The 286514-nt window shown below is 37.3% G+C and overlaps 2 protein-coding genes across 17 annotated transcripts in view; both read left to right on the forward strand.

Annotated features, from left to right (window-relative positions):
- The window catches only part of NLN (neurolysin), a 122908-nt gene extending 68053 nt beyond the window's left edge, over positions 1 to 54855 (forward strand). For 2 of the 6 annotated variants that reach the window (XM_007079888.3, XM_042987657.1), the window contains exons 7-13: positions 2937 to 3072; positions 4011 to 4377; positions 8381 to 8582; positions 19181 to 19367; positions 19688 to 19816; positions 21297 to 21433; positions 31759 to 33635. In XM_007079888.3, coding sequence (XP_007079950.1) covers positions 2937 to 3072; positions 4011 to 4377; positions 8381 to 8582; positions 19181 to 19367; positions 19688 to 19816; positions 21297 to 21433; positions 31759 to 31893 — 1293 coding nt within the window. In that variant the 3' untranslated portion in view covers positions 31894 to 33635. Of the gene's footprint in view, positions 1 to 2936; positions 3073 to 4010; positions 4378 to 8380; positions 8583 to 19180; positions 19368 to 19687; positions 19817 to 21296; positions 21434 to 31758; positions 33636 to 35048; positions 35210 to 38210; positions 38301 to 43667; positions 43706 to 47787; positions 47827 to 54822 lie in introns of those variants that run through there. The other 4 variants (XR_006218125.1, XR_006218123.1, XR_006218122.1 and 1 more) reach the window with 4 other exon arrangements.
- Positions 54856 to 113144: 58289 nt separating this feature from the next.
- ERBIN (erbb2 interacting protein) lies at positions 113145 to 240771 on the forward strand. 11 transcript variants are annotated; one of them, XM_042987664.1, is made up of 27 exons: positions 113145 to 113640; positions 155337 to 155384; positions 160102 to 160299; positions 163696 to 163813; positions 178405 to 178483; positions 180051 to 180140; positions 182185 to 182241; positions 186326 to 186389; positions 189905 to 189979; positions 190806 to 190950; positions 192448 to 192520; positions 192853 to 192982; positions 193289 to 193404; positions 195285 to 195354; positions 202875 to 202974; positions 210870 to 210991; positions 211614 to 211787; positions 213179 to 213364; positions 220566 to 220680; positions 222689 to 222875; positions 224871 to 226416; positions 230322 to 230465; positions 233147 to 233266; positions 235883 to 236092; positions 237172 to 237264; positions 238413 to 238487; positions 239274 to 240771. In XM_042987664.1, exons 3-27 carry the CDS (start codon positions 160111 to 160113, stop codon positions 239379 to 239381), a joined length of 4386 nt encoding a protein of 1461 aa, XP_042843598.1. In that variant the 5' UTR covers positions 113145 to 113640; positions 155337 to 155384; positions 160102 to 160110; the 3' UTR covers positions 239382 to 240771. The 11 variants fall into 11 exon arrangements, with proteins under 11 accessions (XP_042843598.1, XP_042843602.1, XP_042843611.1 ...); XM_042987668.1 differs by having other exon boundaries at positions 235964 to 236092; XM_042987688.1 differs by lacking the exon at positions 113145 to 113640 and adding an exon at positions 151803 to 151875.
- Positions 240772 to 286514: the final 45743 nt, after the last annotated feature.

The raw sequence follows: 286514 nt of genomic DNA on the forward strand, positions 1-286514 counted from the left end.
TGAGCCAGGAATTTCACTCATCACCTCATTGACAGTCCCTTGTCCCATTGTGTATCACGTGGCCACAACTAGTTTTAAGGAAGGGTAGGGAAGGCAGTCAGGGTACCATGTGTCCGGCAAAACCTCAGGAAATTCTATTACTGTAAGAAAGAATGGGGGAGGGTGAGTATTTGGAGAAAATTGGCAGTCCAGAGAGGTCTGGGATAACTGAAAAAGATGGAAGAAAAACTCAAACTAGTTAATTATATTATATTTTTCCCTCCTGCCCCCTTCCTCAAACTAGTTAATTTTAGAACTTGAAGAATTATATTACGTGTTTCTCTTATCCATGTTTCCATACTTGAAGGTTTTTTTTGTTTTGTTTTGTTATTTTAGAGCGTGTATGAACAGGGGAGAGGGGGAGAGAGAGAGAGAATCTTAAGCATGGCTCCATGCTCATCAGAGCCCAATGCAGGGCTTGATTTCATAACCCTGGGATCATGATCTGAGCCAAAATCAAGAGTCAGATGCTGAACTGACTATATGTAGTATTTGCTCTTGTACCAGGTACTTTTCTGTACACTTGACCTATATTCTTACTTGAATCTTCATTATCACACTGTGCCTTAGCTACTTTTATTAGCCACATCTTACAAACGAAAAAATTAGGCTTGGAAAGGTTAAAGGACTTCTCAAAGGCTCAAATGGTGGAGCCTAATTATGAACCCAGGTAGACTAACCCCAGTGTGTGATCTTCTTTAGAAACATGTCTGTAAATAAATTTGCTGATTTAATCATTGGGGGTAATTTTTCTTTAGCCCCAACATTTATTTGCTTTCTCCATGGGATTACTCTTCCTTTTGTTGCTAAAATAAATAAAGCAATATCATTAATTGTATTCTTAATACATACAGAAAGCAAAAAAAAAAAAAAAAATGTTTGTTATAATTTGAGACAAATCCCTGAAGCATTTGTAAGTGTAGAGAGTTCTACGGCATTAAGTCCCTTCACATTGTTCTGCAACAATCACCACCATGTGTCTTCAGACTTGCTCATCTTTCTCATCTAAGACTCTGTACCCATTAAACACTAACTCTGAATCCCCCTGCCCCCTCCCCGTGGCATCCACTGTTCTACTTTCTGGCTCTATGAATTTGACTCCTCTAGGAACCTCATGTAAGTAGAATCAGAATATTTATCCTTTTGTGACCTCCTTATTTTACTTAGCATATCCATATTTTATCCATATTTTATCCAGGTTTATCCATATTTTAGCATGTGTCAAAATTTCTTTTCCTTTTTAAGATGGAATAATATTCCATTATACGTATATACCACATTTTCTTTTTTTTTTAATTTCTTTTTTTTATGTTTATTTATCTTTGAGAGAAACAGAGCGCAAGCTGGGGATGGGTAGAGAGAGAGGGAGACACAGAATCCAAAGTGGGCTCCAGGCTCGAGCTATCAGCACAGAGCCCAACGTGGGGCTTGAACTCACAAATGGCAAGGTCATGACCTGAGCTGAAGTCAGATGCTTAGCCGACTGAGCCACCCAGATGCCCCTTTCTTCTTTATCTTTTTTTTTATGTTTATTTTTGAGACAGACAGAGAGAAACAGAGTGCAAGTGGGGGAGGGGCAGAGAGAGACACACAGAATCTGAAGAGGCTCCAGGCTCCAAGCTGTCAACATAGAGCCTGACGTGGGCTTGAATTCACAAACTGCGAGATCATGACCTGAGCCGAAGTCAGATACTCAACTGACTAAGCCACCCAGGTGCCCCACATTTTCTTTTTCCATTCATCCACTGATGGACATTTGGGATGCTTTCACCACTTGGCTAATATTCATATAATGCTGTAGTGAACACAGGTGTACAAATATCTGTTTGAGTGCCTGCTTCCGCTCTTTGGGATGTATACCCCCAAGTGAAATTGCTGTATCATATGGTAATTATGTGTTTAATTTTTTGAGGAATTGCAATACTGTTTTCCATAGCAGCTATACTTTTTATATTCACATCAGTAACACACAGAGTTTCCAAATTCTTCACATCCTCATTAATACTATTTTTTTAAATAGCCATACTATATGTGAAGTTAAAGTGACAAATATACATATATGAATATATATATATATATATATATTTAACCACCAAAAAAACAACTTAATGTACATATACATTTGTTATAGTCTTGTCAATGAAATTAAATGTGGAATCACTGTGGTCCTTAAGAATACATTTTTATACATTTTAACTCTTTTTTTTTTTTTTAATGTTTATTTATTTTTGAGAGAGAGACAGAGTGCGAGCAGCTGAGGGGCAGAGAGAGAGGGAGACACAGAATCCAAAGCAGGCTCTAGGCTCTGAGCTGTCAGCACAGAGCCTGATTCAGGGCTCAAACTGACAAATCATAAGATCATGACCTGAGCCGAAGTCAGACACTTAACCTACTCAGCCACCCAGGCACCCTAATACATTTTAACTCTTAAGTTTACAGTACCTAAAATTTTATTAAGACCTCATAGGAGTCCCCTGAGGCTTAAAAAGTCAATTATTTCAGAAATAAAATTGGATCATGAATTTTTTTTTAAATATTTTTGAGAGAGAGCGAGCACAAGCAGGGGAGGGGCAGAAAAAGAGAGGGAGATACAGAATCCAAAGCAGGCTCCAGGCTCTGAGCTGTCAGCACAAAGTCCGATGCAGGGCTCAAACCCATGAATTGTGAGATAATGACCTGAGCTGAAGTTGGACCTTTAACTGACTGAGCCATCGAGGTACCCCTGGATCATGAATTTTAAAAATGTCTGTAACACTGAAATGGAGTAATTTATTACAAGGTTGAGATGGTCTAAAAATATTTGACAGTTTACCAACCCCAAAACACATGTAATAACTTCCTTTTAGTTCTTTGGATACAGTGAATTATTAATCTTTGTTTTTGTTGTTTATTACCAGGAAAACACCTTAATTCTGCAGCAGCTACTCCCACTGCGGGCCAAGGTAGCCAAACTCCTCGGCTACAGCACACATGCTGACTTTGTCCTTGAAATGAACACTGCAAAGAGTACAAGCCATGTAACAGCCTTTCTAGGTTGGGTCTCTTTTAAATCTGTTTTGTATTTCCATTTTTCTTTGTCTTTGAGTGTTGAACTGTATTTGGCTAACTGTGTATGTTCTTATTATGTATTTATCCTTTACTCTTTGTCACATATGTAAGATAAATGTGTGTTTGGTCCTGTAGGGGACATGGCAATTTGAAAGGGAGCCCCAGAGTGTAAGGTGAAGCCAACAGCATGAGGAATGCTGTAAGGAGAAAGAAGGAAACTTAGGGAGTATACAAAGCGATACAGTTCTGACTAAAACTGTGAGAGAGTGTGTGAATACAGGCGGCAAGAGGGTAACTCAGATGGGAATATGCCAATTTTAAATTAAAATAAATTAGGGAGAAATTAAAATAGAATTAACCACAGTATATAAATTGTGGCATCCATCTAAAAAGTGGAATTGCTAAAAGTGTCCAATTAGACGTTCTTCATAGGAAGGGATTAGTGATAAACCCATGGTGTTTAGGCGTTGAGTAGTTTTTACTAATAGTGATCCCAGGTCACATCTGATTTATTTTCCCTGGCTTTTTCAGGAGTCTAATCTCATTGAAGAATAATCATGTATATGAGCTGGTTGCACTATTGTTTTGTTTCCTGAATTATAACACTCTGGAGTCAGAGTTCTCTGAGATAAACTTGAGCTTTGTTGATGGTGTGAGGAAGTTATGGCCTGGTTTGGCTGGTGCTAAAAAAAATGGGAGGGCAAGGAGCCATGAAATAAATTACCCTGAAAAGAACAGCCGTACTGTCATAACAGAGCCTGCTATCCATCCCTCCCTCCCTCTTTCCTTCCGCCCTTCCTTGCTCCCAATTATCTGTATCAAGTATTCAAAGCAGGAAGCACCATGCTAAAACAGCAGTATATGTATGAATGTGCTTGCTCCCAGAAGCAGTAAATCACTGACTTTTCTCACTTCCCTCACAGATGATTTAAGCCAGAAATTAAAACCCTTGGGTGAGGCAGAGCGAGAGTTTATTTTGAATTTGAAGAAAAAGGAATGTGAAGAGAGAGGTTTTGAATATGATGGGAAAATCAACGCCTGGGATCTCCATTACTACATGACTCAGACGGAAGAACTCAAGTATTCCATAGATCAAGAGATACTCAAGGAATACTTCCCAATTGAAGTGGTCACTGAAGGCTTACTCAACATCTACCAGGAGTTGTTGGGGCTTTCATTTGAGCAAGTGGCAGATGCTCATGTGTGGAATACAAGTGTTACACTTTACACTGTGAAGGATAAAGCCACAGGAGAAGTACTGGGACAGTTCTACTTGGACCTCTATCCAAGGTACTGAGGATCACGTTGTTGGAAGAAAGGGACCTTAGGGATTCAGTTCCTACCCAGATTAAGACTCTTGTCTTCCAGAGTTCTCTTGTGTGGTTCTCCATAATGCAAGTAGAGATACAAGCTCTGAAGCCAGAGAGACTGGCTCTGATACTTACTAGGCAACTTACTTAATGTTCCTGCGCCTCAGTTTCTTTACCTATATTATAGGTCCGATAAAACAGGAATGTTACTTCTACCTGCTTTGTAGAAGGATAAAATGATTAATCACATGCAAAACATTAATTGGAAGACTACCCAGCATATAGCAATTGCAGCAATTTGCAGCTGTTATCATCGTTATCATCATTATCTAGTTTGTGTACTACACTTACTTAATTTTAAATTGGCCCCCAAAATATTTGTTATTCAGGTAATCTGTCTGCCAGTACTCTTCAGTCTATGGCCACTTCCCTGAGTCTGGCTGAGAGGCAGCGTAATACAGTAAGAATACCACAGTCTTTGTAGTCATTCAAATTGAGTTGGGATGCTTAAGTGACTTAATCTCTTTGAGACTCCATCTCTTCCTCTGTAGTATGGGGCTGGTGATCCCTTTATAGGATTGTTCTGTGCATCAGGCTGTATATGCATATCACCCAGGCTAGGTATTCAGCCAATGATAAGAATTCAAAATACTATCTCTGAAACATGTGGTAACTATGGACTCTGTTTCATCAGACATGAAAGGATTTGAATCACATTCTCTCTAGGTTGCTTTCTTTTTTTTTTTTTAAACATTTTTTTTAATGTTTATTTATTTTTGAGAGGTGGGGGAGGGGCAGAGAGTGGGAGACACAGAACCTGTAGCAGGCTCCAGGCTCTGAGCCCAACGCGGGGCTCCAACCCACAAACCACGAGATCATGACCTGAGCCAAAGTCGGATGTTTAACTGACTGAGCCACCCAGGCGCCCCTCTAAGCTCCTTTCTAAACCAAAGCCAGCCTGTTAACCAATTACCAATTCATCTTACTAAATAGGCCAAAGGAAATTACAGTATCCCCCTACTTGAGCAGCATAAACAAGTTTTTAATCCACAGACTTTAGGTGACTTTGGGTAGCTGCTGGGAAGGAGGCTGAATAACTATGCCATTCAGACAAGTGGACGGACAGTGATGTCTTATCCCAATGTTTTATGGACTTAATTTCACTTTTGATATGGTCTAAAAATAAGCCCTTGTCAAATGTAGATGGATCTATTTTTAATTGAAGAGTGTCAGCATACAATTTTAAGCAAGAATTCTTTCAGGAGAGATCCTTCAACCTTGGAGTCTTCTGTAACTGTCCCCAAATTCTACTTCCAGTGTCAAAGTTAGCAGTTCTTGCCACCCCATCCTGCTGTCTCCCTGCCAACATATCATTGATTTCTTTCATACTCTAATATCTAGCCGTTCCTACCAGCACTGGTATGGGGATCAGAAGCTGATCTCTTGTGAAAGTAGTGACCTACTTAATATTCACTTCCTGTCACCTTCCTGTCACTCCATAAAAGTAAGGTAGGGTAATTTGTGTTGTGACTCAAAAAAGGATTTTTGGAATAGGTCTAAGAAAGACCAGTTACTTTTTTTTAATCACATTTCAATTTTTTTCATTGAATACTGAGATCTTCAAAAGAAAAACAAAAGTATTCTGATGGTTCCGATAGAAGATGCTTGATAAGGAAAGGACATTTTTTTTTAAATCCACATCATTTTATAAACAATATGTGAAAAGGCAAAACCTTAGAATAAAGAATCCCTTAAAATTAAATGTGTCAAGTTTATTTTTTGAAAGGAAAGATTAAAAACCCCTCAATGGCACTGATTTTTAAGTTGATAGAAAATCTTTGATTTTAAGCTATTCTTACACTTTAAAAATTCTCCAAATATCTCAACCCTTGTCTCTCTAACATAGTAGCACTGACATTACTCTCAAATTAGGAATACTTTGGAGGGGGTGTGGGGAGGATACGTTTTTAGCCTTTCATAATGTACCAAGAGGTATAAAATATAACAGGATATACATGTTCCAGATTACTTTAGTTATTTTTCCCCCGTTAAAAATAAGATTTATGGATCTCTTTATGCATTTCCAGCTAACTACACAAAATTCTTCCAGAAACACTGATTAGCCCATTGAACAACCAGAAGGTTGGCTGGATGAAAATTTTATGACATTCGTTGTACAGTTTCTGGTGTACATGTTCATGGGTTCTCTCCCCTTCTCTCTCCGCCTTCCCTTCCCATGTCCCTGCTCAGGGATGATTCAGCCTGTTCAGTGGTCCCGCCCCACCCTCAGTGGTATGTCTGGGTCCACACTATGTCCCTGTCCTTCCTTCAGAAGTAGAGGTTTTTTTCTCTTCTCTTTCCCAGTGGCAGTGGGTTTTCACCAGTGCTGATAGGACAACAGGGTTTGTTGCCTTTCCTCCCAGAAGGCAGTGCTTCATTCCTTTATCAAGGTAGAGGCTCCCTATCCCCAGGCCTACATCAAGACTGATGCTGTCTCAGGGCTGTCATCCTGCTACCGTCCTTTTGTGTGTGTCCAGGGAGAAGACCCTGCAAATGGCTATATTATTTATATATATATATATATATATATATATATATATATATATATATATCTCCCAGTGTCTCCCTGTTTTGCTGGCCCACGATGGCCTTTAACAGTTTTGTTTTTTTTATAAATTTGTGTTTGTTTGTTTATTTTGAGAGAGAGCGAGCAAGCAGGGGAGGGGCAGAAAGAGCGGGAGAGAGAAAGAATCCTAAGCAGGCTCTGAGGTGTCAGCACGGCGCCCAGTGTGGGGCTCGAACGAACAAACAAACTGTGAGATGTAACCTGAGCCGAAACCAAGAGTCAGCCACTTAACCTACTGAGCCACCCAGGTGCCCCTAACAATTTGTTAAAAGACTTTTCTCACTGGTGTTTGTAGTATTTGCCCCAGGTGAAAAAATGCTTGCTTCCTCACTTCCTCTCTCCTTAAAGTCATCTGTCTTAGATTGTGAGTTAGTTGATTGCCTTCCGATTTCTGATAAATTCAAGAAAAGTTGTGATTTGGAGATTGTGCAGCATATTGTTATACAGATATAGGAACAACACACTTTTCAGCTTTATGCCTCATAATAGAAAGCTGGAAAAGGCTAGTTTTTTTTTTTTTATTTTTTTAATTGAATGGTATCAGTGGGGGGCGAAAAAGACGAGTAGTCAGCAAGTAAAGATAAAACAAAAAAATGTATGTATAAATCAAAACAAATCAAATTAAAAGTTCTACCCCAAACCTGAAAGTACCATTAGTTTTCTGAGGAAAAAAAAAAAAAAGAAGAAGAAGAAAGCCTACTTCTAGAATAAAGTCCAGTTGCACATAGCTTTTGGAGAGACCATCACTGATACCCCATTGTCCAAGAATAGACCACTTTATAGTATAATTTATGCTTTTTCCTAAGCTAACTAAAAGTATTCTGTTTCAAAAAGTCCTGACTAGTTTATAAAAGGAGCTCATTTACTTGTGAATACTTATTCTTCCTTCCTTGAATAAAAGGAAAAACTTATTGTCTGGTATTTGGTTTTTATCAATTCTCACTTTAAGAAAAAACTACCTAGTGTATCAAACTATATCTTTTACCTCAAGCTTGCTTCAACACAGTTTAGTGTTTAGTGACACCATCTTTGAAGGAGAAAAGCAAGATCCCATTAAAATAAATTAAACACTGAGCTCTACAGTAGGTGTGGTGTATATTCTTAATTCTTACATTAAGATTTTTCAACAGAAGAAACCTTGGCAATATAACTCATGTGAAGTGATAGTGGGGTTTTTATTTGCTTAGTTTTAGTTTGTCCATTTTAATAAAATGCTGACCTACTTTCTAAAGGGTGGATTACATGTTCCAAAGTGTCCTCTGGTATCAAATAAGACTTAATGACTGAGAGAGGTCACAGCAATGTTGTTGCTAGAGAAGAGCGTTCCTATCTCACCAACAATGCTTCTGGTTCCCAGGGAAGGAAAGTACAACCACGCAGCCTGCTTTGGTCTCCAGCCCGGCTGCCTCCTCCCTGATGGGAGCCGCATGATGTCGGTGGCTGCCCTTGTGGTGAACTTCTCTCAGCCAATAGCTGGTCGTCCCTCTCTCCTGAGGCATGATGAGGTGCGGACTTACTTCCATGAATTTGGTCATGTCATGCATCAGATTTGTGCACAGGTGAGTGAGTGTTTTATAGTAAACCTATCAGTTGCTTTTCTGGCTTTTTATTTTTTCTACTGCTGTTAGGTTCCTCCCCTTACATGTGTTTTCAAAAGCTGAATGTGCTCAAGAATTTCATAGGCCTTCTGTAAAAACATGAAATTTTTCTTACTGTGTCCTCTTTAACACCAGATTTTTACTAGGAATTTAATTCACTGATCAAAGAGCTCACTGAAGACCACCCTGCAGAAGAAAAAGAAGGAAGACTTATCATTAAGGGTTACAAATACTCTGTTTTTTTCCTTTCATTCTTTTCTTCTGCATAGGAATTTAGTGTAAGCTTCACAGATAAACTATGCTGTAATCTGTCTCTTCCACTTACTAATGCTTTGTTTAGTTCAGTGGTTTAGTGGTTTTCAATGGTCTCAGACTCAACTCTTTTTTTTAATAATAAATTATGTTGAAACACCTTCCATTACTAGCTTCAAATCAAAATCATAGGTAATATACTATAACCATGGGGAGACTTTGCGAAGAAGTGCATGTGGGTATGTGCAGTAGATTGCAACTCATTTCTCTTTACTTCTGAAAATGAAAAGTACATTTTTTCTCAGCTTTGTAATACAGTTTGGTAAACTCGCCCCACACTATTCTAGGATAAACCATACGAACTTGTTCATATTTAGCTGTTATTTGACATATGAAAACATCAAGTTAGTAGTTCAGCCTGACAGTTTAGAAAACTAATGTTAACAGAAATGGAGGAACAGTTTTCCAAATTCGAAATCTCTATGCATCTCTAAAGGTAAACTTGTTAATAAGAAATTTTTGGTTAGAATAATTTCATATTTACAGAAAACTTTCAAAGATAGTATAAAAATTGCCCAGGTATCCCTCACCTTATTTCCTCTACTGTTAACATCTAATGTTATTGTAATACCTTTGTCACAACCAAGAAGCCAATATTGCTACAGTACTCCTAACTATACTCAGCACTTTATTTTGATTTTACTCTTTTTTTCCCTAACAGCCTTTCTCCATACAAAGAAATTTTTAAATTGATAGAATGCCCTCACTGAACATAAAAGAAATATATTTTTATGTTTTCCAAATAGTAATGCCTGGATATGGCTATGTAGTAAGACATAATGAAGTATTCATTATGAATAAAATCCAGTAGCAGAAACTACAGAGTGATAAATGTGGTTTGTGTTGTCAACTCAAGTCCTAGAACGGTATTGCCAAATGTCTTGGTTCAGGTTACTATAGTAGAATACCATAGACTAGGTGGCTTATAAGCAACAGAAATTTATTTCTTAGTCAGTTCCAGAGGCTAAAAGACCAAGATCATGGTGCTGGCAGATTTGGTGTCTGGTGAGAACCTGCTTTCTGGTTCAGAGATGGTGCCTTCTCACTATGTCTTCACATGGTGGACAGGGCAGGGGAACTCCCTGGGATCTCTCTTGTAAGGACACTAAATCCCACTAATGGAGGCTCTACCTTCATGACCTAAGTACCTCGCAAAGGCCTTATTACCTACCATCACATTGGAGGTTACGTTTTAACATATGAATGGGGGATCAGAGAGACATTCCATATTGGTCAATAGCACCAGTGGTGACATGATTTTCCAATATGGTGAGCATCTCTTGGGAAACTTCTAAACAAAAAAGCAGTCTTACTTTGATTTACACAGTAGATCCCAGTAAGGAGTCCTGGAAATTAAAAGTGGGTAAAAAATAATTTACAGAAATATGTGCAATAGAGTTGGTGTCTGGACTCACTTAATTATAGATTTTTCACTTGTGTGAATATCCAGTAGGATATATGAATGGCCTGCAGCATATGGGACCTTTTTTCTTTTTAATTTTCCTGGTATGTACAATTCAGTCCTGGACATCTAGCATCCCCAGCCCTCACAACTGCTCCTAATCATTATAATGACTAAAAATGTACCTACTTAATTCCAAAATACCACTGTCACTATTGTTAAAAAAAACTGTTTAGTTGTTTCAACATTTTATCTTTACATTCTGGTATTTCCGTGTTTAAAAAAAAAAAAACATAGGGAAATAAGGTATGAATCTGTTCAGGTAAAAAAGTCCTTATATACTGATATAGCCATTTCTATCCTGTGTTCAAGCCAAGGAAAGGAAATCTTTCAGAATAAACTAAATTTTCTTTCTTATAGTCTTAAAGTACTTTCACAGCTATAGGGATCCTGAAATATTTATTTTCAGTCATTGTCCATTCTCTGGCTGACATTTCCTTTAATTATGATAAGTCTAGTTTTCGTTTTTCTAAAATGTTGTAATGAATAATGTAGTATATTTTAATTATATTGATATAATTATTGATATACATCTATGAATATATAATATATACATGAGTCAGTATATGTACTCATATACTGATGATAGTATATATGATGATGACAGTGTTCGTATATGGTGTCTCTTGAAACAGTGGACTATATTCAATTCTTGGAGTTTGCCGAACCTCCTCCATGAACACAAAATGTGTCATATAGTTAAATAGTATGTAGTACAATCCCTTGATCAGTCATCTCCTCACAAGATTATCTTTGAAAAAATCTCTATTTGTCTTTTAATTCTTTCAAGTGTCCTGTAATGTTTTAAGAACTTTTAAAGATAAAAATGTTGAATTACCATGTTGTACACCTGAAATTAATATTATATGTCCACTACACATCAATTAAAATAAAAAGAACTTTTAGGTAATTGTATACAGAACCAATAATCACTACTTTTTCTCAAAAGTAATGGGCACAGGACCATTTTTTTGCAGCTCTAAACTAATTTCAAAACCTTTTGTATTGACCTAAACTGGGTGGTAGTGAATAAGGAGCTTAATAGCTTCTGTGTTTAGTAATACATCTGACTTCCCTGAGAAATACATAGTGAATTAAATTTGCCATACATATTCACTGGATTGATTTTAAGATATAGCAGCTCACTGTTTAGGTTCCTCACCTTGGCAGTGTGCAAGTTTGATGATCAGAAGAGCTCGTTGGAGCTTGTCATAGTAATATTTAAATGTGTCTGCAGGAACATCCAGTTTTCAAACATGTAAGTGCACTAGTTCAATATGTCTACTGTCTCATCATTCAGGAGATAAAGTTTCACTCATATTTTCTTGTGTTTATACTACTGGATATATAATTTTGAAGATACAATCACAAGGTGGTATCTTTAGAATCTGTTCCTGTTTCTTGGCTTTATTGTGGTTTGGGCTCTCAGTAATCACTGGCCTTTTGAACTTAGGTAGAAAAGAAAAGTCATACTTCTTAATAGCTTCCATTGGGATGTCTGTGTTCGTTTGCACATTAAAAGCAATGAGTTTTGGACTGTTAGAGATCATTTTAAAGCAACACATAATCATAATAAAGCCTTATTAATTCAAAGTGAAAGGAATGGAAGAGCAGAAAAACTTCAAATTATGTAATTCCAAATAATTTGTTAATTTGGTCAAAAGTCTAATAGAGAGCTTCTCATCTTGTAAGTAAACCCTGTACCAGTCAGGGAGGCATGCTAGTGTTAGGATAAGAACACTGCATTAAAAACCATCCATGTACTTGTGGGCCTGACTGTGTGACTTTTGGCAAGTTATTTCACCTCCTTGAGCCATCTCATTTTTCTTACTCATAGATGAAGACAACACTTCTCATACCTACTTGCCTGGGGTGCTGGTGAGATTTAATAATGTGTGAAAGTTATTTGGTAAAGCATAAAGTGCCATATATATTTGAAGTATTTTTCTAACTATAATTTATACATAATGCAACCCTTTGGGGATCAATATGTAACACACAAGTCACAATTTAATAGGGGGGAAAAAGAGTCCATGAGGCAAAGTACTGTTGCTTACAGTTTAAGAGATTCACAAATGCTTATCCTCAGTGGATTTTGGGTGAAGATCTGTTGAAGGTGATTAGAAACCAAGTTTGGATTTTTCTGTTTTTTTAATGATTATTGCCTATTTGGAAATTTGATTCCAGAAGCCAGAACAGAATGAGCAGTTTATAGAGGATTACAAATGGCGGGATTAGTTGAAGAGAATATATTCAGTATTAATATGGAAAAATAGATACTTGGAGGAAACCGAGGACAGTCACAATGACATCAGTCAAGACCATACCTGGTTAGGCAAACTGGGCAGGCTAAGAAGGATAATAACAGTCAAGGCTTGGTGAGCACTGTCCATGTTCCAGACACCATAATCACTGCCTTCCATTCATTAATTAATTTTATCCTCACAGTATTCCCTGAAGTGGATTTACCAACCTACTTCTCTTATTGTACTATTATTCCCCACATTTTCAAGCAGAGAAAACTGATACTCAAGAGGGTTAAATGGTTCACCCACGATCTGTCATGCTCTTTGCTACTCTACTGACTATAACCATTTTTGTGCTCCTCTTCTGTGCCTTGGAGACAGCACTGTGTCATGTGGTCGGAATTTGGTCTCCCAAGTATGTATTCCTGTTGGATCGACTTTTACTTCCTTAGCTTCTTAAATGACATTCCCTCTAAATCAATCATACGTAATCACGTGTGGAATGAATGAGTTTATCTAGTTCCACATTTCCCTCTGTCTAAAGTGACCTTTTAGGTTTTAGTCCTGAAGTACAGTGAACACTTATCAACAACCTTGTAGCCTCTGCTCCCGACTCCCAGCCCTTACACTGTTAGTGTTTCCATCATCAGTGTTATAAGTGATTTCTTTCAGGATCTCAATTTTGTTAGTTTATGTGTGTTTTTATTTCTTTATATATATGGTTGTATACACAGAACAAATGCTAAAGCCATAAACCAAATATGATGACCCATACGTGGTTTATTTCTATGTGGGGACACACTTATTTTTTTTCATTTGCTTACTGTCTTTTCTACACGTGTTTTTTTTTTAATAATTAGAAGAAGTTATTTTAAATGGAGGTAAATGTTTAGTTGATTCCTTAGAAGCAAAGGTATTGATTATCTGTTGTGTCTAACATGTGGTAGGATGGGGTTCAAAAGAAAAATAAAAAGGAGGTAATATTTTGAATGTTTTGAGTTTAGTTTGAGGACACAAAATACTAAATTAAAAGAAGAAGAATAGTAAGTAAAATGATATCAATTAAGTATTAAGTATTGAAAGAAGACAGTAGAGTGGTGATGTTAGGTTGAGGCTAAGACGTCAGGTCAAGTATGAGAGTAAGAGAAAATATCTTAGAGTTGTTTAGGATTGGGTCTTCATACAGAAACATTGTCCTCATAGGGGTGCCTGAGTGGCTCAGTCATTTGAGCCTCCGACTTTTGCTCAGGTCACAATCTCCAGTTGTGAGTTTGAGCCCCATATCCCCCATATTGGGCTCTCTGCTGTCAGTGCAGAGCCTCCTTGGGATCCTCTGTCCTCCTCTCTGCCCCTCCCTCAGCCATGTGCATGTGCGTGCACTTGCTCTCTCTCAAGAATAAATATACATTAAAAAAAAATTCTCCTCATTCCTTCATTTATTTCACAAATATTTATTGACCATGTACTTTCTGGGCTTGTGCTGCATTTTGGAGATACACTGGTGAATATGGCACACATACTCCCTAACCTTCTTAGTTAGCATTTGAGTTTGAACTGAACTTTTATTTGTTTTTGTCTAAAAAAAAAAAAAAAAAAAAGAAATTTATATACAGGAAGGAGTAGTCAGGAAGGTATAGCCATTTTGGGGATGAACCTGTGAGTTCAAGATGGTAGTATTTAAGACCTCTGTGGATTATGTGTCATTTCTCATGTCTTTTAAATCATGGTGGTGATACTGATCTGCTGAACTGTAGTACTGCTCTGAAGCTTAATAAGCAAGTTAACAAAGTGTTATTCAAGGTCTCTTTATTACTATTATTACTTCCAATGATGGCTAGGTGTATGTGAAGTTAAAAGTATGAACTTTAACCCTCTATTTGCAGCAAAGTCTAAGAGACGCTGGCACTTTTCTTTTTTTAATGCTTTGTTACATAAATTTCTGCATCATCTGTACATTTCGGGGCAATGTAAGAATGCTAAGAAATCATTAGGGGATCACCTTACATAGCCAAAGGCTAGTCTCTTGAGGCCTTTTCCTTTTCTAAACACAGTACATTTACTGATTTCAGCGATTGCTTTTTTTTGAGTTGGGATTTGGTATCATGAATATAACACTTTAGTTACAACCACTAAAATCAATCAGCCTCTTAATTAGAACAGTAACCCATAAGACTTTGGTCTTTAAATAGAGCAAAAACCCTTGTGACTTTTGAGCTTTAGTTGATGTAACTTGGTTCCAGCTCTTACTGTGTTGTATGAATTGAGAAGTTAATCTCTATAACATCGAGTCATCTGTTGTAAAAATCTATGGTGGTATATATTTTAGGCATCCTGTTGTCTGTTGAAAAGGTAATAAAGGTAAATCTCATAGTTTTAGACAACTTGCTTCCTCTCAAGAACTTCAGACCAAACAGAAATCTAAGTTTACATTGTTTTCTAGACTTTTATTCTCAAAATATTTCTTGCACCAATAATGCTCTAAAACTTTTTTGAAGTGTCACCTGCAAAATGATTTAATTGAATTATTTTGTGTGTATTTTACAATGCTCTGCTTTATCAGGGAGGCATATTAACATCAATAGTTATTATAGCCCATAAGCTACTATATTTGACACGTTTGAATTGGTCTTACTGAAAACTGTATATTGGGGTGCCTGGGTGGATCAGTCGGTTGAATGCACAACTCTTGATTTCGGCCCAGGTTGTGATTCCAGGGTCATTGGATTGAGTCCCGCTTCAAGCTCCAGGCTCAGGATGTACCCTGCTTAAGATTCTCTCTCCCCACCCCCCCTCCCTTGCTTGCACACACTCTCTCTTTCTCTCTCTCAAATAAAATTTTAAGGGTGCCTGGGTGGCTCAGTCACTTAAGCATCCAGTCAGTTAAGCGGCTCAGATCATGATCTCAGAGTTCATGAGATCGAGCCCTGTGTTGGGCTGTGTGGTAACAGCATGAAGCCCGCTTCAGTTTCTCTGTCTCCCTCTCTCCCTGCCCCTCTCCCACTTGCACTCTCTCTCTCAAAATGAATAAAATTAAAAACTTTAAAATAAAATTTTTAAAAATTTTAAAAAGGAGAAAACTGTATAAAGGACTTTTTAGGGTTCTTTGGAACCTAAATACTTTAATACTAGGGAGTAGTGTTTGCTGGCTGGTCAGCAGTGAGTAATAATTCAGCAGTCATGCTGTTTTGCTTGTCAGACCCCCAGCAGGCTCCTACATCCTAAGACTTGCTCAGAATTTCTTTGTAGACTTATACAGTGGCTGACTGTGGATTCCTTTCTTTTTAGAATTTAGTTGTTTGCTGGAAATTGAGCTTTTGAATTTTGTAGGTTCTTTGTCCTCCTCATTTGAAAAATATTTAAATGATCTTGCTCAAAGGGCACACAGAGAAACAGCATGACTGACTTACGGGAAATTAGTAAGCAGTAGGGTTATTTTTAGCTTTTACTCCTTGCAAACATTTCCTTTTGTTCTTTAGAAGACATTGTTGATCTGTTCATTCATTTGCTGCACTCTCTCCCCCCACCCCCACCATGATTTGAGGCAGAATAAGTCCTCTCTTCTCTACTCTGCATGACATAACTGTGTTAATTCTTATTTTATTCAATTGCAACTCATGAGTTATTCATTTGTTCATGTTTTTCTAGGTTCTGAAATACCACCACCACCACCTCCAACCACACACACAATTTGTTGTTACTTGGAGTTGAGGTGTACCCTAATCTGCAGTGGCTACCTGAAAAATATTCACACAAGCAAAATATACAAAATGTATATTTTTCTCAAAATATTTTATAGTGGTAGCTGATGGTGTATTTGCCTTTATTTGCTCTGTTAATACTTACTTAAAAACTATAATCTTTAGAAAGTCATGCAATTAGTATTACAGAATCAGTCCCAAGTCCAGGGTAGATGGTTATAAAGGCTGACCTTTACATCCAGCCTCATGTTTGACCTTTGAAACAGACAGCTTCCAGTATATAGGGGAAGTAGGATTTCTAAGGAAATAGAACTGAAACCTCACTTTTGCTCTGTTTTTAAAGTCGCTTTTAATAAAAGACTTTGCTACTTTAGATAACTTCCAGGAGGATTTAGTTATTTTGTAACCTCGTAATTTAAACTTCCTTTTTTGTGTTTTTTTTTTTCATTTTTCTGTAAGGTAGAGAGGCATTATAGCAATTGTGGTTCCAACTGTGGATTCAGGGGCCAGGAGGGCGTCTGGGTGGCTTAGTCAGTTGAGCATCTGACTCTTGGTTTCGGCTCATGTCCCACAGTTCATGGGTTTGAGTCCTGCATCAGGTTCCATGCCAACTAACAGTTGCAGAGCCTGCTTGGGATTCTCTCTCCCCTCTTTCTGCCCCTCCCCTGCTCTCTCTCTCTTTCAAAATAAATAAATAAAAACTTTTTTAAAAAAACCTGAATTCTGGAATCAGACTACCTGGTTGCAAATCCTAGTTCTACTGTTAATTTCAGTATGTTTCAATTTCCTTATCTCAAAATGGAGATTACGGTATATACTTCATACAATTATTTTGGAATTTGAATCAGATAATCCAGGTAAAGGGCCTAGCATAATGCCTAACGTGGTAAAGTCTCGATAGATATCCACTATTATCTGATTATTTTATCAGATTTTTTAAATCTAAATGTAGGATAGTTGTTATTTTAGATTATGTACCAGAAAGAGGCAAAATATTCAGTTTTCTGGAACCCTTGCCTCTTTTCTATAAGAATTTTTTATTAGGATGTCCTCAAACACAGGTGGCCTAATTCCAGCATCTAGTGAGTTTCATTCCCTTTGGCCCTTCAGTATTTGCAGCTCTTCATATCTAGAATCAGCGCAATTATGATAGGAAGTCAAGCAAAACATTTTTTTGCATAAAGAGAGGAAGGCAGAATGTGAAATGGCATTGACATCTGTGCTTCTGCCCTGGGCCAAAAGCAGAATCGTTATTTGCTGCTGATTTGGCATCCCATCTGCTGCCTTCTCCAGTGCTTAAGCCCTTCTTCCTTTCTCTTCCCCTCAGAGCCCCAGGGATGATGAAGTCAGGGAGGGACTGGGATTGTAACACATCTGAAGAAGGAAACAGGACAGAGGTTCAGGGAAAAACAACAGAAAGATAACCCCATTCTGCAGATGAGCCGGTTGGTTTAATGCAAAGTCTTCTCTGTCAATGTCAATTTTACACAAGTTCTGTGTACAGTGTGAAAGGTAGAAAATATCAGCTTGTTCTAGTGAATTCCCCTTTTTTGATCAAGAGCTTTTCTGACATCAGATTCAACAACTTACTATACTTCAAAAAAAATTTTTTTTAACTTTTAGACCACACCCTGAAAGTAAGTCCTTTATTTTTCCAAGGGATGCTTTAACTTCTGAGTATATGCTTTGTTTGTCCAGAAAGCTCTCCCTGCATTTAAGTTACCCTCTTGCCAACTGATCCACACTTATACCTCCCCCTGAAGTGGCTTCTTGTTTTAACCTCTTCTACCCTGAGAGGTACAACCAGGCTTTCTGCAACATAGTTATCTTAGAATCACGTATTTAAAGTTCAGAACACAAAATATAACATGCAAAGGGTATCTGCGGTGTTGTAATTTAACTCTTTGATTTTGATTAAAACTTGAATAGTTAAGGAGCACCTGGGTGGCTCAGTTGGTTGAGCATCTGACTTTGGCTCAGGTCATGATCTCAAGGCCCTGCATCGGGCTCTATGCTGACAGCTTGGAGCCTGGAGCCTACTTCAGATTCTGTGTCTCCCTCTCTCTCTGCCCCTCCCCTGCTCACACTCTGTCTATCTCTCTCTCAAAAATAAATAAACATTAAAAAAAACTTTTTTAACTTTAATAGTTAAACAATAGAGTGACGAGTGCTCCAGAAAGGCATGTTTTGAATAAACAAAATGAAGCACATGAAATAGATAAGTAGGGAGAGACTGTCTTAAATCTATTCTTTTTTTTTTTTCTTTTTTTTTTTAACGTTTATTTATTTTGGAGACACAGAGAGACAGAGGATGAACGGGGGAGGGTCAGAGAGAGAGGGAGACACAGAATCTGAAACAGGCTCCAGGCTCTGAGCTGTCAGCACAGAGCCCGACGCGGGGCTCGAACTCACGGACCACGAGATCATGACCTGAGCCGAAGTCAGCTGCTTAACCGACTGAGCCACCCAGGCGCCCCATTAAATCTATTCATTTTTAATGGAAAAAAATTTTTTTAATATTTTTACTTCCAAAGCTTATGGCTTGTTTTAACTCAGTCTGATTTTTTTTTTCATTTATGATTTCCTGATGATTGTTCCAAGTTTGTCTATGATTTAAAAGAATGAAATATTACTTTAACATAGAGTACTTGGGGGTTATTTTTCAGGCTGCTTGGTACTGTGTTTTGTTTTTATTTAAATTTGAAGTTATCCTAACCCTTTATTCAAACAGGTAGTTGACTCTGATTCTGACTCAAGTTTTACAGAGTCTTAATTATGATTCATCACATAGGTAGTTTTCATTCAGTGCTTTTAAAAAAGACCTTTATGTTTATTTTCTAGACTGATTTTGCTCGATTTAGTGGAACAAATGTGGAAACTGACTTTGTAGAGGTGCCATCACAAATGCTTGAGAATTGGGTATGGGACATCGATTCCCTCCGAAGATTGTCAAAACATTATAAAGATGGAAGTCCTATTATGGATGATCTGCTTGAAAAACTTGTTGCTTCCAGACTGGTCAACACAGGTATGACTTGTAATTTTAGAAAAGGAAAATACATTAGAATTGCTTTAATAGACAATGGCTGGCTTCTTGTTCTATAGAACTTATTTCCCTTGTAATCATGGTATTACCCTAAGAGTGCTAATATGGGGAGGGGAGACTGCTAAATATCCTGGGAATGTGTCCAAGAAAAAAAAAATACATCTTCTTTTAAATCTTAAATGAGGTATCCCATTTTGTAATATGTACTATAGGCGTCAGGTTTTTAAATCTTTGATCTTGTGATATTAGAACACGTAGTTCTCTCTTCTCCAAAACATGCCCAAACATTCTTATGCTATTAGGTCTTCTGACCTTACGCCAGATTGTTTTGAGCAAAGTTGATCAGTCTCTCCATACCAACACGTCGCTGGATGCTGCAAGTGAATATGCCAAATATTGCACAGAGATTTTAGGTGTCGCGGCAACTCCAGGTATGTAAGCACTATGACCTGAATTCATTTTCTTCAGTGAAGTACAGGGTATCCTCCTAACACTGCCAGGAAACATAGGGTTTGTCAGGCAGCTTACCTAATGTATATTTGTTTCTGATTTCTATAATCAGGCCATGGCTTTCTGATAAGCTTACTATGTCCGTATGACTTATCCTGTCCAAGTGTGTTTAAAGGAAAGGTGGCTCCAGCTTTGCAGCATTTTAGTGTAATCAAGAATGAGCAATTGGCCTCCACCCCAGAGGAGAGAAAGCCATTCGAATTTGGCAACAGCCACCTGGCTCCTCCCTCCGTACGTGTGCCCTGACTTCCTAGTGATTTCACTGAGAAATTGGCAAACGGGGAAGTTTTAGAGAGAAGTACAAACTTGTACCTTGTTTCTGATTTTGGTTCTGAGATCAGTTAAGGAATTCCAGCTAGCCTTTTCTAGCCCAGTATTTATGAGATTCATGTGGGTAGGTGGGCAGGTACACACGTGACTGTGTTTACATTTGTATTTATATATTTTAAGCCAACATGTAGTTGTTCATGTATACATAGTTGGCAAGGTGACTTTTTTCCACCAAGGAAGTTGTTATTTAAATGAATCTGTCACATTGATAGTGATATTAAAGGTCAGAAGAGTCCAGTGGAGTCAATCCAGGCTCCTCACTTACTTTTGTGATCTGTTTATAGTAGACTATACAACAGTTTTGTCCCTGAGACCAATTTGACAAAATCCTTTTTATTTTTGTTAAGTTTATTTATTTATTTTGACAGAGAGAGAGAGAGAGAGAGAGAGAGAAAGAAAGTGGGGGTGGGGAGGGGCAGAGACTGAGGGAAAGAGAATCCCAAGCAGTCTCCACGCTATCAGAATCTAAGACACGGGGCTCCATCTCACAAATGGTGAGATCATGACCTGAGCCTAAATCAAGAGTCGGACGCTTAAACTGACTGAGCCACCAGGCACCCTGAAAAAATCCTTTTTAAAAATAGCCCTAGAGGTAGATTGAGTTGGCACAACCTTTTTAGTTTTTTAAATAAAGAGTTCTTCAGTAATTATGAACCTAAAGTAAGTGCCGTTCTGACACATTTTAGATGCAAAGCTGTGTGACAAAGAGTGGGCTTACTATTAGAGTATCTATAAGACACATATGTGTCTAAAGGATTAGAAAGGACTGAGTAGTCCTGAAATACTGAGCTATCTGATGGGTGTGGACAAAGCCTTTGAAACTATTGTTAGACATTCCAGAACTTAGGGCCGAAACCAGCTCTGAAGTTGAGTCATCATAGCAGAGAAGTTTGTAAACATCTTGGCCAAGGGCACATGTAAACCCAGGGAGTACTGCAGGTAAGATCCTGCTTGTTGCTGGAGACTGTCACTCTCCAGTCTCCGGACTCCCCAAAGGGAAACCTTAGCCAGCTGATAACCTGATAATTAACATTGGCCATCACATTGATTGAAATGTATCTTTCTTTAAAGGCACAAATATGCCAGCTACTTTCGGACATTTGGCAGGGGGATATGATGGCCAATATTATGGATATCTTTGGAGTGAAGTATTTTCCATGGATATGTTTTACAGCTGTTTTAAAAAAGAAGGGATAATGAATCCAGAGGTATTGTATTTTCTTTTCTCCTTTTGTTAATTTTGTCGTTCCCAGTGTAAAATATTTATTACACCCAAATTTTAGCGTAAGAGATTTGGTAACAGCTTTTAACTCGAAAATCTTGAATCTTCTCAAATCATCCATCATTAAGTTGCAGTGCACAAGTGATTAACTCTAATTCTGTAAGTTAAAAAAAAAAAAAAAAACCTACCACATTTTCTTGCTTATTAACATTCCAATATATTGCATAATTAAAATTCAAAGCTTTGTTTATGCATTTGAGCATTTATAGCTGCTAGTTTTGACATGTGCCATACAATGCTTTAGTTTTATAGGAGGTTGGGAAAGAAAGGTAAACTCTTTCTTGATGTTAATGGTCTAAGTATGTTTTCACATTCTCTACACAGTTTCTTTATACATTTTCTATGGGAGGTACCCTTTCTCTGTGACTGGCATACCCCACCTCCTACATAGTTTGTAACCGAAATGCCTTTAAGTAATTTAGGCTGCTTCATTAACCTGAGCCATTCCTTTCTGTGTACAGTGAATTGACTGCCAGGTGGCTACCAGCCAAACCTTCCTGAGTTATAGTTCCCTAGTCTCCACTCTTGTTGAAGACTCAGCTGTCAGATTATTTCCAGGCCTGATGCATTTTTCAGTGTGCTTCTCATTCTATTTGATTCAGAAATTAGAAGAGCAAGTTACCAAATTCAGGTTCTCTGTGCTTATTTCAGCCAACCAATTTCTTCCCCCCAACTTTATGTTTCTGGATTGCATAGTGCCTCACACACATATACTGAAAGTCATTGCTATAATTTTTTTTTTAAATGTTTATTTTATTTTTTTGAGAGAGAGAGACAGAACATGAGCAGGGGAGGGCAGAGAGAGAAGGAGACACAGAATCCGAAGCAGGCTCCAGGCTCTGAGCTGTCAGCACAGAGCCTGACGTGGGGCTCGAACTCACGAGCCTTCGAGCTGTGAGATCATGACCTGAGCCGAAGTCAGCCGCTCAACCGACTGAGCCACCCAGGCGCCCCTATAATTTTTTTTTTTAATGTTTATTTGTTTCTGAGAGAGACAGAGTGAGAACACAAGCAGGGGAGGGGCAGAGAGAGAGGGAGACACAGAATCTGAAGCAGGCTCCAGGCTCTGAGCTGTCAGCACAGAGCCCAATGCAGGGCTCAAACTCACGTTCCCTGAGACCATGACCTGAGCCGAAGTCGGATGCCCAACTGCCCAACCAACTGAGCCACCCAGGCGCCCCACATAGCTGTAATTTAGCCCACCATCCCCTTCTTCCCACCCCCCCTGCAAAACAAAACAAAACAAAACAAAACAAAAAACAAAACACCCCCAGGGTACCTACATTATCTACACTAACCTTCCCAATCATTCCTTCTTCCATCCTACCCTACCCAGGCTATTAGGTCACTGTAAGTCTCCTTCCATTCCCTGGCCAACCTATTACAATGGTCAGCCACTGACTGTTCTCATATATGTCTTGACTTCTGTATGACCCTTAGCCAAGTACCCAGCCCTGGATTCCTCTACCTTCTCACTTAGAGATGGTGCCCTTGGGATTCAGAGCTTTCCGGGGAAGATTGTGTGACTCCATTAACATGTCCCACTACAAAATCATGCTGTCCAACCTGTAGTGGACACCCATTGTTACTCTGCTGTCCTGTCCCACTTCCCTTATTGAGATCCCCCGAGTCTCAAAACCTCTCTCCTCTCCACTAAGAAAATTACGGTCATCAAGACTAAATATGTCATTTTTGTTCTCTTTCTATACTTCAGTATTCACCTTCTTTCCCTCTGTCTAAAAGATGTGTCTAACACCAAGCCTTAATATATCTTGGCAAAAACTGGGATTATTGCTACTGCCTCTGGTAACCCTGTTGCTATTACTCAGTTCTCCTTCCTTTCACAGCCTAATTTCTTGGTGTAAGGAGTGGTCCATGCAAACCTCTATTTTGCCTCCACCAACAGAACTAGAAAATTACTCTCTCTTGAGTGACCACTGATGACCCAGTCGCCAACTTCCAAAGGCCCTCACCTACCCTTTTGTTTTTACTTCCTGTTTCTTGCTTTCCTCTCCTTGTTCACAGTCCTTAGCTTAGCCATCACATGTCTTCCTTACTTCCCAGAATTCAACGTGTCAGCCAGATTTATGTGTTCCCATAGGTCTTTGCACCTTCACAAATATGATCATTCTATTTCTTCCACCTAAAAGGTGTGACTTTCTTGTCTCTACCTCTTAAAAATTTTAACATTCTTTTAAGTTTATTTATTTGTTTTGAGAGAGGCAGCATGCACAAGCAGGGGTGGGGCAGAGAGAAGGAGATGGAGAATCCCAAGCAGGCTCCACACTGTCAGCACAGAGCCCCACATGGGGCTTGATCTCACAAACCGTGAGATCATGACCTGAGCTGATATCAAAAGTCAGATGCTTAACTGACTGAGCCACCCAGATACACCTTCAATCTTACCATTCTTAAAGGCCCTAGTCACAAGGCTGGCTACTCGCTTATGAAATCTTCTAGATCATCTGAACCAAAAGTGGTATTTCCATTTTTTGAAGAAAAGAATGGACTTGAGGGAAGTGTGAGGGAAGGATGTCACCAAGCTTTTTCTTATGTCTGGAATGTTTAATATAGCTATAACACAAAGTGAAAAAAATCAGGCTATAAAATATTTTGTACCATAGAATGCAAATTTTTATTTTAAAATGCATGTTTAGAAAAAGAGTACATCAAAATGTCCATTCTTAGCTTCGAGTGATAATTTCATGAGTGGTTATTAAATATTTTTCTGTGATTTTTATGGAGCTTTTCCTTATGTTTTACACAGAGCATGCATTATTGCAGAAATCAGAAAACAATGATTATAGAGACTCCAGGTCTACTTAATATAAAGGTGCAATTATGACCTGTTACTGACTCTTATAAGTTGGTGACGCTTCCTAGCATAAGTGCCACAGTACCTTTTTCAATTAAGCTTCCTCACTTATCTCCTCTGCGTTTCCACTTACACAGCCACATCTCCAGTACCTTCCACTGTTACCTCTTCTTTTCCATCTACTGATCCCAGTCGGCCCCAAGGAACTTGCAAGTCCAGCAGACGCAGTCCCTGCCATTATGCTTCTGTGTACTTCCTCTTACTCTCAAGCTTCACAGCTTGGCAGGCAGCCAGACTACTTTTATTTTAGATCAGGGGCCTGGGGTGAACTTGGAAAACACAAGATTCCCAACAACTTGGAATTGTTGCCTTGTAATGTAAAACACGTTTTCAGTTTCACTAAAATTCTGGGTTCAACATTGCTATATATTATTCATCTTACGCCATGAAGCTAACTTTAATCCCTTCCTTTTTCTTCCCTATCAAGTATTCTGGGATATTATAGCATTTCTTGCTCCCCTTTTGTCACAACAGTAGTGAATTGGGCTCAAGTGACCAAGGAGAATCCCTTTGCACCCCACTCTCACACTCTTCACTGCAGTGGCAGAGACTAGAACAGCTTTTTAAATAGCCATTTTGTTCCCTCTACAGTATACTGTTTGTTTGGTTTCGCTTATTTTTTTTTTTAAGTTTTACAAATGTTTGCTCTAAAGTAATACCTGATTTACAAAATTCAAATACCCACTTATTAAAATGTAATACTTTGAAACAGCTGTCCTGTTCTAAGAAAAATATTTGGTCATTACAGCTACGTTGTGATGAAGAGAAAGAATTTTTTTAAGTTTATTTATTTATTTATTTATTTATGTTTAGTAATCTCTGTACCCAAATGGGGCTCAAACTCATAACCCCGAGATCAAGAGTCACATGCTTCTCCAACTGAGCCAGCCAGGTGTCCCGAAAGAATTTTTATAGAAATACTGAATTTGATTTGAAGTCAAGGGTATCAGAGCATTCACAATATATCACACAGACCCTGTTGTCTCAAGGCTCCCTGTCTCCCTCGTATGTTTTTTCCCTCATCACTAAAATTCTGCTGTATTTTCCAGAATTACAAAGTTTCCGGTAGATAGGGACCAGTTATTATTGCCCAGCACAGGGAGGTAAAAAGACTCTTTCCTAAAACCATTGTGAAAATTCTGTATTAGCAAGGATAAATAATAGGCTCTAGAAATGTTCAGTAATAAACCACAACAAAAGCAAGCAAATAAAAGGACACCTTGAAAGGAAGGAGGATTAGAGTGTCTTAGATTTCTTAATAAGCATCACAATTGAGTACATATTGGTGCCATTATATCGATGTAAAGTTGACACCTTTTTTTTTTAATTGAATTGTAGTTGACACATCATGTTACATTAGTTTCACCTAGTATGTATTTGAATCATTTTGAGAAGATAACTGGATGGCCCTTCAAGGAATCAGTGTCTGCTATTCTTCGTCCCCAAAATCTGTAGAGAGGCTGGAGACTGAAAGATCACGTACTGTTGACATTATTGTTCTGGTCATTGGTATCAGCAAAAGAACATCTCCAGGCCTTCTCTCTATAACCTCGTGCCATCCTGCAAAGCTCAGGGTCTGCTTTGAGAAACATTCCAGATGTTAGCAAGCAGAACTATAGAAAGTGCACTACTCACTGGGAAAACAATAATAGGAAGGGTCAAATATAAACCTAGTCTTTTTTTTTTTTTTTTTTTTTTAAGTAATCTACACCCATTGTGGGGCTTGAACTCACAACTGCAAGATCAAGAGTCAGATGCTCTACCAACTGAGCCAGCCAGGCACCCCAAACCTGTAGTCTTCTGAATACCAAAGGTAGCAATAGCATATTTTTATGGTACAGTGGTTTTCATTCTATTTTGAGGGCCTCTATCCAAGTGTTAGAATTGGCCAATTACCTATAATAGCCACAGTTTGCTACTTCTGGTTTTATTTGTGATTTTCTCTTTTCTTCATTATAAATAGTTAGACTATCTTCATTATTTAATTTGTTCATTAAACATATCCTAAAAATCTTTGTTTCTAGTAGAATATAGAGAAGTCTCATTATCAGACATACGTTTTCCTTCTCCAGCTGATTTCTTAAGTAACTATGGAAGGGAGCTGCTTGGGAATAATACTTTTCCTGCAAGCTCTAGGAGCTCTTTAAAGAAGATATCCAGCGTCACCAAATGTAGTTTCAAAATCCAGCAGCTAATCATAGGGTTGAAGAAAATGGCGGCATTTTAACTAGGGCCATTTCTTTTTATAAGGCAAGTTCATTGTGGGAAAATTTCCTAAGAGGTAATAGACTTGGTGGATTCAAAGACAATTATATTATTAAGCTAGAATTATCTCCCTCCTCTTTTGCATTTAGAGAAATTGCTAACCTTTGTTTTTCCTTCAATGAAGAAAAAATAAAACTGAGTATCACTGCAGAATGGAATACCAAGAAAATCAAGACAGTCAAATGCAACTATTATATTTTAATCTGTAATGCCATAAGGAAGTAGCTAGATCTTTACATGCAGTAGCAGACACAGAAACATGACAAACTTTGGGTTAACATGAAAAAGAATTACTTCACAGAGAATTTGTACCCTAAAGCTAGCTCTCCAATCAGAATTCTAAGCCCAATTCCTGCTACAATGTGTTGATAAGGGAGAATATGAAATTCCTTCTGAAGGTCCTTACAAATGGATTAACTTCTGCTTCGGATCTCTTGACCTACCACCACAAAGCTGATTTTTCTTACACTTCAGCCTTTCTTGACAGACTTAGATTTTGCCTGATTTAAGGGACAAATGAAAGAAATGGGATTGATTTCCAACTTAACTTCTTGCATATTTACAAGACCAGACTTTCCAAGTCTTGAATCCCAACCAACTGGAAGCACTTTTTCTTCCTTTGTGTTCTTACAGCCTTTCTCTGTATTTCTCTTAGAACCCTAATAATCTGCTTTGCACATTGTCTTTTTCTTTATTTTACCTCCTAGATGATGAAGTCCTTGTAATTGGAGCTGTTTTATTCATTTTTGTGTGTCCTCTACTTCAAAACTGTTACATTTAATTACAGTAGTTGTCCCCATCTATTTCCCCTTCCCCCAATACATATTAATACCCAGACTACTCTTCTTTTTTTTTTCTTTTTTTCTTTTTTTGTGATCTCCTTCCCCATAAATATAGATCTATCCTTCTATCCTCACAAATTGAAACTTTGCTCACAGTTTCCAGAAGGCCTCTTCTAATCAAGCAGATTCCGACCCACTGTTCTCATTTCCATCTCCCTGACTACCAGCACCACTCTTTCACTCTCTCCCTTTTTCTTTGTTGTTGTCCAAGGTATTCTTTTTCCACCCACGATATCCCCACCCTCATAGGAAACAAAGAGTGTGCTGTTGGGAAGGAGTTTACAGATGGGCTGTGGAAGGTTTCAGCATCCACTTTTAAAGCTGGCTAGGGAGCCTATTGGGTGCCTGATCATCATCACCTATCGTTGGATGGATGCTCTTTTCCCTGATGCCTGTTACACAGTGTAGGAAGGAAACAACTGGCTCTCCTCCTCAGAGTCAGTCACAGTAGGAAGGAGGGAGGATTGGAAGACAGTGGGAGCTTGCATGTGCTGCCTCAGAAATGCCAGACCCAGCAGGAGACATATTCTCATTACTTACAGATGGTGGCATCCTTCGTTCAGGCCATTATGATTGCTCTTAAAATATTACCTCAAATAAAGAGTATGTATTCTTAGATGAGTGCCTTGTCTCACCTCCCTAATATTCCTACTGAACGAGATAATCTATTTCTTATTAATAATGGAGATGAAGTCTCTTGTATTTTTTTTTAGTTTTATTAGGAAACAGAACTAATTTTAAGGAGACTCCAAACCAGGAATACATCTGTGTCCCTGCTGTGTACATGAGACACTGAATGGAGGGCCAGTGTGAGAGGGACAGAAATGAGAGGAGGAATGGATGACCACAGAGGGTTACTGAGTGGCCCTGGGTGCCATGTGTTACACTAGGGACAGGGCAGTGTACTGAAATCATCCCCAATTCCCCATAAACTAGGTGAGGGAGGCATGTTCCTATTTTACAGGAAAAGAAACCAAGGCCTGTGGTCACAGAGCTGAGGGTTAAGCCAAGATTCAAACTTGGGCCTCACTCCAAGACTCCTGACCTTGCTTTAGGAAACATCACTGTTAGAGAGGACTTGCACAGTTGCCAAAAGATATACTCTAATCTTCCAGGATTAAAAACCACACAGGTGGGGTGCCTGGGTGGTTCAGTTGGTTAAGCGTCCAACTCTTGATTTTGGCTCAGGTCATGTTCCCACAGTTCATGGATTCAAGTCCTGCCAGCAGGCTCTATGCTGACAGTGGGGAGCCTGCTTAGGATTCTCTCTCTCCCGCTCTCTCTGCTCCTCCCCTGCTCATTCTCTCTCTCTCTCTCTGCCTCTCTCTCTCTCTGTCCGTCCCTGGCTCTCTAAACAAATAAGTAAAAAAAAAAAAACCAAAATACTTTAAAAACCACACAGGTGACTGATGCTGATTTGCCTTCATAGACTAGTTAATAGAAGCTCTTACTATGTGCAGATCCTCCTGAAGGATTCTTCTAGCATAAAAAAATTTCACTGGTTGTCTTAGAACTTGTCTTTCTGCCTTCCTTACAGTTCAAGTTTCTTTATTATGTAAACAGACTAGAACAACTTATGGCAAAGACTCCTTCCACCTGTGACATATGTCTCCCAGACAGTGTTCTCTCACCCAGAGAGCTGGTACCTTCCTAAAACACAAAAATTCACTTAACTTTTTTTTTTTTTGTAAGAAAAGCAAGATCCTATTACCAAAATGACTCTTAAACTCTTCTCCAAACTTCATTGTGAAGGAAATGAAACTATTAAAAGACCATTGCTCTGTAATTCAGGAAATTGAATCAACTTGTTTGGAGCTGTAAGCGGGACAGGACTGGAGCTATGTTGAGCTGCACACCCCCCCCCCCCCCACCAAGCTCCACGATGACCTTACTGGTCAGAGGAGCCCTGAGCTGCCTCTTCACAGCGCCATGCAACTCCTCAAGTACCTGCATCTCTTTGCTGGCTAGAACTGCAGTTCTCTGTACAAAATGAGACTATTTTGTCAGGTAGCCACATTGTGGGAGGTTCTTTTAAATGTCTGTTTATTTTTTTAGAGAGAGAGAGCACAGGCAGGGGAGGGTCAGAAGGAGGGAGGTATGGAGGGAGAAGAGAGAGAGAGAGAGAGAGAGAGAGAGAGAGAGAGAGAGGGAAATCGATAGAAAGAATGAGAATGAGAATGAATTCCAAGCAGGCCCCATGCTGGGTATGGAGCTGCCCGATGGAGGATGATTGCACAGCCATGAGATCATGACCTGAGCCAAAATCAAGAGTCAGTCACTTAACCGACTGAGCCACCCAGGAGCCCCAGTTCTCCCTATTTTTATGGTGGCTTCTTAGGGAAAGGGGTGAAGATCCAGGAGAGCACTGTCTTTCTTCCCCATCCTACCCTTTCCCCCTACTGATTTAACACTGGTCAAATGTAGACATTTGGGGCAATGAAAGAAAGAAAAGGGAGGTAGACTGTGTTTGGGCTCCAGAGCTCTAAGCTGCTACTTCTTAGAATAATAATGTCTATGGCAGGATCAGCCATCACTCACATTTTAGGTTCCCAATTGCTAGCATAACAGTAATGGATTGCTACAGACCAAGCAAAAAACTACACATCATTTTCCCCCCCTAAAGAACAATAAATCTAGCTCTAAGTCTTCATTACCAGAGTTTTCAGGAATTCGAATATCAGTGATTACAGGCCTACCCTCTTTAGGAAAATTTATCTAAAACTTGTAGATAAAGCAACAAGATTACTACATGCCTTTTCATTGTCATACTAGAATATTGTCCAATAAGCTCTTCTAAAGATCACATTGTGTTCTAGGCCCTACCCCTGTCCACTGTGGTAGCTCCCTGTGGCTGTCAAGCACCTGAAATGTGGCTAGCATAACTAAAAAATTGTGCTGGAAAAGTGAAAAACACACACGAGATTTTGATGACTTACCACAGAAAGTAAATCTCAGTAATTTTTATATTGACATATGCTGAAGTAACATAGATATATGGTTAAAATATCTTATTAAAATTAGTTTCACCATTTTGACTTTTTTTACCTTCTAAAATTTGATTACTAGAAAATGTTAAGTTATTTATGTGTCTTATATTCCTGTTGGACTGTGCTGCCCTAGACTTTACAAGAAGGTAACTGACTAATTATTTACTCCTAATCAGGGCCCAGACTAGGAAGTTTGATGTTAACCTGTCAAGATTAATAAACTGCAGATGATTTCTGTTAATAACAAAAAGATAAACCCCAAAATTTTTATTTTATGATGCTATAGGGAATAAAATAGTTTTGTATCTAACTTGGTAAATTTCATTCATTCATGTTTTCGTTTATTAACAATTTGACTAGACTTATCTCTGATGGTTGTACCAAACAGAATTATTGTTGTAAGTCAAAAGTTACTTTTGTCTCTGAAAATTCTCTAGCTATTCTTGTCAAAAAGACTATTAGTCATATTGATCAAACGATTTAATGGATATAAATTTAAAAGTGTTACTCTGTGAACTATTTATATGTATATTTGGAATTATTTTTCACTGAATTGTCTTGCTTTGTATCCCTAAAAGGATGATGAAAAAGAAGTGAAAAAAATGAATGACACTGATACTGAATTTCAGTCGTTTTCCTTCACTTTACTTGCTGCTACGTTTATGTAAATAAAGACAGAGTAACTACATTGTGTTTTAAGGTTGCAGACCTTATCCCCAAGGAAAACTTTACAAAGGTCCTTATTCCTAGCTCTGAGCCCACAGAAATAACTTAACCTACACCTGGGACATGTGCTGTTGTCCTACCGCCATCCATAAGGATGAGGCATTTTTTATAAACCCCTTGTAAAAACACAGCAGAAGCCATTTTGGCAGTGGTGATGCCACTGGTTCTAGGTACACAAATCCCCTATTTGTGGCCTTCTTGAACACTTGGTTTGCTAACTCTTTTGAAATAGCATTTGAGATGGGCTACCAAATAGGAATCTGTTATACATTCCATTGGCTATTTTTTGTTTGTTCGCTCACCATTGAAACTCTAAGGAGATAAGACAGTAATAAAGGGGAACGTAGAAGACTGGAGGTTTAAGCTTCAGCTCTCATAGCTACCAAAATAAATAAGTACAGCTCTATAGAGCTGTAGTTAAGGCAAAAGAGAACATCCAGACAAAGTAAAGTCAAAGTCCCTTTTTCTTCACCCTTCCTCCTTTTTCTTTTGCATCTAGAGATTTGGGAAATTGCTTTAACAATGAATTATTAGGTGTGATGTTTTATTTTATTAGGTTGGAATGAAATACAGAAACCTAATCCTAAAACCTGGGGGATCTCTGGACGGCATGGACATGCTGCAGAATTTCTTGAAACGTGAGCCAAACCAAAAAGCATTCCTAATGAGTAGAGGCCTGCATGCTCCATAAACTGGGGATCTTTGGTAGCAGTCCATGTCTGGAGGACAAGTCGACATCACCATGTGTTACTAGCCCGGAAACTGAATGGAGTTTTGCAAATGAAAGTTTAGATTTCTATTGACTGTCTTTTGTTTTTCACTTTGAAAAATTACACAGATGTAAATGGAATTATAAATACCATGACCTAAGAAAAGACCCATCAGAAAATAATTGTACTATAAAATTTCATAACAATGGATTTGATTTCTTTTTATACAAGTTTCATATGAATGTAATTTGATTTTTTACTATTGTAATCTAGATAACATAATGTAAGAGGGCTAAGAATTTTTAAATTGAATCATATACATTATATAATTTGATCCTTCTTTATATCTTGAAGTTTTGTACTTGGTATTTCTGGACTGATAAATGAATCATCACATTTCTCTGGTAAATATTTTCTTGGAGCCCTGTGTCACCTTTGACCCTCTGTCTCACAGTAACGCGTGACCTCTTTGTCCACATATCTAAGGGCCAGGGGAATATGCCTCAATAATGCGTTTATCTTTGGATTTCAGGCCTCTTTATTTCTACTTTTCTGCCGCACTTAAATTATGTTCCACCATTGGGATTTATCTTTTCTAAAGTCCTGTCACAGAGTACCAAAAAAAGTAAGAGTTTTAACTGAACTGGCCTATGTATATTGCTTTTGTATGTTGCGTTAGAGGATTGTAGATCTTGCATGAGAGGTTCGTTTCCACCACAGCATACAAGGTTGTCAGTCCTTTGGCATATTTGCCAATTAGAACACTAAAACAAGTCCAAGGATATGTTTCTCGTCTCGTGTTTCTGATAAATGGTACGGACTTTGCCTCCTTTATTACCATCTCACCCAAAGTTTCAGATATACATATCACCAATGGCATTTTAGGGAAGAGAGCTGAAGGTGGTGTGGAGCAGAAAGAGTTTAGAAACTCCAGAAGAGGAGTGGGTTCTGGACAGAAGTGTTTGAGGACAGCTGCTCCAAAGTGTTACGTGTCCTCAACCACAGGGAGGAGGATTTCATAGCCTATCTTGTCTGGTGATTTTTATTTTAAGCGAAACTTTGGATCTCTCTTTAACTTTCATTTCTGTGAGTCTAAATTGTACTTCTAAAGCAGACCAGTAAACTCACAGGACTTATTTTTCCCTAGGAGTCTACTCAGTAAGGAAACCAAAATAGGATAATAAAAAATTTTTAATTAAAAAATCCAAACTTCACATATACTCTGATAGGTCTTCCAGTTGGTTCCCGCTGTGTATCTGAGGTATGACTTTGCTGGTGAGGGACAAAATTAGACAGATGGACTTTGCGCTAAATAAAAACATATATATTATGCTGCATAATAAAATTATAGACAGTGGGAAAGGTTAAGAGCTCTAACAACGCAGAAGAAAATTCCGGGATTATTATTGCCAAGCAAATACATTAAAAATGCACATGAAATCCAACCCTCCCTTCTGAGATAATCGCCTGGCCCTTCTCTCCCACAAAGTAGTTTTTTTGGTGTTGGTAACCTGTGGTACTCTTCTCATATCTTTTTTTTTTCTTCCAGACTGTTCTGTTTTCCAGTTTCAGACAAAAACTTTTTTCAGCATTTTCTATTGCCTTTCTATGTGTCTCCTTAACAATAACTTTATCATTTTCAATCTCAACTTACTTCACATGGAAAAACTAATACTTGGTGTGAAACAGGTTGCACACAATAAAGTTGCATTATTATCCATAAGAATGAACTCACATTTCTTTCATACTTTAATGTTTAAGCTGAAATGCCTAAGAAAACAAAAGTGCTATGATGTTCTTTTTATTTAGAGTCCATATATGATATTTAAAATCTACCAAAGCACGGCAACAAATTTAAATACTTACTCTTTACAATAATTAAAAACTAAGAACTAATTTTTTTCTTTTTTTTTTTTATTTTTTTAAATGTTTTTATTTATTTTTGAGACAGAGAGAGACAGAGCATGAGCAGGGGAGGAGCAGAGAGAGAGGGAGACACAGACTCCGAAGCAGGCTCCAGGCTCTGAGCTGTCAGCACAGAGCCCCACGTGGGGCTCAAACTCACGGACTGTGAGATCATGACCTGAGCCGAAGTCGGACGCCCAACAGACTGAGCCACCCAGGCGCCCCAGAACTAATTTTTAAAAGACTTTTTGAATGTGGCCATTTATCTACCTTTTCTTTTTTCTTCCCTTTTTTTTTTTTTTTTTTTTTTTTTTTTCATATCAGAGTATAGAGTGTTGGTAAGGTTCTCAATGGTGGATAACTATAAAAATTGTAATTAGCCAAGCTACACTTCAGGTTTGTGAGCTGAGCAACATATGATAAGGTCTGTCTTGATTATTGACCCAAGATATTTAGGTCTGTTTTGGGTTACTACAGACAAGAGAAAGAAAAGCCATGATGTTTTGCCACCTAATAAGATTTTTTTTTCCCTTTAGTGCAAATGCTACATGTTACCTAAATGAATAACTAAAAGTGATCTTGAAGAGTTACTACCTGAGCTATTTATGTGAAAATCTTGCTTTTCTAAAATTAATATGATGAAAGGTGGATATCTGTAGCTCTATAGACTTGACAAACTGCATTGTATACGAGGCCAAAATAGAGAAAATATTTTTTTTAATTTTTAAATGATATGATTTTATGCTTGTACTTTCCTTAAGTAATAGGAAATGATTTATTTCCCATTTTGCCTTTAGCCTTTGTATATGAATTAATGTGTATAACAATCCTGTCTGTTTGGTGGATCAGCTGGTTTGTTTATGACCATTATTCATTTTTTCCTTTGCGTTCATGCACAGGAAGAATTTTCCATGCTCTGAGGGAATTGGATTAAAACACTGATCCCCCAAATTCGGTTTAGAGGTGGTTAACTGAGCCCCTAAAAGTGTAAAAAGAGAAACCATATATCATCTAAATAGATGCAGTGACCAAGGCTTCCTTCTTCTCTCAATGCAACATTATTATAGTTACAGATCTCCCATCTGAAATTGGATAGCCCTTCAAAATTGAATATGCCTTCTCTTACAAGAGTTTGGTGGGAATAAAAGGGGAAAAAAAAAAAAGACATGCTTTCATTTTCTTTGAAAACCAGTCAATGTGCAACATTTACTTTTTCAATTGTCTTTTTCAGAAACTTGCACCGGAAACAGAGCCACCTAAGTGATTCATCTAGTCCCAACTGTATCAGGGCAAAAGGTAAAGGTTATAAAATCTGAATACTAGATCAGTGTAGCCTTTTCTAACACACCCACAATAATGCCATGGAGACTTTGTCTGAAAAAAATCTTGAAAAACTGGGCCAGTGAACAGAACCCCTCATACATCCCTCTCCAGTGAGTGATTCTTGAGCTTTTATTTGGTTGAATTTACCTTGTAGTCTTTCCTAATAAAATATAGATCCCGTGCATCTGGACCACTGTGTATGTACAAGAAAAGGTAAATGGTGAATATGACACAGGCTCTCTTGTTTCTGCTCACATGACCTGGCATCCATTCTGGCTGCTTACTTCATAGAGCTTGGAGGCTCACCTAAAATTTTACTGTGATGACAGAATGTCCCTAGCATCTGTTGTTGGAGACACTGTATGGCTTAGACTGGTTTTAAGGTACCATGTTCGCTGAATCTGGCAAGAAACCTGGCATCTCTATTGAAATCTTTGTGGCTCAGATAGATAATTGTTAGTGAGGTGGATTCCTAGCTATTGAAACAACCTAAGAGAGCTGAATAATGATTCACACTAAACCAAAGAAAATTTCCAATCCTTTGGATGAAGACACAAGAAATTCCATAGAAGGTATTATCAAATTTACAGATAACAGAACTGCAGTCGTTGAAAATATTATCATTAAGATTTAAAATTATTTCCATGTTGGGGCGCCTGGGTGGCTCAGTCGGTTAAGCGTCCACCTTCAGCTCAGGTCATGATCTCACACTCTGTGAGTTCGAGCCCCGCGTCAGGCTCTGAGCTGAGTCTGGAGCCTGCTTTGGATTCTGTGTCGCCCTCTCTCTCTATCCCTCCCCTGCTCATGCTGTCTCTCTCTATCTCAAAAGTAAATAAAAACATTAAAAAACAAAAAAAATAAAATAAAATAAATAAAATTATTTCCATGCCGAGGCAAATTTAAGACAAAATTAGACACATTCCATTGCCAAGGTAAACAGAGGGGAAACCTGACTTGATGGTACTCAGAAAAAAAAAAGACATGACAATTTGGGGCACCTAGGTGGCTCAGTTGGTTGAGCGTGCAACTTCAGCTCAGGTCATGATCTCACAGCTCGTGGGTTCGAGCCCTGCATCGGGCTCTGTGCTGACAGCTCAGAGCCTGGAACCTGTTTCGGATTCTATGTCTCCCTCTCTCTGCCCCTAACCCACTCACATTCTGTCTCTGTCTCTCTCAAAAATAAACATTAAAAAAAATTTTTTTTAATAATAAAAAAAAAAAGACATGACAGTTTTATTTGACCAAATTCCAATATAAGCCCACACAGTACAGCACACCTGGGAGGGGTACAGAAAGTAAGAATGAAAGCCTATAAGAGTGTGTTGATGGATGGTTGTGTCCAGATCAAAAGAATTCCTCTGGACCCAGATGTGCTAAGATCATTCACAGCTAGAATATCGTGTTCTGTTCTAGGTGTCACATTTTAAGCAGATTTTGACCAAGTATTACAGTGTTTGAAAGAGTAGGGACAGGCAGGTGATGACTTCTCAAGAGGAATACATTGAAGAAAGGGAATTTCAGCCTTCCTGAAGATGAATTCAGCAATACAAATGAAAGCTGTATTCAAATACTTAAGGTATGGCAGAGAGGATAGGTTATTCTACATCTCCAGAAACCAAAGCTTAGAAAAATGGTTGGAAAATACAAAGAGGTTTTAATTCAACATGAGGAAGTTGTTTATAATAATTATTGTTGACTGAAATATATTCTGCTGCTGTTAATGAAGATCAAAGCAAAGCTTGTGGCTACCAGGAGTGTTACAGCAGGCATTCCTCCTTTGAGTAGACATTCATACCAGATCAGCTTTGACGTCTCCCCAAAGTTTAAGATGCAACAAATGTATAATGTTCATCAGAAAAACATCACTCGGGTGAAAGAAACGTTTACACACTGGATCTTACAAATGGTATGTAGATGATTGCAACTGCCCATACGGCAGATATCTGATTTAAGCATTTATAGTTTATATTGCCTTATTCCTCTTCCGTAATTAGTCAGTGCTTATCCAGAGGTCATTATCAGACTCCTTATGGGTAATCTGGTAACAGGATGAGAGGTTAGTTGTGTATGACCATAATAAAGCTAGGGATTCTTGCAGTTGCATTTTCTTCCTTTACAGAATTTATAGTTGTTCTCTGCCCGTTCCACCCATCACTATCTTCATCAAACATACCCAGACGCCAAAATCAAACTCAAGTACCCAGTTTATTATACATGTGCTCCACCATATTATGATTTCTGAGTCATTGTTTATAGCCCCATAGCCCCTGTCCTCTACAGTCCTTTGACTCATGGTGAATAGTCCCTAAGTGTATGTTAAATAAACATATCTTCTTTGAAATTACCTTCTGCTATAAGGATGGATTTATCTATGTAGATGATATGAATCTACATAGGTAAAATTTTTTTTACACTTTCTACATGAAGAGGCCCTTATCTTTAGAGACTGAAAGAGTTTCTCTATGAATTAGATGAAAGAAACATGCATTTTGTAAAAGAAAAATTGGAGAATGGAAAATATTTCTGAAGATTCCTCCACTTTTCTCTGTGATTATGTACTCTAAACCTAGGAATTTCTTAATCTACAATCTCTGGTTCCCTAGAAAATCTATGAAAAGAAGAGTGAAAGTAGACGTCCATGGTTGTCCAGAAAATATATTTAAGTTTTTACGTACATGGATATGTGTATTTTTTCTGGGAAAAGTATCCTTAGCATTAATCAGAAAAATTTAAGAACAATCTTAAACAATTTGCTTTCAAACTGTTGTTTTTTAATTCATTTTGAAGACTGTAAAATGCCCATTATGTATCAGGCACTGTGTTAGGCACTGCGGATACAAAAAATGACAAAAACTCCTGAGCTCATATTGCTTAAATATAGTGAGAAAAGGAAATAAGTGGAGATAAATTATAGAAGAAAGGTATGTTTAAAAAGCCTTCTTGTTGTGTTTCCTGACAATGGTTGACTCCATTGTACAATTTGACTTTTGTGTCACCAAATTTTATGATTACCATGCCACCTGCCACCACAGACATTTCTAACAAAATGGTTGATTTTCTCTTTTTTCAGCCTGTCAGCAGTGGGACTAAATGGTGCCCTTCCATCTGTCTTATATCCAGGTTCTCAGGCCCTGTGATTAAAGGACTTAACAAGAAAGAGGTGAAAATATTCCCTTTAACCCTATCTATGCATTGTGATCAAATGGTTATAAACCCCTAGCCCTTAGAGGACTCACACGGGACTCCTTTTAACCTGATAAGTATGATACACCCAAGAGGCACTGGTACATCCTATAAATCTGAAAATAGGCTGTTAAGATGACCCATCAAGCTATTTAGAGATGGTCCAGAATTCATTAAGATTCCTTACTTCCTTCTCCCATCAGTGTTAGTTTTCCATTGCTACTAATAAGAGCTGAGGAAAAAGCACCCAACTCTTCATTCCTTTACTGCCCATTATTTACAACTTCCCTTACTAAGGATAGCAATTAATTAAGCGGATCAATGAAAGACTAAAAAACTTCCAAGTTCCAAGTTTCATGAGGACTGGAACTGGACTTTAAGCTTCTATCCCATTTCCCTGTGTAAATGTACTATAATTTATTTAATCAATTTGTTGTCAGTGAGCTTTTAGGTCATTTTCACTCTTTGGACATTACAAACAATGCTGCCAAGATTATCTTTCCAAATATATAGTTTTACACATCTGTCAGTTTATCTAGTAAACAAATTCCTAGAAGTGTAGTTCCTGGTTCAACGGGAAGAGGCATTTTAAGTATTGCCAGGTATTATCAAATTAGAGCTATGTGTCTTAATACTGTTTAGTACAGTTGTTTAACATTGAGGCAGTCACTAAAAATGAATAAGGAAAAGTGATGATTGGTAAAAAAACAAAAAAAAAATCTGGTTCATACTGCTTTCCCCCACTGGGTGATGAGACTAAAAGTTGGCTTCTTTCAGAAAGTGGTAGGAGTAATTCCAGACAGGAATTTTCTTTCTCTATTAATGATTGGATAGGTCCTATAAGGAATGTAAGACTTTATTCCAGAACAAAGCAGTCATCAGTCTTTTGTGTTCAGGGCTAAGTGGGGAAAACCAAAAGATCCATTTTGTCATCCCCGTCCCAAATCAGATGCCTTTCTACAGTCTTAAACATTTGTGTGACTGACAAGTGGGACTTGTGTTGTCATCCACAATGCAATCACTGTTCTGAACACGCACATGGCCCACTCTGCCTCAGCTTCAATTATAAAATCTTCAACCAGAGGCTATTATCCTCTGTTTTGTTCAGTCAGCAGCACAGTTAGCCAGTGAATTTCCAACTGGGATCAGGTGGCAAGAGAGAAATTTCTCAGACTTCATCTATCAATCCCTTTTATACCCCAGTAGGTTTCTTTGTTTGGGGGGCCCCTGATGAGGGAAATTTTTCTGAAGCCCCAACTTTGCATTTCCTTTTTAAATTCCACCGTAGTTAAGGATAGGGAAATAGGAGTAGTTGAATGGTGACTTCTGTAAATGAAGACAGAACCTCCAAATTCACAGAGCTCAATCCTTCTGTGTAATGAGTTTCATGTCACTCATTCTTTGGTAGATAAGCTACATCCTGTGGTCTAACCAGGCCTATGAAGCATTGCTTTCTCTCCTGCCTTCCCTGTCTTTCATCTGTCTTTCTCCCAAAAGACTAATTAGATGAATGGAAGATTCTAAGCAAATATCTCCAAATCCCATTAGGAGCACAACAGAGGTCTGAGGCAGAAAACAGCTAGTGAGGCCGTGAAGGCTTGGAGGGCTTTTCTCACAATATCCCATTTTAAGAACAGTCAATATTGTCATGGCTACATGCTAAAGAAGAGATTTGGAAGGACTAGAAGAGGGGCAAATTATATTCAACCACCCTTAGAAGTAAATGCCTTTTAAAAATGTCTGCAGAATGCCTAAGAGCCCTCGAAGATTTGGCTTCTTTCCTAACTTATCATCCAAATTTCAAGTAAGATTAAATACTTGTTCCACAAAGCCAGACTGCTACCTGGTTGACCTCTATCTACTGAAGTTCAAGGTTAAGGTGGAACATCCACTAAGCACTATTTAATGTTTTGAATCCTAATTTAACTTTCTGCTAGTTAAAGCCAACTTCTTTTATAAAGGTAGTGTAGAGTTGTGTTAACATCTACAGAGACCCGATTAGTTCCTCCGTTTACCTAATAAAATTCTCAGGACCGTATCCAAATTTAGCTGGGCATGTTAGTACAGCAACACACTTTTGTCTGTGGTGCCAGTAGACAAAATGTCAGTACGCCTGTTGCATTCCTTTGGGATAATAGAAATGAAATCATCACATCAGAAAATGGATCATGTGCTCAGGATACACTTCTCTCCCCCTGAACACACTGGCGCTCTCAGGTTAAGGTCACTGATCCAGTAGCTGGAAGGGTTCTCATAGCCAGGAGAGGGTGAGGCAGAAGTGCCACTTAGGAACACAGAGGTTTCTGGTACTGGAGACAATAATGACAGAGGTTGGTAGGAGGCTGGTTGAGGGTGCCTGTCAGAAGGTAACTGCTGGAACATCAGTGTCAGAATGCAGAGACAAGAACCTGACAGCAGGAAGTGCTGGCTGTGAACAATTTCAGGACTCAAAAGAGAGGGGGACACTAATATTTCAGAGAAGAAAGTGGCTTCAAGATATACTTGATTAACAAATTATTATTTTAATTCAAGATAAGTAGGGGAAGCTTTGCTTTTCAAAAGTAATATAAGAAAATATCTAATTACTTCCAACAAATTTCAGGTCTTACCAACCTTTAATAATAAAAAGGTATGGGGGCACCTGGATGGCTCAGTGATTTAGGTGTTTGACTTCGGCTCATGTCATGATCTCAGGTCTGTGAGTTTGAGCCCTGTGTTGGGCTCTGTGCTGACAGCTCAGAGTCTGGAGCCTGCTTCGGATTCTCTGTCTTCCTCTCTTTCTCTGCCCCTCCTCCCCTCTAAAAAATAAATAAACATGTTTTAAAAATTTAAAATAAAAAGGTATGAAGTTAGAAGAAAATTCCTAGGGGTGCCTGGCTAGCTCAGTTGCCTGCTTGATCTCTTGATCTCAGTGTTGTGAGTTCGAGCCCTATGCTGGGTACAGACATTACTTAAAAATAAATTACAAAAAAAACCTCCTAAAACCTTCCATATTACCTCTTATTTATGGCAATTTTTGTAGTCTTGTTTTAATGGAACATTACCTGAGTTGACCTTTACTGTGCATGCCAGAAGAATCTAGATGTCATCTTGAGACTCTAGAGGAAGCAATAAAAGGAGCTGTTTGGCAAACTTGACAACCATCTCTAACATTTCTAAACAGCCTAATCAATAAGGATAAATGGTGTGGGTTAACTCTCTAGGAACCTATAGCCAATGTAACCAACTCTCCCCCCATCAGAAGCATGTTTCTCAAGTCTTGGAAATTATCCTTTTTATCTTGATTTTTATCTTGAATCCTTCTCTGTGCCCACACAGCTCACCCTGCCCCTCCACCCTCTCATACAACATTCTCACTTACACCAGATTCTTTGGGTAAAGAAAATACAGTTTCAGGGCAGGTGTTTCTTTGATGCTGAGACACTTAAAAGGTAAGCATGGAAACTGAGAGAAGTAAATGCTTATTCCTTTCCCATCTGAGTTTTGCAAACTGCAAGAGAAGACAGCACAATCTCAATCAGTGTGTGTTTCATTTCCTCTTGTCTCTCTCTCATGCTGCTCAGGATTAAGTGTTCCCCCTACCCTCAACCAAAATAGAAATATGATCTCATGTTTGTTTATTAGGTTGGCTTTGCATTTCCTAGGACAATAGGGTGTAAATTTTGACTTACTGACGTTACTTCTTCCCCCAAACCCAGGGAAAGTCTTCTGGGAGCTTGCTGTAAGCATATCCAAGTGCAGCTGAATCTCTTAGGTAGACACTGTGTAAAAATAGAGCAATGCTTTCGGATGCTAAAGTGGCATCATTCAGTAGCACCATCTCTATAAGCCAGGTGCACGTCCAAAGATTCTGCTAAACAGAGCTGCCAAATACTAATTAAACTAATTGGTTATCAGTGCTATTCTTAAATCTTGTGATTTGAGGATTTCTCCAGTGAGAAGAAAGAGGGATATATTTATTCCATTCTCCATAGAAAATACACAAATTCTGATCACATTGTATAGTCAAGTGAGCCAGAAATTATCAAGAAAAATGATTTGATCTCAACAGTTTGGAGAGAAAATGTCAAGTATCTGGATGTGTGTGTTTATTTCTTTCATTGTCATTTCATGGTGTCCAATAAATAATAAAATATATTTCCAAAGGAAAAAAAGGCTAACTGAAATAAGACATATCAAAATGAAAAGACTCATAATAGGCGCTACAATTTTCCATGATGGAGGAAAGAAAACAAATTTTCAATGAAGAAAATAGGATAAAATTAAGAAACTAGAGAGTTTCAAATGCATAGGAAACAAGGGAAAAAAGAAGTTACTATACTTCTGAAGCCAGCAGTGTAATTCCACCTCACAGCCATCGGATTGGGGGCCATATGACAAGATGTATTAAGGCTGAAGATAAACATGTCCAAAAATTCCAGGATACGTACCAGACAAGCTCTTCTGAATAGCATGAGATATCTACTAGAATGCTCACAAGAGCTTTGTTTGGAATCATGAAACAGTTGAAACCATGAAAATATCCACCAACAGAAGAGTAGATGATACTTTGGGGCAGATTTGAATAACAGGCTATATTTCAGTCAGAATGAGTGAACTAAAGCTACATCTATTATTATAGGTATCACTTAAAAAAAATATCAAATGCAAAATCCCACTGCAGAAAGATATGTTGAGGTTAGTATTTTTATAAAGTGTGTGTGTGTGTGTGTGTGTGTGTGTGTGTGTGTGTGTGTGTATTTTTAAAACAATACTATTTATCTTGGATCTATACACAGTAGTAAAAGCACAAAAATATCTACATGAAAATGGACACCAAATCCAGAATAGGATTTCCTCTGGTGAGGGAAAAAGAATGGGATCTGGGAGAGATACTTTCAACTATAAGTGCAATCGTTTTTTCTTCAAAAATCCAGTACAAACCTTTTTAAAGCTTTCTTTTTTATTCCTTGAAAAACTTTTAGTTAAAAAAACAAGTATAATGCTTCTGAGGCGTTTATCAAAAGGTGGCTTTCAAAACCAAGTTTTTACCAGTCCATCCAACTTCAATCTTGCAAAATCCAGGCGTTGATAATTCCCCCATTCAAATATTTTAAAGATGCCCCTTGGGTGTCGCCACCAAAGCCAAAAATGAGCATTCTAATCCAATGAAGATCAAGTTGAGGTTGTTATATGAAAAATATGAAAGTTAGAGGGCCTGAGTCTTGTTCTCATGACCTCATTGGTACTCCTGGCCCCAGCACTTAACCTAAGAGAGGTGGCTTTGATTCCTGACTGCTCCTTCCCCGACTGTAGTACTCAACCAGTGCTCATTACCATTGCCACTTTTCTTCCTTCCCAACAGAGCCCACATTTTCATCAAGTATCTTGATTCATCTAAGGGTAAGTCCATGGCCTTTGCCAATAATTGACTCAGGGGTGGGCATATGAATTCCTTTGGGCCCATGATAAGTGAGGGAAAATTTGCTAAGGACTTTGGAGGATGGTTTCCTAGTTTTCAAGACAAAGTTACAGAAAAAAACATTGTTCTCCTCTGGCATCATCATGTGTAGCATTGGGACCTAGACCTGCACGAGGCTCCAGATGAAGCCAGCCCTTATGGGACAGAATCAAGAGAATTATAAAGAAATAGTCAGTGCAGCTAGATTGTGTCAAGTCTGAAGTCCATCTGGGCATCCAAGAAAGTGAGCTAGTATAGATCTGTGTTGTTTAAACCATTTGGAATTGGGTTTTTGTTCCTTGTGGCCAAAGGCATTCTAAGTGAAGCATACATATATGATTCAGCTTCCTCAGCTGTAAGTGATGGTATTAACATCTGGCCTGCCCTACCACTCCAATGAGTGGTTTTGGAGCTCAAGATGAGCCAATGTATGTGATTGTGCTTTGCAAACTATAAATTGCTATTCAAGGGCAAACTGGTACTATTATTAGTAATTTTACTATGAAGTTTGAGATACATATTTTAGTTCACTATGTAAATTATGTATGTCTTAGAATGTAGTTATTTGACTCATTTGATACTTCAGAAACATGAAAATTTCTATGTCATTCTTTTGAATCACATAAAGCAGTTATATATTTATACTGTCAGTTGAGAATATCCTCAGCAATGAGTTTTACTTGAGTACAAGTTCGAGGCATTTTAAATAGCCATTTATGGGGCACCTGGGTGGCTCAGTCGGGTAAGCGTCCGACTTCAGCTCAGGTCATGATCTCATGGTTTGTGGGTTTGAGCCCCACATTGGCTCTGTGCCGACAGCTCAGAGCCTGGAGCTTGCTTTGATTCTCTGTCTCCCTTTCTCTCTGCCCCCGCCTCCCCCCACCCACTCATGCTCTCTCTCTGTCTCAAAAATAAACATTAAAATAATAATAATAAATAAATAGCCATTTATGTTAAAGGAGTTAAAAGATCTTTGTCTGTAAAATACGGGCTCATTACTTAAAAATTGTGTCATCTTTGTCATAACCTGTCTGTATCTCAACATTTATAGTATCTATAAGGGTTAAGGTAGAAAATACATGTAAAATACTTAGAGCAGGGCCTAACAGGTGACACAGTAACAAGCAGAATAATAACAGCCAATACTTACTAACACTTACTATGTTCTAGACATGTTCCAAGCACTTCACATTTACCAACTTGTATACCAGAACTGTCCTGTAGAGTTGTTGTGGCTTTCATTTTTAAAATAGCTTTATTGTTTTAGGGAAAATGTGACATGCTATTACTTTAAAAATTAAAACAATACAGAAAAGAATACAAATGAAATGAAAGTCATCTTGTTACCTGGATGGTAAATAAGCTGGATAAGCAACCAGACACTTCTCTGTTTAATGTGGCATGCACATATGCATACACATGCATGCACACAAGCATATATGATGTGTGTATGTGCATATATCCATACCTAAGTTATACACACATATGTACACAGCACACATCTATTTTTAGTAGGACAAAAAGAAATGGCTCTTTTTTTCACTGTATAGTTGATTCCACATCCTAGGGGATAAAGATGTAAGACTTCATACTGTTTAGAATATTGTTTGTCTAGTCAGGCAACAGACACCTAAATACATCTTTACATAAATACGGTCATGCTTTCTTTTGTTTACTGGTCTTAATTTTTTTCATTTAAAGTAGCCCTTCAGACACAGTACATCACCATTATTGTTTTCATCATAACTACTTATTCCTTCCTAACATTTCTTTATATATATTTTTTAATGTTTATTTTTGAGAGGGAGAGAGAGAGAGCCCAGGGGAGGGGTGGAGGGGGGCAGACAGAGTTTCTGAAGCAGGCTCTGTGCTGACAGCAGACAGGCGGGTGCGGGGCTCAAACTCACGAACCACAAGATCAGGACCTGAGCTGAAGTTGGACTGTCAACCGACTAAGTCTCTCAGGTGCCCCTAAATCTTTTGGTTTTTTTTTAATTTTTAGGGGCTCCTGAGTGAGTCATTTCGTTGAGCATCTGACTGTTGATTTCAGCTTAGGTCATGATCTCATGGTTCATGCTATAGAGTCCCATGTCAGGCTCTGCCCTGACAGCATGAAGACTGTTTGGGATTTTCTCTCCCCTCTCTCTCTGCCCCTCCTCTGCTTATCCTCTCCCTCCCTCTCTCAAATAAATAAACTTTGAAAAAAAAAATTAATTTTAATTGTGGTAAAAAACACATAACATAAAATTTACCATCTTGACCAGTTTCAAGGGTACAGCTCAGTAAAGTATATTCACGTTGTGCAAACGATTTCCAGACCTTTTTCATTTTGTGAAAGTGAAACTCTGTGCACATTAAGCACAACTTTCTATTTTCCCCTCCCCCATCCCAGTATCATTCTACTTTCTCTTTCTATGAATTTGCAATCTTATCTTTTTTTAACTCAACATTTATTCCCCAGCACTCCAGATAGTCATGCTTCACAAGTATTTGTTGAGTAAATGAATGGATTTGTATTTGCACTCTACAGAAACAAGAAACACACAAAAAGAGGTCACAGCCTCATTTGCGCTAAGAAATCAATAACCTCCAAATAGCTAAAACTTATTGAACATCTACTATGTACCAGGCACATGACACTAATTCTGCCCTTGGCCTCTACAGTCCGTTTCCAACACAACAGCCAGAGTGATCCTTTAAATATGTCAAATCCTCTGCTCAAAACCCTGCAATGGCTCCCAATTACACTAAGATAAAAAGTCAAAGTTTTCACAGTGGGCTATGGGCCCGATCCTACCTGGACCTCTTTACTTCTCTTACCTTTTGCTGCTTTCTGTCTCTGTCCCTTCCCCTCCAACCACACTGGATTCTTTGCAGTTTCTCAAACATTCCAGCAACACTCACCAGTGGGCCATTGCGCTTGTTGTTCTTTCTACCTAGACCATTCTTGTCCTGATATCCACATTGCTCATGCCCTTACTTCGATCAGCTCTTTGCTCATGACTCAACTTCCTAGGGATGTGATCCCGGGCTACCTTCCTGAAAAGAGCAGCATGTGCCCCAATTACTTTCTGTATTTTCATCTGTGGAAATTACCACATGATCTACACATATTTCCCTAATATATTTTTGTTTGCTTTCTTTTTCTGTCTACATCATCGTTGCTATTTTTGTCTGTTTTATTTACTACCATATCCCAGTGCCCCGGACTATGCTTGACACATAGTAAGTTCTCAATAAATATTAGTTTAAAATGAATGAATTCATACATAGTGACAGAAAAGCAGGTCATTGGTTGCCTTGGACTAGTGAGGAGGGGCAAATGACTGAGCAGGGGTACAGGGAACTTCTTCTATATCTTGATCATGTGTATGATTACACATGTGTATAAATTTATTAAAAGTCTTTGACATATACACTTAAATTATATCATATGCAAATGATACCTCAAGAAATGGATTTTTTTTTAAGTAGCACTTTGCTTCAAGTCAGCATTTGCAAAGTAGTAAAGCTATAATTCAAACCCAGGCGTGTCTGATTCCAAAGTCCTTCCTTTTTTTATGAGGTTATACAACCTCCCCTAACCTCTGCCCTACATAGTTTCCACGACTGACCCCACTGAGTCCTTCACCAGAAGGCTCAGTCTCACCTGTTTTCAGATTTGCAAATCTTCAAGACAGGCAATATGTTTTTGGTTTTATCTCTCCCACATTTTTAGATCTTAGGAATGTTAATCAGATAGGTGAGTGGAATACATTTGTATCCCTCTGGGAAGGATGATATAATGCAAAAAAACCCATAGCCTATTTTCTAGGATAAAGTTATTACCTCTCAAGGGCTCAGATTCCCCATCTACAGATACGTGAGATACTCACTGATACCACACTGGTGTAATGGTCACTTTTATTTGTCAGCTTGACTGGGCTATATACAATATGTAGTTGTCCAATCAGACACTAATCTGGGTGTTGCTGTAAAGATATTTTGTAGATGTGATGAACATCTACAACTATTTGACTTTAAGGAAAGGAGATTATCTTCCATAATCTTGGAGAGACTGAACCAATCAGTGGAAAGCCTAAGAACAGAATTGAGGTTTTTCCCAAGGAAGAAGAAATGCTGTCTGTGAAGTCAAATGTCAACTCCTTCCTGAGAGTTTCCAGCCTGCCTTTCCTGATGGCCTCTCCTGCAGATTCTGGACTTGCTCACCTAGCCCCCACAATCACATAAGCCACTTCCTTGCAATAAATCTCTGTCTCTGTCTGTGTGTGTGTGTGTGTGTGTGTGTGTGTGTGTGTGTGTGTGTGTGATATATATGAAAAGCATACAGGAGTCCTGAAAATGTGAGTTCTTCCAACTGAATGATAGTGCCTGTGGCTAATTAGCCCCCAGGTATTCATGTTCTTAACTGGAGTTAGGGTGTTTACAGGGATGAGCTCTGAATGAATATGGTTATGTTACCGTCTCCTCCCTCTCCCTGCCTATGGTAAGGTCAGCTTTGTATTGATCTCTATACTCAAATTATTCCAGACTTAAGCCCTTCCCTATCCTTCTAACCCTTGCCCCTACTTCCCCTTTAGACTGAGTCATGAGTGGTAAGTACCTCCTGAATTTCCTGTAACTGTGCCCAGCCTGCTTTATTGAAAGTCCATTGGTCACTACTTCTGGAATTTGAATGATTGTGTCCTTTGGAAACTGCATCAGTAGTTCTGTCTGTCCCAACTACCTAGGTTTCTGGAGTCAACCTTAGTAGCCAGGTCCATCTTGCTGTCCAACCTTGATAGGCAGATCTTAAGCCTTCTCCATCTCACCAACTTCATGTGGCCACCAGCAGAACCTCAAGCTTGTTACGTCTTGATACAAGCTGTAAAAGATGGTTAGAAAGACCATTCCAATGAATTAGGAGTGGCTCAGTCACAAAGAATAGGGCCTTTTCCAAAAGCAAATTGGACCCAATTTTCCAAAGCTCAGATTAAAAACATACTCTGTGGGTATGTGTGTGTGTGTATACATGCCTAATTTTGTGACTGTATTTTCAGAAATTATTTTTCAACTAGCTCTTTTGTTGTATCATTTATAGTTCTTAACCACTCTGTCCACGCAGCTGATTCGGTATATGCCGAATTCTGCAAACTCTTAAATGTCCACGAGGATGGGAGAATATTAAGCAAATATTGACTTTTTAAAAATTACTCATTTTAGTCATGAATTTCAACTTCCTTTACCGCAAAAACCTTACATCCAAGTTGTGAACAACTACCAAGAATGACCAATTTAAGATTGTTTTTCTCTTCTCACTTCTCCCCTCATAATACTTAAAGCAGTGATTGAAAAAAAACAACAAAAGTGAGATATCTTAATTATCCCTAGACTTAATGGTAGAGATTTCTATACCTAATAGCTGTCCCCTTGGCCAGATCACTTAACGTCCTTGAAATTCATCAAAAACTAAAGCACCTAGACTGGCTGTTTTTCAGTCTTTTTTTTTAATGTTTATTATTTATGTTTGAGAGAAGGAGAGAGAGTGCAAGTGAGGGGCAGAGAGAGAGAGAGAGAGAGAGAGAGAATGGGAAACAAGGAATCTGAAGCAGGCTCCAGGCTCTGAGCTGTCAGCACAGAGCCTGACACGGGGCTCGAACTCACAAGCCATGAGATCATGACCTGAGTGGACTGAGCTACCTAGGCACCCCTTTCCAAAGTCTTTTTCAGCTCTAAAGTCCCGTGAGCCTGTATGCTTTGGCCTTGAGAATCAAAGTAGCATTTGATATGCCCATTTGCCTAAGGAAGGATGGGGTACAGGGCACACAGTCAGAAGACCTGTTTGCATAGGTTTTCCTGGGTTCCACAGACAGTGGGCAGTGAGTTGATCAGTAAAGATATGGCTGGTGCAGTGTGGGCCCCCTGCCTATAACAGTAGAAAGAACACTCTTCTTTTTCTAGAGGAGAAGGTGATGTTTACTAAGTAAGAATAGGGTTTTGGATAGTAAAACGGAGGAGGATGTCCAGCATTTGTTTCTGTTTTATTTTTCTCTTGGTGGTGGAAGGGAAGTTGCCACAGAATGGGAAATGCTATAGGGTAGATTGCTCATCTGATACTGTCACAGGTGCTTGTAAGGAGGACCAGAAAGATGCTGACCTGCCCAGGTCTGACTGAGCAGGGGCTCCAGCTCCCCCTGCCCTGCCTGCACCAACCCTGGTGGGTAGTGATCCGGCACTCCACCCTCACCCAGTCTTAACCCAAGCACTGTCTGCCCACCGTAGTGGCACCATTGAGAGGCACAGCACAGGGGACTTGGGAACAGAGAGCCCCCCACCAGAGTTAAGTTCTTCCATCAGCAGGGTTGAAAGCTGCTCCCACCTCTGGAGAGATGGTCTCTGAAAAGGACAGAAACTTACCATCAGATTGAAGAGAGGGGTACATGCTCCTTTTGAGGCCAGGAGCTGAGGGTGTTGAAAATGCCTAAGAAAAGTGGCACAGACTGGGGTCACAGCAGTAGTGGCTCCTACTAGCCCAGTCCCATCTTTAATGATGAAGATTAAACACTGGTAAGAGCCAGACTGTTTCTGAGAACCTGAAGAGCTGTAATCACTTATAAGCCAGACTATTTCAGGTGGGCTGAAAGAGCTAGGTAAAAAAAGATGTCTGGAATAAACATCTGCCTGTTACAACCCACGAGCTCTCTTTTTCTTTCAGGTATCTGGTATAAGCTGGAGAAATAAGGGTCACATATAAATAAACCTAATTGGATTTAAGGAAATGAAGAGGTTTAACTCAATCCCTCTTAATTTGGATTAATGTCACTTATACCTTCCAATGTAGGCCAAGCCTGGCTAAGGGAAATGAATTGAGATGAAGAAGGGTTATCTGCTTTCTAGAGTCTGTAGATATTTTTCTGACAAGTTAGTTCTTTCTCAGTCATGGTAGAAGTAGATAGTGTTAGGTGGGAAAAGAAATGTTCTTATTGTGGTGAAATGATATGGAATATAAACTTTACCATTTTAACCATTTTTTAAGTGTACAGTTCAGTGACATTAAGTACATTCACAGTTCAACCATCACCACTATACCCATTAAACAACAACTCCCATTTCCACCCTCCCCAGCCCCTGGCAACCAACACTTTACTTTCTATGACTTTAACCACTCTATATAGCTCGCATAAGGGGAAGCATATGGTATTTGCCCTTTTTTGTCTGGCTTATATTATTTAGTACAGTGTCTTCAAGGTTCGTCCACATTGTAGCATGCATCAGAATTTCCTTCCTTTACAAGGTTGAATTACATCCCATGGTGTGTGTGTGTGTGTGTGTGTGTGCGCGCGCACATGTATGTATCACATTTTGATTATCCCATCATTTTGTCTACAAACATTTGGGTTATTTCTACCTTTTGGCTATTGTGACTAATACTACCATGAACATTGGTGTGCAAATATCTGTTGAAGTCCTGGCTTTCAGTTCTTTTGGTATCTATCTGGAAACAGAATTGCTAAGTTATATGGAAATTCTATATTTAATTTTTTAAGAAACCACTGTATTGTTTTCCACAGCAACATTCCCACCAGCAAAGCAGAAGTGTTCCAGTTTTCCATGTGCTTGCCAACACACTTGCTATTTTCTGTTTTTATTTTCGTATTAGTTATTCTAATCGGTGTGAAGTGATATCTCATTGTGGGTTTGATTTGCATGTCCCCAATAATTAGTGATTTTGAGCATTTTTTATGTGCTTATTGTCCATTTACATATCATCTTTGGAGAAATGTCTACTCAAGTCCTTTGCCTATTTTTTAAAATATTTATTATTGAGAAACAGAGAGACAGAGCATGAGCATGGGAGGGGCAGAGAGAGGAGGAAACAGAATCTGAAGCAGGCTCCAGGCTCTGAGCTGTCCGCACAGAGCCCGACGCAGGGCTTGAACTCACAAACACAAGATCATGACCTGAGCTGAAATGAAATCAGACGCTTAACCGACTGAGACACCCAGGTGCCCCATTTGCCCATTTTTTAATTGAGTGGTTTGTGTTTTTGTTGTTGAGTTGTAGGGGTTCTTTGTATATTCTGGGTATTAATCCCTGAGCAGATACATGATTTGCAAGTACTTTCTCCTGAAACAATTGCTTAAGTTGGCACGTTTTAACTTTTTTTCAAGCCAGAACACATGTATTTTAGGACTAAAGAAATGATACAGGCTCATGATATAATTTCAAAAAACATAAAAGGAATAAAAAATAAAATCATTTGAACTACAGAACCCAGAGATAACAACATTGTTTGGCTGAATATCCTTCTAGGCTTTTTCCTATGCCTGTAAAAAATTTTTCATCCAGACTACACATAATATCCTATAACCTTTCCTTAGCAGTAAACACAAGTATATATGATTGTTCTTATGTACCATAAAGTACTTCACTGAACAGATATACCATAATGTATTCAATCAATCCACTAACAATAAAAGATGGAGGTAGTTTCTAACATCCTTATTGTAAACAGTGCTTCATGAAGGCGCTTTGTGTATATTTTTACATATTTGTTCAATTCATTCACTGGGATAAATTCCCAGAAGTTGAATTTCTGGGCCAAAAGATATGAGTATTTAAAATTTTGATATCTTTTATATTGCCAAATTACTTTCCAGAAAGGCAGAACCAATTTATACTCTTACTGCGTATGAGAGTGCCCATTGTCCCACACCCTTGCCAAATTGGCATGCTTTCAACAATGGTAAAAATAGGTTCTTGTCTGCTTTCCTCCCATGAATCCTGCCAAAGTGCCTGATGTGAAACTAAATGAGAGGAATATAAAGTTGACAGATGGGAAGTATTTTGGTCACTATAATGTTTTATCTAAAGTGTACCATTTTCCCCTCAAAGCAAGTGTGATAGATAAGCCTTCTTCATTTTTTAGTACAAGTTCTAGGAAGTAATTTCCTAAATGGATTGATTCCTTAGAGAGAGAATGTCTCTGAGGACGTAGAAATTATTCAAACCAAATGTGCTTTCGGTTGATAGAGGATATACGTTTTTTTGACATAACAGTATCTATCTTTTTTTAAAAGATGCAAAGTGTTTTAGTCTGTACTACTTATTCAGAGTGTCATATCACAGTTTATTCTCAATGTACTTATTTATTTGTCCAAAGTTTCTGCAGAGAAATGTTTCCCCAGCTTTGTTTTATGTTTTATAAACTTTTTTAAAAGATTGTATTTTTTAAGAAATTTCTACACCTGGGGCACCTGGGTAGTTCAGTCTGTTAAGAACGACTCTTGATTTGGGCTCAGGTCATGATCTCACAGTTTGTGAGATTGAGCCCCATGTCAGACTGTGCACTGACAGCGTGGAGCCTGCTTGGGATTCTCTCTCTCCCCCTCTCTCTGTGCCTCCCCCACTCATGCTTTCTTATTCTCTCTCTCTCTTTCTAAAAAATAAATAAATAAACTTAAAAAAATCTCTACACCCAACATGGTGCTTAGACTTAACAACCCCCAGATCAAGAGTCACATGCTCTACCAACTGAACCAAGCTGGGGCTACTGTTTTATAAATTTTTTAATTGAGGTATAATTTACATTTACTATAAGTAAGGGTTTTTTTCTTTAAAATCTGATTGCACATAACTTGTAAAGGTAATCCTTTCACCATAAAATTAAAGAGAGAGATATACATTTAAACATACTCTCTTTGGAAAACACAGAAAGAAAAGAATGGAGTTTTATTTATTTAAAACAATTTTTTTAGGGGAGCCTGGGTGGCTCAGTCAATTGAGCATCTGACTTCGGTTCAGGTCATGATCTCACAGTCTGAGTTCGAGCCCTGCATCGGGCTCTGTGCTGACAGCTCAGAGCTTGGAACCTGCCTCAGATTCTGTGTCTCCCTCTCTCTCTGCCCCTCCCCTGCTCATGCTCTGTCTCCCTCCGTGTCAAAATAAATAAAAACATTAAAAAAAATTTTTTTTAATTTTTTTTAATGTTTACTTATTTTTTCAGAGAGAGAGAGAGAGAAAGAAACAGAGAGAGACTTGGGGCGCCTGGGTGGCTCGGTCGGTTAAGCGTCCGACTTCGGCTCAGGTCATGATCTCGCGGTCTGTGAGTTCAGCCCCGCGTCGGGCTCTGTGCTGACCACTCAGAGCCTAGAGCCTGTTTCAGATTCTGTGTCTCCCTCTCTCTCTGCCCCTCCCTGTTCATGCTCTGTCTCTCTCTGTCTCAAAAATAAATAAATGTTAAAAAAAAAAATTAAAAAAAAAAAAAAAAACAGAGAGAGACAGAGCATGGGCAAGGGAGGGGCAGAGAGAGAGGGAGACACAGAATCCAAAGCAGGATCCAGGCTCTGAAGTGTCAGCAGAGAGCCCGATGCAGGACTTAAATTCACGCACTGTGAGATCATGACCTGAGCAGAAGTCAGATGCTCAACCGACTGAGCCACCTAGGTGCCCCAAGAAAGGAGTTTTAAATTTAGCTATTTCAATCCCTGGATATATAATACTAAGCATATAATTTAACATAATATTCTTGTTTTCTTCTCTGATAACCTAGAAAAATTAAATCTGCCCTACCTTCTCCATAGAGATGTTGACAAGACAGAGATGTCCCAACCCTACAGTAAATTGAATTGCACATTTTTTTTACATGTGGAGCCAAATATATCTAATTGACTTTTATATCTAAACTTTAAGTTTTTGTGCCCAAAGGGATGTCTTTCTTTTTCAAATGAAAGCATATAAGTTAGATGGATTCTTTATAATACAAAATTATACTCTCGTTTTTGCATTAATATCATTGAAAAGCATTTTGAAAGTGTTCAGCTTCACGGATAGTATTAATGACACTTACATGACAAAAAGTCAAAAAAAGGTAATTATAAAAAGTGAACTGTACATAATAATCCTTGTTATTTTCTCCCCTTTCTGCCACTTAATAAATTAAGTGTATCAAATTATTATAAATGTAATACTTCCAAAGTTAGCAAAATTATATTTTTAAAAGGGCATACCAATACTAAAATTGTTTTGAGAAAAAAGAATCCTTCCCAGTCTATATTCTAATGTGTTTTTCTTTTAACAGACTGGTTAGGAGTAAATGCTTATCCTCTGAAATCTGTCTATTCCCCAGGAGGGACAACTTGGAGGACTTGGGCCTCTCCTACTTACTCTCGCTTTGGGAAAAAGCACCTTTGGTAAGATGGAGAGAAAGAACTACTAATGCGCCGCACAGCCCTTCTTTCTTTCAGAGTTGCCTGTCCTTAAAGACTTACCTTGAAATAACCATATCATAGTAGGTCCTGTCCTGCAAGAAGGACTGAAGTTTGAAGGAATTTATTTTAATTCAGCAAAGTATTAGGAAGCTCATTTGACCACAGATCTACATCCCATTCTCCAGTCAGCTGTATTAGTCATGAGGCTGACTTTGGTAAAAATTATATTTTCTTATGGCGAAAAGCACGGAACAAAATTTGCCATCTTGACCCTTTCTCAGTATACAATTCAGTACTGTTAATTATATTCCCATTGTTATGCAAGGAATCTCCAGAACTCTTTTTTGTCTTTCAGACTGACACTCTCTATCCATTAATCAACAAGTTCATTTCCCCCTTGTCCCAGCTCCTGACAATCACTGTTCTACTTCTTTTTCTATGAATTTTACTACTAGGTAACTTAGGTAACTGAGATTAAGTGGAATTGTACAGTATTTATCTTTTTGTGACTACCTTATTTCACTTAGCGTATCTCCAAGGTTCATTTGTGTGGTAGCATATGTCAGATTTTCTTCCTTTTTCAGGCCACACAGTATTCCAATGTACCACATTTTCTTTATCCATTTATCCATTGATGAGGCTGACATTTTGAACTCTTACCTACCTGATCCTGGCTTCTCTTTGTACTTCTCCATTGGTCCAAAACTAAGGATGGGAAGGGATAGTAATTAGTGTTCACTCCCTTAAGACCCAGCAGATTGGATAACGAAGTGTTTGTGGTACACATGTATTGTTTTGTCTGTCCAAAGTCAAGAAAAAACAAATCTAGAATGAGGTAAGGAGAGACTTTATTCAGAAGGATTACTGCAGTGAAGGGATCAGGGCTGTCACAGTAGGGGTGCTCTAATCATATGCCATAAGACTTTTAAGCATCTCAGAGGTCAGGTAGGTCAAAGATAGGCTAAGTTCAGGAGCCAAATTCAGGAGGAGGGAGAGAAACTCGACTAAAGTCTACTCAAGGCAAGTTAGCAGGCATTTTTCTACCTTGATCAGTGAGATAAACAGTTCAGCTAATGATTTATGAGACAAAGAATGGAAATTTGTAGAGTCTGTGTCTGGTCTTGTCATAGGTAGACAGGTGGTCATGAGTCTTATCTAAGTCACATGGAGAAGGGTGGTTCTTTGCAGGAAGCTGTTTCTTGGAACACAGAGGGTGAGTTGGTGTGTGTTTGGGGGCTTGTGTTCCAGGAGCACAGCGCTCAGATAAATTTCAACGTGGTTGCCAGCATTCTTTGCCACTCCATGGGGTGAAGAATGCACCTGTGGAGAATCTCCTTCCCTTGGTTTGAATGAGGTTGATCCCACTTCCCTCTTTACATGAATGAGTATATGGCCCCAGCCCTGACCATGCCCTGCCACTTCAAATATCTTTCTCCTCTGATCACTATTAATGATCCAGGAAAGGGTACACGATCCAAACAGGACCAACTGATCTACTGAGATCTGATCACCTGAGTGCTCAGAGAGAGAGAACCCTGACATTATCTAAGCCCCTGGATGCAGCCATGCTCACCTTAGTTCTACTTCTAGACTTCCCAGTTTTATTAACTAACAAAACACCCTTTTGCGTAATTATGTGGGTTTCCCCCCCCCCCAAAAAATAACTGTGTTATAGTCCTCAAGGCCTTTGTTGGTTTGGATGGTTGAAGGGCCCTGGCTATCTCTGATTATGAAAGATTCCAAGGGTCTTGTTTTAATTCCAAGAGTAGGAATATTGACTACAGAATTTTGGCCATATTTCAAGCTTAAGTAATTCCATCTGCCCTCCCTGAAATTTTTTACTGCAAAAGTATTCAATATTCTTTACTTCCCTCACTGGACTTCTAAGCATCATGGGATCTCCTGATCATTTTTCAACTTATCAAAGGCAAGTCCTGAATTTGGGGTAAAATAATCAGTATCCTAACTTAAACTTTAATAAGAGATCATGGTTTATAAGGAGAAATGAGCTGAAATGTCCTACATGTTTGATTTTCAAGTTCTATTTGATAAGTTATGTGAGCAATAGATTGACATAGGGAATGAAAGTAATCATTTCCTCAAATATGCAGGGAGAATGCACAAGACGACATCACAGAAGAAATACAATGTGGTGTTAATACAAATCATGAAGATTTTGTTTACATTTGGCATTTACCTAACTTCAACAGCCATTTTTATTTAATGATTACATGTTCTGATAAATAATAGTCATGAAATGGAACATGAAAAGGAATTAAAATGTTGTAATTATGAGGGACAAAAAAAAGTAGCAGCTAATCTTTGTAAGTTAATGTGCAGGGGGGAAAAGCTAATTCAACAACTATTTCTGGAGTGTCCATTATATGCCAGGCTCCAGGATACAGCAGTGAACAATACAGACAAAATCTCTGTTTTCATGGAACTTCTAGTGGGAAAATGTACCAGTAAAGTAAAAATGACAAACCTCCAAAAATAAATGCCATCTGGGTTCCTAAAGCAGGAGAGCCTCTGACCTGCTCTTGTTTTGTTATTCTTTGTCCATTAGAAATTGTCTTTTACTGAAATGTTACAGTGACCATCTTGTGAGTAATTTTTGGCTTCTCTTTAAAGTTCTTCTGTATTTCCCAAATTTTCTACAATGAGGCTCTATTACTGTTTAATTAAAAAAAAAGAGCTTATTAAGAGGAAAAAAACGTGACAGGCAAGAAGTTCAAAGTAGTAAATCTTGGGAGTGTGGAAGGCTCACTCAAACACCTCCTTTTAGCACCTTACTGCCACTCCGGAACTTAAAAAAAAAAAAGAAAAGAGTCTTTTTAAAAAGCAGCTCATGTTGCTTTCACTTTGGCTGACTCCCCCTGCCCTTCTCTTGTTCTTGAGCTCCTCTGATACAGTCTAAAGCAGCTTATTTTTCAGTCTCATGTAACTTAAAATCCACTTGTAAACATTCCGGATGCCAGGAGACTTGTCTCTTCCTTGCCTCTTCCTCTTTCTCTGGACTATCTGGTTCTCCTGTCCTTTTACCTACAAAGTTCACCACTGCTCTGCCTCTCTCTCTGTGTACCAGGTAAACCTTAGTTACTCATTATTGCCCTTGTCACTTCCATTTCTAGCTGCCACTTTTCCACAAACTGAGCTCTGTTCCCAGGTTACCATCATGTCCCCTGAGAAAATGTCAATCTAAGTTCCGTTTTATTCACTTACATTTCTAAAAGTTGTCTAATAAATTTGTGAAAGAACCCTTCTTCCCCTGATGGGTTGAAGAATTACCTTACACTCTTTGGGGCTGTCAGGTTATGATAGAAAATTCTGATTTTGTTTCTGTTTTGTAATTGATTTAATCAGAATTTATTTATTTATTTTTTTTTACAGTCAATAGTTACTTCAAACTTTTCTTTCTTTAATTTAAAGAAATTCTTGGTATTTTCCCTATTACCTTTTTTTCCTTACTGACTCTTAGTATGGAGACTATATTGACTTTTATCATTGTGCTTGGAGAAATCATTTTACATTCTGGGTAAAATTTATATACATTCTGGGTACATTTTACATTCTGGGTAAATGTTACCTGCTTTTCTCAAATTGGTAATATATACTTGTTATGCTTTTTAAAAACTTAAAAAAAATTTACTTCCATACAGTAAAATACACTATTCTTTGTTTTTAAGTTTATTTATTTATTTTGAGAGACAGAGACAGCATGAGTTGGGGAAAGGCAGAGAGAGAGGGGAAGAGAGATAATCCCAAGCAGCCTCCACACTGCCAGTGCAGAGTCTGACATAGGGCTTGAACCCACAAAACTGTGAAATATGACCTAAGCTGAAATCAAGAATCAGACGCTTAACCGACAGAGCCACCCAGGCTCCCCCACATACACTAATCTTTAATATAATGCTCAATTATTTTCTATATATGTATATATCTACTGTATATGCATATTTTACATATGTATATACGTAAAACTGTCACCCACCTCAAGATACAGAACACTCCCAACAACCCCCAAATTTATCCCCTTCCCAATATCCTCCTGCCCCCCCGCCAAACCTCCATGCGCCACTCTTGCGAAAGGCAATCACTATTCTGACTTCTATCACATTAATTACTTTTGCCTGTATTTGATCTTGAAATAAATAGAAATATCCAGTATTTACCCTCTGTTTTGACCCCTTTGGTTCAAAAATCTATCCCTGACAGAATGCATCATGGTTTATTCTTTTTTATTGCTGTATGCATTCCATTAAATATAGTTCAATTTATATATCCATTTTCCTATCAACGGACAGTTGGATTGTTTTCAGGTTTTGCCTATTATGAAAACAGCTGCTACAAATATTCTTGTCCATGTCTTTTGGGGGACATCTGCATTCATTTCTCTTGTGTTTATACCAAAGAGTGGAACTGCTGGTTTGTGGAGTAGACGTATCTTTAGCTTTCATCAAATTGCTGATGTATCGGGGCGCCTGGGTGGCTCAGTCGGTTAAGTGTCCGACTTTGGCTCAGGTCATGATCTCGCGGTACGTGAGTTTGAGCCCCGCGTCGGGCTCTGTGCTGACAGCTCAGAGCCTGGAGCCTGTTTCAGATTCTTTGTCTCCCTCTCTCTCTGACCCTTCCCCGTTTATGCTCTGTCTCTCCCTGTCTCAAAAATAAATAAACGTTAAAAAAAAAATTGCATGTATTTACACGGCACAACATTCTAAAGGCACAAAGGAGTATAGAGTGAGAAGTCTTTCTCCTACTCCTACATCTCCAGTTCCATACTTCTCTTTTCCAGAGACAGCCAACGTTTGCCAGTTTCTTGTGTATTCCTCCAGAAACACTCTGCATTTGGAAACGTATATATGAATCGTGTCCTGTTTTATATCAAAGCTACAATACAACACAAACTCTTTTGCCAGCAGATGTGAACTAATCACCCCCACCTAGAAGGATGAAGGTTTTCCAGACAGTGGTAATAATTTGTGCACTTTTATACACAATCTACCTGATAGATTGTGTTTATCTACCAGGTAGATTGATGGGACTGAAGTGAGGCTATGAATGTCCAGGGGCCGGTGAGAGATGATGCTAGAATGACAGCCAGAGAGGCCGGATCCTGAAAGTCTTTGAATGCCATCCCAGAGGAGTGTGGATGGTATCTTGAAGGAAATAAGGAACCACCGAATGGTTTTGAGTTGGGGGGTGGAGATGAGGTGGGGGCGGGGCAGGATTGGATTTGTGATTTTCAAGACCCCGGGTGGAGGATTAAAGGGAGGAGGAAGAGACTGGCCACAGAGAAACTCTTAGTCCACAGGGCAGTTGATAATATGAGAATGGTGAAGAACACACGCTGGTACTTGGTGACAATCCGATGTTGGCAGTGAGACAGAGCTGGGAGATGGTGTGCAGAGTACACAGCTGTTTTGGAAAAGAAAAGATAAGAAATTCAGACATTTTGTGCTTGAGGCTGAGTGTGACACCCAAACATCATTTTCAGTAATTTCCAAATTTCCTGAAGTCATGAAAGACCACACTGATATGGTTACTTAAAATGAGGGGCGCCTGGGTGGCTCAGTTGGTTAAGTGTGTGACTTCGGCTCAGGTCATGATCTCATGGTTGATGAGTTCAAGCCCTTCATTGGGCTCTCTGCTGTCAGCGCAGGGCCTGCTTCATATCCTCTGTGTCCCTCTGTCTCTGCCCCTCCCCTGCTCCCTTTCTCTCTCTCTCTCTCTCTCTCTCTCTCTCTCTCTCTCTCTCTCTCTCTCTCTCTCAAAAATAAATAAACATTTTTAAAAATAAAAAAAATAAAGTTGGTCTGGGTAATTCCTAAACCTTCTTCTTCGATTGTTCCCCGACTTCCTGGGAGTTGGCTGCCTTCCTGGGTGCCCTGGAGCACCTGCCCTGAGCCAGCCACGCTTTACACAGGCACTCCTAGGAAAATTACACCAGGGGATAGACCCAGCGTCCTCTTGCTTGTCTCCCAGCCTTTTCTCCTGGCAGAATTAAGGAGATTAGTGACCAAAATAGGAAAGAGAATAAAAAAGGATTGAATAGTTTAAAGCACAGACAACTGATCTTTGAATAATTAGATTTTTTGGAAAGTATCAGCTTCTTGATTTTTGGAATATGATATTACCCCCCAAATGGGAAAATAATGGAATGAGGGGAAATTATTTCTGATCTAGTCACTCTGACGCGACCACAGGAAGCATTATGGAATACTGTACTTTCTTGCCTTTCTTCCCCAGCCCCTTTTCACATAGGTGTAAATCACACTGCAATCATCAGTAGGATAAAATAGATTGTGGTGTCCTAGTGCCATAGGATGATTTTTTTAAGGCCTTAGAGGAATATTGAAAATAAGGTAGCAAATTACATTGTCTTCTCCTTACCCTGGTATAAGTTGTTAGTCCCTTTCAGGAAATAGAAGGAAATGTGGGCATATGTTGTGAAGGTATTCTAATATATAAACAGGAAGTAGCACTGACTCTGAGACGGTCTGGCTTATTAGCACTGAAGTGGAACCTACAACTATTTTTTAAATTAGTCAGAACTTTTTTTTTTTCAATTTACATAGGTTATGTGACATGATGGTATTCAAAGAGCATCGGGCTTGGAATATAGTCTTAGTTTTGGTATTAACCGTGTGGTGTTGGATTCACTTTAGCCTCTGTGAAATCATTCCAGATTCTGCTTCATGCAAGTCAGTGAATGCTTCATGTGACCTCTTTTGTCTATGCCTGGTTAATGCCCACTACTGGAACTAAGGCTGAGGTCAGCCCTCTAACAACCAGAAGATCATGAATCAGGGAGGAGTACCAAAGAAAATTCCATGAGATGGGTTGTTACCAGAAGGGGAAATGAATTCTGGGCAGGCAAAAACACTAGATGTCTATCTTATCCACTGTATTCTGTTTCTTTATCTGTAAAATGAGGGCTCTGGTGTAAAAAGTTTTGTTCCTTAGTCCATCCAGTTCAGTTTTCACAGGATTGAAAATACAGTACTTGTCTGAGGTAGAGTATGAGAAAAACTATGTTCTTTTTGACTTCTAATTTGTGATACCTATTCCTTGTGACTTTAGGGCAATTTCATGAGTTCAGACCAGCAGTTTTAAAGTAGGTTCCTGAGTGACTTTCCTGTTTTTGTGCGCAGTCTGTGTATACTTCCTGCAGAGAGACTGTTGTAATAATAGCAACATACTTCTGAAACAACATACTTCTTTGACCCCATCACCGTTTTTATCTTTGGAAAGGCTCTGAAGTGTTACTGGGTGTTAAGAATAGTTTACTCTTCAGTGTGCAGTTGCCAAACTGAATTTATTTTTTACTCAAACTACATAGAGCCCGACTAATATAATGACTACCCAAAATTCAAGTTTTTCATAGAACATCTTGCTATCCTACAACTCTGGGGGAGAGGTAGTCTCAGGGAATGCACAAACATGTTTTGAGTAGAATTTTCCCCCCAAGAAGTGTTTTCTCTCTAATCTGTACCTCAATGCTTATTTTTAAGGGGACTGGCTCTAGAAAGATAATCCTGGCAGGACCTTTAAATTACATAATTACACAGAGATGATATCTAATAAAAAGTTGCCTGCTCTGTAATTCCAGCATATCTGTCTATATATTAAGTTCATTAGCAAACTGGAATAATAATAATAATAGTAATAATAATAATAATGGTAGTAGTAGTAGCTTCCTATCTTAGGAGGTTGTTGGGCTGATCACAATGACAATTCATGTAAAACACTTGGCACAACATCTGGCACAGACTCAATGGCGATAAATGTATGATTATCACATTACGACGATCTGTAAAAAGAATACTTGTCAGAGAGAGTTGTTCTGAGGATCAAAAGGGATAAAGCATTTAAAGCCTTTAACATAGTGTTCAGCACATAGGAAACATTTAGGAATAGTTTCTGCTGTTGCTACTAATAGAATAAACTTATGGTTCTTTTTGAGAAATAAGAATATTTCCAAAATCAGTCGCTAGCAATATTTATATTATTTGCGAGTGAAAAAAATATCTTCTGATTAGAACTCCATTTTTACTGATATTTATCAATTTAACCCTATTTTGAGTCAGCAAAGTAGTATTATGGTTAATTATATAAAACATATTATAGTGAAAAATACATCCCAGGTTGCCATTTACCAGCTATTCCATCTGAGGAATTCCAATGAAATGGGGAACTCAAATTCTGGATTTTTCTAAGCCTTCTTCTTATCTTTAAAAGGGCTATAGTAATAATTACCTTACATACTTCACATGACTATAATAAAAGAATATATGAGATTGGGTTAATTAAAGAACTTTGCAAAGGGTAAAAAGAATGATGTCACAAAAAGAAGATTTCTTGATTTCCTGTGCATCTACTAAATGCCAAGCTTATGCTACGTAGTTTCTTTATATTATCTCAGTGATCCTCACAATGACCCCATGAAGTAGGTCCTATTTTTATGTCTGTTTTTACAAGTGAGGATACAAACTAACGTTTATTCAGACTCCCGATCACTCTTAACCTCTTTACAAGTGCAAGGTGTTGTTATCTTTGTATGGTGGTCTAATGAGCAGTTTTTATGACATGGTGATGATATAAAAAACAGATATAGATAATTATTTCAAATATTAATTTCCTCACGTGTTTTATTCATATATATCGTATATTTTTAAGGGAACAGTGCTAAATAAAAATAATGACTCCCCCCTACAAACGGGTGTATAAAAAATGAGTATTTCCTGAGATGACACGGACAGGTTCCTTTTCCAAACAGAAGCCAGGCCAACCAGTGCCTCTTTCTATTGTAGAAGGCACCCACTGAGGGACATGGGACTTCACAAGGGAAATAGAGAAGTCCTCTCTCCCAAAAATATTACGACTCATAGATGGGTCACTCAAAATGGAATCTGGAACGGTTGCACACTTCTCAAAGAGTATTTGATTTTTATGAGGAAAGGGGGGCATGGTCAAGCCTGCAACCATTACTGCCAATAAGTTGGTTTAGTTGTCAAATTGAATATAGTTTAAATTTCGATGCATTCCATGGTTCTAGCCCCAAATAATTATTTTACTGTAGACTATAAGTTTTATAAAAATTCCTATAAATGAACCTTTTAAAACTGCTAATAGCTGAGCTTTGACGTTGTTAGACCCTTAGAGTCTTTGAAAGTCCATGCCAAGAAACTTGTGATCTAGGTGTGATCTGGGCTTTGCTGCTTACTTAGACCAAATTTTAAATTTAAAAAACGGCCTCAAGCATAATAACTGCAGTGTATTTTAGCTGTCAATCTATAATTACCCACCAGAACACCAAGATTTTGATTCTTGGTGAGGTGGAATCAGTAGCATGCTAGAGCCGGAAGGTGAGAGATGATTGTTAAATATTCAGGATTTTGAGTGCTGGTTATTAAACCCTGGTAGCCTAAACTCAGTCACAATGGGAGTATTTACACCACAGAAATTAGCAAATACTGGAAATCAGCCTAGTCCCACATGGTTCCTGCCCCAGAGAGCTGGTTCACCATCACACCCCTGGGCCAGAGACATCCTGTTTGCAGTGAGATGTCAGGAAGTGAATTGCAGACCTAAGGCTCTGTTGCCAAAAATCAGCAACCTGCTTCTCCTAATACCTAGAAAGTTACCAACCCAGGCAAATATGAAACTCAGAATAGCAATGTTTAGAGATCAATTTGCATCCCTGAAGGGCAGAAGTTCTCTTTCAAGTGTCAGCTGCTGCTTGGCAATGATAGGTTGCCATGAAGTACCAAAATATCCTGACGTCTGTGGCAAGCAAGTTACTCATTCTCCTGGTCAGCAGAGTGAGGGGACATTCATGCCTCAAAACATGATGGGATTATCCTTCCAATACCATTATTCACAATGAATGTGTTTGAAGATTATAGAGTAACGGGATGGGAAAAACTAGAACTCACACAGTTGAAACTTGAAGAATAATTCTCCACTGGAATAGTTATTCATTATTCTGCTAATATTCCCGTGTATAAACCCTGCTTTCTCTGTATGCCAGCCAGTCTAGAGCTTCTAACTTTACATTTCATCTTCCAGGGAATGTTCCAAGAAGCATGTTTGTCATTTTTTTCATTTTCTGCAGATTTACTAGACCTCTATTTAATTCACCCAAGGCCTAACAGAATGTCTCACTCAAGCCCATGAATGCTTGTATTTCTTAGTCTTTGTGGCCCAAAGTATAGAAATGAAATGTAGCCTTGGAATACAATCCAGGCTCTTTGCCAAGAAAGGAAATATAAATTTCTTCAGACAGTTACTCTGGAGTGCCCAGTTTGAATCTAGTGAGATCTCCCCCAAAAGTGGAATGCATATCTTACTTTCAAGACAGCCTCAGAAAAAAGAGCTACATGAGGCATCTTTATGAGCTGGGTGGGCATGGAGTTTAGAAACTTTAAAAATTAACATTTAAAGCAGGAATTCTCAACCGTGTCTCATGTTAGAATCACATAAGGGGCTTTAAAAAAAAAAACAAAACTCAATGCTCAGGCTCAGACCAATTAAATGAGAATTTTGGACATGGGACCCAGACCCTGCTAGTCTCTCCAGCTCCCCAGATGGTTTCAGCATACACCAAGGTTTGAGAACCATTGACTTAAAGCAGTAAGATTAGCTTTCTGCCAGGTGACATTTATTATGTTTAGTCTCCTTCCTAATATATTAGAAATCTTCATTTCCTTGGTATCTGATTATCCCGTTCTTGACTTTGAGACTTAAAATAGACAATGAATCATGCATTAAAAACAATGATCTGGGATAAGCCAGCTACCTGACATACCACAGTTATGATCATGTCACATCCTTGCTCAAAAGCTTCTTTGTTGATAAGATCTGATATTGGTGAAGGTATGGAGGAAAAAGCATTCCAAAACACCTTCTTTAACAGCATAAATTGATATAATTTTTCCAGAGGACAATTTGAAAACATATATCAAATTTTAACATGTATATATCTAGCAATTCCACTTTTAGGAACTTAGTCTAAAGAAATACCTGGGTGTGGAAGATAATCATACAAAGATATTTATTGCAACATATTGGTTATGTTAATATCTATTTTTCTAATTTTTTTTCATTTCAGGACATCCAAACTTTGAAATGCCTGAGGCTTTCTAAGAGTCTTCATAGCATGTATTGACATGCAAAGGTATTCATGATACATTACTCTCCGAAAAAAACAAGGCAGGTGGCTGAAAAACATGACAGTATAATTCTACTTATGTTAAAAATTAGATCTATATTTTTATGAATTAAATTTTTTTAATGTTTATTTATTTTTGACAGAAGGAGACAGCACAAGCAGGGGAGGGAGAGAAAGAGAGAGGGAGACACAGAATCAGAAGCAGGATCCAGGCTCTGAGCTATCAGCACAGAGCCCAACACTGGGCCTGAATGAACAAACTACAAGTTTATGACCTAAACCTTAACCGAATTCGGAAGCTTAACTGACTGAGCCACCCTGGCGCTCCATATGTTTTTATGAATTTAAATGTTGGGGTTGCCTGGATGGCTCAGTTGGTTGAGCATGTGACTCTTGATTTCAGCTCAGGTTGTGATCCCAGGGTCATGGGATCCAGCACTGTGTGGAGCTTGGAGCCTGCTTGGGATTCTCTTTCTCCTCCTGTGCCCCTCCCCCACTCACGCACCCTCTCTCTCTCTCTAAAAAAAAACCTAAAATTTAAAAAGCAAACAGAGGCGCCCGGGTGACTGCATCAGTTAAGCCTCGGACTTTGGCTCAGGTCATGATCTCATGTTTGTGGGTTCAAGCCCCACATCAGGCTCCATCAGGCTCTGTGCTGACAGCTCAGAGCCTGGAGCTGCTTCAGATTCTGTGTCTCCCTCCCTCTCTGTTCCTCCCCTGCTCACACTCTGTCTGTCTGTCTGTCTCTCTCTCTCTCTCTCTCTCTCTGTGTTCCTTCCCTGCTTGCACTCTATCTCTGTCTCTCAAAAGTAAATAAAGATTTAAAAAAAAATTTTTAAAAACCAAACAACAAAAGGTTGGAAAGGCACCCAAACTATTAACAGTGATTATTTCGGGAAACTAAAATTATATGTGGTAGGAGGGAGGGAAACTTTAGCCTTATTCTTTCTATACTTCTGTATCATTTGAATTTTTAAAAGTGCACATATGTTACTATTATAATTTAAATAATTTATGCATTAAATCATCTTGACTCACCACTTCCTGTGGAATAAAGTATAACCTCCTTCGCTTTATCATTAAAGCACTCACCAGCTTGTCCCTCCACTCTTTTCACCAGTCTTTTAGAAATGTTTGTTGATAGAATTGAGGGTACTCTTCACTCTCCTATTTACACTCACGTGAGCCCAACCATTCTTACCGAATGTGCTTTCATGTTTTCCACCTCTGGGAGCCCCTTTCCCCTTGCCTGCAGTGCTTTCCCTCTTCTCCATTAGCTAAAATCCAACTAAGCTACAAAGCTCAGATCTGGTACTACTGACAGGGTCCTCCCTCCCTGGATTCATCTATAATATGATGTCTGATACTCAGGAAGTGATCATTATTGAAGGAAGTTATGAATAAATCTTCCCAGTAAAGTTCAAATTTCTGTTAAGTTTGGTTTTCTCATTTGTAAAATGGGACACACTATGGCCAAAATGAACAAATCAGACTATAGATGCTGGAGAGGATGTGGAGAAACGGGAACCCTCTTGCACTGTTGGTGGAAATGCAAAGTGGTGCAGCCGCTCTGGAAAACAGTGTGGAGGTTCCTCAGAAAATTAAAAATAGACCTACCCTATGACCCAGCAATAGCACTGCTAGGAATTTATCCAAGGGATACAGGAGTACTGATGCATAGGGGCACTTGTACCCCAATGTTTATAGCAGCACTCTCAACAATAGCCAAATTATGGAAAGAGCCTAAATGTCCATCAACTGATGAATGGATAAAGAAATTGTGGTCTATATACACAATGGAATACTACATGGCAATGAGAAAGAATGAAATATGGCCTTTTGTAGCAACGTGGATGGAACTGGAGAATGTGATGCTAAGTGAAATAAGCCATACAGAGAAAGACAGATACCATATGGTTTCACTCTTATGTGGATCCTGAGAAACTTAACAGAAATCCATGGGGGAGGGGAAGGAAAAAAAAAAAAAAAGAGGTTAGAGTGGGAGAGAGCCAAAGCGTAAGAGACTGTTAAAAACTGAGAACAAACTGAGGGTTGATGGGGGGTGGGAGGGAGGGGAGGGTGGGTGATGGGTATTGAGGAGGGCACCTTTTGGGATGAGCACTGGGTGTTGTATGGAAACCAATTTGACAATAAATTTCATATATTTAAAAAAAATAGAATATATGTTTCAAATAAAATAGGACACACTATGACCTATCATGTTGGGTCATTGTGAGAGTTATGATAATTATGAAAAGCACTTACTGCAGTAGCAAACCATAGTTATCCATTAAAAAGCTGATATTATGATGATCTTTTTAATCATCTGTTGACATCTTATCTCTCTGTCTACATTGTCAACTCCTGGATAGCAGAAACTGTGTGCCATGTATTCTAGTATCCACTGAACTCTGTGCAGTAGGGGTTCCTATATGATACATACTTAGTTTTTGTTGTTCGTGACAATAATGAGGATTGTGAAATATACATACTATTAACTTCAAAGAAATAACGAATCACTTTGTTTGGCTATTAACTTAATGAATCACTTAGTTTGGAAAATATTATGACTTCATGGTTCCAAGAATAAAATATTAACAGGAAATTATAACATTAAAGCATTGCTGACATGAAGTGTACAAATAAAACAATATGCTCTTTCTTCAATGAAATCCCAGAAAATAGGATAAGTCATTCCTAGAATTCTATTTTCACAAACACAGTCAATACTTATAAGATGCTAAATAACAATAGCGAATTATTTACAGAAAACACCAGATGAATTTGGTTTGTTTAATATCTTGTTGGCAGATAACACATCATGCTTCTGCAGAAGCCTCCATGTGTTCAAGATTTTTGACATAATGGGACTTTACATGCTGTGATACAAGTGGAATGTTCTACCACAAAGACATAACAAGAACCACCAACCTTGTTATATTCACGTCCTCGGGTTCTAGCTTAAAATCACCACTAGATTACAGCTTCAGAATCTCAGTCAAGTTATTGGCAGCTTGACTGAAACAGTGTCTGTTCTCACTTAATCCCACCGGACAGACGTGATCCCTGTGGCACGGCACGGTGCCACGGGGACAACTGGGGTCACCTGATACAGTACATTGCCCTAGGACAACGAAAGTCAGATTGTTATTTTATCTTTAGAGGCCCAACAAGTATTTTGCTGAGCGTGGCTTCTTAGTTGGTGTGTGTGTCTGCTCATGACTTTACAGTTTAACAGACTTTGTCCCTGAGCAGTGTGTGTTTAACTCTGTGTCCAGTAATCAAAACAGTCAATTGAAGTGTGAGCCATTAAAAAAAGATACATAAATACTTTAAATATTTTATTTAAACTCAGTACCTATATGTGCAACTAGTTCAGCAATCTTGTTGTTGTTGTTGTTATTTATTTTTTATTTTTTGAAAGAGCAAGAGAGTGTGAGCAGGAGAGAGAGGTACAGAGAGAGGGACAGAGGATCTGAAGAGGGCTCTGTGCTGACAGCAGAGAGCCTGATACAGGGCTCGAACTCACAAGCGAGACCATGACCTGAGCTGAAGTCGATGCTCAACTTACTGAGTCACCCAGGTGCCCCTGTTTTAATTTTTTAATTTTTTGAGAGTTCAGCAATCTTTTGATGAAGGTTCAAACGAGGCCTTCACAGTGGACCTGCTGATTATCAACAACTGGTTTTTGTTTTTTAAAGAGTAAGGCACTCAAACCAACCAAGCAAAACAACAACAACAACAAAACAAAAACAAAAAACCCCAGCATATATGACATGAGCTAATTTATGCAAAATGTATAAAGATGCTGGAAAAACTGATGCAAAAATAGAACTTCATGGTAACAGGCAAAGGGGGAGAGCAGGTTGCAGAATAATGAGTTTGTTACCATCTTATCCCAGCAAAAGCAAATAAAACTCCTCTGCATACCCATACACAGAGTTACAGAACAAGGGGGAATGCATGGGAGGTTGTTAACACTGGTAAACTCAAGAGGATGAACACCCAGAATGTGGAATGTAGCAAGGGAGGAAGGAAATAATTAGCTTTGATTTTAGACACCTTTGTATTGTAATGAATTATTAGAGAAACATATTATTGTCAGTTTGATACTATGAAATAGATGTAATTACTGGAACACTGAAAAGAATCTACAGAGGAATTATTAGAATTAATGTGAGAAAAAAAAAGAATTAATGTGAGAATTCAGTAAAATTGCTAGATAAAAATCAACATTTATTGTATTTCTGAACACCAGCAACAAGCTGTCGGGAAACACCATTTTACGATAGCAACAAGAACTATAAAGAACCCTGGCATAAATCTAACAAAACATATGCAACACTTGTGTGGAGATAATTATAAACTTTACTGACAGCCATCAAAGAAGATTTCGGGGGCGCCTGGGTGGCTCAGTCAGTTAAGCATCCAACTTTGACTCAGGTCATGATCTCATAGTTGGGCTTCAAGCCCCTCATCAGGCTCCACATTGACGGAACTTGAGATTCTTTCTCCCTCTCTCTGCCCCTTCCACATGTGTTTTTCTCTCTCTTTCTCTCTAAAAATAAATAATAAACTTGAAAAAACAGAGTTCAATATCTGGAAAGAAATCACTTTTTTAGACAGGGGGATTCAGTATTTTTTTAAAGTTATTTATTTTTGTATTTATTTTGAGAGAGACAGAGACAGCGCAAGTAGGGAAAGGGCAGAGAGAGAGGGAGACAGAGAATTCCAAGCAGGCTCTGCACTGCCAGCTCAGAGCCCAACGTGGGGCTTGAAACCATGAACCCAAAGCCCCGGAAACATAACCTGAGCCAAATCCAAGAGTCAGACGCTTAACCGACTAAGCACTCAGACGTCCCAGGAAGACTCAGTATTTTAAGAAAACTCACAAAACAAGTCTGTAGCTACAGGAGAGGAACGGTGATTATGACAGTGTGGTATTGGTGGAAGAATAGACAAAGAGACTGGTGGAACACAATAGAGAGCCCCCACACAATCAACACATTATGGAAAGTTGATTTCTGGCCGTGTCATGAAACCACTGAAGACGATTGTCTTGCCCAGAGTGATGCACTCTCCCTGCGGCCAATAAGTGGTCACGTGGGGCTGTACAGCCCTAGGCCCTGGCCCCGTATGGACAACGAAGTGCCTCAGATTCAAAGCTCCCAGTGAGTGAGCTGAAGCTTTCCTTGCGATTTCATCACAGCCCACCTTCCTCCCCTGTTTAGCCCTGCTTCATCCCCTTCCTTTTCCCATGCACACTGTCTCAGAGTCTGCTTCCCCAGTGGAATATGAACCGGCATGAGCACTTTCCAAAACAGTTTGGAATTACTCGGTAAGGTGGAAGATGCGTAAACCTTACAACTTAAATTCCAGTCCTAGGTATATACTCTAGAGACACTCTCACCCAAAAAATTTACAGCAGAGTTCTTCTTGGTGGAGAGAGATGACGATGTCATCGGGAAGGTTGCCATGTGGGCTTCTAAGGCAGAGCAAAGATTAAATTCACACAAACAAGGATAACATACAGAGGAGTGCTCCTATAAAATGAAGAGATGGAGAGCTGACTTGTCTCAGGGACCATTACTTTGTTTTCAAGTGCTGAGGGATGTGAGGGTGAGCTCCCTGGCAGTTAACGGAATCCAGAACAGTTGCACCGTCTCCTGAAGGGGAGTCTGGAAGTGGGTTTTGAAGCCTGCTTAAAGTTTGAACTAGTGGGAGGGAGGCTGAGGGGACAGGCTGAGGTAAGGGGGACAGTACCAGCACAGGCTCTCTAAGCTGGCCGAAGCACAAAGAGCCGAGGGTATAGTTAGAATTTTTGCTACATAGGGGCACCTGGGTGGTTCAGTCGGTTAAGCGTCCGACTTCGGGTCAGGTCATGATCTTACAGTTTTTGACAGTGCGGGGCCTGCTTGGGATTCTCTCTCCCTCTCTCTCTGCCCCTCTCCCGCTTGCTCTCTCTCTCTCTCTCTCTCTCTCTCTCTCTCTCTCTCTCTCCCCCCTCTCAATATAAATAAATAAGCTTAAGTAAAAAGAATTTTTGCCATGTAGAATGGGGCCAGATAATGGAATAGCTGGAAAGCCAATTAAAATGATGCATATTTGGTTCATTGGGAAGAAGAGCAGAGGAGGGGAATCCTGGAAGAGGTATTTCAGGAAGGGATTCCCACACAGTTCCTGTTCCTGGGGGCAGGATTTTCACCTGTATGAACATGTGCTCTTGTCCCAACTGGGAAAAAAATGCTTGTAATAAATGGCAATGGTGAATAAGACCAGCAGCTAACTTGGAACAATGTCTTAACTTAATTAATTACCGGCATCTATTTGATTGTCCAGTTTGGTGCTGGTCTCTGACGAGCAGTGTGTTCTCAGAGGCAGCTGTTGTTTCTGACGGCGTTGTTGTCTTTGCATGCTAAAATGGTTAACGTTGTCCTTAAATGACTGCATGGAGAGCTGCTCTGTCTTTCTGATTACAATAGCATCTATGTCTGATCTTAGACAAGCCGCGCTTATATTCATGGATCTACTGATTGCAGTGGGAGAGTCCATCCTGCCATTCTGTTATGTGCACTGTGCCACTGACACATTATATTTTTCTCAAAGCTGAAAGCCATGAAGGTACTAGACAAGGTCTCACATCCTGAAAAGGTTCAATGTTGCTTTTGTTTCCAGCGCCTATTACCTCTTTGGAAGACGCTTGATTAAAATACAGTGTTACTGGGCCTAAGGTTTCAGGTTAATCCCTTGGTGAGAGTTAGTTTTCTTTAGTTTCTCTGGCTTCAGATGGTATTTCTAGTGATTGCTTTGGCTCCTTTCACAAAAATGGGGCCACACAACAATCCATCCCTGTAGTTTAATTCCACTGTAGTTTCTGGAGCTAATCCTCTTCTTAAACCAGGGAAATCACAGAACCTGGGCTGTTAGTTCCATGGTGTCCAGCAAAATAGTTGCTGTATCTGGTCCCCTTCAGTTACTGCAACTTCCAGACAGGATAGGACACTGGTCTTGCTTTTTGTGACCAAGTCTCTTTAGTCCTTGTAAGTAGCTAGTCTTATCTCTGTATATATCCCTTTCCTTTAGGGTTCCAGACTTTCCCACCTCACTCCCAAATCTCAGGAAATGCCCTCTACCCACCCTGAATGCCCCTGTATGGGACTGTGTTATGTACCACCATGTCCTCATGTCCTCCAACCACTAGAGAAAATGCAAAGCGACCCCTCCATACACCGTTTCCCAAGGAAGAGGAGCTCACAGGTAAACTGGCCAACATACTTGGGCTATATAACTTGCGTGGTGTGTGTGTGTGTGTGTGTGTGTGCGCACGCACCATGTGTGTGGTGGAAGGAAGGAAAGGAAAATGGGGTTAAAAACAAGTAAGTAAAATAAGTTTTTTTCTACTTCATTTTGAAGTGTAACATACATAAAGTATAGAAATTTTTAAAAAGTTTTTAATGTTTGTTTATTTTTGAGAGAGAGACAGAGTGCAAACAGGGGAGGGACAGAGAGAGGGACCCACAGAATCTGAAGCAGGCTCCAGGCTCTGAGCTGTCAGCAAAGAACCCAATGCCGGGATCAAACCCACGAACTATGAGCTGATGACCTGAGCCAAAGTCGGACACAACCAACTGAGCCACACGGGTGCCCCCATAAAGTATAGAAATTTTAAATGTATACTTTCATGAATTTTTACATATTAGATACACTCAGGTCACTCCTATACAGATCAAGATACAGAACCTTCCTCACTGCCCAGAAAGAGGTCCTGAATCCCTTTCCAGGCAGTATCTACCACCCCCACCAGCCTGTACCCAGAAATAATTAGTATTCTGACATCTGTCACCATATGTTAGTTTTGCTGTTCTTGACCCTCATATAAATGGAGTAATACAGTATGTTCTTTTTGTATCTGGCTTCTTTTGCTCATTGTTATGTCTGTAGTATTCATCCATGTTGTTAGTCTGTGTTCTTTTAATGGGTTCATTTCTGGGGGGTTTCTTGCCCCTTGGCTCATTTCACTATTGGAGTGTGAAACCAGTATTTAGTACTGGGGCTAGAGGAGAGAGCAGCTCAGAGGAGAAGCACTCTCTGTGGCTGCCACACAATCTACACAGCTGTAAGACATAAGGATCCGTGTAGGCTTTAAGACCAAAGCTTAATAGTGACCTTCCCAGAGCACTGCAGTGGACACCTGGATAGTGACCAAATTTTCCATCTTGCCTTGATTAGTGCTGTGTCCCATATATCTTTGGCATCTTCCTTATTATATTCCTCTGAAAACGATGCTTGCCTTGGGTTCTCCCCAATCATGTGATCTTCTGGGAAGGTCTGACTACAGATCCTGCTGATTCCTAACCCGTTCACTGTTCTCATTCCTGACCAAAGAGTAAAAGAGTAGAGCTGGTTTAGGACAAATCCACTCTTATTCTTTAGCAGAGCAAGCCCTACTGAAGGGGGTGCTGTAGCATTCTTACTGTTGACAAAGGGCAACTCATTAATTTAGTGTAAAATTTATTATCTCATTGATGTCAGCTCTTATCCTAGTCTTCCAAAAGATGCATTAACTTTCTGACACTTTGTTCTTTTTCCATGAGTAAGTAATTAATTGATATCCTGGTACAAAACTTTGTACCCCTTCTAGTCTATGCATTCAAACACTTAGTTTAATTTTTTTTTACATTTATTTATTTTGAGAGAGACCGAGATAGCGTGAGTGGGGGAGGGGCAGAGAGAGAGGGAGACAAAGAATCCCAAGCAGGCTCTGCACTGTCAGCGCAGACCCCCCATGCGGGGCTCAAACCTACAGACCTGTGAGATTGTGACCTGAGCCGAAATAAAGAGTCAGAGGCTTAACTGACTGAGACACCCAAGAGCCCTTTAAATACTTAGTTTAAATGTTAGGCTCTCATTTTATAAGAAAGGGCTGTGGATCCACTCTTTGTCTGCTCTCTGAACCCACATACCCCTCAAAGTAGAGAGAAGAAAAAGAGAACATGAGTCTTGTGGTGTCTCCCATTAATCCCTGAGTTCATCTTTGATACAATCTTCCTGGAGCTTTTACTGCAGAAACACTTCATTGTCACCTAATCACCTATTTTCTTTTCCCAGTAAATAACCTGCACTTTCTACTACTATCTTCTTCTGAAAAGGTTTGTGATTCCTTAGCTGCTTACCTATGGAGAAAAGTCGGGGTGTGGGGGTGGTTGGGGAGGGTTTGGTGGTGGGTATGTGTGTGCGTCTCCAATGAAACTCTAGTTATTGTTGGCTTTTATTACCACATTTCGAAGAATCCTTCACATTTCATTCTTGTCCAGGTACGGATGCTGTCACAGGTTTTAGAAAGAACTTGGCTGATCTACATCCAAGTTTTATTTGCGCCTCTGTCTTCCTCATAAGGTTAGCCTTCCTAGGATAGAGCTATGGCAGCTTCTCAGTAAGCGACAACTACGCGTGTCAGCAGAGAGACACCGACACAGAGGATATTGACGAGTGTAGTTGACAGGACTCGTTCCCTCTTTACCCCTGCTTGGGGAACTAATTGCTGTTCTGCTGCTGGGACCCATTTACCACTTGATTCATAATCCTCCCAAAGGGAAAATAAATTGTGTGATCGGTAAGACTTTTCTTGACACAGAGTCAAATATAGAAGCTGGCCTGGTGAAGATCGTACTTTTTGTTTGTTTTATAAAGGGCTTAGAACTTCAAGAAGGAGTGAAACAAAAGCTCAAACCACATAGTTTGAGCACCCATGGTGCACCCGGGAATACAAAGGTTGCTGAGGAAAAGATCCCTGTTTTCACAACTGACGGACACGTTGGCATAAATGAGATGCACTAGATTTGATGTGGTAAGTGTGGTAATGAAAGGAGGAAACTTAGTGCTGTGGTGGCAGAGAGGTGAGGGTCAACTCAGCCTGGACAATCAGTAGACCCCACAGAGACATGGCTAACCAAAGAAATGGGCAGAGGGGCCTAAGTGACTCAGTCGGTTAAGCATCTGACTTCAGCTCAGGTCAAGATCTCGCCCTTACTGAGTGCAAGCCCCGCATCGGGCTCTGTGCTGACAGCTCAGAGCCTGGAGCCTGCTTCAGATTCTGTCTCCCTCTCTCTTCCCCTCCCCCATTCATGGTCGCTCGCTCTCTCTCTCAAAAATAAACATTTTTAAAAATTTAAAAGGAAAGAAATGGGCAGACAGGAAAATTGACAAAAGCAGGATTCTCTGTAACCAATACTCAGTTTGTGTACTCTGAGAAGTGGACCATCAGACCTTACTGTTTGGGACATTTTCCAGGAGGGGAGAGAAAGAAGGATTGAGCAGAGGGGATGAGTCAAGTTGCAGTGCAAGCCTCGGCCAGTTCCTTGGGGAGCTCTAGAGCTTAAATATTCTCTCAGAGTTGTCCCACATGAGACCACATGAGCCAGGCCTTTATATCCTCGCCTCAGCCATTCACTGGGTATGGGCCACTCCAGAAGGATGTGACCTGGAGTAGCGTGGATTTCTGCAGCCCAGGCCATCCCTACAAGAACTGACAGCTGAAGGCTGTCTGTCAGTTGTATTCTCAGATGACCCCTTTGTGCTTCATGTATATCCCTCAGGCCTTTCTTCCTCAGAAGGGGAAGGCTAGCAAAACAAATTATACCCGCTATTGCTGAGCCTAGTCGTGGGGCTGCAACTAATACTCAATGTATCTCTTCTTCACTAATGATTCTGGAATGCCCTCACCCTCAGCTGGCATCTGTGCTGGTTTGGGTGGTGTAGCTGGTGGCATGACCATTCCCAAGGGGAATGGGCCCCTTGTCTCCATGTCCTTCTCAGGCTACAGATCCTTACCTCATCTCTCTCATCTATTTCCACCGCTATTTGGCAAGGGCATAACAAGAGGTACCCAAGTAGATCACCCGAGTTCTACAACCTGTTCCTCCATGCCCCCATTGTGGAATAGTGGCGCTACCCCCTCTTGATGATCAGCGCCAATTATTCCTGCCTGAATAAAGACTCCTCTTCGTGTTTGCTCGTCCCTTAACACAAGAAGCTTGAAATGCTCAGGGACAGCCTGCTTATAGTTTAATGGGGGTTCTTCTTGTTTTCCTTGGGGAAAAAGGTTTCCCTTTGGGGATTGGTATCCCTAACCCTGAAGACCCTAATGTAATGGAAATGGACAGCACAAATTCCCTAGGTGGATTACTGGAATGATGGTAAGTAAGATCATTCATGCTTTAACTTTTTGGCTCTCAGTCTCATGAATTTTATCTATTGGGGCACTGCATCCTGAAGGATGGTGCCTCATCCTTATAAACTATTGGCTCTGAGCTGGCACTTAAGCATGTCTTGAGCAAGCCGTTCCAAATCTCTATCTAGAGATCTCTATCTCTATCCAGAAAGCCAGTAGCTTCTGGTTGGCATGGTATATGGTAAAGCCAGGGGAATCCCACGGTTATAGGTCCACTCTCACATTTCCTTTGCTGTGAAGTGGGTCCTCAGTGTGATGGCCGTTTTGTGGGATCCCATGTTAGTGGATCAAATGTTCTATAAGCTCTTAGAAAGTGATGCTAGGAGAGGCTCTGTAGACAAAAAAAAAAAAAAAAAGCTAACATATAACCAGAATATTTGCATATTCTGTCAGAAAAAAAAATTAATGGAAGGATTCCATTGTATTCAATTCTTACCAAGGTGCTATTTGGTATCCCCTCTTTGGGAAATAATGCTGCAATAGTGGCTCAACATTGCTTTCTTTTGCTGACATGTTTCTCATGTGGCAGTGACACTCTTGATCAGATTCAGTAAATGACAGCCCATGCAATTGGGCTCATACACAGCCTCCATCTTTCTCTATGGCTCTGTCCATGTGCCCATGATGCCAGCACTGGGGTGGCCAATGACAGAGCCAAGTCGTTTTGTCTCTTTAGTTGTTTAGCAACTCTTTCATGGTGGTTTCTCCCTAGTAGGTGTTAATGCATGAAACAAAAATCTTCATATTCTATGCCAACTCTCATAGGTCCATCCACAAATATATATGCTCCTTAATGAGAAATCCTCTCACAGCACCAAAAAGCAATCATTTCCGTTTAACCTCTGGGAACTCATTATTCAGACTTTCCCAGTCTAACCTTCGTATAACTTTCCCCGCAAGGACTACCACCCAACTGACAGCAGAACTCAGTGTCAAAATTCTTTTCAACCATTTTTAGAAAGAGACACCATTTAAGCTTGCTCTCCATAAAAGGGCAGTAATTTATTACTTCCACCTGTCTTCAAATATTCTAAGACTTCTGTCCCTGATGTTGTTTATCTTTGAGGAATGTTAGGCTGTGGTATAAAATTTGATGTTTAGAATGTGTAACTTGGCAAGGCAGGTGAAAGTTTTCTACCTTCAGGGATTAATATCCATTACAGGAAGGTGAATGCAAAACAAAGCGTTCTTATTCTGAGGGATGATTTTCATCATGAATTTTTAAGCCATTCAAAAAAATATTGTGAATTGACCCTTTAAATTTGGAAAAGATCTTTTACATTCTGTAACTATCTCTAACATTGAAAGATATTAAAATGTTGGCATTAAATTTCATTGCTGAAAGCATCTCCCCCCTTCGTTTTGTACATGAGCAAAGGATGAAATTATTTCTGACACCTACAATAAAAAGTATATTGTTGCTGAATAAAGGGTTGTTATTAGAAAGAAGTTACCCAACCAGTTAGGCCTGTGGCAGTTGCATAAACAAGGCCATGTTCCCTGTTAATGCTAGTATCGCACAAACACTGTGGGCTCACAGGTACACTAACCACAATCCAACTTGGTTTACAGGTTTATAAGGGTGTTTCTGCCTAGTGATCTTGTTCTGATGTACAACATGAAAGGTCTTGGCACTGCAAGAAGTCTTGGTCATCAACATCTCCCCATTTTAGCTACTCTCACCAATTCATCACACAATCATGAAGGCAAAAGACAGAATAGATGCAGAGGCAGTGACTATGGTTGTGGAGAAAATGTCCTGCACCAGGAATCGGAGACCACAGTTTTATTCCTGATTTTGTCTTTTAGACAAGCCAGTTAATATCTCTGAACTCAAATATACTCATCTGTAAAATGGGCTCATATTAATGATTGCAGAGTATCAGTCAGGGTCAAATGAGTTTTCACATATTCAGTGTAAAAGTTCAGTGTTACAGACCTTAAAACAAAGTTGTAAAGAACTTCCTGTGGTTGGTTCACTTCCTTCAAGGTTGGAGATATTGTAGAAGCATATTTTGGTTCCTTTGCATTTCATTTTTCCAGGATGCTTGGCTTTGGACCATGAGTCACCATTCTACCCCTCTTGTTTCTACCTGCCCTTTCCCCCTCTTTTTCCTCCTCGTTGGTTCTACATCCCATTCATAGCCATGAGAGAGTGAAGGAACGTCAGAGGAAACAAAAGAAAAGGCTCAGTTGAGTCAGGGAAGTACCTTGTCCTAGAGAAGTGTCTACGTGCTGTTCCATGGCTTTCTCCAAAAAATAATACATAGCTAGTACTCTACCTGTATTATATTCTTCCATGGTCTGCGGTTGTTAGAAGTGAAAATTCAGTGCATGAATGCACTTAACTGAAACCCACCTCACTGGACACTGATGAATGTAACTGGGGTATCAGTCCTTTGTCAAATCAAAGGAAAGAATTAAGCATCAATTCTCTGTTTAGTAGGCTTAGTTGAGGAGGAAACTGTTCTTCTTAACAGAAGATTTTCAGCCAATAAACGTGGAAGCAATGATAAGATTATAAAATAATCGTTTGAAACCACTGAAATAACTGATTCAGGCCAAAATCATCAGTGGTTGATAGCATTATTTTTTTTTAAGTTTATTTATTTTGAGAAAGAGAGAGAGCACGCATGGGAGGGGCAGGGAGACAGAGAGCAAGGGAATCCCAATCAGGGTCTGCACTGTCAGTGCAGAATCAGATGTGGGGCTTGAACCTACCAACAGTGAGATCATGACATGAGCCAAAATCAAGAGTAGGTCACTTAACCAACGGAGACACCCAGATGCTAGATGATAGTATTATCAGAAAGGCTGACGGGGAACTTTACAGCGGAGGGGTCAGGCTGCCCCAATGTGAATCCTCTGATGATCTTAGCATCACCAAGACTGGAATGAACACACATTGTGGGCCTCCTCATACAGTGTAATCAGAAGCTCACAGTGTCTCCTATGAAGTGTTCTTGCAATAATAACTTTTTAAAAAATGAACTTGAATATAATCAAGCCTCTAGAACTAACTTCCATTCATAGCAAATATGGGAGATAGAGAAATAAGTTAAATGATGCCACAAAGAAGCAAACAGATCATTTCAGAATGTGGGCATTCTGCAGGGCAGCTTACCTAGTTTCTGCAACTGGCCAAGACCAGTGGGTGGGGAAGAGGAAGCAGCTCCTCCAGGGAAGGCTGCACCACAGCCAGGTGCCACGTGTTCTGATTCTGATTGGAACAAATCAACTATGAAAACAATTTTTTAAAAAATAATCTGAGTCGGGGCACCTGGGTGGCTCAGTTGTTTAAAGCATCTGATCTTGATTTCCACTCAGGTCATGATCTCAATGTCATGGGTCTGAGCCCCATGTGAGGCTCTGTGCTAAGTGTGGAGCCTCCTTGGGATTCTCTCTCTCCCTCTCTCTTCCCCTCCCCCCACTCTCAAAATAAATAAATAAACATTTAAAAAATAATCTGACAAACTTTATTAAGGAGTGGATTTTAGATCCTATAAAGGCATTATTGTTAAAATTTTGACACAATGATGGCATTATGACTATGATTTAAAAGTTCCTATTTTTAGAGATTCATAGGTCAAGTGTGCAGGGATGAGATGACTTCATGTCTGAGACGTACTTTTTGAAAGTTCAGCAAGGGCAAAAACAGGGACAAATAAATGTTGCAAAATCTTTATAATTGTGTGATTATGATTATATGTAATTATAATCAGGATGATGGGTATATGGAGGTTTATTGTACTATTCTTGCTATGCTTATGTGTGTTTGGATTTTTTTACAGAAATTCCAAATGAGAAAGAGAAAGAAGGCAAAAAAACAAGGGCATATACTGATTTGGGAGGACATGTAAACACTGTAAAACCTAAGAACCAAAGTTTAGACAACTTTAACTTTTTATAGGAGCTCACAGGTTTCAAATATCCTATTATGGAGGAAAAACATTTCATGGGAGAACGATACAATGAAGAGTGTGTGTGTGTGTGTGTGTGTGTGTGTGCGTGTGTGTTTATATTTCTAATTCCTTAAATAGCAAACAACAAATTTTCTCTCTCTCTCTCTCTCTCTCTATATATATAAATAATGCTTATTTATTTTATATATTATATTATATTATTATTATATTATAGTTATATTAAAATATTAAATAGTAATCATTATTAATAATTAATGCTTAAATATTAAATATTAAATTATAATGTCAATATCATATGTTGTAATATTATATTATATAAAATATATATAAATATTATATAAAATATATTATATATAAATATTATATTTATATATAAAATATATTATATATGTTAATATATAATATATGTATAATGTTTATTTATTTTATTTTTGAGAGAAAGACAGAGAGAGAGTGTGAGCAGGGGAGGGGAAGAGATAGTGAGGGAGACAGAGAATCCCAGGCAGGATCAGAGCCCAATGTGGAGCTCAAACTCATGAACTGTGAGATCATGACCTGAGCCAAAACCAAGAGTCAGATGCTTAACCGACTAAGCCACCTGGGCACCCTGCGACAAATCTAGTCTTTAGCAAAACGATAAAGTTCCTATCAGGTTCCTAGACAGACAACCCACATGCAATATATGAGATAAATATCTTAATCTCACTGCATTAAAAAAAAAGTCTTCATTTAAATTTTTTAAAAATATTTATTCATTTTTGAGAGACAGAGAAACAGAGCACAAGCAGGGTAGGGGCAGAGAGAAGAGGGAGACACAGAATCGGAAGCAGGCTCCAGGCTCTGAGCTATCAGCACAGCCTGACGTGGGGCTCAAACTCATGAACTATGAAATCATGACCTGAGTCAGACACTTAACCGACTGAGCCACCCAGGTGCTCCCCAAATGTCTTCGTTTAAAAATAACACTTAATAATTATTGCTGATGTAAACACCAAAACATAGACATATACCCTAGAACAGATGTGTTATTAGTTCACTGTAACTGTATACATGGAGATTCAAATGTACCAAACCAGACAAGAACTGGTTTGGTATCTTGCCCTGCATGACAAAATGCCAGATCCCTGGGAATTAGAAGACCTGAGAGTCATCCCTCCCCTGCTGCTGACGTGTTATATGACCTTGGGCATGTTCATTCACTTCTCTTGGCCTTGTTCCCCCTTCTACCGAATGTGCATAATACTTTCCATCCACTTACCTTGGGGAAATGGTGAGGACTAATGAGAAAACATCAGTGAAGTGCTTTGAGCTCCTTAGGAAAAAAAAATACTGTCTCAGTACTACAGTGTATGACGTTTTTATTTTGACAGAGAACCACATGAGGTTTCTGATTTGTAGATAACAAACCAAGCTTTATAATCATCAACAAACACCATGTAGATCACATTTCTTAACAAGGAATGCTGTCCAAATAACTTTTTAATTGAACCCAGTTTCAATTCACATTTAAACCTCATAGTTTCACTAGAAAGGCTGTGTAAATTGCAATTAAGCAGAGGTTTGCAGGATTTCAGCTATTCACTGAAAGGTCTGGAATGAAAGGTTTAAAAACCCTGAATTCTAGTTGGATGTGACTGTTATAAATTCTGATTTTAATTGAGATAACCACATGGGAGCAGAATAGGTTAAAATTAGTAATTACTTTAATTTTAGTTCTTAAACAAAATTACTGTCTAATCCCCCATTGCATAGGAACAGTAAAAAAATTAAAATGTCCAGGGAATATTGATTCTTTCCCTAGATCACTGTCAGCAAGGTTATTTCTAAGCTCTTCCTCAATTAAGGAAATAGAATATACAAGAAATGCATTTTAATATATCAACAAATCATTCTGGGCATTGAAATGCTGAAAAGCACAAACACATGGTTTTAGTTTAAGCAGGAGAGGTTAAAACATAATTATAAAACATAGTTATTTCTTTCCCTTTTAACTCCTTCCTCCTCAGTATATAAATTCAAGAATATTTAGACAAAGTCAATCACTTGCTTAGAACCCTCCAGTGGCTTCCCAGAGCACTGTTTATTAAATCCAAACTCCCCAGCAGCTTCTGCCCACTTCCTTCTTTTCGTCACAGCCATGCCTTCCCTGTTCACATGGCTTTTTCTTCTGTTCCTTGAACTTGCAAATTTATTCTTTGCCCTTGCTGTTCCTTCCAACAGGATTACTCTTCCTTCATTTCATTACATGCCTGCCTCCTTTTCACTATTCACACCGCAGCTCAAATGTTTCTTCTTGAAAGAGGCCCCCAGTGACCCCTATTGTAAGTAGCTACCTCCCTACCCCCAACCTCTATACATCACTCTCTTTTGGCATCATAACATTGATCGTTTTCTGATTTTATCTTCTTGATTTATTCGTTTGCTTGTTGTCTGACTCTTCTATTCAGCAGGGGTACTATCTCCTCCTCACCTCTGTTTCTGGCATATTAGCGTAGAAATATTGTAACTATTCAACCCATTCGTTCAAGAACTAACTTCCCGTGCCTGTTTTTCTGGAATCTAAGGTTGAAACTATCTAATCCCTAGAAGAGTACTCCAACAAGGAACAGAATAGCAAACTCACTTTGCCTAGGTTATAACCCATTTTAAAGATGAAATTGCTTCGGTTGGAATCAGCGATTAGAGGCTTTTTACAAGCTGCATGCCTCAGACTCTTGAGGAAACAGCTGGCTATAGTCAGTTTAATCTAGGCCGGGCCCTCTACCAAAAATCAGAGTGCTGGTTTTCTTTCCTTTTTTTTTTTTTTTTTTTTAACGTGAATTTATTTTAGAGAGAGAGAGAGAGAGAGTGTGGGTGGGGAAGGGACAGAGAGAGAGAGGGAGACACAGAATCTGAAGCAGGCTCCAGGCTCTGAGCTGTCAGCACAGTGCCTGATGCAGGGCTCAAACTGCAAGATCATTACTTGAGCCGAAGTCAGACGCTTAACCGACTGAGCCAGGCGCCCCAATTTTCTTCAATCTGGCCCAGGTCTGCAGGTTTACATGCTACCCAAGCAATCAGAATAGCTCAAGCTTTATTTGCAAATGGTCTAGCCATCAGGAAACCTGTTACTTCTATAACTTGATTCATTGGTTCAACAAATCTTAATTGAGAATGTGCTGGTTCTAGAACTTTACTAGGTTCTTTACAAGACAAGGTCACTTCAAAAGAGATGTAAAAGTAAACAAGACATTGTCCTTAGGGAGCTAACAATCTAACAAATAAATTAAAAAATTAAAACACAGGGGGAAGTGAGGCGTGTAATGGGAATATAGCAAGGTCCCTTACTCAATCTAGGGCAAGAATGATGCTGGGAAGGCTTCCCAGGGAACATGCCACTTACAATGAGATCTGAGACTGAGTGTAGCTGATAACGAGTATCAGGTGATGCAGAGAAGCCAGAGTGTTCTAAGTAATGGGTGTAGTATATGCAAAGACCAGGAAATAATAGAGCACACAAAAAGAAGCTCATTGTGGCTACAAGATTTGGGGGAAGGGGAGGTGGGAGGAGCTGTAATATAGAAATGAGCAGGGACCAGATCATGAAAATCTTATAAAGCCAAGTTGAGAAATTTGGACTTAATTCCGAGGGCAGTGGACAACCAATACATTATTTGCAGCATGAGAGTGACATGATCAGATTTGTGTAGCTGATCACTCTAGCTACAAAGTGCAAATTGAATCTTCCAGGACAGAGACCAAAGGCAAGGAAATGATTTAGAATCTTTTTGCAGTAATTGAGGTGAGAAATGTTAGTGGTCTTTACTGTTAGTGGCAATGGTGATGATGAGAAGTGATTTTAGATATGTTTAGCAAGTAGAATTGACAAGACTTGGCATTTGGATATGGGGGATGATGAACAGGGATGGGTCAGAGATGACAGGTTGCTGGCTTGGGAAACTAGGCCAATAGTGGGGCCATTCACCCAGGTAGTAAATCAAATGAGAGAAGGGTATGGGAAGAAGTTAAGCTTTGAATTCCTAGCACTGAGTCGCTTCTAGTACATTTTTTCATTCATTCATTTATTTATTTTCAGAGAGAGAGAGAGAGAGAGAGACTGTGCACACACATATGTGCACAAGAGCAATGAGTCAGGGAGAGGCAGAGAGAGGGAGAGAGAAAATCCCAAGCAGTCTCCTCATTGTCGATGCAGAGCCCAATTCGGGGCTCCGTCTCACTAAGTGTGAGATCATGACCTGAGCCAAGATCAAGAGTTGGACACACAACTGACTGAGCCACCCAGGCACCTCACTTCTGGTACATTTACATGGAGATATTTAGCTGGCAGTTGGTCATCTGAGATTCAGGAGGGAAGTCAGTCTGGGCAAGAGATGTCAAACTGGAAGCCACTAGCATCGAGGTGGTAACTGAAGCCATGAGAGTGGATAAGATCTACTGTTCTTCATGGGGTAGAGTGGAAAAAACAATCAGCTGATTTTTTAAAAAGCAATTGACTTTTTCAATGAGAATGGCTAGAAAAGAATAGAAATATGCTACCAGAAAGATTGAAGCAGTGTATCTTTACTGCTGCTAGAATTTAGAGGTTTCAGGGGCTCTTGCGTGGCTCGGTTGGTTAAGCGGCTGACTTCAGCACAGGTCATGATCTCATGGCTCATGAATTCGAGCCCAGCGTCAGTCTCTGTGCTGACAGCTCAGAGCCCGGAGCCTGCTTCAGATTCTGTGTCTCCCTCTCTCTCTGCTCCTTCCCTGCTCATGCTCTCTCTTTCAAAAATAAATAAACATTAAAAAAAAAAAAAAAAAGAATTTAGAGTCTTTTAAGTTCAAGGCTAAGTGCCCAAGATGGCTCAAAATTTTGAGTGACCAAGTAGTGAACAGGTGAGAAAATTGTCTTTTGGGGAAATTCTATATTACTGATTGAGGGAGCTGAAGCTTCTTGCCATGTTTCTTTTACCTAATGAGCTTTTTAGCAAGTGCTTTGAGATGTACAAATTTTTATTGTACTGGCTATTGCTTCCAGAGTTTTACCTCTGTCCATCTGCTTCCAAGAATTCAATGCCCCTGCAAACCAGTACAGCAGCTCTCAGGCAAACTGTCAAGAAATGAAGTTAACTTTGCTTTACCGGAAGGACAATTTTCCAAGATGGTTGTTCAAACTTTTATAAAGGAAAAAAGTGCATAAAATCTGGAGACTTTTTGTTTAGGTAAGAAATGCTACAGGAGAAAAGGCGTGGAAGGTAAAAATGGTTTTTGAACTGCTTTGTTGTTTTCTCAGGCATCACGAACATGAGAAGGAAGTAAGAGCATTTACGGAGTATCTAGTTTCTCTGCCATTACCTAATTTAAATGAATAGACACAAAATGTAGTACCATCTGCAGGCTGTTGGAAACTGATTTCTATCATATCCCATTTGTATCAGATGTGCGGTTATGTTAGGGGCCCTAATTCATGTTCTGAATATAACATACAAGTGCAGAATAAGACAAAAATTGGTAGCCACACAAGTCTGGGGACTGTGTAAGAGTTTTCTATAGAGTTACATCCAGAAAGAAGAATGACCTTCGACTGAAAAGACCAGAAGCAGAGCCATTAATACAGGTTCATATGGGGACAGTATATTGATTCATTTCATAAATTGAGAACTTAGAAACTTTAAGCATCTATGGGGCGCCTGGATGGCTCAGTCGGTTAAGCGGCCGACTTTGGCTCAGGTCATGATCTCGCGGTCCATGAGTTCGAGCCCCGCGTCGGGCTGTGTGCTAATAGCTCAGAGCCTGGAGCCTGTTTCAGATTCTGCGTCTCCCTCTCTCTGACCCTCCCCCGTTCATGCTCTGTCTCTCTCTGTCTCAAAAATAAATAAACGTTAAAAAAAAAAATTTAAAAAAAAAGAAAATTTAAGCATCTAGAAGAGAAGCAAAAGATACGTTAAATACATCAGACCTATTTTTAAAGTTTATTAATTTTTGTTAATTATATGAAAAATATAGCTCTACCTCTTGTAGAAACATAGGGAAAAAAACGAAAGAAAACAAAAACTAACCATAATCCAACATCCCATCAACCTTAGTATTTTGCTGTGTTTCCTTCCATTCTTTTCTCCAAGTATGTGTATGTTTATGTGAGTATATGTGTATTTAAGACATAGTGTTTCATATTACAGCCTAGTTGACACTGTAGTGACTCTTAAGATTGTTGGTTATATCAAATTTCATATTTGCTTTTTCCCTGAAAAGGAAGAAAAATGTTTCAAATCTTAAAATTGAGGAACTATAGGGATTCCGGGCTGGCTCAGTCAGTGGAGCATGTGACTCTTGATCTTGGGTTGTAAGATCAAGCCCCATATTGGGTGTAGGGGTTACTTAAGAATAAAATCTTACAAAATGTGGTGCCTGGGTGGCTCAGTCAGTTAAGCATCCAACTCTTGATTTCAGCTCAGGTCGTGATCCCAGGTTCGTGGGATTGAGTCCCACATCAGGCTCCACACTGGGTGTGGAGCCTGCTTAAGATTCTCTCTCTCTGCCCCTCTGCCCCACTCGATCTCTCTCAAATACAAAATAAATAAAAATAAATAAATACAAGGGGCGCCTGGGTGACTCAGTCGGTTAGGCGTCTGACTTCGGCTCAGGTCATGATCTCACAGTCCGTGGGTTCGAGCCCCGCGTCGGGCTCTGGGCTGATGGCTCAGAGCCTGGAGCCTGTTTCCGATTCTGTGTCTCCCTCTCTCTCTGCCCCTCCCCCGTTCATGCTCTGTCTCTCTCTGTCCCAAAAATAAATTAAAAAAAAAAAAAAAGTTGAAAAAAAAATAAATACAAAAAAATAATATTGTCCTATTTGGTAGTAAAGACTTGCCTGGCAGGAACCATGGAAAAGAGGGGGATCTTACCAGTTTAATTTACTAAACTGTGTTAATATAGTTTTGTTCATGAATATTGTCTTTATTGAATTCCTGGAAGGAAGGCATTAGAATACTTCCTTTGAGTTGAGGGTATGTTTATATCCAGGGCACACATTAATAAGACTGGCTCTGTGGTTAGAGAATTTTATAATATGAGAATACCGGGACATCTAATTTCTTTGATTAGGACTTTATTAAATTTTCTTGAAAGTCACCTTGCTTGCGCCATTCTTTCTCTTACAGCTCCTGCCTCTGCACAAAATACTCTGAAACAACCTCTTTTCAGTTTATAGTATTTCATCCTCATAATAGCACATGCCTTTACCCCTGAATAAAATTGTATGAAATTCAATTCTTATAAAATCATTCATTATAATTTCTAATGTTTTAAGTTTTTTTGAAAAAGATGTTATGCTTTTTTTTTTTTTTTTTTTTGAGAGAGAGTGAGTGCAAGTGGGAGAGGGGCAGAGAGAGAGGGAGAGAGAATCCCAAGCAGACTCTGTGCTGTCAGTGCAGAGTCCGATGCAGGGCTCGAACTCACAAACCGTGAGATGGTGACTTGGACCAAAATCAAGCATCAGATACTTGATCTACTGAGCCACCCAGGTGCCCCAACATTTAAGAACTTTTTAGGAGCCTGTGACCTAAAGTGTTTTGTAAATACCATAAGAGGTAGATTAAGACTAACTCACCAATTGTTCTGCCACTGTCTCAAATTTCCTATCCTTTTACTCTTTGTTCAGTACACTTCTTGTTCTAGTCTAGTCAAACAGAAAACCCTTTACTATACCCATTATTCTCCTCTCTCCACCCCAGCTGCATTGTGTCAAACAGTCTTTCATTGTGTCCTGGAAAATCATTTCTATTTTATTCTTCAAAATATTTTAAAAACCAACCTCTTCTAAGAAAGGAACCCTAAAACACTCTAACCTTTGGAAATAATTTAAAGGGACTCCGAATGTTGTGGAATCCTGGTCTTTGTTTTCTTTTTGCCCTATTTCCCCTCAAATCTGAAGCCAACTCTTCCTATGCCTTTTTCAGTTTCAAAAGACAGTACATTCTTTGAGATCTTGCCTTTTGCAACAACCTGGATGAAACTCGAGTGTAATCATGCTAAGTGAAATAAGTCAGTCAGAGAAAGACAAATACCATATGACTTCACTTGAATGTGAAATTTGGGAAACAAAATAGATGAGCAAACAAAGAAAAAGAGACAAACAAAAAAACAGACTCTTGGGACGCCCGGGTGGCTCTGTCAGTTGAGCATCCGACTCCGGCTCTGGTCACGATCTCACAGTTTGTGAGTTTGAGCCCCGCGTTGGGCTCTGTGCTGACGGCTCAGAGCCTGGAGCCTGCTTCGGATTCTGTGTCTCCCTCTCTCTCTCTGTCCCATCCCCACTCATGCTCTGTCTCTCTCTGTCTTAAAAATAAATAAAACATTAAATTTTTTTTTCTAAATCAGCCTTTTAAATGTCGAGAACAAATTAGTGGTTGCTAGGGAGTGGGGGGTTGGGGGTGTGGGGAGGGTTGAGACACATGAAGGGAAGCAAGAGGACACTTATCTTCATGAGCACTGAGAAATGTATAGAATTGTTGAGTCATTGTACATGTAAAACTAATGTAACATTGTATGTTTATTATGCCTTAACTTAAAAAAGAAAAGAAAAAAATTCAGTACATTCTCTTCAGTGTGTAAACATGACTAACATAGATGCCTCTTTATGGTTAAGTTCTTCTTCCCATCAGATCTAAAGTGTCCCTTAAAGCTTCCATCCGTGTGTATTTCCTACTAATAAAATGAGATTAACTATTCCCTTATCTGCATAACAGCTGTTCAAATGCAGAACACAATTATGCCTACCGCATTTCCTTTTCTTGTCCATAATAAACTCCTCCAGTTTCTTCATTTTTTTCCGTTTGTAACATATTCTCTTTCAGTCCTTTGGCTAAGATCAAATGTGTACATGTGGTATGGTTTCCAAATATTTCATCAACTTGGTTGCCCTTAGCTTATCATTACTGTCTTAACAAGGCTCATATCACCAAATATAAAATTCCATCTTAGAGTAAACTTTCCAAATTAGTAGGACCCAGAGCTTGACCCAGGCCAGGATTTTTAGGCTGGTTGTAGGAGTGGACCTTGCTGCTTGGGTCTGGGAGGTATAAGCAAAAAAATATTTGATGGCCGCTTCCAATTTTAGTGTGGACCAGAAGTAAGGGACAATTCAAAATGTCAAGTAAGGGGAGGGCAAAATTGGACCCGAAGCAAAACATTAGTCATCCAGAATGGTTAAATTGGAATGTTTTAATGTGTTCTTGTTAGTTGTCTCTATGGGGTAAAGCTTACATATTTCCAGGACAATAAAACACAAGAACACAGAGATAAGGAGCTGAATCGAGGCATCAGTCAAGGAGAGAGAAGTGAAAGATGCTAAGCTGTTTTGAACAGAGCTTGTATGGCTTTGAATGGGATATTCTGTGTTTATTAACAGCCTCAGATGGCTTTTGCCTTTTTAACTAGAGCATCACTCTGTGGGCTCAGCTGTGATTATGCTCAGGTCTCTCATATGAACTGTGGCCATTAACAGGACACAATTCTTCCCTTGTGTGATTTATTTTTTCCTTTAAATTCAGGAATTTCTATTTATCCCCATTAGAATTCCTTTTCTGAGCATTCTACCTGGTTTAGAGCTTAAGTGCTTTGATGTTGAACTGCCCGGGCTTGGAACTCAGTTCATCCATTTTCTAGCTATGATGTTGGGCAAACTGTTTTATCTTGTAAATATTTTCTTAAATAACACTTTTTTCTTACTAACCATATTGTCTCTAACTTAGTCTTACTAACCTTTGTCTCTAACTTAGTCATGTGACATCTCTCTTGCCAGGCATTGTGTTAGATACACAATAAATACCTTTTCTGGGGTGTTCATTGAATTGACTAATAAAATTGTTGCACACATTAGTTACAGTAGCTTCAAGAATCAACCCCTGGACACATCTCTTTTTTTTTTTTATGTTTATTTATTTTTGAGAGACAGAGAGAGAAGTCAGAGCACATGCAGGGGAGGGGCAGAGAGAGAGGGAGACACAGAATCTGAAGCAAGCTCCAGGCTCTGAGCTGTCAGCACAGAGCCCTATATGGAACTCAAAATCAAAAACTGTGATATCACGACCTGAGCTGAGGTTGGACACTTAACTGACTGAGCCACCCAGGCACCCCATGGACACATCTCTCAACTCTAACTTTTTCTTTAAGTGGGTAAGTAGATAGATATCTATTAATGAATATACAAAGATTATGATTGTTGAAACTGATACAAATACAAGTTAGTAAACTTTTCTCAATCCACAAGCACATCTGTTTAACTTTTTTGTTAAATGTTTCACGGTGACTGAGAACAAACTGAGGGTTGATGGGGGGTGGGAGGGAGGGGAGGGTGGGTGATGGGTATTGAGGAGGGCACCTTTTGGGATGAGCACTGGGTGTTGTATGGAAACCAATTTGACAGTAAACTTCATATATTGAAAAAAAAATGTTTCACGGTGGACACACAGCAGAGTTCAAGACCCAGTCAGTATCATTAACAGAAGAACAAGAAGAAATACAGTTAACATATGTATTCTCCTAAAGAATGTACCCTTTTCAGTCTGTATTTTTTTTCCCCAGAGAATCACTATTTTTAATAATTCTAACTGAAAATAACCCACCAGTAGAGAAATTAATTGTGGGATATTAACTTATTGGAATAATACATGGCAATAAAAACAAGAACAAATTACAGTCACACAGAACAACCTGGATGAGTCTCACCAAGTAATGCCAAGTGAGAGAAGCCAGACACGAAATAACACACATTCTATTATTCCACTTAAATAAAGTACAAAAACAGGCAAAAGTTATCAACGCTATTAGAAATCAGCCTAGTGACTATCCTTGAGGGAGTAGGTGGGTAGAAGAGGTTCTGTAGGGGTCTAGCCTGTATTTTGTACTTATTCATGTACCGTGCCGTTGCCAACACTTAAGATTTTCCAATAGAAATAGAGTTTTGTCTATAAACTACATACAAAACACATAAAAGAGGCTAAAACGTCCTTTGCCTAAATGCATCAGAAATGCTATGAAATACGTTTCAGTTAGAGGTGATTACTCCATCTTTCTGAAAATCTTTACTCATCAGGTCTATAGCTTCTCAGGCTCTGTGTGCTTGTTGGAATTTGGTTGCCTGACCCAAGCATCCAGCAGACTTTCTGCTAGACCAGCTGTCAATGAATGAAAAACAAGAAGCTCTCAACTGTACCGCATGTGTTAGGTCATTCAGTTCTATAAAAGGAATGCTTGATTTGATCATCAGTGGCTGGGGTCTGGCAGCCGGAAGGTGACTGCAGCCATGTCCTGTATTTATATCAACCTCAATCACTCACTGTCTACCAACTGAGAAACTTGGTTCTAATAAGATGCTCTCAGCCTTATATTTGATTTCCATAAATTACTTGTTTATTATCTGCACTGCAGATAATGTGCAGTAAATTTTCTTCGTCCTGGGTCAGCTTCTTCTGGTGCTCTTTCACTCCACGTTCCCTACCGCCCAGCTGGGGTGTGCCAGCAGAAAAGTCACACTAACTTTAATATTGCTGTAAATCAGTGATTTTCAACTGGGACTGATTTTTGCCTCCCAGGGGACATTTTTGGTTGTCACAATTGACGCCTGGTGATAGAAGCCAGAGATGCTGGTGACATCCTACAATACAAAGGGTACCTACCACAAAAAGTGATCGGGTCTAAAATATCAGTAGTCTTAAAGCTGAGAAACCTTGGCCTACGTAAGGATAAAATAAGGAAGCAATTTACAATTAACATGTATATTTCAAGTTGAAATATGAGTGATTTGGGGGTCAGCTTCTGTTCTGGATTCTCTTCTGCTTCTCTTCATGGACAAGATAGTGGACATCGAATATACATTCACTATTCCTTGCGCATGTCTTTCACTGGTAAACACCCCTCATATAATAACACCCGTCATATAACTAATAAATAAAGTTTATTGTTTATTTTGAGAAAGAGAGAAAGAGAGAGAGAGAGAGAGAATGAGCAGGGCAGAAGCAGAGAGAGAGGGAGAGGGAGAGAATCTCAAGCGGGCTCTGCACTGTCCGTGTGAAGCCGGATGCAGGGCTCGAACTCACGAACCACAAGATAATGACCTGAGCCGAAACCAAGAGTCACCCAATTGCCCTGACACTCCTTCTTTTTAAGTGGGAATGTCTAATGCTGGTCATTTGTACCATGGCTAAGGGAATATTTGTGGACGGTAGAAATTTATGTGAAGAAAGTTTTCATAGTCTTAACTACGAGTATGGAAAATATCCTCAATGTCAAACCTTTTGGACTCCAAGAGGTTTAAGCCTCAGGATTTTCTGGTTTCTGCATGTTCACCCAATTTTTATATATTCTTTCTATACCTCAAAGGCCTCTTTCATTATCCTCCTTTGACCCTGATTAACTGAGTTACTTGCCTGCTCAGACTTCAGTTCTGCACGACTGGCCAAATTCTTGGCGTGAAACTTGCTTTCTCATTCTCATCGTAAAAGTATTGTTAATATTGATAAATTTTAATTGCTTTTCACACTTCTTTCGAGAGTGGCCTTGTGATGCTCTTAAATTTACATTTGTCTCAACGGCTCTGCAAATAGCATTCTTTCTTTTACATGAAGAAATTACATTTTTATTTGGGAAAATTAAGTCAGTACAATGTGAAGTTAGAAGCAGGCTCCCTGTAGACACACTTTTCATTTCGTGGCTCTTCATGTACACCTCAAACTCTCAGTAGCTTACTGAATCCTGAACTTGAGTCTTCAGTGTTTAGAGGGTCAGTTGAAAGGGCCCAAGAAATGTGCTCTTATTAATAGTCCCTCTAGGAGTGTGACCACATGTCTGGTTCAGAATTGAAATGCATAACAGCATCCAAAGGAATGGATTGATTCCAGGATTCTTGCAGGAGCTCTAAGCCATGCCAGAAGACCATAGTGGATCCAAATTCTACCAACTCTTAACCAAAACTCACTCCTGAGAACTTTGGAGTACAAGCAAGAAATAAGGAGTGGGTCCGAGGAGCAGCAGGCTATGATAGGAATATACTAACAAAGCATATGTCAAGCTTCTAAATGAGAAGAATGTGAGAGGTGACTATGTTTCTTAAAGTCAGGCCTAACTTGGGGTGCCTGGGAGGCTCAGTCGATTAAGCTTCCGACCTCGGCTCAGGTCATGATCTCACAGTGCGTGAGTTCGAGCCCCACATCGGACTCTGTGCTGATAGCCCAGAGCCTCAAGCCTGCTTTAGATTCTGTATCTCCCTCTCTCTCTCCCCCTCTCCCACTTGCACTCTGTCTCCCTCTCTCTCAAAAATAAATAAACATTAAAATTAAAAAAAAAAAAAAAGTCAGGCCTAACTCAAACCCTGATCTTCTCCCCAGACCCTGGAGACTCCAAACTTGTGGGGTTTAGAAAGATAACTGTGTGATTTCCCCCCAGCATTTCCAGAAAGCTGCTGACCTCATCTTGGAAAAATGTGCTCAAAAGTCATCCTAACTTGCACCTTCCTGTTGACTCTGTCTCTAGCCGAAATTGAACAAATGTACCATAATCATCATTATTTGACGTGACCATTAAATCCATAAGAATAATAATCACAGGAACGATTTCCATGAAAATTGAATTAACCAATTATTAAACATAGCAGAAACATGCAAGTTTTAAAGTAAACATGGTGGGCATCTTAAGTAAGCTCATATCTGAAAAGTTCTGAAAGAATTTTTTATAACCACAAAGATGTTGTGTAACTGGTCCCTATATGGCAATACAGAGGCGGCATAGTCTAACTACTCTAACATGGTGGTTAAGAGCAATGATTTGGTGTCAGACAGACCATTGGTGAAATCCTGGGTTTGCTGCTTAGTAGCTGAGTGGTCTTAGACAAGTGACTTAAACTTTCTTAGCCTCAGTTTCTTCATATGAAAAATGGAGATAATAATGGTTCCTTATCTCATGAGCTTTTGGTAATATTAAATAATATCTTGTGTGTAAAATATTTATTCAGTCCCCCAATAAATATTACTTTATATTTAATCTTTCTATGCAAGCAAGTAATAATGTTTTGGACATCTGTCTAAAGCACATAACTGAAGAGGTGCCTAGCTAGCTGAGTTGGTAGAGCATGTGATTTTTAATCTCAGGGTCCTGAGTTTGAGCCCCACAGTGGGGAGATTACTAGAAAAATAAAATAAAATAAACCAAAAAATATAACTGAAGTATGGCAAGATCATGGTACTTAGGGAATTTCATTTAATACTAGGGATAATTTGTAGGAACTTTTTCTACCTTCTTTATTTTTTAAAAAACGTTTATTTATTTATTTTGAGAGAGAGAGAGAGAGAGAGAGAAAATGTGAGCAGAGGAGGGGCAGAGAGAATCCCAAGCAGGATTCACACTGTCAGCATGGAGACCTACTCCCTACTCGGGGCTTGATCCCGTGAACTGTGAGATCATGACCTGACCCAAAACCAAGAGTTGGAGCCACCCTGGCCCCCCTACTTTTATTTTTTTATTGTGGCAAAATATACATAACAAAAAACTTACCATTTTAACTATTTTTAAGTGTACAATTCACTAGTATCAAGTATGATCACAATGTAATGCAACCATCATCACTATCTATTTCCAGAACTTTTTCATCATCGCAAACAAAAATTCTATACTTATAACAATAATTCTGTTATTCATCTAGTCAATTTGAATGACTATTTTATTATTTTTCTATACAAAGAAGGCACATTTCCCTTTAATATTCCCTTTAATATTATGCAAGTATATCATAAATACAGAAGAAAATACATATAAAAATTAAAAATTAAAATTAAATCATTTGAAATTTCATTCTTCACCAGTAAATACATTGATATTTTGGTATATCATATTGCTGCTTTTTGTCTTGAAAAAAATATATATAATGGAAATATATATAATGGAATCCTATTGTGAATCTTATTTTCTTTTCTAAAAAGAATCTTTTAGGGGCATCTGGCTGGCTCAGTCTGTGAAGCATGCAACTACTATGTGTGTAAAAATTTACTTAAAAAATAATATCTTAAAGAAAAAAATATTTAAATTAGGTAAGCACATTTCAGTAGAAGTGGTAAATAACCATACAGGAGAGAGACAGAGAGTACTTCTGCGTTAAAAACAAGGCTTTGATGGTGGAGCCCCTGGTTGGCTCAGTTGATAGAACATGATCTCCTGGTGGTGCTTTTGGCCCATGTTGGGTGTGGTGCCTACTTTAACAAAAAAAAAAAAGGCTTAAAAATTTTTTTTAATGCTTATTTATTTATTATTTTTTTAATATGAAATTTATTGTCAAATTGGTTTCCATACAACACCCACTGCTCATCCCAAAAGGTGCCCTCCTCAATGCCCATCACCCACTTTCCCCTCCCTCCCACCCCCCATCAACCCTCAGTTTATTCTCAGTTTTTAAGAGTCTCTTATGGTTTGCCTCCCTCTCTGTAACTTCCCCCCCTCCCCTCCGCCATGCTCTTCTGTTAAGTTTCTCAGGATCCACATAAGAGTGAAAATATATGGTATCTGTCTTTCTCTGTATGACTTATTTCACTTACCATAACCCTCTCCAGTTCCATCCACGTTGTTACAAAAGGACATATTTCCTTCTTTCTCATTGCCAAGTAGTATTCCATTGTGTATATAAACCACAACTTCTTTATCCATTCATCAGTTGATGGACATTTAGGCTCTTTCCATAATTTGGCTATTGTTGAGAGTGCTGCTATAAACATTGGGGTACAAGTGCCCCTATGCATCAGCACTCCTGTACCCCTTGGGTAAATTCCTACCAAAAAAAAAAAAAAGGCTTTGATGGGGAAGCAGTGAGGGGCAAAAGGCCAAAATGACTTGTTTTTATGACGACAGTTGCATCTGAACACTAATTCTTCCTTAATTCACAGCTGTCAGGATCCTAAGAATTACTGTAGCAATTCATCCTGAACCCTAATTGTCATCCCTCACACTCTCTCAAAATAACGTAAACAAATGAAAATCTTTTAAAAACATAACACTAAACCAAAACTAATAAAAAATGGCCATCTCAAAAAAGAAATAAACAGAGTGGTGGGGGAAAAAATGAAATGGCTTCTCTGAATGTATCTTGTTGTATATCATTTGACCACGTAAAGTATATCAATGTTGCACATATTCAAAAAATTAAAAAAATGTTTTTAAAGCAATCTATAAAAATTAAAAACAGACTGAAACAAATGAAACTAACCTGAACTGAACTGAATGAATGAATTGAAACAAATGAACTTAATATCAAGTCCCTAACACAAAAGACACTAAACTAAACTAAAAAGATACAAAGAAAAGAATTATTTCAGGGGCACCTGGGTGGCTCAGTCAGTTAAGCTTCTGACTCTTGATTTCCACTCAGGTCATGATCTCACAGTTTATGACGCTGTTCCCCACATCAGGCTCTGCACTGACAGCATGGAACCTGCTTGGGACTCTCTCTCTCTCTCTCTCTCTCTCTCTCTCTCTCTCTCTCTCCCCCTCCCTCCCTCCCTTGCTTGTGCTCTATTTCTCTCTCTCAAAATAAATAAACATGAAAAAAAAAGAAAATAATTATTTCAAGAGTATATCTTAACAGAACATATTCTAAGAACCAGTAGAAGTACAAAGAAATCATAAGCTGTATTCTGTATCTAATTCTTAGAGGGAATATTGATATTATTCTGGAACCATTTTAAACACACTATAGATTAATGCAAATAAGTAATTATGTTGATCTTAGGAAAAGATTTTCAGTGTAAGAGAAACATGTAGAAAATCAAAGAACTTAAGAAAAATCCTATGGGATTACATTGTTATAATGTTATAATGTTAACAATGTAACAATGTTAAATTTGAATTGGCTATACTATCAGCATTTTTTTCTTTTTCAAATTTACATGTTTCCTAGCACTATTTATTGAAAAGGTCTAGGAGCAGTGACATCCCAGTAGCGATGCTGAAATACTTGACTGTGGCAACAATCATCATTGAGTGAAACCATTAGTAGAAAGGCAGATGCGAACTTTACCATGAGGGATAATAAGGCTGTCGGCAAGATTGATCAATCTTAGCACCTTGGAAAGTGAAACAACAGATATTATGTGTCTCCTGATGTGATGCATTATGAAGCACACAGCACTTATGCATATCCCTGTGGGAGGGAAAATGCTGACCCTGAATCTAATCAATTCTTTTGATCCAACTTTCATTTACAGTAAATACAGGGGATAAAGGAGCAAGTTAAATGACACCACAAAAAAGCAAACATTCTTCAGACATTATCTGGTTTCTGCAACTAGTTAATGGGTTGGGGGTGGGGGGAAGGTCGGAGAAGTGACCTTTTTAGAAAAAAAGATGCTAACAGGCATGATAACTAAATGCCATATGTAGAGACATTGTTTAAATTCTTATTCTGAGAACTATAAAAACACACTTTTGATGCAATCAAACATTTTGATTATGGTCTGGATATTAGACGATGCCAGAGAATTATTGTTAATTTTGTTAAGGGTGATGATGACATTTCAGTTATGTAAGAAAATGTTTATTTTTGTAGATGTTCATACTGAAGTATCATATGATACTTGACATGACACAATGTCTGGGATGCAGGATAAAGTTTGATCGCAGAAAAAAAAGAGAGCAGATGAAGCAAATGTGGCAAAAGTTTTAATGTGTTGAATTTGGATAATATACATCAGAAACCATTGTATAGGCTCCCTACTCTGGAATATATTTGCAATTTTTCAATACAAAAATTTTTAAGTGAAAAACTATTTATATCTGTTCTGGTTACCACTGCTGTGTAACAGAGTACCCCAACATTTATTGGCTTAAATACAATAAAATATTGTATCTCATATTTTCTCTGGGTCAGAAGTTTGGGGAGGGCTTGCCATTGCAGTTCCAGCCCTTGTAATTTCTCGTGTGATTGTTGCTGCGGCTGTAACAGATATGGGGAGGGGTAGGGCAAGGTGGGAAGGGAGGCTGGAAGAACTTGAGACTGGCCAGTCAGCTTTCTCAATTGCCATATATAGTCACAGAGCCTTTCTGTGTGCTCTCGCCATGTAGGCTAATTTGACCTTTCTCATACACGATGGCCTCAGGGAAGACAGAATGTTTAGATGGTGGCTGATGTCTTCAAAAGCGAATATTTCAGTGGACAAAGTAGGAGCGTGTTGCCTTTTGTGTCCTCACCTGGGAAATCACATAGTGTCATCTCTGTCCTCTATTAGTTGAAGCAGAATCAAAAGTTAGCCCATTTACAAGGACTGAGGTCAAAGACTGCCCTTTTGATGAGAGGAATATTAAAGGGCTTGTAGATATTTTTTTAACTGCCACACCATCCCATATATCTGATGAACAGTCCCCAACTCAAAAGATCACAAAAGAATTGGGGTGCCGGGGTGGCTCTGTCGGTCAAGAATCCCAACTCTTGACTTCGACTCAGGTCATGATCTCAGGGTTCATGAGTTCAAGCCCCTTGTCAGGCTCTGTGCTGGCAGTGTGGAGACTGCTTGGGATTCTCTCTCTCTCCCTCTCTCTGTCCCTCACCCTCTCTTTTTCTTTCAAAATGAATAAATATACTTAAAAAAAAAAAAGAATTGATGGTCTTTTTGTAATGGTGACTACCAAGTGGGGCTTTCTGATTCCTAGAACCATGGAACAACTGATTCTTCTTGAAATTGCCATATAAATCATAGATTTATGTAAAGCTTCTTAACTTGATATCTCTTAAATTACATTATGAGATATGACATGTGAAATGCCCAGCCTAGTGCTGGGTCTGGAATAGACACTCTATAAATGTTGATATGTAATGCCTGTTTGAATTCCTAAAGAAATTGCTACTGTTGGCATGCACCATTAATAAATAGTAGTTGGTATAGCTTTGTGATTTTCTGAGAGGTCTGGCACTCTTACAATCAAAGAAGTGAACCTCTGTAGAAATTTATTCTAAAATGTTGCAGCTGGGCAATGGTTGGAGATAATAGGGAGTGAGTGTTGGGTAGGCCAGAATGCCTATTTTGTTTTTACTTTCCATCAGCTCTTGCTGTCCCCAGATTGCCTTTTTGAAAACTTTCCTGAGCAATAGAAAAACAGGAGCATCTCCCTTATATGAAGTATGAATGTGTCATGCCAAAGCTTTTTATAGAATACTAATGATGTTTAGGATCCAATCTGTTTTAAAATATTTCTGAGGATTAAGCAAAACATACACCAGATTTTCAAGTCTATAAGAAACTGCAGATTTTCTTTTTGAATCTTAAAAGTCAAAAAGAGAAGCTAAAATGATGATATTAGACACTAAAATTAAATTGTAATGTAAATTAGTGTCCAATTTCACAAGCTGATAGAAGTGTTAGTCAGATAGTTACTATAGTTATTCAAAGAAAAATACCTAATATTGTGTTTCCCTTAAAAGGAATTTATTATTTTCCTATTCTAATATTTTCTTTTCCTTTAAATTACAAGTCACATAAACAATGGGCTAATTATAAATTGTGAATATTCATTTGTTAAAACATTTTTATTGATATTACTATATTACTTGAGAACAATAAAATTACATTGTCGTGTTCAAACTCTTCACTAATATAGATTGCTTACCCTTCCAACAATTACGTAAAATTCAGTGCTTTCGCTTTTCCTGTTTAGCAGCCTCTACTTACCCAGGGATATTTGTGGAATTGATATTTAGTTCCACATAGCTTAGTCTAAGAGCTTAATAATTCCATGTTCTCAGTCAATTATGATATATCATAGGTCATAAAATTTCATTGGTTCAAAGGTTGTTGACTGAATTTATTTGTGATTTTTATATCATAGGAAAAAAACCCTCAAAAACTGTAAACAAATGAGGCTAGATTGGTTGAAAATTCTCTACATTTCCTGCAAAATGGCTTATTTACCTTCTAAATCATGTTCTATAAGCAAAATGCTTTTTTGTAGATGCCATGTCATTGAAATCAAGAGCAGGGATTTAAAAAAAAGAGAGAGGTACTACATATATATTCTTTATTACCTTCTTTGTGGAATATGTTCTGGCAAAATAGAAGGCATTACAGAAATCATTTGACTGAGGAAGAAATTCTACTCTGCACAAAACTCTCATTGATGTCAGTGGGAGTTCTGTGAATGGAACAAATGTTGAACTTGACCCCGTAATGTTTAAACTGCAATCCTCCCTGCTCTTGGCAGAGTCTGGCTTCCCACTGAAAGGCGTTGTAGTCTGTGCAGGGATTACACAGCGGGTTAATAGTCTAGTTTTTTGCTTCCTTTGGAGCAACAGATGAAACACATAATACCTTCCTTTAGGGCTATTACATACTTTTAAACACAAAGGACTTTAAATGAGGTGGTGTGAGAAAGTAAAAAGTAGAGTCTATGGATGGAAATTTATGTTGGTAATGATTTTTACATCACCTTCTCTAGTAGTGGCTCAGCAGCATCAATGAGTCATACATACATTAAAGAAAAAGAGAAGAACCTCAAGATTTAGACGCCATTTAGTATATCAGTATTGAAGCCAGGTTCACTCTGTTTTTGTTATACTGCATTAGACATCCGTGAAGAACAATTATCAGCCAGATTCCAATGCAAATGGTTTTTGGTAAAATGAGTTGGGATGGTTATAGATGAGGTTAAAAGAAAACATAGTATCAACACCTCAGAGGGAACTACTGCAGAACCGAATTGGAAGGGCTAATTTTTAATCCAGTCCCATGAATAAAGAAGATGTGACTCTAGTTGTCTATCTAGCATAGTCATAGCTACTACACAAAAATGAGCATTATGTTCTGAAGAAAAGGCCTTGAAACCACCTAGTCTCCACAGATATGCTCAGGGACTTGAATAACATCATTCCCGGGGCCCTATTTTTAGTAGTTTGTATTTGGTGGAATATTTTTTTTTTCGTTTTGTATACTTTGTAAGCCCTTTATTTTCTACGATGCATATTACATTGGTTTTATAATAGAGAAACAAGAAGAAAAGAAAGGGACTAGCTTTTGTTTTAAAGGAACAGAGCAAGAAGACTAAGAAACAGGAAGTATTTCAAGTTGAAATTAAAACTGCTTTTGTTTTTATTCGACGGCAGGTTGAGAATTACAAAAAAGAAAAAAACCCCAATGATCAAAAGTGAGAATGTTGGCTTTATATACGGGTGTGAAAAAGCTACTGGTACAGGTGTTAAAAGTGGTTACAGGACAACACAGAATTTAATGGTTGCCATTTATGCTCTGGCTTCAGGTTGCTGGGTTCATATCCTAGCTCTACAAATTCCTACCTCGGTGATCTTGTATAGGCAGGTTATCTATTAACCGGCAGCATAACTTATTATGCTGATAAGAGGAGGAGGGAAGTCAGGGCTTGGGAGAAGTTCATGCAGGCCAGGTGGTGCTGCTTGGATTAGCTGTACAAGTCAGATATTTGCTTCCACGAGTAGCTAAGAAGGACACTTGGGAGGCATGAGCCTCAGGGTTCCGGGGCAATGTCAGAGTAGCCCTCTGTTTCATTGACCTAGGAGGTCCTGGTACAGCAGGACTCTGCTTCCTAGAGGTATTAGACTTACCCAGAAACTGGCCTCGAGTGGTTTTCTTTCTTTCTTTTTACGAATTCACAGGTATTATTATTTTTTTTTTTATGGTATACATTTTGGGGGTTTCTTTGTTTTATTTGTAGTTTATCCTATGTCATTTCATCTTTTGGTTTTTTTACTTTTTCCCCTCATAGATATAGTGCATTGAAATCTATTTCATTTTCTGGCTTTTAGGAGGGTTTAAGTGTACATTTTTTCTACTTGCTCTTTTTAATGATTTTTTAAAATATGTATGTATGTATGTAAACTCTGCACCCCACATGGGGATCAAACTCATGACCCCAAGATATCAATAGTTGTATGCTCTACAAAGTGAGCCAGCTAGGCACCCCTCTTTTTAGTAATTTCTGACTCTCATTTTCTCTCTCCTTTCATCTGCTGTTTTTCTACAAACTTATTTCAATCCTTTAAAAATATTTTGCTTCACTTTCTCATTTTAGATATGATCTCTATTTAAAAATTGTTTACAGCCTACTTTTTTCTCTTCTTGTCCTACCCAATCCCATTTTTTTTCCTGTATTGTCCTTGGAAAACTTGGCAGCTAGACCAAGGAGGTGTGAAGAGTAGAGAGAGTTGACATTAGTAATAGAGGCAGACTTTTGTCTGCCTCTTCCTCACACCCATGGTTACTCCTGCACTTTTACTCCTTAGATCCTTTCACAGGATTCTCCAGCCCTAACAGAATCTCAGTCTGTTAATTTCAGGGCCTTGAACTCATTACTTTTTGATTTGCTAGAACAATTTGCTACCATCTCACACTGTTCAGCACTTATTTGAGTACCCTAGTTCCTTAAAATCTATGATTTCCAAAGTATATAACCTTAATTTGAGCACAACGTGGCAAATGCGTATCTAGAGGCCTGGTGGGCTGACCTAGAGGAATGTGCCCAAAGAGGGGCCCACCAGCATATGCCCAGCCTGACCCTTCCCTATAGACATTCATGGAGAGCAGCACCACCAGGAACTGTATCTAGTTTCTGGGACATTATATAAGTCAATTAAATTTCAATTTAGCTGTCAGATAGTGGCTCACTTCCCTTCTGTCAAAGTCAGAAGATCATGCTTTGATATAACCCTCTGGGGTTCCTTTTGATCATTGAGAGATCTAAAAAGGAGCTACCACTCCAACTACAACAACAATAGAAGGGCACCTGGATGGCTCAGTTGGTTAAGTGTCTGACTTTGGCTCAGGTCATAAACTTATGACTTGTAGGTTCAAGCCCCGCATTGGGCTGCTAACAGCTCAGATTCTGCTTCAGATTCTGTGTCTCCCTCTCTCTCTGCCCCTCCCACACTCACCTGTCTCTCTCTGTCTCTCAAAAATAAATAAATGTTTACAAAAAATTAAAAATAAACAGTAGCAAAAGCTGGCTGGACTTTCAGTTATCTTGGTTTAAAAAATTTTTTTAATGTTAATTTTACTTTTGAGAGAAGGACAGAGACAGAGTGTAAGTGGGGAGGGGCAGAGAGAGAGAGGGGGACACAGAATTCAAAGCAGGTTCCAGGCCCTGAGCTGTCAGCACAGGGCCCGATGCAAGGCTGGAACCCATGAATCATGAGATCATGACCTAAGCCAAAGTCAGATGCTTAACTGACTAAGCCATCCAGGCACCCCTATCTTGGTTTTTCAATGGGATTTTTCCTCACCTGATTTTTAAGGCCATTACATATTTCAAATGTTTATTGGCTCTTTGTATTATGTATGTGTGTGTGTGTGTGTATGAACTGCTGATTTATATCTTTTGTAAATACTTCTATTGGATTAATATTTTGTTCTGGATTTATAAGAGCCTTTTACGTATTATAAATATTAGCTATTGTTTCTGATATATTGTATCTTTTCTCAAACTGTCATTTACCTTTTAACTTTGTGTATAGTGTCTTTTGCCAACAGAAATTCTATAAACTTAAGTAGTTCTGTCAAATTTTTCTCTGGTGCTTTCTGGTTATTTCATGTTTGGGTTACTGTGCAGTAGCAATGTGGTATAAAAGAACACATATTGAGATGGGAGAGACTTAGGTTCTAATTATGGTTCTGCCTCTAACCAGTAGTATTGACTTTGGACAAGTCTTCAAATTTAAGTTCTCTCACCTATAAAATGCAGCTGGACTAGAAACCAGATGACCTCTTAAGGTCCCTTCATGCATATTCAAACACTACTGAAAACATTCAGATTCTAAAGTTCTAAAAGCTTATTATCTTTAAGTAGGCCAAAGATTCTCCCCCAAACTAACATTTCTGATTTGCCTATCAACATTTCATGCTGTAAAATCTAGCCATGTCTGACCTAACAAAGCTGAATTTTGGACGTTTGAATTAATGACTTGAATTTTTATATAAAATTTGATGAGTTTATACCTACTCTTTTAGGTTATAGACTTTATAGAAAATAGAGACTGCATTTGATATGTACTCTAAAGTATGCATACTATATAGCCACTAAGTCAACGGACATAGAATATGGCTTATGATATTTTATTATAATAATAATGAAATGTGTTACCACTGATGGAACAGGAAAAAAAGATAGTTTCTTTAAAATTTTTTTAATATTTACTTATTCTTGAAAAAGAGACAGAGTGTGAGCAGGAGAGAGGCAGAGAGGAAGACACAGAATCAGAAACAGGCTCCAGGCTCTGAGCTGTTAGCACAGAGCTCCAAGCAGGGCTCAAATTCATGAACCATGAGACCATGATCTGAGCCGAAGTTGGACGCTTAACTGACTGAGCCACTCAGGCTCCCCAATAGTTTTTATTTATGTAATATTTATAGTGTGCTTTCATATGCATCATTTCATTGCTGCCCAAGATAACCCTATGAGGTAGATAAGAAAGGGCTTATCTTTCCCTGTTATAGATCATGAATTATTGCACAGAGATTAAATCATTTATCCAAGGTCATCAGCTACTAAATGCTAATGCCAGTGCCAGAACTTTTCTGAAAGATGGTAAGATTGATGACAAAGAACTTATTAGCTAAAGTTTCATTATGACAGAAGACAAAATAGAAATATGTATGAGATATGGTGGCTGGAAATTACATAAATGAAATAAAATATCAAGAATGAAAAAGAGGGGCACCTGGGTGGCTCAGTCAGTTAAGCGTCCAACTCTTGATTTCAGCTCAAGTCATGATCTCATGGTTCATGGCTTCAAGCCCTACGTCAGGCTCTGTGCTGACAGTGTAGAGCCTGCTTGGGATTCTCTGACTCCCTCTCTCCCTGCCCTTGAGGGGCACACACTCTCCCCCACCCTCCTCCCCCAAATAAATAAAAACATTTTAAAAAAGAATGAAAAAGAAAAAATATGTTGAAAATTATCACAAAATATTTGAAAACAATTTCTTCTCTACATATGTATTTCTTTTTTCTTAATGTTTATTTATTTTTGAGAGAGAGACAGAATGTGAGTGGGGGAGGGGCAGAGAGAGATGGAGACACAGAATTGGAAGCAGGCTCCAGGCTCCGAGCTGTCAGCACAGAGCCTGATGCAGGGCTCGAACTCACAAACCGTGAGACCAGGACCTGAGCCCAAGTCAAATGCTCACCCAATTGAGCCATCCAGCACACCCTACATATTTATTTCTATGCAAAGAATTACAAATCCTTTGGAAGGAAAGTGACATTTCTATTAATAGTTTGGCATGCTGTATAAGAAGGAAATATGAAAAATATACAATATAAAGTTTTGTATAAGAAAACAGAAGCCTTCAGAGCAAGTTTCCAGAGGTAGAAGGAAGACAAACTTAGCATCTATTTTCAAGGAAAACTGGAAGATTTAAAAACTAAGAAAACTAAAATACTATATGATTTATCTCATGGTTGGCATTAATTTAATGGCAGAAAAACAAAGGTAATGGGCTAGGGAGAACAAAAGTGAGAGGAAACATTTTAAAATGTTATTATTTAGATCAACATTTTTCAAGGCAAATTTGCAATCAATTCCCAGAAAGTACATTTCTTTCCAAAGGAAGAACAAATGACTGTTAAAGTGTATCCAGAATTATTTTAGAAAATCCAATTGAGAAGTATCATTTTCCAAATACTGATTGAACCAGAGTTAAGTGAGATTTCTCCAGTATTCTGATTATGATATTATTGTCATGGACAATATAGAGATGATTTACTCTTACTTCGAAATAGGAATGATATGTCGCTTGGCTAACCTAGTTTTTATGTGACATAGTTGTCATTTAGAGCAGGGCATTTAGCATCTTACTGCATCTCCACTTGTGCTACATACTCATGTATTGGCCAATTTCATGTCATATATGATGCTAAACAGTTCTTCAAAAAAACAAAATACTACAGGGGTGCTGGTTGACTTAGTCAATTAGGCATCCAACTTTTGATTTTGACTCAGGTCATGATCTCACTGTGCGAGAGATCAAGCCCCACGTTGGGCTCCATGATGATAGTGTGGACAGTGTGCTTGGGATCCTCTCTCTCTCTCTGTGCCCCCCCCCCCCCCCCCCCCCGCCATCTCACTCTCTATCTCTCTCTAAATAAACTTTACTACAATTTTTTTTAATGTTTTTATTTATTTTTGAGAGAGAGAGAGAGAGAGAGCTCTCAGAACGTGAGCAGGGGAGGAGTAGAGAGAGAGAGGGAGACACAGAACCTGAAGAAGGCTCCAAGCTCCGAGCTGTCAGCATAGAGCCTGATGCGGGGCTCAAACCCATGAAATGTGAGATCATGACCTGAATCGAAGTTGGATGCTTACTTAACCAACTGAGCCACCCAGATGCCCCCGAATAAATAAACTTTAAAAAGGCTGTTTGACTGGCCTAGTAGGTTGAATGTCTGACTCTTGATTTCAGCTCAGGTCATGATCTCATGGTTTGTGAGTTCTAGCCCACCCTCAGGCTCCTCACTGACAGTGCAGATCCTACGTGGGATTCTGTCTCTCCCTCTGCCCCTCTCCTGCTCTCTCTCTGAAACAAATAAATAAACTTAAAACAAACAAGCAAATAAACACTACAGAAAAATGTAAAGTCAAGTGTGGGGTTGAGTAAGAAAACAGTTTTGTTTACCCAAAGAAAGGTAGTATTCTTAAGAGAAAGCCTGCATCGAAGGGCAATAAATAGCAGTATTTAAATGTTTCTTTTGTTGATTTAAAACTGTTATAATTTAGAAGGAAGTGTGCATATTGTAATATGATTGACATAGATTATGATTCATACCAGGGAGGATGTGACAGGAGAAGTGATCAGAAGGGAGTAGTCAAGTTGGAAGTGATAGGGTAGCTATTTGTTTTAGTTGGTCCTGGACAGTCCTGGTTTTACATCTGTTGTCTCTGTTTAATTGTTATTAATATCTGCTTTTTCTTTCCAAAGTATTTTAGTTTGAATGATACACTATATGGCCACCTTAGAAATGATGGAAGCATGGTACATATTATCAGTACATTTTAAAGTGTACTACGAATAATAGCTAACACTTCTATGTGCTAAGCACTTTATGACCATTGTCCTATGTAGTCCTCCCAATAATCTATGAGGCAGTTAGTATTATAGTCCCCATTGTAGAGGTGAGGAAGCTCAAGTTTATGTTTATAGGTGTTCAGGAACTTGCCCAAGGTCACTCAGTAGTCAAGTTTCTAGTATAAGCCATTTGTTTCAGAGGTCACACAAATAATCACCATTCATTATTTATTTTATTCCCACTTAAAAAAATCATAAGACATCTGAAAGAAATTTAATTTTGATAGGCTACAAAATGTATAGAATGGAAAAAAGATTATTAAGCATATACTAGGGAAAAAACTTAAAAACTTTTCATAAAGGTTTTCACAAGAGGCACACTTATCTCTCAAAAATATTATTGAAAATATGTTGGAGGGGTGCCTGGGTGTCTCAGTAGGTAAGTGTCTGACTTCAGCTCAGGTTGCGATTTCACGGTTGGTGAGTTCAGGCCCCACATCGGGCTCTGTGCTGACAGCTCAGAGCCTGGAGCCTACTTTGGATTCTGTGTCTTCCTCTCTCTATGCCCCTTCCCCACTCAAGCACACGCGCGCGCACACACACACACACACACACACACTCTCTCTCTCTCTCTCTCTCAGAAATAAACATTTAAAAAAATAATAAAAAAGAAAATATGTTGGAAAGGCATGCTATGGGAGGGATGATTCCATTCCTGAAGTATTATAAAATCTTTAATTTTGGTTCCTGTATGTATTACCTCTTTTGAACTCAAGTGTCCGTTTCCCACACACTTGCTACCCTAACCTCTGTCCTCTCTATCAAGAGGCAAAGATGGAAGTGAAAATAGGGAAGTCATTATAAAAATACATGTTATAATGTATTTTGAAAAACTTTTAGTGTTTTATTTTTGAGAGAGAGAGACCAAGCATGAGCAGGGGAGGGGCAGAGAGAGAGGAGACACAGAATCTGAAGCAGGCTCCTGGCTCTGAGCTGTCAGCACAGAGCGTGATGCAGGGGCTCGAACTCATAAACTGTGAGATCATGACCTGAGCCGAAGTCTGAGGCTCCACCAACTGAGCCACCCAGGCGCCCCTTAATGTATTTTGATCTAATTGATCTAATGCTTCTAGACTTTTAAAAAAATCTAACTCTATTCTAGTCCTCAGATTAATTTTCCCCAAATACTCCTGTGATAAAGACTCTGGTTTTAGGTAACCAGTTCTTCACTAGGTGTTGAGAAAGAAAGAAGAATGATCATCCTGAAGATTGCTTTTCTTCTGCTTACTTTCTTTTTGCGCTGCTTCTGTGTAGCTGCTTGGTTGCCATGGGGGAAATGACAGATAGACCTTTTTTAAAACAGTGGATAGACTCTTTGCTGAGACCTCCCCCCCGCCAGATGCTGTGTGCATTCCCTGGAATGCTTAAGACCTTAAGACTTTCCTTCAGATATGTGGCTTATCTCTAGCAGACAGTAATTCCTCTCCTGAGCCCAGCCATTGGGAAGGGGAATCCCAAGGAAAGAATTCCCTGCCCTTCATTAGAGAATTATTTAGAGAATCACAATGGGGAAGATGAAGCTATACTATCTACAGTTATTAGCTTCCTCTCTAAGGTAGTCCTGGAGTTTGTTTAATCATTACAGAATCACAGTTAGGCAGGCTTATTTAAGGAGGGGTTTTAGTTCTCCTTTTAATCATAATTGAAATGTTAAGTCCATCTTAGTTGAACTGTGGGAGGATTTTCAAAGGAAACTAACCTGTAAAGTACAGAACAAGAATGCCTTGTAATAAAAGAACAAATGGAAGATTTGGCTATATCTGTATGTGCTGCTCATATGAGTTAGAACTAAGTAGTCAGTGATGAGTAACAAAGATGAATCATTGTTTCTGATTATTGAATACCCTGATCATATAGCTGTCATTTCACCCTTCTATATGAGCACACAGAATTCCTGTTGAAAGTACTTTATAAAGGTATTATTAAAGAAATATTTGTCAAAATAGGCATTATCGATAAGTATATCCTGGCTCCCACCCTCTTAAGGTCAGTGTTTTCAGGGTCATTCCCACAGTACACATAGGACTTATTTAACAATCGAATGGGAGGCACTTTATTATCTATCTTCATATATTGCCCCATAGAATGAAACCACATTTCCCTCTCCTACCTTCTCAGCATCAGCATATGCTATCGCTATATTCTCTCCCATCAAAAGCTGCTTTGGGGAAACAATCTGATGAATTAGGTATAAATGACTAAGGCTTAAATATTACCTTTCCCAGGATTATGGCTTTGTGCTAGAGAAATAAACTCAAAGGGATTAAACACCAGTGGCAAAATTTTAGGTGAGTTGGAGAAGGGGTTTTTGTTATAGAAACTTTTCCAGCCTAAAATCAGTCAGATTGGTCCCCAGTAAGGATTTAAATGGGTGGTGGGGGGTGTGGAGGGAAGGCGAGGGACAAGGCAGGTCCTAACCTGGAGAGACTTGCCTGTTCCTACTATTTAGGTTTGGGAAGGGGTGGTGGTGGTTAGGCTTACATGAATCTACGATGCCACATTTACAGGGGTCTTGAACCAACCTGAGACTAAAGGCAACACTGGAATTCCAGATTCCAGTGGGTCTCATTTGGTATGGGAGATACTCTGCCCTGGGATGCTTTAGTAGAATGACCCTTTCAGTTCAGGGCTATACTACTGAGTTAGGTCTGACTCAAACCAGTTTTTGAAAAGGGAGTAGGAAATCCTTGTGACGATTAAAAATCATGTAAACAATACACCAAATTCAGATTTTACACAACAGCTAAGATTCATATTCACATAAGATGGCTTAACTAGCTTGGTGTTGCTATTACACCTGGCTGTCATTTCGTTTCCTAGTTTTAGTTAAATGCTCTTTTATCTCCAGCGCAGCACTAAGTCTGAACACTTTGATGCTACTTGGGGAAACTTCAACTTCTGCTCTACCTTAAAGAGCTACCTGTTAATTCCAGCAGTTCTGGAAGTAGTTAAAATGCTGTCACACTAACAAAATGTCTTGAACAGCTCTGTAGTTATTTCAAGCGTTTTCACTAGCCTACAACTCACTTTGGTAAATAATTCTTTGATGGACTTTATGAAGCCCTTCCTTTGGATGCAAGCCAAAAAATTATCTATAGGGCATACAGTTCTTTCTTCAAACTTGGTAATAAATAATTATCTCTGGAACACAGACGGAAGAACTGAAGCGATGACTTCGGGGACACAGAGACTAATTACCATCATTGTACACAGTTAAGTACAGCAGAGACTGGGGGGCGGGGAATGGTTTGTTCCGTATCCATTACGTTCCTTCTCCAGTAAAGCAAGGCCGTCTTGTCTGTTAACATATTTAGAGCAGTAACTGCAAAAATGTGCAATGTTATGGTTGAAGCGTTTTATGCCATATGTGTTGATGGAATGCTTAAGAGTCTCTCTCTGCAATAAACGCAAACCCTGCCAGACTGAATTATTAGGGCCAGCGCAATTCAAGACTGCACCACCGAAACCGCTGAGGTTGGAAGCCTACGTCGCATTCGGAGTGTGTCCAACGCTTCCTCTAACAAAGGCACTATCTTGAGGCAATTTCGCGGGCCATTTTCCCCCTCCCAGCGCCAGCTTTGTCTCCTCGCCGGTGTGAGGCTGAGACTTGGAGAAGCCCCAGCTGCTTTACAGTGCGAGCAAGCTCTGAGCAAGGGCCAGCGTGGGAAGCTCCACCGAGCAGCCGCTGTGGTTTCCTGCAAACTGAGCGTGCCATTAGAGGAAGTTGGAGTGCTGCAGTTGAAAGACATACCTGCAGCCTTAAAATCGGGGCTGGACTTGAACCCTACGCATCGACTACTGTCGTATAAAGGAAACTCAGTCGGCCGGGGACGTCGGAGGCCCGGGGGCTCTCAGTCTCCACCGCTGGTGGCGGAGGAGTCGGGGTCGGCGTCGCCAGCGTCCCCCCACCTCAGGAGGCTGGGGGCGGCAGGCAGGCCTCCCCGGGCCTGGGCCTGAGAGGGCCTGACGCCGCGCCTCGCACACGAACCCCCCTCGCCGCTGCCGCCGCCGCCGGCCCCTCCCCGCAAGGCCCCGGGCCCACCGCCCCCCGCCGCCCCCCGCCGCCCCCCGCCGCAGCCGCCGCCGACGTCTGCCCGCGCCGCCCCCGCGCGCGGTGACTGGCTCGCGCCGGCCTCCAGCCCGGCAGTTGGCGGTTGAGGCGAAGCCGGCGGGAGGCCGCCCCGCCCCCGCCAAGGAGCAGTCGCGCGCAGTCTCTTCCCCCTCACCGCTGGGGCGGTGGCGCTGTTGCCGCCGCGGCCTGTGAGGCAGTAACTCCCCTCCGCCCCAGCTCCCTTCCTCCTCCTTTCTCTCCTCTCTCTCCCTCCCCTCCCACCCCTCCCCTCCCCTCGCAGTCTCTCGCTCGAGTGAATGTGGCGCGGCGGCGCGGGACGCAGCCTCGGCCCCTGCCGCGGCCCCGCGAGCTCGTGAGGAGACCCAGCCGCCGCCTGCCCCCACCTCCTGCGCTTCCCCGGGGAGCCACCGTCGCCGGGGAAGAAGAACGAGGAGGGGAGCGAAGGGACGGCGGCGGGAAAACGGGAGAGGGAGGAGAAGAGGGTTCGAGGGCAAGTAGAAAAGGCGGGGAGGGACGGACGGAAGAACGGACGGCCCGACAGACTGCCCGGGGAGGGGGCCGCCTTCGAGCTTGCCCGGCCCCTCGGCTCCGGCCCCGGGCGGCCGCGGCGGCGACGGCGGCGGCGCGGGCGAAGGGCGCGGCAGGCTCTATCGAGACAATAACCCCGCCGCCCGGCTCTGGGGGCGGCGGCGAGGAGGAGCTGGCGGCCTAGCGCGGCCGAGGCTCGCCCAGCGCCCCGGCGGCATCTTGGCCCCTGCCGGCCGGGTTCCGCCGCCGTCGGGTGTGCGGGGCGCGCCGGGCGCCCGGAGCCCGAGGCTCTCGGCTGAGGCCCCGTGCCCTCCCCCTCCCCGGCGCGCGCGGAGCTGGTTTTCCGGGTTCCCCTGGACCGAGCTGGATTCTGCTTCTGCGCCAAGGCAGGAAGTGAGTTTCGCACGGTAATTCCGGGCGGTGTCACGAGTGAAAAGTTTTTTTTCGGCGGAGATCCTAGTTGGGGCTGGGAAACTCCTGCATAACTCGAGACCAGGAAACCGGCGCGTTTCCCAACCCCCTCCAAAGCCACCTACTCGTCCTACTGCGGGAGGCCACTCCACATCCGCTCTCACCGGAGAGAGAAATTCGGCTGGATCCAAAGTGACTAATGAAGGGAAGGAAATCATGTCAGGCGAAGCCTTGAAAAAGCTGCCCTGAGACACTGCCCGACCGAAAGGTAATTTTCACGAAAAGCGTCTAAGAGTTAAAAAGCTCTTGGGCCGGGAAAGAGAGGATACTTTAGTGTTTCTCACTTCTTCCCAAGTTGCCCTAGATTAATCTTTTGTAGTGTCGGACTGGATAGTCTTTCAGGTGCTAAAGAGTAGAACTGATTTTTCCTCCTTTCTACCATCTGGTAGAAAGACTCTGGTTACTTTAGAAGAGATTGTAAGAATGTGGTGAGACGAAAAGTTTTGAGCAATCGGAAGAAAGAGTGCCTTTGTTCAGCACTAGGTCCAGAAGTTTTAGTTTCCTAGAACATACGCAATGTATAGTTTTTATTAAGTTGCTGAACCTGGCAACTTGTGTTTTGGAAAAAAGTTAGGTCTCTGCAGCGACGGATTTACTGTTGATGAGATGGCTGCCACATTTGTTTATCCTGCTACCGATTATTTGACTTCTGCGTTAATTATATATATAGTTGTTGTTGTTTTAGTTTCAGCCCTTAGAGATGTATTTGGTTGGATTTTGTAAACAAATGAACTTTGCTATTCTTTGTGTTTTTTTAGGTGGATAATGTATTTCTTCAGTAACTGGTTCCTTTCAGACACTTCCAGTCATATAATACTTGTTTGGTTAATTAATCGAAAGCAAGCGTCTGCTTAATTTTTCTTATAACTGACCTAAGTAGGAGTAGGGGAGAGTAGTTAAGTATTACGGATAGAGTTGTAATTAAAGAACAAAGTAGTTTGATCTGTTAGGGTTTCTCTGCAGTTAAGACCAGAACGTATAGAAAGGGAAGTAAAATGCTTAAAACGATTTTCATGAGAGTCATATTGATTGTAATAAACATCTGTCCTTTTTGAATAGTACAGTGTTTACATTTTGGTAGTGGCCCAAATGTTTTGGCCGGTTCTGCCTAATAAGTGATAGGTACCTACTCTGGGGGCAGGAATTAGTGAAGCATGGGAGACATTCCGCCAGTCAGTTACAAACACTTCTAAACCAATCGGTAGTCTTTATAGATAAAACGGAGTTTCTTCGCAACAAACACAATTGGCTTCTTTATTGGCGTTTTGTTAGGCTTAAATTTTGTTTTTCTCAGTACTTTTGTGGTAAAGGAGGTGTAATACTGTGCTTTTGAATAAATATTGAATACGTCTGGCATCCTGTTGGTAATTATATTTCAGCTATAAATTAATATCTAGTTTGCTCATGCTACCCCATGAAAAATAGTTGGCATTCTTTAGTTCAGAGAAAAGCTAGCTTTGGAGAGCAGGATCAAATAATTTCACAACTTGTTATTATGTTAAGTACATTTCAAAATGGGAGTCTTTTGACTATCTGTTAATATATATTGTGATTTTGTTCCCCCAGAGTGTAGTCTCTGGAGATCCTTTATAAAAATTGTTTGTTTGTTTTATTTATTTGTATTGGTAAGATTGTGAACCATCAGGTCATTCCTGTTAGGTCCAAGTAGCTTTATCAAGGAATTTAAAGTGTATAACTGATCTGCTTTATAATTTTGGAACGTAATGTTAGGCAAGGAGAGAGGTTATTCTTGGGCATCTGAAAGAGCAGAAGAAAATAGATGGCATTGAACTTCATTTTCCTTATATGGCTTATACTTGGCCTCAGAGCAACAGAGCCTTAATAGAGCAAGTCTTTTATAGAGAATTATCACTTTGTGAAGATGTTTCTCTGCATTAGTAAATTTTACAAGTGAAAAGTATAGTAGCACTTGGAAATGACTGCTTAAAACCCTGTTTTTAGATCAAGTTCTTGATTTTTTTTTTTTTGAGGGATCAGAAGTAAGTTTAGATACAGACAGCACACTTTAAAAATGTGAAATGTTCACCTTTATAGAACCTTTGATTCCTTTTGTCCTATAAAGGCAAAATTTACTTTGTGGTTTACTGAGAATTTTGTTAGTTTAGTCCCAAATTAACTTAATGAATTTTAAGCTTTATGCTATTGTCAAAGTGTACATATTTTCAAATCCTTGTTTAAAATGTGATCATGGTGTGAAAAGAGGTTAAAGAAAGATGATAATCAGTTAAAATATTTTCAAGTGACCTTTCATTTTGAGTATTCTTCTTAGCATTCTATGGGTTTTCTTAGATTAAATTGGCAAATCTAGAGTACTTCCAAAGGTTTTGTTTACATTGCCCAAGATACATATTTCATGTCACTCTTTATGGAAGGTACTTAGGAGTTTTCAATAGTGATAACCTTAATCCTTCAACTAATTAATTCAAATAGTATGAAGTCCATCTGCTATTTGAGGTGAAACTATTGCACGCTTGTATGAAAAGCTTACAGGGGTCCAAATATGGAAACCAAATTTTTATTGCATGCTATTTCTTAATGAAGTGATAACTGTAGTTAGAGAAATTATACATATATCATTAATAAATGTCTAAATTTACTTCTTTTAATTCAATAGTGATATTGAACTCTTTGTAGTAAATGATAAAGAAGCAATAATTTCAGAAAATTAGGTGCATATTTCAGTATTTATTTTAAATGTTTATAGGTAACATAATTTAGAGTCTAAGCTGTTTGGGTTTAGAATAGATTATGGCAGTGTTTACAAAGTATTTGGCTTTATGCAGAATTTTAGTGATGTTGGATAGCAAAGTAATTTTCTTTTTTGTGAGTGCTGTGTAGCCAGATTCTTTTTAAACATGCTTTGTTGCTTGCATTTTTCATTTTGACTCTTTCCATTGCCCATCTATTTCCCTGTTACGTGCTTTTCTTCTAAAGAGGTCTTTCTCTTTTCCTTTCCTGACAACATTAATTGTACTTGTGCTTTGCTGTTCAAAATAGATGATTCAGTTTTTGCATGTACAGTTTGCTCTTGCCATAGAAATGTGTACATGAATTATGCTCTATAATACATACTTTTGAATTTTGTAAGGAAATAAGCTCAGCACTTCTGATCCCCTGACTCCACATTTTTTGTTTCTTTCTTGGTGCCTTTCATCACTAACTCTTGACCCCATGCTACACTCATTGTTCAGATTTACCTTTAGCTTTCTGCTCAGTCTTATGTTTCCTAATTGTAAAAAAGCTGTTATTACACTTTCTTTTCTAATTTCTTTAGCTTCCTATTTTTCTGGTTCAGTTCTTTGACTTCCCCTATTTTTTCCATGTTCAGCTGTTGTTTTTTGATATGTTGTCCTTCTCCTGTTTTCTAAACTTGGAGTCCATACTCATCACCTAAGAAAACTGTTCACAATATAGTAGAAAAAAATTTATTCGGGGGCACCTGGGTAGATCTAGTTGCTTAAGCATCCTCTTGGTTTCTGCTCAGGTAATGATCTCAGGTTTAGTGAGTTCAGTTTCCGCCTCGGGCTCTGTGCTGACTGTGCAGAGCCTGCTTGGGATCCTCTCTCCTTCTCTCTGCCCCTCCCCTGCTTGTGTGCTCTTTCTTTCTCTCAAAATGAATTTAAAAACTTAAAAAAAAAAAAAAAGAAAAAATTTATATGCCCCATTTAATTATAAGTATCTCTTTTGCATTCCTATTCAGTTTACATGCCAGTGTTTTAACCTGATGCTCATTAATATATTTTGTTTTTATTTATGTTTACTGAACTCTTTTTTTGTTTGTTTTTTGAATACCCCTGGAGTTACCTGTTCAGATAACATCAGGTTAATGACTGTATTAAGACTCTGTACAAACCCCTATACCTTCTTGTTTGATTATGCTTTTGACCCCTTAAAACATACAAGCTTATATCTCTGTGTTTTTCTTCTCCGTTTTGTTCCTTTCCTTTCTGTCCTACCTCTCAAGTTAGATGTCTTTTCTGTCCTAAAATTTTGAAATTGCCTTCCTTTGTTTTTATGAAATAAGCACAGTGGAAATCTATCATCATTTAATTCTTGTCACTTTAAATTTTGTTCCAGGTACCATTGGTTGAAGCTTTATAAAGCTTGCAGGCTTTATAAATTATAGTATGTAAGACAATAGATTATCTAAAAATTAAGTTAGTAAACAACACTATCTAGAGATTATTCATGATTTTACATATATAGAATGTAGTATGAAAAAGTAGAAAATAAAAAGACAAGTAATCAAAGTAGGTGTGGTAATATTTGGGGACATCAATTCTAGGGACATCTTTATTCAGAGCCCATTTTTGGTACGTAGTGAATGGTTTGCTGGCTTTTTGCTATACTAGGAGTGAGAAAGGCAGCCTGTGAAATATGACCTTTGGTGTTATCCAGAGGAATATGAAAACGGAGAGAAGACTGAATAACTTAGGAAATAGGGTAGTCTCAGACAACTTGCTTTGGGACAGTGTGCTTTATACATTGCATTTGTCCTTTGGCAAATTCACTCTATTATAGCATAGTATAATTACAAATAATAGTAGTAGACCTAAGGCAACTGTTCCAAACTTTTTGTTCTTAGGATCCATTTATACTCTTACCAATTACTGAGAACTTCACTGAGCTTTGGTTTTTGTGGGTTATATTTATTTTATTTTCCATATTAGAAAATTTTAAATATCAGTTTGTTTAAAAACCATAAACCATTACTTGTTATGATGACATCAATTTAATAAAATAAAACTATTTTCCAAAACAAATCTTAAGCAAAAAGAGTGACACTGTTAAATATTTTTGTAAGTCTCTTAATGTCTGGTTAAGTAGAAAACAGCTTGATTCTCGTATCTACTTGTATATTCAATCTTATAATATGTTGTTTTGGTTGAGGTATATGAAGAAAATCCAGCATTATACAGTTATGTGGTTGGAAAAGGAAGGAGTATTTTCATAGCCTTTTTAGATATGGTGGATATTCCTTGATACCACACCAAAATTTCTTAAAGGATAGCTGCAGTGCCCATTCTAACAGTATATCACTGAATTTTCCATATCTTGTTATCTGAAAATCCTTTGGTTTATCTTGCACTTTGAGTGAATCTTTTACCTGCTTATGATTTTGTGACGTTGTTTGAGAAATACTGGTTCATTGAGTTATATGTGTTCCAAATGTTAATGCATTTTACTAGGTAGTAACAAACAAAAGAAAAAAATTGTTAATATCCCCACTAATTCCATCAAAAAAGTCTAGTATTGTGAAGCTGTCAAGTTCAGGGTGACAGGTAAACATTTTCCACATTTCTAAATTTTCACTTGGAAGTTTGAATATTAATCATTGGTAACAGATACTGTTAGTGTGTTTCCCTTGAAGTTGCAGGCTTAGTTGGTTTATTTTTGAGAAAATGTCTTTCAGATTCCTAAGTCTACAAGCATAGTTTTGTCATTTGTTCTTTTAGGTCAAAATGGTGTTTCATGAGAAAAAGGCTAATTTAGCTCATAATTTGAAGTAATTATATAAGTGCTTTTCCTCAACATTGCCATTCCTTCACATAAAATGTGACAAAGACATCTATTAAATAGTTGAGATTTAATAAAATTATTATTTAAAAAAAATTTTTTTTAACATTTATTTATTTTTGAGAGACAAAGAGAGACAGAGCATGAGCAGGTGAGGGGCAGAGAGAGAGGGAGACACAGAATCTGAAGCAGGCTCCAGGCTCCGAGCTGTCAGCACAGAGCCTGACACGGGTCTCAAACCCACAAACTGCAAGTCCATGACCTGAGCCAAAGTCAGACGTTCAACTGACTGAGCCACCAAGGCGCCCCAATAAAATCATTATTTTTAATGTTTATTTTTTGAGAGAGAGGGAGACAGAGTGTGAGTGGGGAAGAGGCAGAGAGAGAAAAGGAGACAAAGAATCTGAAGTAGGCTTCAGGCTCTGAACTGTAAGCACAGAGCCCAATGCTGGGCTCCAACTCTTGAACTGTGAGGTCATGATCTGAGCTGAAGTCGGGCACTTAACCTCTTGAGTCACCCAGGCTCCCCAAAATTATTTTTCTTAAAGTTTATTTACTTATTTTGAGAGAGAGAGAGGAGAGGGCCAGAGAGAGAGGGAGAGAGAGAGAATCCTAAGCAGGCTCCACACTGTCAGTACAGAGCTCAAGGTGAGGCTGCAACTCATGTACAGTAAGATCATGACCTGAGTGGATATAAAGAGTCTGTCGCTTAACTGACTGAGCCACCCAGGTGCTCTGTAAAATTATTTTTTACTGCTTTATTAAAGATATTAATTGAAAGTGGCACTTAAAAAGAATCTGGAAATTGACTATAGAGAACAAACTGATAATACTGGAGGGGAGGTGTGGGTTAAACAGATGGTGGGTATTAAAGACGGCACTTGGGATGAGCACTGGGTGTTATAAGTAATGAATCACTAAATTCCACACCTAAAACTAATATTTAAAAAAAATTTTTTTTAATGTTTATTTATTTTTGAGAGAGAGAGAGAGAAAGAGACAGAGCACGAGCAGGGGAGAGGGAGACAGAATCCGAAACAGGCTCCAGGCTCTGAGCTGTCAGCACAGAGCCTGACGTGGGGCTTGAACTCACAAACTGAGATCATGACCTGAGCCGAAGCCAGACGCTCAACCAACTGAGCCACCCAGGTGCCCCCTTAAAACTAATATTTTGCTGTATGTTAACTAGCTGGACTTTAAATAAAAACTTGGAAAAAAAAAAGAACTCTGGGAGTATGAAGTATTGCTTGTATAGCTTGATGCCAGTGCCTTTTCACTAAGGTGCTAGCAATTTTACCCACCATATTTTTGCACCATTGCTGTTGATATAATGGGAAAGGGCAAATGATGTTTCAGTATTATTATGAAAGTCGTTTTGATCTTGAAGACGTTTTGAAAGTGTCTTAGGACTTCCAAGGTCCGTGGAGCACACTTTGCACTTTGAAAACTTTAGGTGAATGTTGGGATTTATGGAGCTTTCATAACATCTTTTGAGAGAGAGAGAGAGAGAGAGAGAGAGAGAGAGAGAGAGAGAGAGTGTGTGTGTGTGTGTGTGTGTGTGTGTGTGTGTGTGTTTGTGTGCTGGTATTACATTCTGAAAGAATCCTGAGCCTTGATATTTTAGCTCATCAATTTGGTCTTCAGTTCTTTTCAATTACTTTATGTAGTGGGAAGAATAGAGATTCTGGGAACTCTTGCTTTTTCATAGGAGTTGATTTTTTCTTTGTAGTTTTGTTTTTGGTTTACTTGTAACCTGTTGAATCTCTGAGATAAAACTTTGTACGTGGTCTCTTTTTTTCCCCCTCTATTAACAGTATAGGAGATTTGATCTTTTTGTGCTTGGTATATCCATCCTGCTTCTGGTTTTTCCTAAAGTGTCAGAGTTTTCATTGTGGTTAAAGGTTTCTATTATGGTCCAGATTGCATGGTATTGGTCATTTCATGGTATTCTCCCAGCCCATGTAAATCCCTGTTATTCTGGCTTTGGTGTATTTATTTAGGTAATGGCTTTCTCCTTTAGGCTATGTGGGTAGCTTGTCCTCTTACACGTGTTTCCTGTCCCTCAGGGGGATAATATTCCACTGTTTTCACAATTATCCTGCCCAAGTGTCAGATCTCCCACAGTACAGAGAGCTTGCTGGAGGCCTTAACCATGCAGCTGTTCTTCTATGGTTTTATTACCTGGCTCACTGCCCAGGACACACTTCTGATCCTTCTTGGTAAGGAAACTTACTCTTTTTGGAGATCCCTCTTTATGCTTCTTTTGTGTATGTGGTTCCTCATATGTGTTGTGTTCTGTTGTAATCTCCCCACCCCCATTCATTTTGGATTCTTTACAAATTCCATTCTATGTTATTATCTGTAGATATACCCCTCCCTGATACTGCTATAGATTTTTTGTAATTTTTCTTTCATATTTAAAAGTTTGGAATAATGACAAATATACAGAAAAGTTGGAAACATAATACAAAGAACTTTTGTGTTCCTGAACTGTATGACAGTAAGTTGCCTACCCAGTAGATAGTCTATTACCCCCAAATACTTTAATGTTTATTTTTTTTTACAAATAGGGACATTATGCTATGTAACAACATTATAACTATCAAAATTAGGAAGTTAACAAAGAATGCGTTACTAACAGCTAAATCTCACCAGTGTCCCTCTGTCTTTTAAAGCAAACAGATCCACTTTAGAATCTTGGATTACATTTAGTTGTCACGTCTTTTAATTTCTTTTAATCCAGTTTCTGTGTTTACTTTCAAGGATTTGGCACTTTTGAAGATTATAGATCTAGTTATTTTGTAGAGTCTGTGATGTCTTTATGATTAGATCTTTGATCAGATTTTCATTAGATCCTTGATTAAATTTATATATTTATGATCAGATCTTTGGCAGGGTTACCATGGAAGTGATGCTGTATTCTTCTCCTTGCCTTTTATCAGGTGGTAGGCAATTTCAGTTTTCCTGTTATTGATGATAGTCATTGATTATGTGATTATAGTTGTAATTACCAGATACCTCCTATGTCAAGGTATCCTTTCCTCATTTGTAATTAATAAATATTTGGGGGGGGGTAGATACTTTGGAACTATGTAAACATTTTGTTTCTTATTTTTAACTTATTTATATCTATATGGATCATGGTTAGCTATTCCATTCTCTGGGTTATAATCCATTATCATTTATTTTGATACTCAAATTGTTCTTGATTTGTCTAGTGAGAACCCCTTCCAGCTGGTTTATTTTACTTTTTTCCTTGTTGTTAAACTTGCCTTCTTGAGTACTTCTTTGTATTTAGCATAATATGGTGTTCCAGAGTTACTGTTCAACTAGTGTCAGTTATTTTTAGGGGAAAATGGTACTTAGAAGCCAAGATCTTAGCAGTTCTTGTCTTCATTGCTCTTGGGGTGTTGCTGCCCTCAGGCCTTCTTTGTATATAAAGCTAGGGGATATTTTTTTCTTTTTTAAAGCTTATTTATTTATTTTGAGAGAGAGAGAGAGAGAGAGAGAGAGAGAGAGAGAGAGAGAGAGAGAGAGAGAAAGAATTCCAAGCAGGCTCTGCACTGTCAACGTGGAGCCTGATGCAGGCCTCGAACCCATGAACCGTGATATCATGACCTGAGTTGAAACCAAGAGTCGGATGCCCAGCCAACTGAGCCATGCAGGCGCTCCAGCTAAGGGATATTTTTATATGTACACACATATACATTCACATTTAGCATATATTTCTTTTTTTTTTTTTAAGTTTTATTTATTCATTTTGATAGAGAGGGTGTGAGCGAGGAAGGAGCAGAGAGAGGGAGAGGGAGAGCATCCCAAGCAGGCTCCGCACTCAGTACTGAGCCTGATATTGGGGCTCAGATTCATAAACGGTGAGATCATGACCTGAGGTGAAATCAAGATTTGCCTGCTTAACTGACTGAGCCACCCAGGTACCCCACGAGTATATTTCAATAAATGTAAAATGATTTCTTAACAATACATCCAATTCTGATGCAATGCAACAGGGTTCATTTCTTGTGTTTTCCCTTTCCATAGTTGAATTTATCTTTGACACCGAGAACTAGTTTTGTTTCTATACTTTTTTTGATGAGGGAGATGAAGTAAACATTTATTCACACAGACATTTCAGATAGAAGCTCTGTGGTCAAATTAATTTTCAAAGTATTTCTAAAGGGATAAAATTCTAAAGTGTAGTATTTGTTACAATACATTTAGATGAAATATTTCATTCCTTAGTAATCCCAGGTTACTATGTGAAAAGTGGCTGGAAAGAGTCAGTCCTTTTAGTGTTTACCCTGGTATGTCCTTGTGGAGGTAATGTTGGAGCTCACTTTTAGTAGAGTGCAGTGATTTTGATGTAACTGTGTTCCACATTGAGGTTGTATTGTTTGCATGGTTCCAAAGTTTGATGCATGGATCTATCTTCTTGTTAATGATGTCCTTGGAATTTTGAACCTTAGACTAAATCTAGAGTCTGGAGGGATAGGTAGGGATCAGATTGTTTTGTTTGTATTAGGACCAATGCAAGAAACCTGTAATTTCCTTGCCAAGGCTATCACTTAGCCTAGAGTAAGTTGGTTTGACTTCCCCATCCCTGGAGATTTTGAAGTGATTTAAGAAGTATACTAGGATATCTTTTTGTGACTGCAATTAAGATTTACTCTTAGTCTTCTAGGAAAAGATAAGGATCCTGGCAGCAGCACATAAATTCTTTGGATATCCTGTTAATCTCTGGGAACTTCAAAGATTTTGTTAATTATCCTGGGAGTAACTGCAGAATAACAGAAGCTGTGTATAGTAGACGCACTTTGATTTGTCAGAGATACTTGATATCAACATAGTGTCTTGTCTGCTCTTTTGAAAACCATCCCCAAGCCAGAAACCCTGGGAATTTTCTTCTTGACGTTAGTTACTGAAATCAGTACTACTTCTATCAGTTCTTTCCTTTAAGTATCTATAGAGTGAGATATTTTAAGGTAGGCTAGGAAGGCTGGTAAAGTACAAAGCAGTGAGAGGCTTTTGGTAGGCAAAGGGCTAAAAATTATGGTAAATTTTTTTCTGATAATAAAAATTCAAATACAGAACCATATAGCAAACCATAATCCCATCTTCTAGAGATACTCATATCAGTGTGTTATATGTTCTCTGAACACTTCTGTATGTATTCTACTGAGGCAGTGAGCATATATATATATGTGTGTATATATATATATATATATATATATATATGTATTTTTAAACATAAATGGGAGAATGTATTTCATTTATGTGGAGATATAGTACGCATATATATGTGTTAATTAGCATTAGGATTATTTCTGTGTTGTTATACATGACAGTACTGTACAGAGTATGTGTTCTCTGCGCATAAATGTTTGTACTTTTTTTAAAAAATTTTTTGGTAATGTTTATTTATTTTTGAGACAGAGAGAGATAGAGCAAGAATGGAGGAGGGTCAGAGAGAGAGGGAGACACAGAATCAGAAGCAGGCTCCAGGCTCTGAGCTGTCAGCCAAGAGCCCGACGCGGGGCTCGAACTCACGGACTGTGAGATCATGACCGGAGCCGAAGTCGGACGCTTAACCGACTGAGCCACCCAAGCGCCCCTAAATGTTTGTGCTTTTATATGATTTTTTTTTTTTCTGTTGGATAAATACCCAAATTGCATTTGCTATGTGTGTACTTAAAATTGATTGATAGAAGCAAATTCCTTCTGAAGATTTTGTATCAATTTATATTTCCACCAATAGTATGTAAGAGTACCTTTCTATTTTTTTTATATTAAGTATAATTTATTGTCAGATTCGTTTCCATACAACACCCAGTGCTCATCCCAACAGGTACCCTCCTCAGTACCCATCACCCACTTTCCCCTCTCTCCCACCCCCCATCAACCCTCAGTTTGTTCTCTGTATTTAAGTCTCTTATGGTTTGCCTCCCTCTCTGTAACTCCCCCCCCCCCCCCCATGTTTCTCTGTTAAGTTTCTCAGGATCCACATATGAGTGAAAACATATGGTAACTGTCTTTCTCTGCCTGACTTGTTTCATTTAGCATAATACCCTCCAGTTCCATTCACGTTGCTGCAAATGGCATGATTTCATTCTTTCTCATTGCCAAATAGTATTCCATTGTATATATAAACCACAATTTCTTTATCCATTCATCAGTTGATGGACGTTTAGGCTCTTTGCATAATTTGGCTATTGTTGAGACTGCTGCTATAAACATTGGGGTACAAGTGCCCCTCTGCATCAGTACTCCTGTATCCCTTGGGTAAATTCCTAGCAGTGCTATTGCTGGGTCATAGGGTAGGTCTATTTTTAATTTTTTGAGGAACCTCCACACTTCTCCAGAGCAGCTGCACCAGTTTGCATTTCCACCAACAGTGCAAGAGGGTTCCCGTTTCTCCACATCCTCTCCAGCCTCTATAGTCTCCTGATTTGTTCATTTTAGCCTAAGAATACCTTTCTAAGTCCATTCTTGAACAAATTGGATATTAGCTATCTTAAAATACTTGTGCAAATCTGAAACCGGTAATAAGAACACAGGCTTTGGAGTCAGATTGCCTAGTTTTAAATGTACTACTTACTAATTGTGATGTTGGCAAGTTCAGTATAAGAATTCTTTTAGGAATATTGCATTTTTGTGTGCCTTTTGTGTTTCACGTGGATTTAGTTGGTTTGTTGCTTATATGCTTTAGTTATGGTGTTTGCCATATAGAAGTTTAAATTTCAGTGTAATCAAATTAGTCAATATTTATTTTGGGGTTTAATGATATTTTTGGAAAGGATGTGTGCCAAGATTATAAATATAATAACCTAAGTTTTGGCTTAATGAGTGAAATAATCATTTGGATTTATTCTTAACCATGTTTTTATCTAGTTATATCACCATTTGTTGGGTAAATCATCTTTTTAACTAAAGTTCTATCTTTATCAATAGTAAATTTCCACATATACTTATGTCAAGATTTTCTTTTTGTTGTCTTTTTTGTTATAATACACTGTTGTCTTGATTTTTTTTCTTCATTTTAGTATGCTTGATACCTGAAGGTGTTTTATCACAGTACTTTAAAATGAATTTTCCAGGTGCACTTGAATCTTTTTTACTAATTTCTAAATACTTGTTGGTGTGTTGATTGAAAGTACTTTAAATTCATAGATTAATTTAGGAAGTACAGTAACTTGTTTTGCGAGCATAATTCGTTCTGGAAACATGGCTGTAATCCAGAGCACTTGTATGTCAAAGCAAATGTCAAAAATCATTGGCTCAGTTGTGATCAAGTGACATTACTCATATTACAAGACATCACTCATTTATCAAGTTAAAATTTGATTTTAGCCTGCTCGTCTTTGGTACGCCTTGCGGAATACTCACAGAGCAAGTTACTCGCGATCCGAGGTTTTCCTGGAATTGATACCTCAGAAGTAGCATATCTCTTTATAGGAACGTGTAAATTTTCCATTTATTTAATAGTTTATGCTCTTCACTGGCGATTATGATTTTCTTTCTTGTTCCATCCATGTTTTTTTTATTAGTAATATGTATTTCTTGTAATTATTAAAGAAGGTGTATATTTTTGCTGTGTTTATTTTCATAAACTTAAGGAAGAGTGAGAGCTGTTGCTGTTATGAATGGAGCTGTTTTATCAATTGTATTCTTATCTGGATATCTAAATGAAGGAGATTGATTTTTTTTTTCATATGTTATTACCTACTGTATTATCCTGAAGACTTTAAAAGAAATTGCTAATAGATTTTTAGTTGATGTACTTGGATCTTCCAGGTATATAATTATAGGTGTAATAGTAATAGTACTTTTTATTTTTTTTTATTTTTTATTTTTTTAAACATTTATTTATTTTTGAGACAGAGAGAGACAGAGCATGAACAGGGGAGGGGCAGAGAGAGAGGGAGACACAGAATCTGAAACAGGCTCCAGGCTCTGAGCGGTCAGCACAGAGCCCGACGCGGGGCTCGAACTCACAGACCGTGAGATCATGACCTGAGCCGAAGTCGGACGCTTAACCCACCAAGCCACCCAGGCGCCCCAGTACTTTTTATTTTTAATGTAATTATAAATATATTACTTAAATTGTATATTCTCATATTTTTATTTAATGTGTATACTAACAAGTAATTAATAGCCATCTATTTAACTACAAAATTCCTTTTTAAAAAAAGTTTTTATTTAAATTCTAGTTAACATACAGTGTAGTATTAGTTTCAGGTGTACAATGGGTGAGTCAACATTTCTATACATCACCCTGGGGTCATCACAGAAGTGCACTCCTTAATCCTTGTCACCTCTTTCACCCATCTCCCCACCCACCTTCCTTCTGGTGACTATCAGTTTGTTCTCTGTTAACTACACAATTCTTCCCTCAGTTTCCTTCCATTGTTTGAGACCATCCTCCAACATTAGGGTAACATTTAATCTTCAGTAATGGGATAGGGAATTTTTATTGCTGAACAGGAGCTTGTATTTAATCATACTGTATTTGTTTTATTAACATTGTTTGGCTGTGGGATTGGGAGGGAGAAAAACATAATCTGCTAAACTGAGTGTGATTGGTTAGAGAAGTAAAAATCCTTGGGTTGATTTAAGTAGAAGTTGGTGCCTTCTACTACTATTCGGCCCCTTAATTGCCTCTTGAATGTATTTTTATTAATACTAGAATGGCTTCTTGAACCTTCTTTTGTGTTTTTTAAGAGGTTTAGAAGTGAATTTTAATTCTTTTCCTTTTTTTTTTTTTTTTTTTTTAGAGAGGAGAAAGAACATGGAAAGAAGGATAGAGGTGGGGCAGCAAGAAGAAGGGAGGAAGGGGGGAGGATATCATAAGCAGGCTTCGTGCTCAGTGTGGATCCCACAACCCTGGGATCATGACCTGAGCAGAATTCAAGAGTCAGACACTCAACCAACTGAGCCATCCAGGTGTCCCCAATCTTCTTGTTTCTTAACTGCTTTTTGATTTGTCTCTGAAAAAAATAATACCAAACATTTTCCTTGAACTCTTAGTACTTAGTTTGATGCTCAGTAGTAATTATGTATATCATTAAATGACAGTTATTTTGGTCTTTTGATTATAATAGTAAATTCTCTACTTAGAGTAGTTTATACACACTAAATGTTGTTGTCACTTTACATGTTTCACTGGCCTGCACCTTATCCTTCCTTGTAATATAATTAATAGATAATTTGGTGTGAATGAAAGATATGTTCCCCAGAATGCTGATATTTTTCTTATATTCAATGGCTTTTGTCACTGAAAGTGACAAATTTAGAAAACAGTCTAGTTTCCATAACTATCCTACTTTTTTTTTTTTAATGTTTATTTTTGAGAGAGGGAGAGAAACAAGATTGTGGGCCGAGGAGGGGCAGAGAGAGAGGGGGACACAGAATCGGAAGCAGGCTCCAGGCTCTGAGCTGTCATCACAGAGCCAGATGTGGGGCTTGAACCCAAGACCTGTGAGGTTATGACCTGAGCCAAAGTAATACACTCAACCACTCAACCGAGTGAGCCACCCAGGTGCCCCTACGTTTGTTTTTTGTTTTTTGTTTTTTGTTTTTTTTAACTTAACAGAAGAGGAAACTATTGACCCAGATGGGGAAGTGAAATCCTAGAGGTCATTTAGTTTGTTAGTGATATAAATGAGGTTAGAAAAATAAATCCAGATTTCCTGATTATATTGGTTTTTCCTTTACACAAATACTTTCTTAGGAATTTTCTGAAGTATACATTTTCTGTAGAATAGCACTTTGTTTTGTGCCACATGTTTGTTTTTTGCCTTTTAATTTTCATTCTTCCCCAGCTTTATTGAATTACTGACATAAAACCTTGTGTAAGTGTATGGTATACAGTGTGTTGATCTAATAAATGTATATTGCAGTATGATTGCCTCCCCTGTTAGCTAACATCTTCATCACATCTAAGTACATAATTACTTTTTCTCTTAGCAACTTTCAATTTTATAACATAGTGTTGTTAACTATAATCAGTCACAATGCTGTGCATTAGATCCCCAGAACTATAGTTTTTTGTTGTTTTTTTTTTTTTCTCCTCAGAACTATACTTCTAGGGGTACCTGGGTGGCTTAGTCAGTTAAGTGTCTGACTCTTGATCTCATCTCAGGTCATGATGTCAGGGTCATGAGTTTAAGACCCATGTTGGGTTCTGCACTGGGCATGGAGCCTACTTAAAAAAAAAAAAAAGAACCATACTTGTAACTGGAAGCTAGAATAGCAATAGTTCCCAAATATTTTTAATAGATATCATAGAAAACCAAGCTATGAATTCACATAAATGATGAAACCTTGAACTAATACACCCTTTTTCCCCTATCTTTGGCAGATGCCAGTTTGTTATAGATGATCATTTTCAAATTTAGAAATAACTGGAATACAACTCAGTTTACAAAAAATAAGTAAACATCTATATTTGAGCCAAGGAGATCCATGGAAAGGTTTATGATAATCCAGTATGTAACTGAAGGAAAGGTGCAAAATAGTAAATAAAAATCACATGCATTTCTACCTCTGTGGGATAATCACTATTAATATTTTGTTCGTTTATTTCTAGTCTTTTCTTGAGCTTGTGTATTTGTGCATGAGATGATACGCTTTTTGTTTAAAAGAAACAAAAACTGTTCCTAACTTTGTGCTCTTTTTATTACAAGCAACTTTGTTTTATGTTTGATGAAATTTTATATATTTGACATTCCCATCCATTTTTTTCATAGCATGGTATTTAACACACAATGAATATATTCTTGGTGTCTATTAATTTATATGTAGTTATCATACTGAGAATGGTATTTACTTTAAAAAGACAAGACAAATGCTAGTTTACTTTTTCTCCACTTTTTAAACTACTATTTTCTGCCATGCATCGGATACATAGTATTATTGGGCACTTTCTTCAGAGTAGTGTTTAATTCTTTGAACTATGTATGAAGTAAAGAGGTTTCACTGTACCCATTTACAGAGCACAGTTTCTTCCTGTACTACAGTGTCTCACCTGTCAAGTCTACTTCCCATGTCAGAGCAGGGACTTGAGACAGATATGTGGAGGACCATATGGCATCTAAAACAACATTTAAGCACCTAACTTGTGCTAAGAACTGTCCTAGGCTCAGGGGAGAAGACAAGGAACAAATAAATATATTGTCTTCCTTAATTATATTCCTAGTCTGTAAATAGCCCTACCTTTATTTTGATAAATAAAGAAACTGAGGTACATAGGGATTTTTTGGCCAGGATCCATTGTTCTTTTCAGTGTCTTTACTTAAGCATTTAGTTTGCTATGTAACTTTCTAGCATTTTTTGTTTGATCGGTGATTGTTTTATTTTAAGTAATCTTTTTACCCAATGTGGGGCTCGATCTCAACCCCAAAATCAGAAGACGCATAATTTACTGACTGAGCCAGCCAGATACCCCAATTGGAGATCTTTTCAGCTAACAAATACAAGGTCCGTCTTTTTTATGGTTTTTCCTTTTTTTTTTTTTTTTTTTTTAATTTATTTTTGAGAGAGAGAGAGAGAGAGACAGTATGATCAGGGGAAGGACAGAGAGAGAGGGAGACACAGAATCTGAAGCAGGTTCCAAACTCCAAACTGTCAGCACAGAGCCCTATGTGGGGTTCAAACCCACGAACCATGAGATCATGGCCCTAGCCGAAATTGGACGCTTAACCAACTGAGCCACTCAGGCACCCCCTTGTGTGTTCAATTTGACTGTTATGTTTAATAGTCCTTCTTAAATATAAGATTTGAGGTAGCTTTTAATACGATGTGAATGTTATAATTTTTAGAAAATCATGGAAACCATGGAAAGAAATAAGTAAATTAATAGTTTTAAAGTAATATAGTATGATTAGTCTGATAGACCAGATGTGGCTGTGCTTCCTGGGAGCCAAGGTTCTCATTACCCTAAATAAAGAAATGTATCACAAGTTCTCCAGAGGAGACAAAAGATTTTCCTGGCAATTCTAAATGATTTCTGAAATCTGAATTCCCTTATGTAAGAGCTGTTGAGTAACAAATGGGCAATATTGTTGGTGACAGTTAAGTAGCTCATATTCTATGGCTCTCAGGCTCTTTTTCATAATTTATTTTATTTTATTTTTTTTAATTTTTAAAAGTTTATTTTTGAGAGTGCAAGAGAACCTGCTCATGCGCAAGGAAGAGAGGGGCAGAGGGGCACAGAAGTTCTGAAGAGGGCTCTGTACTGACAGCAGTGGCCCTGACATGGGGCTCGAACTCATGAACCATGAGATAATGACCTGAGCCAAAGTCAGACGCTCAAATCAACTGAGTTACCCAGTCGCCCCTGATATATTTCATTAATTTTTTTAAATAATTTTTTTAATAAAGAGAAGGGTATAACATATAAAAAGCTCAGTGAAGATGGCTTATATATAAGGATAGGCTGATGTAATTCAAAATAATTTTTTTTTCTACTTTAACTTAATCTAAGGGTAAAATAAACATGGATACCCCTCCACTTATCATTGTTCTAATTTGGACTTTTGCTAGCTGGATAGCAGATTATTTCAGGATTTTGTTTTCTAATGAAGGAATAGCATATCAATTCAATTTCACTTATTGGTGCACCGGAAATCAGTTGAGGAAGTGGTATGTTTATTTTCATATTATGAAAGTTGAGAAGTATTTATGTCTGAAAGAAGGCTATTCCTTCTCTACAAAGTGTTCTTGGCCATTATAAAGGAGGCACGTTTAAATCTGCTCCTGGCACGTAATGTAGATGCTTTACTGAGACCACTAAAACACCAAAGAATATGATACAGATGATTTTAGCTTAAGAGGTTTTCAGTTTTTCCATTAGTATAACCAGTCACATGTTTGCTATTAAAAAATGCTCATAGTCCCAGGAAATGTCAGATTTTGAGCTGCATGGTGTGCCAATTTGCTTGACTGAGTTGGCTTTGAAAAGAAAAACTTGGGGCGCCTGGGTGGCTCAGTCGGTTAGGCGTCCGACTTCAGCTCAGGTCATGACCTCACAGTTTGTGGGTTTGAGCCCCGCTTTGGGCTCTGTGCTGACAGCTGTGTGTCTCCCTCTCTCTCTGCCCCTCCCCCACTTGCACTCTGTCTCTCTCTCAAAAACAAATAAAACATTGAAAAAATGTAAAAAATGAATAAGTAGAAAGAAAAAAAAGAGAGAGAGAGAAAGAAAGAAAAAAAGAAAAAGAGAAAAACTGTTAGAGGCGCCTGGGTGGCTCAGTTGGTTAAGCGTCCGACTGTGGTTTAGGTCTTGATCTCGTGGTTCGTGAATTCAGGGCCCCATGTCAGGCTCTGTGCTGACAGTTCAGGGGCTCCATCTGAGGACCGCAAGATCATGACCTGAGCCAGTTATCAAGAATTGGATGCTTAACCAACTGAGCAACCCAGGTACCCCATAGAGTGAGGTATTATTTAACACTGAATGATTGCATGTTGTAATATGAATGTCACTGACAGAAATTGTAATTTTTCCAGTTAAAGTATAGCCATTCCTTTTTCCATAAGAAGTATCAGGACTAGCTGTCCTTTTTTAAAATAGACTTGATTTTCCAGACGAATTTTAGGTTCACAGCAAAATGGAGCATAAGGATACAGAGATTTTCCCATATACCCCTTGTCCCCATACATGCACAGTGTCTCTCATTACCAGCATTTGCCACCAGAGTAGTTACATTAATTACAGTTGATGAACCTACAGTGACATACAATTATCACCCAAAGTTGATGGTTTATTTTAGGGTTCATTCTAGGTGTCTTACATTCTGTGAATTTGAACAAATGTATGATGACATGCCCATCATTAGAGTATCAGACTGGACAGTTCCATTGCCCTAAAAATCCTCTCTATTTCTGTCTCATCATCCACCTCCCACCTTCAACCCCTGGAAAGCTCAAAAGTTTTGCTTTTTTCAGTATATCATATAGTTGTACTTTTGTATATATGTATATATAGGCTTTTCAGAATGACTTTTTTTACTTTGCAATATGCATTTACAATTCTTCCGTGACTTTTCATGGCTTGATAGCATTTCTTCTTAACTCAGAATAATCCATTTAATGAATGCACCAGTTTATTTATCCATTTACCTATTGAAGTAGGTCTTCGTCGCTTCCAAGTAATGACCGTTAGGAATAATGCTGCTATAGACATCTGTGTGCAGGTTTTTCTTTGGTCCTGTTTTCACCTCCTTTGGGCAAATACCAAGGAGCACAACTGCTGGATCATGTGTAAGAGTATGTTTAGTTTTGTAAAAAAACCTCCAAACTGTCTGCCAAAGTGTCTGTACAGTTTTGCGTTCCCACCAGCACCGAATGAGTTTCACATCCTTGGTAGCTTTTGGTGTTGTCAGCCTTCCGGATTTTGGCCACTCTAATAGTTTGCAGTGGTATGTCATTGTTTTAATTTGTGTTACCCTGATAACTTATGACATGGAGCACCTTTTCTAATGCTTATTGGCCATCTGTATTTCTTCTTTAGTGAGGTAAGTATTAAGATCTTTGACCTATTTTTAAATTGGATTGGTTTTCTTATTGAGTTTTCAGAGTTCTTTGTGTATGTTGGGTAACAGTTCTTTATTAGATGTGTCTTTGCAAATCTTCTCATTCTGTGGACATGGTCTTTTGCAGAGTAGAAGTTTATGATTTTCATGAAGTCTTACTTATCAATTATTTCTTTCATGAATCTTGCTTTTTCTTTTTTTATTTATTTTGAGAGAGAGTGTGAGAGTGAGAGAGCAGGGGGAAGTCAGAGAGAGGGAGAGACAAAGGGTTCACACATCAGTGCAAAGCCTGACACTGAGCTTGAACTCATGAACCGTGAGATCATGACCTGAGCCGAGATCCAGAGTTGGATGTTTAACTCTCTGAGCCACCCAGGCGCCCCTCATGAATCTTGCTTTTGGTATTACATCTAAAAAATCCTTACCATAAACAGAGTCCTTAAAGTTTTGTGCTGCCTTATCTTCTAGGAATTTTATTGTTTGTGTTTTACATTTAGGCCTATGATTCTTTTTTTAAAAATTTTTTTACATTTATTTATTTTTGATAGGCAGAGAGAGAGCACAAATGGGGGAGGGGCAGAGAGAGAGGGAGACACAGAATCCAAAGCAGGCTGCAGGCTGTCAGCACAGAGCCCGACGCAGGGCTTGAACTCACAAACTGCGAGATTGTGACCAGAGCCGAAGTTGGACGCTTCACTGACTGAGCCACCCAGGCGCCCCTAGGCCTATGATTCTTTTTTTTTTTTTAATGTTTTTATTTATTTTTGAGACACAGATAGACAGAGCATGAGTGGAGGAGGGATAGAGAGAGGGAGAGTAGAGAATTTGAAGCAGGGTCTAGGCTCCATGCTATCAGCACAGAGCCTGACACTGGGCTTGAACTTACAAATCATGAGATCACGACCTGAGCCGAAATTGGACACTTAACCAACTGAGCCACCCAGGCACCCCTAGGCCTATGATTCATTTTGAGATAATTTTTGTGATGGATGATACAAGGTCTATGTCTAGATTCATTTTTTTGCTTTTGGTTTCCAGTTGTTCTGGCACCATTTGTTGGAAAGAATGTGTTTGCTCCATTCACTTGTTTTTAGGGCTGTATTTTTAAAATTGCACAAAGATATTTTATGGATTTGTGTTTGCTTTTTCTCAGAGAAAGAGTCATTATGAATTGATAAGTTATTCTAAAGGTGTCAGTGATGTCATTTTTTCCTATCATCTATTTTGACATAAACAGGATATTTGAATTGAAATTTTAGAATGGTTTCTACCCATAGGACATGCATGCTATTTTATTAAAGAAGACTCCCAAGTCCATATGCATATAGGTGTTTTTTCAACAGGAACATTAAAAGTGTAATTTATTATCATGTCAGTCCTTGGCATTTGTGGACCTTCATTGTCCTTTCAATGACTGAATCATTGATGTCATGTAATACTCTTTTACTTGGAGTCTATTTTAAGTAATCTCTCCATCCAGCATGGGGCTTGAACTCATGACTCTGATATCAAGAGTCTCATGCTTTACCTACTAAGCCAGCCTGGTGCCCCTATACTTAAGAGTTGCAAAACTTGCCTCTTACTTGTCGATTGACCTCTGTTTATATTTAAATATGAAATATCTAATTTGGAGGGGTCTCAGAGTTCATTGTATGTGAATGAACTGGGCATAAAACACTGGCACTTCTTAACTGCTCTAGCAATAATATTTTTTTGCTTCCTTTTCCACAGAGAATTTTAAAGAAATTTATTATTTGGGGAACCTGGGTGCCTCAGTCAGTTAAGCATCTGACTTTTTTTTTTTTTTTTAATTTTTTTAATGTTTATTTCTGAGAGAGAGAGAGAGAGAGACAGAGACAGATAGACAGACCTTGAGCAGTGGAGGGGCAGAGAGAGAGGGAGACACAGAATCTGAAGCAGGTTCCAGGCTCCAAGCTATCAGCAGGGATCCTGATGTGAGGCTCGAACCCACAAACTATGAGATCGTGACCTGAGCCTAAGTCACACACTTAACCGACTGAACCACCCAGGTGCCCCTACCATCTGACTCTTGATTTTGCCTGAGGTCATGACCTCACAGTTCATGAGATCAAGCCCATGTCAGGCTCTGTGCTGACAGTGTAGATGGAGCTTGCTTGGGATTCTCTCTCCCTCTTTGTTTCTGCCCCCCTCCCTGCTTGCACACTCTCCCGAAATTAATAAACTTAAAAAAATTGTTACTTAACAGAACTTTCAGAAGTAATGTTTGAAAAATCAAGGCTGTTTTCCACACATTATAAATTAGATAAGTCCAGGAGGACATAAGCATATGCGGGAAATTTCTACACAGAGTGTGTATAGTGAGTAAAGACATGGGACTATGGAGCCAGCAGGGCTGAGCTCAAGGACTGTTTATGACCACGTTCTTAATACAACCTAGTTAAGCAACATTGGTTCCTCATCTGAGAAATGGGGATAAAATTAGAACCTCCTTTACAGGATTATTCTGAGAAATAAATGAGATTACACATATAAGCATTTAACAGAATACCTGGCACTGAATAGCTATCGCTAAATGCCCATTTTTCTTGTTATTTTCTATCATCAAGTAGTGGGACTTAATCCCTAAACTTTAATTTAAATTCTGACTTGTAAACATAGATATTTCTCATAACCTTAGAAATAACAGTAGTTAGAAATTTTCAGTTTCACTTTGGTTAAATGGAATAGTTTATAAAAGTTGGCAATACAGCAAGATAATGTTGTAAATTGTACATTCTCTACAATAGTGATTACTTGCTAACCTTTGGGATTCCTTCAAAGCCTAAACATCATTCTCCTACAAAATAACAACAAAGGAAATAGTTTTCGGGCATCCAGACATCATCTTAATAAAATGTTTATTTTTTGCTTTCTAGCAAATTCTTAATGGTTGCCCTTTAGTGTTTTTTTTTTTTTAATGTTTATTTATTTATTTTGAGAGGGAGCGAGAGAGAGCGTGAGCACGTGTGTGCGCGAACGCTGGGGAGGGGCAGAGAGAGATTGGGAGTTGGAGAATCCCAAGCAGGGTCTGCATTGTCAGAGCAGAGCCTGATGCAGCTTTGAACTTAAAAACCGTGAGATCATGACCTGAGCCAAAATCGAGAGTCAGATGCTTAACTGATGGAGCCACCCAGGCACCCTAGTCTTACTTTCTAAATTGAATTTGTCTTGTATCCCCTATTATGTTTCTAAGCCCTTTGTGGTTGGAAAACTACATATTATCCTCACAATACCTTTGTAGTAAGGCATTCAGTAAATAGGGAACTAAATGATGTGGTTAAAAAAAGAAGAAAAAGCAGTGTTTGAGTAATAGAGTGTAAAATTTTCCTTTTATTCTTTTCTATAGGTATGATGCTATTTTACTTAAAAAAAAAAATAGGTAAATCTTTAGGGGTGCCTGGCTGGCTCAGTAGGAAGAGCATAGGACTCTTGACCTCAGGGTTGTGAGTTCAGTCCCCATGTTGGGTGTAGTGATTACTTAAATAAATAAAAATTTTAAAGTACTAGATGAGCCTTTAGCCCTAAGGCATGTTTGGGATGATTTAATAGAGTTGCAGATCTTACAACCACAATATTAATCTGAATCCTAACAATTTTGTCAGGTGGTGGTATTTTTAAGTTTTACTGATAAGTGTTAATAGTTAATAATTAAGCTGTAAAAATTTTCTGTAACAAGTGTTGAGAGTGATCTGGTTTTCTGTCGTTGAAAGGTTTGTGATGTTTATAATCCTACCCAAACTAAGTTAACCCCAAAGCAAACACAGCTTTACAGAAAAATGGGGGTCTAAATTGGCCTCTTGTTTTTGTTTTGCTGATTGTTACTTTTTGCTGTTCTTTGCTTGTGGTTTCTTGCCTTGAACCCAGGAAAAAATATGAGGAAATTCCCCTTAGGAAGTTAGGGCCTTGTCTTCATCATTTGAATTTGCATTTTAATAGAAGTTGGTTTTAGAGGGTCCAGAATGTATAACTAAGGGTGGAATTTCAAGCATTGTGGCATTCATGATCAGGATTCTCAAATAAGGTCATGTTTTTCAACAGGTTTAGTTTAGTTTCTAGGGCAGTGTACACACTGCATAAAAACAAATTTTATTTATAGACCTTTTCATTTAAAATACCACATAGAGAACCAAAGAAGTAATTAGTATGTTGAAGTGGCAGGTGGAATGAGGAGTCTGTGGTAAGGTCAAAGATCTATCTGAGCAAAGGATTTAATTCGATAGTAAAATTATACAAAGCTAAGTTGGGATTAGATTATGGAATTTTGGGTGTAAGTAATTTTTCTTAAATTTTTAAAAGGAGAAGGGAGGTGGTAAATAATCTTAAGGAAAAAGTCAGGTGCTACTGAAATCAGTTTGGAATCTGTTGCATTAGTATGTAATAATGGCATTAACTGGTGTCATTTTTTTATAAGATATTTTTCTATTGAATTATAAGTCATACAGTAAAATTCACCTGCTTAAAGTGTAATTCAGTAGTTCTTAGTATATATTATTATAATATATTATTACATTCTTCATATATTTATAAGGCTCTGTAACCATCATCACTATCTAATTCCAAAACATCTCATCACCCTAAAAAACCCTGTACCCATTAGTAATTGTTCTTGTTGCCTGCTAGCCCTAGACCCTGGCAACCATTAATCTTTCTGTTTGTATGAATTTGTCTATTCAGGACGTTTCATAAAAATGGAATCATACTATATGTGGCCTTTTGTGTTTGGATTTTTTACTATAGCATAATGTTTCCAAAGTTCATCCATGTTCTATCTTTATCAGTAGTTAATCTCTTTTGAAAGCTGAATAATACTCCATTGTGTGGATAGACAACATTTTGTTTATCCATTCATTAGTTGATGAGTATTCAATTGTTTCCATTTATTGGCCACTATGGATAATGCTGCAATGAACTTTATAGGTTTTTTTGCCAGTGCATGTTTTCACTTCTCTTGGTTATATGCCTGTGAATTGAATTGATGGGTCATATGGTAACTATGTTTAACTTTTTGGAGGAACTGCCAAACTTTTTTTCCAAAGTGACAGTACCAATTTACATTTCCATCTGTGATGTATGAGGGTTCCAATTTCTCCACATCTTCCCTGTCACTTGTTATTTCCTGTCTTTTTGATTATAGTCATCCTTAGTGGATGTAAAAATTTATTTCATTGTGATTTTGATTTGTGTTTCTTTAATGACTGATAACGTTGAGCCTCATTTCATTTGCTTATTGACCATTAGTAAATCTTTGAAGAAATGACTATTCAAATCCTTTGCCCTTTTAAGTTTTGTTGTCTTTTTTTTTGTTGTAAGAGTTCTTTATGTATTCTGGATACAAGTCCCTTATCAGATATGTGATTACAAATATTTTCCCTCATTTTGTGTAGGCTGTCTTTTTCACTTACTTGATAGTGTTGATGTTCTTTTAAATTTTAACAGTAATGTTTCTAGTATGTATTTTCATGAACATGACTCAGATGTTTGTTTTTTTATTAAGGAAATATCCTGTTTCTAGTTTACTAAGATTTTTGTCAAGAGTGAATGTTGTCTTTTATTGGATTCCCTTTTGGCATTGTCAAGAAGAAGATCCATTTTCCCCCCGTTCATCTGTTTGTGTGTTGTTACCGTTAATAGATTTTTTTTTCTCTTGGCATTCCTAGAATTAATTTTCCTTAGTCATGTTTAGTATTACTGCTGAATTAGGATTTTTTGAAGTATTTTTGCTTATAAATGGTATATTAATGCAGTGTGCTAACTTTGATATGTATTGGTATCAAAATTCTGTTGAATTTATAATATGAACTGAGAACTATTTTAGATTTCTGATGAGTCCTGAGCCTTGTGATCATATTCCATTCCTTGTAAGTTTGCAAGTGCTTGGGTGTTCTTTTAGAGTCATATTGATAAACCCTTAAATTTCATCCATGATTTTCTATTTCCTGAGACTGTTTTATAACTTATGTGTATATGTTTGTGTGTGTTTTATATATATATAAAATTTTGTTTTAGAGAGAGTGCACCTGCAAGCAGGGGAGAGGGGCAGAGAGAGAGAGAGAGAGAGAGGGAGAATGCCAAGCAGGCTCCAAGCTCAGCACAGAGCCTGACATGGGGCTCAATCCCATGACCCTACGATCATGACCTGAGCTGAAACCAATAGTCGATGCTCAACCGACTGAGCCACCCAGGTGCCCCTATGATTTATGTTTTTGTAAAAAGTCATGCAAAATTTATGGGTGCCTGGGTGGCTCAGTCAGTTAAGTGTGTGTCTTCGGCTCGAGTCATGATCTTGCAGTTTGTGAGTTCAAGCCCCGTGTCAGGCTTTGGGCTGACTGCCCAGAGCCTGGAACCTGCTTCAGATTCTGTGTCTCCCTCTCTATCTGCCCCTCCCCTGCTCACACTATCTCTCTGTCTCTCAAAAATCAATAAACGTTAAAAAAAATTAAAAAAAACCGTCATGCAAAATTTAAAACATCACTATATATTTATATAGTTAATTAACTTATTTATTTTATTTTATTTTATTTTATTTTATTTTATTTTATTTTATTTTATTTTAAAGTAATCTCTACACCCAACATGGGGCTCAAACTCATAAGCCTGAGATCAAGAGTTGCCCGCTCCACTGACTGATCCAGCCAGACACCCCAGTAATTAATTTTTTAAAATACTTACTGTTTTGCAATATATGATAAACATTTATTCCAAAATACAAACATAATTTTTATTTGTGCTATTATATTCCCATTCTTATTCCTACTGCTGTGTTTTGTATCTTTAGACTTGCTGGGAAATTGTCTTATTTTTAATGTTTATATTCTGTTCTAGCTGACTCTTGAACAACATGGGGTTTGGGAGTGCTAACTCCTACACAGTCAAAAATTGAAGTATAACTTTTGAGTCCCTATTAACAAATAGTTTGTATATATATATTACATATCGTGTTCTTATAATGAAGTAAGCTATAGAACAGAAAATGTTATTAAGAAAATCATAAGGTAGGAATGCAAGCTGGTGCAGCCACTCTGGAAAACAGTATGGAGGTTCCTCAAAAAACTAAAAATAGAACTACCTAAAGACCCAGTAATTGCACTACTAGGCATTTATCCAAGGGATACAGTTGTGCTGTTTCAAAGGGACACAGTCATCCCCGTGTTTATAGCAGCACTATCAATAATAGCCAAAGTATGCAAATAGCCTAAATGTCCATCGATGGATGAATGGCTAAAGAAGATGTGGTGTGTGTGTATATATATATATATATATATATATATATATATATGTATGTATGTATGTATATGTATATATGTATATATGTATTACTCAGCAATCAAAAAGAATGAAATCTTTCCATTTGCAACTACATGGATGGAACTGGAGGGTATTATGCTAAGTGAAATTAGTCAGAGAAAGACAAAAATCATATGACCTCACTCATATGAGGACTTTAAGAGACAAAATAGATGAACATAAAGGAAGGGAAACAAAAATAATATAAAAACAGGGAAGGGGACAAAACAGAAGAGACTCAAATATGGAGAACAAACTGAGGGTTACTAAAGGGGTTGTGGGAGGGAGGATGGCTAAATGGGTAAGTGGCACTAAGGAATCTACTCCTGAAATCATTGTTGTACTATATGCTAACTAATTTGGATTTAAATTTTAAAAAATAAAAAATAAAATTAAAAAAAAATTATAAGGAAGAGGGAGGGGTGTCTGGGTGGCTCAGTCAGTTGAACATCTGACTTTGGCTCAGATTATGATCTCATGGTTTGTGAGTTTGAGCCCCACATTGGGCTTACTGCTGTTAGTGCAGAACCCGCTTTGGATCCTCTGTCTCCCTGTTTCTACTCATCCCCTGTTTGCGCTTGCTCTCTCTCTCTGTCTCTCTCAACAAATAAATAAACATTAAAAAAACCCCATAAGGACGGATTTCAAGCTGTATTACAAAGCTGTAATCATGAAGACAGTATGGTACTGGCACAAAAACAGACACTCAGATCAGTGGAACAGAATAGAGAACCCAGAAATGGACCCACAAACGTATGGCCAACTAATCTTTGACAAAGCACGAAAAACTATTCAATGGAATATGGTGCTGGGAAAACTGAACAGCGATATGCAGAAGAATGAACCTGGACCACTGTCTTACACCATGCACAAAAATAAACTCAAAATGAATGAAAGACCTAAATATAAGACAGGAAGCCATCAAAATCCTTGAGAAGAAAGAGGTCAGAAACCTCTTTGACCTCTGCCACAGCAACTTCTTATTCAACATGTCTCTGGAGGCAAGGGAAACAAAAGCAAAAATGAAGGTCCCAATAGGGACCTCATCGAAATAAAAAGCTTCTGCACAGTGAAGGAAACGATCAGCAAAAGTAAAAGGCAACCAACAGAATGGGAGAAGATATTTGCAAACGACATATCAGATAAAGGGTTAGTATCCAAAATCTATAAAGAACTTATCAAACTCAACACCCGAAAAACAAATAATCCAGTGAAGAAATGGGCAAAAGACATGAACAGACACTTTTCCAAAGACAACATCCAGATGGCCAACTGACACAAGAAAAAATGCTCAGCATCACTCATCATCAGGGAAATACAAATCAAAACCACAATAAGATACCACCTCACACCTGTCAGAATAGCTAATGTTAACAACTCAGGCAACAACAGATGTTGGTGAGGATGCAGAGAAAGAGGATCTCTTTTGTACTGCTGGTGGGAATGCAAACTGGTGCAGCCACTCTGGAAAACAGTATGGAGGTTCCTCAAAAAATAAAAAATAGAACTACCTTACGACCCAGCAATTGCACTACTAGGTATTTATCCAAGGGATACAGGTATGCTGTTTCGAAAGGGCACATGCACCCCCATATTTATAGCAGCACTATCAACAATAGCCAAAGTATGAAAAGAGCCCAAATGTCCATCGATGGATGAATGGATAAAGAAGATATGGTGTGTGTACACACACACACACACACACACACACACACACACACACACACACTGGAGTATTACTTGGCAATCAAAAAATGAAATCTTGCCATATGCAAGTATGTGGTTCAAACTAGAGGGTATTATGCTAAGTGAAATTAGACAAATATAATATGACTTCACTCACATGAGTACTTTAAGATACAAAACAGATGAACCTAAGAGAAGGAAAAATATATAAAGACAGGGAAGGGGACAAAACATAAAGAGTCTCTTAAATATGGAGAACAAACTGAGGGTTACTGGAGGGGCTGTGGGAGAGGAGATGGACTAAATGGGTAAGGGGCATTAAGGAATCTACTCCTGAAATCATTGTTGCACTATATGCTCTCTAACTTGGATGTAAATTTAAAAAATAAGTTAAATTTAAAAAGATCATAAGGAAGAGAGGAAAATACATTTATAGCCCTTTACTGTATTTGTAAAAAAAAAAAAAACAAACTCCACTTGAATGTGTGCAATCCAAGAACAGAACCAGCTCTTGGATTCGTTCGTTTTTACTCTTTTCTAAATGATTAATTCTTGCTTTTTTCTTTATTTTCCTCCACTAAATGGAGACCTATAACAGGGATTTGGATATGCAAGTCTGGGGTGGATGTGGGTGATTTATCTGCAGTGTTAGGCTCTTCTGGTGTCCAGCATCACATCTTCTTGGCTCACCTCTTAACTGTAGGTGCAAGAAACAGTACCATAAAAGTTGCCTTCAGATGCCCTTCCCAGTGAAAGTAAGCCCCAGTGATTTCTCTGCTTTGGGAGGCCAGCTGAACCAGAAAGCAAGTATGGGCTGGTAGCCAGTGAAAGTTAATGTCCACAGAGGCAACCCTTAATCATTGGGAAACAGGAGTAATTGGATAACAACTTGTCTTTCATCCTATAGGCAGACAATTCTGAGAGATTGCCTGTGTGTTTCTCAAGAAGTTTAAGTAGAATGGACCCCTGTCGTCCTTTGGAATGACTTTGACAATATACCATCCCTTATATTGGCTTTTCTTCCATCTCTGCTTTACTCTTCCTGCTCCCTCAAGTCATTACCTGGACAGACTACCTGTACTTAAGTCCTTATCTAAGCCTTTGCTTTTGGGAGAAACCAAACTAGGACAGCTATCATTCAGGTACTTAGCATTTAAAGAGTTGATACAATTTCAAGACTTGAAAATGGATGATCCTCAAGGCTATGGGTATGGGGAAGAGGACCACGATCTGTGTTGTCTGCCATTACAATGTGTTAAGTGATTGGCAGAAAGAGGAGCAACTAGCAAAGGAGACTGAGGCATAACTAGTGTAGGAACAAAATTTAGGGCATGTGATATCTTGGAAACTAAGAAAATATGTAAAGTAGTGGGGAATGGTGCTGCTAATGAAATGAGTCAAGTGAGATGTGAACTTAGAATTATATTGAATTTTGGCAATATGTAGGCCATTGATGAACTAGGAAGAATAGTTTCCATTGAAGTGATGGGGACAAAACTGTGATTGGTGTGGGTTTGAGGACAAATGATGAAGGGGTGCCTAGATAGCCCAGTTAGTTAGGTGTCTAACTTTAGCTCAGGTCATGATCTCATGGTTTGTGAGTTTGAGCCCCTAATTGACCCCCCAGCGGCCCCTGGATTCCGGATGCTCTCTTTCTCCCTCTCATAGGTTGGTAGCTGGAGAGGTATCTTGAGGGAGAGTTTTTTTTAAGATGGGAGGAGAATTGCACCTACTTGGTATAGCATATTGCTGCACATGGTCAAAATCAATTATTCCTTTAGAATACTTTAGAGAAGTAGAATTCTCTTTTGTTCATTTGACTATTTTGTTCATTTCCCAGCAGGGCTTGCCAGACGATGCTTAATGAGTTCAAGGAGGAAAAGAAGTCGTTATTAGCAGTAATTAGCAGAAACTAAGGAGATCTGGTGTTAGTTTTGCGTGGAGATGAATACTGGGAAGTAAAAAGAAATAAGGGAATACACACAAGGAAGTTAATCCACCCACAAGACTGTGTTATAGGGAAGAGTTGAAGATCCAGTCAGGACTGTAATGAGAAAGCTATTTCTAGGTTCAGAATAAGGTCAAGATTTACTTTACCTACCACAACAAACATTGTGAATACACGTTTTTGATACATTTTTCCCCAAGTGTCTTTTTTGTACAGCTTTTATTGACCTATTGAAAATTACAGAAACCACTCTAATGTCAGAAACAATGGAAATTAACTCAAAGACCTCCAGTATTCTTTTTCTGCACAATTTCATTTTCCCAGAGTTTGATTATGAGCCATATTGAGCTGCGTTTTCCTCTTTCTTCCTGTGCTTACTCTTTCTGATCATAGAATGATGTAATGTTAGCCTTTCAGAGTTAAGTAAACCAATTCTGTTGGGGTGTTTGCATTGTAGTATTATTTCTAATTGTGGAACAAAAGACTTTTTTTTTGGTAAGAATAACTAGTCCCTCTTCTTCCATAAATTAATGTTATTTTTCCTAAATTGAGATGGAGGAGAATTCTGAAGATTTTTCTTCTACCATGACCAAGTTTCCTTGACAAAGGAGTGAGTCAGGCTGGATATCTTCCTTGGGACTCTTTTTTTCTATAAATAAAACAGTTTCATCTACCCTGGAAATGCCCTGATATTTCTGCTTCTCATTAGGCTATCAGAGGACAAGAAAACCTTTGGTTCCGTGGTAAGAATAAGAAAAGCCTGAAAAGAAAGGAATCATGCTTTTAAAAAAATAGGGTAGCAGACATCAGTGGAATTAAGGAATCCTTAGTGAACTGAATTCCAGAGATAATGAACCTCTCCTAGGTGAATCAAGAGTGCACCAACTTCCCTGCCTGGCTACATGTGCCTGGTATCAGTATAGGTCATGCCATAAATGGAAAGACTGAAGGAATGAGGATAACTAATCAATTTTTGAATGACATGTGGACTTTGGAGAAGGGATAAGAATCTGATGGAGCCCCAAAGGCAAAATAAATCATTAAGGCTGATAAATTCTATCTGCCTTGAATTTTGTCTTGAAGCAGCAGTAAAGGAGGGGTTGAACGGCTTAGAGAAAGGTGTAGTCCTGAAAATTCAATGAGGATATTGACTTGTGGGACTTTGAGTTGTGGAACTCTTGAGTTGTGGGACTCTGCTGGATTTGAATCTAAAGGTAAACTAAATGAAAAAATACCTGGAACTGCATCCCAAATTCCTTATACCACAGATTGACAAGATAAAAAATTTGGCTGTGTTTGGGATAGAGAAGTTGTAAGTTGAACTGATCACGGATGAATTCAATCTAAATAAAGTTGCAGCCAGTTTCAGCTCAAATTGATTTCTACTAGTAAAATGAATTATCAGTCATCTATCCGGAGAGAAGATTGTAGACTCTCTGGGAAAACAGGAAGACTTAACAAAAAAGTATTGTGCTTAATTCTCAACTTTAGTCTTACAGCATCTAGGATACTATGAAAAATTATGAATCATACAAAGAAACAGGAAAATGTGATTATATAATTAAGAGAAAATAGTTAACAAAAGCAAACTTACAGATGACCCAGTTATTAGAATGAAGAGACAAGGATTTTAAGGCAATTTGCAGGATATGAGGGATTGGGTATTTCAGGAGAGTAATGGACAGCCTGACAGCCAAATGCACATTCTAAGAACTGAAAAATGCAGTATCTTAGAAAAAACTTGCTTAAAAAGGCTTACCAGCAAATTTGTAGTAAGAAACAGACTGAAGGAATTGGTGTGTGAATAAATATGAAATTCTGTTTTCTAGTTTTTAAATTTATATAAATAACAGTTGATAGTGTAAAGCAAAAAATATTATAAGATTTATAATATGTAGAAGTAAAATGTATGGCAATAGCTTAAAATATGGAAGAAAATAAATGTAAGTATAAATTTCTTCGATCATATGTGAAGTGGCATAACATTTGAATATGGACTATATGAATTAAGAGTGCACTCTGTATATTCCTAGAGGAACCAGAAAAAATTACAACAAAAAGGCCATAAAATGAGATAGAATGGGGGACAATAGCATTATTTGAACTCAGGAAAAAAGAGGAACAAAGAACAAATAGAAAATAGAAATAATCTTAAATTAAGACATATCAGTAATTATATTAAGTATAAACTGTCTAAGCCTGCCATCAAATCATAAAAATTGTCAGATTGGGTAAAATAGTAAGACCTAGCTGTATGCTTCATACAAGTGGACACTTTAAATATAAAGACAAACTTGGTTAAAAGTAATAGATGGGAAAAGATAAACCACATTAATATTTACCAAAAGAAAGCTCCTATGGCTATAGTTATACCAAGCAAAATATATTTCAAGGCAAGGATTGTTAGCAGAGAAAAAGAACATCTTTCAATGATAAAAGGATCCATTTATCAAGATAGAACCCTAAACATGTATTCACTCTATATAACAGGGCTTCAAAATACATGAGATAAAAATTGACAGTAATAAAAGGAGAAATAGACTTATTTACATTGATAGAGATTTTAGTACTTTCAATATTTAGTAGGAAAAGAATGCTACAAATTGGTAAGGGTATAGAAGATTTGAACACCACTATCAACCAATTTCACCTAATCAACATTTATAAAGCATTATACCCAAGAGATGCAGAATGTGACTTTCAGGCACACATTAAACACTCACCAAGATAGATTTTTTTGTGGGGCTGTCTGAAAGCTTCAGAATACTGCAAAGATTAGAAACTCTAGGTTCTCTGACTATAATGGAATTAAATTTGAAATCAGAAACAAAATAAGGTTTAGTAGACCTCCACATATTGAATTAAGATGATTCTGAATAACCCATGGGTAAAATAATAAATCAAATGGAAAAATCAAAAGCATTTTAAATTAACAAAGCATCAAAATTTATGAAGTATAGCTCAAGAGAATTTGTATCTTTAAATCTTTAAGAAAAAAGTATTAGAATCATTTATTTAATCTTTACCTGAAGAGACAGAAAAAAGAGACAAATTCAAAATAAATAAAAGGCAGAAAACATAGAAAAAAATGAAATGTGTGAAATAGAAAACTTACCTTAAGAAAATGAACAAAGTGCTGGGGCGCCTGGGTGGCTCAGTCAGTTGAGCGTCCGACTTTGGCTCAGGTCATGATCTCACAGTTTGTGGGTTTGAGCCCGGCATCCGGCTCTGCTGACAGCTCAGAGCCTGGAGCCTGCTTTGGATTCTGTGTCTAACCTCTCTCTCTGCCCTTCCCCCACTCATGCTCTGTCTCTCTCTCAAAGATAAACATTGGAAAATTTAAAAAAAGAAAATGAACAAAGTGTAAAGTTTCCTCTTTGAGAAAAACCAATATAGTTGATAAACTTATGAAGATTGGTGGCTTAAAAAATCAGCCATTTATGTTGTCTTGAATTTGTGAATCAGCATTGTGGTCTTTTATCCCATGCTGCTTTATAACATCATGTTCTCAGGACAACATTCAAAGAAGGTAAAAGTAGAAGTGTTAAATCTTGAGGCATAGGTACTGTTATTTGCCTAACAAACTGCCATATAAGCAAGTTACAAGGTCAGTCTGAATTCAAGGAATGGGGAAATGGACTCAGACTTTGATCTTGGGTGGTATAGAACACTGTGGCCATGTTTCTTAACTTATGTGGTTAAGTAAGAAAACAGTGAAGGGTCTAGATTTTACCTTGTTTACAAGCTAGTATGTTAACCTATCAGAAGACACAAGACCTCTAGATCAGAGACAAATAATTTATTACTCACTACAAAAGCAGGGACCAGGGCATATCTTGTGTCAATTACCTGAGTCTTAATCTTCACATGGCTACACAGTGAGGGTCAGATGATTCCTGTAGGAGCAGTACTGTGCATTGCAGGAGAGGAAGCCCAAATTGGGAAACTCTGATCTTACATAGTACCACTGATGATGAGTCTGGTCCTTTCCTCTGAAAGTAAGAGACAAAAACCTTATCTTTAATCTGGAATTTAAGCAAATCTCAAGAGAGGAAATTGGGCTGTCTTAATGTTGCTCAGCATTATTATCTTAGAATGTTTCTTTATACAGGCATATTAAATTGGCTGTAAATGACATTGCTCAAAGAACCCAGACCATGCAGAAATGTGAGATGTTCAAGGGGAGTTGTTTTCCAACACAGTGCACAATAATTTACTTTCCTCCCATATGCAAAATTTGATCACTCTCTTCTCCAAAAGTTTTATCGCATGAGGTTGTCAGGGCTTGCATTCCAGTGTCTTACCATCTAAATAAGGTCTAAGTATATATGAGGCTCTGCTGTGCTATTTGTAATTAGAGAAGGGCAAAACAAAAATACAATGAGATACGGCTATGCACCCGATTACATAGGTTAAAATTAAGAAAGACATAGTATCAAGTGTTGTTGAAAATGTAACCAAAACTCAGGGAGTGTTAAATGATAAAACCACTTTTTTGTAAAACAACTTAAAAAAAATACATATAATTAAATAAAGACTATGACCCAGCAATTTTGCTTCCATGTATTTATCCATGAGAACCAAAGGCTACATTCTTATAATACTTGTACACAAATGTTAAGGCAGTCTTATTCAGGACAGGTTGACTTGCCTAGGGTGTTGATGGGAACCAACTGAGGCGATGGAAGGATTTTATGTATGTATGTATGTATGTATGTATGTATGTATGTATGTATAGTTAACTTTTTGACCCCCTTTACCGATTTCTCCCAACCCCCTCCCCCACCTCTGGCAACCAGCAATCTGTTTTCTACATATAGGAGGTTTTTTTGTTTGTTTTTATTTGGTTTTAGATTCCACATATAAGAGAGATCAAATGGTATTTGTTTTTCTCTGTCTGACTTATTTAACTTAGCCTAATGTCCTCAAGATCCATCCATCCAAGTTATTGCAAATTGGCAAGATCTCACTTCTTTTTTATGGCTGAGTAATATGCATGTATCTGCACCTGCATGTGCTGCAGTGAACATGGGTGTGAATAAATCTTTATGAGTTAGTGTTTTTGTTTTCTTCAGATAAATACCCGCACATGGAATTGCTGGATCATATGACCAGATCACTTTTTTTTTATTTTTTATTTTTTTGAGGGACCTTCATACTGTTTTCTATAGTAGCTGTGCCAATTTACATTCTCATTAAAAGTACAGAAGGGTTCCCTTTTCTTCAAGTCCTTACCAATACTTGTTACTTCTTGTCTTTTTGATAATATCCATTCTCAAAGGTGAGAGGTGATAATCTTATGATGTACAAATAGTTTCTCTGATGATTAGTGATGTTGAACATCTTTTCCTGTATCTGTTGGCCATCTGTATGGTTTTTTTTGAAAAGCATTTGTTCAGACCTTCTGCCCATTTTTAATTGGATTTTTTTTTGTCATTAAGGTATAGAAGTTCTATATTTTGAATACTAGCCTCTTACCAGATATATGGCTTGCATGTATTTTCTTCTCTTCTATAGGTTACCTTTTCATTCTGTTGATGGTTTCTTTTGCTGTGCTAGAGACTTTTTAGTATGATGTAGTCCTACTTATGTTTGCTTTTGTTGCTTTTGGTGTCAGATTAATAAAATCATCACCAAGTCAAGAAGCTTACCTACCTGTGTTTTCTTCTAGGAGTTTTATGGTTTTAGGTCTTATGTTTAAGTCTTTAATCCCAATTTGAGTTAATTTTTATGTACAATGTTAAGATAGTGGTCAAGTTTCATTCTTTTGCATGTGACTGTCCAGTTTTGTCCCCACTCTCATTTATTGAAGGGACTGTATATTCTTGGCTCCTTTGTTGTAAATTAATTGACTGTGTATGAATGGATATATTTTTGAGTGTTCTGTTCCATTGGTCTCTCTGTTTTTATGGCATTATGTTGTTTTAATAACTGTAGCTCTATAGCTTTGTAATATACTTTGAAATCACAACTATGATGCTGCTAGCTTTGTTCTTTCACAAAATTACTTTGGCTCTTTGGAGTTTGTTTGTTTTCTTGTTTTGTGTGGTATCGTACAAATTTTAGGACTATGCTAATTTTTTGAAAAATGCCATTGGGATTTTGATAGAGATTGCATAGAATCTTTAGATTGCTGGGGCGCCTGGGTGGCTCAGTCAGTTGAGCATCCGACTTGGGCTCAGGTCATGATCTCACGGTCTGTGAGTTCAAGCCCCGCGTCGGGCTCTGTGCTGACAGCTCGGAGCCTGGAGCCTGCTTCGGATTCTGTGTCTCCCTCTCTCTGACCCTCCCCCGTTCATGCTCTGTCTCTGTCTCAAAAATAAATAAACAAACAAAAAAAAAAAAGAATCTTTAGATTGCTTTGGATAGTATGGACATTGTACTCCTACTGATTCTTCTAGTTTATGAGTATGGAATAGCTTTTCATTTATTTGTGTCTTTAATTTCTTTCATTAATGTTTTAGAATTTTCAATATTCAGATCTTTCACCTTCATTAACTTTATTCCTAGGTATTTTATTCTTAGATACAATTGTAAATGGGATTGTTGTCTTTTTTTTTTTCTGAAAATTTCTTAATAGAAATTCAACTGATTTTTGTATCCTGCAACTTTACTGAATTCACTTAATTAGGTTTAATAGTTTTTTGATGAAGTCTTTAGGGTTTTTGTATATACTATTATGTCATTTGCAAATAGTGACATTTTTACTTTTTGCTTTCCAGTTTGGATGCCTTTTATTTCTTTTTCTTGCCTGATTGCTGTAGCTAGGACTAGATAGCTTCACTGGTGAATTCTATCAAATATTCAAAGAAGCATTAATACCTATCCTTTTCAAACTCTTCCAGAGAATATAAGGGGAGGGAAGTCTTACAGACTTACTTTATGAGGCTTTCATTGCCTTTATACCAAAGCCAGAGAAAGATGCCAAAAGAAAAGAAAATCATAGGGCTATATTCCTGATGAACATAGATGTAAAAATCCTCGAGAAAATATTAGTAAACTGAATTGAGCAATACATTAAAAGGATCATACACTATGATCAAGTGAGGTTTATTCTAGGGAAGTAAAGATGGGTCAACGTCCTTAAATCAGTCCGTGTGATGTATTATATTAACAAAATGAAGGGTAAAAATCATAATGATCATCTTAGTAAATGTGGAAAAAACATTTGACAAAAATTCAACATCCAGTTATGGTAAAAATTCTCAACAAAGTGAGTATAAAAGGAACATACCTCAATATAATAAAGGCCATATATGACAAGCCCACAGCTGACATTCTACTCGGTGAAAAGCTGAAAATCTTTCTTCTAAGATTAGGAATGAAACAAGGATACCCACTCTTGCCCCTTTTTTTTTCACCATAGTATTTGATTTTACATCTTCATTGCTGTTGGTTACATGGATGTATACAGTTTCCAGACTATAAGGATCTATTTCATTATGTAAGTAATATGTAGAAATGTAAAAATGGAAATTTTTGCAAATGTGGACCTCTTTAGTAACTTCTGTTTGTATGTCTACTACTATTATGTATGTAATATTTTTCAAAAACATGTTGAGGCTAACCGTCATTTGATATGAAAATTGGATTAGTAGTGCTGATATTGAAGAAACTCAGATTTCTACTAGATTAGAATCAGGCCAGTAAAGTTCAGACATTGATGTTCGTCTTATAGCCATAAGTGAAACTTAGCTATTTGATCAGACTCCTTTCTCATTTCCTGCTGTATGTTGTAGGCATAGCACATTTTATACATTCAGTTATTGATTTTTTCCTTCAGGATCAAATGTTCTTAATAGCATTTATACTTTTTTCATTGAATAAGTTTCTTACCTTTCTTTTTTTTTTCTTTCTTATCACTATTTTCATTGTTTACTATTCATGTACTTACCCATAATGAGTTAATAGTGTCCTTTATAAAATTGCCTCAGAACTAAGGACAAGTATACCAAATATAAATTAGCAAACAACTGTGATAGCCATGATTAAACTAAAATGATCTTATACAACCACTAAGTGTCAACTAATAGCTGTGGGCATGCCTGAGGACCCTTTGCTCTACATTTTAACTTTTGAACTCATTTAGAAAGATTAGTCCAACATTGAAATTTCTGTCAAATCTAGTTAGATATATTGTGTGATCTCTTCAAATCAATAGGAAAATATAATGTACTGTATTTTTAAAAACTTTTATAGTGACTTCACTTTTCAGTCTTTACAGTAATCCAAGCTAAGAGTTTGTCAAAATAATAGCAGAGAATGGAGAGGGAGAAAATATGGTGGTTTGAGCATAGATGAAATAAGATTGAGCATGTGTTTATAATTGTTGAGAATGTTGGAGAAAAAGAAGTACATCTGCACTTTAAAATAAAGAATCTTAAGTTTTATATCTAATCTCCAAAATAAGAATCTCTTGAAAGAAGTTATAATAATCTATATTTTTGAAAAATACCCTATGTGTGTTTTATTTGGCTAGTTATACCATTGCACCCAAGGTCTGTTTTGTTTTCTTTTCTTTTCCTCCTCATGAGCAGTTTCTTTATTGGTGGGAGATCTTGCTATGACAATCTATGAATTGTTGCCCAAATCTCTTTATAAAAATTTACCAGTGGGCTCTTAAAAAGAAGCTGCCTGAGTGGCTCACTCAGTTAAGTGTCTATCTCTTGGTTTCAGCTCAGGTCATGATCTCATGGTTTGGGAGACGAAGCCCCATATCAGTCTCTGAGCTGACAACGCAGAGTTTGTTTGGGATTCTGTCTCCCACTCTATCTGCTCACCATCCCTCCGCCCCCATCTCCTTCTCTCTCTCTCTCTCTTCTGTCTCTCTTTCTCTCTCTCAAAATAACATTTTTAAAAAATTTACCAGTGGGTTCTTCTAATTAGATTATTCCAATTGCTTACAAATCAGCTGTTGTGACTCCTGATTCACATTCTACTCTCGCTACTGCTCTATTTTTCTAATGTCCTTTTAGCCAAAGTACCCGAATTATCTGTATTTGTTATGTCAGGTTATCCTCTTTTTTCTTCATTAACCTCCAACATTATTTTGTTTCCACCACTCCATAATAAATGATCTTGTCAAGATGACCACTGACTTACTTTAATACACAATGACAGTTCTTTTTTTTTCTTAAAAAAAAATTTTTTTTTTTTACATTTATTTATTTTTGATAGAGACACAGCACAAGTGGGGGAGGGGCAGAGAAAGAAGGAGACAAAGAATCCGAAGCAGGCTCCAGGTTCCGAGCTGTGAACACACAGCCTGACACAGGGCTCGAGCTCATGAACTGTGAGATCATGACCTGAGCCGAAGTCGGACACTTAAACGACTCAGCCACCCAGGCGCCCCCACAGTGACAGTTCTTAAATTCTGATTAACATAGTTGATAACTTCTTTCATCTTGAAACATTTTTTTTTCTCACTTTGCCTTTAGGATATTACTTGGACTCCTTGCTTCTCTTCAGTGTCTTTTGCTTGTTCTATCTCTCCTTTCTGATCTCTTATTTTTGTAATATTTCAGGGCTTAATCATTGGCCCTATTCTCTTTTTTGTCTGTGCTCATGCTCTTGATGCTTTCATCGAAATTCATTGCTTTAAATATCATCTGTAGGCAGATGACTTCCAAATTTATATTCTCAGTTTGGATCTGTCCCCACATCTCTGAATGCCCATATTCAGCTGCTTACTAAGGATCCCACTAGGACATCTTTCAGGTATTTTAAACTAACATTTCTAAACACAGATATCTCATCTAGGCTCTCTCCAAACTGCTCTTGCATATAGTGTTATTCTGGTTCAGCTTATTGGCAATTCTGTTCTACCAGACTGTCACATATGTAGGAGTATGTTGAATGACAAATTTAGTGACCATCTTTGCTTGCTATACACAAAGGTATTTTTTGTAGCATGTGTTACAAGTAGAATTTGTGGTGAAGTTTAAACAACTAAGTAGTACTAAACCATTTAGCATGGGGGAAAATAGCCCAATAAATTTAGGGTGACTCTAAAATTTTGGAACACAAATTTATGAATATTACCAAATTTTTAATAGAAAGGTTATGATGTATTTTTGTTAATGTTACTGTTTCAAGTTCAGGCTGTTTCACTTTGTAATGTATTGGCTGTACATGCAGAAAACTTCACAATGGCTTAAGAAAGTGGGGGATTTAGTTTTCTTACATATCAAGACATTCAGAAGTAGGCAGTAGTTAACATTGGTCCAGCTTGTTTTGTCTTTCTACTTTGTCAGGCTTATTAGCTGGTTTCTAATACTCACACTTGTTAACTTATGGTCATAGGATTATGGTTGCAGCAGTAGACATGTTTACATCTGTCCCAGGATAAGGAAAACAAATGTCTGCCCATAACCAACCTCATTCCATCCCCAAAGCAGACTTCATATGTCACTGATCTCAACCATGTCATCTAACCCCTGTGTACCCTTTTTGGAAGGCTCAGTTGTGGATATTTAGCTGGGTCCATTACCACCATGAACAAAGTAAAATTTCTGGAAAGGAAGGAATAGAATCTGATCAGCATTTAGCATTTTATGCCTCCCAAAACAATCTAAAACTACTAAATTTAAATATAATTGGTAATTAGAATTTGTTTTGCTTAGAAAAAAATTATTTTTCAGTAGGTTCAAATAAATGGGATTTTAATGGTAGATAGGCATTTGGTATTTGATAAACGTAAGGGCTTGCCATAGTTGACAAATGTATTAAAAATCAGTGGTTAAGAAGCTACTTTTGTATTTAGAAGATAGCAAATTTGTTTGTTTACACTGGTGAATTTTTGATAATTTTAACTTACATTTTGAGGCAAATAAATTAGAAGAGATGATCCTTAAAATCATCAAGATCTATTTTTATTGTTAATTTTGTTTCTTTTCGTTTCCATAGAATGTTGGCTCAATTAAGAAACATCAGAGAGAGAACTTCAACCCAGTGGTAAGTAGCTTTAATTTCTTTTGTTAGTCTTATTCTTTTGTTTGTATTATTATTATGACTTTTTTCTTGGTTGGCTTCTCTTTCTGCATTTGATTAGAATATTTTTTATGTGTCCCAGGTTAAGTCTGGTTTATAAAGTGGCTCTTACTTACCATTACATTAAAATTCTTATGAACATTCCCCAAGTTGATCACTTCCTTTTCAAACCTGACCAGGCTTTCTTCCTTTGGTTTACTTCCTAATAGTATTGTGTAAGGGAGGATCTCTTTCATTGTTACTATTCATTTATTTCTTTCATATGGTATTTTACTCCTGTGCCCTCAATAATTAAGGTCCCTTTCCTTTCTTAACAATCAGCAGTTTTAGTCTGCTAAATTAGGGTCCATTTTTGTATTGGCTTGAGGCCCCCTGAATTTAATCTAAGGTCTAAACTGCTTTCTTCGTAGCCTCTGTCAACAAGAGGTTTTTACTTAAGATGTAACCTTTTTCCTAAAGCATCTGATCTTTGTTTTTTTTTTAATAGTTTTTTAAAATTTATTAATTTTGAGAGAGTCAGAGATAGCGTGAGTAGGGGAGGGGCAGAGAGAGAAAATCCCAAGCAGGCTCCGCGCTGCCGGCACAGAGCCCAACGTGGGGCTCAAACTCACTAACTGAGATGATGAAGTGAGCCAAAACTAAGAGTCGGAGCCTTAACTAACTGAGTCACCCAAGTGCCCCTAATCTTCCTTTTCTGAATTCATTTTCTCTTCTGATATGTTTTAGAATTTCTGACTATCTGTCTGCAACATGATCTATGGTTAGCACTACAGAAGAACCTTGGATGTTGTTTTACCTTCGTTAACCTTTACTCTGGGGGTGCCTGAATGGCTCATGCGGTTGAACATCTGACTCTCGATTTTGACTCAGGTCATAATCTCTGGATGGTGAGATCAAGCCCCGCTTTGGACTCAGTGCTGAATGTGGAGCCTGCTTGGGATTCTTTCTCTCCCTCTCTTTGCCCCTCCCTATCTCGTGTACACATGCTGGTGCTCTCTCTCTCAAAATAAATAAGCAATAAAAAGAACACATTCTGTCTTGTAAATTGTCTTGTGCTTCAAGTGTGCTGCACGCATGACAACATCTCAAATAAATACGTTCTTTTAAGTTACATATATTTGGTAATAAACATTTCATGCCCAGTTATAGTCCCAAATCCATTATGATTTCTGGGATTTTTAGGCCCTATCTTCCAAGTTTTGGGGTACTATCGTATTATATAAATAAAAGCATATAGTAGTTGTAATATGGTGAACCAGAGCAATAGTTTCAAACATTGAACCAACATTGCCCCATCGAACTTTCTGCACTAATAGAAATGTTCTCAATCTTCTTTTACTGAGTATAGTATCCACTAGCCACATGTGGCTGTTGAACTTTTAAAATGTGCGTAGTGTGACTGATAAAAGAGGATTTTAACTTTATTTGATTTAACTTGAATTTTAAGGTTAAAATGGCTATGTGTCCAGTGGCTACCATATTGGAAAGAGCAGATTGAATTCCCCATTGTTCTTAAGTGTCATCTTAACTCATTATCAGTTGAAATCTTAGAATCCCTGCAGCAAGAAATTTCATATTCATTTTTGGAATCTTTTATTTTTGCTATCCCATAAACACACAAGTATAAGCTAAATTCCCCTTTAGCAATGAAATTCTCATTAGGTCAATAAAACTGCTTATTCTTGGCAGTAAAACACACCTTCATATAAACATAGATTATTAATAAGCATTCAGTAAACTTTTCTGGATATTTCTTTGTTGACAAAGTTTTTTTTGTATTGAAGTATAATGGACATATAACATTATATTCATTTCAGGTGTACAACATGATTCATTATATGTATATATTGCTAAATGTCCACCACAATAAATCTAATTAATTAACATTCATTACCATGTGTAGTTACAAATTTTTTTCTTACAATGAGAAATTTTTTTTAGAATTTTTTTTAAGTTTATTCATTTATTATTTCTGAGAGAGAGAGAGGGAGGGAGAGGGAGAAAGAGAGAGAGAGAGTGCACAAGCAGGATGGGGCAGAAAGAGAGGGAGACACAGAATCCAAAGCAGGCTCCAGGCTCTGAGCTATCAGCATAGAGCCCAAAGAGGGGCTCCAACCCACAGACTGTGAGTTCATGACCTAAGCCGAAGTTGGATGCCTGATTGTGCTACCCAGGCACCCCTCCATGAGAACTTTCAAGATCTCTCTCAGCAGTTTTCAAATATGCAGTACAGTATTATTATTAATTACAGTCACCATGCTATATGTTATATTCCCATGAGACAAAGATATTATGTAGTAGAAACTTTTGTTTAACACCATAGTGTAGGGGAGGAAAACTTTTTCTTTGACTCTTTCAGGGTCTTTGGCTGGGTCTAAAAAGTAAACTTACAAAGACAGATTAACAGGAGAAAGCATGCAAATTTATTTAATGCAAGTGTTTTAATTTTTTTTTTAATGTTTTTTGTATTTTTGAGAGAGAAAGAGAGAGACAGCATGAGTGGGGGAATGGCACAGAGAGAGAGAGGGAGACACAGATTCTGAAACAGGCTCCAGGCTCTGAGCTGTCAGCACAGAGCCCGACATGGGGCTTGAACTCACTTGGCTAGGTCATGACCTGAACCAAAAGTCAGATGCTTAACTGACTGAACCACCCGGGTGCCCCTATTTAATGCAAGTTTTAAGTGGCACAGGAGCCTTCGTAACGAGTAAGGACCTAAAGAAACCATTAAAACTTAATATTTTTATACTACATTTGTTGAAGAGTGTAGAGTTGTGTAGAAGTATGATAGGCCAGAGTATGAGGTAAGTGTAGTAAAGTGGGGGAAATTTAGTAAAGCCCGTTTTTTAGGACTTTTGTCCATTCTTCAGAGATGGGGCTGCTATTTTCCTCCAGGTATAAGGAAGGCCCCTGTCACATAAGGATTTTATGATCTGTTTCAGGAGAGAAGTGTAAGGGTAAGCTAGCATGACCTTCCTGCTTCTGCTGTTTTCTCAGACTCTTTATGTGTAAAATATTCAGTATGTCAAGGTGCCATACCTTGGAGTGTTGTGTTCTGAGCTCCATCAGTATTTTGTTTTTGTAAACTATGAAGAAGTGCGTAATAAAGTCCTATTGATATTTTAATCATTTCGAGAAGCTGAGTTCAAGTGTATCATTATATATTGAGAAGCAGTCTAATGTAATAAGAGCACAGAATCAGTTTTATTATGGAAAAATAGGGATTATAGTATATGTGTTGGAAAGGTATAGCAGGTTGAAATGAGAATATGCATATATTTTACCTAAAGAACTTAGCACAGTGCCTGGCATATAAATTGACTAAGAATAGTCATATTTTTTAAAAGATTGCAGGTGGAACACTTATTGTTGTAAAACATTTTAAGAATATCATGTAATTTGAAATAGAACTGTTAGAAGCAGTGCCTAGCCGAGCCATATTGAAACCTGAGGCAAAATAGGGGTGTCTGCGTGGCTCAGTTGGTTAAGCATCCGATTTCAGCTCAGGTCATGATCTTATGGTTCATGGATTCGAGCCCCGACTGGGGCTCTGTGCTGAACTCAGAGCCTGGAGCCTACTTTGGATTCTGTGTTACCCTCTGCCCCTCCTCTGCTTGCACTCTGTCTTTCTCTCTCAAAAATAAATAAACATTAAAAAAATAAATAAATAAATAAATAAACCTAAGCCAAAATAAAAAAGTTTGTAATACCAATCCTGTGTTTATTTTAAAAATAGTCATTTTGTTCATAAACAGATCATTTTTCGGTGATTTTAATTAAATAATACATTAAAATTTTTAATTTGATTACTGCATTGTTTTGGTGCTTCTTATATTTTGTGCTTGAGGTAATTGCTTCACTGGTTTCAACCTAGTCTTGGCCCTGGTTGGAAGTAATCTATTACTCTAATAGCCATCTGTTCAAAGCAAGAATTTATCATTTTACAAAGAATTGATTACTGATTGGCAGTCAATCTTATTTATTGAAGTAGGTTTTCTTTGGTAATATAATCTTAGACCAGTTGGAATTAACCTATGTGTACACACTGTATTTTTAATAAAATTAGCCTAGAAAATTTTCACTAATTCAGAATTAAACCTTTCCCCCATTTAGTTTGAAACAGTGAGATTGGTATACACTTTAATGAAGCCAGTTTATTCTCTAATGTGTAACCTTACACAAATATAAGACTTTTAAGTTCTTTAGAAAAATTAAAAGGCCAATATTTAATTGGAACAAAATAAATGTGGCATGTACTGGAATTTTGATGTGGAAGATCAAAACTCAAAACTTCCTACTTCCTACTTAAAACTGCATAGAGTCAAATTCTTAATTAAAAAATAGCTCTTACCTGGAAATTAGGGAAATCTTTTTGTTGTATTAGGATTTTTCTAGTTGAGTATAAGCAAGACTCGTCAAGCATGGTTCTTACAGAAGCATATAAGTGGTTATTTAACAGGTCATTTTTTTAAAGTAGGAAAGTACTTGAGTTCATTTGAAATTCAGTATATAAATATATATAAATTTAGATAGTAAAACAACGTTAAATATATTCCATTGGATGTGTGTAAAGAAGATACTTTGATATATAAATTGTGATAAATGAATTGAAATTATTTGTTTTGAAAAATTGTTGGCTATAATATGTATAACTAAATTTATTTTTATTTGAATATTGCAGTGTCTAAAAATGACTACAAAACGAAGTTTGTTTGTGCGGTTGGTACCATGTCGGTGTCTACGAGGGGAAGAGGAGACTGTAACTACCCTTGATTATTCTCATTGCAGTTTGGAACAGGTTCCCAAAGAGATTTTTACTTTTGAGAAAACTTTGGAGGAACTCTATTTAGATGCTAATCAGATTGAAGAGCTTCCAAAGGTATGTTAATACTATCTTTTAAGAATTACCTTTGGTTTGGGGTGCCTGGGTGGCTCAGTTGGTCAAGTGCATGACTTCAGCTCAGATCATGATCTCACAGTTCCTGGCTTCAAGCCCCACAACCAGCTCTGTGTGCTGACAGCTCAGAGCCTGGAGCCTGCTTCAGATTCTGTGTCTCCTTCTCTCTCTGCCCCTCCCCTACTCGCACTCTGTCTCTCTCTCAAAAATAAACATTAAAAAAATTTTTTAAAAAAGAATTGCCTGTGGTTATTTTTATGCATAGAATATAATATTCCCAGTGTTGCCATAATGCTGCCAATATATATGTGTTTCCATTGTTTTCTTTGTTTCTTATCTTTTTTTCTGGTTTAATTTTATCTTAGGGTATGCAACACAATTAAGAATTTTGTAAAATAGAATTTTAAACTTTGTGTCTTCAAGCCAGTTGCTTGAATATTTAAGTAAATAATTAAAATTTTATGTTTAATTTCAGTTTTTTATAGCCAGCGAGAGAAAGACTATACAGTTTTGGCAGCCAGTAGATTTAGCTGGACAAATCATTAAAATTAATGTTTTCTTTTTGTAGTTTTTATCAGACATTGGTCTATATTATTGCGATTGAGAATAAATTGTCCTTTTGGTTGTCATATAATATTTTTTGTTATTAAACAGTTTTTTAGACATATTATTCCTTTTGCGACTTAAATTTTTTTTTTTAAGTTTATTTATTTTGCGAGGAAAATATGAATGGGGTGGGGAAGGGAAGGAAGAGAGAGAATCCCAAACAAGCCAATCTCACAAACCGAGATCATGACCTGATCTGAAATAAATGGAAGGAAAAATAAGATAAAAACAGAGAGGGAGGCAAACCATGAGACACTTAAATACAGAGAACAAACTGAGGGTTGCTCACAGGGTGTTGGATGGGGGGATGGGCTAAATGGGTGATGGGCATTAAGGAGAACACTTGTTGGGATGAGCACTGAGGGTTGTATGTAAGTGACGAATCATTAAATTCTACTCCAGAAGCCATTATTACACTCTATGTTAACTAACTTATATTTAAAAAAAAAAAAAAAAAAAAAGAGTCGGATGTATAGCCAACTCAGCCACCCAGGTGCCCGAGAACTTAACTTTTCTGAAATGTAAGAATAACTAGAGGGAGAAAGTTGGTTTGTTGCCATGAAACATCTGTCCTCTCACATTATCAAAATTTTTCAGTGGCTACTTGTTTTTCCTTAAATCCTAATCCCTCTTCATTCTCAACTCAGTTTCTTGTTTATTATGGAAAAACTGCAATAGATTTAATTGTCAGAATGTTTTACTACCCAAACAGTAGTGTTTATCACAACTGTGTAGAGAGGCACTGATGGTTCATAAATATGTGTGGCATTTCCAAAAAGCAAACTATGATTTGCACTGGCAGATTTAGAAGATAAAAATAGAAGACACCCAGTGAAATTATAATTTTTTTCATTACGTTTCTTTATTTTTGAGAGGCAGAGAGAGACAGAGCATGAGTGGGGGGAGGGGCAGATAGAGAGGGAGACACAGAATCTGAAGCAGGCTCCAGACTCTGAGCTGTCAGCCCAGAGCCCGACACAGGGCTCCAACCCACGAACCATGAGATCATGACCTGAGCTGAAGTCGGACACTCAACTGACTGAGCCACCCAGGCACCCCTGAAATTATAATTTTTAAATGAATGGTGAATAATTTTTTAATATAAGTGTTTTATGCAATAAATAGGACATACTTCTACTAAAAATTACTATTTCCTGAAGTCCGAATTTCATCTGGCAACCCTAACTTGAAATAGAATAGAAAGTAGAGTGTGTTGCATGTGTCCATTGTTGCATGAAATATTTGTGTTAAGTGTCTCTGTGTGTACATACTGGATGGCAGTCCTTTGAAAAAGGCTTTTCTTTCGGTGGCCACTAGTAAAAATATTTTGAAAGCTAGTGCCATCCAAGGTTGTCTTATAAAGAAATCTGTGTATGGCTAAGGATAAAATATTAAAGATTGCAGTTGTATGTTTATAAATTACTTCCCTAGGTTGTAATAAGGTGCTTTGTAAATTATTTTTTCCTTATATAGTTCTTTAGAAAATAATTTATCTTCCTTTTGTTATTTTGGAAAACTTGAAAGTCTAAGAGTAGTCTCTTTCTGTAATAAGTACTAGTAGGGTCTCAGTCTGAGGATTGAGGGGAAAGGAGAGGCTTGCTGTGAAAGTGCAAATAACTGAACCACTTAAGCATAACTTACCATTTTTAGAAGAATGCTCTTCTCAAATAGGGCTTATTCAGTGCCATCCTGATTAACAGTTTTTTGTTTGTTTTTCTAAACACTTTAACATTTTAAAAACAGTTGTAGGTTCACAGCAAAATCGAGATTTCTCATATACCTTCACTGTTCCCACACATGCATAGCCTCCAGCATTGTCAACATACTCTAGCAGAGTGGTGCTTACATTAAAATTGAACCTATGTTGAAAAATTATAATCACCCACAGTCCATAGTTTGCAGTATGGTTGTACATTTATGGGTTTGGACAAATGTATAATGAAATGTTTCCATGATTGTGGTATCATACAGAGTATTTTCATTGCCCTAAAAATTCTCTGTGCTCCGTATAGTCTGTAGTTTTTTGGTATGGAAGTTAGAAGTGACCCATTTACCTACACTTCTGGTTGAATATATTTTATTTAAAATATATTTTATTTAAATAAATATATTGTATTTTAATGTATTATTGTGATTTTAGCATAATAGGATATTTGTTCCCTTATTTTTTTGTTTTCCCAAATCAGAACTGTGTTTTTGTTTTTTAGCTTTGTTTGTTTGTTTTTGTTTTTATGAGAGAGGGAAAGAGAGAATTCCAAGCAGGCTCCATGCTGTCAGCACAGGGCCCAACTTGGGGCTCGATCTCACAAACCATGAGATCATAACCTGAGCTGAAATCAAAAGTTAGGTGCTTAACCAACTGAACCACGCAAGTGCCCCTATTTTGAATCATTTTAAATCCATTGTACTTATTTGAATTTAATTTTTATAAACTTTCGTTTTGGAATAAGGATGTTTGAAATACAAGTTTCAAACTTTAGCTTATTTAATAGCCACTTATTCTTTACTACTTTAACCAAGAATACAACCATATAATTGTTCTTATTAAGTGCATTTTGCTTAGGGCCGAAGTGTGAATATGTAAATGATTGAGTAGTTCAGTTGTGTTCAGATCTATAATAGCAGGAAACAATTAGAGATCTTTCTTGGTATTTATGTAGATACAATTCATTCAGTTTTAGTTACACTAATATTTTTTTGTATAAATGTTAATAAATAAAATATTTAAGGAAACTTAAATAATCAAAAACTTTTCTTTCCTTGTTTCAATAGCAACTTTTTAACTGTCAGTCTCTACATAAACTGAGTTTGCCAGACAATGATTTAACAACATTACCAGCATCTATTGCAAATCTCATTAATCTCAGGGAACTGGATGTCAGCAAGAATGGTAAGATTTTTCCCCCCCGACTTATGTGGGAACACGTTATTTTGTTAAGATTTCTATTGTGTGTTAACAAACAAAAATATAAAATTTAAAAGTATTATTGTATTAGCTTCTGCATATATATAACTTACGTATATGATAGCTTAAAGCACTATGGAAAATAAATGTAAAAAATTTTAAATGACCTTTTAATTAAAATGTTATGGATACATGCATGTACATATTTATATATCTTTACCTTTATATATTTATAAATATTCACTGTCCTTTTGTTTGTAATGATGAGAAACTACTAACAACTGTAGTGTTCATTGTTCATGACACTGGTACAGTCATAGAGTGGAATCTAATGTAGCTCTATCAATACAGACATGAAATATTTACGGTATAGTCTTAACTGTTTAAAAAAATGTTGTGCAACATTAGAAATGAATTGAGCATCTTTAAATCTTTATTGAGAGACCAGTTTTTGCCAAGTACTTTATTAGGACCTAGGATTACATTTAATGATGAGAAATAAAAGGACGTGGTGACTGTTCTCCTGCTGCATACAGTTTTGGTTTAGTACGTTTAGTTTGATATAGACTGAAAACATCGGGGAAAATACATTCCAAAATGTTAAGTGCTTATCTTGTCTGAGAGAGACAAGTAGATACTTGAAAATTTTAGAATGAGCATGTATTTATTACATAATTACAAAAACAAATCACAAGACAGTAAATGTTAAATGGTCTGTCAAAAGATAAGACTTCAACAAACACTAAATACCAAGTCATATTCATATAATTCTTTGTAACATTTGGAGAAAATCTTTATAAACAAGGTCCAAAAGTTAGTGCAGTAGCACCAGTAAATGCCTAGCAATCCTATTCCATAGCTCTTGGTTGCAGAGTTACTTTTTGTCTTGATGATATGAATATCCAGGAGTAATCTTTCCAACATATCAATTCCACGTTTTAGGACTCATTATGAAAACCACATTAGGACCGATTAAAAAGTTCATCCTCTTTTCACAATTAACAGTTAACTTGGAATTAATTAACGATGGTGTCTACCCATTGCCATAAAAAAAATACTTAAAAGTCAATAAATACATTTACTGCATGCCTTGATTTGCTAAGCCCTAATTATCTTAGTTGTGGGCATTCCATATCAAATAATTGTATATTTTGTAGGAAAATCATCAAATCTATACCTTTTTAAGGATTAAATCCTTTTTAAGGAGGTATAATGTGTCCATATGCACTCTAGATTCAGGTTCAGGTTACAGTGGTTAGTGGTCTACTGGGTTTCAATTGTCAATAGCCAATAAATTTTAAGTTTAAAAGTTTTAATTTTTTTTATTTAATTTTTTTAATGAAATTTATTGTCAAATTGGTTTCCATACAACACACAGTGCTCATCCCAAAAAATGCCCTCTTCAATACCCATCACCCACCCTCCCCTCCCACCCCCACCCCCCCCCCCCCCCCCCCCATCAACCCTCAGTTCTCAGTTTTTAAGAGTCTCTTATGCTTTGGCTCTCTCCCACTCTAACCTCTTTTTTTTTTTTTTTCCTTCCCCTCCCCCATGGGTTTCTGTTAAGTTTCTCATGATCCACATAAAAAAGTTTTAATTTTTAAGATTGTTATTGAATCATTTAACTTTATGGTTAAATTTTTCTGTTATATGAAAAAAAATCTGTGTTTTTAAAAAAAAATTTTTTTTTTAAATGTTTATTTTTGAGAGAGACAGAGACAGGATGTGAGTGGGTTAGGGGCAGAGAGAGAGGGAGACACAGAATCCGAAGCAGGCTCCAGGCTCTGAGCTGTCAGCACAGAGCCTGACGCAGGCCTCAAACTCACGATCTGTGAGATCATGACCTGAGCAGAAGTCAGACACTCAACTGGCTGAGTCACCCAGGTGCCTCGAAAAAATCTGTTTTAAATAAAAATTTAGAATTTTTCCTTTAGATTGGATTCATTTATATCCTGTTTTTCTTCAATTTATTTCAAAAATTTCGTAGTCAAAATAAAAGCCTACGTAAGAATTGACAGAACGCTCATGGTTTCACCCACCGTTAGCATTTTGCCATATTTGCTTTCTTTCTTTTTTAAAAATATGAATTTTTGAATTTAATGTTCAAGGAAAAGATAGATTGTTGCTTATATAGAATTTCTTTTTAGTAAACTTACTTAACATTTTAGGTTGCAGACATGAACTTTACCATTAAATACTGGAAGTACCATTTCTCAACAACTTGGAAATCCTTACATATAACCATAATATCATTATCACTTCCAAGAAATTTGACATTACATTTTCCCTCTTGCCTAAAAATGCCCCTTTTAGCTATTTCCTCCCCCACCTCCAAAGTTAAAGATCACATAGCGTTCAGTTGTGTCTCTTTGATCTTTTAAAATCAGGAATAGTTTGCCCATGTTTTTGTGTTTTTCATGACATTGCCATTTTGAAGAGTTTAGGTCAGTTGGTTTTTAATTTGTGTGACTTTTCCCATCATGGTTATATTTAGGTTAAATAGATTTCCTCAGCTTGAAACTTCTCTTTAAGGGCAGTTTGAAATTAGTTTCAATTCCTGGTGCTTAGTAGAATGACAAGTATTGCCTGATAAATTTCAAAGTAAATGAACTTAATCCATTGCCTTTGTAGCTCTCCATATGCTGATAGTTAAGTCAGCTCCATAGTATTATAGAATTGTGACAGTAGAAGTCATTAAATGTAACCTCCATTCTAAAGGGCTATGTTTTCTACTTTTTGATCTTTTTAAATGGGAGATGTTAAGGTATAAGGAAAGAGACCTGAGTATTACTAATACAATTGTATGCACCTGGGAAAGGCTGGTAAATTGATGCCACAGTCATGGTATGAAAATATAGTTGGCTTGGGGCGCCTGTGTGACTCAGTTGGTTAAGCGTCCGACTTAGGCTCAGATCATGCTCTTGTGGTCTCTGGGCTCAAGCCCCACGTGCTGAGCTATCAGCACAGAGCCTGAACCTGCTTGGATTCTGTGTCTCCCTCTCTCTCTGCCCCTCCCCTGCTCTCTCTCTCAAAATTAAATGTTAAAAAAATTAAAAAGAAAATATTACTTGGCTTAGTAATGAACATATACCTCCTGAAAATGCATTAACCCCAGGTTTATTACTCTGAATTGAGAATGGTGTGATTATGGTCCTGCAGAGTCCTTAAATCAATATTTAATTTAACTTAATATAATTTAATTTAATTTAATCCTGTTTTATTTTATGTTATTTTTAAATGTTTTTTTATTATTTATTTTTGAGAGAGAGAGACAGATCATGAGTGGGGGAGGGTCAGGACGAGAGGGAGACACAGAATCTGAAGAAGCTCCAGGCTCTGAGCTGTCAGCACAGAGCCCGATGCAGGGCTCGAACTCACAAACGGTGGGATCATGACATGAGCCAAAGTTGGACACTTAATGGACTGGGCCACCCAGGTGCCCCTTAAATCAGTGTTTTAGACTTTTGTGCAACTTTTAAAAGTAATGTGTTTGAGTTATGGCAACCCATTGGACTGTAGTCTTTCTCTCTCTCTCTCTCTCTCTCTCTCTCTCTCTCTCTCTCTCTCTCTTAATGTTTATTTATTTATTTTGAGAGAAACAGGGAGGGACAGAGAGAACAAGAGAGAATCCCATGCAGGCTCCACGCTGTCAGTGCAGAGCCTGACATGGGGCCTGATCCCACAAACTGCTAGATCATGACCTAAGCTGAAATTGGATGTTCAACCAAGTGAGCCACCCAGGCACCCCCCCTTTCTTTTTTTCAGCCGTTTCTTGCTGCTTATATTGAAAACCTGTTTTATACAATTCCATCATCTTGTGAGTGTTCTTTTTATAAGTAAAGTCATATGACTTTGTGAATCTTCCTTTTATGACTAAAGTTTTGGTTTATTGTTAGCTTTTTAAAGAAAGAAAAAGCTCACCAAGCTGCTATCCCAAGTCATTGCAAACAGCAACTAGTGTTCGAGAAGTTCTTATCTCTTGTGTTCAAATGGCCTTTCCTTCTTGAGAAGACTAATGGTGATGATGATTAAAATATTCTGCCAGAGTAATTGATTGGGGATGCTGGTTGGGAAGGGGAGATAAAAGAAATGAAGACTGCCTACTTGTTAATTCATCTGTTTGAGCACATGGAATAGAAAGCCAGAAAATTGTAAGAAAACCAGAGAAACCAGAAAGAGTAGTTCAGATCTTTCTGATACGGGAATGCTAGAGAGGTTAAATAAGGCCTTTCTTTTTAATTGAGTCCAAAAGCCCAGGAAGAATGAATTGAAAGTTCATGGTGAAAACAGAAAGCAGTTCATTGAACCTGAGAAAATATGATTGGGGACCAACTGCTGGCAAAGGCTCTTCACTTTAAGTTCAGAGAAGTTAAATTGATGATGAGGAAAATTACCGATGTCTTGGGAAGTCATTTTAAGATAAAAAAAAGAAGAAAAACCATGTGTTAAACTAACCTGGAACTTAAAAATATTTAGACCAGTGATCACTTGTCATTGCCAAGTATGTTAATGATGTAGACTGTAACTGGGGGTGCACTCACTGTGCCTTACCATGGGCCTTATCACTCATGTTATATACCTTGTCAAATCATACATCTATTATCCCTTGATCGTATAATTATTTGAGTTTGCAGTTCCTGGTTTTGACTGTTTTGAATGGAACTCCCTATTATATTCTGTGCTATTTATTACCATAGCATTTCAAGTGCAGGAACATTAAGGAGCCACTGTTAACTTATATTCTGTAATTAGGACATTGGAATATTGATGCCCTTTCAGCAGAGATCACCAGAAACTCACCTGTGGTTGAACAGTTTGGGTTTCTTACTTGATGCAGTGAGTAAAAACCCATACTGTGGGAATCTAAGTGGTGTCTCAAGGTATTAAAAATAAAGACTTATTACAGGATTTGAGCTTTTCTTTGGTGATTTGGGGGAGGGTTTAGAATATGAGGTTTTACTCTGGACACAATGCTGTCAAGAAGTAGAGGTAGCTCTATAATTGGGAATTAGAATAAATTTACCTGTTAGGGAGGGCATATTACAGCAAGGCTAAAATTGTAATTGGTAAAGAAACAGCAGTCACTCAACAGTTGGGAGAAGGGGTTGTTTGATATTTTGTGTTTTGGACAGTGTTCATATTTGTTCAGATGTAATTACATTTGATTGTGTTTGTTCAGACATGATGATGGTTGACCCTTGAACGATGTAGGAGTTAGGAGCACCAACCCCGTACACTGTTGAAAATCTGTGTATAACTTTTGGTTCCCCTCAAACTTAACTATGCTAGTAGTCTACTATTGACAAGAAGCCTTACCCCTAACATATATTATGTATGTATAATAAACATAACATGCAACATATTTTGTATATGTCTTATATAATGTATTATTACAATAAAGTTAGTGAAAAAATGTTATTAAGAAAGTCATAAGAGAAAACACATTTACAGTACTGTAAGAAACATCCTTGTATAAGTGGACCTGCACCATTCAAACCCATGTTGTTTGAAGGTTAACTGTACAAATTTGCTGTTGTCTTGATCTTTCATGGTCATAGAGTGGCCTGGTCTGATGTTGATACTCTTTGAAATTAGTTTAACAAGAGAATACCAAGACCTCTCTTTGAATGCCAAGTAGATGGTTCATAGTAAGACACAGGACTAGCTCATAGTACCAGGCCAGCTCCTAGATGTCAGGAGGTATATGCTCTGTCCCAGCAGTAGAGAAAGAATTCTTCTGTAACCAAGCAATAGTAAGATAAAGAGGACAGCCACATTTTGTAACATCTAATCTAGTGTTTTCCATTTACTAAGTTTGAGCAACAGAGTCAAATTCTTATAAAAAGGGTATATGACAAAGAAGGAGCAGTATTCAACTGGAAATGAAAAAGGAACAGATATTTGAAATTGTTAGAGAATTAAGAAGTAACTCATGATAAAATTCAGGTGCTGCATACTTTAAGGATAAAATGAGCCATCTTTGAAGACTGGCTAACATAAGCTTTGAGAGTAGGCCTCCTTGAGACAGTGACATGAGCAAGGACCTGAGAAGTTAGCCATGTAGGTATCTAAGGTAAGAAGTACCAGAAAGGGAACAGCCAGTGTAAAGTTTGTAAGGTGCAAGTGTCCATAATATGTGTGGGAAACAGAAGGCCAGGGTAGCTAAAAGATAGTAAGCAAGATGGGAGAGCGAGAAGAGTAGTGGTCAGAGAGTGAGAGCCTTGTAGGTAATAGTATGTTCTTTGACATTTACTCTCAGTGATATGGAATCATTTGGAAAGCTTTGAGCAGATCAATCAGAGCATGATCTGATTTGTATTTTAAAGATTTATGCTGGTCATATGTGGAAACATTGTGGGTACAAGGGTGAAAAGTAACCAGTTGGGATGTTATCTCTGATGATAGTGATAGAAGCAGTGAAATGTGGACAGACTCTAGATGTTTTGAAGGTTGAGTCGACAAGATTTTAAGATGGATTGCATGTGGAATCCAAGATAAGAGGTGAAGATGACCTCAGTGGTATTGATCTATGCAAGTGGAAGGATAGAGGTGCTGACAATCGAAAAGGGGTCATCTGTGGGAGTTGCAGTTTTTAGTGGAAAAAATCAGGTCATTTTTGGACACGTTTTATTTGAAATAAGATACCTAGTTATTCACAGGGGTCAGGAGTTCTCAGTCAAGAGGGAACTGTGCTAGCTCTTCATATATGGGAGTTGTCAGCACAGACATGGTATATACAGCTGGAGATTAGAAATAGTAGCCAAGGCCTTGTGTGTGAAAGACAAGACACCCAAAGAATGAGCCCTGGGGGGCAACCCAACATTAAGAGACCTAGAAAAAGAGAGGAAAGGTGCAAAAGATCCTGCGAAGGAAGACTCCTGAGGAAGGAAATAAACTGGTGGGGTGAAAACTTTTTTTTTTTTTGGCTCAGTTTTAGCTTCTCAAGAAAAGGGACCTTGTCATGGTATCTATAGTCTTTAGCATAGTGTCTTACACTGTGTGCAGTTGGTACATATTTGCTGAATAATACAAAGTATAGGTAATTTCAGTGTGGCCCATGTTTTGTTTGAGATACCTAAGCAGTATGTAAAAGGCATTTGAAAATTCTTTTTTGAAGTTAAGGAGAGAGCAGGGAACCAGAGATACAGATTTGGAACCTGTAGGGATTGAAGTCATAGTAAATACAATGCTAACAATTTATACAAGTAGAAAAGTATTTCAAAAGTAATTGTTTATGGAAAAATTATTACTATGTATCTGAAAGCTGAAGATGATTTAGAATTACTAATTTCATAGATAAGGATTGGTTACTTTTTATAAACCTCAAGCTATGGAATAAAGTACTTTAAATTTTTAAAAATATAAAATATATGTTTATTTGTGGAAGATGATAAAAACATTACTTTTCCATGAAATATTAAAATTATAGAAATCTAATATAGAACTCTTGAAATTATTCTTTCTCCACATAAAAGTTTAGATCAGTAGAACATACCAAACTAATTGGTCTTTTTTCTCCTTAGTAGACTTGATCATGTACCAAAAATGTTATAGCTCTTGGATAATATCTTTTATATAGACAATTTCATGACACTTTAAGGACTTAAAAAGGCCAAAGAAATGAGATATTTAGCTAAGTTTTCAAATGAAGTGGGTGCTAATGAAAACTGTGGAATGCCCTTCCCCTGCCACTCCTCTAAATGTGGAATGTTTTATTTTAAAAATAAGTATTTGATAAGAATAATAAAAAAAAGTATCCCCCAAGTGGGATGCTCTGCAGATATTCAAAGCTACTTCAGTATTTGAAAATGAATTCGTATAATTCACCACATCAATAGCCATATAATTAACTCAGTAATTGCATTCCTTGGTGTTTACAGAAGAGAAATGAAATGTATGTTTATGGAGTGAATTGTTTTAACAGATGTTCGTTGCACCTTTTTCATAATATTCCAAACCCTTTGTCTTTTTTGCCCTTTTCTTCCGTGTCTCCCATTTCTGGCCCCTGAGCACTGCATCTACCTTGGAAGCCCTGCTGCCACCCCCATACGATTTTTTTTTTTTTGAAAATTTTATTTTTTTGTATTATTTTTTAAATTTACATCCAGGTTAGTTAGCATATAGTCAATTTTTTTTTAATGTTTGTTTATTTTTGAGAGCAAGAGCAAGAGCTAGCACTGCAAGTTGGGGAGGGGCAGAGAGAGAGGGAGACCGAGGATCTGAAGTGGACTCTGTGCTGACTTTAGCACTGAACCATGAGATCATGACCTGAGCCAAAGTCGGTTGCTTAACCAACTGAGCCACCCAGGCACCCCCAAGTTTTTTAAAGTATAAAGTCATTTTAGCAAAGGGGTACTGTTTTAATCTATTAAAGTGCTTTTAATGTGTCCTCAACAGAATTACCACTTGAGACAAATGATTTGTCTCACATTATTTAAAGGACTGATAAGAATTTAACTTCTAAAGAACATGATTCAGTAACCTTAAATATTTTGTTGTTGTTGTTGCTTGAGAGAGAGAGAGAGAGAGAGTGAGCTCAAGCCAGGAGGCGCAGAGGGAGAGGGACAGAAAGATTCTCAGTACAGAGCCCAGACTTGGGGCTCAATGTCAGGACTGTGAGATCAGGACCTGAGCCAAAATCAACCTGAGCCAAAATTCAGGAGTTGGACGCCCAACTCTCTGAACCACCCAGGTACTTCTTACATATTTTGTATGTAAATGAATGAGAGAAAAGAAGGAAGAAAATTAGTGTAAAAAAATAGGGATGTTATGGGTAGTAAGTCAAATTTAGCAAATGTTTGTTGTGCAAAAAGGTAAAATATACTAAATAGTTATAAGTGTTTTGAATAGAAAATCTAAGCAACGTGAATAAAACCTCTTAGCAGTAACAGAAGAAACACAGATACTATTAATTCATTGTATACATACACTAAAATGTATAATTGAGGTGTTAAATTTCTAGGTAAAAGGGATGCTTTGTAGATCAGTATTTCCAATTTGTGACTTCAAATAGGGTTAAGTTTTTATTTAACCATTAAGAAAATTCTTGTCCAAAGGGGCGCCTGGGTGGCTCAGTCGGTTGAGCGCCGACTTCGGCTCAGGTCACGATCTCACGGTCCGTGAGTTCGAGCCCCGCATCGGGCCCCTGTGCTGACAGCTCAGAGCCCGGAGCCTGTTTCTGTGTCTCCCTCTCTCTGACCCTCCCCCATTCATGCTCTGTCTCTCTCTGTCTCAAAAATAAATAAACGTTAAAAAAAAAAAAAATTAAAAAAAAAAAAAGAAAGAAAATTCTTGTCCCCCATTACCTCCAAAAGCAACATCTCTCACATTCCTATTGCTACCATTTTATTAAAAAGTAACTTTTCACTCAAAAGAAAAAGAGTGAATAGTATAAAGCCACTAAATTTTAAAACTTAGATGAAATGAAAAATAAATTTCCAGAATCAACTCAAGAAGCAGAAAACTTGAAAAGACCAGTGAATACAGTATTAAATTGGGTAGTCAGAAAAACCACCAAGCCTACTTTTAAGAGCAAGTTTGACTAAACCTTCATGGAATTTGGATAATCACTTATTTATAAAAAACTATCATGTAGATTAGGGTAATGGGGGAAAGTAAACAACTCTATAAGGGTAAAATATACTTGATAACAAAACTAGATAAAGACTGTTTGGGGCACCTGGGTGGCTCAGTTGGTTAAGTATCCAACTCTTGATCTTGGCTCAGGTCTTCATCTCAGGGTTATGAGTTCAAGCCCCACATTGGGCTCCATGCTGGGCATGAAGCCTACATATGTAACATACATGCATACATAACAAAAGTATTAAAAAAAATGGACCATTTAAATTGCAATGCTGGAAATCCTATGCTGGGATGACAGGAATCACTCTGCCATAGATCTCATCCTCCATCAGGCTAGCCCAAGTGATCCCAGCCGTGTTCTCACAGAGCAATAAGATGAGTCTGAGAGGTAGTGGAAATTATCCAGAACTTATTTAAACCCTTGATTTCATCCACTCTGTTAAAGCTGTTCACTCTGTCAACTCTGTCTGTTCACTCTGTGTTCACTCTGTCAAAGCTGAACACATGGCTGAGCCCAGAATCAGGAATAGGGAAATTATACTTAATATTTTGATGGAAAAAGTTGAAACACCACATTGTAGAGAGTGAGATAGGGAGCAAATCCATCAGTGCAATCAATCTATCACACATATCTAGAAATGAACTTTACAGAAAATGGGCTGTACAATCTAAATGGAAGAAAAGCATAAAACTATGGAATAGATCAGTAGAAGGATCTAAAAGAAAAGATTGTCTAGAAACATAACCATGAGAGAATTTGGAATATGACAGAGGTGCCTCTAGAAATCAGTGGAATAAGGAAAACAACTATTTTGTAAGCATTAGAACAATGTTTTGTTTTGTTATGAATGTTTGTTTATTTTTGAGAGAGTGAGTGGGGGATGGGAACTCAGCTCCTTGCTGACAGCAGTGAGCCCAATGCAGGGCTCCAAGTCAAGAACCACGAAATTGTGACACAAGCCAAAAGTCTGTTGCTCAAATGACTGAGCCACCCAGGTGCATCTGGAACAATGTTTTTATATGAGAAATAGAACAAACAAAGGTATTCTTCATAGTATGTGCTAAAATAAATTGCAAAATGAATTAAGGCTAATAGTACAAGAAACAAGTTACGATTAACAGAAAATGTAGGAGAGTATTTTTATGACTTCGAGATAGAAAAGATAACTCGTTCAAGATATAAGAAGCATAGTAGTAAAGGAATGAAATTTCAATATGACAAAATAGGTAAATAAAAACACATGACAATGTGTGAGAAAAACTTGCTGTATTAATATTTCTAAAGAATGGTTACAGTCAATAATGAAAAGATAATCCAATAGAAAAGTGTGTAGTAGACAAGGTGTTCAAGAAGAAAGAACAAATGATCACTAAACACATGAAAAGGTATTGGGCATCATTAGAAAATACCTAGAAAGTATATTCAGTATCACTAGAAAATATCAAGAACATACCTAGCTTTAATTTAAATTTAAATTTATATTATTGCTGGTGAGGTTCAACCCCTTACATTGGCATTTAAAGATAATAGTGGATGTCAACAAGAATATGTATAAATAGGGGCACCTGGGTGGCTTATTTGGTTAAGCACCCAACTCTTTTGATTTTGGCTCGGGTCATCATCTTGCAGTTTGTGAGTTTGAGCCCCGCTTCAGGCTCCACGATGGTGGCATGGAGCCTGCTTGGGTTCTTCTCTCTCTTCCTCTCTTCCTCTCTGCCCCTCCCCTCTTGTGCTTGCACAGGTATTCTCTCTCTCTCTCTCTCTCTCATAAATAAGTTAATGAACTTTAAAAATAGAATATGTATAGATGCTGTGGTATGAAACTTGGCATTGCCACCCTGGAGAGGAGTTTGGAAGTATCTGGTGACATTGATAACTGCCATGTCCAATTCAAGTAGTAAAGAAAGAGAAAGCAAAGGTTCTCCCTTCAAAACCCAAGAGCTCACTTTATGTTAGCCAATTTGACAATATATTAACAAAAACAAAAAAAGAGCATGTATTTTTAGTGGTAGGCTGGTAAATAAACTTCTAAAGATAGATAAATACATGTTAGCCTGTTTGAAATTGTCTGTATATTCTCAGTTTTGTTGATTTTTTTTTTCATTCTTTTTTTGCTCCCGTGTTTCAGATTGGCTAATTTTTGTTGCCATGACTTCTGTCTGGCTCACTGAAATTTTCTCCTACAGTGTCTAGTCTTTTTCTCTTTTTTAAAATATGTTTATTTTTGAGAGAGCGTGAGAGGGAGGGTGGGAGATGGGGGACAGAAGAGAGATAGAGAGAGAGAGAGAGAGAGAGAATGAGAATCTGAAGCAGGCTCTGGGCTCCGAGTTATGAGCACAGAGCCCGACACGGGGCTCGAACCAACAAACCTCGAGATCGTGACCTGAGCTGAAGTCAGATGCTTAACTGCTTAATTGACTGAGCCAACCAGGCGCCCTGTGTAATCTTCTTTTAATCCTGTCCTGTGGATTTTTCATTTAGATAGTATATTTTTCATTTGTGAAGTTTCTGTTTATTTCTTAAATAATGTACCATTTTGGGGCACCTGCGTGGTTCGGTTGGTTAAGCGTCTGACTTTAGTTCAGGTCATGATCTCGCAGTTCATGAGTTCAAGCCTCGCGTCGGGCTCCGTGCTGACAGCTTGGGGCCTGGAGCCAGCTTCTGATTCTGTGTCTCCCTCTCTCTCTCTCTGCCCCTCCACCACTCACTCTCTGTCTCTCTCTCTCAAAAATAAATAAAGATTAAAAATAAAAAATAGATAATGTTCCATTTTTCCCCCTTTAAGAATAGTAACTGTTTTGAAGTCCTTTTGTGTCTGAGTCTGTTTTTAGTAACTGAGCAGTCGTAATCTTTTATAGTGAAACATTTCAAGCATTCACAAAAGTAGAATAATAGAATAAGCCTGTATACCTATCAATTTCAGCATTATCAGTATCTTAAATACCTCCTACTCTGCCTCCATCCATACCTCCTATTTTGCCATCTCTGATTGTTTGAAAGCAAATCGTGGATAACCTTTTTCATACATAAGTGTGTCAAGATGAAATCACTCTATTGCCATACTTAAACCCAGCTAACAGTAATTCCTTAATATCATAAGATATCCATCATTGCTTATATTTGCTGATTTGGAGATTTACATGAACTCTATAAATTTCAGCAAGAGTAAAAGTTCCTAAAACTGAAATTGAGAAAATGAATTATTTTGACTGTTAGAGAAATTGAATTTGTAATAAAAACAATGGTACTAAAACCTTCCCATAGGAATCATTGAGCCCAGATTTCTTTACTTGAAATTTTTATTGAGATAATTGTAAATGCATGTACAGTTCTAAGAATTATAGAGTAATCCTATGTACTTGTTACCTAGTTTCCCCAATGGTAACTTTTTGTAATATTCTAGAACAAGATAGATACTGACATTGATACAGTCTCCCAGTTGTACTCTTGGGTCTCTTACCTGAGTAGCTTTCAATCTTCCTTTTGTCTTTTTTGACTTTGATAGTTTTAAAGTTAGTTGCCAGTTCCACAGTGGAATTTCCCTAAATTTGGATTTGTTTGATGTTTGCTTATGATTAACTTCATGTTACATATTTTTGGCAAGAATATGAGAGTAATGATATTGCATCTTCTCAGTGCATCTTAGATTAGGTGCCACATGATGATGTTGGTAACTAGTGATGCTAACTTTGAAGCAGTTTAGGATGGTGCCTGTGAGATTTCTTCACTATAATTGCTCTATTCCTTTTATGATTAGTAAGTATCTTTTTTGGAGAAACTTTGAGACTATATTAATATCCAATTTTTCATCAATATTTTACCTACTAATATTATATGAATTTTGACTGGACAGTTATTACTGCACTATTTGCCAGTTGGTGATTTTGTGCCATTCATATTTCATCACCTGAAATCCTGTGTTTGGCACTGTGGTAAACTTGCTTACTTAGAATGATATAGTGACGAGGATGTGTGGGTGGCTCAGTTGGTTAATCATCTGACTTTGGCTCGGGTCACGATCTCACAGTTCATGGGTTCGAGCCCTGTGTCAGTCTCTGTGTTGCCAGCTCAGAGCCTGCAGCTTGCTTCGGATTCTGTGCCTCCTTTTCTCTGTGTTCCTACCCTGCTCACACTCTGTCTCTCTCCAAAACAAATAAACATTAAAAAAAATTTTTAAAAAAGAATGATACAGTGATGAAGTTGAAAGAAGTTTAAATGATCTTTTAGTGTCAACCATGTGGAATAATCATACTGTGTCTTTACAGGAATGAATCTTACAAGCAGAGTTTTTGGAATATTTGAAAAAGATTTCACATTCTTTTAGTTTGGATTACAACATTGCTACTTAAAGTTTGTGGGTTATTGTTCACAAATTATTGTAAATATATTTTTGCAGAGGTAGTTTGTGAAAATAAGTGTAAGTGCTTAGAAAGCTTACTGTAATTTGGCTTGTCACAACATTTGTATGATATTTTACAGAAATTTTGCGCAGCAGCTGCCTTCTGGCATATCTGCTATCATATCAAACATAGATTTTTTTTTTTAACCTCTTCTGTCTTCAGCTTTGTTTTCAGTTTTGTCCTTACATATATACATATGTTAGGGGCCACCTTAATTTGGAGCCCAGCATTAAAAAAAGTAATGCATCTTTGTACAGCAGAAAAGTAGGTAGATTGCTAAGTGTTCTGCATTTTGTATCCTTTACATCATCAAATAGAGAAGGTATTAACTAATTTTCAGAAGAACTCAAGGAAGAAAAGGCAGGTAAAATTAGTAATTGACAGTTATAAAGAGGCACATGAAAAAAGATGAAGAGAAAAGAGAAATCGTTGTAGAGGTAGTTCTGTTAGATTGATGTTGGTGTCAATTTATCTAGATCCTACTTAGTTGGTAAATTTTGAATCTGCAAGGTATATGGTAATTTTATGTTATTATTTTATCTTTTATAAAAGATCCTTTTAATTTGATTATTGATTATCTGTTCATTTTCTAGGAATACAGGAATTTCCAGAAAATATAAAAAATTGTAAAGTTTTGACAGTTGTGGAGGCCAGTGTAAACCCTATTTCCAAGTAAGTTCTCAGTTGAGTTATAAGTTACTTTTGTGAATAAAACATCTATGAGATAGTAGTAGAAAATTGCTTTCTATATTTTAATGATTAGTTGATATCAGCCTTAAATCTGTACAAAATTTTAATGTTAGATTAAAAAGAAACCTCTTAAGTATTTTTTCTAAACCCATATTTTACAAAAGTAAATTAGACATCCAAACAGATAACACAGGTGTTTTGTTCCAGGTCTCGCAGATAGTTTGTATCAGAAACGAGGCTAGAATCCAGGTCTCCTTGTTCAGTGATATTTGCACAATGTAAGAATATCTTCACTTGCAAATCAGCTGTGCAGCACATTAAAACTTTCGAAAATAATAAAAGACAGTTGAAAGATCAAGAAGGTAAAAACAACAACAACAAAACCATGTGATTGGTTGCACCGTATACCAGAGGTCATAAATATTCTTTTATGATGGTAGTGGCTATAAATAGAACGCTTTCCTGACACCAAAACTGTTAAATTTTGCAAAAATGGAATGGTGAAACAAAAGATGAATAGAGTATAGCTTAATATAGCTAAGTCGAACACTAAAACCAACTTTCATGTATTATAGTACTGTATTTAATGAGTTTTTCTGAACAGTGATGCTTCATTTGCTGTGGTAGATGAAGGAGTGTGATGTAGGAGAGAAACAAGGTCAGTCAAAGACTCTGGGATGTCTCACTGCAAGAGAATTTTGTACTTGTTAAAATCCAGGAAAAACATGTACAGATGATGTTTCATCTTTAGCTGAAAATATTCCTCTAGCATCCAGTTATAGATCTGTAGTTTGTTTTGCAAACCAGAGGAAATAAAGGTAAAGTTAATACGTACATAGATTCTCAGATGGCCTTAGGATTTTATTTAGCTTTTTAAAATTATTTCTTTTCATTTGCTTATTATAAAATTAGGCACTCTTTTTATGATTGTTTAAGGGCCTGATGTTGAAATTGAAAATAATCTCAACTAGTGGTTCTCAAATGGGAATGATTTTGCCCCTAAGGATCATTTAGCAAATTCTGGAGACAATTTTGGTTTCTACAACATGTGGGGGGTAGGTGGTGCTCCTGGCTTCTAATGGCTGAAGGCCAGGGTTGCTGCTAAACATAACTACAGTGCAGAAGACAGCCTCCCCACTACAAAGAATTATCCAGCCCCAAAAGTCAAAACTGTCAAGGTTTGGAATTCCTTATCTAATCCTTTGGACTGATGTTAGATAAGGCAGATTTCAGTAGTGTCTGCTGATGTCATAGTTATGTACTAAATACATTTCTCTGTATTTTGGCTCATTCAGACTTGATCTTTGAATGCACATTTTATCTTCTTGAGATAAATACTGTTTCATTTCCTTTTTGCAAAGAGATGAAATTATAAACATTGAAAGAGACAAATTATTACAAAAGGGAAATGTTTGACGATCCCTCATAAAAGTAAAAAGGTGCCTATTATCTGTTAAGAGCACGTGCTGGGTAGACACATTCTTAGATTCAGTAAGAGACTGAAATTCTGTGTATTAATTTAACTTAAATTCTGATATATTTTATATAGGCTTCCTGATGGATTTTCTCAGCTGTTAAACCTAACCCAGCTATATCTAAATGATGCTTTCCTTGAGTTCTTGCCAGCTAATTTCGGCAGGTAAATTACAGTTTCTTCTGAAACCTTTTCTTGTTAACTCTTACAAAGTTTACAAAACAAGTTGCTTCAGTTATACTATTAATTACACTTTCATAGGCTCTTCTTTTGTAATTATTTTCAAGCATTGTGGTTTTTATAGTTTTTTCAGAACTTGTTATTTTGTCTTTGAATTTATTTTCCCAAGTAAATTATAAGCAGTAAATATTGAGAAGAAAAGGCAATGTAAGTCTTGAATTGGTATTTATTTAAAATATGCAAAAATGGTTTAAATGTGGGTAATTTCTGTATATTTGAGATACAGAATGCTTTATTCTTAGCATTTATCACATCTGAAAATGATCTGATTATTGATTTATATGTTTTCTCCATTGGACTCAGAGTTCTGGAGAAAAGAAAGTGTGTTTCCGGGGTCTACCCCATTACACACCTCTACCAATATCTGAACATGCATTTCTTCTTGTCATTATAGTCTCTGAGTAATTTTTCTTAATGAAAAGACAAATCAGTGAATGAATGAATAATAGGTATCAAATTATTACTGTTTTTATTTTTATTTTTTTTAATGTCTATTTATTTATCGAAAGAGTGAAAGAGAGAACATGTGAGCATGGGAAGGCAGAGAGAGAGGGGGAGAGAATCCCAAGCAGGCTGTCGTGGTGTCAGCTCAGAGCCTGATGCAGGACTCAATTTCACGAACCATGAGATCATGACCTGAGTCAAAATCCAGAGTCGGATGCTTCACCAGCCGAGCCACCCAAGAGCCCCAGAATTATTACTGTTTTTAAACTAATTACTAGAGAAAGTGCTGTTCAGTGGCACGTTAATTTTATCTTTTAGTCTATAAATAAAGACAGTACGGTATGATCTCACTTATGTGTGGAATCTTAAAAAAAAAACAAAACAAAAGTTGAGCTTCTTAGATGCAGAGAGAACAGATTGGTGGTTGCCATTGGGTGAGAGTGGGCAAAATTGGTAAAGGTGGTCAAAAAGTACCAGTTATAAAATAAATAAATTACGAGTATATATGTACAGCATGGTGGCTATAGTTAACAATACTGAATTGCGTATTTGGAAGTTGCTAAGAGAATAGATCTCAGAAGTTCTCATCATAAGAAAAAAAATTTTGTAACTATGGTGATCGATGTTAACTATACTTACTGTGGTGATCATTTCACACTATATACAAATATCACATCATTATGTTGTATACCTGAAACTAATAATGTCATATGTCAACTATATTTCAATTAAGAAAAAAATGAATTCTGGGCATTGTGGTCCAGTGACTGTTTTGTAGGAGCTATGTTATCATGCTACATATATTTATATACAAACACCTATATGCATGTATGTATATATGTAATATGCGTATACATTATATATGTAAATATATAAAAATTAGTGTGCTTGATTCCTTTTCTGTGTCTGGCTTTTGGACCACTTTTTAAAAAAATATTTTTGACACATAGTATAAGTTTAAGGTATACAAATGTGTTAAGGTATACAAAGGCATGCAGTATATACAGAGGTATACAATGTTTTAAGGTATACAAATATAAACAAATATGTTGATTTGATACATTTATATTTTGTAATATGATTAACATTGTGGTATTAGCTAGCACCTCTGGACTGCCTAATCTGCTCATTTTCCCTCTAATTTTATTGGAATGTGCATCACTGAACAGCCAGAGGATTTCTCCTTTTTTATATCACCTTACATTCTTTTATTCTTTTTTCTCTCAGAGCCAGACTCTGGAGATGAATTATTGTTCTCTAATCTACTACCGGCTAATAATTTGGGAAGGCATTTTCACAGAAAATGCTGTAGGATTTATATTTAAGTACATTATGTGCTTTAAGTATGTAGAAGTGTTTAAGTCTCCCCCTCCCCCACTAATTCTGAGGAGCAGAAATCGTCTTTTCTTACTTTATAATTACACAATAAATATTGGTTGCTTTGAAACTGTAGGGCATGACATTACATCATAATTAAATTCATTGTCTTTGTCATAGACTGTTGATTTGTTGTTTTGTTTTGCAGATTAACTAAACTCCAGATACTAGAACTTAGAGAAAACCAGTTGAAAATGTTGCCCAAGTAAGTAAAGGTGTTATCCTTTCTAAAATAAGAATTTTTTAAGTAATTCTTAAAGATTTTATTTTTGAAGATTTTTAAGTAATTTCTACACCCGATGAGAGGCTTGAATTTACAACCCCCTAGAGCAAAGTCACATGCCCTACTAACTGAGCCAGCCAGGCACCCCAAAATTTTGAATTCTTACATCCTTAGAGAAATGTTAACTTTGTAATACCTAAAATATGAGTGAAAATTATTTTAAAAGGCTGACATTTGTGGTCATATTTTAATTAGTAGTGTTGAATATAAAACTTTTGCAGCTGTTGGTATTTTGTAGTGATTTCATAGCTTTCTGGAACTCTGTCTTGTGTTACAAATATGAAAATAATATGTATATAAAGCCCACCTGAGTCCCCAATATAGGTCCCAGTTCATATACTAGAGCTCTCATATATAGGACTCGTTAGTGAGATCGATAGGGTCTTCATGTGAAGTCGAGTAACTATAATTTCTAAGAATTTGTCTGGTTTTGTAGTCTGTTGTAAATTAGAAGTGGGATGGAGGGCCCCCTACTGGTAAGCTAACATCAGAAGAGATGGCCATCCAAGAGCAAATAAGATAAAAAACTAAAACAGATCTACAGACTCAAGATGCCCTGTAGTCTATGTTCATTTAGGAGTACCTTAAAACTCACTGAATTCATTGCTACATTCTTAAAGTGTAAGCATTGGCAAAATACAGTCTTGTTAAATCTGGCCCACTGTTTATTTTTGTCAGTAAAGTTTCACTGGAAACACATTCATTTATGAACCGCTTATGGCTTCTTTTGCTCTCTAATGTTAGAGTCAGGTAGCTGTGACAGAGACTGTATACAAAGTATAAATTATTTACTTTCTGATCCTTTATAGAAAATGTTGCCGACTTCTATTGTGATTGAACTGTCAAGAGTTAATTGTTACCTCTTCTTTGGCATCTTATTTATATGTTATGAAATTTACCACATAATTCTTTTTTTATATATACATTTTACTCCCATTTTACCTGACCAACTAATATGCACGTGCACATGTACTTGTAACCTTCCCCCCATGAATGTACGTCTTTGAGGACACAGAGCATATCTCGTTTTGATTCCCAGAAGACATTATGTATTAACTGAGTCATTGTTCAGCGCACGAATGATTGGAGCTTGTAGTGATGGTTGTGAGTATAAATTAAAATGGAAATTAACCATATTAAATTCAAAAAGGTTTAAGTATTTTACAGATGGGATACTGGCATTGATGACTCATTAGTTCAAAACCTGACTGCTAAGAGATTCAAATATGATGTAAATTGGGGCACCTGCGTGGCTTAGTCAATTAAGCATCTGACTTTTGATCTCAGGATGTGAGTTCAAGCCCCACGTTGGGCTCTCTGCTGGGCGTGAAGCCTACTTAAAAAAAGTAGGGGCTCCTGAGTGGCTCAGTTGGTTAAGCGTCTGACTTCAGCTAAGGTCATCATCTCACGGCTTGTGAGTCCTGCTTTGGGCTCTCAGCTGTCAGCAGGGGGGGCCCACTTGGGATCCTTTGTCCGTCTCTCTCTCTGCCCCTCCTCCGTCCTTTTTCTGTCTCTCAAAAATAAATAAAACTTGAAAACAAAGATGTAAATTGTTTACTCAACTAGCTAAGCTTACAATTAATATGGTTTATCTGATATCATACTTTTAACTCATTATTTTATCGCCCTATTTAACTTGAAATTGGGCTCTGTCTAATGTATTTTAAAATATAATTCTTACCTACTTTCTTCTTAAGACTCATGATTAACACTTTTGAGACCTCACAAACTATAAAAAGACTATAGTTTTTGCATGTTACAAAAGTAGTATGCATTCACGTTTATGTGAATGAACCTTCTTATGATCAAAGATTAGTACATGGAAAAGCTGTTTTAGATATGTAGCTAAGTGAAATTTAATATCCTCTTCATACTGGAGGGCATGACCCAGCACACAAAAGATGGGCATTTTTCCTCTGTGACATGAGAAGAAATGGTAAAAGGGAGTCAAATACAAAGGAATGTTTAGAAGTACACAGGAAGAAATTTGAGGGGTATTGTTTTTAGTTTATCCTTGAAGAAAGAAGCTGGATCTTAAATGAAAAGACTTGAAAGTGAAAACATAAAATTTTGTCTTAGATAGACTTTTGAGGTGTCTAAGTAGGATCAAAGTTGCCAATAATGCAAGTTGAGATGGAGATGCTTCTAGGATTTTACACTCTATTTCCTTGTTTTGTTTTTATTTGTTTTGAGAAAGAAAGAGAATCTTAAACAGGCTCCACCTCCAAGTGCAGACCCAGACATGGGGCTTGATCTCACATATGGTGAGATCGAGACCTGAGCTGAAATCAGGAAGAGTCGGATCAGACGCTTAACCGACTAAGCCACCCCGACACCCCTATATTTCCTTCTTAATTACGTGCATGTGTTGTTCCCGTTTTTGTAAATCACTTTTAAAACCTCAATTTCTAAAGCTATCATTCGTAATTGAGTTTTTCCAGTGTGCTACTTTTCTTTTTTGTACTCTTGTATTACTTACCCTGTTGATGTAGTGTTTAACTGTGTGTGGATTTGCTGTGTTCTTTTGTCATTTTAAGAATATTGAATTAAGAAAAATAAGATTGTTTTGTTTCAGTCTTCACCTCCTTCCTCAAAGACCTCTCTACTTTTCTCAAATGTTTACCTAGTATGATATTATGGACCTAAGAGTTTAATATCATAGCATCTAATCTTTCTTCAGAAGGATCCTGGATACACGTTTTGCTTTGTTACAAAGCAAACTAGAACTGACTTAGAGATTTTCTGGACAAAGATCTGAGTAAGGGAAGTAGAATTATAGTATTTATAGTACCCGAGACTAGGCCCTTAATAAATCTATGTTAAATAAAGCAGCTTTGAGAAAATCTGGTGTGAAATAATTTAAATTAAAGGAATGTTGATAGAATGGCACATTTAAAATGGAAGGGTTGGGGAAAATTTGCGTCCTCTAATGTTAGGTCAGTAACATAGTGTCATTACATTTATGTGTGGTCTTAAGTTTGTTAGTTTTTTCACCAAAAAGCCAGAGAAATGTTTTAAGTGAATTTTATTTTGCTTTTTCTAATTTGTTAAATTCCCAGCGAAGATAAAAATAGTCTGTTGTTTTGTGTTGTGATTTAAGGAGGCTGTTGCTTTTTAATGATGTTAATTTTTAACTTACTAGCATATTAATACATATTGATAATATGATAATAACTATATTTTGCTTTCATTTTGTCATATCCAAAAAAAATCATAACAGAGTTCTTTATCTGGGTAGCTAGTAGTACCTCAATCTGTCAAATGCTAGGTTTCTCTAAAAAGACTAACTTAAGAGTATAAATATGTACTTGAATTAATTAGTTAAGGTTTTTAAAATGCCATTTTGATGGAGACAGAAAACTACAACTTAGTTTATTATGAATTAGTTTTTGTACATTTCTCAAGTCTCTATAATTTCAGAAAAATATTGATATTAAGTTGGAAGTTAAAAATAGTGTATTCTGGCTTTAATTTAAAATAAATTTCAGCTACTCATATTTGTGATTCTTATAAAACTTTATTTTGAGTTGTATTGAATTTAATTTGAAAATATGGGGAGGAATGTCATATTTACTGTTCTTAGAATTTTGAATATTAATTTTCAGAATCAGCTCTATTGAAGGTTTATAAATATATGACAAGGCTTGAAAGAAGATAATAACTATGTAGCTGCCAGTCTATTAGTTGACTTATATGAAAATTTTTTCTGTGAAAAAAATGAAAGCCAGTTACTCACATTCTGGTCTACAGGGTTTAAACTTACTGCAGTTACTTATGAATAGAAATGAAAACCTGGTGAGAAGCCAAAATTAGAGAATAATTTAAAACTTGCTTTGTTTAGAAATTAATTATAGATGACTTTTCTGAGAAATTGTTTTTATTTTCTCAATATGTGAAAGCCTATACATAAGGTATTACATAAGAACATTTAACACATTAATTTTGAAAGCTTCCAAGTAATTGATATTTTTGTATACTTAATTCTTCATTAATCCCTTGTACATAGAACCATGAATAGACTGACCCAACTGGAAAGATTGGATTTGGGAAGTAATGAATTCACAGAAGTGGTAAGTTCACACCAGTCTCTATCCATAAGTCTTATATTTGAGAACATGTGAAAATTAATGTATTTATTTCTTCGTATTTTTTTGGTTTATTTGTTTATTTTTGAGAGAGAGAGAGAGAGAGAGGAAGAGAGAGAATCTCATGCAGGCTCCATGCTGTCAATGCAGAGCCTGACATGGGGCTCAATCCCATGAAACATGAGATTATGACCTGAGCCAAAATCAAGAGTCAGACATTTAACCAACTGAGCCAGCCACTCAGGTGCCCCTTTTTTTGAAAATTTTTAAATGTTTATTTTTGAGAGAGAGAGAGAGAGAGAGAGAGAGAGACAGAGTATGAGTGGGGAGGGGCAGAGAGAGAGGGAGACACAGACTCTGAAGCAAGTTCCAGACAGCTTTGTGAGCTGTCATCACAGAGCCTGATGTGGGGATTGAACCCCTGAACAGTGAGATCATGACTTGAGCCGAAGTCGGACGCTTAAATGACTGAGCCACTGAGACGCCCCTATTTCTTTGCGTTTTTAAGTATAAAATAGGGTAAAGATATACACATATTTTTAAGAGAAAAGATATGAAAATTCTTAACAGGGAAGAGTAACCAAACAGATAGAAGTAGCTGATAGTAGTGAGAATAAAACGTGAAAAAAAAAAAAAGGGAAACCCATGGAAAAGATAACTAAAAGTTTTTAGGCACACTAAGTAGACAATGTGAGAGATTATAAGGAAGAAACAAAGTTATATCAGCCTAGAATATATCAGAAAAAATATTTCTGCCCCTCCCTCTTCTTGCCCTCTGTCTCTCAAAAATGAATAAACATTAAAAAATCTTAAAAAAAAAAAAAAAGTATTTCTAAGTCAAAATTAACTCCCTAAGGGTATTGGTCAGAAATTTATTCAATGATAAAATATTTTTCTATAATTTTACTGAATAGCGAAAGGAAAAACATTGAGTGAAACAATTTTTGAGTTTGGAATTAGACTTCTGAATTGTTTTTGCTTTGTATGCAAAATGTGCTATAATATGGAATCAGAAAGGAAAGGAATATGTAAGTAGATTTTTGTCCTTAGTGAGTTCTCCAAAAGAACTCAGAAAATAAGCTAGATATTTTTTTGGAAAGGAATTCGTGGATCTAAATATCATTAAAATTTTTACATTATGTTTGTTTCTTTCTTAAAATTATGGTTGATTTCAAATGACAATCTTTTTTTAATTCTAGTATAATTAACATGGAGCGTTAACATTAGTTTTAGATGTATCATATAGTGTGATTCAGCAACTCTGTACATTGCTCAGTGCTCATTAAGAGCACTCATAATCCCTTTCACCTGTTTCACCCATCTGCACATCCACTTCCATCAGTTTGTTCTCTATAGTTGAGATTCTGATTCTGGATTTGTCTCTTTTTTTTTTTCTTTGCTCATTTGATTTGTTTCTTAAATTCCACATGTAAGTGAAGTCATGTGGTATTTGTCTTTGTCTGACAGACTTATTTTGCTTAGCATTATGTTCTAGAGCTATTCATGTTGTTGCAGATAGCAAGATCTCATTCTTTTTTATGTCTGAATAATGTTCCATTGTATCTGTATACACATTTTCTTTATCCGTTCGTCTATCGATGGACACTTGGGTTGTTCCATATTTTGGCTATTGTAAATAATGCTGTCATAAACATAGGGGTACATACATCTTTTCGAATTAGTGTTTTTATGTTCTTTGAGTAAATACCCAGTGGTGAAATTGCTGAATCATAGTTTTAATTTGTTAAGGTATCTGCATACTTTAAGGTTTTCCACGATGGCTGTACCACTTTGCATTCCCACCAGCAGTATAAGAGGGTTCCTTTTTTTCCACATCCTCACCAAAACTTGTTTCTTGTCTTGTTGATTTTAGCCATTCTGACAGGTGTGAGGTGATTTTTTTTTGTGGGTTTTGATTTGTATTTCCCTGATGATGAGTGGCATTGAGCGTCTTTTCATGTGTCTTGTCAAATGATAATCTTAAAAACAAGAATTTCCCAATATTGTCAGCTTCATGATTACCCTATAGGTTATTGTATTATACATTTGTTCACCTATTAGTTAACTTTCAATGTCAGTGGGAAAGCATGGTTGTTTTGGATACTTCATTTATTTTCTGAAATACTCTTTCATATTCTTTATTTTATTTATTTATTTATTTATTTTTTTAATGTTTTATTTATTTTTGAGACAGAAAGAGACAGAGCATGAACGGGGGAAGGGCAGAGAGAGAGGGAGACACAGAATCGGAAGCAGGCTCCAGGCTCTGAGCCATCAGCCCAGAGCCCAACGCGGGGCTCGAACTCGCAGACCGCGATTTCGTGACCTGAGCTGAAGTCGGACGCAACCGACTGAGCCACCCAGGCGCCCCTGTTTTATTTTAATTGAAGATGGCTTATGATGGGTTTTATTGTGTGTTGGTAGAAGTTTTTACTCCTTTTGAGAAAAATACATATTCTATGCTTCCTAACTTATTAAACTTAACATTTTTATATGTATTAATCTATTTCCACATTAACTATTTGAAAAATCTTCATTGTTAATTCTGTGAATCAACAACTTTCCAATTCATTAATTTTTGTACATTTTGATATCCAGCATTATACATTTTTTTAAAACTTACCCTTAGAATGGTAACAGATAAAGCACAGAAGAATATTTCTTTTTATCCAAGTTACACTTAGAATTCTTACCTGTATTTTTACGTTAGCAGTGAATCTGAACAACATGACTTTTACATATTAATTGTGTTATTATGTTGATTAGATATGATGGTACTCTCTGCCATCACAGTGTTAATGACTCGACACAGGTTTGTGTGGTGACAGAAATACCTTTGAAGAATGCATTCAACAGAGCCTGCAAGGGCAAAATGCCCAAGATCAAGTTTTGTCTCAATACCAAGAAGGCCCACTGCAACCCTCTCATTAATTTTTTGGTTGTTAACCACATACTACAAACAATATTTCACTTTGTAATTGCTGGAAGTTCAAAATAACAGAATATGTGTGCCATGTGATTATGCCTTGGTTTACTTACCTTTCCTTTTTTATTGGACATTTAAGATTTTTTTTTTCTTTATTTTCCTCTCTCTTAGTCATCAGGGAGTATCTTTGTGGTTTTCATAAAAGGCTAAATCTTTTTACAGATAATAATTAAGGGTATCTTTTTATCATACTCTTAAAAGCAATGGATCTTATTTTTATTTCTTTATTAATTTTATAAATACTCAAGCCTATTGTGTAATCAAAAGCTTAAATGAGTTTTATGCATTCTACTCTTCTGGAATGCCTATCTTTGAGTTCTTTTTTAGTAATATCACTGTAATAACTGTTATGTAGTGGAAAGTCTCGAATCTTGGCTTTGCTCCCCACCCCCCAGTTATTTATTTAATGTTTTAAAGTAGAAGTCATCATTAGAAGTTCCCTAGAGCTTCTTTTGCCAAATAAAAACTTCCAAGTAAAGTATTGAACCTCTTCACCCCCTTCTTATCCAAACAGCCTGAAGTACTTGAGCAACTAAGTGGATTGAAAGAATTTTGGATGGATGGTAATAGACTGACTTTTATCCCAGGGGTATGTATATCAAACTTTAAATGGATTCTCTTATTGCTATCTGTCCTTTGCAGTTTTATGAATTGTACATTTTCAGATTACTATTAAATAGAAGTAAATTACTTTTTTTTTTTTTTTTTTTTTTTACTATTAATACATCCTTGATTAAAATCAGAAACTTCCCATAGTAAACTTTTATAATATAATCGCTTTTTAATATCCTGGACTGTATCCTTCTCTGTGGTTGCAATTGAGTTTATATCCTAATTCGTTTTGTCCAGAGAATTGTTAAGTAGGGTATTTTCCACATAGTTTGTGTCTTATCAGCTGATGTTTTGCTTATTCCCATACCTGAAGAACATGAGATTGCCTATATGTCCTATTGCCCTAGTCATTGGTGACAGCTGAGTTCCCAAAGAAAAGTATAAGTTCATTGTCTCTCTGCTAGGCTCTTAGCAGGAGCTCTTAGCTTTATTACTGAATACATTACTTATGGCATTTTTTAAAAATTTGTTTATTTATTTTGAGAGAGTGTGTGAGCAGAGGAGGAACAGAGAGAAAGGGAGAGAAAGAATCCCAAGGAGGCTCTGCGCTGTCAGCACAGAGCCAGACATGGGTCTCAATCTCACAGACTGTAGAGATCATGACCTGAGCTGAAATCAAGAGTCAGATGTTTAATTGACTGAGCCACCCAGGCACCCCTACTCATGGCATTTGCTAAAAAATTAAATCTTTTCTCTCATATAAATGTGTAGTAATGAATTATAACTTGGTATTGAGTTTATTACCTAAACTTGGCATAAATAAGCTTAATAGAGTCATTAGATTTCCCATTTTTTACTTCTAGTTTATTGGTAGTTTGAAACAGCTCACATATTTGGATGTTTCTAAGAATAATATTGAAATGATTGAAGAAGGAATTTCAGCATGTGAAAACCTTCAGGACCTCCTGTTATCAAGCAATTCACTTCAACAACTGCCTGAGACTATTGGTTTGTATTGCTTTCTAATTCATATAATTAGTTTTTACTAATGTGAACTTTCAGAAATACCCTTTTTGTCATTGCTTGACTCAAAGTTTTCATATATCAAATTTCATTTGTGATGAGCTAGTTTTTATTTTTTTTAGGTTTATTTATTTATTTAGTTTTTTGAAAGAGATAGAGCTCATGTGGGAGGGGCAGGAAGAGAATCCCAAACAGGCTCCATACTATCAGCACAGAGCTGTATGTGGGGCTCAAAACTCACAAAATGTGAGATCATGACCTGAGCCAAAATCAAGAGTCACATGCTCAACCAACTGTGAGCCACCCAGGGACCCTCGTTTTGAGCTAATTTTCTTATACTGCCAGTCACGAATCTTTTTTTTTTTTTAATTTTTTTTTTTTAATGTTTTATTTATTTTTGAGACAGAGAGAGACAGAACGTGAGCAGGGGAGGGGCAGAGAGAGAGGGAGACACAGAATCTGAAACAGGCTCCAGGCTCTGAGCCGTCAGCACAGAGCCAGACGCGGGGCTCGAACTCACGGACCATGAGATCATGACCTGAGCCGAAGTCGGACCCTTAACTGACTGAGCCACCCAGGCGCCCCTACCAGTCACGAATCTTATATGAATTTTTTCTTCATGTGATCACTTACACATTTTACTTCTTAGTTGACATTACTGCATTTTTCTTTACGGAAATGTCATTTTTATCACTCTAATAAAATTTAAATTCTTTAAGAAGAGGTTAAGTTATCGAAACTTTGTTTAAATTCTAATCATAGCCCTCATCTAGTAACTTTTTTTTAGTCTTCCTTCATTTTAGGCTCACAGATGAAAAAACAAACCAGTTTAGCAAATCCTATGAGAGCCTACGTATGTGTAGTTGCTTGTAGTCTGATGATGCTTCAAGAAAATTGAATTAGTTTAAAGAACCAAAAACGTAAACCTTGCCATCTTCATGATGTTTAAACATAGGAACCAAAAAATATTTATACATATTTATCAGGTTATGTAGTTGTTTTGGCTCATGTTACATTTTGCAAATTCTGCTATGATTTATTCGCCACTTTTAATTCCACACTCGATTCTTATTGTTTTAGTATTTAGAGTACATAGAATAGTTTGTTATACACTTACTGTTTCCTTTTTGTTTGTACTCACTTGTGCCATGCCATTGTTTTAAGGAGCAGGGCTACAACTGTGAACAAACAGACAGAAGTCCCTACACTTAATGAAGCTTACATTTTAGCGGGAGTAAAATAAATACATACTAATGTTAAAAGGTGATATATAGGTGAAAATTGAAAATATAGGGTAAGGGAGTACAGAGTTATGAGATTAGGAGTGAGGAGATGAGATTAGGTTGATTTCTTTTTTAGATAAGTTGACTAAGAAAGTTCTACATGATTCCTGTCAAATGTAATATATGCTCACATTAACTGTTGATTGACTTGCTTCTAGTTCCAGCTGGAAAATTGAATATTATTTCTTCCCTCAAATAGGTTCATTGAAGAATGTAACAACTCTTAAAATAGATGAAAATCAGTTAATGTATCTGCCAGACTCTATAGGAGGGTAAGATTTTTCTGAATCACTAGAAGACTTGGCTTTCATTCAGCTTTATATATTTATGTTTATATGTATATTATATATATGTTTCAGCCATATATATTTTCAGATAAATGCAAAAGTAGCATCTAAGGGAGATTCCTTAAGCATTTAAATAAGTAATTGGTTACAGGTTGGATAGATTTAAAGCAAAGATAGACCTACTTTAATAAGTTTAGTGGAGATAGAGTTTTGCTAGATTTGTTAAAGTCAAGTTCAAATGTTTATATATTCTAAAGTTTTGGATTATATATAGGAAACTTTTAAAAAATAATGTATGTCGTTTATTTTAACTAAAGGTTAGTATCAATAGAAGAACTGGATTGTAGCTTCAATGAAGTTGAAGCTTTGCCTTCATCTGTTGGACAGCTTACTAATATAAGAACCTTTGCTGCAGATCATAATTACTTACAACAGTTACCCCCAGAGGTACAATATTTTAAATTTGCCTTGAATTTTTTTTCATATTATTTATTATGGCTATCCAGTGGGGTTTTTTCTGTTTTCTTTCAGAAATAATTATGTAACTAAGTTATTTATTTTCTGAATAATAATGAGCTATACTGTTTTACAGAGGTACCAACTTTTCTTTATATGTGAAAATTAATAAATAAAAATATGATTCCTTTTATAAATGAGAAAAATGTTTTCATAACTTTGGAAAATTGTATTTTACCTATGTCTGTTAAGCAGTAGGCCAGAATTTTGATCCCCAATTTTATGTTTCTCTTTCAGATTGGAAGCTGGAAAAATATAACTGTGCTATTTCTCCATTCCAATAAACTTGAGACACTTCCAGAGGAAATGGGTGATATGCAAAAATTAAAAGTCATCAATTTAAGTGACAATAGGTTTGTAATGCTGTTGGTTTATAGAAGACACTGAATAGATGAAATTAAAGTTTCATTATATGATAGAAAATCAAATGCATGTTTTTCTTTTCAACTTCTTTTTGGTTTTTAAATAGAATTTTCATTTGAAAGAATGACCTAATTTTACCTGTGGTTTTATACTGTGGTTATTTGTTGCAGTTCATTTTGTGTCAACTTCAGCCATATAACTTGCAAGTTTAGCTCTACATCTTTCCTTATAGTCACCTTTTAAAAAATTTTTGTTTTTAATGTTTATTTATTTTTGAGAGAGAGAGACAGAGCGTGAGCAGGGTAGGGGCAGAGAGAGGGAGACACAGAATCTAAAACAGCCCCAGGCTCTGAGCTGTCAGCACAGAGACTGATTGGGGCTTGAACCCACAAACTGTGAGACCATGACCTGAGCCAAAGTTGGACACTCAACCGACTGAGCCACCTAGGCACCCCTCTTACCGTCACCTTTTTTATCCCTAAAGTCAGATCTTCACCTCAATACTGCTGCTGAATGGCACAGCTTTTAATCTGATCTGCTTCCTGTGCTTTTCTGAGCAGAGATGTGATTAGGCACCTATTCATATAGCTCGGGAAACACAGTCAAGGTGCAGAGTAAATAGATCACTAGAGCTGCTAAATTGGAATAATTTTTAAGTTAAGAACAGATTGTCTGTCATTTTTCTTGAAGTAGAGGTCCTAATAATGATAAAAGAATGGTTGTAGAGGGGTTTTACATTTTGCTTTCATAGTATCTTACAAAGCATTCAAAACAACACTGTGAAATAGTACGATACATACTGTCATTTTATGAGAAGAAAATTAAAACTTGAATTTAAGATGACTCACTTAGCTTGTAAAGTAGAGCTTTAATATAAGCCCAGTTTTCTGACTAATTAGCATATTCAGACTGTTCCATTTTATTTAAGAATAACCACTGCTTTTAAAAAAAAAAAATCAGGGGCGCCTGGGTGGCTCAGTCGGTTAAGCGTCCGACTTCGGCTCAAGTCATGATCTCACGGTCCGTGAGTTCGAGCCCTGCGTTGGGCTCTGTGCTGCCAGCTCAGAGCCTGGAGCCTGCTTCAGATTCTGTGTCTCCCTGTCTCTCTGACCCTCCCCCGTTCATGCTCTGTCTCTGTCTCAAAAATAAACAAACATTAAAAAAAAAATTAAAAAAGAAAAAAAAATCATTCCTGATTTCTGCCTATACTTTGTACCCCAAAGCTAGAGCCATAGGTTCCAGCAAATTGCCTTGGAAGATAGGCATAGCAGAGCAGATAGGCATAATAAGATAGAAGGTTTAAATAGATATTCTGTTTTAAATAGGGTGCTATTTTAATTTGGCATTTTAATGAGTTCTTCATATTACTTTGTTTTTTACTCATTACAGTGTTTTAATAGTCTTTGGAATATGAAAGTTCTGGCTCATAATGAAACCCAGAACAGTGCTTTTTTTTTTTTTTTTTATTAACAAACTATCACTAAGGCTTCCTATAATAATTTGTTCTTTTAAATATAAATAAAATATCCAGAGCAATTTCATGAGACATTGCCTAATGTGTTCTTGTCTTTACATTAAAGTAGGGATAGTTAACATTTTTTCTTACCAGATAATTTTTTTTGAGATTATTAAATTATTCATTTTTCCCCTAGCTGAATTGATTGAAGAATTACATTTTTAAATGAATTCTTATAAAATAATATTTTGTATTATAACTTATGTCAAAGACCTATATTGGCTTCTCTACTAAATTAAATATTTTTCTGTTTTCATATTCAATAATATAAAATTGTTTAGAAGACCATTAGATTTTGCTCTTATATTTTAACATTTCTTATTTTACTTTTGTTTGTATTTTTTGTATTCACAGATTAAAGAATTTGCCCTTTAGCTTTACAAAACTTCAGCAGTTGACTGCTATGTGGCTCTCAGATAATCAGGTAGGCATTCTGAGTTTGTATGTTACTGCAATTCCAATTGTGTATATGATTATGCATAATAATTTATGTAGGCTCATTTAAGAGCAGTTATACTCTGGTATACATTTTAAAATGTATGTAAGGAAAAATGAAAATATTTAGATACAGATAATTTATGTGCAATTTGTGTAGATTGAAAACAGTAAATCCTGTTGGACTGTCTAATTTCTCCTGAATCTGTAAAAAGATAAATTAAGAAATCAGATTCAATACTGTCTCACTTTTTGAAGGTTTTATAGTGATCCTCTTGAGTATACGTGTAGAGATTTGATAATGAAGTTTCACACACCTTAAAGAAGTGTTTCTAAGGAATTAAAAGTTATTTCCTGGACTTGGATAGATAAACATTTTTTGAAGGCTTACCATAGTCCATGAACTGCTCTGGGAACTTGAGATACATTGATGAAGCAAATAGAATATTCTTATATTCTCATTGAGCTTACATTTTCAAGGGAGATAGAAACAAGTAATTATGTAATAGTATGTCAGAGCTACAAAGAAAAACAGAACCAGAGACGTTAGAAAAGTAGCAGGGCAAGAGTAAACATCCTATTTTAAATGGGATGATTTAGGAAGTGTCTCTCTTTGAGGAAGAGGACCAGTAGAGCGGACAGGCACATGAAATTAGGAGTGAACCATACATAGACTGGGACAGTGAGTTGGTAGAAGAGGTGCATTTAAATAATTTTAAGAGTGCAATCTGCTGAAGTACTTCATGCTAGGGAATGGCAAGATGTGATGTACATTTTTAAAAGATTATTTTGACACTTATGTGAGAAACAGTCTGTGGGTGCTTAGGGTGAGAGTGGAATATCCTATATTGCAAGGAGAAAGTTCAATAAAGAGGCTTTTGTAGTAGTTTAGAAGGAGGTATTGCTGGGCTTCAACTATTGAGTGGAGACGATGAGAAGGAATGTAGGAACATCAGGCCAGTAGTTGACTGTCAAGTATACTGGCTGGAGATAAAATATGGGAGTCAACATTGTACAAAAGGGGGATTTAACACCATGGAAGTGCATGAAATTACTAGGGAGAGAGGATGGAGAAGAAAAGGTCAAAGATTGAGCTCAGGAATGAGAGGGGCCCCAAAAGGAGAATAAGAAGAACCAGCCAATCAGGAGGGTGTGTTATCTAGAGAGCCATCTGAAGGAAGATCAACTGCGACAGATTGTTACTGGTGGGTCCCGTAGATGAGGACTTGTAATTGACCACGAGGTTTGTCAAGTCAGAAGTAGTTACTGACCTTGAGAAGAGTACATACTTTTAGCAGAATAGTGGGGATGAAATACTAACTTAAGTGTATGTAATGCATGGGAGGCAGGAAGGTCATGACTGTGATTTACCCTAGTACTGTGGCTCAGTTCCCATTTGGACAGTTGATGGATGTATCTCTCTGTATTTGCCTTGGTTTTAGAATTAAATGTTAGCATTTTATCCTTGCAAATAGTAGCTATAATTCACCTGTGAAAAACATTGGAAAAATGTATTTTGAGTTTAATTTGAAATGTCTTAGGATTCGCAGTGTAGATTGTTAGAAACGTTGTACTTTAAATGATAAGAAATCTCCTGTATAATGTCACCAAAATAATAGATTGTAGGTCCTAAACAAAATAAGGGTTAACTTACTATCTGTAAGTATGAGGAAATCTTTTTTCCGTATCTATTCTCAGCTATGTGTTACTGTTTTGTTTTGTTTTGTTTTGTTTTGTTTTAGCAAGGCAGAGAACCCTTTTAATAAATTAATGCTTAGCATTTGACTTTGAGCAATACCTTATAATAATCTATCTGTATATTTTCCCAAGGTTTGGATACATGAGTCTCATAAGATATTCTTAAGTTCCATAGTTGAATTTGCTCAGGAGACTGTGTTATATCCTTCTTTTGGATTATATTAACAACTCTTACATGTTACTAGAGTAAAGAAACCCACTTGGCTATATTTCAAGATTCTGCAAACTTCTTAACCAAGATCTCTTTTCTTACCTCTCATTACTGAACTAAAAGCCTTAAATTGTCAATCCGTGCTTCAGAATCAGATTGTAGTATTTACTTGTTCTACAAGTTAGGGTAGGAAATACTAAAATGATGATACCTTTGCTTCTATTACAGCTTAAACACAGTGATTACTTCATCATCATTAAATGTGTCAGTTCATGTATATGTAGAACTCCTATTTCTAATCCCTCTTAATTGAGTATTTAATGTGAAATGTTATGAAATTTTGCATCTGGATTCACAGAACATTGCTGGGCTCTGGCTTATGCCAGTTAGTTATAGTATAAATGAGACATGGCTCCTGGTCTTGAGGACTCTTGAGACTTTTTTAGTATAATAGCGCTATTTTAGGTAATGAATACCAGCAAGGTATGTTAGACAACTCATTTTAGTGAAATTATCTGGTATCTAAGACAGTTTTTCATATTTGCAATGTTCTCTCATTATCGTCTCCTTGTTCCCCGTCTGTTAATTACTTATAAAAAATAAAAATTGTAGTGATGAGGGGTTTTGTGTTTTTCTCAAAGTTTGACAGAATAGTAAAGTAATAAATCATGAAGCATCCTGTGTAAGCCATATTACCTCCCTTACAATATGAAGTAGTCATTTTGCTGTGGAAGTACAAATTATAGGGGAGAAGGTATGTAAAAGTAGTCTGATTATGAATTATCAGAATAAATTGCTCTTGAATATTTCACTGACCATGTAGCACCTTGGTAGGACTGGGCTTCAGGTTCAAAAAAGAGTTTAACTTGGGGGTGTAAAGGCAGGTTTTCCAGAGGAGGAGATTCCTGCAATGACTAATTCTCAAAATAATCACAGGATTTAAACAAAGAAAGGGGAAGAATATTCTGGTTAGAAGGAATATTATAAACCTGAGCACTTTTTGATGAAGAAGTCTAGTGTACTAGGTAACTGTACAAGTGGTTCATTGTGACTAGAGCATAACCTTTGAGATGGAAGAGTAGCAAATGAGGCCAAAGAGATAAACAGGTCATGGAAGATCTTATATTTCAAGAGGAACTTGCGTTGTATTTCAAGAATGGTAAATAGATGTTTTTTTTTAATCTTGCATGTTAACTCTGATAAATTATGAGTGACTTCTGAAAGATTGTTTTAAGGATTTGGAAGTCTTATTCAGGCTCTGTGGAAAATTGCCGTGATTAGGGTGTCTCTGTAATTTATTGTCCATGTTATCGAAAAGGGGCTTTACAATAATTGTGTCAAAACTGCATGTGTAAAATGTGAATGTCTCAGGCAAACTGGGTGTTTGGTCATCATAGTCCTAATCAATTATTCATATATGCCGTCAGTTTAAGAGGAAGAAGTGATCCTGTGATACATGTCAACCCTACTGTAGTTGATGGTGAACCATTATAACATATAAGCAAGCAAGTAGTAAGATCAGATTGATATTTTGGAATGTTTTTTGGGCTGCGTTGTGAAAGGTGGATTTAACTAGGAATGGTGATACCAAGTGTGAAGGCAGGAGAGACTGGTTGGAGGGCGTTTCTATTGCCATACTCAAGGCAATAGAAAATGTTGGCTTGAAGTAAGATAATGACAGTGGGGCCAAAGAAGAGCTGGTATATTTAGGGCATAACTTAAAAGGTCACATCATTGGAGTATGTGAAAAATGCATGTGTGTGAGAAGAAAGGCAGTAAAAGCAAAGATGAGCTTCAGAGATGTGGCTGAAGTGACAAGATGGAAATCGATAAAATTACCAAGATGAGGAACTGCAACAGAAAGAAAAATGTTTATGGGAGGATATTAAGTTCCAGTCAGGCATGTTTATTTTTTGGATAGGCATGTTGAGGACAGTTCTAGTGGCCATGATTCTCTGCCCCCCTTCTTCCCCCTGCCGCCTCGACTGTTTTAGACTGTCGTTTCTCTGCTGTTGGTTTCCCCATTCTTTTAATTTCTAACCTCCTTGGATTTCTCAGAATTGTTCCTGAAGGCATGATTTCCTTTTTCCCAGGATCATTATAGATTTTGTTTGTTTCTTTAAAAAAAATTTTTAGGGGCGCCTGGGTGGTTCTGTCGGTTAAGCATACGACTTTGGCTCCGGTCATGATCTCACGGTTTGTGAGTTTGAGCCCCGCATCGGGCTCTGTGCTGACAGCTCAGAGCCTGGAGCCTGCTTCAGATTCTGTGTCTCCCTCTCTGTCTGTCCACTCCCCTGGCTCACACTCTGTCTCTCTCTTCCTCAAAAATAAACTAAACATTTAAAAAAATAATAAATATTTTTAATGTTTATTTATTTTTGAGAGTGAGAAAGACAGACCATAAGTGCGGGACTTTTTTTATCCACATAGAATAAATTCTATGAATTTATTTATTTAAATGTTCAGGATGGATGAATCCCAAGCAATACTAACGTTTAAGTGGCAGATGGATTAATAAGCTTAGAGTGGCCATAGAGGTAGAAGAAAAACTATATGATAGTGGATTCAAGTTAAGGATGAAGCAGATAGCTTAAGGGAAGAAGCTGTAAGGGGATAAATGCTATTGAGGTGTCAATTCAAATGAAGTCTGGAAAATACGCAAGTTGGGTATAACATGCCAACTTATTTTGACTATAGCTAATGTAATTTTAGAGGTGTACATCAAAAACCTGATTGACACAATTTAAAGAATAAGTAAATGAGAAAATTGCACCATACAATAGTTGATTAAGCTTTTAAAAAGGTTGGATAAGAAAGGAGAGGGGTGGAACATAAAGAAATTGGTAGCTAGAGGCACATAAGAAGGAATTCTTTAAGCATTTTTATAGGTTGTTGCGAGGAGACTGTGGAGAATTAGATTAAGGATATGAGAAGAAGTTGGATAACTGGTGTGTAACCGACAGAATTTAAAACTGTGGCAGGGATTCTTGTCCTTTTGAAAGCAGCCTGGTCTGAAGTTTGTGAGAGGCAGAGCTAATGTATATGTTGAAATTCTTAGAATGTAGCAGGTTCCAAGCAGATTTTATATCCTATTTTTGTTCTTTAAAAAAAAATCTTTGAGAAAATAGTATCTTCAGAATATAATTCAGAATATAATTTAGGAAACATAGAAGGATTTTTAGGCACCATTGAGAATCCCTGTTGAAGTTGGTTACCACAGATCTGTAGTTAGATTAATTTGCTCATTGGGTAATATAGAGAAAGCACACGGTTGGAACGATTCTGGGTTGCAGCTTTGCCAAGCCAGGTGTAAAGAGAAAGACAATGCAACAAGGTGGTCCTCGTAATTGGCACGAAAGTATTTATAATGAGGTCTGGTGAGGTACAAAAAGAAAGCAAATAAAAGAAAGAATTATGGTGATCAAGTTGAAAGTTCAAGGGAGTGTCAATTTTGGTGAGCTTGACTAGCAAATTTTGTGGAAACAGTGGAGAGAGAGCAGACGTGGTGTCTCTGTTACCATCCTCTACTGCTTGTCCTTGTGCTTGACCGCTCCTCTGTTTCCTTTTCAGGAATTTTTCTTCTGCCAGTCTTAGATATTGGTGCCCCATATGGTACTCAAGACTCATCTTGAGTTTCTTTCCATATACTTAACTCTAGGAAAGATGCAATTACTATCTATATGCCGTTATTCCTAACAGTATCCTCAGCTCTCAGTTCTCTTTCCTTTACTGTACACTCATTTTCTACTTAACATTGCCACCCAGATGTCTCAAATTCAACCAGTCTAAAAGTGAATGTGCTATCCTCTGCTCCCAATCTTTTTCTTTTCCTGGGTTCCCTAGATTAGTAAAAAGTACTTGCTAGAGACAGACTTGGGAGTATAACTCTTAACTACTGTTAATCACCGAAGTCTATTTAGTCTTAACTCTTATATATCTCAGGTGTTTTTCTGCTTTGCTTTATCCCTCCTTTCACTTCCCTTAAATATAATCATCTTAAATATAGTGTATCATCTCCAGTACAGTAGGCACCAGTGTCATATGTCTGGTCCAAATTGAGATGTGCTCTAAGTGTAAAATATATTCTGGATTTTGTATATTTCATATAAACAAAGAAAATAAAATACCACATTAACAATTTTTGATCATATACAGAATTCTATTTTGAACATAGAAGATATGTTAAATTTAATGTATTATCAAAATTTAACTCATTTTTGCTTTTTAGAAACATGTGGCTGCTAAAAATTTGTAAATTATCTATGGTTCTCATCTTCATCTTACTCTTGTTGACTTGGACTACTGAGATATGAAATAGATCTCTGCCTCCAGTGTTGCCACCACCTCCAATCTCAAACCACCCTAATTTCATTCTGAACCACACTGCAACTCAAGTGATCCTACTATCTGGTTCCAGCACTAACCAGGAGATCAGTGGATATTAGGAAAGGATGTAGAATGGCAGAGGCAGAGTTCAGAATGGTAGAGGCAGAATTTAATGTCCCTCAAAAGAACAGGTATTTATACTTGAAGAGAGAAGAGTGATGATCTCACAGCATTTGTAAGCGCTAAATTTACCTACCTCCTGACGTAGGGTTTATGATCTTTGAGAGAATAACCCTATTTTTGAGAAGAGTACAGGGAAGTACTGTCCTAGGGAAGGAATAGATCTGCCATATCTGTTATCTGAGGAGGTCAAGGAAAGTTTTCAGTGAAGATGTTTGAGATGCAGGGCAATTTGTTTATTGTGGAACAAGTTGAGGGCCATGGAGGAAATGTTTGAATGGGAGTAAGATCACAGGATACATTAGCTAGCTGCAAGGTTTTCACAAGAGTCAGTCTAAAGAATTAATTGATAGGTTGGCACGTGAGGGAGAGATTGGGTAGTTTCCTGCCTGTCTGGAGTCAGCCAGGGCATGGATTGATAGGATTTTAGGTTAATAGACTGGCCAAAGTTATTAGTTATATTAAGAATAATTTGAAAACACTTCATAACCAATTAGGAGAGAAGTTTTAAAAAATGTCCAAAAAAAAGTTTTATAGTTCCACCATTGAGTAAGTAAATTTGTGGTATCATTACTGGAGATAGGAGACATGGGAGAAGAAAGAACCAGGTTACAACTTAATGTTTGTTATAAGTACTCTTTTTTCAGCTAGAATTAACTGTGGGTAACTATTCTAAACCTTCTAAACCATTTCTATAAAAGCCTCTTCCCAAAGGGGGAAAGATAATGTAAAGGAGGCACAATAACATAAAATCCAAAAGCTTGTTTTATAGCTTTATTAAATCACTGTGATAAGTAATTACTGGACTGTGGATACACTTAGTATATGAGATCTTTTAAAATTGTATTGACAATCAGTGATAATTGCAATTCAGTGTGAGTTTTGTTTTATACTAAAACTAAATGATATTTTGTAGATTTTTATAAGGTTTCAAATCATTGCTTAAAGTGTTACTATGTATATATAAGCTTGTTTTTGTAATCTACACATTGATACTTCATAGAAAAAAATGGTGAGTACTTATTCAGAGGAATTGCTGGATATGTATTTGCTTTAGGATTATTAAAAGTTAAACATTTATTTTCTTTCCCTAGTCCAAACCCCTGATACCTCTTCAAAAAGAGACTGATTCAGAGACCCAGAAAATGGTGCTTACTAACTACATGTTCCCTCAGCAGCCAAGGACTGAGGATGGTAGGAGTTTAAAAATCTCTTTTCTTTTGGGGCACCTGGGTGGCTCAGTCTAGTGAACGCCTGACTGTTGATTTCGGCTCAGGTCATGATCCCGGGGTTGTGGGGTTGAGCCCCAGGTTGGGCTTTGTGCTGAGGCTGGAGCCTGCTTGGGGGGTCTCGGTGTCTGTCTGTCTCTCTCTCTCTCTCTCTCTCTCTCTCTCTCTCTCTCTGTCCCTCGCCCCCTCCCCCTCCCTTCCCCCCGCCCCCCCAGCCCTCTCCCTCTGCTTCTCTCCCTAGCTCATGTAGTCTCTCTGAAAATGAGAAAATAAGTATGTCAGGGCTATAGGTAGTTGAATTTGGAGGTACATGTAGGCCATATGCTTCCTTAAATGATTTCTTGAAATTAAACAGTCAACTTCATTTGTTATAGATCTCTCTATTCTTTGCTAAATGTCAGGAATGCATGTTAAATGTAATTAGGACTGTTGAACCAGGAACTGTTTTGTTCACTTGTTTTGTTGTAGACTAAATACTATCTTTGGGTCTACATACCAGATAAGGATAATATGTAGAATTCTGCATAAAGTGTTGTTTCTAAGTTCTTAGGTTTTGCCTAGAAAGGGGAACATACCCTTTTCTATTGACCATACATGTTTTTCAACAGTTTTGGTATGAAAGCCTTTTAGACTAAGGAGCAGATTGGTTCCAATACATGTTGTTTTGGGGTGGTGGTAGAGTTCAGAGCTGATGGCCAAGAAAGAATTCTTAAAGACATCTTTGGTGTAAAAAGGTGATTTTATTAAAGCATGGAGACAGGACCCATGGACAGAAAAGCTGCACTGGGGTTGTGAGGAGTGACTGATTATATACCCTCAGGTTGGTGGGGGTTAGGGACAGTGGCAGTCTCTAAGGAATTTTGGAAACAAGGTTTGAGGACCTCTAGGGGCTAGGTGTCAGGAAAACGTCATTTACATTTAGTAAAACCGTAGTCATGAGACCCTTCAAATGTATATCAGGGACCATATGCTTGGAGTATTATTGCCAACGTATACTTGGGGGCTGAAGACAAAGGAGGTTTGCAAAGGAATTTTTAAGTGTTTAAGGAGACTCAAAGGATCTCAGGGGTCAGGATATTGTTAGGCCAGGATTCCCTCTTGCCCCTAGCAAAGTCTCATCATTGAGGCAGCTGAGCTCGTAGATGAAGGTCAGTCTGCCTGTTTCATGGACTTGTCAGTGGGCTGTAGGTATTAAGGGAATTTAATTTTTCATTTGCCTTAGTTTTCCCACATCACCATGGCAAGCACTTAAACCCCTTTCCTTTGTTCTTGAGCACCTAGGAGTGTCTAAGAAATATCACCCATACACCTGGGGATGGGGAGGGGTGCTAGCTTGGGCACCCCTTTGAAAAGCAAACTTGTACAAAGCAAACTTTGCACTCAGTTTGCCTTCTGGTCCCTCATCATGTGTGTAAAGTATATATTATGTTACACTTACTAATATAATTTTTATGGGGCGCCTGGGTGGCTCAGTCAGTTAAATGTCCAACTTTGGCTCAGGTCATGATCTCACGGTTCATGGGTTCGAGCCCCGCACCAGGCTCTGTGCTGACAGCTCAGAGCCTGGACTGGGCTTTGGATTCTGTGTCTCCCTTTCACTCTGCTCCTCCCTCACGCTCTGTCTCTCTCTCTCTCAAAAATAAATAAACATTAAAAAAAATTTTTTTAAAGAATATTTTTATATGTATATTTTTCTGACACCAGTGAAAATATTTATGGCTCAAAGTTATTTAGAAATTAACTCTTAATACATAAAAACACTGAAGAAAAAATCTAAATTGATCATTAATTTTAATTTATAAATATACCAGAGGCAAGTTAAATAAATTCTGGAGCTTCAGTTTCCTTACCTTGAAATAATGATAATAGTATCAGTTTTGCAGGGTTTTTGTACAGATGAGAAGCACTGAATGTAAAGTGCTTAGTTAGCACTATGGCAGAATCACATTGGTTATTATTATTCTTACATTGTTTTGGCAGGTTTAGCAAACAGTTAAGAAATACTTAAATAGATTAAAAAGTAAAATCATTCAATTTCCATTATTAGTGATAAATAATTGGAGAACTCATTTATCTATGTTCATTATTTCTTGTTCTTTGCAGGAAGGAATAAAAGACTTGCTTTGATAAGTTATTTCATGGGAATATTAAATGAGGTTTATTTGGGTAAAGCAAAACTATTTAGCTTTTGAATTGAATTAAAAGTTAAGACTTGTGAGATGTTAGATGTGAATAGTTTACTTCATTGGGAATCTATAATGCTTAGAGAATAGGTTTGTAAGCACAAGCTCTCTTCCATATATTTAAATCAACCCCTAATTTCCATATTTAGCAATATAATTTGGAAACATGTATCCATAATAAAATAATAGTATATTTAATTTTAGGCATTCGATGGTGAAGTATTATTTTATGCAAGTACTCTATATGTACATTAGAAGTTAATGAGTTCAGGGGCACCTGGATGTCTCAGTCAGTTCAAGTGTCTGATTTCAGCTCTGGTCGTGATCTCATGGTTCATGGGTTTGAGCCCACATTGGGGTCTGTGGCTGACAGCTCAGAGCTTGGAGCCTGCTTCAGATTCTGTGCCCCCTCTCTCTCTGCCCCCCCCCCGCTCACGCTCTGTCTTTCTCAAAAATAAATAAATGTTTTAAAAAAATTCTTTTTTTTTAAAGAAGTTAAGTTCAAGGACACCTGGCTGGCTTAGTCAGTAGAGCATGCAACTCTTGATCTCAGGGTTGTGAATTTAGGCTCCACATTGGGCATAGAGATTACCAAAAAAAAGTAAAAAAAAAAAAAAGAAAGAAATTAAAAAATTCAAAATAGATATACCAGTAACTCTGGCTTATGCCCGATTTTGCATTGTGGGGAATTATAGTGAATGTTTGGATACATCAGTAGGTGTTTTTTTCTTCGTTTGCCATAGTCACTGGAATTCATGTCTCAATTTCCAATTTTATCTCTGAAGTTGATTTCTGGATATTAGAAATTAGTAAGAGTGAGTATCACTATAAATAGTATTACTGCCAGCCAGACATAATATATTCTAATAGTTGTTCTTTTATGTGGGAAGATAGAATGTAAATACTTAAAATATTTGTGAGGAAAAGGAAGAATAAATTCTTAGTGTAAGAAGAGACATTAATGTCCTTCCTGTTGATGGGGCAGCAAATTATTTAAGTAAAGGACAATTTAATAAATATAGGCTTCATAGACCATAGGTTTCTGTGATAGCTGCTTGATGCTGCCTGTTTAGTGCAAAAAACAGTCACAGACAATATGTAAACAAATGAGCATAGGTGTGTTCTAATAAGATTTTATTTATGGACAGAGAAATTTAGATTTCATGTAATTTTCACGTATTATGAAAAATTTTTTTATGTTTTGGGTTTTTTCCCCCCAGTATTTAAAAAATTTTAAACTATTGTTAGGTTGTAGACCATACAAAAACAGTAAGTGGGCCAGATTTAATAGCTTTCTGTCCCTGGGGGCACCTGGGTGGCTCAGTTGATTAAGCGACTTCAGCTTAGGTCATGATCTCATGGTCCGTGAGAGTTCAAGCCCCGCATCGGGCTCTGTGCTGTCAATTCAGAGCCTGGAGCTTGCTTCAGATTCTGTCTCCCTCTCTCTCTGCCCCTCCCCCACTCACTCTCTGTCTCTATCAAAAAATGAATAAACGGTTAAAAAAAAAGCTTAATAGCTTTCTGTCCCTGTCTTAAACGATAGGAACAACACATTGGGAAAATTTGTTTTTATTCTCATTTGCTACTTTTACTTTAGAAAAATAATAAAAACTGGTAATTATTAAAAATCAAATACAGATATTATTCTGAAGGAAGATTCTCAACAAAATTATTTTTTCCTTTGTGAAGAAACCAAGTCTGTAAAGGACATATTTAATCTTTGATATTATTATATTCATGTGGTATTAGTGCTTTCCCTCTTTGCTTTTGTCACTGCCATATAGAGACCTGAGAATGTTTTATTTTGCTTTCATTTTAACGCACACTCAAATAACCAAACATGATTCCAACAATGAATAAAACTACTCAACAGCTTATATCTTTTTATTTGAATAATGAACTAAAGTATTAAATACATAATGTGAGATATTGTTGAAGACCCCCTTCCAGGGAACAACCAGATAAATATCTTTTGTCATAACACTTTTTGTTCCAGTCAGAGTGATTGACACACTGTGGCCCATGGGCCATGTCTGGCCTGCTACCTGTTTTTGTGTGGCCCACAAGGTAAGAATAGTTTTTACAGGTGACTCTTTGCATCAGTTTGATGATAGCCAGCACCAGTTAAGCAAAATGTTACTCCTAACAGCGAGACCTTCAGTCTTCTCATTGGTAGAACTATAATACCATAATGGTACTCAGTTATTAGTACATATATCTTAAATTTGTTAGAAATCTTGTGGAAATTTGATTTCTTTCCTAAGCACCTACCATAGTGTCTTCACATTGGTCTCTGGGCTCACAAAGCTAACCATATTTATTATCTGACCACTTAACAGAAGTTTGGTGACTGCTGCTTAGAACTGTTCTAGTCATGGGTGTACTCATGCTTTGATTTCTCTTATTGTCTTCTGTTTTCATGATTCAGATTTACCTGGCCTTCTCTCATTTCTGTCATTTCAATTTATCCTCTTACTGTTTCTTTTTAAAAGAGGTCATAGTTCAGTTAAGAAATTTATTTCTGATACAAAGAGTAGAAGTAGCAAAATAAAATCTTGCCACTTTGAATTTTTGATTTGAGAGATGTGTTTTAGAATGGAAGAGTCTTAAAAGGACAGGTCTGAGATAAACTTAGAATGTTTAAGTCCTCGTAGAGTTTACGTGTTCTTAAAGTATTTCCATATAGCACTGTAACATACTGCACTTACAATACCAAATCAGAAACTACATTGACATGGCCAACTGGGTGGATTTCTTTTCAAATGCAGGAAAAGCTTTTTCCTTTATGACTTTGCCTCAAAGAAATAAACAAGTCAGAAAACACAGTGTTCTTGACTTGGAGTTTTATATACTTTAAGAGGAATAGATGCTTTGTTCACATTTAATTCATTCAATTTTTTTTAATGTTTATTTATTTTTGAGAGAGACAGAGACAGAATGTGAGTGGGTTAGGGGCAGAGAGAGAGGGAGAAACAGAATCCCAGGCAAGCTTCAGGCTCTGAACTGTGAGCACAGAGCCCGATGCGGGACTCGAACTCACGAGCTGTGAGATCATGACCTGAGCTGAAGTCGGACGCTCAACCGACTGAGCCACCCAGGTGCCCCAAATTCATTCAATTTTTATTGAACACCTGTGTTAGATCTAAGCAGTGTGTTAAATCTGAATATTTAAAAAGAAAAATCCATGCTTTCAAGAAGCTCGTGTTCTGGGGCACCTGGCTGGCTCAGTTGGTAGAGCACACAACTCTTGATCTCAGGGTTGTGAGTTCAAGCTTCATAATGGGTGTACAGATTACTTAAAAATAAAATCTTAAAAAAAAAAAAAAGAAGCTCATGTTGTAGAGGGGGGATAATGATGGGTGAATTTGAAAGAGAAGGCCTGGTATTTTGGGCCTACTTAGAGGAATCATTGTTGAATGGGAAGTATGCATCCATATAACAGTTTGTAGCTGGGGGAAGCAGGTTGTTGCAGGTGTGGGGGCATTTATCAGTTTGAGGCTTTTGATTGCTTTTCTTTACTCACTGATCTCAAAGAAAAAATTGCCTCTAGAGGTTGAGGGAAGGACCTTTGAGGTAAGTGACTTATAGTGGGAGAAAAGACCAACTAGAAATAAATAGGATTCCTGGGCGGCGCTGAAGATGGAGCAAAGATGAGGGGATACCATGAGTATGTAATGGTTCTAAACAACAAGGTGATGTCACTCTTCTCTGCAGTCAGCAGTCCAAAACAAAGAAGATGATTGAAGTAACACATTATGGGTTTTGTTGCATAGGTATTACCTAAGGAAAAGGGGCAAGAAATGTGAGAGTGGTTAAAATAATATATCATGAAATCTAAGCTGGATAGAAAAGAAAGTAAAACCTAGAGTGATTTTACAGGGAGAGTAAGAAATGAGAATAAGGAACTCAAAGTTTATGAACAATAATAGTGAAGTGAGTGATTTGAAAGGACAAGTGTGTAGTGGTCAAGGAGGAGGAAGAGTTACAGAAGCCTAGGTCTTGAGTGTGACCATGGTTAGGAATCACATTGGTGAAATGCAGGTGGATATTGGAATGAGGAAATTGAGGAACTATGAAATTGTAGTGTTGAAGTGGGGAGGGGGGTGGTCTTCACACATTGTTATCATTCAGGATATTGGCAGGTTTTAAGTGGAGAGAAAGACTGTAGGCAAACACTAGAATCTTCCATGAATATGCCAGGGTGATCAGTCTTAGTGGCTAAAATACAGAGTCTAAAATACAGAGAAAGTGATAGTATCACCTGATACCCTGAATCTCAAAAGATGTGAGATTTATACTAAAGGGTAGAAAGTGTAAGTGACCAGAAGTTGGCAAGAATGAAAGGCATGGTGGAAGTTACTTAAGGTTCTGAAAAAGTTCTAGCGTAAGATTACTTTGGCATGATGTAAAAACAGTTAAGGGATTTCTGGCCTAGGCTGGTGATTAAAATTGCTGCCTGGAAGTAGGTTGTTGCAGACTGCTTGGGTTGGCTTACCTTCCCAAGTCTACAACAGAAATCTATAGATATTCCTAGGAATTTGAATCACATTCCACAAACAAACAAAAACTAACTTTCTGATTCATTAGCTGTTAAGCAATGCCACAAAGTAATTAAAGAAAAAATTCTCGAACCAGGTGATGAAAACAAGGAAAAGCTGAAGACAAAAACTCGATTCCAATTGTTCATATTTGGTTTTGTGGTATTTAGTTTGGATATGAAATTAAAGTATGGTAAGAAGCCCAAAATAAGGACTAAAAATTAACGGTGTTTATGCTACTTTTGCATAAGTGTTCAAACTGACCATATATGGGTATTCCAGGAATTTCATTTTTTTCTGTTCGCTAATTTTAGGTGCTTTTAATTCCTTTTGAGTAGGTATAGTCATTTTCTTTTAATTGGCAGAAAACAATTTGTGATTTGATCTTGTATTGCACAAACTTCTGTATGGTGATATATAATAGACAAATGGATTAATTTTTAAGCCTTAGATCTGTCTTAGTTGCCTAATTGAAAAACTGTAACAGCTGTTAAATCTTTACCTTTAATTGTATGTTGCATAGGAGGATATATAGTGTTGAGCTTATATTAGATTTTTAATTTTCCTTGCATTTTGATATAGAAAATATCTTGTAAGCACTTTACTTAAGTAAAGCTATATAAAGTATAATGTTTAATGCAAGGATGTAATTACAAGGCTTCAGGGTAATCTTTTTAACTCAAAATAACTCACTTTGTCTTCACCTTCCTTTCCCCCATACATAATGAACAATATTGGAATTGGGAAGATTATTCTGAATGCAAAAACTTGGATGAAATAATTTATATATTACCATGTGGTATATGTATTGCTGAAGTGAACACTGTTACCATGCTCTTTTTTGTAGGAAACTGCACACAGTCACCTTTCTACCCCGTTGTAATTGTTAGATTCTTATCAGGAACCCTTCTGGTAACAAGACACATTACCTTTAAGGAAGAAAAGATACATGATGAATATTGTAAAGAAATACTAGAATCACAGCCTACTTCTTAATGTAGCATTTAATGCTGGTGGCGTTGACCAGTCTTAACTTAATGAATGTCATTCCTAAAGAAAGTTATAAACAAGTAGTAGCTTTTCATAATACTGTAAAATATAGTGGATTTTGTTTTTGTTTTTTGTTTGTTTTCCTCTAGTTATGTTCATATCAGATAATGAAAGTTTTAATCCTTCATTGTGGGAGGAACAGAGGAAACAGCGCGCTCAAGTGGCATTTGATTGTGATGAAGACAAAGATGAAAGGGAAGCACCTCCCCGGGTGAGTCCTGAAGAGAAAAACCTGATTGTTTTTCCCTCTTCCCTTTTTTTAATGATTTATTATTTACTTATATTCTAGAGATAAAGAATTCTGTTTTGAACAATTTTTTCTTTATGAGGTTGAGAGTGTGGCAGTGACAAGTAGTGAATAATACATTTCCAAGTTACTCATGAATGTAATTATTTTTACCTTATGTAAACTAGCTGAATCCCAGAAAATGACATTAGGCTGACTTTGGAAGTACTTGGTTCTTGGCATATAAGATGTATATAATTGTAGGAGGTTTATATGTGTCTGGGTAAATACCAGAAAACAACTGTTTGAAAGCCTAGCGATGGTATTGGCAATATCCACACCATAAATCTTAAAATGGAATATATTTAAGTCTGCTAAAAAAAAAGTTTCAAAACATTAGTTAAATCTGTAACTATAAATTCTTTTACTATTGATAAAACCATGCTTTTATTGTGTCTAAAATGCTTTCAATGGCCTATCCTCTGTTTTTAAAGCTACCCCAGGAGCCAGATAACCAATGTAATTAAGTTGCATTGTAGATTAAATTTTGAGGTTGATGTTAAAATATTTATCCATATTTCAAATTTAATTTATTTTATTTCCCTAGGAGGGAAATTTAAAGAGATATCCAACACCATACCCAGATGAGCTTAAGAATATGGTCAAAACTGTTCAAACCATTGTACATAGATTAAAAGATGAAGAGACTTATGAAGATTCTGGAAAAGATTTGAAACCACATGAAGATCAGCAAGTTGTAAATAATGATGTGGGTGTGAAGGTTAGAAAACTCATTTTAAATTTTTTTTTTTTAATTTGTTTTTAGAGATAGAACAGGAGCAGGGGAGAGGGGAAGAAGGAGGGAGAAAGAATCTTCAACAGGCTCCACGCTCAGTACGGAGCCTGACATGGGGCTTGATCCCACGACCCCAGGATCATGACCTGACTTGAAACCAAGAGTCTGACCCTCGACCAACTGAGCCACCCAGGCACCCCAGAAAACTCATTTTAAAGAAATTGACTAGGGGCATCTGGGTGGTTCATTCAGTCGAGCGGCCGACTCTTGATTTCAGCTCAGGGTCGTCATCTCAGATCATGGGATTGAACCCCACGTCGGGCTCTACACTGACAACACAGAGCCTACTTGGGATTCTCTCCCTCCCTCTCTCTCTCTGCCTCTCCCCTGCTCTCATTCTCTCTCTCCCTCTCTCTTTTTCTCTTTCAAAATAAGTAAGTAAACTGAAAAATTAAAAATAAAAGTATTGACTAAAACTTACTTCAAGCACTTTAAAACTTTAATAATTTATATAATGATTCTTTTTGTATACGCTATAATGTCCTCCCAGATTTAGGCTGTTCCCGGCTATTTGAAGTAAGAGCTGGAATAATTAGCAAACTCTAATTGCTATTCTTACCACTTCAGTATGGTTATAGGCTTTCCAGATGGGCAGGATAGCATCAACATAACTTTTAAAAAATCTTGTCTGAATAAAAATAAGATAACGAATATCCTTAAATTTATTGTTATGGAAATACTGTTTTTCCCCTGAGAACATTGACCCACCCTACCCAATTCTAATTTTAAATGTAATTGCTATGACAGACCATGGTACTCTCCTTGGGATGTTTCAGAAACCTAGACAAATCCTTAAAGTGTGTGTTCCTTTAATGGGCTTTTCTTTCCCACATTATATCACAGAAACAAAAGTTTTCCCACATCACTAGAGTTGCTATATATTCTACATTCAGCAGAAAACAATCTAACCATCTTGATTTTGACCTTGCTGAGCTAAATGACTCACTCATGAACACCAGCTTTGCAGCCTTTGAGATGAAATGTAGCCTCAGCTAAATTGTAGAGTTTAATGTGGTTCATGAAACTTTGGGGACCCCCTGCTCCCCAAATGCACATTTATCTGTAAGTGCTGCAGATTTCCATGTTTAAAGTTTCCTTGATTTATTCAGAATAGGAAGATGTTAAAATATTTATTTTTTTAATAATCTCTACGCCCACTGTGCATCTCACACCCACAACCCCAAGATCAAGAGTCACACTCTCTTCCTACTTAGCCAGCCAGGAGCTCCTACTTTTAAATTCTAATCTGAACTGTAGTAAAAAAATAGATACAAAGCTTTAAGGAATATGAATTCTTTATCTTTTCTTTTACTTAGACTTCAGAAAGTACCACTCCAGTGAGAATCAAAGCTGATGAAAGAGAAAAGTATATGATAGGAAACTCTCCACAGAAGACCAGTGAATCTGAAGCTGAGATTAGCCCTGGAAGTCTACCAGTGACTGCAAACACGAAAGCTTCTGAGAACTTGAAGCATATTGTTAATCATGATGATGTTTTTGAGGTATGGCTTTGTGATTATTCTCTGGAACAATTAGTTGTTAACAACTGTAAGAATTTAGTATTTCATTGTTGCTAACTAAAGATAGAAGAAAACTGATACTGAAAACAAAATATGCTAACTCATTTGCCATAAAGAAATCTCATGATGTGTGCTATAGTATCTCTCATTTATTACTTTGAACTTAAAATTTTCTACCTGCATTGCACTCAGATGTTTACTATGTAAATTAGATCCTGGTGGTTCTATTCTAATTCGTTAAAAACATAATAGCAGTTGCTTAACAATGAAACTTAACAATGAAAAGGTTACCATTGGTGTATTTAAATTATTTCACTCGTTAAGCATTTATCATTGCTTAATTGTGAAGCATTTTTTTTCTTGAATGTCTGCGATTTTTAAAATTTCAGTATAGTTAGCATACAGTGTTATATTAGCTAAAGGTGTACAATATCAAAAAAAAATTTTTTTTAAATAAAAGGGACCCGGGGCACCTGTGTGGCTTAGTCAGTTGAGCGTCCGACTCTTAATTTCGACTCAGGTTATGATCTCACACTTCATGTGTTCAAGCCTCACATCGGGCTCTGTGCTGCAGCATAAAGTCTGCTTGGGATTCTCTCTCTCTCCCTCTCTCTCTCTCTAACCCTCCCCTGCTTGCACTCTCTCTCTCAAATGAATATTTTAAAAAGATAAAAGAGGGGCGCCTGGATGGCTTAGTCAGGCGTCAGACTTAGGCTCAAATCATGATCTCACGATTCGTGGGTTCGAGCCCCACATCGGGCTCTGTGCCTGACAGCTTGGAGCCTGGAGCCTGCTTTGGATTCTGTGTCTCCCTCTCTCTCTGTTCCTCCCCTCCTCTCACTCTGTCTCTCTCTCTCTCTCTCTCTCTCTCTCTCTCTCAAAAATAAATAAAGATTAAAAAAAATTTTTTTAAGATGAAAGAGACTAATATAAAAAAATAAAGTGTACAATATGGTGATTCAACACTTCCATACACTATCTGGTGCTCATTATAACAAGTGCTCTCCTTAATCCCCATCACCTATTTCACCCATCCCTCCTTTGACCTCCCTTCTGGTAACCATCAGTTTGTTCTCTGTAGTTGAGAGTCTGATTCTCAATTTGTTTCTTTTTTTTCCTTTGTTCTGTGTCTTAAATTCCATTTATGAGTGAAGTCATATGATATTTGTCTTTCTCTGACTTATTTCACTTAAAATTAATACTCTCTAGGTCCATCCATGTTGTTGCAAATAGCAAGATCTCTTTCTTTTTTCTAATATTCTGTTGTGTGTATATCTACTTCTTTATCCATTCATCTATCTACAGACACTTGGGCTACTTCCATATTTTGGCTTTTATAAATAATGCCAAAAACATAGGGGTGTATATATCTTTTCAAATTAGTGTTCTCATAGTCTTTGGGTAAATACCCAGTAGTGAAATTACGGGATCATATAGTAATTCTATTTTTAATTTTGGGGGGAACTTCCATATTGTTCTCCACAGTGACCGTATCAGTTTGCATTCCCAACAGCAGTGCAAGAGGGTTCCTTTTTCTCCCCATCCTCACCAATACTTGTTTCTTGCTTTTGATTTTAGCCATTCTGACAGGTGTGGTGATACTCCATTGTGGTTTTGATTTGCATTTCCCTGATGAAGAGTGATATTGAGCATCTTTTCATGTGTCTGTTGGCCATCTGTATGACCTCTTTGGAGAAATGTCTTTTAATGTTGTCTGCCTATTTTTTTTTATGTTTTTTTTTTTTAATGTTTATTTATCTTTGGGAGAGAGAGAGACAGAGTACGAGTAGGGGATGAACAGAGAGAAAGGGAGACACAGAATCCTAAGCAGGTTCCAGGCTCTCAATTGTCAGCACAGAGCCCGATGCAGGGCTTGAACTCATGAACCACAAGATCATAACCTGAGCCAAAGTCACACGCTTAACTGACTGAGCCACCCAGGCGCCCCTCTGCCCATTTTTTAATCGGATTATTTGGGGGTTTTTTGGTGTTGAGTTGTGTACATTTTTATATATTTTGGATACTAACCGTTTATCAGATGTTCATTTGCAAATATCTTCTTTCATTCAGTAGGTTGTCTTTTAGTTTTATTATTTGCTTTGCAGAAGCTTTTTATTTTGATGTAGTCCTAATGGTTTATTTTTGCTTTTGTTTCTCTTGCCTCCAAAGACATTATCTAGAAAAATGTTGCTATGGCCAATCTCAGAGAAATTACTGCCTTTGTTCTCTCCTAGGATTTCTCACATTTAGGTCCTTAATCCATTTTGAGTTTATTTCTGTGTATGGTTTAAGGAAGTGATCCAGTGTCATTGTTTTGCATGTTGAAGTCTACTTTTCCCAACACCATTTGTTCAAGAGACATTCTTTTTCCCATTGGATATTCTTTCTTGCTTTGTTGAGGATTAATTGACTATATGACTGGGTTTATTGCTGGGTTCTTTTCTCTTCCGTTGATCTATGTTTCTGTTTTTGTGCCAATATCATACTGTTTTGATTACTGCAGCTTTGTGGTATATCTTGAATTATGGGATTATTCTACTTCCAATTTTGTTCTTCTTTATTTTATTTTGTTTGCTTTGTTTTAAGTAGGTCCCATGCCCAGCGTGGGGCTTGAATTCCCAACCCTGAGATCAGGAGTCACATGCTCTATCACCTGAGTCAGCCAGGTGCCCCCATTCTTCTTTTTCAAGATTGCTTTGGCTACTTTGGGGTCTTTGAGGGTTCCATACAAATTTTAGGATTATTTGTTCTAGTTCTTTATAAACTGCTATTAGTATTTTGATATTGATTACATTAAATCTACAGACTGCTTTGGGTACCATGGACATTTTAACAATATTTGTCCTTCCAATCCATGAGCATGGAATATCTTTCCATTTGTTTGTGTCATCTTCAATTTCTTTCATCAGTGTTTTGCAGTTTTTAGAGTTAACCTCCTTGGTTAAGTTTATTCTTAGGTATTTTATTATTTTTGGAGCAATTGTAAATGGGATTATTTTCTTAATTTCTCTTTCTACTTCATTTTTAGTGTATAGAAATGCAATGGATTTCTGTATATTGATTTCATATCCTGTGGCTTTCTGAATTCATTTATCAGTTCTAGTTTTTTGGTGGAGTCTGAGACTTTAAAGAGTCTTCTGGTGGATCAATAAAAGCTGTGACTTTTTTTTTTAACAGCTTTATTGAGGTATAACTCACATACTATATAATTCACCGATTTAAATACAGGGTACTATTCAGTGACTATTGGTATACTAGAAGTTGTCCATCCTTCACTACATTACTTGTGGAACATTTGTTATCCCAGAAAGAAATCCAATACTTCTTAGCCATTTCCCCACAACTTCTCTGTACCCCTGAGTCCTAGACATCTTATCTACTTTATCTGCCTCTGTAGATTTGGCTGTTGTTGGCATTTTATATTAATGATGTAATCATATGATAGCTGGTCTTTTGTAACTTTTCTTTAACTTAGTATTTTAGATATCCATATTATAACATGTATCAATACTGTTTTATTGTATTGGTTCATTTTTTTATGTATCAGTTCACTTTTATGTCAGTAATACTCCATTGTAATTGTTAACAATGGATATTTTGGTTATTTCCACATTTTGGCAATAGTGCATAAAGCTATTGTGAATATTTGTGTACAAATTTTTGTGTCGGTATATATTTTCTTTTTTGTTAGACATATGCCTAAGAGTAGAATTGTTGAATCGTATGGTTACTCTGTGTTTACCCATGTGAGAAACTGCCAGTTTTTCATAAGCGGCCACACCTTTTGTTTGTTTGCATTCCCCTCATACGCTGGTGGAAGTCATGTAAAACAGTAAAGCTCTAACTTTACAAAATAAAATTCTGGAGGGTTTTTGATTTATAGCTACATTGTCCACTATGTATCCGCTAGTTGTAAGTGGCTATTTAAGTAAATAAAGAACTTTGCTTCTTAGTTTTACTAGCCTACATTTTAAGTGGTCAATAGCCACATGTCTAGCTAGTTAGTGTTTACCAAGTTGAACTGCACAGATAGAGCATTTCTGTCATTATAGAAAGTTCTGTTGGAGAATAATATACAAATAGTGATACTGTGGGTTTATAATAGCCTCTTTATTCCTGAAAATTTAAATGCATTCAAAGCACATCTGTCTTCAGGGTTATCCTTTGAGCTAGTATTTACTACAAGAAAGAAACTTCATGGTTTGTAAATGTATTTTGAATGGATCACATCTTTCAGTACACTTATTATATACATTGAACCTAATATAACAAAGTCTGTGTAAAGGTTATAAGGTTTGTCCCAGTGTACTTAATACTTCATTTAGTATAATTCTGTGTGTAAGGCATTGTGTTTGGAGCTTTGGTGGCAGAATGGATAAATGGGTATATAGAATATAATTAGGGTTAGACAATGCTGAGTGTATAAGAAAAATACTAAGTAATAAAAATATTAAGTGCTACATAAATTTAGAAAAGAGATACTTTCTGGCTAGGAACAACCAAGAATGCTTTAGGGTGAAGGAAGTATTTAACCTATACCTTGGAATAGTTCATCTAACAGAAATAGGAGAACTGAATAAAGTATGAAAGGAATAATGGTAGCATAAGAGTGGTGTTTGAGAAATATAGAAAAGAACATGTTTCATCTAGCTGAGCATATCAGGGTGGTAGAATGAAAAAAATTAGTACAGTAGATTGGGTCCTGATGATGAGGCTCTTGAAAGCCATGCTATGAATTGTTGTATAGTGTTTGAGGAGTCATGAAGGCCTTTTAGCAGAGCATTACTTGTGATCTATGTATTAGGGTTATCTGGCAACAGCTACTGAATTCTCCCAAGTTTGAAGGCTTTTTGAATAATAATAGTAGACAATGTGGACTGGAACTTAGTTGTCCAAATGTAAGAGATTTAGTATGGAAATATTCCTGACTGTAAGGAATGGGGCAGAGGGGACAGTCACATAACCATGTTTGAATGGATGATGATGCCATCAACTGAAGTGGGGTGTTAAAAGAACAAACAGGCTTAGAAGGTCTAGTTTGTTTTTGGATATGTGGAATTTGAACACTTAACAGGTATCTTTAGCTTAGAAGAGAAACGAAAACGGGATTATAAATCAAATTATCTACATTACACATAATCGTTGAAGAAAATGCAATATCCAAGGGGAAAGAGTAAGAAAGGCAAAAATAAATGCTAACTGCAGGAGGATTCATTGATTTGAGCACAAAAGACAGAAAGGTAGGAGGACATCTAGGAGGCTACAGCTCCCAGACACCCAGGTGTCTATAATTCATGAAGAAGGAAGTCTGCTCAGCAGTTGAAAGTACTGCACATGTCAAAGATTAGGACAGACCATTTGCCCTTCTTTCTTTTGCTCTCTCGTTTTTTGCATTCATTTTATCATTAAGTCCTGTTAGTGCCAAAATTTCTTTCAAATTCTTTATTTCTTTATCAGCTGTCATCACTGCCATTGGCTAAGGACAGATCAAGTTTTTTCATTAGGACTGTTAGGATAGCTAGATCCCTTTCTGCCGGTTTCTTTCTCTTCCCATATATTCTTAATACCAGAGTTACCATTTTATTTATGTATTTTTTAAATGTTTATATATTTTTGAGAGATAGAGCATGAGTGGGGGAGGGGCAGAGAGAGGGAGACAGAATCCAACACAGGCTCCAGGTTCTGAGCTGTCAGCACAGAGCCCAAACCTGACACAGGGCTTGAACCCACGAACTGTGGGATCATGACTTGAGCCGAAGTCAGACGCCCAACTGGCTGAGCCACCCAGGTGCCCCCAGAGTTACCATTTTAAAAGATAATCTCATGTTACGAGTTCCTGGTTTGGCAACGTCCAATAATGACCAACACATAATTTCCTACTCAGTCCAACCTGACTTTTCTGTCTCCTGCCAGTTATCTGAGCTCCAACTACATGGAGTTGACATGCTTTACATACCTTCTCTTATTTCCATGCTTTCCTCTGTTCAGAAGTCATTCCTGTCTTACCTCACCCTTCACTTCTCTTACTTCCACTTTTACTTTGTCTGGCTATTCTAATTAGAAGTCTCTTTCCATTGTAGTACAGTCCTACAAATGGGATTTGGCAAACTATGTATGGCCTGTGGCCTATATCTGGCCCACTGCCTGTCTTTTATATGGCTTGCAAGCTAAGAACAGCTTTTATGTTGTTAAAGGGTTGAATAAAAATCAAAAGAATATTTCACAACATGTGAAAAATTAGGTGAAATTCAGTTTTTCTGGCACAAAACCACAGTCATTTGTTTACATGTTGTCTGTGGCAAAGTTGTGCTACAGTGACAGAGTTGGGTAGTTGAAGAGACCTTTAGGGCCCTTGAAGTGTAACATATTTATGATCTGGCATTTTTACTGAAATAGTTTGCTGACCCTGGTCCATGTCTTTATTATGTCACTTGTGAGTACCTAAAAGTCTTAGTACTTTTAACAGAACAGTTTTTAAGAATTTTTATTTATTTTCATCCTTAACTATGAATAATTTAACGTGCAAAAGATTTGTTTTTATATAGAGAGTATGCGCATTGTTAAAATATTTGTATAAATGTTTGTTCACTACCAGGTCCTCCTCCCTCCCCTGCACCCCCTTTCACTTAGTAGCACTCAGTGGCAGATAGTCTGGGATAGTTGCCAAATATTAGAGAAAAATTCATGGAGATTAATAAAAAATTCTGTCTTCAAATTGGGCAAAAATTGCCATGAATTCATTTTAATAGAAGAATACCTCAGTCCTTCTGATTCCTTGGAACCTGATAATTTTAGAATAAATTTGAGAATTCGGAAGGGACTTTTTTTGGAGCACCTTCGCTAAACAAGTTTTTCTAAGACAGGGATTATGTTTTATTCATTTTTGTATTTGTAGCACTTGACATAGTAACAGCACATAGTAATCATTAATACACTTGAATTAAGGCCTACCACGGAATTTTATCCCATAGCCATTCGACATATTGTTAATAATTACCATAGTTTTATTGCCATATCTTGAAAAATTTAAATCATATACTAGTTTTAGTCAATATTACCATAAAAAAGTTTCATCCATGTTCTAAATATTATTTTCTCTTTGAAGTTCTTATGAGTTAATATGTATTCATTTAAAGAAACCAAAATTTGTTTAAATATTTTCTTTCTTTTTTCTTTACATTAGGAATCTGAAGAACTTTCATCTGATGAAGAGATGAAAATGGCAGAGATGCGACCACCGTTAATTGAAAGCTCTATTAACCAGCCAAAAGTTGTAGCTCTTAGTAATAACAAAAAAGGTTAGATATTGAAAGTGCTAGGAATAGAAATGGGCTGGATTTATCAAATTTATAAATTTTTTTGAAATAAATTTCACTAAATATCATTATGTTACTTAAAACACTTTTTAGAAACAATTTTTAAAACATGCTTTTTTAAAAGTTCTGTTCCTAATCTTCCTAGTTTTTAAAGAAGAATATTGTTAGATTTTTTTTCTCTTCCCTCATACATGTTTACTTATAAGGTCATGGGCTTCACAGGCACACAAAACTGGATTATGATTCCATTTCTGCCACTTACTTGCCATGTAATCCTTGAGCTACTTAATTTTATCCATATGAAGTTACCTGACTTGACATACACTGAGGCTGATGAAGGACTTTACGAGTATCAGATGTACTAGATTATTCATTGTACTCAGATCTAGCACTGTATCTGATGTAGAATAGCTGCTTATTGTTATTTTTCTGTCCTAGAACTCTTTTTTAAACCATTCTCACACCATAGCCATTTTTCACATAACATAGAATCTCAGGCCCTTCTTAGAAATGAAAGGGAGTTTGAAGGGTATCTATCCTTTCCTTTCATCCTTGTCTCACTCCTCCCCATAAGTGCCTGAACTGGTCTGTAGTATCTTTACCAAGTATTTATCCAGCCTTTGCCTTTATGGCATTAATGAAACTTACTATCCAGCTGGCCCTTAGATAGTTTAGGTTTCATGATAATAGTGGTAGTGATATTTGAGTACTTACTAGTTGCTGCTTATTACTATGCTAAATATTTTACATATTTCTAACTGTCACAACGAGGTAGAAGAAGAGGAATATGTCTAGGAAAGAACTTACCTGCCATCTTGTTTAACGATATTTTAAAAATTAAAAACCCAGCACCCAAATACCTTAAAATTGAAGATCCTGAGCCCTATGTACTATTACTGCCAACTGTAAACACAAATTCAGACTAATTGAACTGTGCTCCTTTTGGAACAAAAAAAATATTTTTAATTCATACAATCTCCTATTTCTGTGTCTATATATACAATTTCTATGATTTGGATAGAATTGCATTAGTTAAAAACAGCCTTTAGGGTTGTAAAAATACTGTTATTATCTTCTTTTGTTTTGTTTTTAAGTAAGCTCTGTGCCCACCTTGGAGCTTGAAGTCCTGACCCTGAGTTCCACAGTCGCATGCTCCACCAACTGAGCCAGCCAAGTGCCCAAGTTATTATCTTTTCATTATTACTTAAAAAAAAAATAATACTTTTTAATAGTACCTGTCTATAATGGAGTATAAATATTGTCTATTTCTGTTTATATAAAAAACAAAAGCCATTTCATATATTGATAGTTTATTTTTCATATGCAGTTCTTTGAAATGGCTTAAAAACAGGAAAAGAGAGCTGACCTTGTGAAAACTCCTTGATTGGTAATTTTTTTTAATTGACTGTATTGCTCATTTTTATTTTCAGGATAGATCAAAACAGTTGCATACATGTATGAAATAATTTCTTCCCCAGATAAATTTACCTAAGCTGTGAACTATACTATTTATTCTTTATTATTATGACTTTTTAAAGTAATGAATGTGGGGGCATCTGGCTGGCTTAGTCAATAGGGCATGCAACTCTTGATCTCTGGGTTGTGAGTTCAAGCCTCACATTGGGCATAGAGCCTACTTTCAAAAGACAATTGTAACTGAGTGGAAGAGCCATAGTCACTAAAATTAATTGATGTCCTTAGAAAAACATTGTGTAATATCATCTTGCCAGTAGTAAAAACTAAATCAAATTCTCGGTAACCTTAACATATGTTATATTTGTCAAAAACTAATGGTATTATGAGTTTTAAATTCTTTAATCTTTGTGTGTATTAGGACTGAATTTTCAAAAGTGGCTTTGGTTGTCTTTTTATCCATATAATTTTTTATGTATTTGAACCAGTACAATATAAATGCCATTTGTCTTCACTTCAAAGTATTAAACACAAATTCTTAGTGACTTTATCAACGGCTTAAGTTTTTTTGTTTCAGATGATACAAAGGATACAGATTCTTTATCAGATGAAGTTACACACAATAGCAATCAGAATAACAGCAACTGTTCTTCTCCATCTCGGATGTCTGATTCAGTTTCTCTTAATACTGATAGTAGTCAAGATACCTCACTCTGCTCTCCAATGAAACAAACCCATATTGGTGGTATTAATTCCAAAATCAGGTTTGTGACATCTTAACAGAATAATTTTTTTTGTACAATAGAGATAATAAGGCAAATCAATATATGGACTAAAACCAAAGATTTCACAAATTAATATTATAGAAGTAGATCAGGTAGTGTATGGTTTCGTCCCCATTTTATTACTAATTACTTAACTTTTCTACATTTCCATTTTAAATTAGTTTTTTAAATGGGGAAGAAGAAGGGACCAGGCTGGCTCTGTCCGAACAGTTTGTGACTCTTGATCGTTGGGTTCTGGGTTCAAGCCTCACATGGGTGTAGGGATTACTAAAAAAATAAACTTTTAAAAATATAAATGGGGAAGAAAAGATTTAAAATATCCTAATTCTCCTCATTAAAAAGTTGAACACTTTTATGATATTTTTAGGTATTACAACATAAATAGCTTGTTTGGAGTAATTCAAGTTGAAATAGGTATTTTTTAGATACTCTTTTTTGGGGAGTGTCATTAAAGAGCATTCAGTACTTTTAATTACTTCTGTATCTTTGACTTAGACTTAAATTTGTAGGTCAGACTCTGAAACAAGACTTAATTCCTACAGGCTGAAATTAGCTGAAGTTTAAAACATCTATTATTTGAGCTCTCAATATATTTGGCTATCAAAATAAGACTGTTGTTTTACTTTCATGTTATAATATATCAGCTAGGTGCTTATTAGAAAGATTTGGGTTTCTACTGAACCCACAGCTAATTGTGTAGATATTGTTGACTACTTTTTAGAGGCAAATGATTCTTAAATTCCAGGCATCTTAAGTCAAATTTTGTATTTATTGATTTGAATTGTTGTAAAAGGAAAATGAATTTTATGTCTCAAAATGAGTTTAGCCGTTATGTAGTTGTAATTATGATTATTTATATGTTTTCTGAATTTGAGACTAAAACCTAGTGGTAAAATAATAATTTTTATAACCTCTTAGATGTTAAAATAATGAGTAATTTCTTGAATAATAAAATGTTACTGATATTTTGTTGGGAATTACTTGAGTATTTTATAAATCATGTTTTTTATGTAATGAAATAAAGGCTAAGAAAGGGATATATCCACAACTTTCTTTGTTGTATTTCTAGTAATATAGTCTATTACCTAATGGGAAGATGAATACTGAAGAATACTTGTTGAAACATAACTTGCATATTTATACAAAATGACACAAATGTTTTCATATTTGTGTGAAATAGATTTATTTATTTCTACCAAGTAGAAATAAAATGTTTTCTGTAATCTTGGAAGAGCACATTTATAAATATTTGCCAAATAAAATGAAGTCATTTAGACATCATTAGATTTAGTTTTGCTTTTGATCTTCAAATTATTTTTTCAATGTTGCATTTTTTATTTTCTTTTTTAAATCAACATACAGTAAAATTGACTTTTTGTTGAGTTCTACAAGTTTTGTTTTTAGTATTGTTGATTGTCTTTACATTTTGTAGATATTTGAGTAATTGTTTATTTCTTACCTTTTTATAATGTATTTATGTATTTGAATCTAATAATTACTTAGTTAATGATTAACTATAGTTAATAATTATTAGTAATTATTATTAACTGTAGTTAATGTAAGGTTTCATAATTATTTGTAAAAATGTTTTGTGCTCTTCACTCAACACTTGAAGTCATTGGCTTTCCATGTATCTACCTATCTTTCAAGCATTTCATGTTTTAGCATTTGTGAAAACGTGGATAAGTCCATTTTTCTTCACCATTTAGCCTTATTAATCTATATTGTGGCAAAGTGATTGGTATTATTGATTGTGAATTTTAATTAATGTTTTACTTGTCTCCATTTAATGTAAATCTACATTACTTTATTATTCGATAATATTTTAAAATAACATACTTGCTAATGACTTTCGTCTTTGACTCTCATCAGCTCTTTTAACTTTGTGTAGCTACACATTAATTAGTTATTAATGTTTTTGTTACTAAGAAACTGGGCTTTATGATGTTTATGATAACATTATCTTTGTTTTAGGCAAGAAGATGAAAATTTTAACAGCCTTTTACAAAATGGAGATGTTTTAAATCATTCAACAGAAGAAAACTACCAGGTTCATGATAAAAAAGATTTTAATTTACCTGAATATGATTTGAATATTGAAGAGCGATTAGTTCTTATTGAGAAAGGTGTTGAATCAACAGCCACATCTGATGAATCTCACAAATTAGACCATATCAATATGAATCTTAATAAACTTGTAACTAATGATACATTTCAACCAGAAATAGTGGAAAGATCCAAGACACAAGATATAGTGCTTGGAACGGACTTTTTAAGCATTAATGCTAAAGGAGAAGCTGAGCACTTGGAAAATGGAAATAAGTATCCTAATCTGGAATGTGTAAATAAGGCAAATGGACATCCTGAGGACACTCCACAGTCCCCTAGGAGGACTGAACCACATGACACTGATTCGTCTGTTGATATGGGTATTTCCAAAAGCACTGAAGATCTCTCCCCTCAGAGAAGTGGGCCAATTGGATCTGTTGTGAAATCTCATAGTATAACTAATATGGAGACTGGAGGACTAAAAATCTATGACATTGTTAGTGATAATGGACCACAGCAACCAAGTACAACAGTTAAAGTAACATCTACTGTTGATGGAAAAAATATTGTCAGGAGCAAGTCTGCTACACTTTTGTATGATCAACCATTGCAAGTATTTACTGGTTCTTCTTCTTCTTCTGATTTAATATCAGGTACAAAGGCAATTTTCAAGTTTGACTCAAATCATAATCCTGAAGAGCCAAATATAATAAGAGGCTCCACAATAAGTGGCCCACAATCTACACCTCAAATATATGGTCCTCCACAATATAATATTCAATACAGTAGCAGTGCTGCTGTCAAGGACACTATGTGGCACAGCAAACAAAATCCCCAGATAGATCATGTCAGTTTTCCTCCTCAGCGCCTTCCTAGATCAGAGAGCACAGAAAATCACAGTTACGCTAAACATTCTGCCAATATGAATTTCTCTAACCATAACAACGTTCGAGCTAGTACTGGATACCATTTACATCAGAGAATGGGCCCAGGAAGACATGGGGAAGTGTGGGCCATCTCACCAAATGAACGACTCATTCCTGGAGCAACTCGAACTACGATTCAGCGACAAAGTAGTGTGTCCTCTACAGCTTCTGTAAATCTTGGTGAGTCAGGTCCCACAAGGCGGGCCCAAATTCCAGAAGGAGATTATTTGTCGTACAGAGAGTTACATTCAGTGGGAAGAACTCCAGTGATGTCAGGATCACAGAGACCTCTTTCTGCACGAACATACAGCATCGATGGTCCAAATGCATCAAGGCCTCAGAGTGCTCGACCCTCCATTAGTGAAATACCAGAGAGAACTATGTCAGTTAGTGATTTTAATTATTCACGGACTAGTCCTTCAAAAAGACCAAATGCGAGAGTTAGTTCTGAGCATTCTTTATTAGATCCTCCAGGAAAAAGTAAAGTTCCTCATGACTGGCGAGAGCAAGTACTACGACACATCGAGGCCAAAAAATTAGAAAAGGTAATTAAATATGAATTTTTCATTTTCCTCTCTATGAATTTATTTTTCTTAAAAATATTTGGTATTCTTTGTTTTTTAAACAAGGTGATACAAGATGCTCTGAATTACTGAATACATACTTAACATTTGAGGAGTTTTTTCTTAGTGTTTACAATAGAGTCTAAGTTTAGACTTAGCCGGACTCAAAAACAACTGAGATGGTAGTGTATGCTTCTTTTCTGCCTCTTATTCCCCAGTGTTTTCTAATGATCTTAAATTCATTGCCTGTGTTTATGTGTGTATCTCTTTTAGATTCTGCCACACATACTGTAAATAATACATGTGTATACATGTGTACCTCCTTTTAGCAGTTTTTGACCTCCTGCTCTCGTCTATTAATTATTGTTGGTTATGTAAATATGTGTATAAAAATAGAACTATATAGTTAGAAAAATAACAAGAAATATAAATATTTCATCTAAGATTTTTTTTTCCCAGAGAATGTTAAAAGACTAACACTGTCACTGACATAGATGTCTTCTGGCACGGCATTTATTCTTGACTTTTTTGAACTGCATTTCTGACTTTTCTGATCTCAAGTGTCTGTCACTCTAATGAAGTTTAGAAATGATTGGTAAAACAACTTAGGCATCTCTTCAGTTTAACTTCACATGTAGATGTCATTTTTTTGAAAGGAGTTAAAATTTTTTAAAATTATATAAAACTGATAAATTAGTGTCACAGTTCTTTGGCTTTGGCTCAAGTGTATGGGGCACATTTTTAAAGATTTAATTTCATATCTCTCAGTAGTTTTTACCCAAGAATTTTGTTATCTCTGTTTATTAAATATGTTTTTTAAAACAGCTAAATGTATACAACCTCAATTAGTCATTTAAAAAAGTTCCCTAGGTCTAATTTTTTTAGAAGTAAACCCGTAAAATATGATTAGTATCGTATATCAATTCACATTAAACTTCTGCCTGTAATTATTAGCTCTTTTCAGTGCTGTCTTCCCAACTTTAAATAGCTGTGCATCTAATGGTCTTAGGCAACCTCATTCTCTTCCATTTTGTTTCAGTATAACTGTATAAATTGTTGGTTCTTTGGACTTGTGTGCCTTTTCTAAGGAATTTGGAAATTTCTTAAGCAGAGGAATACCACAGCTGTTTTATAAGTAAACTTCTGGAGATAATATGGAATTGGAAGGAGGGAGGGCTATAGTTTTTTGTTGTTGTTTTGTTTTGTTTTTTTTGAGAAGGAAGAGGCTACAGTTAAGTTGATTGAGCTATGAGGCTATCTAGTGGTCCAGAAAATAAATGAGAAATGTTTCGGAGGAACTGAGACAAAGGCAAGAATTCAAGACACCATTTTGAAACACACTTTATAATATCTGACTCGTGATTGGAATATTCCTCTAATAATAAGTCTTTGAGGAAAAGGGAGTAAGCTTGAGTGGTGCCTTGAATGACTGGTTGTTGGGATTGCCAAAATAGAGAAGGAATAACAGATTTGGATAAAGAGATGAGTCTGGTTATCATTATATTCTATAGAGTTGACATGTCAGGAGCTATTCTCCCATTACTGTCTGACGGAGATATACCTAGACTTTAGTCATCAGGAAGCAGGTAGCAGCTACCCCATTGTTCATTGTACCTCTCTGTTTTTTATAATTAGAAATTCGCTGTACAATTACTTGAGGAGTACATGCCAGTAGTTTCCCACTTGTGCCCACTGGTAATTTAGAAGTGAAAATTAGCCCAAGGAAACTAAGAAAAGCCTTGTGAGGACACAGAGCAACATGATTTAGACCAAACACTTGAAAGCTTTGGTTGAAAATGGTGGAGGGTGATGGAAAATCTCTTTTGCTCCTCTGCAATTCCTCTTCCTCCCCCAAATTTAATTCTGATGGCAGGTAGACATTTGAAAAATTTCCCCAGGGAATTTCACAATGCCCAACCCTCCCTTTAGAGGTAAGTCCCCAAATCATAAGTTGCTACTTTGCCCAGCTTATTTGTTTAGCATTAATACAGTAATTAGATAAGTTAAAGCTTACTTGGTTTTTTAAACCTTGTTGTAGTAACTTTCCTTCCTGTCCCTGCAACAAAACTGTACCTGGAACCCAAACATGTGATTATATCTCACCTCATTCTTCTCAAGACTTGTTTAATTAAACTCATGATTCTTATAAGAAGCACTCAACCAGAATATGATTAATGTAACATGAAAATTGCCACATTCATTTGCTTTTATACAGCTATTAGCCTGTAATGAACATCAGTGTCCAGGACATATTCCTTAACTGAGCTCTGCACAATGTGTTGTGTTGTAACAGGATGCAGTTTTATATGGACGTCTGTGTACAACCCTGAATTACAAACCAGATGTGTTCTGAGCTTCAGCCTTCTTAGTCAGTGAAATATTTACAAAAACCTTACATATGTTCAAAGACAACAGAAAAGGCTTTGATTCCTGGATTTACATATCATTAAAAAGGGTCATTTGGGCCATTCAAATTAAGAACATATTAAAATTGTGTGTAACACATGAGTATGTGTTGTTTATGTTGGGGCGGGGGGGTTAGTGTGTGTAATTTCTTTAGTTTTACATTCTAATCAAATGTTTATGGAACCTCTGAATTGCCACTGCCAAATCCTTATTGTTTGTGAAATGGTCTGGGAAAGTATAGTTGTGGCCTCTTAAGTTTAGCTTTTTCTTTACTCATTACTTTGGAATCCACAAAATAACTAAGAGTGCATTGTAATTTTATAGATCTCTTTCATTCTCGAAGGCCATATTAATGTTTCTTGATATTAGAGATCAACTTCATAATCTGGAGAAGGTATATAGGTTCTCTGAGAGTAATATAGAAATGCTTGTAAGCTTACAAGCTTGTAATGACAACATACACATATAATGCTTACAAGCATTTCTATACTTCTTGATAAGCAAGCCGTGCTCAAAGTGTGGTTACTCTCAATTTAACCATAAGACCATCCAATATTCAGGGACATGAGTAAAAGCATCCACATGAAAAAACAGCATTTAACAGCTCTAGGAGTAAACAAGCAGGAACAATGAAAATCAGGCATTGTGTTTATTGAGGTACATTTTTTAGGCAGCTCTGGGATTAGTGATTGGGCATTCATGTAAACTCAGTCTGCATGAAGATTCCATCAGTGATTCTTCAAGTTTAAGCAGCAAATGCCACTGCTAACTCCTAAAATCTTAAGTATCTATTTATTTGAATGGGAAATTTTTTTTACAAGTACATTTTCTAGGGGTTTTTTTCTTCTGGTAATTTGAGAGCGGGAAGAGCCTTGTAAATGCTATATACTAAAACTTTGTGTTATATACTAAAACTATGTTAACCTTTTTTCTAATGTAAGACATGTTTCTAAATGTAGAAGGTAATTTTTTTTTAGAGAAGGTAATGGCCAAAAAAAGAAAGAAAGAAAGAAAGAAATTGCAATGGCCAAAAGCCAAGTGTTTTTTGCCGATAATATTTTGTGCTTTGTACGTATGTTTAAACTTAAGCTGAGAAATCAGCTTGTATTCTTATAGAACTACACATATATACATACATTTAAGTTTGACATCAATTCCTGTTTTCTGATAAACTTCCAATAAGATGTATTAGGAGTAAAGGAAATAATTGCATTGTAAAAGACACTATATGTTTGTACTTTCTTTAGTGTTTAAACATGTGAATGGTTGGATTTACATGTACTTTATGTGTATATGTGTATGTTGTCATGTAAATAATATGGTAAATAGTGCCAATTTCTTGCAGTGGCACTGAAAATTCAGTGCATGATATTCCCTGTGTGGTATTGGGGTTACTTATAAATACGTCTATGTACATAACATGTCTTGTGAATTTTGCATGCTACACTAATCTCTGTTAAATCTATCCCCTCTTTATTCAGAGCATGCTGTCAAGGTCCTTTAATTCCAATTTTACTGCTGTAAGCAACTTTCACTATGGCAGCTCTAGGGATCTGCATGGCAGCCAAGGCAGCCTTGCCTTGAGTGTTGCAGACGGAAGAGGTTCTGGTGGGCACATTTTTCGAGTGAGTACCTGTAGTAGACCAGTACTTTTAGTACACAGAAGAGAAAAAAAGACCCCACATTTTAATGCTTTCATGTTTTTAGAAAATACATTTTTACTGTGGGTTAGATACTTTGATAACCTTCTGGTTCTTCCATGGCTTAGTTCTAAAACTTTCTGCAAAGCTGATTTAGTATTTATCTCTCAAGTTTCTCTGGCCATCAGCTAAGGATGTAGTCTGCTCTTGTTTATGTAAATAGGGATGAGCAATAGGAATAACTGAGAGTTGTTTTTTTTTCTACTTATTATGCTTTACGGTGTTTTCTCTTAATAAAATTAACTAACTCTCTCTAAATCAAGGTTTAAGGCTATGCTGTATATAGTACACAGTGGGGTTGTGGGGAAGAATAATTTTTACTTTAGTGATTGAGAATTGGCAGATGAAAAGCACTGCCTGGAAGTAAGTTTAATCACAGTTTGCTAGATAGGATTAAATGTGAGACTGGAGAAATTCTAAGAAATACCAATGAAAAGGCAAAAGCCAAATTCTTTTATTAATGGTTAATAGTCATTAACGGTTTTTTATTTATTTATTGATTGATTGATTGATTGATTGATTGAGAAAGAGAGAGAATCCCAAGCAGACTCCTCCTCACTCAATGCAGAGCCTGACACGGGGCTCAATCCCATAAACCATGAGATCAAGACCTGAGCTGAGATTAAGAGTTGGATGTTTAACCGACTGAGCCAACCAAGCTCCCCAGTGGCATATTCTTTTAATGAAAGTTAAGGGTAAGGGTTAAGAATGGCAGAGAAGGAGAAAGAACAGAACAGCTCTGGCCTGGCTCTATTTTAAGATTTTTCTCTTAATAACAACGTGAGGTGTAATATGGCCTCAAAATAAATACTTCCTTCTCCCCCTTTCCTTTCATTCCAAAAAGATTTTTCTCCTTTTTACAGCCTTACTTGTCTCCTCCCCACAGTTTTATTTCCATGTTTACTCTGATTACTTCTGGGTCCTTTGCTTTTTCCTGAGGGTCCCCATCCTCTTTTTAGTACATAGCTGGCTTTGCTCTGTTGTGTTCTAAGGCAAGAGCAGTCTCCTGGATTCACTCCGCTGTGGCTGGGCTTCACTCTTCTTGCTCTGCCCTCTGTCATCTGCCACCACTTGGATTCCATGTTAGAGTGATAGCAGTTGTTTTGTAATTTATCCCTTTGAAATGGAGAGAGAAGGGTGATAGCTCTTAAGCCCAGCATTTCTGGTACTCTTTCCAAGTGAAGCCAAAGAATGGACACAAGAGGCTTTTATCAACTCAGGGGTTATCCTTATAGTCATCTGGAACAGTTATTCTTTCCAAATTCTTGTACAGTAATATTTTTTGCTTGTTATTCTTACATTCAGAGCCTTTGAGTCTATTGCATTTTACTTTTTCATTCATAATATATAGTTGTTCTTTTAAAGACCTGAATAGACTGGAGTTTAAACTTGCAGCTATGACCTAAGTTGATTACTGTGGGTTCTGAGAGCACATCTCAGAAATGAGGAAGGAAGGCAAAATATTCATTGCATAAATACACAAAATTAGATCAAACCAAATCTAAAAATGCTAATCCATGCTTTGAATGAGCAACTAACTACACATGATAGCTCTGTTGCAGATAAAGTTTATAAGATTAAATTACAAGCCCTTAGGTTTTTATGTATCCTGTGGTATATCATAATGAAGTAGATTTCAGATTATTTTTCAGTATGATGATGTAGTTTACATACCTGTGTTGCTAGCCACATACTGTTTTGAAAGTTACAATAGTGCTATTTATCACAATCCCTTTAGTTTTCAAGAATATAGCTGGGTATATTTAGAACTAGATTAAAATGAAAAGTACAGGCATCTTTCTTCCCAGCATGTTTGTAAAAAATATTCAGAGATAATGAAATAACTGAGTCTGCTTTTTTCTCTAAACCTATCATTGAGGTAAACTAGAAGGATATTATTGGTCATATAAAAATATGAACTCTAGTTAATTTTAAGTGTTTCACCAAACCATTGGTTTTGAAAATACTGAGCTAATACTATGATACAATTAAGTTAAAGTGAATTTTATGAGACTATATATTTATTAATACTGTTTATCATTAAAAAGAAGATCCCAGGTGGCACTGTGCTGTTAAAAGAATAGCAGTTAATTTTTTTTCCAAAAAACCCAAAAACCTTTATATATACTCAACAAGAGATTGTTTTAGTTGCTCTTAAAATTTGGGACTCTTAACTTTGATTAATAACTAAATCAACCTAGCACAGTATTGCTAGCTTCACAATAATTTCACAGTATTGAAAGCTAGGTATTACTGTAAATATAACAGAAAGCATTATGAAGAAATAGCTTAACAGTGTATGTTAAAAGTACTAATAATTTTTACAGTTTTGTTGAGATGTAATTGACATATTAGTCCAAAGTATATATCATAATAATTTGATATATGTATATATTGTGAAATGAATGCCACAACAAATTTAGTTAATGTCCATCGTCAAGGTACTGATATTAATGGCAGTTATGATGGTGATGTTTATTGGGTTCTTCATCTTTCCATGATCTTGTAATATTTTTTCCTAATCTCCTTTCACGTGTCATCATCATTTTGATTTTACATCTTAAAGAACATTGTTTGTTTACTTTTTATTTTCCCCTCATTTGAAGCATCCCCAGACATCCTGTCCAGGAGATCCTTGTCAAGATGATCTATTCATTTCAGGACAGCCGAACTACTCATCAGCTACACTTAGTCACAAAGATGTTCCTCCAGACAGCTTGATAAAAGTAGGTGCTCAGGAAATAAATGAACACATCTCTTTGAACTTACTCTATTTTACAGATTTTAAACTGGAAATATCATGTATGCTTTAACGATGAAAATAATTTTTTGAGGACTTTTCCTCCTTGATTAGTAAAGATTTTTTTTAAAAACTAATTTAGAAATATGAAATATATTTTTGCCCTGTTATTTCCTGGTTTAGTCCATGATTTTTTTTCCACACTGGAGAATCATTTTATTGTTTTTGATTTCTCTACTATCACCTACTTACCTTATTGTTTGAGTCAGAGGCTCTTTGCATTCCTGTTTGAGTCAGAGGCTTTTTGGTATTGGAGAATTAAAGATGAACCTGTCTTAAATTCCTCACTTGAGGATATTTTATCATTACTAAAGACATTTTAAAATTCTTTAAATGTAATTAAAAATCACCTTGAAAGCGTTTTGTATGTGATAAATGATGATTGTATTCTTAATACTTTTGTTACTAAAGCATCACTTACTCACAGATTTTACTTTTCTGTCACCCAATACCAGATAGTTAACTCTTTTCTTTAATATTCTCGCTCAGCTATTCTTTCTCTTAACTAATTCCGTATCCCTTGTATAACGAGATACAATTATGAAGCATACTTATGTATTATATAAAAACTTTTGCATTGTTCTTGAGAGTAGGAACCCAGACATATAGCATAAATTCATACATATCTATTTATTTTACCTTTTTTTTCTTTTTCTTTTAATTGAGCTATGTTAACCAGTTTCTTTTTCTTTTTAATATCAATTTTGTATTCTAGGTTACTGGGTTTGTTTTCATACTTTTATTCTCCTGAGCCATCTGCTAATGATAGCTTATTTTATTCCATGGGTATGTTTAACATTGATGTAAAGTGTCAGGCACAACCAAGAATCTAGGTGTCTAGAAGTCTGAAGCATGGGTCAGAAGTAATTACTGTTTGGAATATTTTCCTTAGGAGAAAGGTATTGAATCTGCACATAGGAATAAATGGTATAAATGTGGAGAAAAGCAAGAGCTATGTGCTGAGTTGTGTATAAGTAATAAAATAACAGCACAAGCATTTAAATACTCCTGGGCAGATGAATTGCTTCAAATCTACAGAGTTCAAGTAGTAAGCAACCACAATTTAAAAAGAAAAAATATAAAGATAATAAAATACCTCATTCTCTTTTTCTCCAACCAGTGTAAGATTTGTCATAGAGTAATATCATCTTTGTGCTCTGTTATAAAACCCCCATATAAGTTTCCAAACTTGAGAAATAACCAAGTTCTCAAATATAACACAGTGAAAAGCTAACTTTTTTTTAAAGTAAAAATCTTCACCAAAAGGGAAGCTTCTTTGTTTCCTTCAGCAAGGTTGATGTAAAAAGAGCATGTAGTTCTGAAACAATTGCCATAATCTTTTCCCAAACTTTTCTACTTTGGAATAATTTTAGGAGAATGGGGCTCAGTATTTATCTCATAGTTTTTCTATAATTCACTTGTGGATGAGATCACCTTTTTATTAATAATCAACAATGAAATTTTAAATGATTGAATAGCTTAAAAGTATTTCCTCTTATATACAAAAATCTCTTTATATGCAAATATTTATAATACAAATGTAAACTTATTTTTCAGATAGATTTCTCATACTGGGGCACCTGGGTGGCTCAGTCGGTTAAGCGTCCAGATCTTGATTTCCCCTCAGGTCATGATCTCACAGTATGTGAGATTGAGCCCCACGTTGGGCTGTGCTCTGACAATGGGCCTGCTTGAGATTGCTTCTCTCCCTCTCTCTCTGCCCCTCCCTGCTCACACTCTTGCTTGCTCTCTCTCAAAATAAATAAAAAATTCCTCATGCCGACATAACAGCCACATTTCCACAAAGGTGGCTTTAAGTCTAAAACTCAGATTCATTCATTCTGAACAATGAGAAGCATTAAAACAAGGATAATTCTTTAACAAAATAATCACCTCAGATTTTTTTGCGTAGCTTGTGAAGAGTAAAACAGAATGTCAAGGCTTAATTTTTGTGGTTAATATTTTATGGAACTAACATTTAGAGAGTTTAAAAATTGCTAAGTGGTACACACACACACAAGGAATAAATTTGCTTTTTACTATATTTGTATTTGTTAATTCTGGAAAGAAAGGAATAAAAGTAGAAAATATACTCAGAATAGTAAAAAAATTCTACCACAAAACTTGTTACTTCTGCTCAGCAGAAACATGAAAAAAATGCACCTTCTATGTGTGTGTGAGATGGGAAAATTTACCCTTTTACTGGGCTTAAATTTTAAAATTTTGACATAATCACTGTTTGCTGTTATTGTAAGAAAAAACAGGTCCATGCATACCAAATAGAAAAGCAAATAATTTTATGATAACTTATTTGAAACTTTAAAGAGTGAGAATCTGTCTGCCAAGGACTCAGGCAAGTTTAGAATTCATAGATTTTTTTCTTTTAAAGTGTAAAATTAGAAAGAATAGTGTAAGTGTCTTGATAATGTATGATTTAGAATGTTATACTCTAGTGCTTTTGTAATACTCCAAGAAGAAAATCCAACTATTTGTAATAAGACATTATTATTGGTCATTTTAAGACACTTCGTGTTTTTCTTAGATGCCTTTGAGTAATGGACAGATGGGCCAGACCCTCAGGCCTCAGGCAAATTATAGTCAAATACATCACCCCCTTCCTCAGGCTTCTGTGGCAAGGCATCCCTCTAGAGAACAACTAATTGATTACTTGATGCTGAAGGTGGCCCACCAGCCTCCATATACACAGCCCCATTGTTCTCCTAGACAAGGCCATGAACTGGCAAGGCAAGAGGTAAGAACAATCAAGAATACTTGAAATATGAAACTAAGCTCTTAATGTACTTTATAGGTTATTTAATTATTAGCAATAAATCCGTGTAGAATTTTAACATAGTTTTTACCATTTTGTTTAAAGGTGTGGTTTCATGTTAAGTTAATAAGGTGTCAAACTTTGTATTTAACTTGACTCTATGATCTCCCATGTTCTGATTAATTGACATAGCATTTAGTGTTTTGGATGTGATTATTTTTTTCCTAAGGTGGTTGCGTATCCAAAACCTTTTGATGATATTCCAGTAATCAGACCTTCAGGAATATGAATAATAGACCATGAAACTTGACTGGCATGTTATGGTTTCCTATTGTTAATTGACACAGAGAGTTTGAAATTTGACCATAGTCTCCAAACTACTTCAAGAATTAAATCTTACAAAGTAGTATTTAAAAGGTGGCTAATCATACATTTGTATATTTGGATAGTTTATTGATAAAATAATACTATTAGAAACATAGGTAGAGAACAAATGTTTTATTCCTTTTGCTTTAGTCTCTGGGGAAAGGGAGGGTTTTGCAACAAGTTTAGTTCTTGATCTTTTTTTATAACGTGGTTATAAAAAATATTATCAATTGATCATCAATCCTAACATCTTGTGAGCATAGAAACAGATTCAGGAAATGAATCCAACAACCACACAGGGATTTTTAAATATCTTCTGAAACACCCAGTACACAGAGATACTATGTAATTTAGATATTTTACAGATGGAAACTGATCCTAAAATACATGTTTTGTTTGTATGCTCTATATCATTAAAATTCATGATATTAAAAAAAAAAAAAACCCACAGGGTCAACATTAATCAATTGCCTGTCCTTGTAAAACAGCAATAGTTTAAGTTAGGAGCTGTGCTTTATAATCTCAGCTGTGCCTTTAACTCACTAACTCATTAACATGGTATTCCATGTTGTAGTTTCCCTTTATCTGCCTGAATGTTTATTTTAGATGAATCTTTATGTATTTTACCAATAGTTAAATACTGTGTGTAGCTTTTTCTGAGATAGTGGTAATAGTTTATTTTCATATTAATTTAGATCCGAGTGAGAGTTGAAAAGGATCCAGAACTTGGATTCAGCATATCAGGAGGTGTTGGGGGCAGAGGAAATCCATTCAGACCCGAAGACGATGTGAGTTTGTTTGTATGTCTTTGAGATATCCATAAGGATTTATTCACTAACATAGTGCTCTTATACATAAGTGAAAATTTAACAGATACTTTTATAAATCGAGAAAACACATCACCTTTTTTATTACTCTCTTTATTCATCTTTTTGTCTTGAAATACCACTTCATATGAATTGTTTGAGGAAAGCAAATTAAACCCCCAATTTTATTTTATTTTTTTCCTGGTGATTTTATTTATTTATTTATTTATTTATTTATTTATTTTAATATGAAATTTATTGTCAGATTGGTTTCCATACAACACCCAGTGCTCATCCCAACAGGTGCCCTTCTCAGTGCCCATCACCCACTTTCCCCCTCCCTCCCACCCCCCATCAACCCTCAGTTTATTCTCAGTTTTTAAGAGTCTCTTATGGTTTGCCTCCCTCCCTCTCTCTTTTTTTTTCCTCCCCCTCCCCCATGGTCCTCTGTTAAGTTTCTCAGGATCCACATAAGAGTGAAAACATATGGTATCTGTCTTTCTCTGTGTGACTTATTTCACTTAGCATCACACTCTCCAGTTCCATCCACATTGCTACAAAAGGCCATATTTCAATCTTTCTCATTGCCAAGTAGTATTCCATTGTGTGTATAAACCACAATTTTTTTATCCATTCATCAGTTGATGGACATTTAGGCTCTTTCCATAATTTGGCTATTGTTGAAAGTGCTGCTATAAACATTGGGGTACAAGTGCCCCTATGCATCAGCACTCCTGTATCCCTTGGGTAAAGTCATAGGAGTGCTATTGCTGGGTCATAGGGTAGATCTATTTTTATTTTTTGAGGAACCTCCACACTGTTTTCCAGAGCTAAACCCCCCAATTTTAAATGTCCATTATATTATGAAGTGATTTTTAAATTTTGTTATTGCTTTTCTGCACATCTGTAGAAATAATTCCATCACTTTAATGAAAATCACTATACTCAAGTCAGAATTATCAGCACCAAAAAAAACATTGGGCTGTGACAATATTCAGAGAAAACCGGGAGAAAAATTGTACTGTAATTCAAGTGTTTGCATACAGTTAAAGAAAAATTGTTCCTTGTTACTCTGTTATTTATGCATCCTGTTTTCCATTAAATGTTTATCTTTTTTGTTGTTGCTGAAGGGTATATTTGTAACAAGGGTACAGCCTGAAGGACCAGCATCAAAATTATTACAGCCAGGTGATAAAATTATTCAGGTAAATAAGATACATCTTTTTATTATTTTCTTAGTTTTTCACTTTATAACATCTTCCTCATCAAGGAATTATTAAATGCCAGATTTTGAAAATAACTCTTTTGTGAAGTTTATTTTTAAATATTTGTGGGTGAAAAACACTGGCATTTCTTATAAGCTACTCTCTATTATTTTCATCATTTAAAATATTTCTTCCTTGTACGTTGCAAAATCATATGGATATTTTTGAATACATGTTTGATATTTCCTAGCATTTTGTTTAAGTTTAGGAATACTAACTTCTTTAAAATAGGTTGAAAGAATCTTTTTGTTACAAGAATTAAAGAATTTAGTTCATTTGAAGCACTTGGAACTGTGTGTCTGGTATATAGTAAGACCTCAATAAATGTTAGGCCTAAATTATAAGAAATGTAGTGTTTATTGATGGCCCAAGGCAATATGAAGAGTAGGCCTTGCCCTCTGCTATCCTTGCATCTCGGTTGCCTCATTTATATATTAGCACATACACATAACACCTGTCTGACACTGTGTCTTAGACAAGTGCTTCCTAACATTGGATTGCTACATAAGAATCATCTGAAGACGAGGTTCCTGAGTCCCACCTTCAGAGATTTTATTTCCATAGATGTGGGGTAGGGCCCAGGAGTCTACATGTTATTTTAAATCGCCAAAATAATTCTTATTTTCTGCCAGGTTTGTGGACTACCCAGCAGAAATTTAAGTGCACAGATGCAAATACATTATTATTAAATGTTTTTCTGAAAGATATTTTTCTTCTTTCTTCTAGGCCAATGGCTACAGTTTTATCAATATTGAACATGGACAAGCAGTATCTTTGCTAAAAACTTTCCAGAACACAGTAGAGCTCATCATTGTACGAGAGGTTTCCTCATAAGGAATGTGGACAAAAAGAGGGGGAAGGCAGCAAGATTTATTGGAAGATATTTGCAGGGGAAATTAATATTTTGACTATTTTTATATGTAAAGAAGAACTCAAAAATTATGTTCAAATTTGTACATTAATGAAATCATGGAACTCGTGGTTAGAGGGAAAGAACCACTGTACAGTATATAGGGGAGACTGTTGAATTCATACCATATAAAACTTCTTGTTAGGTTTTTAAACATAGCAATCAAGGCTACAAAAACAAACATATGTTGTTTTTGTATAGATAGTAGGTTTATTTTTGGATTTCATACACATGACTGAACTCTGTGCAAGGCTCTAGTTAGCCTTGATTGTAGCCCAGAGACAGATGGCAGAGCTCTCTGTCTCATAGCTTTTATGCCCTTATTTTTATTCAACTCATATTAATGTTTTTCTGCTGAAACTACTTTTTTTTAATGTGGGCAAGAGATTTGAAGTGTTGGTTTTTGCTATGTGCATATTGAATTGAAGAGTGAGTAGGTGAAGGTGGTGCTGGTGGGTTCACTTTCCAAGGCCAGATTAAAACCATCAATTCCTATAAAAATCTGGAAGCAAAGATTGAAAAAAACAGCTGTTAATGTGTTTTTATTAATAGAATAATGCAATAAAAATGTAATGTCTTTTTAAAGAAATAAAAAAGACGATAATTGCATTTTACGAGCTCTACAGGATCTGTTCTTGTTCTAGCCATTGACAATGCATTTGCTACCGGTGATTCAATTTTTAATTTTTTAGTCACAGGAAATTTTTAACTCTACTGTAGATGCCTGTCCATGCATTTCTTGTGATATGGATATCCTTTGATTTTTTTGCAAATGGTGATGTTTTATAATTAGTACTCCGTTTTAATCTTAATTTATAATTTTTATTTTAAGCAGCAAATGAAACTAAAATGGCCAGTTTTGAGATTGTGTTGCTGTAACACAAAACGTAAGCAGATTTAGGAAAGTCTCTCGATCTTGTTTGGTCTCACATTGCCTTGGTAAAGTAAAAGGAAACAGTACGCATGGAGCTAGGAAACCAAAGCAAGTTTGTGAAATTGGCACAGTGATAGAGAATTGCTGTGGAGAGTTGTAGAGCAAAGGGATGGGTCTCTGAGGCCTTCCAGTGTGTCACGGTATTCAAATAAAGGGCTGTTCCTACAGGTAACATTAAATGTGAACTCGACACTTCAGAGTCTTTAAAGGGTTTCTAAGTGTATCAGTGTAATAGAATAGTGTTTTACCACCAGCTGCCTTTGTTCCTCGTTAGTGTTAACAAATATTTCATAGATGTCATTAATTTGTTTATCCAAACCATTAATTTTATTTGTTTTTGTTCTGTCTGTGTAATTAAATAAAATTTTAGTAACATGAAATGGTAAGAATTAATGCATGGTTATTTGGACCAGAAAAAAGTGCCACAGAAGACCAATAACTGTTTTTAGTCAAGGCTAGTCTGGAGCCTTTCATTAGAGCAATATTCAGTTATTGCGATTCATTTTTAATTAGTAAGAAATATAATTTTGGAATTTTTAATCTGTTATGCTTTGTTCTTCAACCTTGTTTTAATTAAGACTTTTATAGGACTAGCAAAAATGGCAATTTACATTATTTTTGCAAAAAAGGTTGGACTTGTTGTTTTCTTGCTAGTCAGAGAAAATAGGCAGTAATTTTGAAAAGATGTGAACTGAAATATTGCACTTCTTTCAAGATGTTATCAATTGGTTATTGTACTGTATAGTTTTAATATTGATTGAAACCCTTTAACAACTCTTTGTAAATTTTAACTCATTTTAGTTGTTTTTCAGTACTATTTACATAGGAATTGATTTTTATGGATATAGTAGAAGAAATGTGCTGTATTTTGATAAAATTCATTTATTGTATGTGTGTTGTAATCTCTAAAAAAAAATAATGACAAACAGCTTCTTTAAGACAAGCCTCAGTGTTCCCTTTATTCATAGTTTATTGTAAAATATTTTGGCACGTCATTTTTTGTTGATCTCAAATTTTCAGTCACATCCCTCGATGCTCCCTTTATTCATAGTTTTATTGTAAAATATTTTGGCACATTATTTTTTTGTTGATCTCAAATTTTCAGTCATATTCTATTAATAAGGAATACATGAAATAGGTATAATCGTGACATTTTCAACTAGTTTATCTTGAATCAGATACATGGACTATAATTTTGGAAAAGGAAATAAGCCACAAAGAACCTTAAGTTAATTGTCTGCATATTATACTGATTTACTACATGTGCAGCAAGTGTTAAATGCACTAGTATTTTATTCTCCTCTTGTTAATTAAAAAAATTTTTTACTGCTCTTATAACACTAAGTTCAGTGAGAAAGTTAGTTACAAAGGAGTAACATGGTACAGTATGTAACAAAAAAATAGCAAAAATGTTTTGCACTTAATAGCCATAATTTTCTTCTAAAATATTGGAAAATTAAAATGAAGTAAGAACTCTTTGTTAGAATTTTTGTTTTGGTAATGATAAGTTTTCAAAATCTGAATAGAAGGTTAAATATTCTGAGGAAACAACATTTTTATTTTACATATTGTTGAGTAATTTGTAGTCACAACCCATACCCTTAACTGACCTTATTTAAATATTATGTAGCAAACCATCAAAACCAAAACTGTCTTATTTTTAGTGACAGCGTTTAAAATTGACCACCCTACAGGTGCCTGGGTGGCTCAGTCGGTTGAGCGTCTGACTTCGGATTGGGTCATGACCTCACAGTTCGTGGGTTTGATCCCCACGTCGGGCTCTGTGCTGACAGCTTGGAGCCTGGAGCCTGCTTCGGATTCTGTGTCTTCCTCTCTCTCTGCCCCTTCCCTGCTCATGATCTGTATTTCTCTGTCTCTCAAAAATAAATAAATGTTAAAAAAAAAAAAAAAAAAAAACTTTAAAATTGACCACCCTAAGATTTTAAACTGTTAAAAGTTGTATGTTCAGAGTAATATATTCTGTACAGAATTGTTTACACAAACCGAAGTTTTATGCTGATGCATTAGAGAATCATCAGTTCATCTAAATCCATGAAATTCTAAAATTTCCTACACATTTATTATGTAAATATTTTTCTGACCTCTTTGGACTTAAGTTGTGTATATACTTCAAAAATTCTTTAAACACAAGCATTGCCATAAACAGAACTAAACTTCTAAGTATTAATTTGTTGTGCTTAAAAAGAAATCCCATTAGCAGCCATGTAATATTTTTATCAGTCAGCATTTATAAAACATTCCAAATTTTTTTGTGCATATTTAGATTGCTTGAAGTAACGTAGTGAATAGGTAGTAAACTAATTCTGTTTATAGTTGTTTGATTTATTTTTTGAAATTCAGGGTGAGAAGAATTGTCATAGAAAGATATACATCTGTTTTTGTTTTTTGTTGTTTTTTTGGCTATTTAAACCCTTGCATTTCTGGGTATGGAGGAAATGTAATTTACTTTAAACTACTGTTTTTTTACTTCTAAAGGAAGACCCTGGAATGGGAAATGTTTTCCAGTTCAAGATTGGTGACCAGTCATATCTATTTGAAAGGGTATTTTTTTCATTCCTTTTGTTGAAATTCATATTAGCTTATTCTTTTGGTGTGTAGTAATAAATTTCTTATGAAATAGACATTGAAATTAAAATAGTTTTGTGTTTCATCAAAAGCATTAATGAATACATGTAATTGATGTACAAGGGACCAACAAGATACCACTTTTATTTTTATTTTTTTAATGTTTATTTTTTAGAGAGAGTGTGTGAGCAGGGGAGGGGCAGAGAGACAGGGGCATAGAGGATCCGAATCAGGCCCTGCACAGACAGCAGCAAGCCCAATGCAGGGCTTGAACTCATGAACCGTGAGATCATGACCTGAGCTGAAGAAATCAGATGCTCAACCGACTGAGCCACCCATGTGCCCTGATACCACTTTTCTTTTAAAGAATAATCTAAATTGTATGGGCAGCCTGCTCCAACCTTTAGGTATTCCCTTTGTTTCTTTTGTTCCTCTCTCCCTTCCTTTCTTCCTTCCAGCTCCATGCCCAACATAGCGCTCAAACTCACAATGCTGAGATCAATAGTCTCATGCTCTACTGACTGAGCCAGCCAAGTGCCCACCCCCTGTTTCTTAATAGAGAGTTCAAAAAAGTTGTCCATTTTATACCTAAAGCTGCAGTTTCTTTACCTCTGCAGAATTTTTAATCCCAGGGTGTAGTAGGCATAGTCCATTACAGTTTGGGGAAATTTTTAAGACAATGCTATCATCTTTATTTTAGAACCATGCATTCTTTGTGAAGCAATTTGCATTCTAAACTGAGAAAAAATTTTTAGGAAAAAAGATCTCAGTAGAATCTCCTCACATTTTATTTTAGACAACAATTTAAGGTATTTCTAAAACCTTTCTATAGGATGGTTGGGAAAAGGGCTGAAAAAGAAATAATCCTGTTGATAATAATTGCCTTTTCAAATGTAACAATTAGAGACATGATCTCCCTTGGGATTTCATGTGGCCGTGTAGCTTCTTAACCAGCCCCTTAATCCAATCACAGAATGAAATATGAAAAGCTCACGTATCACCAGTAAAGGAAAAAGTCCATACTATAATATTATAGTCCCTGTCCCCGCCATGATTCATTATTTTCCATGAAAAATTGTTAAGTCTATACACATTTTTCCTGAACCAATGTTCCTTAAATCTAATCAAGCCAATTTTGTTCCCTGCAAACCACAGCTCTAGAAGGATCTCTTTTTGGGGCGCCTGGGTGACTCGGGCCATGATCTCACTCTTCGTGAGTTAGAGCCCACTTCAGATCCTCTGTTCCCCCGTTTCTCTCCCTGTCCCCTGCTTGCCCCCCCCCCAAAAAAAATAAAACTTTAAAAAAAGAATAGAATGATCACTTTTTTCTTTAATGTGTTCTTTCCAACTAACTTCCTTGTCAGAAAACCTAAAGAAAAATAAGCATTGAAGAAATGGAAGAAAATGCAGAGATCATGGATATTTAAGATGGATGATTGGAAGTCTCATCTTCACTGAAGGCAAAACTTAATACTCAGAACTAATGCTATCCCAAAATGGATATTAAAACATCTTTCACATTTGAATCATCCTTCAAAAGCACTTTCGTTTTCCCAAGAATAGGAGGAAACATGTACAGGCTTAGCTGTCAGAAAGTAAATTAATTGTTGAAGGTTGTACCCTGGTGCATGCTTCAAGCTCCTCCTTCCATCCACATCCCTAGAAGTGACAGAAAAGACTATTATTTCATACTATGATAGGTAAAAGTATTGTTTCATCTCCACAGTTTGGGGAAATAAAGGAGAGCACTTGTTAGATAAATTTTAAGGAATTCTTTGAAATCCTAGGGCAGAAAGGACCAGAGAACTCTACAATGAAAGGTGAATTTGGTCTCAGGGATGCTTCAAAAGTAGACACAGCATAAAAGATAAAGAATTCTAGATAATGGGGTACTGCATCATTAGAAATTGTTTATAATAATCACCTTTTTAATACCAAAGAGTAGGCAAAAGGTGATATATGGCTCAAGGCATGAGCAATGAGTTATTATATTAGAAACGAAAACCAGTATGGGCTATTTTGAGGTAGCATGGCTTACCCAGTGTTGTATCCTTCCTTTTGCCTATCGTTGGGACAAATAGTTTGCAGTAAGCCAATAACATTCTCAGACAAGTTTATACTAAGATGAGAACAACATTTACTGAACATTTAAAGAAGGGCAACACCATGAAGAGAGTCCCCAAAGAGAAGTACCAATATTTAAAGAAATAAAAAAAAAAATTATTTATTTTGAAAGAGACAGACACAGCACAAGCCTGGGAGGGGCAGAGAGAGGGAGAGAGAATCCCAAGCAGGTGCCACGCTGCCATCGCAGAGCCTGACGTGGGGCTCAAATCCGTGAACCTTGAGATAAGACCTGAGCTGAAATCAAGAGTTGGACTTGACTGACTGAGCCACTCAGGTGCCCCAAGAAACCAGAATTTTAAAATAGTGTCTTCTCCCGGATAAATGAGTATATTGAATTTGCAAGATCAACTCTTAGGGAAGCATTTAAGTATCTTCATAATACAAAGTAGAATTTGTCACAAATTCAGTAGTTGTGCTGAGGATTAAGAAGGATACCCCTAAAGAGCAAATCTCCCAAGTTCTTAGGAATTGGATTCTATGGAATGTAATGCAAATTAACCACAAAATAGTGTGAAATGAGATGTGAAAGAAGTTTTGTGTTCCAACATGATTCTAATAGTTCAAAGGGAGAAAGAAGGGTATGGATACACAAGAAAAAAACACCATCTCAAGAAAATGTCCTAAACCTGAAGCATAGCATGGGTCCTCAGACAAAATGGGTCTATTCATGGCCAATCAAAAACTATAAACATGCACACACTTCAGATATGTCTATATGAAGTTTCAGATCAGGTATGTGGAACATTTTTAAAAGTTCCAGAAGAAACATCTTACGTACCACAATGTGAAGGCAGTAACTTGCAAAGTGAACAAAATCAGAACTTTAATCACCCACTTTGGATGCAAGAATATGTAAAGTTGTTCAAGTCAGAGGGCAAAATAAGGACATTTTTCAGATCAAGGTGTCAAAATTAACCTCCCACAGAGCCTTTCCAAAACATGTACCAAGGAATATATTTGAACAACATGAGAAATCTCAAAAGTAGATTTGAGGTCCAAGAAATAATGACCAAAACCAGATGTAGTGGAGCTAAAGTAGTGTAATTAGTGCTGATCATGGACTTCAAGCTGTATTACAAAGTTGTAATCATCAAGACAGTATGGTACTGGCACAAAAACAGACACTCAGATCAATGGAACAGAATAGAGAACCCAGAAATGGACCCACAAATGTATGGCCAACTAATCTTCAACAAAGCAGGAAAGAATATCCAGTGGAATAAAGACAGTCTTTTCAGCAAATGGTGTTGGGAAAACTGGACAGTGACATACAGAAAAGTGAACCTGGACCGCTTTCTTACACCATACACAATAGTAAACTCAAAATGGATGAAAGACCTAAAGTAAGGAAGCCATCAAAATCCTTGAGAAAGCAGGCAAAAACCTCTTTGATCTTGGCCGCAGCAACTTTTCACTCAACACATCTCCAAAGGCAAGGGAAACAAAAGCAAAAATGAACTATTGGGACCTCATCAAAATAAAAAGCTTCTGCACAGCAAAGGAAACAATCAGCAAAACTAAAAGGCAACCAGCGGAATGGGAAAAGATACTTGCAAATGACATATCAGATAAAGAGTTAGTATCCAGAATCTATAGAGAACTTACCAAACTCAACACCCAAAAAACAAATAATCCATTGAAGAAATGGGCAAAAGACATGAATAAATACTTCTCCAAAGAAGACATCCAGATGGCCAACTGACATATGAAAAAATGCTCCACATCACTCATCATCAGGGAAATACAAATCAAAACTACAATGAGATACCACCTTGCACCTGTCAGAATGGCTAACATTAACAACTCAGGCAACAACAGATGTTGACGAGGATGCAAAGAAAGAGGATCTCTTTTGCACTGTTGGTGGGAATGCAAGCTGGTGCAGCCACTCTGGAAAACAGTATGGAGGTTTCTCAAAAAGCTAAAAACAGAACTACCCTACGACCCAGCAATTGCACTACTAGGCATTTATCCACAGGATACAGGTGTGCTGTTTCAAAAGGACATAAGCACCTCAATATTTATACCAGCACTATCAACAATAGCCAAAGTATGGAAAGAGCCCAAATGTCCATCGATGGATGAATGGATAAAGAAGAAGTGGTATACACACACACACACACACACACACACACACACACACACACACACAATGGAGTATTACTCAGCAATCAAAAAGAAGGAAATCTTGCCATTTGCAACTACGTGGATGGAACTGGAGGGTATTATGCTAAGCGAAATTAGTCAGAGAAAGACAAATATCATGACTTCACTCATATGAAGACTTTCAGAGACAAAACAGATGAACATAAGGGAAGGGAAACAAAAATAATATAAAAACAGGGAGGGGGACAAAACATAAGAGACTCTTAAATATGGAAAACAGAGGCTTACTGGAGGGGTTGTGGGAGGGGGGATGGGCTAAATGGGTAAGGGGCGTTAAGGAATCTACTCCTGAAATCATTGTTGAACTATATGCTAACTAATTTGGATGTAAATTTTAAAAAATTAAAAAATATATGATGTATATATATATATATATATATAATGGAGTATTACTCAACAATCAAAAAGAAAGAAATCTTGCCATTCACAACTACGTGGATGGAACTAGAGGGCATTATGCTAAGTGAAATTGAGAAAGACAAATATCATATGACTTAACTCGTGAGGATTTTACGATACAAAACAGATGAACCTAAGGGAAGGGAAGCAAAAATAAAAAACAGGGAGAGGGACAAAACATAAGAGACTCTTAAATATGGAGAACAAGCAGGGTTATTGGAGGGGTTGTGGGAGGGGGATGGCCTATATGGGCAAGGGGCATTAAGAAATATACTCCTGAAATCATTGTTCCACTATATGCTAATTTGGATGTAAATTAAAAAATAAAGTAAATGGTAAAAAAATTAATTAAAAGTTAAAAAAATTAGTGCTGATCATAAATACGAATGAGGATGTAAAAAAACAAAAGTGAATATAAAGTAGTAGATGATGTCTACAAGTGAGGATTATACTTTTTCTAAAAGAAATTATGCATGGGGTGCCTGGCTGGCTCAGTTGGGTGAGCCTCACGTTGGGTTTAGAGTACTTTGGAAAAAAAAAAGAAACTCTCCATTAATTGGTTAACTTTGGTTAATTAATTAGTTAATTTTAAATTCTTATACTAAAGTCTAAGTTGGAATTTATAGGGTGAATAATGATTATAAAAATAGTGTTGGTATCTTATTTAATAAATGCAATAGGCTGTATAGATTTTTTTTTACAAGAATAGATTTTTTTACACGAATGTATATACATGTATATATAAAGGCGTGAATTGACTGCATTTGACTCAGCAGTTTTTCTAGTGATGAATACCTATGATTATTCTACTTCACTCCCTGCTTTCATAAACACCACAGTGGTGAGTACCCTCATTCATGTTATTTTTTGAACCTGTGTGAAAATTTCATGCCTAGGAGTACAATTGCTAGGTCAAAGATACTATTAATTTCACAAAGTACTACTGAAGTACTTCCCAGGAGGTCTGCACCAGTTTACACTCTTACTAGGTAGACATGGATCTCATTCTCCACGTATTTGCAAACAGTTTTATGTGACTTCAAGTTTTGCTTGTTTAATGAATAACGTATCTTGACATTAGTTTACTTTCCATTCCTTTGATTACTAGTGTCTGACAAGTACATACACTTGTTAGCCCGTAAGGTTTACTATTGTGTAATTTCCTATTCCCATCCCCTATTTTTCTGATTTTTCAAGACTGATTTGTACAAGTTTCTTGTCCAGAGATACTACTCTTCTGTCGTTTTAGTCATTTTCCCAGAGCACAATCTGTTTACTTTTGTTTATGATATCCTTTGTTTAAAAAAATTTTTTAACATAAATGAAGATAAATCTATCATGTATGCTTCATTGTTCTTAAGTCTTCCCCATTCCTGAGTCAAAAAATTATTTTCCACATTCACTCCTATTAGCTGGATATATTTACTTAGGTTTAGTAGGTATATTTGTATCCAATGTATTAGGTATATTTATTTCGGTTTTAATCCATCTAGAGCCCACCATTGTATGTGATGCAAAGTTGGGATCAAACTCCATGTTTTCACTGCAAGGTCAAACATGTCTACTTTTTTCTATTGATCTGTGATGCAATGTTGATTATAACAAGTACCTATGCAAACATGCTTGAGCTTTCTGTAGTGTTCTTTGGTCTATTTTTATGTTCCTATGTTTGTATCATTTTTTTCCAGCAAATTTGGACGTTTTATAATAAACACCTAAACATCAGTTTTTCCATTAACATTTTTCTGTATTTGCTTTTATATACTATGTTACTTTTATAACTAAAAGTTTATATATCCTAATATCTTAAAGCAGTGATTCTCACCAGGAGGACTTGTTGGGTCTCATCCACCAGGCTTTTGATTAAGTAACTCTGTGCCCAAGAATTTCTATTTCTATTTGCTTGCTGTTTATGGTTTGGGGATAATACTTAGAGAATTGTTGTCTTAAAGGGTAAGTGTTCTCTCTTTGTTCCTGTTTTCATAACTGGTTTAGGCATATGTAGATTTTTTATTTTTTCATTTACACTTAAGAGTAAATTTATTGGCATTGGTTGTTCTAGTCATAATGGATTTATCTTCCCTCTTCAAACGACCAAAAACAGACAAAATATATGACATACTGATTTTCAAAATACTGGACATCAGGCAGTGAAGGACAGTGATACCTGAAGGATGGCGGTAAAAAGAGGTGAACTTCATGAATGCCCCAGTTTCCCACCCCAGAATTTCCAGGCCATGGAGCATAGAAGGGGAATCCAGGCAAGGCTGGCAAACTCCCTAAATTGAGGAGGTGGAGCTAAGACTCTAGGCAAACCAAAGGAGGTACAGTCCACCAGGGAAAAGGACAGGAGAGAGCTGCACAGAACTGGAGAGATCTGCATGGGATCCCCTTCATGAATTCAGCTGAGTCCTGATCAGCATATGTGTGAGGAAAGTCCTCAGGGCAGAGTAAAGAACTACCCGAAAGGATTTGAGTTGACAGTGACCTACACTTGCAGGTAAGAGTGCACTGTGTTCATACACGGTGAGTAAAAATGCCCATTTTTATCAGCAACTGTGGAAATCCTTATGATTCACAGGCATCAGGTAGAGTATACAGAAGGCATTGGTAATGAGGAATCTTTAGCCTTAGATTAGAGACAACTCCAGTACCACCGGTATTGACTATTTTCCATAGTGGTATGCTTTGATTCTGTTCTTTTAATCTTTTGTGAATCTACTGTGGGTTTTTGCTTTGTAATTACCATGAGACTTGCATAAAGCATCTTATATACAGTCTTCTTTAAGCTGATAACAACTTTAGTGGAAAATTCACGAATGTGTGGACATTAAACAGCATACTCTTGATAACTAATGAGTCAAGGAAGACACCAAAATGGAAAAAATAAGAATATGCTGAAATTCTAGAAGCATCCCCACTAAACAAGAAAAGGAAGATTTTCATCATTATCACTACTTGACAATATAGTGAAATTCTAACTAAGGTAACATTAAATAAAGTAATAAATAAATAAAATATGGTATAGGGGTGCCTGGGTGGCTCAGTTGTTTAAGTGTTTGACTTTGGCTCAGGTCATGACCTCGAAGTTCTTGGTTTTGAGCCCTGCGTCAGGCTCTGTGCTGACAACTCAGAGCCTAGAGCCTGCTTTGGATTCTGTGTCTCTGTCACTCTCTACCCCTCCCCCGCTCTCTCTCTCTCTCTCTCTCTCTCTCAAAAAATAAATAAAAGAAAATAAAAATGTTTTAAGGTTTAAATCATATGAAATGCTTTCTCTGACCACAATGGAATCAAACTAGAAATTACTAGCAGAAGGAAAATAGGAAAATCTATAAATATGTTGAACATAAACAATGTATTTTTAAATTAAAAAAGAGGCAAAAATAAATCACAAAGAAATGTAGAAAACATGTGAAGATAAGTGAAAATGAAAACAACATACGAAAACTTTTGAGATATAGCAAAATCAGTACTAAAAGGGAAGGTCATAATGGTAAGTTCTCAAAGCTCTCAAGTCAACACTCTAACATACACCTCAAGGGACTAGAAAAAGAACAAACTAAATGCAGAATTAGCAGCAGAAAAAAAGAGTAAAGATTACAGCAGAGATGGATGAAATAAAGAATAGGAAAACGAAGAGACATTACAACTGGTAACTACCCAACAAACTGGACAACCTGGAAGAAATGGATAAGTTCCTAGAAACAACCTTTGAAGACTGAATCAAGACAAATAAAATCTGAATAGACCTATAACTTGTAAGGGGAATGAATAATCAAAAACCTCCCATCAAAGTAAAGTCCAGGGCCAGATGGTTTCACTGAAGAATTCTACAAAACATTTAGATAGGAACTAATGCCAATCCTTCTCAAACTCTTCCAATAATTGAAGAGGATAGAATGCTCCCAAACTCAGTCTATGAGGCTAACATCACCCTTATACCAAAAACAGACAAAGACATCGTAAGAAAAAACTACAGACCAATATCCCTGATGAACACTGATTCAAAAACCCTAAACAAAATACTAGGAAACTAAATTCAATAACCTATGTAGGGATTAAGCACCATGACAGGTGGGATTTATATCTGGAATGAATGATGGTTATATATATGAAAATACTCAGTGGATTATACCATATTAACAAAAATAAACCAAAACCACAGGATCATCTCAAAAGATGCAGAAAAGCATTTGATAAAATTCAGCACCCTTTTATGATAAAAACATTCAGCAAACTAGGAACAGAAAGGAACTACCTCAACACAATAAAAGCCATATATGAAAAGCCCATAGGTAACGTTGTACTCAGTGGTAAAAGACTGAGAGGTTTTTATCTAAGTTTAGGAGCAAGATAAGGATGAACATTCTCACCACTACTATTCAACATAGTACTAGAAGTTCTAGCCAGAGCAATTAGAGAAGAAAAAGATGTAAAAGTCATTCAAATTAGAAAAGAAAAGTAATCTCTTAGCAGATGACACAATCTTATTTCTTGAAAACCCTGAAGATTACACACACACACACACACACACACACACAGCTATTACAACTAACAATTTTAGTAAAGTTACAGGATCCAAAAATCAATTTTATTTACTAATGCATCCAAAAGGATAAAGCACTTAGGAATAAACTCAACTAAGGATGTGAAAGACCTGTACATGAAAAAGAACAAGATATTGCTGAAAGAAATTTTTAAAAAGATACAAATAAATGGAATACACCAAACTGGATAACGTGTGCTTGTGACTTGGAAGATGTCCTCTTGTTAAAATGATCATACTGCCCAAAACAATGTACAGACTCAATGCAGTCTTTGTCAAAATCTCAAAGGTATGTTTCACAGAAATAGGAAAAACCATCCTAAAATTCATAGGGGATCTCAAGGGACCCTGAATAGCAGAAACAACCTTGAAGAAGAAGAACAAAGTTGGAGACCTCGGACATCTTCATTTTAAAACATACTACAAAGCAGGAAAAATTAAGACAGTACAGTACTGACATAATGACAGATGTATAAACCAATGGCGGAGAATAGAAAGTCCAAAAATAAACACTTGCTTATATGGCCAAATAATTTTTGATAAGAGTGCCAAGACTACACATGGGAAAAGGAGAATCTCATGCAAACAAATGATGCTGGAACATTTACCTTACACTAAATACAAAAACTAACTCAGAATGAGTTAGAGACCTAAATGTAAGAGTTACAACTGTAAAATGACTAGGAGAAAACATGGGGAAAACCAGATTTTCCAAACATTAGATTTGGCAATGATTTCTTGCATGTGACACCAAAAGCACAGCTAACAAAAAATAGACAAATGGGACTACCTCAAAACTAAAAAATTCTGCACATCAAAGGAAACAACAAAGTGAAAAGGCAACAAAGTGAAACGCGGCAGGGGAGAAAATGATCGCAAACCACATATGTGACAAGGGGTTAATATCTATAATATACAGGGAACTTATAAACCATCAATTAAAAAAAACTTGATTAAAAAATGCTCAAAGGACTTGAATAGACATTTCTCCAAAGAAGGTATGCAAATAGCTGTCAAGAGTTTAAGTTGCTTCATGGGTATTTCTGCCTCAGTATCTATTTTGTGTAGCAAAGAAATCTACAGGGACCTTAATCTGATATCAGCTCCCTTATGTAAGTACATGTCCTAGAGAGAAGCCACACAGTCACAGCAAATTTAAGTCCTGGTGTCAATGCCCCAACAGCCCTTTTGTTCAACAATTTTCTCTGCCTCCCAGTGCCTGTATGCCTTATGGCTACCTTAGATAAAACCCTGTGGGGCTTACCAAAACTCCACTCTTGTAGTTTGGCCCAAGCCCAGGACCCCCAAAGCACTCCCCACTGTAGTGCCTCAGGTTCTGCTTCTTTTTCTACTCTCTGCCTTGACCTCCCTGTGTAGCCTCTCAAGGCATGCAGTATACTTCCTCCAGAACTTGTGAGTAATAAAGTTCTCAATTTCAATTTCTCTTGTGATCTCTTGTTAAACTTCAACTCACTATTCTGTGCTCCACTTAAAAATGTTAACTTAGGGGCTCCTGGGTGGCTCAGTCAGCGTCAGTAAGCGTCTGACTTTGGCTCAAGTCATGATCTCATGGTTCGTGGGTTTGAGCCCCACGTCGGGCTCTGTGCTGACAGCACGGAGCCTGGAGCCTGCTTTGGATTCTGTGTCTCCCTCTCTCTACCCCTCCGTCCCTCGTGGTTTCTCTGTCTCTCTCTTTGTCTCTCTCAAAAATAAGTAAACATTAAAAAAAAAAAGTTAGAAATAGAACTACCCTGCAATCTAGCAATTGCACTACTAGGTATTTACCCAAAGAATACAAAGATACTAATTCAAAGGGGTACATGTACCCCAGTGTTTATAGGAGTATTATCCACAGTAGCCAAATTATGGAAACACCCCAAGTGTCCATCCACTGAAGAATGGATAAAGAAGATGTGGTATATATGTACAATGGTATAACAGCCATCAAAAAGAATGAAATCTTGCTATTTGCAACAACACAGATGGATCTAGACAGTATTATGCTAAGTGAAATAAGTCAGTCAGAGAAAGACATCACTTCTAGGCCTTTTGGCTAAGATCAAGGGTAATCACTCAGAAAGACAAATACCATATGATTTCACTCATGTGGAATTTAATGTTTATTTTTTTAACTTGTTTTATTTTTTATTTTTTAAAATTTACATCCAAATTAGTTAGCATATGGTGAAACAATGATTTCAGGAGTAGATTCCTTAGTGCCCCTTACCCATTTATCCCATCCCCTCTCCCACAGCCCCTCCAGTAACCCTCAGTTTGTTCTCCATATTTATGAGTCTCTTATGTTTTGTCCCCCTCCCTGTTTTTATATTATTTTTGTTTCCCTTCCCTTAAGTTCATCTGTTTTGTCTCTGAAAGTCCTCATGTGAGTGAAGTCATATGATTTTTGTCTTTCTCTGACTGACTAATTTCTCTTAGCATAATACCCTCCAGTTCCATCCACATAGTTGCAAATGGCAAGATTTCATTCTTTTTGATTGCTGAGTAATACTCCATTGTATGTATATATATACCATATCTTCTTTATCCATTCATCCATCGATGGACATTTGGGCTCTTTCCATACTTTGGCTATTGTTGATAGTGCTGGTATAAATATTGAGGTGCATATGTCCCTTTGAAACAGCACACCTGTATCCCGTGGATAAATGCCTAGTAGTGCAATTGCTGGGTCGTAGGGTAGTTCTATTTTTAGCTTTTTGAGAAACCTCCATACTGTTTTCCAGAGTGGCTACACCAGCTTGCATTCCCATGTTTATTTATTTTTGAGAGACAGAGAGAGAGTTTGAGCAGAGGAAGGGCAGAGAGAGAGGGAGACACAGAATCTGAAGCAGGCTCCAGTCTCCAGGCTCCAAGCTGTCAGAACAGACACAGGGCTCGAACTAACAAATCGTGAGATCATGACCTGAGCCGAAGTCGGATGTTTAACCGACTGAACCACCCAGGTGCCTCACGAGAGCCTCACATTTAGATGTGACCTTATTGTCTCTGTCATGTAGATCCTGTTTGAATGGCAGGCACCTGTGAGATTTAGTCACATTTCAGAGGAAATCCCAGGTTGATATTATTACTGTCAGTACCCTCTCTCCTGACACCCACAGATCCACCTCTGCAAAAAAAGTCAACTTCTGTCTCCAGCTACTCCTCCTCCTGCATTTTTTTCATTCACTACCACTATGGGTATGACATAAGCTACCCAACTGTCCCCACCCAAGCTGTCTTGAATTCCAGATCTACTAGTTAGCTAGGACTGGTTGTGTGAACTTAGAGAAGTTCTTTAACATTTCTGTGCCTCATTTCCCAGTCTGGGGAATAGGGATAGTAATAGTGACTAGTAAATAAATTAATGGATGACAATACACACTCGAGTTATAGAAAAGAAGTGTAAAAAAAAGCATAAATACAAAAAAAGAAAAATTGCCTTTCATAATGTATTTTCTTTTTCTTTTTTTTTAAATTTTTTTTAACATTTATTTATTTTTGAGACAGAGAGAGACAGAGCATGAATGGGGGAGGGTCAGAGAGAGAGGGAGACACAGAATCCGAAACAGGCTCCAGGCTCTGAGCTGTCAGCACAGAGCCCAATGTGGGGCTTGAACTCACGGACTGTGAGATCATGACCTGAGCTGAAGTCGGACGCTTAACCAACTGAGCCACCCAGGCGCCCTGTATTTTCTTTTTTTAATTAATTTTTTAATGTTTCTTTTTTGAGAGAGACAGAGCGTGAGCAGGGGAGCTGGAGAAATAGAGAGGGAGACACAGAATCTGAAAAAGACTCCAGGCTCTGAGTTGCCAGCACAGAGCCTGACATGGGGCTCAAACCCACAAACTGCAAGATCACGACCGAGTGATCTTAACCAACTGAGCCACCCAGGCACCCCTCATACTGTATTTTCATGGCTAGGATCAGAGAGGGAGGGATAATAAAGTAGAGGAGGTACAGAATTAAGGACATATTTTGAGAGAGAGATAGGCAGGCAGACAGACACCAGGCCATCTCTAAATGACCTGAAGCAAGAAAGATGTTCTCCTGTTGAGCCTGAAGAAGCAACCGTATTGTGAAGTGCCTATGGAGAGAGGCAACCTCTAAGAGCTGAGGGCTTCAGTTCTACAACCGCCAGGAGATGAATTCTGCTAACAACCTGAACGTGCCTGAAAGAGGACCCCAAGTACCAGATGAGATTGCAGTCCAGCTGTACTCAGTGCTGCCTGTGGATCCCTGAGCAGAGGTCCCATCCAAGCCATGCATGGGCTCCTGACCTCCAGGAACTTTGAGATAGTATATGTGTCAAGTTTTGAACTAATTTTGTAGTCATGGCAGTAGAAATTGGATGCAACAAGCAGAGTTCATTTTCTAATTTTGCTCCCCCTGATTCCTATAATTCTCCCCAATAGAGCTGGATCAGAACCTATCCAAGAGCCAAAAACTTTGGCCTTGGCTTTGTCCCTAGAACATTTCCAAAGTCCCTCTCCTAGACCCCGTTCCACTCCCTTGGATCAGACCCCCTTGATTAATATTGGCCCTAGTGGGACTTGTTAGATTTGGTAATAGGGAGAATACCCTACTGTCTGCCGTCAGACAGGAGAGCATCCAGAATGTCATCTGGAAAGGCTTGGTGACAAGAAGGACCGTTGATATCATGCAAAAGATTTTATTCCAAGAGCAATAGTGACATAAATGATTTGATTTGAACTTTAAAAAGATCACTATGTTGCATGTAAAATAGATGGGGTAGTGGTGGCTGGGCTTAGGGAAAAGAAGCTTAGAGTTAGTACATGGTTAGAAGGTTCTTGTAAAACCCAGAATAGAGATGACATTGGCACCAGCCAAGGTGCTGAAAAAGGAAGTTTAGGGAAGGAAATGTATACCTAGGACATACTTAAGAAGTCCCAGGATAATAAGATGCAGATGGGGGGGAGGGGGCAGTTAGGAGGCATGAAGGGTGACTTCCAGGTTCTGGCTGTTCTTGGAAGACAGGTAGTGATGCCACTAATTGAAATCAGGAATAATACGGTTGCCTGGGTGGTTCAGTTGGTTAAGCATCTGACTCTTGGTTTTGGCTCAGGTCCTGATCTCATGGCTTGTGAGTTTGAGCCCCGTGTTGGGCTCTGTGCTTACAGTGTGGAGCCTACTTGGGATTCTCTCTTTCTCCCTCTCTGTGTGCCCCTCCCCTGCTCTCTCTCTGTCAAAATAAATAAATAAAATTAATAAAAAAAGAAATCAGGATTAATAAATTCAGATTCGCACTTGCTTAGTTTGGAGCATTTAAAAATATCTACCTGGTACTCAGGGGAAAGTAAGGGGAGAAAAAGAAAGATTCGGAAGCCTTCCTTTTAATGATAAAAAATAAATAAAGTAATAATAAACAGTAAATAAAGTCATGACGATAACTGGGTACAAGGATATAGTCTTCATCATGCCCTTTCTGAACGCTGAACTTTGCTGTTCTTTGATATTTAAAACTTATTCAGTTTATAACTTACAGCAACAATTTATTTATTATTATATTGTCATGTGTGTTTGTTTTTTTTAGTCTCATTTCTGAAATTATTGGAAACTCCTCGAAGGAAGATCTTTCATATCCACTCTGATGTGCTGGGTATCCAGTAAGTGCTCAACCTAGGGTAAAGGATAGTTTCTTTCCATAGAGTGGAATTTTATACTTCATCCACATGAAGAGAGTCAGACAGAGGGAGAGGGAAAGAGGGAGGGCAAGAAGAGGTCAGATATATAAGGAAGTTTGTGTAGGGTCTGTTAGGCCATTGTAAGGATCACTTTGGTTTTTACTCTGAGAGAGAGATTATAAAAACAAATTGATAAATCCATGGGGAGAGATACAGGAGGAACAGGGGAATTCACAGGAAGCCCCATGCTGATTTGCAGTCTAATCAGCTTTGAAAACAAAAGGTTTGTTATGTACATATTAAAGCAGTCAACAGTTAAGTTCAATAAATATTTGTGGGTGACGAATAAATTATGCTAGTGCTGTTCAGATGGTGACATAGTATCATACAAATAGCAACATTTCACATTAGCAATATTTCCAGGCAAGCACATACATGCATTGAAAAACTGACATCAGCCAACTGTCAAAAGTGAATCCTAAATTGGCTGCTTGGCCCCATAGGAGGTTATAATGAAGCCGTTCATGGCTTTAAGAAAAAGTAGTGAAGATGTCTTCTGACTGGCAAATCCTGGGTGGCACTTCTTTAATTGATTGAGGTATTATCAGCACCGTATGCTAGAACATTAGCCAGCTCCTGCTGCCGACAGTCAGGCTTGCCTGCTCTATGCCAAAAATCCCATCTGCTCTCTATCCTCAGTTTCTTCACAACCCAACAGCATGTTCATTATCTTTAGGGACAAAAGCAAAAACACTGCTACTTCAGTCATCCTGCTCATGGTTTTAAAATGAATTGGATGTAACTGGTTACATTTCAAATACTATTTATTGATCTATCAAATCAGAAAATAGAACATCAGCTTTTCTACTTCAATATTTATGAAATCTTCCTTGCTTCCATGTTAGGAAAATGGTACACAGTTGTACATAATCTTACATTTCTAAATATAGTTATTTGTGCTATAGTTTTGTATACATATATGCTACTAGCCAGTTAAGAATTTCTTTTATCAAGTGTTTATTATAAAATGTATTGGCAAAGCCAGTTTGTACTGAAACTTTTAAATTATTTTTTAATTAAAAAATGTTTATTTTCAAGAGACAGAGTGTGAGTGGGGGAGGGGCAAAGGGAGAGGGAGACACGGAATCTGAAGCAGGCTCCAGGCTCTGAGCTGTCAGCCCAGAGCCTGATACAGGGCTTGAACCCACAAGCCATGAGATCAATACCTGAGCAGAAGTCAGATGCCTAACTGACTGAGCCACCCAGTCACCCCTGTATTGAAATTCTTAAAAAGAGGGAAGGATTCTGCTGGAATAGTACATCAGAAAAAAATCAAACATTTCTTTATTTGTATTTAATAGTCCCTGGGCATTTTTAATTTTGGTCAAAAACAAAACAAGAGGGGCACCTGGGTGGCTCAGTCGGTTGAGCGTCTGGCTTCGGATCAGGTCATGATCTCGTGGTTGGTGAGTTCGAGCCCCGCGTCGGGCTCTGTGCTGACAGCTCAGAACCTGGAGCCCGTTTCGGATTCTGTGTCTCCCTCTCTCTGCCCCTCCCCTCCTCATGCTCTGCCTCTCTCTGTCTCAAAAATAAATAAAAACATTAAAAAAAAAACCAAAACAAGAAAAATTTCTAAATTGTTCCATCACTCTGAAAAACCAGAAAAAAGAATCTTTCTATAACTGTAAGAAATAATCTGGATATTATTTAATTACAGACAATTTCTATATGGGTATATTATCTAGTTTGCTTTAAACTCTGCTAAATATGAAACAAACATGGTACAAATTAAAATATTGATTTTTGAATTGGTTGTCATCAGACACAAATGGGATTACTGGTGTCACTGAGCCTTAGCAGTTATTTTGGTGTTCATGGAAGTACTATATGTTAAAGCAAAAAACTGGTAGCAACCCAAATAAGCAATAGTATGAGAATAATTAATTAAAGCAGGTCCTTGGTCTACTGTATAAATTTTAAATGATAATTAGAAATATAGGAAGACAACACAAAAACTGATTATAATAAACATAATGTTAAGTGGGAAAGGCAATTTATAAAAATACATGGGGGTGTCTGGGTGGCTCTGTTGGGTTAATCGTCCAACTTCCACTCAGGTCATGATCTCACCGTTGGTGAGTTCAAGCCCTGCATCGGGCTCTGTGCTGACAGCTCAGAGCCTGAAGCCTGCTTTGGATTCTCTCTCTCTCTCTCTCTCTCTCTCTCTCTCTCTCCCCCCTCCCCCACTCAATCTCTGTGCCCCTCTCTCTCTCTCTCTCTCAAAAATAAACATTAAAAAATTAAAAATATATATATGTACATTATGATTGCCACTCCAGAAGTGTTATATAAAGACTGGAGTGGTAGGGGCTCCTGGGTGGCTCAGTCGGGTGGGCGTCTGACTTCAGCTCAGGTCATGATTTCACCATCTGTGGGTTCGAGCCCCACATCGGGCTCTGTGCTGACCGCTCAGAGCCTGGAGTCTGCTTTAGATTCTGTGTCTCCCTCTCTCTCTGCCCCTCCCCCGCTCATGCTCTGTCTCTGAAAAATGAATAAATGTTAAAAAAATTTTTTTTAAGACTGGAGTGATAGCTTTATGGATTGTGTTGGCCTTATTATCAAAACTTGCTGTAATTGCTATGTTGTCTGTCTAAATTTTAAGGGAAAAAGTGAACTTGGGTCAGTCATTATCAAATATGATAGTAAATATTTGACCACCAGCAACTCATGGATAAGTTTGAAAGCAGACATTGGACAAATGGTGATGTAGGAGAGCCCAACTGCATCCTTCCCTAAAGATCAACAATTAGACAGCTATTTGTGAACAAAAAAGCAGCTCTGGAGACTACTTTAGAAATTTTAGCAACACAGTGGACCAAAAGACCTAAGAATAACTGCATAAGAAGAGGAAGACAGCTTCATTTTTCCTGCATCATCCCATTCCCCAAATCAGCATTTCTGATGCCAAGAGGGAATTTCCTAGCCTTTAAGAGTTCCTCTCACCTGGAAAGGAAGAGTGGAGTGAGCAACAAGCTTCCTCAGTCTTTGGGGCAGTGCATGAAGGTCCCGCTTTGGTTTCAGTCCTCCTAGATGGGCAAAGCTGAGTCGTAAAGCTGGCTAGAAGCAAGGAAGCAAAACAGTTGCTCCCAGTAGCAGGAGTCATTGTGGTTCACAGCCTGCGCTGCTGACAAACCCTGTATATTTTGTATATTTTGAGCATATTTTGCCCCTGAGGAAACTAACAACCAGTGTGTTCACTGGAAACACCCTGCAGATTTTACTATCTTTTGCCCCACAGGTAGTTTTTATACCAGCTGTCTGATACTCTCCCCTCTCTGTACCCCTTTCACAGCCTGGGAACCACAGTGGCAATGAGCTCAGGACCCTGCAGCTTTACAAGTGAAGACACAAGCCTAGCCACTGGCAGCTGACACCTATTACCCATGCACCTGCTTGAGTCTAGCCCCTCCAGCTTTGCACTGGCATGCTGCTGACCTGACATCTGTCACCAGCCTCCATTGCAGTGTGTGTGCCCAAGGGAAGACTGTGCAGACAAGAAACTGCACAATAACCAGGGCACTGACAGTTGCTTGTGGGTCTGGATCAGGCCCTGATTTCTGTCACTGGCCTGCATCACCATGTTTGTCTACAGCTGTCCCCTCCAGCTGTATACTTACACACCTCTGACCCAACCCTTGTAACTGGCCTCCGCTGCAATGTGCAAACCCAAGGGAGGTTGTGCAGCTATAGGAAACCATGCTGACAGACAGGGCCCCTGCAGCTTCCAGTGAGTCTGTAGTTGGCCCTTGGCGCTTGTTGCTTACCCTAGCCATCACCATTATGTGTGTGTGTCTACAACAGGCCCTTGCCACTACATAGGCACCTGCAGCTGGCACATGCAGCCAAGTATATGTATACCACTAGTTCTGGCCACCAGTGCTGCTTGCCCTGGTCCATAGTCACTGGACCTGGAGGCATTGCTAAAGACCCCAACAGCCCTTGTAGCTACTTATAGACCCCCCACAGTGCTCACCAAGGACCACACAGTTGCTGTGGATCCCAGCAGCCTGAGCCAAAAAGACATGCCCCCTGCTGTCCCTCAGACCCAGTGCCACCACATATCTGTGCATTTGGAACTCTGTGCTTCAGATCCAGGGTGATAACATTCTTCAGCATGCTGTCACCCACTGGTGAAAGTCTTCTTTTACTCAAGTTAGTCCATAAAGTCTAGAAAAAGTAATAGCTTTTTCAACACACAGACAACTGCACAACATTTTGAGTATGTCATGGATCATGTAGAATTAGGGAAACATAACTCCACTAAAGGAATACAGTATGCCTCCAGCAACTGGCCCCAAAGAAATGGAGATATAGAAACTGTCAAAGAATTCAAAATAATTGTTCTAAAGAGCTGCAAAAGAACACAAATAAAAAGTTAACAATATCAGGAAAGCCAAGCGAGAACAAAATGAGAAGTTCAACAAAGAGATAGAACATAAAGTAGAACCAAACAGAAATTTTGAGACTGAAGAACTCAATGCCTGACCTGGAAAATTCAATAGAGAGCTTCAACATTAGTCTTTTTTTTTTTTTTTTCAATTTTTTGATGTTTATTTATTTTGAGAGAGAGAGAGACAGAGTGTGAATCAGGGAGGAGCATCGAGAGAGGAAGATGCAAAATCTGAAGCAGGCTCCAGGCTCTGAGCTGTCAGCACAGAGCCCAATGTGGGGCTCACACCCATGAACTCAGATCATGAACTGAGCTGAAGTCAGATGCTTACCAGACTGAGCCACTCAAGTGCCCTTAGAGCTTCAACATTAGTATTAAGTCAGAAGAAAGAATGGTTGAGCTAAAAGACAGATCGATTGCAAGTATCCAATCAGGGGAGCAAATAAACAAAAAGAATGAAAATGAATGAAGAAAGCCTATAGGACATATCGGGATACCATCAAGAGAACCACTGTACGTATCACTGGAATCTGAGAAGGACAAGACAGGGAGAAAAAGGTAGAAAGCTTATGTACAGAAATAATGGCTGAGGACTGCCCAAACCCAGAAGAGATTGGAACATCCGAGTTTGTGAAGTTAATAGATTACCCTAAAATGTCAATCTAATCACCTTTCACACATTTTAATAAAGCTGTCCAAAGTCAAAGACTGAGAATTCTAAAAGCAGCAAGAGAAAAAAAAAAAAAAAGATCTCATACAAGGAAATCCCTATAAGGCAATCAGTAAACTTCTCAGCAGAGATATTGCAGGTCAGGAGACAGTCAGATGACATACTCAAAATGTTGAAAGAAAAAACCTGCCTACCAAGAATACTTTACTCAGCAAGGCTTGCCCTTCAGAGGTGAAGTAAAGGTAAATAATTTCCAAAACAAACAGAAGCTGAAGGAGTTCACTACCACTAGACCTGCCTTGCAAAACAAGCTGAAGGAGTTTCTCAAGTTGAATGAAAGGATGCTACTTAGTAACATGAAAACGTATGAAAATATACAACACACTGGTAAGGGTAAGCGTATAGTCAGATTCAGAATACTCCAATACAGTTAACTACTTAACTCTACTTAACTCTTAACTATGTTAACTACTTAACTCCAGTATAAAGACTAAAAGACCCAAGTATTAAAAATAGCTATACCTGCAACAATTTCTTAATGTCATATTGTGTAACACTGTCTATAATGTTATATTGTTATACAGTATAAAAGGAGGTGAATTGTGCATCAAACTCATAAAAGATGGGGAGTAAAAGCGTAGAAGTTTCATATGCAATCGAAGTTAAGTTGTTGTCAGTGTGAAATAAACTGTTACAAATATAAGATGCTTTATTGTAAACCTCATGGTAACCACAAAGCAAAAACTATAGTAGATTCCAAATATAAAGTGAAAGGGAACAAGTATGTCACTATCAATTTGTGAAGGAAGGGAGCAAAAGAGGAAGAAAAGAATAAGGAAACTACAAAACAGCAAGAAAACACAAAGATGGCATTACTGAGTCCTTACCTGTTAATAATCACCTTAAATGTCAATAGATTGAATTCTCCAATCAAAACACATAGAGCAGCTGGATGGGTGAAAAAAATAAGACCCAATCATATACTGTTTGGAAAAGACTCACTTCAGCTTTAATGACACACATAGGCTCAAGGTGAAGGGATGGAAAGACATATGCCATGCAGGTGAAAACCAAAGGAGAGTAAGGTAACTATGCTTATATCAGACAAAATAGACTATAGGCCAAAAATGGTAACAAGAGACAAAGAAGTTTTTTTTTTTAATTTTTTAAAACGTTTATTTATTTTTGAAAGAGAGAGAGAGAGGCAGAGTACGAGCGAGGAAGGGGCAGAATGAGAGGGAGGCACAGAATCCAAAGCAGGCTCCAGCCTCTGAGCTGTCAGCACAGAGCCCAACATGGGGCTCGAAATCACGAACCATGAGATCATGATCTGAGCCGAAGTCGGATGCCCAACTGACCGAGCCACCCAGGCGCCCTGAGACAAAGAAGATATTTATATAATGGTATAAAGATAAATTCATCTAGAAGATACAAAATCATAAGTATATATGTACACAACATAAGAGCTTTTAAATATATAAAGCAAATACTGACAGATCTGATGGGAGAAATAGATCATAATAAAACAACAGTAGGGGACGTCAACACCTCACTTTTAACAATGGATAGATCGTCCAGACAGAAATCAACAGGGAAATGTTGGACTTGGACCATACTTTAGAGAAAGTGGACGTAATAGACACACACCATCCTATAGCAGAAGAATACACATTCTTCTCAAGTACATATGAAACATTCTCTAGGAGACATCATAAACAACGGCACAAAACAATCTTAGCAAATTTAAGAAGATTGAAACCATACAGAGTATTTTTTCTGAATACAATGGTATGAAACTAGAAATCAATACAAGGAGGAAAACTAGAAAATTCACAAATGTGTAGACATTAAACAACACTTGCCTGAACTAATGGGTCAAGGGAGACACTGAAAAGAAAAGTTAAAAATCACTTGAAAAAACAAAAATGTAGAAACAACACACAGAACCTATGGGATGCTGCAAAAGCTGTTCTAAGTGGGAAGTTTTCTAGTGCTAAATACCCACATTAAGAAAAAATAAAGGGGCACCTGAGTGGCTCAGTCAGTTAAGCATCTGACTTTAGCTCAGGTCAGAATCTCATGGCTCATTGAGTTTGAGCCCCACATTGGGCTTTCTGCTGACAGCACAGAACCTGTTTCAGATCCTCTATCCCCCTCTCTCTGCCCTTCCCCCACTTTCTCTCTACCCCACCCAAAAATAAATGAATTAATTAATTAAAGATGTCAAATAAACAACCTAACTTTATACACCAAAATGCTAGCAAAAGAACAAACTAAACCTAAAGTTAGCAGAAGGAAGGATATAAAAAAGATGAGACGGGAAATAAATGAAATAGAGACCCCCCCAAAAAAACCCCAAAAAACAGAAAAAAAAGAAAAGATCACTTAAACTACAGGCTGTTTGTTTTTTAAAGATAAACAAAATTTACAACCTTTAGCTAGACTAAGAAAAAAAGAGAGAAAACTCCAATAAATCAAATCAGAAATGAAAGAGGAGATATTACAACTGATATCAAAGAAATACAAAGGATCCTAAGAGACTAGAATGAACAATTATGGCTCAGTTGGTTAGGCGTCTGACTTCAGCTCAGATCATGATCTCACGGTTCATGAGTTTGAGCCCTGCGTTGGGCTCTGTGATGTCAGCACAGAGCTGCTTTAGATCCTCTGTCCCCCTCTCACTCTGTCCCTCCCTCGCTTTCTCTCTCTCTCATAAATAAATAAATAAATAAATAAATAAATAAATAAAAGATGTCAAACGACCAAACTTTACACACCAGAGCCTGGAGCCTGCCTCAGATGCTGTGTCTCTGCCTCTTTCTGCCCCTCTCCTGCTCAGGATCTGTCTCTGTCTCTCAAAAATGGATAAACATTAAAAACAAAATTTGGGGCGCCTGAATGGCTCAGTAGGTTGACCGTCCGATTTTGGCTCAGGTCATGATCTCACAGTTTGTGATTTTGAGCCCCGTGTCCAGCTCTGTGCTGACAGCTCAGAGCCTGGAGCCTGATTCAGATTCTGTGTCTCCTTCTCTCGCTGCCCCTCCCCCACTTGCAGTCTGCCTCTCTCTGTCTCTCAAAACTAAATAAAATGTAAAAAAAATAAAATAAATTAAAAAAAAAACAAATGATAACCTGGGAAAAAACAGATACACTTTTGGAAACATATAACCTACCAAGACTAAATCAGAAAGAAGTAGAACGTCTGGACTGACCTATAACTAGGAAAGAGATTGACTCGGTAATCCAAAACCTCCCGTGTACTACATAAAGCCCAGACCAAGTGATTTCACTGAAAACTTCTACCAAACATTTAAAGAAGAATTAATATCGATCCTTCTCAACCTATTTCAAAAAATTGAAGACAGAGCACTCTCAAACTCATTTTGCAATGACAGCAATACCCTGCTAGCAAAACCAGACAAGGATACCACAGGACAAGAAAATTATAGGCCAATATCCCTCATGAACATAGATGCAGAAATTCTCAAAAAAAAAATATCAGAAAACTGAGTTCAATAACACATTAAGAGATCCTACATCATGAGCAAATGGGATTTATCCCTGGGATGTAAAAATGGTTTAACATATGCAAACCAAAAATGATACACCACATTAGCAGAATGAAAGATGATTTTTTGGATGTGATGCTTAAAGCACAAGCAACAAATAGAAAATACAAAAGTGGGACTATTTCCAGTGAAAAAGCTTTTGCACAGCCAAAGAAATAATCAATAAAATGAAAAGGCAGCCTATATAATGGGAGGAAATATTTGTAAATCATATATCTGATAAGAGGCTAATATCCAAAGTACATAGGGAATTCAAGCAACTCAACAGCAAAAACAAACCAACAAACAAACAAACAAAAAACACAATCTGTTTAAAAAATGTGCCCAGGAACTAAATTGATATTTTCCCAAAGAAGAAATACAAATGTCCAACAGGTACATAAAAAGGTGCTTTACTTCAATAATCTTTGGGAAAAGGCAAATCACCACCACAATGTGATGCTACCTCACACCTGTCAGAATGGCTGTCATTCGGGGTGCCTCAGTGGCTCAGTCGGTTAAGCACCCTAGTTTGGCTCAGGTCATGATCTCATGTTCATGGGTTTGAGCCCTGTGTGAGGCTCTGTGCTGACAGCTCAGAGCCTGGAGCCTGCTTCAGATTCTGTGTCTCCCTCTCTTTACCCCTTCCCAGCTTGCACTCTGTCTCTCTGTCTTTCTCAAAAATAAATAAACATTAAAAAATTAAAAAAAAAAAAAAGAATGGCTGTCATTAACAAGACAAGAGAGAACTAGCATTGGTGAGGATGTGGAGAAAAGGGAAACTTGTGCCTTTTTGGTGGGGATGCAAAACGGTGCAGCTACAGTGGAAAACAGTATGGAGAGTCCTTAAAAAGTTAAAAATAGAATTACCATATGATTCAACAATTCCACTCCTGGGTATGGCCCCCGCTAAAAATGAAATCAGGATCTTGAGAAGATATCTGCATTCCCACGTTTATTGCAGCATTATTCACAACAACCAAGGTATGGAAACAACCTACGTGTTAGCGGATAAATGGATGAAGATGTGAGGTACGTGCATATAATTCAGCCATGAGAAAGAAGGAAACCCTTCAATTTGTGACAATATGGAAGGACCTTGAGGGCATCATCCAAGTGAAAGAAGACAGATAGAGACAGACAACTACTATATGATTTCATTTACACGTAGAATCTAAAAAAGCCAAACACTTAGAAACAGAAAGTATGAGCAGTGGTTACCACGGGCTGAGGGGGTGTGGGAAATGGGGAGATGTTGATGAAAGGGCATAAACTTCCATTTATCAGCTGAATAGCTTGTGGGGACCCTATGTACAGCATGGTGATTATAGTTAATTATACTGTATTATAAACTTGGAAGTTGCCAAGATTTTTTTTAATGTTAAATTCAAATCTATTTTCTGATAATATGAAAAAGTAATCCTTGAAAATCAGAACACTTAATGGGAAAGAGCATACTAACTTAGATGTTAAACATCTATATGCAATAACCATTGTGAAGCTTGACAAACATGCATGCTCACAACATGCAATTATTAAAAAAAAAAAAACAAAAATAAAAGCAGACATTGTATATAAATGAGAACCACATATGATATTTAAGGTAGCTCTTTTGAAAAGGACTGAAATATTTCCATAAAAAGCTTTGAATTTATGCAGGAAAGGAATTTTCCCTACTAAATGGTTGTTGTTTTTTTTAATTTTTTTTTTAACGTTTATTTATTTTTGAGACAGAGAGAGACAGAGCATGAACAGGGGAGGAGCAGAGAGAGAGGGAGACACAGAATCTGAAACAGGCTCTAGGCTCTGAGCTGTCAGCACAGAGCCCGACGAGGGGCTCGAACTCACTGACCGTGAGATCATGACCTGAGCCGACGTCGGATGCCTAACCGACCAAGCCACCCAGGCGCCCCACTAAATGGTTTTTCTTACTTTCTCCAGTATTCTTCACATTTTTAGTTTATCTGTAAGTTAATCAATATATCCATTTTGAAATTCAACTTGATCATCTGGGATGTTTGCACAAACACCCACTGTGTCACGACATATGGTGACCTTTGGTTTATTATAAACTAATTATAAGCCTGAAGGGGTTCTGCCATATGCCATTGAAAGTTGTTTTTCCATAGATTTCCACTAGATCACAGGTCCTGTCTGACCTGACTGTTTGTTCCAGAGGCAGTTTCTAAACTAAAACAAAAAAAAGTAATTTAATTTGGTTTAATTGTGTTTCATAAGATCTTTGAACTCAGCTAAATACTAAACTGATTCTGAGACGTCTCAGGTTGGATACCTGTGTGGTAAATCAAAACGTGGCTCTAGTTCATCTGTGACACAGTGATCAGCACATGTGCCTGGTAGTCATACTGTTGCAAGTGTCCAGAGCACATGGAGTCTATTTTGGTCTCTATTTTTTTTTTTTAATTTTTTTTTAACGTTTATTTATTTTTGAGACAGAGAGAGACAGAGCATGAATGGGGGAGGGTCAGAGAGAGGGAGACACAGAATCCGAAACAGGCTCCAGGCTCTGAGCTGTCAGCACAGAGCCCGACGCGGGGCTTGAACTCACGGACCGTGAGATCATGACCTGAGCCGAAGTCGGCCGCTCAACCGACTGAGCCACCCAGGCGCCCCATGGTCTCTATTTTTTTTGTTCTCAGTTTAATAATCCAGTAATGAGAGAGACGTTGACTACCACTTACTGGTGTATCATTGGTAAAACATTTTCCAAGTGTTCCTTCCTCACAGTTGTTCACTTTGGTAGATGATTTTTCAGATGTAACAAATCTATCTTCTTAGCAAAATATTGTTAAACAAATGTACTGAGTGATAAATGGTGAGTCCCTTAAGATCAGAGACTTAGCTCATTCATTTTTTGTTTCTTGTTGGCAGGATAGCAAAACATTTGAAAACTGAACTATAACAAAAACTGCCACCCCCAGTCCCAACCTACCCCTGAGAGGGATAAACAACCTGGATGGCTATAAAGCAGCCTACCAGAGGTTTTGAAAACTGAACTCATATCGGAACCATGACTGATACAAAGTGAGACAGAGTTGAAGTCCAAACAAGGATATGTATATGTAGGTATGTAAAGACATCCTTCAAATGGTTTTATCAGGATCCGAGCTCTCACACTGCAGTATTCAAAATATCTAGGATACAACCCAAGAGTACTTGAGGTTACAGGCTGAATATTTATGTCCCCCCACAAATTTATGTGTTGAAATCTTAACTCCCAAGGTGATGGTGTCAGAAAGTGGGTCCTTTAGGAGGTAATGCTCTCATAAAAGAGGCTGCAGAACACTCCCTTGTCCCCATTTGCTATGTGAAGACATAGTGAGGAGAGGGGGCATCTGTGAACCAGGCCCGTGAAGGAGACCTTCCCCATCCACCAAACCTGTGGGCAATTGGATAAATTATTTTTCTGTCATCAAGTCTTTCCTTTGTTACCTTATTCTGCATTGAGGGAGCATTTTTATTTCAAATGTTGTATTTTCAGTTCCAAAATGTCTGTTTTGTTCTATGTTTTGGTCCCTATTTTTCTGCTAAGAACTTCTATCTTTTGATTCATTTCAACAGTGCTAACCTTTAACTCATGGCACATAGTTACAATAGCTGCTTTATTTATTTAAAAAGATTTTATTTTTAAGTAATCTCTACACCCACCATGGGGCTCAAATTTACAACCCTGAGATCAAGAATCGCGGCTATACAACTGAATCAGTCACGTGCCCCCCTCTGTATATTTTTAAAATATTGAAGGTGTGTTATTTTTGTAAATTAGATTTTAAAAAACGTTTCTTTATTGATTTTGAGAGACAGAGAGAGAGGGAGAGCATGTGTGCAGGGGAGAGGTAGAGAGGGAGAGAGACAATCCCAAGCAGGCTCCACAGTCAACTCGGAGCCCCGCTGTGGGGCTCGATCCCACAACCAGGAGATCATGACCTGAGCTGAAATCAAGAGTCAGATACTTAACCAACTGAGCCACCCAGGTGCCCCTTTTTGTAATTAGGTTTTGTAAATGTTATTTTCAGAGAGGAAAAAAAAAATCACTGCTCTTTTCCTATTTCTCAACTCCTTATATATAACTCTCAGTTAACTCAATGCTAAAAATAATCAGGTCTTAATTAAACTCAGGTCTGAAAGCCTCACAGTCATTTTCTGTTTCCAGGATTATTCGCTTGGTTTTCTTTGCTTCAAACAAATACATTCTTGTCTCTAGAGGTAGAGAAATAAGTCTGATTTATCAAAAAGTATAGCTCCATGTAGAGTTTAAAGAGAAGTCCACGTGAAATTTATTTTGCAAATTCTGATTTTAATTCAAATTTGCTAATTCAAGACCTCAGATATATGTGGGAGGCCCACCTCATTCAGATGTTAATCTAGATATTCCTCACTGAATCCAGTTCTGAACATGTGTTCTATGTAAACCAATAAATTATATGAACATGTAGGAAGCTTGGTATTTAAATAAATCATATAGTAAAGATCCCTTTTGTCACTTAAAAATCATTCTTAATTTATCTTGTTTTTAAAGTAGAAATTTAGTTTGCTCCTTTGGTTTTAGGTAAAGCACAACATAACTGAATGATATTTTGATGTTTTAAAATTAGATACCCTTTGTGACACTTGGCTTATTTTCTCAAATTTTTTTTTTAACTTTTGAAAAATAAAGCCTAGAAGAAAATTGAAAACCTAGTACCATGAACACCTGTATTCTTTTTACTTCATTTCCCCAGTTTGTTATTCACTTAATTTTAACTGTAAGACTAAATCACTCCGTTCTCTCAGCTGTTTTATATTGCTTCTTGTTTTCCTGTTTCTCCAAATACAAAACCAGGAAAATCAGGAAGGAGATTTCAGTTTGGGGAGGAAAGGTGATTAATTTGTTTTATCTAATTAATACAATTTCATGTAGATAGAGGTCCAAAAAACTCATTAAAAAAATCCAGTTCTCATGGGATGCATGGGTGGCTCAGTTGGTTAAGCGTTTGACTTCTGCTCAGGTCACGATCTCATGGTTTGTGGGTTAGAGCCCTGCATCAGGCTCTGTGCTGATGAATCAGAGCCTGGAGCCTGCTTCAGATTCTGTGTCTTCCTCTCTCTCTCTCTCTGACCTTCCCAGCTCACACTCTGTCTCTGTCTCCCTCAAAAATAAATAAATGTTAAAAAAAATCCAGTTATCAAATGTTATTTAGCCATAAAAAGAAGGGAATCTTGTGACAAGATTTATGATAACATGGATGGACCTTGAAGGAAAACACAAATATATATGATTCTTTTTTTTTAACTTCTTTAAATGTGTACTTATTTTTGAGGGAGGGAGAGAGAGCCTTTGTGTGTGCATAAGTGGGGAAGGGGCAAAGAGAGAGGGGCTAGAAGATCTGAAGTGGGGTTTGCATACTGACAGCAGAGGGCCCAATGTGGGGATCAAACTCACAATGTGGGAGATCATGACCTGAGCTAAAGTGTAATGCTTGACCTACTGAGCCACCTAGGCACTCTTGTTTGATCTCACTTACCTGTGGAATCTAAAGAAAAACAAAAACAAAACCATACAACCCCCACAAAACCTCATTCATAGAGAACAAACTGGTGGTTGCCAGAAGGAGGGGGGTAGGGTGGGCAAAATAGGTGAAGGGGATCAAAAAGGTACACATTTCCGATAATAAAATAAAGAAGTTACAGGGATGTAATGTACAGCATGATGACAGTAGTTAACAATACTGTATTGCATATTTGGAAATTGCTAAGGGAGGTCTTAAAAGTTCTCATCATAAGAAAAAATGTGTAACTATGATGATGGGTGTTAACATATTGTGATTATTATTTCACAATACACACAAATATTGAATAATTATGTTATACACATGAAACTAATATAATGTTCTGTGTCAGTTATACCTTCACAAAAAAATCAGTAAGCTAAATCTAATTCAACCAGTAGAGTATATTAAAGAAAATGCAGTCTCTATTAAATACTGAAACTTTAAGTTTTTTTTACCTTTAAACATAAAGAAATTAGTTATTAGTTTTGTCTCCAGGGTGAATGAGAGCAAAAGGGGGGAAAGTGACTATCATGAAACTGAATGCAAATATTGTGAGCCCTTGGTGAGTTTCCCATTGTATCTGCAGTTCTCCTGCCAGCCTCCCAGTCCCTGCCAATCCATGAAGTCCCCCAGAGAGAGACTTCCAGGGAACAAGTTTAGACAGATGTATATATACTGGTATTTACTGATACTTTGCTCTAGGCTAGTTGAACTAGACTGAAGTAAGAATCAACTGGACCACCTATTCAAAAAAAATCAACTGAACCCACCTCTAGCAATGCTTCTCCTTGAGGGCAGAGTGAAGAGCTTTAAGCATTTCATAGTCAAAAGTTCTGCTTTTTTATTCTTCTGTTAAGTCGTTAAGAAGAACAACTAGGTCTACATAGTCAACCAGGGCAAGAGTGTAAAATTTCTGCTTGTTTTTTTCTAAATGCTTATTTGTGTATTTTGAGAAAGAGAGAGAGAGAGAGAGAGAGCCAGGGAGGCCGAGAGAGAGGGAGAGAATTCCAAGCAGGCTCTGGCTGTCAGTGCAGAGCTGAACATGAGACTTGATCCCACAAACTGTGAGATCATGACTTGAGCTGAAACCAAGAGTCAGACACTTAACCAGCTGAGCCACCCAGGTGCCCCTAAAATGTCAGCTCCTAAAATTTGCAAATATTTCTATGAAGCTTTGTGGGAATTAATTAGATAAGAATGTTTATTCTTTAGATGTTTCAGTGAATGTTTCTTTGATGTTACCTCCCAAACTTCCTGAAATAGGTCACGAAAAGCTTTTTCTTCAGTTTGTTTCAGTTTATTAGAAGACCATGCTCTATACCAGGCTAAGAAGTCATCCCTATTGTATCTTGCATATTGTATATACAATATTGTATCTTGTATATTTATATACAGTGAGGACTACAGTGAGCAGAATTCTCTGACACCCATTTGCATGTATAGCATGACTGAGAAATAAACATGTACTGTTTTTATTTAAAAAATATGGAGTGCCTGCATGGTGCAGTCGTTTAAGCATCAGACTCTTGATTTTGGCTCAGGTTATGATCTCAAAGTTCCATGGGATGGAGCCCATATCAGGCTCTGGGCTGGTGGCAGGGAGGCTGCTTGGGATTCTCTCTCCCACTCTCTCTCTGCCCGCCCCCCCCCCCCACCCCCAACTTGTATGGTGTATGCTCATGCACTTGGGCTCTCTTTCTCTCTCAAAAATAAATGAATAGACATTAAAAAAAAAAAAATGAAGCTTAAAAAAAATCCTGTCTCTTTTTATATGGGTCTTAACACTTTACTTTGAAATACTTTTGTTAAAACCTATTAGGCACCTGGTTGAGTGTTAGGCCAAGAACCTTGTGAATCAAACAGTACAATATGTTCTCCCATGAAAGGGAGACTGCGTGGCTGGGAAATAGGAATTGGGAGAGATTTTTAACCCTTTTGTAACTTTTGAATTGTGAATTACATGCATGTATTCAAACATTTTTTTTAATCAAAATAAAAAAGTATAGGTGATCCCCTGCTTAAGGTTTTTCTTCTAAAACACTATGGTTTAGGGGTGCTTGGGTGGCTCAGTTGTTTGAGCCTTTGACTCTTTTTCGGCTCAGGTCGTGATCCCAGGATTGTAGGATGGAGCCCCAAGTTGGGCTCCATGCTAAGCGTGGAGTCTACTTAAGATCCTCTCTGTCTCTGTCTCTGTCTCTTTCTCTCTCTCTCTCTCCCCCACTCTACCCAGCCCTCTCCCCATGTTCTCTTTTTCTAAGTAAAAAAAAAAAAATTATGAAAAAATGATAAAACACTATGGTTTAATGAATAAAGGAAATAACTAGGTATTTGAAAAACCATGTTTAAGTCTTGGTGAGCCTTTTTTTTTTTTTTTTTTTAAGTCTGTTTGTTTGTTTATGTAATCTCTACACCCAATGTTTAGGCTCAAACTTACAACCACATGGATCAGAGATCCAGAGTCATATGCTCCTCTGACTGAGCCAGTCGGGTGCCCCATCGATAATGCTTTTTTTTTTTTTTTCTTAACACTCGTTTTTTATGCTTCAGTTTAGCCTTCATTAAAATTTCTACTTCATGAGAGGCATCTGTGGCTCATGTCATCTGTGACTCAGTCACTTAAGCATTCGACTTTGGCTCAGGTCATGATCTCACAGTTCTTGAGTTGGAGCCCTGCTTTGGGCTCTATGCTATCAATCCACAGAGCCTTCTTGGGATTCTCTCTCTCTCAATCGCTCTCTCTCTGTCTCTCTACCCTTCTCTACTCTCTCTCTCAAAAGTTCTACTTCATGCATTTCTGAAAAAGAATAAATAAGATAAAATTGTTGAAAGTTCAATTTACACTGAAAAGCATTATGCACAGTTAAGCCATTGCTGAGGAGTGTCAGGGACTGAATGTTCATGTCCCCCACACCCCAAATCTATGTGTTGAAATCCTAGCCCTCATTGTGGTGGTATTGGGATGTGGGCCTTTGGGAGGTGCTTAGGTCATGATTGGAGCCCTCATGAATAGGATTATAAAAGGGACCCCAGGGATTTCTCTTGCCCCTTGCATCATGTGAGGACGCAGGAAGAACATGGTCATCTAGGACTCAGGAAGCAGGTCTTCACTAGACACTGAATCTGCTGGCACCTTAATCTTGGACTTCTCAACTTCCAGAACTGTGAGAAATAACTTGGTTGTTTAAGCCACTCAGTCTATGGTGTTTTGTTATAGTTCAACAGACTAAGACAAAGGACAATGTGGAGAAGTAAGAAGAGCTTTGGAGTCAAGCATACTGGAATCATCACTCATCGGGTAGGTGATTCTGGACAAGTGTCAGTCTCCAGAATGAAATTCACTGGAATGTCATCATGTGGGTAGGGCTTTTTTCTTCATTATGGTGCCCTCAGCACCTAGAATAGCATCTGACACAAAGTACTCAACAAATGTGTTTTGTGTAGATCTCTCTGTGCTTTAGTTCCTTTGTGTGCAAATTATGGAAAATGTGGTCTGTAATGAGAGAAATTTTTAGAGCTTGGCCATGTGGCTGCTACCTCCTTAGGAGCCTCACAGTAATGACAGTTGTTTATCATGAAATTATTCCCAGAGGTGAATGAATGTCCATTTCAAAGTGTACTGGCAGGGGCTTCTGGCCCTTGTGGGGTAAAGTGGCTGGCAAGTGCTCTTTCCCAGAAACAACTAAACTGGTCAGAACCAGCCATTTCAGAGCTCTGGAAAATTGACTAAAGGCAAACCAATCAAGAAGTGCTTATTAATGAAAAACTGCTGAATTGTAAGAGCAGTGGGGAGTCTGTGGGGTTCTTGCCTGGGGCTGTTCCCATTCCCATCCCACCTCTTGCTCCAATGGCGTGGATATTCTACCGGACTGGAGCTGGCTGTGGAAAGCAGCAGCTTTACTGACAGACTGGTGATTTGTATCAAGAGCAGAAAATATAACCCAGTAGTGTGGTCAGCAGAAGTGGCGAATCTGGTAAGAAATGAATGGGCATAGTCTACCATTCTGCTAATCTTAGGTTATAGCGCTAGTTGGAGAAGTAACCAGCAAGAAACATAGCAGGGACATAGCATAGCATCCCGGAAATAACAGAGACACAGAGAGGCTACAAAAGCTCTTCACACATCTCTGGCTGCCTGAGGGGCTGCAAGCAGATTCAGGGGAGACCTGAGAGAGTCTGGCGAGAACTAAAAGTTGACCAAGACTCAAACAATTCCTGAATTTTGAATGTGCTCATAAACCCGCAAATCCATTGGCAAGGGTTGGAAATCTTACTGGTTTGAAGTGTTTTAGCACAGCCTTGGGCCAATCAGCAGCTGACTATCAGGCAATACACACAGAGGAGGGACACCTAGCAAGCAATTCAAGATATAAAAGTAAGAATTGAAAACCAAAAATACCGAGCAGGGACATTAATGGCCACACACCACAGGAGAGACGTTTTATTGTCTCTTGGCTAGAAATTCACCCTGGATTATTAGCTCTGTGGAAAAGAATACTATTGTTTAAATATTATTTAAATTGAGGCTTTTAAATAGTTTTTCTTGGCCAGATGGCACAACATTAAACTCGTTTAGTAGAGAGCAATGAATAATCACTACAACAGGAAAGGATTTGATTTCCCTTGCTGACTTCCCCTGTCTTTATGCACAGCTCCTGTAGCATACATGGTTCACCATGGTTCAGCTCCTACCATGTGCATGGTTGCTCTCTACCATGGATAGCTTCTCCACTACTAGGATCCTGCAATAGCGTGTTACATAAGCATCTTGGATATCAGTGCCGTCAACTAACCTGACCTAAGTGACATTTACAGACCACTGCACACAACTGTCACAGAATACACATTTTTTTTCAAGTGCACAAAGAGCAATTTCCAGGACAGAACATATGTGAGGCCATAAAACATGTCTCAGTAAATGTAAAAGAATTGAAATTATTTGCAGCAAGTTTTCCAACCACAACAATTAAATTATAAATCAATAACAAAAAGAAATTTGGATTTGTAGCATAGTGCTTCTGGTGAGACAATTAGCTCTGAATAGTTTTTCTGAACACTGTAAAAAGAATATTCCCCACAGTGCTTAAAGTTTACAGCATTAAATGGTAATATTAGAAAACAAAGTCTCAAATCAATAATGTAAGCTTCCTCTTTAAGAAACCAAAAAAGAAGAGCAGATTTACCTCAAAGCAGGCAGAAGCAAGGAAATGATAAAAAATCAGAGTTGAAATGTATAAAACAGAAACAAAATAGAGAAAAATCAATAAAACTCAAAGATGCTTCTTTGAAAAGATCAACAAAATTAACAAGGCTTTAAGCTAGACGGACCAGGAAAAATGAGAAGGCATAAATTATCAGGATTGAAAGAGAATATTAGTACTGATCTTTCAGAAATTGAGAGGATAATAAGGACTATGAACATCTTTTGGTAAACAAATGATAAAAACTTAGATGAAATGGACAAATTCCCAAAAAGACAAAAACTTCCCTAATTATTTTAAGAGGTAGAAAATCTGAATAGAGTGTAAGAAATACAAATTTAGCTTGGTGATAAAAAATATTCCTATAAAGAAAATCTCAAACTAATGTAACATTGTATTTTTTTTAAATGTTTATTTATTTTTGAGAGAGAAAGAGACAGACTGTGAGCCAGGGAGGGGCAGAGAGAGAGGGGGACACAGAATCTGAAGCAAGTTCCAGGCTCTCAGCTATCAGCACAGAGCCTGATGCAGGGCTCAGACTCATGAACTGTGAGATCATGACCTGAGCCAAAGTTGGACGCTTAACCTCCTGAGCCACCCATGTGCCCCTGTAACACTGTATGTTAACTCTACTTCAGTAGGAAAGAAGAAAGAAAGAAAGAAAGAAAGAAAGAAAGAAAGAAAGAAAGAAAGAAAGCTCCTTCGCAAAACAGAGGAAGAAGGAACACTTCTTAACTCACTCAGAGAAACGAGTATTATCTTGACATCAAAGCCAGCCAGATAAATGTTGTGAAAAAAGTAACTATAAACTATAGTTTATAAACCATAAAACTCATAAAACTATGAACCAAAATCCCTCATAAAAATAAATAAAAAAATCCTTAACAAAATATTAGCAAGCCAAATCCAGCAACATATAAAAAGGATGACCCAACATGACCAAATCGAATTTATCCCAGAAATATCACGATCATCTCCAAACATGCAGAAAAAGCATTTAAAAAAATCTAACATCTGTTCATGATGAAAATTCTCAATAGTACAGAACTGTAATGGAACTTTCCTCACCCAATAGAGTCTCTTCAAAAACCCTGCAGCTAGGGGCACCTGGGTGGCTCAGTTGGTTAAGTATCCGACTTCGACTCAGGTCATGATCTCATGGTTTGTGAGTGTAAGCCTCGTTTCAGCCTCTGTGCTGACCACTCAGAGCCTGGAGCCTGCTTTGGATTCTGTGTCTCCCTCTCTCTCTGACCCTACCCCACTTGTGCTCTGTCGCTCTGTCTCTCTCTCTCTCTCCCTCAAAAATAAATAAACATTTTTTTAAAAAGTCTTCTTATAAAAAAAAAAAAAACCCTGCAGCTAACCTCATACTTAATGGTGAATGACTGATCACTTCTTCCAAGGATCAGGAATAAGACAAGGATGTCTGTTTTCATCAATTCTATTAAACATTGTACTGGAGGCTCTAGTCAGGGCATTTAGAAAAGAAAAAATAAAGACATATCTATTAGAAGGAAAAAAAAGCAATAAAATTGCTCTTATATGCAGATGACATGATCTTGTATAAAGAAAATTGAAAGTAATCAACAAAAAACCTACCAGAACTAGTTTAGCAAGGTCTCAAGATACAAGATCGATGTTTAAAAATAATCTTATTTCTACGTACTAGCAAAGAACAGTTCAAAAATGAAATTAAGGGGGCGCCTGGGTGGCTCAGTCGGCTAAGCATCCGACTTCAGCTCAGGTCACGGTCTCGCAGTTCGTGGGTTTGAGCTCCACGTCGGGCTCTGTGCTGACAGCTCAGAACCTGGAGCCTGTTTCAGATTCTGTGTCTCCCTCTCTCTCTGACCCTCCCCCAATCATGCTCTATCTCTCTCTTTCTCAAAAATAAATAAACGTTAAAAAAAAAAAAAAAAGAAATTAAGAAAACCATCCTAGGGGCGCCTGGGTGGCTCAGTCAGTTGAGCGACCAACTTCAGCTCAGGTCAGGATCTCACGATTTGTGAGTTCGAGCCCTGCGTCGGGCTCTGTGCTGACAGCTCAGAGCCTGGAGCCTGCTTCTGATTCTTTGTCTCCCTCTCTCTCTGTCTCTCCCCTGCTCATGCTCTGTCTCTGTCTCAGAAATAAATAAATATAAAAAAAAATTAAAAAAAAAGAAAACCATCCTATTTCCAGTAACACCAAAAAGAGTAAACTACTTTGAAATACATTTTAAAAGAAGTGCAAAAACACTACAAAACACTACTGAGAACGTAGTGAAGATTTTTTTAAATGTTTATTTATTTTTGAGAGAGAGAGAGAGAACAGTGGAGGGTCAGAGAGAGGGGGATAGAGGATTTGAAGTGGGCTCCGTGTTGACAGCAGTGAGTCTGATGCAGGGCTCGAACTCACGAACCGTGAGATCATGACCTGAGCCGAAGTCAGATGCTCAACCAACTGAGACACCCAGACACCCCAAAAGTAATGAAGATCTAAATAAACAGAGAGAAATTCTAGACTCAAAATTGACATATAGAGACAATGCAATCCTTATCACAATCCCAGCAGGTTTCTATTTTGTTTTTTGTTTTTGTAGAAATATATAAGCTGATCCTAAAGTTTACAAGGGAGCAAAAGGGACCTAGAATAGTTAAAAGACTTTTGGAAAAGAAGAACAGAGTTGGATGGCTCACACTACTCAATTTCAAAACATATTATGAATACAGTAAGTAAGACAGTATGGTATTAGTGTAAGGATAGATATGTAGATGAGTAGACCAGAATTTATAGTTCAGAAATCAATCTTTCAACTTACAGTCAATTGAATTTTGACAAAGGGGCTCAGATAATGCAATGGGGAATATATAGTCCTTTCATTAATTGGTGCTGAAACAATTTGGTATCATATGAAGAAGAAGAAGGAGGAGGGCAAGGAGGAGGCAGAGGAGAAACAACACAACAACAACAGCAACAACGAACCTTACGTCACACAACACATAAAATTTAACTAAGGATGGATCAGAAACCTAAATGTAAGAGATAAAACTAAAAGTTTCCAGAAGAAACACAGGGGGAAACCTTGTGGGGCGCCTGGCTGCCTCCATCGGTAGAGCATTTGACTCTTGATCTTGGTGGGGGGAGAGGGGGTGGGAATGAGTTCAAGTCCCATAGTGGACCTAAAGCCTACTTAAAAAGAAAAGAAAGGAAAAAAGAAAAAGAAAGGGGGCGCCTGGGTAGCTCAGTCATTAAGCATCCAACTTTGGCTCAGGTCACAATCTCACAGTTTGTGGGTTTAGGCCCCATGTCGGGTTCTGTGCTGACAGCTCAGAGCCTGGAGCCTGCTTCAGATTCTCTCCCTCTCTCTCTGCCCCACCCCCTACTTGCGCTCTGTCTCTCTCTCTCAAAAGTAAATAAAACATTAAAAAAAGAAAAGAAGAGAAAAAAAAGAAAAGAAAAGAAAAAAAGAAAAGGAAAGAAAGAAAAGGAAAGAAAATCTTTGTGACTTTGGGTTAGGCAAAGATTTCTTAGATGTGATAATGAAAACACAATCCATCAAAGAAAACATTGATAATTTGGAGTTCATCAAAATAAAAAACTTAAACTCTTTAAAAGACACTATTAAGGGGCGCCTGGGTGGCTCTGTCGGTTGAGCGGCCGACTTCGGCTCAGGTCATGATCTCGCGGTCTGTGAGTTCGAGCCCCACGTCGGGCTCTGTGCTGACAGCTCGGAGCCTGGAGCCTGTTTCCGATTCTGTGTCTCCCTCTCTCTGACCCTCCCCCGTTCATGCTCTGTCTCTCTCTGTCTCAAAAATAAATAAACATTAAAAAAAAATTTAAAAGACACTATTAAAAAATGGAAAGACAAGTTACAGATGAAAAAATATTTGTGAGTCATATGTCTGATAATAGATTTGTATCCAGAATCGTAAAGAACTCCTTTAATTCTATGAAAAGAGACAGACAACTTCATTAGAAAATGACAAAAGAGGGGCGCCTGGGTGGCTCAGTCAGTTAAGCACTTGACTCTTGATCCTGGCTCAGGTCATGATCTCATGGTTCAAGAGACTGAGTCCTGTGTTGGGCTCCACGCTGACAGCATGGGGCTTGCTTGAGAGTCTCTTTCTTCTCTCTCTCTCTCTCTCTCTCTCTCTCTGCCTGTCTCTCAAATTAAATAAATAACTGTAAAAAATGCCAAAAGATTTGAATATTTAAACAGACGATCATCAGAGAAGATATATGAAAGGCTAATTAGCACATGGTAAGTTGTTCAACTTTATTAGTCATTAGAGCAGTCAAAATTAAAGCCATGAGGAGATACCAGTACATGCCAACTAGAATGGCTGTAATCAAAAAGGATGACAATATTAAGTGTTGATAAAGATGGAGACCATCTGTAACTCTCACATATTGTTGATGGGAATGTAAAATGGCATATATAGCCCCTTTGGGAAAACAGTTTACCAGTTTCCTAAAAAGTCAAACAAACTTACCATATGACCCAGTGATTCTACTCCTAGATATCTACCCAAAAGAAATTAGACCTGTATATGAATGTATATTAGACCTGTATATGAATAATAGCATTATTCATAATAGCCCTACCTGGAAACAACCCAAATGTCCATTAGCTGTTGAACAAATCAACAAAACTTTGAATATTCATACCACACTCTACCATTTGGCACTAAAAAGGAATGAAACTACTGATATAGGCATGCTTCTTCTATATGCATGAACCCTGAAAACATTAGGCTTGATGGAAGTTAGACACTCAAGATTATGTATATATCACTACATTCATATACAATTTTCAAAAAGCCAAATGCATCGAAACAGAAAGCAGATTAGTGATTGCCAAGAACTGGGGAATCACTGGAATTGATTTACCTTTTTGGCAACACACTTGAAATGATTTATGAATGTCTCCTGCTAATGTTTCCAGAACTCCCCTGGTCAATTCCTTTCCTAAGATTTCTATGTGTAATTCTTTCCAAAATTCCATTAAGTATCTTAGTTGTCTTCTCACACATTTTTGGATTCATTTAGGGTAGCCAACATCTGTTGTACTTATGTCCTAGTCATACTTCTAAGATTAGGTTGTGCCATCATTTCTTGGGCTTTATGAAGTAACCTTGCCATCATTCCTTTCTGATTAAGCTATCTAGAGTAATTTCTTAGTAGTTAAAAAAAAAAGGTTATGCCAAATGATATGTTTTCAAAATCAGTCCACTAGAGACATGATGAACGAATCAAGAGTTCTGGATTCTGAAAGAAGAAGGTGATGTGGTTACACACAGGAAAGACTAAGAGTTTCTGCTATTATTTCTGGAAGAGTCCTATTTCAAGACACACTACACACAGGAACACATATGTGCACACACACAGTGCACTCATGCATGCAAAGCTCTCACTCCGTTTCTGAGTCTCTCTAGTTATTAACCTTCCTCCCAGTGCTTTCTCGCTGTGTTCAGTCTACAGTCAGCGCTCCTCCTTCAAAGACAAGGCTACTTCTAGACCTTTCTTTACTTGAAATTACCTCTAAATTATTCTCTGTCAAAGTTTCCTTTAAAATTCCATAGAGCAGATTCACTGAAGATCTCCTTTGTTCAAAAAGCCAAACAAGACCAGAGGCAGCCCAGCCTTTTGTAAGTACGATCCACAGTCATCTCCATAGCTTCACAGATCCAACATTTTCTTCCACAGGCTGAACTTCCCAACCTATTCCTCCACAGTCCAGCTCTGGGTTCTGAATCCAAGAAATGCATATAACTTTAATGTCAATCTTCCTTTTTTTTGTTGTTCACTTATTTACTGGAGTTTATCTTTCTTATTTTTGGTTTCTGGTTTCCTCTTATGGTCCTCGGCCTGATTGTGAGGAGACTTCTCTGCCCTGAAACTTCGTCACTGATTGTCTCACTGCTTTAGAAGTTGTCGGGTCAGTAAGCAGATGAAACCAAGAGGCCTAAGTGATAAAGAAATATCTGCAAAAGGGGGCAACGAGAGTGGTTACAGAGGTTGGAGACAGAGCATGGTATAAAGGTCGAATTTCTTTTTTTTCCCCCCAAAGTTGATTTATTTACTTTGACAGAGAGAGAGAGAGAGAGAGCACATGCACTTGAGTGAGTGCGTGCAGGGGAGAGGCAGAGAGAAAGGGAGAGAGAGAGAATCCCTAGCAGGCTCTGTGCTGCCAGTGAGGAGCTTGACATGGGGCTCGAACCTACAAACTGTGAGATCATGGCTTGAGCTGAAATCAAGAGTCAGACACGTAGCTGACTGAGCCATCCAGTCACCCCAAGGTTGGCTTTCTAAAATGCATGTAAAAATGCCCCCAGGGTGGAACAGTTTGTCATTGGCCAAAGTGACAGGGCCATGCCAGGCCCAGGGGTGGGAAGTTTTGCAGGAAGATTTACAGAGGAATTAAGGGAAGTGATGTCATGGCCTTTGCTTCTCTAAACTGGTTCCTATAGCTTTAGTCTCAGTAGTCACGTTATATTTACCAATGGGCAGATTTTTATCCCTGATTTTGTCGTCTTACAGAATTTGATACTTTTCGTCATTCTTTCCTCACTCTTCACTTTTTCCTTATTAGAATTTTTTCCTCCCTTAACTTTTATGACTGTCCTCCCTCCTGGTTTTCCTCCTAGCTTTTGTTTGTTTTTGGCTAGTGTTTTAATCCCTTTAACGTTGCCCACTGCACTTCTGCTACAAATGTGCTGCTACTTTCAAGCTTAAATCACATACTGTATCTTAGTTCTAGATATTTTCTCTAAATTTCATTTCAGAAACTTGTCCATAATGGATCTCAATATTCTTTGCTCCTTCCTATCGCAGTTGCCCTTCCTTCCTATTTTTGGCCCTAAATTATGGCACTTGTACACAATTCCCCAGGCCAGGAACAAATTCCTCCCTTTGCTTTACCATCAACAGTAGATAGTAAATGTACTAAGTATTGCTTTTAAGACCTTCTAAATCAGGGGCTCTCAAAGTGGGGTTCTCAGATCACCACCAGCAGCAGCAGCACTTGGGAACTTGTCAGAAATTAAAATTTTCAGGCCCCACTCTGGTCGTGCTCAGGATGAAGGCAGAGGTCTGTTTTAACATGCCCTCTGAGTGCCTTTGATGTACACTGAAGTCTGAGGACTGCTTTTCTAAACTTGGAATTGTTAATCCTAGGGATCCATGTTGGGCTTCAGGAGGACCAAAAAACATCTGTAATTGTACCTAAAACTGAGTGTATTTCCATATATATATATTTCCAAGTGGATGATTTTTATTCCTTTTACTTTTTTTTTTTTAATGTTTATTTTTGACAGAGACAGAGTGTGAGCGGCAGAGGGGCAGAGAGAGAAGGAGACACAGAATCCTAAGCAGGCTCCAGATTCCCGATCTGTCAGCAGAGAGGGTTCGAACTCATGGGGACCGGACTGCAAGATCATGACCTGAGCCAAAATTAGACACTTAACCAACAGAGTCACCCAGGCACCCCACTTCCTTTTACTTTTAAATGGGTTCAATGCTTCCCAAATTTGGGACTGTTCTTTGCTTTCCTTTAATACCACCACTTATCCTTTGATCTAGTTCTTTTGCCTTTAGTCTCCACCCTTTTCAATGGATCTTCATGTTGCAGTGACAATGATCATTCTAAAACCTGAACCTGAACCTGCTCAAAGGTCTTCAACGACTCTCAATAGCATATAAAGTGTATAATAAAAAAACCTCTTAGCATGACAAATAGTACGTTTCATTAAAGCTTATTCTTTTCCATGCATCTGAATATTCTGGACCTCACTTGGGCCCTCATATCTCCCTGCATTTGTATATTCTGCATACTCAGTCTATAGACTTCCCTTCAATGCCCCACCCCTCCCCCACCCCCTTCCTTAGCCTACCTAATTCCTGTTTAAGATTCAGAACAAGGAATCTCTTTTCTGGGAAGTCTTCCATTAGGACTAAGTTTAAGTGGCCCTCCTACATGCTCCCAATTTTTGTCTGAGCTTATCCCTCTGGTAGTAGGTCTCAAACATTCATTTAAGACCCCTATACACTCTCAGAAATTATTGAGGAATTTACCACTTTAGAAATTAAATCTGAGAAACTTATTTTAAAACATTTAAAAACACTCATAAACCGATGTATGTTATTTTTTTTAAATATTTCAAACATTTATTTATTTTTGAGAGATAGAGCACAAGCGAGCGAGGGGCACAGAGAGAGGGAGACACAGGATTTGAAGCAGGCTCCAGGCTCTGAGCTGTCAGCACAGAGCCGGACATGGGCCTTGAAGCCACAAACTGTGAGATCATGGCCTGAGCCAAAGTCGGATGCCCAACTGACTGAGCCACCCAGGCACCCCAAACCATTGTATGTTAATGTAAATGATACATTTTTATGATAAAATGATACTTTGCAAAAAAGAATTTGAGAAAAGTGGCATTGTTTTACATTTTTCAAACCTCTTTAATGTTTGGCTTAATAGAAGACAGCTGGATTCTCCTATTCATGCATTCAATCTGTTGTGATATATTTTGGTTGAAACATATGAAGAAAATCTGGTCTCACTCAGATAAGGAGTTGGAAAAGGGAAAACTATTTTCATAGCCTTTCTAGATAATTCTAGATATTCTTCTTTGATATCACACCAAAGTTGACATATGGCAGTTTCTTAAGAGTGCAGTTGCAATGTGGACTGAGTCTGAAACTGTATCAATTAACTTTGTATTCTGCTACATTAAAATGCATAGATCTATTTTCGACTTTGATGACTCATTTTGATTTTGTAATAGCATGCACTGGTTATTCTGAAAATAGTTGTTCATTGAGTTGTAGAGATCTTCCAAATGTTCACATATTTCATTATATAATGTCGAAAAATACATGTGTTAATATCACTAGTATTTTTTAACAGAAAAGACTTTACTGTAAAGTGGTAATTTAAGGGGGTGTATACAGGATGTATACAGATTTTACACAATTTGTATTTCTGTGTGATTACTCAATCACACAAGTGCTTTTTTTGGAGACAACTCTTACTTACTTGGGCATGCAGTGTTAAATACCATTTCTTCACGCACATTAGAAAGACGCATATGCTAGGGTGAAGATTTAATGAAATTAATAATTTTTACTCCTTTGTCAAGGACACTCAGTTTATTTAAACAATCTTTTTTTTTTAATGTTTATTTTTGAGTGAGAGAGAGAGAGAGAGAGAGAGAGAGAGAGAGAGTCAAGAGCTCAAGCCCCGGGGCAGGGCTGAGAGAGA

Source organism: Panthera tigris, chromosome A1 (assembly GCF_018350195.1).
Source record: "Panthera tigris isolate Pti1 chromosome A1, P.tigris_Pti1_mat1.1, whole genome shotgun sequence".
NCBI classification, from domain to species: Eukaryota; Metazoa; Chordata; class Mammalia; order Carnivora; family Felidae; genus Panthera; species Panthera tigris.

Bases quoted from the DNA above. Each gene is read 5' to 3' on its own strand.
- ERBIN (XM_042987664.1), top strand. From the start codon at position 160,111: ATGACTACAAAACGAAGTTTGTTTGTGCGGTTGGTACCATGTCGGTGT. The intron at 178,484-180,050 runs GTAAGTTCTCAG...TATTTTATATAG, and splicing joins AGTGTAAACCCTATTTCCAA to GCTTCCTGATGGATTTTCTC. The intron at 182,242-186,325 runs GTAAGTAAAGGT...CCTTGTACATAG, and splicing joins CAGTTGAAAATGTTGCCCAA to AACCATGAATAGACTGACCC.